The 288,358-nt window shown below is 40.8% G+C and overlaps 1 protein-coding gene across 1 annotated transcript; it reads left to right on the top strand.

Moving 5' to 3' along the window:
* Positions 1-110,293: 110,293 nt before the first annotated feature.
* Positions 110,294-269,797, top strand: SHB (SH2 domain containing adaptor protein B). The gene is made up of 6 exons (XM_063294816.1): positions 110,294-111,455; positions 175,120-175,237; positions 216,385-216,600; positions 231,326-231,500; positions 234,533-234,652; positions 268,550-269,797. The coding sequence occupies exons 1-6, from the start codon at positions 110,763-110,765 to the stop codon at positions 268,731-268,733; spliced, it is 1,506 nt and encodes a 501-aa protein (XP_063150886.1). The 5' UTR covers positions 110,294-110,762; the 3' UTR covers positions 268,734-269,797.
* The last annotated feature ends 18,561 nt before the right edge of the window (positions 269,798-288,358 follow it).

The following is a 288,358-nucleotide window of genomic DNA, read 5'->3' as shown; positions in this document are numbered from 1 at the left end:
ACTCAGTGCACAGCCTTGCCCTTTCTAAACTCTGGCTTTGGGCCATTCCATAAGGGTTATCTTCATTGCAACATCATCATCATCTCCTTATGACACCACTGTTGTTCAGCCTGTTCTCGCTAGGGGCTTCTTACTGCTGCTGAATCCTAGCATAATTATAAATAAAGGTTCTACCAATGCCGAGAACATCCCAATGGTCGAAACCTGCAGTGCAACAAATAAACAAAACCAGTAGCTGCAGAAGCAAAGAAGAGCAAAGTGGACAAACATGCTAACAAGGAAACATTGCCACCCAGCCCCAGCCAAGTGACCTTGTGCTTCAACTCATCTTTGTTTATTGAAGGCAGTTGCTGGTTCAATGCAAATCAAATGCAACTTTTCCAGGAGCTCATGAAAACTTTTCTGCATAGGCCAGTGACTCTTTGTCTCTAGGAATCCTTTAAATAGCAGGGACTGGCACTGGCTGAGAGCAGTTTTCAGCAGGGAATGAATGGTATATTGACCTCCCTGATTCAAAGGTGACCAAGGCTCATGTCTTTTCTTTGGTAAACAAGGACTCCTTCTAACCTTTACATAATGCAATCTATCACTCAGTATTTAATTGAATGTCTGGGGCACTTTAAGATGAAGGCTTGTATCAAATTGGGCAAAGGGAAGCCATCCAGTTGATACCATTATTGGGAGCAATTTGAGATAAAGGAGCAGTGGGAAAGAGTGTGTAATTCATTGAAAGGTACCCAGTAATTCACTTAAATCTCAACACTTCTGATAAAAGCTAATTTATGAAGAGGAAAACAGCTATCTGCTAGCGCAGCCTGGTATGAGTTCTCATCAGTAATATAATCTGACCTTGACAGACAGCTAAGGCTGGATTTGAATAGCAATTGTTGTCCTTCACAGCAGTCAGTCTGATCAGAGAGCAGCTAATCTTTTAGGACAGTTGCAGCACAGTGCCAACATGCTCCCACTGCAGCCCACTAAGGCCAGTGGCTCTTTCAGTTTGTACAGGATCACAGGCCCCCAAACCTGGCCAGTTCCCTGAAGGAACATAAAAACAGTTGCAGTTACAGTTGCTAAATAAATGTGCAGAATGGCAACTGGGAAATAGATCTGTCTTGGTCCAACTTCCAACAGAATCAGAAGAAGGGCAAAATATGCTCAGAAGTCCAATTATTGCCATAATGATGAATAATGAGAGAGAGAAGAAAGCACAAGGAAAGGATGCATGAGCTACTAGTTGAACATGCCCAGGTCAGTTTCTAGACTAGAACTATGGGAGCAAGATTTGGTTGGTTCATGTCAGGTAGACATTTTTCATAATATCTGAAGGGGTTGCTCAAAAGCACACCCACCAGAAACAAAAACAGAACAGTTTTGGCCCCAGGCTAGTACACTTACTAAATTCTATTGGTGGGCAGTCAGGAGACTGATCTCATCCAATGTCGACTGCTTGCCATGCTAGAGACTGTCAAATACTGACCACCAGTGTGTGCCAGTTGCACCTCTTTTGAAAACTCCACCATAACTGAATAGATACATCTTTTTCGAATCAGCAAATGTAAACCAGTAGGATTCAGATAGTGCTGGGTGGTGCTAGGTAGGGCATGTCAGTTGTCAGATGCTCTCAAAGACTGAGTGCTATGGTAGTATCTTTATTTTTATTTTATTTATTTATCAAATTTGTCACCGCACATCTCCTCCGAATGGAGGGACTCTGGGCAGTTTACAATATAAAACAATAAATATATAATCAAATGTCAATATAAAAGACATTGTAAAACAATTTCACAGAGCTACCAAATATAATAAAATCCAGATGGCTGTGGTCTCATTCAGTCATTGCATAGGAGGGGCACTTCAAGGCACTAGCCAGCCCCAAGTATGACTATTCTCCTCCCTGCCCCAATTTGTGGGTCAGGTATTAATTATAAAAGAATGGTGTGTTCATCCAGACTGAAGGAGGCCAGTAGAAGAGGCCATCCCACTAGCTGTCTTGCTCCTCTCCATTTCTATGTCCCGTCCTTGCTCACCCTTCTCCCTCCTCGCCTTGGCAAAATTTTAGTTCTGGTTCAGGGATTCCATCACACAGAGCTTATTTGTTACAGAAGCTGCCGTCTGTGACCACACAGTTATCATCCATGTGTGGGGGAGCTTGGCTTGAAGGATAATCACTAGGTAGGCAAGGGGTTACTATACTCTGGGCTGCTTGCTCTCTCCCTCTCTTGCAGTTCAGGCCAGGTAGATGAGAAAAGCCTGGCATGAATGAGGGTCACTTTTTTTTCTGTCCTTAATCAAAGAGCTGGAAGATCTTGCACAAAGAAGGAGTGAAGCCTCTGGGCAATTTGAACAGATAAATGAGCAACTAACAACAAGCTGAAGCCATTTAATTAGATCTGCAGCCCACTCTGAGGCAAAGAATTAAACCTGGATGAGTTCTTCTCCAACTAACTGACTTTCAAAAGCCCTCAGCTTCTCAGCATGTTAAGTATGCTGAAAAAAATCACTCAAATGATTTCATCTGCACACATTCTTCTTCTGAAAAGGCTACTGGGGAGGAAAATGCCTCAGATGTTAACAAGGCCAGAGCAGAGGCTCACCGATAAAGGATGGAATTCCAGTTTCTTTGCAGGTAAATTGCTTTCCTTTCATTCTTGAACATGGGTCAGAAGGTATGGGAGACACTCATAATCCAGACCAGCATAACAATTAGCTGGAGTAATTGTCATATTCCTATTCTTCAGTGTTGTAATGGCCACATCTGATGCCAACTCCTCAAAGGAGAAAGGTGGGTGAGATGACCCCACCAAATCCTCTAACATAGGAATTGCTGGTCCAGAATCAGTCCACACTAGCTCTGCCCTCTGGTCAGGACACAGAGTTGGATTCATCAGTGCCTCCACCATGTCTACAGGAATGGCAACAACAGCTTCAATCAGAAGGCAAAGAGATGCCAAAATGTTTGCTTGCCAGGGGATGCATCTTGGGGCAGGGGGAGAGGAACCACCCAATACACCTGGATGGCCTTGTGGCCAGATCAGGCGTGATGAAGAACAGCAGGTTGGAATAGCTAAAGCATTGATTTTGCCACTCCCAATTTCTAATCCTGACCCAGATGAGGGCCAATGTTCAGGCAGCAAGACCACAGTGAAGCCAATATCCATTCCCATCAGGAATCCCAGATCCTGCAGGTTTCAAAGAAGACCACTCTGCAGATGACTCAAGGAAGAGGACTTGATGTCTGACTTTGCTGCTGCAGTCAGGATTTCAGAATTTTTGATGGATAAGAATGTAAGCTCTACCTGACTCTCATGTAGTCCCAGAAAGATGACAGAGGTCACACCTTGGCTTATTGCAATCCTGGATGCATTGCTCCAAGCTATGTCTCAGGAATGGAGCAAATAATTTGAATGGAATGGAAGGTCCTCCATTTCAAAACTACTGAAGTCAAATGTCCTCTCATGAGGCCTAAGGAAGTTGCAGACAGACAACCTGGTTCAGGCAGTTTCCTGTGTTCCAGCTTGATGAGAAAAAAAATGTGTATAAGGAGCAGATCAAAGACACTTATTTTAATTTGAGGCAGCAAACAAAACAAGTTTTGAATTTAATTGCCTGACAAGCTAAAGCTGAAGCTCTGGGAAGCAGTAAAGTGTACAGTTGCCTTTAAGGAGATGGCACTGCTTTACAACTAGACCGTATGCCTGTTTTCTTCACCTCTGCTCCAACTGTGTACTTGTAAATCACCAGCTAATATCAAGTATCACCCAAGACTCCAGTCATCTCTCCTGACAGTCAACTTGACTTTTAAAACATGCCCTGGGAACTTTTACTCCTTGGGGAATGCAAACAACATAATCATAAAACCAAAGAGCTGAAGAGCCGAAAGTGTGCTTTTAAGGACTTTCAGAATCTGCTGCGTGGTAGATCTGGCCATGATTCTGGATGCTAAGAGATATATCCACCACAGCAAGTGGCCTTAATAGGCAGATAATATCAAGACCCAGCTCTGCAGCAGCCAATAGTGTTGAAGAAGATGCATGGCAGCTTTCCTCTCTGATCACCCATCATGTCATTCTGCACATCGCTTATACTGTTGTGCAAAGAATGAACTGCACACGCCAGCAGTTCCGGGATATGGGTCTCACCTTTTGACTTTTGCCTGGAAACATTTTCTTTTACACTCCTTGAATCTCATTATGTAAGTCAGCCTTCTCTTCTCCACAACTGGGCATCAGGGAAGGTGGTTTTTCTTATAACCAGTTTCAAAAATTAAAATTTCAGTCTTGGTTCTCTGGAACCTAGGGTAAAGGGTGGGAGTATGAAAAATGGCAATAATTGTCTGCATTGCAGTTGGAAGACACCCTAACTGTAGTAGATTAGCTGCTGTCCTGAAGCCATTTCCAAGTAAGGGAGTGAGTGGTGAGGAAACGCTAGCACTGACAGATTAACAAGAAAACATGTTGAGGAACAGAGCTGAGAGTTATCTTTCAGTGCATATTGGTGAGAAGGCAATAAAATAAGTTTGGTGATTTCAAACAAGAATAAGTCGATAAGCACGGCTATATGGCAGCAGCTGGCTGACTTTGTCTGGGCTCAGAAGCTGAGCTGGATCAGACCTGGTTAGTACAAGGATTGGAGAGTTCCTGGGAATTTGAGGGCTGAGGCAAGACTGGGAAGTTAAAAAAAAAATCCATAAGACAAATGGAAACCACTTCTGGATTGCTGCCAAGAAAACTGCATGTATTTTTTCATGAAATTCCCAGGTGCTGAAGGCGATTTGAAAATCCAGTGTGGGTACAATGAAGTCCCACTGACTGCAATAGACCAAGGCATCTCTGCTGGTGTTGAATGAATTTGGATTGGATAAAAAAAGTGTGTGATAATACTCTGAGGTGGTTCAGTCATATACAGTAGACAGAACGGATGAGGATCAAATCTCAAAACAAACATATGTAGGAAGAATAAATGGGTCAAGAGGAAGGGGAAGACTGAAAAAAACATGGTTGGATGGACTTGGTGAGATTCTCAGGAAGAGAAGAATAAGAAGTTTAAAGAACAAGCAGTATAAAAAGTGGGTGGATGTGGTGGAACCAAGGATGGTTTTCAAGGCTAGAAAGATATGGGGAGGTAAGGGGAATGCTAGTGATATAAAATAGATTTAGCCATGTTTCATTTTCTTCTTTTTTTATTATTTGATGCCTTTAATTTATTGGCATACTATTACTTGTTCTTTTTTTTGTAATCCTCATCATATTGCTTACCCTGAAAGGGAATACAGAGATGGGTAACTATGTATGTATATATATGTATGGACTCGTCCCTGGGGGAGCTGGGGGTGTTGACGACCGACAGGAAGCTCTGGCGTGGGCTGGTCCATGAAGTCACGAAGAGTCGGAAGTGACTGAACGAATAAACAACAACAACATATATATGTATATGTATACTTTATGTACAGTATATGTATATGCATGATTGATTTTAACTGTTTGAATCAGATATTGTTTATCATCATCATCATCTGCCTGGAGTAAGACCTGCCTGGAATTAGATCATCATCTGGGAGAAAGATGGGATATCACTTGAAGAGACAAACCAAATATGTATAAAGGGCTTTTAGGATCAGATTTTTTAAAAACTGTAACCCAGAATCCAGGGTTCCAATCCACCTGCACCCTGGAAGGCAGCATTGTTCTCTCCACCACCACCACCACCACCACCACCACCACCACCCCGCATCCTTTTCCCCACTCCTCCCACTTGTCCATTGTAAATTCACACACACAGAGACACACACACTTGGAGAGCCAGCATGACAGTGCCTGTCACACTTAAAAGGAAATTCTGCTGATGCAGCAAGTTCCAACAAAACCTCTCTTCCCTTCTTTCATCAAAATAGTTAAACACTTTCAAATCTCACCAAGTTCCTTAGGTTTTAATTTGTTTATTTTCTTTTACACTTGAAGCCTCTGATACATAAGGGGTTTCTTTCTACACTACCATATCCTTTAACCCTGCCAAAAGCAGGCAGGATATTTAGTCAATTTGCTTTACTTTCCATCAGTGATATTTGTTGTTGGATTATTCAGGTGATGTTCATCCATTATGTAAAGTATCACTGAGTATGCATCATCCTGTCCTTCCCATTCCAACTGTTTTCCATTGACTGAATAACATGGTAAGTGCTACAAAAAGCCCATCCCTTGATCCAGGAGAAGGATGGTACTAAATGGAGAGACTGGATGTATCATCATATCCCATAGGAATGGCAGTAGTGGGAAACAGAGTATTTCATTACTTATTGATGTGCTGTGACAATTGATAGCTAGTGAGGTGTATACAGATTTTAAGGCTCTTTACGACTTTTTTACACTAATAAGTTGCTTCAAATAAGTTGCTGATCAGCCAAGATTTTATTCATCTGGCTAGTCAAACCAGTTATCCAAATATGGGAAAGGTTTTCTACTCCTAATATGCCAGGCTTTGTTTTGGTCCCACACCAAATTCTGCCCCATATCTCTGCTCAGGTCCCCTGTGTTTTTGAAAGCAAAGCTGGCAATTCATATGAGCAAATCTAAGCTTCATTCCTTCATAAACATTTTCTCTACTGTGTAAAATTGAAGAAGGAAGTCAGGCAGAAGTCATTAATCCTCCATTTTGTTCAATTTGCCTTCCTTAGTGGTGTGAAAGTGCTACCTTGGAAGAATATTGAGAGGTGTTTATTCTACCAAACTCAATATTTATTTATTTATTTGGTAAATTTATATATTCACCCATCTCACATGTGACTCTGAGCAGCATACAAAGTTACACAAATACAAAGTATACACAAATATGTGGACACACTAGGCAGGCAACTGCCACATCAAAGTGTACTTCTTTGAATTGGGTTTAGATTCAATACTCAATCAACTCCTGTCAGGATGGTCCTCCAACCAGCTACCTCTCTAAAATAATAATTATGGGCATCTGCAGGAGAGCAACAAATGATGAAGTGTGCATCACCATGTCACAACACAAACTCCTGTCCTTTTGTATTTGTGTTGCAATATCACATGCAAATACATAACGGCCAGAGCTTATATTATGACATTGCAACACACATCTCATCATTCAAATAAAATCTTGACTTGCTACAGATGCCCTGGGTAATTATCCGTGCAGTGGCAAAGGCAATAAAGCTATTTTATTACAATACTGGACTTTATCATCATCATCATCATCATGACTGGAACACTCAACTTCCCGTTAAATCCAACTCATAAGCTTTTACTTAGAATTCTCTTTAATGGTGCATAGCATTCAGTACAAAGGAAAAAGTTGTGAATGGAAAATCCCACATTTTTCCCCATTAAACATCTTCAGTGAATTCAAATTCTCCCCCACTCCCCTTCTCAGGTATGCACCCCTCCCTCTCGTGCCAGTTAGTGTAGAGATCTGCAGATGTCTCTAACAGCTCCTCTCAGATGACCTTGGCACTGTGAGATAGTCCAAACAATATGATTTCACACTCCAACTTCCCCTTCCTGTGCCTTTGACTTGCAAGAAAGATACATGTGTTAACTGGAACATGCATGTGAATCCAATAGAATGTTCTGTGAACGTCTGATTTGGGAGTATGACAATCATCATCATCATCATCATCAAAAATGCAATCTCTTTGCAAATGCAGAGTGACAGGCAGGTTAAAATTCCTTCAAGATTTATCTACAGCCCTCTGATCTTTGCAGTAGCAATTGGATTTTCCTGCATCCTGTACCAGCAAAGTTGTTGCAGTGAGATTTGTTCTTTGAGTCTCTCTCTCTGGGATGTTGGGGTCTGGATGGGGAACAACAGGCATCAGCTGAACCCTGGTAAGATGGAGTGGCTGTGAGTTAACAGCTCCTCAGCTCCTAGGAATTTGCCATCTTTAGTTCTGGATGGGGTTGCACTGCTCCAGACAGACCCATGCGTAACTTGGGGGCCCTCTTAGACTCACGACTCCTTGGTTCCCTAGTTCTGCCAGGACTGGTTTTATTCCCTCATGGGTTGAATCAGATCCACCATGGCTTAGACTTCGTTCCATTTTATACTGATTGATTATTGGTAGTATTTATGATTTTATCGAATTTTAAATGGTTTTTATTGTGAATCACCCAGGGTCCCCCGTGTGGGGGAGATGGGTGGTGATAAAAATCTGATAAATAAATAAATAAATTATGGCCAATGACTCTCCTCTGTGTTCTTATTATTGATGTGCCTCAAAAAAACTGCTCATGTGCTATCTTTCTCTCAGACACTCTCTGGAGTTGCCACCCATCGTTCACACACATTTTTATAAAGCATGGTTTTCAAATCACTGCATTCCCAATTTCTTTATACAGCTTTTTCATGTTATTTCATCTCTGATAGGTGGAAGTGATTCAGTAGGATGCAACTAAAGCAGGAGCCTATCCATCAAGAAGGACTAAAATTAAGTAATCAAACACATTGCAAATACATACACATCTCTTCCTTTTTCTTTAAGAGAATTTATTTGGGCCAAAACAGTTTGGGAGACATTATGCAGGAGAGAGCAAGTAGCATCAAAAATATCTACAGATCTACAGGAATCTTCAGTCCTTTCTTCTGACATGAAAAACTGAAAGTTGGCCGAGTATGATAGAAGTTGTTATCCAACATTCTTTATTCTTTCTAGTATGTCTATTCTAATCTGCCTGGGATGGCCCATGCCATGGAACAAAATGTTAAGTGATTAAAGCTATCTGGAAAATTGTATTAAATGTAATATTTAAAAATATTAAAATATTTTTATCTCCTATTTTAGCTCAGAACATTCAGCTAGTAAACATATGCTTTTAAAATTAATTTGTTTGTTACATATTTATCTCTTCTTTCTTCAGGATTTCAAATAAGCACTTAAGCAGCACTCCCATCTCCATGTTTTCCTCTTTTTTAGGGAACCATGAAACTTTTATTTCTTAGGCTAATTTAAATAAATTTATTCTTTTGACCTGAGTCCTGGAGTTGCTTAAGTTTCTTTAGCATAGGCTAGCCAATGAACCTGGTTTTATCCATGTGACCGTGGTAGCCATTTCGTCAATGCTAAACTGGACAAATGCACAAACATAAGCTGTTGGTGATAATTTTAGCTTTCCTGTTTCTGAGCTTTAGAAAGAAGCCTTTAATTATTGAGTTCTTCTCTCAGCCCCCATTTTTAAATGAACAATAGCACTAACATGCTATGAAAAATGAAAAGAACAAAAAAAAAAGCAGGATGAAGACCCTGGTTATTACAGCATTTTCTCTGCACAGGAAAAGAAACTGACATTGGGAAATTAAGATATTCAAGGGACAATTGAAAGACTATTCATCACTATTCCCAGTAGTATGGTAGAGCTTTGGTTTTCATTCCACTTCCCTTGAAGCATTTTTAGGAAGCCAACCTGGGTCAAGTTAGTTACAGGGCTTGCAGATGAAGGACCAGAGATGGACAACAGTGTCTACATTATCATACTTTTGCTATGTAGTAAATACAGTGCCCTGGAACTTCCATTGGTTCCCAGAGAAAAGAAGAGAACTGGTGCAATACAGTGCCACCCCCTCCCAACCCCCAGAGCTGGTCCAGAAGGATACCTTGGTTGATAGTGCTGAAAGGTGCTGAGAGATCAAGGAAAGTGAGGATGGATGCCACACCCTCATCCCACTCCCACTAGAGATCATCTACAAGAGTGTTCAATGCCATTTCAGTCCCATGCCCAGGCCTGAAACCTGTCCTGCATATTTGGGTCCAACAATGGCTTCTTGGAGTTGGGGCATACCTCCTCCTCATCCAGGGACAGTGGGACCACTCCCTTTCTCTCAAGGCAGGACAGACCACTGCTGGAACTTAACATGCCACCTCCAGGGAAGCCTTAGCCAGCCAGGAGAGACATGGGTTAATATGTAAGTGGCTGAGCTAGTAGTCCCAAGAACACTGTCCACTTTATTGGGAGTAACAAAGCCACATTCTTCCCAAATAACCAAGCTAGACTGAGCTTCACTCATCTGCATGGGGCTTGCCTCAAGATCAGATCCTAACATGGAGTGAATCCAAGTTACTTTATCCAATAGATGGCGAGCACATTCCTCACAGTGGCCCTGCAAGCAAACCTCCAAATCAGTCCCCCTTGGGGTACCCAGGTTACATTTAACAGGGCCACCAGGTATCTACTCATGGATGCAATAAGGAGAGAGAAATACTGGTATTTTGCCACCCTTACCGCAACAAGGTAGGTCCCAATAGTGGTTCTAACTTGTGCTCAGTCATGTTTACTCCTCATTTTCCTCCAGCAGTGTTCTGGGTGTCTGTTCAACCATTTTATCTCCCTCAGCTCCTCTGTAAATCAGAGGTAGTTTGAAATCCATAGGAGAAGCAAGGCCACATGGGCACAATCAGGTCCAAAGCCTCTGCTGCCCTCTCATTCCAGGCAGCAACCAAGGCCATGTACCAGAACTTCAAGGACAACCCCAAGCTCCTTCTGGAAACCTACTGGACCCATCAGTCACCTGGACAAACAATTGAATAAGTCCAGCCTCCCTGCTGTAGGGGTGGGGTGTGTGAGGAGGACCAGAGAACTCCAGGGCCAACACACAGTGATCTGACCACGACAGAGGAGGGACAGCAATTGCCACTGCTCCAAGAGGAAGATTAGCATATGACCACTGTCATGTGTCAGGCTTTTGATAACTTGGGTTAGGCCCATGGTTGCCATGGTGGCCATGAACTCCTGAGCCACCTCTGATTCTGCCCCCAAGGAAGTCAGGTTGAAGTCCCCAAGGACCATGAGTCTGGGGAACTCCACCGCCAACCAGCAGGGAGGTTGCTATGCAGCAGCAGGACTGGTACAATTATTTATTCATTTATTCATTTATTTATTTATTAAATTTAGCCACCGCCCATCTCCCCCCAAAGGGGGGACTCTGGGTGGTTTACAACAAAGATAAAAACATTAAAATACTGTAATAAATATAAATACAAATATGACATAAACATAAATACAATATAAAATCCAGATGACAGTAGCAGTTGGAATATCATTCATGTGTATCTAAAGGGGCCATTTAAGGCGCTAACCATCTCCAGGTGTTATTACTTCCCTTCCCACCCCAAGCGAGGTGGCAGAACCAAGTCTTCAATTGTTTTCGGAAGGCCGCAAGAGATGGAATCTGTCTTATCTCTGGAGGAAGAGTGTTCCAGAGGGCGAATGCCATTGCAGAGAAGGCCCGCTTCCTGGACACTGCCAGATGGAATTCTCTTACATACGGGGTCCGTAACATGCCCTCTCTGCATCAGTAGCAACATTCCCAAAATCAGTAGCAACATCCCCAAATTTCCTTGACCTCTATGACAGAAGAAACAAAGGATATATATTTATTGGGCAACTTAGTAATTGCTTAGTTTATGCCTTAATTTCTGAACATGGATGTAAATGTGGAAGCCTTCACAATCTGATATGAATAGAAAATTCTTTTTCTGTTCAATCATGTCCTATTCTTGGAGACTGCCTGGACAAGTCCCTGCAGTTTTCAGAAGTGGTTTTTCAGAAGTGGTTTGTCCTTGCCTTCTTCCTAGGGCTGAGAGAAAGTATCTGGCCCAAGGTCACCCAGCTGGCTTGTGCCTAAGGGAGGCGTAGAACTCTCGGTCTCCCAGTTTCTAGCCTGATTCCTTAACCACTACATCAGATTGGCTCTCTGGAAAATTCATAAGCTGTCCTTAATTTATTGTTTTACATATAATTGAATTATCATGTTTATAATTCATCATAAATGGGGAAAGAACAGTCCATGGTTTGCAGAGAGCTAATTTCTCATGATACAAAGAAAGGGGTGATTTATCTTTCTTTTGCTCCAAGCCCAGATTGTCTGTGGAGTTTGTTAAATGAAGAAGTAACCCAGGTTTCTTGTCTAGTGAAATGTCAACTTTGCTGAAAGAATTAAAGGAACAGGGGAGAAAGGTGATAAAGCAATGGAGAACTTTAAGGGGGTTCAATTGCTAACAGAACAATAGTGGGTAGTTTGTAATCCATTTTGAGGAATGGATTTTCCTATCTTTAATAAACATTCTACCAAGGTTGATATAGCATTGCACCAGTTATAGATAATGTTTACTTCATTTTCCCTCAGAAGCACAACCACCTTGATCTTTGATAGATGAATTTTCAGCTTCGTACACCTTTTTGCATCAAACAATCTATCTAACATTGCCAATCAGTTGGGTTCTAAGCCAAAAAGATGTCATCAACTGCATACAAAAGTCCACGTGCATTTCCATCCCTGACTAACAGTAATCACAAGCATTTTAAACAATTATCCACAAATATATTAAACAACCAAGGGAGAACCCATCCTTATCCTACTCCCTCATCCTTGTCATCTCTTGTACCCTTCCACCCTCTTGAACACCTTCCCAGGCACACTTAACCTACTAATGAGATATTTATTTAACTTCAGTGGGAATAAAAGAACCAAAAGGTCAGGAGAAATGATGTCCTTCTGCTTATGGCTTCAGAGAGGAACTAAGGCAAACAGACAGAAAGGGAAAGAGGTGAAAGAGAAAGTGTTGAAGCTCTAGGTGAGGCTCAGTGGATGAATTTCTTGGCTGCATTGATTCCTTGGCTGTCTGAGAAACGGATATCTTTTAAAAATCAATTATGGTCTCACATTTTCTTAAAAGTAGAAGGGTTGCATCTGAGAACATCTGAACTGGCAAAACACCTGACTAAGTAATTATAAATGCCTTGCTTTTAGCCCATTGCTGTGAGGATCATGCAAAAGCTGGGTTGAACACCAGTCCTTGCCTTCAGTTTTAAAGTCCTCTTTATTTCCATAATGAAAAGGGAAAGTCTTTTTCATGTCCTTCTCACTGAGCAGGAAAAATTGTCAGCCTGATAATTATCTGTGTTCCAAATATTGCACCTCGATGCAGAGGAGATGGGAAGGGAAAAAATTCATTCTATTCATCAGAAAGAACAGCCATGCCTCTTAGCTAAATGCTCTCAGAAGCCACTCCTCCAAGGGCAAAGCTTTTAAGCAGCAAGGTATGTCCCTCTGCAAAGTCAAAGCAATAGGGGTAATTGCATTTTGTTGATGATGATACAAGATAGGGTGAGGTGAGGGCAATATGGGATCTAATGGGAGGGCAGAAATCAATATATCATCTCTCCATGATGCATACCCAAGAACATATGTGCTCCAAGAATTCTAGATACTGAACCAAGCCACACCATTTCCACTCACTTTTCAAGTCATTCCCAATGCAATGTAAAGCCAACTCAATTTTCCTTCCCTTTGCCCATACCAAACTTTATATGCGTAATATTTCTATGCATAGAGGTTTGGTGATGATGGAGTTTAGATTTTCTCACCTGAAGTGTCCAGTCTGCTCATATCTCAAGATTCATGCTACTCCCTTGTATTGCTGTGTTTGGGACAAGCCAAAATCCGCAAAGAAGAACAGGTTTTTTATAACAGATCAAGAGAGAAAAATGACTAGTCTCTGTGAAGAGGTTTAAAGCATTAAGGCCATGCTAGGTCCAACAGAACAAAAGGTTTAAGCAGAGCAGCAGAGACTCCAGGAGCAGCGCTCCAAACCATTCCCAGAAGGGGGTATGTACCAATGTCTCATAGCCCTGAAGGAGATGCTGTCTGCTCTCTGACATGTCTCCTGTCTGACTCAAAGCATCTCATACCTTCTCAGAAAATTCACAGGTGGTCCTCAGTTTTTCCTCATTTCATACTGAATTTGTGTTAGCCTTTGAACAAGAGGGAGAAAGGGGGTTGGGATAGAGAGAGAGTACATTCCCACAAAGGAACTTCATCAGATCCAATGTCTATGCTTTTTTAAATCTTATTTCAGATGAGCACCATGTTCACTTACTACAGTGAACCAATGATCAGTTCTCCAAAATTTTCAGTGTAGATCAGGGGTGGGGAATCGCGAGGGTATGGTTCAGTTGTCTGGGTATGGAAACAAAATGAGTGAGGCTATATCATGGGTTGGCCAAAGCAGACTTTTCTTTTGAGCAGAGGTTGGAGGAGTTGAGTTTTTTAGTCAGCTGCATTAACCCTGGTTTATGCCTTATATTCATGGGCTTCCCACCTCACAATGAGAGAAATGAGACCATAGATTTTTAACAACTTGCTTAGAGAGGTCTCCAGAGGCTACAGAAAGGCTCAGGGCCATATACAGCTTATTGCAGGTATAAACAAAGCCAACTTATCATGTATTACCAGTATATCAGATGTTGATTTGTTGTAATGATATAATTAGAGTGCACAGCAGGGATTATCGAAAGTTAGCAGAACGATCCTGTGGGGAGACAGAAATCAGTGATGCACAATTGCTACTTACTTTCCTGGGCAGAAAATGGGATAGAATTGTCTGCTCTCTCTGCCTTCCATGCTGTTGTTTGGGTTTCTGCTTCAGCTGAGAGAAATTTTGCTTCAGGGCTACTTCAGTTCTTTTCCTTGGTGGAGGTATGTCAGCAGTGCTGCGGATGTAAGGCTTTTCCCTATTTGCCTCTAAAACTTGCCCAGAATGCATCTTTCCCTTGTATCAATGGCAAAACATGATCTGCAGTGCATGGCAAGAGCTCTGCCCCAGCATAGCAGGCAGCCAAGGGCCTCTTTGAGGCAGAGTTGATACCATCAAGGCAGCCCTTCTCCAACATCCAAGGTCATTGGATGTCAACTGATGGGCTTATTGCAACTGAACTATGTTTAGCCTAAGTCAGGCAAAAGTATGTGATGCTATAGCCTCAGTTTTGTCCTGGAAGTTTTTAAAACCAATTATGTGAAGCTTCACTTGCAGTATGAAATAATGACTTTCGGTATGAATAATGAACCACAATGTCAAGATGATCGCTGGAAAAGCTTGACTTCAGCTTGCTTACAAATTTATTGTGGGCAGCAAGAAAGGCAGGATGACACCTTTGAGTCTTCCCCTTGGTTGGATAGTCTCATCCTAATGCAAAACAGCAAATTCAGATAATGGACTTTCTGATGGGGAAGAAATCAGAGGCATGTGACACTGGATAGCAGCCATAAACAAGCTTACTGCAAAGCAGCCTTTCAGCCTGGAAGGATCCATCTTCTTCAGAAACCTGTTAGCATTCCTAAGTCATTCTGGCCGGTACTGAGTGTTTCACAAAGGGAGAGGAAGAGTTTTCTCCTAAGGTATAACTGACTAGTTATGGACATCTATTAAATAAGCAAAGCTGATAGACATGCAAGGGAGGGCTTAAAGCACGTAAATCTTTTCTCTTCGAATTCACTTGAGGCAAATGCAGAGAGTTGAAAAGAAAGAAAGAAAAATGGTCATTTTACTTATGTCAAGTGTGATTTCTCCAAAGAACATTCTATCTATAAGCTTGTTTCCCAGTGGAAATTATTGTTCATTTCCTCATCCTCATGCTTGACTTACTGTATGTTCTTAATTACCACTAGGGAGTTAAGTTCATTATCTCTTCTTCTCTGTAGGCCTCTAATAAGAAGTACTTTGAGTAATCTAAGCATCTAAAAGTGAGCAGGCTTTCACATTATTATTACTATTATTACTATTATAATTATAATTATTATTATTATTATGCCATTATATAGTGATCAGTATTGACAAGGGAAGTAAAAAATTCTCTTCTACTTAGACTCTAGTAGTCTTCTTCAGCAGTCGTTGCAAACAACCATAGAATTGTATATAGAAACCAAAAGAAGTATGTTGGCCCATCAGAAAAATGCCAAAAGTATACAAGTAATCAGAAATTAGGACCATTTAGAATGGCACAAAATAGTGCATAAGTGTTTTCCAGAACATTTTGCTTAATGTTACATGAAGGACAGAGAGAGGTGAAGATGAAAAAGAGCAATCCCCAAAATTGGCTTTATTCTGTAGGGTCTGCATAAAGATTCAGTCTCAAGATCCAGAGTTTTCCAGGGTTTTCCACAACCAGTCCGTCCATCCGTCCATCCGTCCGTCCATCCGTCCATCCGTCCGTCCATCCATCCATATTTTTGCTGTTCCCTTCCTAAAACCAATGTTGAAAATGGCAATGTTTTTGCACTCCCACATCACTTAAATTGTTGTATTTCAGTGGTATCCATAGAGCGGCATGCTGGCTGGGGAACTCTGGGAGTTGAAGTCCACACATCTTAAAGTTGCTGAGGTTGCGAAACACTGCCATAGAGTATGGTTTAAAAAAACCCATTCAAGATGATGGTCATGACAGTACAATTAAAACTCCACTCATTTTTATGTGCATCACACATTAAAAAAACTGATGTAGCTTCAATTGCATTGTCACAGCCACCATCTTGACTCCTTTTTACCATACTCTGTGGGCATCTCTGATGTATTTTATCAGACTTACCAGGTTTCTCCCACTGGATCAGGGAGGGGAGATTTTGCTTGTGGCTTTTTAGCTTCTAATGGGGACCAAAAGAGAGAGCCAAAAAAACCTTATTTTTCATTTCTGTTCATTTGTCCCTTCCATATTTAATCATAAGGTCACCTATCCCCCATTTTTTCTATGAGGAAACACAGTAAAAAGAAAAGAGGGTTTAATGTAGGCTTTGTGTTGTATAATGAAAGCTCAATGCATGAAACTGAGAAATATATTTCAGGAAAGTATGAAAATGAGCTGATCTTGCTTTTGATACTTAGGGATCCCAACTGGACTCTTTGAGTTGAGCTGAAAATGTGGCAGTTGCAGATCCAGAAATCAGCAGAAAGCAGATCCAGAAATATGGGACATGGTCCATCCCCTCCTTTTGCATAATGCGCAGGCCCAATTTCCACAATACATTTAACTGGGTCAGTGGGAGGTTAGTGTGTTATGGGAATAGATGTATTGACGAACCAATAATTCCCAGGGGTTCAATATAAACAAAAACAGACACATTCCTAAGACAGGGTTAAATTAACTTCACCCAGGGTTAAATTAACTTAACACTTCACCAGTTTCAAGAGTGGGGAACACTAAACCATGTCAATAGACCTATTTTACACACCTAGGTCCTCCACTGAATGGAAAGAAAGGCTAAAGAAACATAATCTCGCCATTATAGACCAAGCATTACAGAACATTCCTCCCAAATACTGAGTAGCTGCCAAGTCACACCTACCACTATTTCTCTGGCCAATGAGAAAAGGGCCTGGAAGGTAAGGAAGCTTTGCCAACACTGGCCAGTGCAGAGGCTCACGGGATACCAGGCACTTATTGGAGAAAGTGAATGAGAACTCAGTATTCCCTAAATGCTGGTGGTTTTGACCCCACACAATTAGTATGATTGCGTGCAGTCAAACCACCAGATTTGACTGGGTTAGAAGCTGACTGGCTGAGTATATTGTGAGGACAGGGCCACAGAGTTACTTGCAGTGTATGATCCATACAATGGCAGGAATGAGGTTTCCTGGCTCATGTGTCAATTCTCAGCCAAAATAAATCTAGCTGTAATAATCTCATAATTTTCCATGGAATCAGCCCTGATCAGAGACATGATTAAACCAGGGATCCAACTAGTTTATCACCTTCTTACGCATGGCACCATGCTGATGTTTTCTGAGAAGCTCCAGGTCCCTTCCCTTAAACACCGCCATCTTGTGGGTCCTCAGAAGGATGCCTTTTCCTTTCCCCCCACCCCCCATGGAATGCCTCCCCCAACAGGCCCCCACCCTTTTAGCCTTCTGGAAATCCCCTAAGAGCTGGCTTTTCCCCAAAGCTTTGGGACAGGGTGAGGTCAGCGAGGAAGAGAATGTTGTGGGTTGCATCAGGGAAGTGTGGTTGTGGCACCAGGTTTTTCAGATTCTGTTTGTTTGCTTTGGTTTTATCGTTCTCTGTTTTTATTGTTTTATTTTGGGTTGTGAGCCAGAGTTTGGTTTTAAGATGGGTAGCTATACAAATGTTTTAAATGAACAAAAACAAATACACTCGTGGGCAGAACATGAGTACAATGGTTCACTCCTGAATCTGCTCTCCAAATTTTGATATTCAGAGTCATGCTGCCTCTGATCCTGGAGGGAAGTACATAGCCATCACCACAAACCTTATTTTCCCTGCATCTGTCTAGTCCTCACCTAAATCCATCCAGACAAATTGATTGCCGTCATCATGATTTCATAGTTTAACTATGAGCTGTACAAGTTGTACACCTTGCTTTGTCCTCCTGAATCTCCTACCCTTCAGCTACTTTGGCCATCTCTGGGTTCTGTAGAGTCTCCACTCGAGTCTCTTCCCTTATTCAGGCCATGGAATTAAGAATAAATAAAATATAGAATAATATAGAATAATATAAAATAATATAAAATATAAAATGAAATGAAATAATAACCAAAGGAGCCCTCATACCCAGTACAACACTGCACAGAACAACAGCATGGCAGTAAAGAGCTTACAGATAAATTTTCAGTCTTTACTAAAGTGTGACCGCCTGTTCCAAGCATCTAGAAAGGGCCTGCTAAAATTTCCTTCCTGTGAGGAGTACTGTATGTAGAGTGTGGTCTACATTGGTGTCCATGGGGTGTGGGTGTGTGTCAAAATTGGCAAGATTTATATGTTGATCCATGTACAAAATAGGTTGTGTTGCATCACAACACTCTTGTCCACTATGTTGCCAATCTGGCACACACACTCTCTGGACACCACTGGTGGACTAGATGGTAGGCCTTTTCTATGATAGCCCTCATGGTCTGGAACACAGTTCCCCTGGAAGTCCTTCTGGCTCTTTCTCCCTTCACATATCACAAGACTGTAAAAACTGTTATTACTCTACAATGTCTTTGGCCAAAATTGATTGTGGGTGCCCAAGATCATATTTTTACTCTTCTGATTACTGTTGTTTTTCATTTTATCCTTGCTTTGGTTCACCACCCAGAGTCTTAAGGCATAGATGGCCTACAAATGCTGTAAAATAAATAAATGCATGGTTTTTAGAATCGGCTAGGTGGTTTCTGTGCTCCTTGTGCTTCTTCATAACTCCAAATGTCCTTAGCAGGCATCAGATCAGCTGAAGAGAGATTTCAGTGGCCTGCACCGTATCTTCAGGATGAAAACTTTCAACCAGGTAATCAGAAGAAGTCTTCATATCTTCAGAGCTCCAGAGTCATCTGAAGTTATTGTTGACATCAGACATTAGCCAAGCAAATCCAGGTCACAAAACCTATTCACATTTCAGTTACAAAATCGGCAGATGGGAAAAGTGGTTTGGATTGCCTCCTCTCTTAATTCTGGAGAAGGCCCTCATTTGTTGAGTTGACAGTATAAATCCACAGGAAATGATGTTTTGGAATCACTGCAGCCTAGTATGCCCATCTTAATCATAAATTGGTTTATTTGCTATGTATAAATTCTGTTTGCTCAGAAGCTGTTTCTATTTCCATTTCTATTATATGCAGCGTTTTCTCTTTCTGAATGTCACACTGGTTCAACAGTCACCAGGAATATATTGATTAGTTCTTTGTATATATTAAGCTATAGTTTGGGGAAAGAGATTGGCTGACTTCTCTAATTTTTTTACTGTTTTATCCTTTGTCTGAGATATAACTAGGATTTTTAAAAACATTCATAGCTTTATAATAAGATAACTCTGTAAGAGGATAATAATGCAATGGGATTTTATACATATACCCAAAGAGATTGTGTATATGAGATATATACAGTGTTTTTAAAACTATAGCATACATATCAGGTACGAGTGACTGATTTTGCAGACTCAGAAGTACCCACTTCTCCCAAAAACATTTTCCTCTTTTCAAACTGGCGGTAGTCAGGTTAAGTGAGCTACGTATTAATAATACTAATAATTAATTATCATATACAGATAGACAGACAGGTAGTCTTGCTTACTGACTGCCTTGTTTAACGACCATTTGAAATTACAACAGTGTAAAAAAAACAGCTTTGCAACCAATCGTCACAGTTATAACTGTTGCAGCACCCCACAGTCTTGTGATTGCCATTTGGTCGCTTTGCAACAGGTGCGTTTACAACTGTTTCAGGGTCCCACAGTCACGTGATCACTATTCACAACCAGCTTCCAACAAGCAGAGTTAATGGAGAATGTGGAAGTAAAATAGGAAGTTGCGGTCACATGATGTCTTGCTTAACAACCATGGTGATTCATTTAACAACCGAATGGGAAGTGATGTTGTAAGCCCATCACAGTCACATGATTTTCTGCTTAGCGACTGCAGCAGTCACTAAGTAACAGAGTTGCAGTCCCAATTGTGGTCGCTAAATGAGGACTACCTGTAATCATAACTGAAAATTGGAGGAACAACATGGAGGATAAACAATCCCTAGTCATCCTTTAGGACTTAAACAGAGACTGGTTGGAATGATGTGATGGAGATTACACAGGAAGGGGGATTAATCAGGAAAACTCCCAAGTTTTCATCCACATGAAAAGTATCTCAGTTCGACAGCTTCTCAAGTATAATTATAATAATAATTGCTAAGAAAATCAACCACAATAGCATTGTTGATAATGTTAATTGCACACTTTAGCCTCCCCAAGCAATATTGTCTAATATTTTGGTTAGACTGTACACCCAAATCAAACCACCAAATTACAGAGTGAATCAAACTATGAACTGTTGTTATTTGACATAAAGGTTTGGCAAACAGCTATTATATTACATCTGAGAAAGAGAGTTGCCATGTGGGGCAGTGGCAGTAAGGATTTTTTGTAGCATTATTATTTGGTAGGGGGCCAGCACAAGGGCTAGTTTTCCCCACAACAATTCCATGAAGTAAGTTGGGCTGAGAGAGAACGATTGGCCAAAAGTCATCCAGTCAGCTTCGGTGGCTGAGCGTGGATTAGCACCTGGGTCTCCCCACTCTTAGTCCAATGACTTCACCATTACACCACCCTGGCTCTCTCCAATTTGCAGAGCTACCTTAATGCCCTGGGTTGCTGATGAAATGGGATCCATGGCACGGGTTGTAGCACTGAGTCTTGCCTCTAAAAACATGCTTGCTTTCCAGCAGCTGCCAGAATCAGGCCATTATAAAGAATGGGGAGCTTCTTGCAGTTTAACCCACCAGTTCCCTACCGTGAGCAATTTAATGGAGACCTTTGAGGTTGACACCCAGCAAAGGAGTCCTCCTTGTCCTGAAATCACGCCTCCTCGCATTAGTGGACTATCAAATATCTGTTCCGTCTCTGCATTCGGAGACAGCCGCTCCAGGGTTATGCAAATCCACAAAACAGATGGTTGCAGCTGAAGTGCTGCATGTAACAAAGCAAAAGATGAAGTGGAACATTTGAAAACTGGCCCTGTCAGGGGAATGCCTTTGAATTTCATGTTTTGAAATGTGATAGACAACAGTGTCTCATACATTCGACAAGTAAGATTAGGTATCTTGTTGGGTGATTACGGAAAGAGAAATGGGGCTGGGAAATTACTTTCCTATCAGAGATTATTGTTATTCACTGTAATGTCAAAATAGGCTTCTGCATCAGCAAACTGCTGATGGAAACGATAGGAAACAAACTCAAGATTTCACAAGTGAGGTTGTTGTAAGGGTGTTGGATACATAGAGAATTACATACCATAAATCTATATTGCAGAGTCAGTGCCTTTAGTGGTCATTCTATTTAATCTGAATGCCAGCACTCAATAATAACTGAAACCATAGAACTATCTCCCTCCTGTTCCTTCAGAGAGTTCTAACAAGGCTTCAGCTGTATCAATGAATTGGAGAGTTGTCCAGCAAGGAAAACACAGGTCTGATTCAGGGTGGGCTGGAGCAAGGGGTCAGATCAAAGCCCAAGGGACTTGCAAAGGAGATGATGTATCAGAAACAGCCAGAGATCATGACAGCACTTGGTTGTTGTTAGCCCTGTTGGCTCATTCATGGGATGAATATGGGAAACATGAAATATTAAATAAAAAGCAGACATCTCCCCCACTGGATTTTTTACATACTTCTAAAAACTCTGTGTGAACTAGAATACTGGGAGTCAACAATGGAAGACAACTTTACCATGGTAGTGTTTCAGCGAGAAGCACTATCTTCCATAGCAGGGAATTTTTATTATTATTATTATTATTATTATTATTATTATTATTATTATTATTATTGCCATTCAATCGTGTCTGTTCCTCGGCAACTGCCTGGACTAATCCCTGCAGTTTTCTTGGCAAGATTTCAGAAGTGGTTTGCCATTGCCTCCTTCCTAAGGCTGAGAGAGAGTGACTGGCCCAAAGTCACCCAGCTGGCTTTCATGCCTAAAGCAGGGCTAGAACTCACAGTCTCCTGGTTTCTAGCCTGTTGCCTTAACCACTAGACCAAACTGGCTCTCAGCAGGGAATAGAACAACTCAAATTCATAGCAAAATATAAAGGGGCACATTCAGGATTTTCTGCTAGTGTGATGTACAAGCCTAATGGTACACTTGGAAGGGAAAGACAACCTTGTTCAAGTGTGTCCAGCAAAGCATCACAACTAAAATTATGTTTAAATCAGACCCATGATCCATTTAATAAACATAAGAACAGTGTCATCTACCTTCCTCCTACAGATCTAAGTGATGTCACTGAGAATCAAGATAGTACTTATGTGTAATTTTTGTCCTTCAAGTACAGCTTCATATGTCTTCAGTTTCTGGTCTGTAACAGCAGCCTTACACATCCTACTGCCTTCCAGATGTATTAGCCATAATCCTATAGCCCGCATAATCAATGGAATGGAATGTTGCAAAATGAAATATATATCCAGCATACAAGTGCATACGCTCACACACCCATTTTATATATATTTATAGCTTAAGGTAGCTGATGTGAATTATTATCAAAATTTATCAATCTTTATAAATTCAGCCATGAAAGCAAAGAACTGTCCAAGTCCAGAGTTCTGAACCTCAGTATTCCTGGTCAACATCCAGGTCTCTATTATTTTGCCATTTTTCAACCATAGTAAATCCATTCTGTCAGGTTTGCAACTCACATTGGATGTATTCAGTTTACTGACTGCATATCAAAGGTACACGGGAGATTATATACTGAAAAAAGGGATCCAGATGTAAAGTACATTAATAATTTTGAGAGGGAAGTTCTTAATAGTCACAATTAGACTATGTGCAGCAGATAGTTCTAATTGGCCAGAGTTCCAGTTAGTGAAGCAGTTCCATAAATCAGACATCTCCAAACTGGTGCTCTTCATAGACACTGGAGCTACACTTCCCCAGACTGTGGCTGGAGATTCTGGCAGTCATGCTCCAACACATCTGGAAGATCAACAGGTTGGAGAGAGCTGCTTGGGCAGCAGCTAAAATTCCAGCATCACCTCAGGGCCAGATTGGGGAAAGTTGCTATAAACTAGAAAGCACTCAATTACGATGTTCCATTCCCAGCCCTAACTCCAATTTTCCATCTGAGATTTATCACTTTGTGACAATGGAACATTCTCATGACTCATTAGGCATTTTGGGGAGGAATTCTCTTCAGTTTTAGAGGTATTTGGGGGACTACCTCAGCAACCTTTTAAGCATGCTGGTATTTCCTTTCTTTGTTTTGCCCCCAATTTTGTCAGCACTTACCACCTGAATTCCCTGTTAGAGAAAATGATAAATCCTTAAATTAAATTTAGTACGTATTTGTTATTTAGTAATAAAGCAATTTCTACCCAAATTTGCTTCTTTGAAAAGTGCTTTTTTAAAAGAGTTTCAAAATATATAAACATGCCCATCTATAGGTATAATAGCCCTTAAGCTCTAAATGGCATCTATAAGCAAAGCCAGTAAGCATCTCTTGCAGCTCCACCTCCAATCGCATGTTTCAGGAGAAAAACAAATAGAAGACAATTAGCTGCCAACCTGACCTGCAGAATAAACTTTTTAAATAAATTTCCTAGCCCCATATATGGTAGCTGGTAATTGGATAGTGACTTTTCCTGCCTTGGACACTTAGATGCGTCTTCAACCATTTCAATGGCAGTTGGACACATTCTAACACATATAAAGTAGCATTAATTAAAGAAACAGACCAGATGTCAGAATCCTGAGACAGGACCATATGTAAGCACCAGATGTGATGCAGTGTTGACTGACTGTTGATCAACATGCCCCATGGGCTTGGTAGTGACATTAGCCCCAGGCACAGGCAAACATTCAAGTGCTCATTAGCTCTTTGGGGCCAATCTGATGCTGCTTCTCAATTCCTTCCAAGCTGTCTGTGTGAATGTAGGAGGAGTGAATTCCAACAGACCCAACAGGACAGGCAGCCTTTTTATATGTATACACATTTTGGATTAGACATGGTATCTACCCTGAATCTACCTTTTCTCAAGTTTTCCCCACAATAACCATATATAAGCAGTTTTCACAGTGAACAGAATGTTGGCCCTGGACAGTTTTCATTTTAAAGCCTTCACGTTCTGTGTAAGCAGTAAAAGGAGACAGGTTCTTGATGGAGCTGTTTAAAATCCAATGGATGTGACACAAGAGGGATAGAAAGTGCTCATGTGGAGGACACGTTTGATCACCTTACAAATAAACTGTGGAATGGCTGCTAATCAAAGTGATTTACTTCTAGAGGAGCCTAGCAGCTGCTATTCCCAGCCAGGTCAATGAAAAAAGCAAGCTCTCCATAGCTCTCTTTCAGACCTTCACTAGATTGATGCCTATGGACCAAGTAAATGTGGTTTCTTTGCCCACAGAAGAATGGTTGAGTGAGCCATGGCAACATCAACTCCTTCTACATAGGCTGATGGGAATGGACCTTTCTCCAGCAACTACTGGGCATTCATTTTCTCCAGATAAAGTTCCCTATGTGGTCTTCCTACTTTCCAACTTAAAATTATGTGCATCAGACCCAGAACCCTGGTTATTGTTGTTGTTGTTATCATTACAACAATCCTGAGTATTCAAACAAGTTCTTTTAGGGCTTAGTAATCATCAGAGTCACCCTGCAGAATTCTCCAGCATTTTTCCTGATTTTTGAGGTCACTTAATTGATTTCACTTGTCATTATGACTTTCTTATACCACTTCTGTTTGCGTCTTCAGCTCATCTCACATTCTATTTACACTTCTGTGGTATTGCAAATGTTTTCATTTTCTTGTTCCCTCGTAACCATCTGCTCATCTTATTTTCCATGCCTCTTATCTCTCTCCTCCTCTCCTATCACTCTCTTTCTCTTATGGGTCTGATCCTGCATACACTGCCCCCATAAGGGTCTTCTACAACACAATCTGATCTTGCATACGTTGACAGACACCCTGTCCCTAGCTTGAAAATTGCCCTGCTGACAATACCTGTTGTTTTTAATGTGTTGTAATTAATGGTTTTAAAAATGGTGGTCAGAATGCATATATATTCCTATCACTCTCCTTCTCTTATGGGTCTGATCCTGTACACATTGTCCCCATAAGGGTCTTTACGTTTCAAATGCCTAGAGCATAAAAATCATTTCAGTTATAGAACAAATTCATCCATATTTAATCTCTGTATATAGCCAGCTTTGCAAGTCAGAGCAAAACATTGATTACTTTTCTATCACATACAGAATCAAGGTGAAGCAAAATAAAAATTATTCCCATTAGCTTCTTAACTCAGAATAATTATGTTTCAAAATGAAGATTCAGTCTGGAAAGAAGGTGAGGCTGCGCTGTGCTCCACTAATGTGGAGAATAAATAAATTCAAAATAGTTTCCCTGGACAGAATCTGCACTAGACTCCCTTTAATAGATTTCAAATTGCCATGGAGGCAGTATTTCTTAAAAATACATTTGCTGCTCAGTAACTGCTTTGAATAAGTATAGCACACTAGACACTATTTCAGATGTGGGCATGAGTGACATACCAACATATAGCAGTGTCGGTATGACAGTCTGAGAATTAAGAAGTCCCAGAAAGACCACATGAGATTCCACCCTTTATTACTTCAGCCTGGGCTCCAATTGCTAACATTTGTTCAGTGTTTAAAAAAAAGCTTAAGCATCAGAAAACATGTAGATCCACACTGGAACTGTTTAAGTAGTAAAATTAATTATTTAATGGTTCACAAATGTTTACAAATCAACCTGCAGTTGTCTTCATTGCTGGTGGCCTCAAAAGTTGTGGAGTTTGCTGAGGTCACCTTGAGCCAACCTTCCAGCTTTCCATCAACAGGAAAGCATGGAAAATAGTATTCCCACCCACTGAACTGCTGTAGGTTCAGATGAAACAAAAATCTCCTCTCCCTGGCTCTACTCCCAAAAGGGAAATAAGATTAATTGATCCCACTGCCCCTCCAGTATCCTTGTTAGTATGACTGGGAGCTATGTGAGGGGTGGTGGTTCATAAAAATAAAGTAAGATCCAAGCAACCTGGTCACCATCTCTACATTGCATATAAAACAACTCAAGATGTGATGATACCATACTGACAATTTTGCAACCTTAACCCTAACTCAGATCTCTATCCTAGTTTTTCTAACTAAAACTGCTTGCTGCTATGTGGCTAAACAATGCAGACAGACTCCAGGAAGCCCCTTTTAAAACACTGCCAAAATTAAACCAGATGGCTTTGACTATCCAGAGATCCCTTGTACGGTAATTCTTCCTGTGAGCACAGTAGCCCAGCCAAAGAGGATAGGGATGGAATTGACTAGAGTTCTCTGTTTTCTATAGCAAGGGATCAGCCTGTGTATAATGTATCAGGTTGCTGGGGGATTTGAGAGGCAAGCATTTCTACCAGTGACTGAACATACTGCCAGCAAGCTCCAGCATTGCAAAAGAAAAGACCAGCTTTGTACCAGTTTCAGATAAACCGAGAAGGAGAAGGAGGAGGAGAAGGAGAAGGAGAAGGAGAAGGAGGAGCTGCCAACACAGGTCACAGAATGAGCAACGTCATCTAATCAGATGGGTCCAGAGCCAGCTTGAACTGGCACAAACTGGAGATACCCTCAGATTCCCACTTCTTCTCCAGCTCCAGTCTTAAGCAAACAAGTCTCCTTTTCCCCATCAACACAGGTAGACTTTGAAATGGGTAAGTCATAGAACTGTAAGATTGAAACATACTGTATTTGGTACACCATCACCCATAATAAATATCATTAAACACACACACAGACACACAAAATACTGAGGGGAATGAATGGGTTGGAACATGTCTTATTAGTGAGTCAGAAATCAAATGATGGAATAAAACACTCCTGTAGGTTTTCCCCCGATCTTAACTGACGGTGACTTTTGCATATTTGGCCATCACTGCAAAATGCTTTCCTGCAGATAAGGAGGGGAAATGACTAAGAAATACTACTGCAATTTGAGATTGCAGCTGAAATTAAATTTCACCCAACTGTATACCTGAAAAATTCAGAAAGCAAAGTTGGCATTTTGAATTTCAAATATAACTGATGTAGATGTCTATTTAGATATTCACATTTGTTGAATAAAGCCTGGAACTGCAAGATAACACTACGACAAGGAATCTAGGAAAAAAGTGAGGCATCAGTTCCAAAGCAATTCTCTAATCCCTTGTGCCATACTGCTTCTCACCCACTAGTATTTGGAGCTTAAAATATAGATAACCACCCAGTGGCATGTACACACGCACACACACACACACACAGAGGGGGGGGGGAAGCAGAAACGAAGAAGATTTAGGAAAACGATTTACTGTGTTGAGACAGTAAATGTTTCAATGTTTCACAGATGAAAACATATACATAATGAGATAATTCTTCCATGGGCTTTTTCACTTCAGTTTAGAAAATATAGGCAACCAGGGAGAGTTTACAGGAATGGAAAATGCACCAGCACTCCCCACCACTCTTAATAAGAAAATAATTTCAAAAACACCACCCAGAGAAATTTGGCAGAAATTCTCAAGCATCCTGAGAGTAAGGTAGAAAAACAGACACCTCTTTTTCAGGGCAAGAAAACTTTTTGAGAAATTGCAAGACAGGTTTCAGGTCGATATAAATGCCACAACCAGGATTCCTAGTGTTAACCTCATATAGTCTACAATAGCCTTATGGATGTTTAGGTAGAATGTGTGCAGTGCAAACCTGTGCTTCTTTACTTACAAGTAATCTTTATTATGTTAAATGCAAAATGTTTTCAGATAAAAATGGATAGAATAGTTTTCTCAGCATAGACCTGACTGTACATAATATGGCACAACTGTTATTAAACTGCACTCAGCAACATCTATTAATGGGATAAGGCATAATATTAACTGGATAGGGCATAAGGTAGAAGCTATGGAGAGGAAAGGGAAGAAGAGACCAGTGTGTTGATACATCTTGTCCTTCACCCAGCAGGTCTTCCATTTTTTAAAATTGTAATTTAAATTTAAATTAAATTAAATTAAATTTCCAGAATTCTTTCATACTTTCATACTTGGGCTAGCATACCAGAGTTGCAAAAACCAAGATGCCCACTAGATGACAGCAAAGAGAGATAGAAAAATCCAAACCTTTCCTGCCATCTTGTGGTTGTCTAAGGACTTGCAGCCAAAATGTCGTAGCCCTAACAAATATACAAGGACACATCTTTAAACGCATGTTTTTCAGAATCTCCCCAGCACGGGGGGGCGGTGGGGGATGGAGGATTTAATCAAGGACAGTTACTTGAAAATAGAGCATACCGAATGAAAATGTCATTATGTCATTATTCAAAGATTCTGAACTGTGATTATTTTCAATTAGTTAGGTCATACAAATCATGATGTTCTGGAGAACTCCATGACTTTTCTGACATTCCTCAGGATGAGAACATTAACAGTACAATTCCCTCAGGTATTTACGTGATCATTTTTCTCTCGTGAGGCACATCTGCATGGGGAACACTAGATCTGGTCTAAGTTGTGTTTTCTGTCTATACAAGGTGACCTGAAAATCAAATAGATTTAGTCTCCAGAGGCTGGAGTTCCAAGACAAAGCTGTACACATCCTCCAAGTCTGCCCCAGAATTCTTGGCCAGATGCAGCTAGGCAGGGGTGTTGTCAACAAACAAGTCAATGTCAAAAGAATCCCTAAAGACAGAGAGTTTGAAAATGACTTGATAATAAAACCAATTGCCAAAAGCCCTACAGCATTTCGAGGAGAGGGATACTTCAAGTCAGAAAGACATCCATATATTTAGCAGCCTGAAAGCAAACATGCCAAGAACAAACAACTTTTGTATTCTGCAGTCCTCAAGGTTCCTGGCCCAGTTTCCCCACTGTTTGCCAAAAGCTCTTTTGTGTACTTTCATTGAACAGTTCAGGCACATGCCTCCATCGGGAAAGAGCTGTTGTGTTTTTGTTTGACTGCCAATTATTCATTACAGTCTAAAGAGTGGTTGGTTAACCAAAGCAGCTGCACAACTTGCAGGACTGTCGAAGAAGCATGGCGTTGGCTCACATCTGCTACCATCAGGCTGTCTTTATGTCAAGCCAAAATCTGCTTTAAATAAATACTGTATAGCTGGGCTTTATGAAGCTCAGCATCTGGCCAAGCTGCCCCACTTTGAATGGCTCTTTGCCAGTCATACTTCAGACACCGTAATAAAAAACTCAGAGCCTCAGAGTTTAAACAAGCAGACACTTCAAGCGCACTTAGAACATTAACAGTCAGATCATAAGACCAGTCAAATAATCTCCTGGCTTTTCCAATTTGGCTGCTTTTGACAGCATGAAAAGTTTTTTTTTTACATTAAAAAAATTGAAACTTTTTTTTTAAAGAAAGGCAAGAAGAAAGAGAATTGAGATGTAATTTCTACTGTGGAGCTCCCTGCTTTGCTTAGAAAGACTAGAAGGGATACAGAACTTATCTGAGCTGCTGATTCATACGCAGATCCACTAATTTGACTCCCTTGGTTGTCTCAAGCAATTTAAAAGGCCAAGAAGGAACATGGCAAGAGTTCACCTACCCTTCAAATATTGACATCCATGGAAATGATGACATTGCTAACAAGTGCAGTTAAGATTGAGGAGTCTATGGCTCTTTAGGTGTTGTTGTACTCTGATTCCTATAAATCCCCATCGTTGCTGGCTGATGCCCATAACAAGTAAAAATTTAATTATACTGTAAGTCCCAATCAAATATCCAATGGTCAAGAACTATGGAAGATGTGGCCCAGAAGTTTCTTTCATGGTGATTTGGACCACAGCATAAGCAAAATGCAAGTTCCTGTGTTAGGAATAGAGGAAGCAAGAACGAGGCAAGACAAGGGATTATTCATTCACTTGCTCATTCATTCTGTTTTTAGGCTGTGGGGTAACTGGAGTTGTCTGGACAATAATATACACACTGAAAATGTAAAGCAAAAAATTACATAAAACAGCATATTATAATACCAAAATAAACCTATCAGCATAAAAAGTGGAGTAAATCTAAGAACAATACAAAGCTGTGCAAAGCTCAAAAGTCACTGAACAGTTCTTGAAATGCTTGGGAATTTAGAGGAAGGTCCTAGATGATACAGGGGTCAGCAATGCTCCTGCAGGAAACCTTGTCCTAAATTATTGGAGTTTTCAAATTTAAAACCCATATATCATACATGAATTTGCCTAAGCAATGGAAGCATAATTAGTGGAGATGGCAAATGACCAGCAAATTAAGATTTTATTGCCAACCCCCATTCTGGACTAGCTGAAACTGGTGAAGAATTTTCCAAGGCAGCAAGCCAATAAGTAGCACATTGCAATAAAAAGAAGTTATGATTGTCTGTTAATTAATTGTCAAAAAGTGACCTCTTACTCTGAAAGAGTGAGAATTAGGATACCAGCTGAACTGATAACAGGCCTTTCAAATCACTGGAGCTGCCAGATCTGGCATATAACATTTTGAAAGACCACTCGATGGAAGCAGAGACACAGAAAGCTTTAACACTTTGCTGCTTTCTAGTGGTCAGATCTTATAGTCCTACAAATCTCCAAGATAGATCTAAGAGCAACTCTAAACTAGAAATCTGATAGTTACCAAAAGAGAATAAACGATTTTTTATAGAACAGATGAACCATCCACAATCAGTATTCCCATTTGGTCTGGACTTAGCCTATAGGACCAAGGAATGGGTAACTGTACAAAAATGCAATATAGTGGTTACATATTCTCTTTCTGAAAATCGAATGAATATTCATTTGTTATAGCACAGTCATGGGACACTGTCATCCACACATTGCCCTCCTGTGCTTTCCCAGTGATACTTCCATCAATAGGTGGAAGACTTACAGTACTTAGATCGTAGAATTTTTGACCATTTTGGAGTAGAGGGAAAGAATCAAAAATAACAGGAGAATCTCCCAAAATATGGACATGTTTTAACTCTTCTATCTTTCCAACAGGCATGGTTTTTAATCCCTGTGCAGTAGCATACAAAGAGGGTAATTTGTTTATTCAATTTATATCTTGCCTCACTTCCAGGAGGTCAGGGCACTTATATGAGAATCTCCCATAATCTTTTTTTCCCTTCAGCAACAACTCAGTGAAGTAGGTTGGGGCAACACAGAAAGATTGGACCAAAATCACCTAGTGAGATTTCCTGGCTGAAAATAGATTTGAACATGGCTTTCCTCAGGCTTAGTCCAAAGCCTTAACTACTACACATTAGCTTATGGCTTGTCACACACATCTTTACTATAATGATTCAGGTTTTTTAATGATTATAATGATCCAGATCCTGTGTTATTACCCTGCTCATTTTTAACTTTTAAATAAAAATAAAGCACTTTTTGAATCGATGACTCAATCTCACTTTCTTTCTTTCTTTCTTTCTTTCTTTCTTTCTTTCTTTCTTTCTTTCTTTCTTTCCCCCTTTCTTTTCTCTGTTTGTTTGTTTGTTTGTTTATAACATAATTTCAAAAGATATAATCTTGATAAATGGACAAAGAGAATTACTAAAGTTATACAATTAACGCTTGGAATAACATTAATAAAAGATTGACCAGACCAGACCATATACACCGAGTTATTTTTATAGTATGAACAACAGTATAAATCTTGGAGCTTAGTGCCAAACTCTCCACTGTATTATTTGTAAATACTAAAAATAAGGAAGAAAATCTCTCCCCCCACCCCTCTCTCCCTCCCCCCCCTCTCTATATATATTCATGAATGCATGCATACAGTAAACTATTTGTGAAAGGAATAATGTAAAATGTATAAGCATTGCAGCAAATAATGTAAATGTAAAAGCATTGCAGCACTAATTAAATAATTGATTTTTTGAACTCTGCTTTCTTTCCAGGCACTGCCATTTCAGGTAATGTTTTTCTACTTCTAATTCAATCCTGCTGATTTACAGCTTTGTTCCAAAACAAATGCTAAACATTTTTGACATTACATGAATAATAATCAAGCATTCTATCACAGACATAAATGATTTAGCACTAATTAAATAATCTATTTCTTATAAAGAGCTGGGAGGGAGATGTTTTAAAATGGCCACTTAAAGGTGAATTAGATTTTCTCTACCCACAGCAGCCAGACATATGAAACACAGTGAAAGGTAGATATAGAAATGCAGAATGTTCCTAACAGGGTAGAATGTCCATTGCAGCCTGGCATATAATCTACAGTGGAGAAACTGTTACTAAGTGCAACGAAGATCCAAACTTTTGAGGTCTTAGTTGCACTTGTCGATCCTGAGACTTGCTGGAAAATCAAATCTAGATAATTAACATCCCAATGTCTTTGTGATACAGAGGTACATGTTGCATTTTGTATATCGAAATATAATGCTGTGCTGTGGGTAGAGAAATTTTACTTTTGTTGAAGAATCCAACAATATAAATGGTGAAAACAATGGAATCAAAACACTGGGCCAAGAAGTCTGACAAACGTCCTATTGCTAAGTCCTGCTTTTCACCTCTCTTTATCCATACGGATTTGTTTCTTGATTGAGGGGGAAGATGGTTATCAGTTGTTGGCCTCAATTACACTTTTACAATAGAGTCGATCTGCCATTTGGATGGGGGTGGGAGGCTGGTTTCATTTGGTTGGTTTAATAATAATGTTCTATTTCTCATGTATATTTTGTCTTTATGTAACAGAGAGAGGGAGGGAGGGAAAGAAGAAAGGATTCTTGACTTCCTTGATATTTTACTTTCAGAGCAGAACTGGGAAATTGTACACAATCTTCTTTTGTCAACTGTCTTGTTACCAAATTACATTGGTGCTGATAATTCCTAATTTTTTAAAAAAGAAGTGACAAGCTTTGTTGTCCCTGGAGAATGGTACAAAGTGATTTGTTATCTAATAGCTCATGAATAAAAGTGAAATCTATTGTGTAGTAAAAGATTAACTAATAACTAGCTGGCTGGGAACACCACTATGTGAGAGATAAAGCAAATCTCCATCCCATGTATCAAGGTCAAATATAAAACAGCTGACACATTGTCCTAACCTGATTACACCATAATTATCTGAATTGTAACCTAAATGAAAATTAAGCCTAAACTGATACTGAACATGCAGCTTTCAGCAGCTGAAAAGCAGGGGAAGGAGTAGGGGTCACATTAAACTGGATTAGCAGTGGGACATAAAGTTCACAAAGTCACTATCTTTTTTATCAGCCTGATCTACAGGATCAGATTCTTGCAGCACACACACACACACACACACACACACACACAGAAGCCTGTTTTCTTATGCATGCTGTCTGGAATTAATGCATGTTTTGTTTTCAACAAAACTGAAATAGGGTCAGGTTTTGCATGCAATCACTATTCTGTATCCAATGAGGATGCTTCTTGCTTGCAGCAGTCATGATAATCCCAAATTGCTACACTGGCATATTGTCCTAGTGTGCCCATAACACTGGGGCAATGCCCTAAGCTGTGGTATTGAAGCAGAGTATAAACACACCTTAGATGGCAGCTCAAAACAATGAGGCCACAGATAATTATTCTGTTTTATCATGTGTGCTCATTGAAGGAAGGAGATAAACTCTCTCTAAAGAAATAAATCATCCAGTTTGTTTTCTTTATTAGGGAGGACAGTGCATATGTGAAAAAGAGAAAACAGTAGTGATGATGATGATGAATCACTGTTCTGACTTGCCTATGTTCCTATGAAAGCAAATCTTCACACTGCCCTAATGTTGGCTTCCTTCATTACCAAATGGTTCTGGAAAAGTTGACACACACACAACCATCACTGCAGAATTTTAACTCTGGATCCAGAAAATCAGATCTGAAGGATCACAGAAGAAGGCAAAGTCCAATTCAAAGGAAAAGTCTTTTATTATTATTTTAGTGTTGACACAAACATGTGTCTGTGTGTGTCTATGTGCGTGAGTGGGTATACATACATACATGTACACTACTTTCGTTGTTCTGGGCTAATTACTGTATGCTGTTCATTTGTTGACCACAGTGATAACTGCTATTCAAATGAAGCACCATAGCTCAAACGCCTCAGAACTGGTTTATACTTGTGAACAGCTGCAGGATTGAGAGACACCTTATGTTAGTGAAAGAACCATAAACATGCAACATTATTTTAAAAAATGCAGCATTTTTATCAAAGTCATCAAATGGGAGGCTACAACCTGGTCATTGTAGAGAAAGAAAATCAAAGTGGCTGTGAAGATGACATCTGCATCCTAGTTGACCTAGGTTGCAAGTTACTTGCTGAATTAAAGTGCTGCAAAATCTGCTAACTCATTACACACCAAGTCCTGTTAAAGAGACATATGCTATGCATGAATCATAGGGATCTGGCTGAGAGAATGGGGCTAGGGGGAGGAAATGTCTCTCAGATCTGGCCATTGGCTATTCTATGGTGAACAAGTTAGAACAGAAGGACGGGGAGGTAAAAAGGCTGTGGGCTGTAGGAATTCCATCTTGTTGACCAGCTGCTCCAACTGACAATCAGCCAATTTTGAGGGCAGGCTGCTGAATCTGGCTGGCTAGAACAGTATAACTTGATCCATCTCTTTCCCTGAGGTAGCCAGGGGGCCTTGGCCATGGTACAGAATTACCCTAGGCTTTTTGCCCTGGAGATCTCAGTGTTTACACTGAGGGTATCTAGTTAAGAATGGCTCAGGAATTCCTGTCCTCCACAATGACTGAGGAATTGTCTGAACTCGTATCTGGCTTCACTCATGAAGCAGGAATTAGCATGCTATTCAGGGGCAGCTGCTGATTGGGGGAGCTCTCTGTGAGTGTTGACCTGGATAGATCACCCCCTGGTCAGTTTTATTTTTATTTATTTATTAAACAAATTTATATGGCCGGCCAGCTCACACACGGTGACTCCCGGTGGCTTACAGAATTAAAAACCATAAAAACACAATACACACCCCACAGTGGCAGCAAACACATTCAAATCAACCACTTGATTGGCTCCGAAGCAACCTGGGGTCCCCAGGCTCACTGACAAAATCACATCTTTAGGGCCTTCCGGAAAAGGAGCAAGGAGAGGGCCAATCTTATTTCTGGGGGAATGATGTTCCAGAGGGAGAGAGCCACCATGGAGAAGGCCCTTTTCCTCAGCCCCACTAGACATACTTCCCTAACTGAAGGGACCCACAACATACCCTGCCTCTGGTGGGCCGGCTAGATGTGACTGGGGAAAGGCGGTCCTGCAAACAGCCTGGCCCCAAGACAGGAAGGGCTTTAAGGGTGATAACCACTTTTAGATGGCTGCCAGTACAAATTTGTGAAGGGACAATGGCTGGTTAAAATGCTCTGATCGAAACACCTGATGGATCCAAGTAGTTTCATGTATGTTCTTGAAAAGTTTCCCATTTTGTCTGTCAGTTATATTGTTGAAATCCAGGCTGATCTGTGAAATGATGGCAGTTGCCATAATCATTCCTAAGTGTCTTCCCCCCCATCCAGCAGAATCAAATCAGTCTCTTGATTTAATAGAGAGCAGGGAACACTGAGACAAACAGCACAATAGTTGGAGTGCAAGTGAAGAAGCTCTTGGGACAGATCAGAACAAGGATTCGGTGCCATTTTACAGTTTCCTCCACACAATGTTTGAGACTTAGGGTGTGGAGCTATGGTGTTCTATAACATTTCATTTTGTCCTCTGAGCTGATCAGCTTCACAAAACTTCAGGGGAAGTCATTTGGAGTTTTGGAATGAAGTGCCATCAGGATGCTGATGACCCCAGATCTACATCTCTTTCCCATTCAAGAGAGTAATAGATATGCTTGAACATTACCTAAGTTTGATAATGCCATAATCTTCCTGAGCCAGTCAGATTCGGCAAGAGTAATCATTGCCTTAGTTGCATCCCATCATTATTATTATGACTTTTTGCAGTGTTGCAGTTGGTGCAAAATACAATGCTTAGCTTGGTGCAAAGACAAAAGTAATATGAAACATGTGCTGAAAGACCTGTACCAGTTACCATTTGCTTAATGGGCACAATTTAAGGCTTGAGTATTAATCTTTAAATTCACAAATAGCTTACATCTAAAAAAATTTAGGGTTACTTCTTCTGTTATGAATCTGTTGGGTTGTTAAGATCTGGAAGAGAAGCCCTTTGGAAGACGCCTCATTGGTCAGAGACCTGCTAATCTGGCACCCAGAAGATCATTTTCTCCCAGCTAGAATGCACTGTCTTCAGATCTGCATCAGTCTCTCAGAATTTAGAGTATCTGTAAAAAAAACATCTCTTTCACTAGGCTTGATATTATTACCTAATGTTAATGTTTGTTTGTTTCAATTGATGTAGCCCATCTGCCCATCTCAACATCACGACTTTGGGCGGTGAACATAATCAACACAATAATAATCAACACAACAAAAATAAATAAATAAATAAATTTAAATAAATAAAAAACACAATAAAAATCAGCATAACATAATAGCAACTTAACAATAAATACATAATCCACAGCCAAGATGAAACCACAAACAATCATCAGTGTAACAATGTCATGGCCTCTCATAGACATTCTGATCCCCATGCCTGGTGACACAGCCCAGTTTTCAAGGTCATATGACAAGCCAAGAGGGTTGGGGTTAATCGGATCTTTTGGTGGGGGGAAATCTTCCAAAGAGCAGGTACCATAACAGAAAAGACTTCCTTTCTTGCTGGATCCTGCCAGGTGGCTCTCTTTAATAGGGAAATCCTGGCATGCCCCTCCTGCCAGGTTGACGGGACAAGTAGACACACTATACAATTACTATTAATGCTAATGTGGGCCTTTCTTTAAAAAAAAACTTATATTTTGGGGGTTCTCTTGATTTTATTAGCCACTTTGAGTACTTATTTGCACAAACAGACCCAAAAATACTTTTCTACACCATTCAATGGAATTTTTATTCCGGTGGTGACATGAATGCGTGAATAAGCTCACACAGATCAAATGCCACCAATGGGATTTACAGATCACCTGACACGTTACAATGCTTTACAGCAGACTAAGACCACAGATTCACCTGTGAATTGTCAGCAGTTATCAGAAATCAATTTAGTGAAGTCCACTTGGGATTGGGCCCAAGACCTATATGCAGATGTGGAAGAATGAACAGTAAGAAGGAAGGTAGGGAAAATATTCAAATCCTCACTGCTGGAAGAAGCTGTAGACAGTTTCCCCTTCTGTTCAGATTAAGGCTAGTTATCAGATGCTCTCCAATAATGTGATCTCATAGATTTCAATGGCTCAGGTATTCAATGTCCTGTCTCCTCCCTGGTTGTCTTGGATCTTTCAGTAAGTCTAAATATGCCTCTCCAAAATACTGGAGTAATAATTGTTTCATAGACCAGTAGGAGGAGCCATAAAGTAAGGCGTGTAACATATGTAAAGAACAATCTTTTTTAGAACAGCATCTCAAGGCAAATAACCATGCACAAAGTGGTAACTTACTATTGCTGTCATGTACCCAGTTGGACGCAGTTATTTGTTACATGCTGAGAAATGGTGAGGACTAGAATCACAACCTTTCTCTCTCCTTCTCTGGGTTGTTAATTAGATGCAGTAAAATTGTCCTCACAACTTGCCAGGACATTATGAGTAAGCAGTTAGGGGAACACAATGGAAAGTGGTAGCTTCAGCAATCACTGTCACTTCTAAGGGCCTTTCTCTTCTTGTATCTAACAAGTCAAAGAAGCCCTAGCAACAACTACTTTATGCTACCTATCAACATGGTTTCATCTCACCCTCACTTACATATGAGCTTAAAACCATCCAGCTATACTTGTGTTAAACTAGGGTTTACTCTGTGAAGCCAACAGCAATCCACAGCAGTTTCAATGTATGTAAAATCTGTTGCACTACACTGTCAGTGACCCAATGGGCTGGGTTGAGTCCAGGACCTACTGTGTCATGAGTACTGATGGTGAGCGGGAGGGGGCCCCTATCCAGGGGGGAAAACGCATGCATAGTATTGAGGAGTTAAGCAGCCATTCAAAGAGACACAGATCAGACCCTCCTTGACTTTTGGGGTTTATCTGTCTGGGTTTTTCCCACACTTCTTCAGTTTGTTAGGATTTTCTGTCTAATGTAGCAGTAATAAAACACTAGAGACCTATTCCTTGTCTCAGCATGGTTCCTGACTGTTAGGACATCAATCCTAACGAACTCCTACTCCCATTGAAAAAGGGAGGAACAAAAAAAGGAAGAGACATTTGGGAAAATGTCTTCGGAAAACCAGGAAATTCGGCAAGCCATCCAACAACTGGCAGCAGCATTGCAACAACATCAACAAGTAGATTTCCAGATCAACACATTACAAGCAGCCATGCTACTGCTGTTACAACAACCAGCTCCGATTAACCCACAACCAGTGCCAGCAGCAGCAGCTCCACCAGTAGTCTTGAGATCCCAGGGCAGTCTACCAGAGAAGTCTGGAGGAGAAGCAGGACAGTTGAGAACCTTTCTCACACAGTGCACAATGTTTTTCGACAGCAGACCGGCAGAGTTTCCCACAGACCGAACCAGAGTCACCTTCATTTTGAGTCTGCTAAAGGGCCCAGCAGTCAAATGGGCTATTCCCATGGTGGAGAACAATGACCCAATTCTCAATGACTACCAGAATTTTCTGGCAGGGTTCCGAGCATACTTTGACGACCCGATCGGAGAGGTCACTGCCAGCCGGGAAATTCGGAAGCTCAAGCAAGGCAACAAGAGAGTGGGAATCCACATTGCTGATTTCAAGCTGTTAGCAGGAGATCTGAACTGGAATGAGAGTGCCTTGAAAGACCAATTCAAACAGAGGCTGGATGAAGAAATTAAAAATGAATTAGTGCACCAGGGAACACCAGCTACCTTAGAAGGTTTATATCAACTGTCCATGGTCGTAGACACCAGGCTAGAAGAGCTCAGACAGATGCAGCCGGGGAAAGGCAGGGGCCTCAGAGCACTTCCAGGATTTCCAGCTCTCTCTGCAGCATCTCTTTACTCAGGACCAGAGGAGCTGATGCAGATCAGGGCGAGCAGGAGGCTTACTTCCAAGGCTGAGAGACAGAGAAGGAGAGAGAGAGCCCTCTGTTTCTACTGCAGAGTCCAGGGGCACATGGTGAGAGCTTGCCCAGTGAGAAGCCAAGCAAATTCCGTAAGAGCCCCAGGACAAGCAGCAGAACCAAGAGCCACCTCCACCTCGACTTCCAACCAGGGAAACTCCGTCGGTCTCCCTCCACAGAGCTCAGCAGGGAGACCATTAATCAATTAAGAAGGGCTCATTCCAAGGATTCCAGGCAATCCTTTTACTACTTACCAGTTATAATGCACGTAAACCCAGAGCACCAGGTCAAGCTAGAGGCCCTCGTGGATTCCGGACCTTCCACCAATTTTATTGATGTACAGACTGTACAAGACCTCAATGTCCCGACCATAGAATTGCCACGTCCCATAGAAGTGGAGACATTTGACGGCCAGCCCCTCAAGGCAGGGCTGATTAGAAGGTTCACAGAACCTTTGCAACTAACAACAGGAGACCACACTGAGTGGATCCAACTTTATGTTACTGCATCACTTAATGTGCCTATAGTCCTGGGCACACCTTGGCTGAAGATCCACAACCCATTGTTGAACTGGACTACGGGAGCAATCTCCTTCCCAGCTAAGGAATGCCAGCACCACAAGATTCAAGCCGCTCTTCTCTCTCCAGCAACCAACGCAGTCACAGAAGCAGGGGGGGGGGGTCCAGTTGCCAGCCAAGTATGCAGATTTTGCAGATGTTTTCAGCGAACAAGAGGCCACAGCACTACCCCCCATAGGGACTGTGATTGCACCATTGAGTTGATACCAGGAGCCAAGATTCCAGCAAGGAAACAATATCCCATGTCCCCCAAAGAACTAGACACCTTAAAAGATTACTTGGATTCTAATCTCCAAAAGGGTTTCATCTGACCATCTACTTCCCCAGCATCTGCTTCTACCTTCTTCGTACCAAAGAAGCCTGACCCGTTGGCTCCGGCAACCCAGGAGGCACCCATGAGAGTGGTGCATGATTTCAGCTCCCTCGATAAAGTCACAGTCAAGGAAAATTACCTACTCCCCTTAATATCTGATCTGCTGGATCGCTTACAGAAAGCATGCATTTTTACTAGGTTGGACCTCAGGAATGCGTACAATCTGATCCAGATGAAAGAGGGGCATGAATATCTGACTGCCTTCGACACCAGGTTTGGTAAATTTGAGTGCCTTGTTTTGCCCTTTGGCTTGACTAATTCAGGAGCCATATTTTCCCGATTTATGAATCAAATTTTCTCTGATTTAGTAGATAAGTATCTGGTCATTTATCTAGATGACATATTAATATTCTCTGAGGATGCTACAACTCATGTAACCCATGTATGTAATGTCTTACAAAGACTGAGAGAGAACAAGCTGTTCACCAAGCTAGAGAAGTGTGCCTTCAATTTAACTGAATTACATTTCCTGGGCTATAGAATATCAACAAAAGGCATATCCATGGATCCTTCTAACATCCAGGCAATTCTCTCTTGGCAACCCCCGCAAAATGTGAAAAATGTACAAAGATTTCTAGGATTCTCCAATTTCTACAGGAGATTCATAAATAAATTTAGTGACAGGGCTAAACCCCTCACACAGCTTTTGAAGAAAGGATCAAAATTCATTTGGGGGGAGAGAGAGCAAGCAGTCTTCCAAGAATTTAAGCAACTCTTTGCATCCCAGTCGCTTTTATAGCACCCTGATCCCACGAAGCAATTCATAATGCATTCAGATGCTTCAGATTTTGCTATCGCTGCTGTTTTATTGCAATATAATGACAAAGAAGGAAAGACACTGCTCCCTTGTGCATTTTTCTCCGGCACGCTCTCACCAGCAGAGAGAAACTATTATGTTTTTAACAAGGAGTTGCTGGCAATTAAAGCAGCATTCCAAGTGTGGAGGCACTGGCTAGAAGGTGCAGCCTTTCCTGTGAAAGTTTGCACCGATTACAAGAATTTACAGCTTCTACAAAACACCAGATCCCTCACCCCACGCCAAATCAGATGGAACCAGTTTTTCTCCCGTCTCAATTTTGTTATTTCTTATGTTCCCGGGGCGCAGAACCGTTTGGCAGATCACTTGTCTCGATCCATTCAGGCAATCCCCGCTACTCACCAGGAGGTTCAGGCTACTATATTACAACCTCACAACTTTGAGCAGTCTATGAGGGGGAACCAGACAGAGATTTTAGCAGCAGGCAGACAAGCAGAGGACCTATTTACAAGAGTCAGAGCTCAGCAGCAACAGGACCCGTATGCCAGGGCCAGGATGGATGACCTCCAGAGGGGCCCGCAAGACACTGCCTCCCCATTTAATGTGGAAGCAGGAATCCTCTGGCATAGTGGGCGATTATACATTCCCCCCTCATTGAGGGAAGAAGTACTGGACTCTAGGACAAGGGTGATGTCATGAGCACTGATGGTGAGCAGGAGGGGGCCCCTATCCAGGGGGGAAAATGCATGTGTAGTACTGAGGAATTAAGCAGCCATTCAAAGAGACACAGATCAGACCTGCCTTGACTTTTGGGATTTATCTGTCTGGGTTTTTCCCACACTTCTTCAGTTTGTTAGGATTTCCTGTCTAATGTAGCAGTAATAAAACACTAGAGACCTATTCCTTGTCTCAGCGTGGTGCCTGACTGTTAGGACCTACTGGCCACTTCAGGTTAGTGTGAGCATTGCCCTCACCTCCAGGTCCCAGGTGCCCTCTTCTACTGCCATCTTGGTGTTTTGTTTTGGCTGTTTGCTCCCCACCAAAAAACAAGTCAGAGAATCTGGACTCTTACTGTATTCAGTGGGATTATGGGGGTGCAAAGTTCTGATCAGCCTAAACCCATGTTCTCGTGAGAGCTGAATAAAGCAGGATCTAGGAAGCTTCCAAACTTGGGCAAATCAATTTTGGGGTCCTTCATGCCTTTGTGGGACTGTATGCCTGTTTGTGTAATTCAGCTCTCTTCATGGGGTGAATGAAAAGGCAAACAAGGGCCACTAGGGATGTCTGCCTAGAGGGAGTCAAAAAGTCAAGATGGTGGCCATGACCACATGACTGAAGCCCCACTCCTTTTTCACTGTCCTGAGGGCCAGTTTTGGTATGTATTTTCAGACTAGCAGTATGCACTTACTATATTGCGAGCTGTCCCATCTTTTCTTCATTGAGATTTGGAGTAATATGGTGTGTATTTGAAAATACAAGTGATTATCTGAGAAATTGATTCAAAGGCAGATTGACCAAATAAAATGTCTTAATTAATCAACAGGCCTAGTTCCAGTATGAAATACGTTTAAATATTTCTGCATATAACATCATTATTCTAAAATGCAAGGTAGCAAATAACATTGATACGTGATTTACAAGAATGTCCTCTCAGCATCAATACTGTTAGCCCTCAAGTAAGGCATTTAATTCTGAATGACATAGTCCCTGCATGGTTGACTTGCATTTAATTGAAAAACTTGAACCTTACAGTTGCAGGATGAATGATAGCTGTTTACGTATTTCCAGCAAAAGTACATTTTATTTCCTAGCTGTTCATTGGCAGTTTATTTTCACAGTAAAAATGTGCTGTTTGATTTTCCCATAACCTGTCTTGCTACACATGTGATAAACTTTGCTCTAATCCTCTTTCATATGAGAAAGAGATGTGGCAATAGAAAACTAAGACAGTCTGAGAATTAAAATTCAGCTGAGCGAGGGCCTCATAAACTGCTATGATTTGGTGGTACAGTGGAATAGCTACCTCACACCTCTGTGGGCAGACCTACATATTTCAGGAGTCATGGGGAAGCTGCCCCAAACAGCATGCCTATAAGGCTCCCCCCATTATATTAAATGTAGGCAAAATGGTGACATCACCTCAGGAATGCAGGAATATCGTTAGCTATGTATTTCCGATTCCCCATGTTGTATTTTCTCCACTTCCACTTCCCCATTTTGTATTTTGTGAAATGGGGATGAGAAAATCTGAATATGCATGCTAATATCAGTATAAACACAGTTTTTGTGGGAAAGGGGACAGAGCTATTTGAGGTGATATCTGGTTCTAGTCCCACCTTAGTCATGAAAGCCGGCTGAGTGACCTGGGGCCAGTCACTCTCTCAGCCCAACTCACCTCACAGGATTGCTGTTGTGGGGAAAATAGGAGGAGGAAGGAGTATTTGGTACGTTTGCTGCCTTGAGTTATTTATAAAAATAATAAAGGTGGGATAAAAATTAAATAAATAAATAAATAAATAAATTCACTCTGTACTAATTGCTTAGTGATGGTCCATCTTCCCTCCACATGTGGACAAGACTGTGAATCACAGGGAGAAATTATAAAGCCATTTCAGGACTTTTTCCATGCCAGGTTTTCCCTGCCATATGGGAGCTATATGAAAAGACCTTTAAAGATTAATGATGATTCTGAAATGCAAAAGACAAGGGAAGGGCATGACAGAATGGGCATGTAGGCACTTGCAGGTTTGTTAAAAAGCTGATCTACAGATGGTGTCTGTCAGGAGAACTCCAGGGAAGTCAACAGAGCTGAGCAGAGTTGCCCTAATTGGAAATGTGCTCCTTGGCTCTGCACAAGTGGAAGGCAAAAGAGGGCTTGTTCAGGGGGACAGCAAGATAAAGAGTTTCTGACCAAGGTTTCTGGCTTCTCTTGCTGGCTTCTGCCCTGTGTCCCATTCCATTCTTTATAATGAGGCACTCTCTTCAGTCACAAGCTTATTAACTCTCACTTCACTGGCTGGATTTGAGGTCTACAGATATTTCTCTGGTCCATTTACAAGACATAAATGCACAGGCTCCTAGCCTAGGATCAAGAGAGCATTTGACCCTCTTCATGGAACTCAGGGTGAAAAGATCAGGCAAGGTCACACATGGAGACCTAGATAGGCCCACAGGGAGCCATGTGAAAATAAAAATGATGCTTGAAGCTGGTGCTCTGTTTGCAACAAGCTATCTTGCCTTGGAACAGACAAGCAACCTCCCCACAACCTAAGTGAAAGTTAAATAAAATCAGATATAGAATGAAGCCTGGTGGGCATCAAGGAAGATGTAATCAGGCACACTGGTGTCCCTGAACACTATACTAGGGATCCAGGTTATATAAATGAATGAAAGAAAAAAAATGGCCTTCTCATAATAAGACTCCAAGGTATCAGAAGTCTCTGTTTCTATTGATGACTATCCCATGTGGCTGGCTACCAAGGCTCTAAGTGAGAGCATCTTCTGAGCAGTCACGGACTCCTATGTCCTGAAGTAAATCCATCTATCTAACCTCCATCCAAGGAATATGTTTTCCCTTTTAGAGCGGACTTCTGCTTGGGCAACAATCTGGTAGCCAAGTGTTCAGCTCTGTAGAAGACAACCCTCTCTGAAGATTGTCCTCTGCTTAAAATGCATCATCTGGAGTCTGGAGATTTGTTCAGTCCAAGTCCAATAGTTAAAGGATATTAAGATAGAACAGGAAGGGCCAGTTAGCTCTCCATCAATAGGCTAAGCAAGCATGTAAGTTACTTGATCATCATCCTTCCTACCAAACTGAGTGAACTGTTTTGCTATTAATACTAATTATTTCTCAATTTGCATCTAAACTTTTACATAAGCAAAAACAGAACCTGTTCTTGTCTTCTTCTCCTTCTTTGATGCATTTCTCCTATATAACTAAGTAGCTCTTCTAATTTATTGCTAGGAGTCTGCTTTATTCTGGGCAATTCTACACTGCAGCCTAAACTGTTTGTCTCCAATGCTACTCCTAGCGGTTTCTTAAGTCAACCTCAGAAATTCCAGTCTGGGTTTGCAGTGGGTTAGCAAAGGGGCTGGCTGGTTCTCAGTCTGGGCTGCAGCCATTGCAAGACCTGATTAGTCACTCCCCTGCTTCTTGCCCTTCCCATCCCATCCCTGCAAGGAATGCAGATCTCACTGGCTGGCTTCTCTATGAACTGGTCTACTAATGCCTGCCTTTCGCTTTTCGGAATTGTCCCTTCCTCCCTAGTTCCTGGGCCTTTTCCCAATGTTTGCACACCTGGATGCCTTCACTCCCCCAACCAGTCCCCACTTCCCTTGTTATCTCATTTGGCAATAACACAGACTCTTCCTTTTTTCTTTTTCTTTTTTTTCCCCTTTGGAGTACCAGTGTAGCTCCATGCTTCAATAATCAAAGCAATAGACAATAGACTGTTTGCTCTTCCCTGCCTTCCTCTTTAGGTCTGTGAAAACTTTGTGGCAAGAAAGAACTGATCGTTCAGTTTCACAGAAACAAAATAGCAATGCAACCTAAAGTTGTTTTTGAAAATTAAGGAAAGGGAAGGGAAGCTTTGCAGGACTGTGGGCAAAGGGAGTGGGAAAGCAGTGGAACAAGAATCCAAAAGGGTAGCTGTTGGGAGATGTAAGGGTTGAATGGACCATGAGCTTCTAGGGTTGAGGATAAATCATTGACTTAACAGGCCATTCTTGGATCAGTCACAAGATTACTAAACAAAAACAACAAAAGCAAAACAAAAAACATCAATTGATGACTAGCAGAGGACATAGAAGCCCAACAACCCCAGTCAAAATAGCTGGACAAGACAGTGACCATACACTGGAGGGAAGGGTTATGCCAGGCATTACTGCCAAGTGGAGTTGAGGCTACTACTAGAATGTACCAAAGTTCCGGAGACCATCCACTTTGATGGGCTTAAGACAGTTCAGATCAGAAAACAGTTTTCAACTGAAGCTGGAAAACACAGGCACGGAGCATGTTATCAATTGGCAGGGCCATTCCTGCACTCAGCAAGAAGTAAGAGATGATGAAACAAGCAGAACAGGCAGATCTACTTTCTGCTGATGCTTGGTTTGGCTTCTGATTCTTCACTGAAGCTCTCATTCAGTGACCGCTTATGGCTCAACTGCCATTCATTTTATGTATCAAGAATTGTGGACCTTTTAGATACTAGTGTTGAATAAAAGAATTGTTTTAATAGTGCTCCTGATTAGCAGCAATGGATTATTGATATATGTTTTTGCCAATGAGTCTTATATTGGCAAAAGAGCAAGGAAGAAAACTTTTGAGCAACACGGCTTGCTATTTATAATTTCTAGAACACCCCATCCCCTTTCCTCATGTTCTTGTCCTCCTTTGCAATGCTTATCACATTGGAGGACGTGTTGATCTTTCAATGTTGTTCTATTTGTTTTTCTTTTACAGATTAGTTTAGCAAAAGAAAAATGAAAAAATATATCATTTTAAGCTATCTATTTAGATGCAGGGGGGCAGGTATGAGGAGAGACAGGACAAACTGACAAAAAATAATAAACACTGGACCTTTTGAGCAAATTCCTCCAACACAGCCATTATAAACTTAAACCAGAGAACTGGGTCTTCTTCATAATTCTCAGCGCCTTGGTGGTAAATATTAATGGTGAAAGATAAAAGCAAATCTCTAAGTACCTAAGATGGAAATTTTAAAAGGCTGTGCATGAAAAATAGAAATAGTACAGCAAGCAATCTTCAAATAAAACATCACTCTTTCATTCTGTTGGCCTTAATGATGGATGGAATAATTGGATGAGGCAACCAGGAGGAGATCTGTCAAGTTACTTGTGGAAATTTTTACAGTGGGTTAGCTCCCTTAGTCACTTACACAGAGTTGCTCAATGAAAAACCATCAGTGGTCAAACTCAGTTTTGATGGACTTGTTAAACCAAGTAGCACCCTTCTTCCCAACTTCTGGCACCGAGCATTAATGCTTTGCTGAGTCCCTGACATGGTATTAAGGAGGCAGGAAAGAATGGCAGATATTTGCCCTTAAGCACAGATAGATAACAGAGCTAGCAAATGGAGCACATTAATAATTTCTACAGTACAGTTATGCAACTAGTGGGGGGAGGGAATACACCTGTCTGAATCTGGAAACACAGCACCTGGCGTTGCTGAGGTGGTAAGATGGACTGCACCATGCTTTTTCAGATTTTGGATAAAGTAGTCTCAGTTTTTAAAACATTTCTCTGCATAAAATTCAACTACCCATCAAGAAAAAAGAGCAGACCATAGAACGAGTGAAGGACAGAGCTGAAACATACAGTATTGCTTTAAGGAAAGTTTGCATGAGAGGTGCCATTAAAAATGATCTGCTCAAATTAGTGTAATTTCCTCCATGACCACAGACACAGAAGAACAGGACGTGACAACCATCTTGGCTTGTTTAGTGGTGATGGTTCATTTATTGCATTTACTTAATGTATGGATCCAGATAAAGAACTATGGTGCTGTTCTTTATGGTGTTTTAATCTTCGCCCTTGATGTTACTCAGCGAAGCTCTGGTCTATGGTATAAAGATTCCATGTGATTTAAAAACCAGGGGGGAATTTTGATGGCCTGGTGTATACTTCTGAAGCACAAGTATTTTTCCTCTGATCCCCATGATCCACGTTCCTACAGTTACCTTCTTAATATTTTAGCAAAACAACCTCAGCTCCTAGAAACACACGTGGCTCCTTAATTTCATTTCTTCACACACACCTCAAGCTTCCTCTGACCTTGGGCCCACATGGGCATGCATGCTAAAACTGAGATAGCTTAGGTAAAGGTAAAGGTTTCCCTTGACGTAAAGTCCAGTCGAGTCCGACTCTAGGGGGCGGTGCTCATCTCCGTTTCAAAGCCTTGGAGCCGGCGTTGTCCATAGGACACTTCCGGGTCATGTGGCCAGCATGACTCATGGAACGCCGTTACCTTCCCGCCGAAGCGGTACCAATTAATCTACTCACATTGGCATGTTTTCGAACTGCTTGGTGTGCAGAAGCTGGGATGAGCAACGGGAGCTCACCCCGCTGCGCGGTTTCGAACCGCCGACCTTCCGATCGACAGCTCAGCGGTTTAACCCGCAGCGCCACTGCATTATATTCTCAGTCTTTTAAAAAACATTATAAAGCTCATCATCCTGCACCTCTAACGATGGCATGAAGATGCTTCATGATGTCCTTAAGATGAAGACATGTCATGAAGACTTCCTCATGATGTCACTCCTTTCTCTTCCCCAGCCTCCTGCAAAGGCAGCCTAGAGTCATATTTAGTTGTTCCACTGTTGAAGTGATGTTTTCCCTGTTACCCCAATATATCTTGCCATATGAACAATCTACAACACTGCAGTGATGAGACCAGCAATGGCAGTCAGGGGCAAGGATTTGCCAGCTTCTATTGGCTATTTAAATCTGCTGGGGGCTTGCCCTTGCCCCCATTTGGTCTCTGGGCACCAAACCTTTATTGCTATTTTGTCTGGCCTACAAGAAAGATTGGACCTAGCTTCCACAGCCTTTTTTTTTAAATGGGTATCTCAACCTTCAGGAGAATTGGTACATTGCACTGAAGGTTAATATAAAATCCTGCTACCAGGTTTATACCACTACTAAATTGCCCTATTTTAAACATAGGTCTATCGATCTCCTGGTACCTTAAATTGAAATGAATTGCCAGTTTCCCAACAGGATTATATCAGCCATGGATTTTTACTTAACTGCATTGCTTTCAGTGTGTAGAATGATGCAACATTTGGTATAGTTTTACTTCAGTACCAAATTTAACAACTTAAAAGTTAAAGTTACATTTTACTGTTGGTCTATTGATCTCCTCACAGATATTTTAAACTCACAGGAATATCATGAAATTGATATTTTTGTGTAAAACTAAAACAAAAAAGGGAAAATAAAAGTGGCCCTAGGTAATAAGAAGTCCATGATTTGTAAAAGACCTGCTCATCTGCTTCATGGGGACTTCTGGAAATACCAGTCTCAAGGAGAGTGATCTCACAGATCAATAGCTCTATAAGAAGAGTAATAGTAATAATACTTATTTCTCCATGCTCAATCTAGTCATGGAGATAGAGATGGAGATGGAGATAGATTACAAAAAGGATATATATTCTGGGTGACTGACTGATGGTGCATAATATAAGAGGGACAGGATGAAGCTGGAAAGAATGTTCAGAGTCCCCCAATTCCACCATGCCACATATTATGGAGAACAACTGGTTGTTGTTTATCCTGCTGACTGGTGATGCTACATAGGAGAAGAAAGGAGACCAAGGGGTCCTTCAATTGATCACATTGCCAAAGTGCATAAGGTTCAGCTGTGGGGTCACCACAAGTTATGTCAACATACTTCTCTGCCAATTCAGGGGTGAGAGGAAAGAGTATTAATGCAGTCATGGAAGAATTCACAATCAGGAGAAGGCAGTCATGGCAAGCCACTTCTATACTGTTGCTGAGAAAACAGCATGCAGTCAAGGAGAGGAGGAAAGCACATCAATGTGTTTTACAGGTGAGCCCTTAAAATGAACTTTCAGTGAAGGAAGGAAGGAATTAAATAATTAATTTAAAAGATGTCCTTTTAACAACTCCTTAATCTATAGTCATTGATTGATTGATTATGTGTCATTAAGACAGTGTTGACTCCTAGCGACCACATAGATAGATTTTCCCTGTGACGATCTATCCCTAACCTGGTCTTCCAGGTCTCCCAAAGCTGCACCCAAAAAAGCCCTTCTTGTTTTCCTTCCCTCCTCTCCTAGGGATCCTGCTCCAGAACATCAGCAGTTGCTAAGAGAGTTGGGCAGGCAAGGAGGCTAACACCATTAGTCTGTGTGGCAGAGAAATGAGGGAGAAGTATATGGTGTGGTTGTACCTGACATCACGTGACACCACTGGAGCCCAGGTTCTTAGAGATCACTCAAGGCCACTTGGTGGCACTTGCATCTTGGTAAGGATTTTAATCTAAGCCTTCCTCATTTGCTCATATCACAGGTGTATCACACAGGTATACCCCACCCACAAGTAGGGAACCCAGATATAGCAGGTGAGATGCTGCCTGTCGAGAAGAGGGGATTATTAAACTCTCATTTCTTCTGGCCCACCTGAACCCAGGCCCATCAAAACCCCACCCCAATAAATAATGTGTTGAGGGGTTTGGTATGCAGAAATGGTAGACAGGCTCACAGTTCTTCCCAGCCTTCCTGCAGTGCCTAGGCCGCTAGGAACTTTGGGAGAAAAATGTGACATTTATAGGACAGAGGAATCAGTTGGAGGCAGTTTTTACAATGTATAATTCAAATATACAGTTCTCAGTCCTGGGCAAGCTCTGAAAAAACTGGTTCCGTGTCTTTTTCAGAGTGACTCACCGGAGGAAGATTACATAGAGATTGCTCTAATTTGCTAGCATCTGACACCATTACCCCTTCTCAGCTTGTTTGCAACTCAGTCTGAAAGATCTGCATTTTTAAGGTGAGGGATGAAGGCTGCAAACCTATGCTGCTTCCCTAAGAGTAAGCCTTTTTGAACATAATGGAGCTTAGCTCTGAATATACCAATGTAGATTTGTATTGTGAATAATTAAATGCATGCATCTAGTACCTTAAATAGAAGAGGAAGGAAAACAGAGGTCAAGAGCCTACTGGAAGCCCAGAGAAAGGGAGAGAGGGTGACCTATAAGATGAGTGTATCAAAGCAGGAAAAGAAAAGCATGTTGCAATGCTGGATTAAAGGCTTCTTCCAATTTTCTCACCAATGCTTTCTAAGGAATAATTACATGCGGCCCAAAATCCAGGAGTACCGTTGCCCTTTCCTGAAAGATACAATTGATTGAGTTTGGCATATGTGAATCCAGTCATTGTGGTCTACAGGCCATGGCTGATGGGTCACCATTACATGTGAACAGAGGCTGCTGGCTTGCTCAACAAGCCACAGCTTAAGCACAAAATATCCTATCTGTGTCCAACTCAAGCGATACCATAATGGATGATCTGTAGGACTTTTTCTTCTCTCCAAAGGGGGAGGTGGAAACCACTTCCTGTAAGCCCTGCTTTTGCTGCCAGTTAATTGTAAACATGCTTCAAATTCTCCACAAAACCTGGGAGGTTCTGGGATGCCACTCCCCATGCTGCGTAATACACCACAAAGTGATACTTATTAAAACTGGGGTGTATCCTCATTAAATTAGCTCCTGGCCCCATTAAAAAAATACATGCTACAGAAACTGACTTGAGAACAAGGAACTTTTTTTTTAGCTTCATTTATTGTTGTCAGAAACTTGAAGGCTTAATGCAAATGCTTTTCAAATTATACCTCCTGGCCCCCACAGTCATGTTTGGTCTTGGATGGCTGGAATGTGGCAATGTCACTGCCAGGGAACAGCAAAACAAGAACTTTGCCACTAAAATGCAAATGGACAGACAAGTCAAAGGAAGGTTGGGACCTACTTTGGGAAGGAGAGTGGATAAGGAAAGGGACAGAATGGAAGGAATCTTTTCAGCACTGGATTTTCATTTACACAATAATGCCAGGAATCACATTAAGAATAAAGTGACTCCTGGTATTATTTCAGGATTAGAATTCAGGATTGGAATCTGGATATTCTTTTTTCACTCTCTCCTTATTTCTGGAAATCCTGATTCAGCTGATACTCTGTTCAACCAGCTGCACTTTGCTGAATGCAGCCTGGCTTTACTTTAAACAATGCGCTGGGGCAGCAGGACTGGGTTCATGCATCATGCTACACCATGGTTGAATGATCTACATTTGTCTGGCTTCACATATCAAGCTAAGCCACTTGGCTTAGTGCGATGCGATACAATGGGCTGTATGAGTAGCCTTGAGGAACTGGAGGAACAGCCACAACCAAGACAACAGTCAGACAATAGAAATTTGAGTCTAGGGCGGAAATGTAACTTGAGAAAATATTTCAGGCTCGACCCTCCCTAGTTCTCTTATAGATGGGGGGAGTGGGGGGAGAGACACAATCAGAGCTGTAACATTCTGTTACTGTAACCTTATACTAAAAGTAGTGAGCATTCACATCTTTGGTTTCCTAGTCTGGTCTACTTCAAAGGGCTGGCAAGGGTGAGCCAGTTTTGGGTCTTCCATTCTGATCAAAACAAGCTCTGTAGCCTCTGGTCACCATGAGAGGCAGTATAAAATAACTGGAAAGCCACAGATTCTGTTCTTCTCCTTGCAACCACAACTAGCTTTCATGTAAGGAAAGGATAACCATTAAGGATTCCATCTTGGAGTTTTATGGGATCCATTCCTAAACGCTCTGAGATTTTTCTTGTTTTTATGTGTCTGCTCAGATTTTAACAATCCTGGAGATGCCACATTTGCCAGGGATTGTCTGTGAAGCCAACAAGGGAGGGCTGGCACTAACTCTGTTTTCAACCCCAGACAAAAAGTCTTTGTTCAGCCAAGATTTTAATAAACTGTAATTGCACTACTGTATCTTCTCTTGCTCTTGTTCTTCTGTTGCTCTAATTTTAAAATGCTGCAAATTGTAGGGTTTTATGGTTTTAATCCTCTTGAGTACCCCCATCTGGGAATTCATATCCTGATGAAGAGCTAGGAAAAAGCTGCTTAAGTGAATATACTTTACTTGCATTCTTCGTAAGAAGAGGACTAGCCTCCAATGGAGAAAAAAGCAATCCCAAAAGTCCAAGATCCAGGATGGCATTGCAGTCTGCTCTGAGAATAAGTCTTGCTCCTTGTAATTGTTGGGAGGAAAACAAAGAGCTAAGTGAAGCCCAACACCATCTTCATCACAGTTACTGTCGTTGTCATAATCATAAGCAGAAAAAGGCTATACTGGAAGGCTTTCCCCCCAATGCTTCTGGAGACAGCCCTTGACAAAGCATCCTTCTGTAGCACTCTGGACCACATCTTCATGAGGTGGGCTATCTTTGAGAAGCCAGAGCTGTATTTTAAAGACTATTTCTGCTGAAGGGCTTTCCAGCTCATGTTCCATTTAAAGAGAAAGGGAAGTCCCTCTCTCTCAGCCCTGGGAAGGAGGCCATGGCAAACCACTTCCAAGCCTTGCCAAGAAAACTGCAGGGACTTGTCCAGACAGGAGGCAAGACTGACTCAAAGGTGAGTATGTATGTATGTATGTATGTATGTATGAATGTGTATTGTGTGTGTGTGTGTGTGCATGAAATGTTCCGATGCTATTTAAATGCAAGTGATCATTTTTAAATATGTTTCATACAAACTTTTTAATGCATATTTTACTTACATCCTTTGCCTTCTTATTTGGTAATCCACTTCTTCTTTGTCTCATCAGGAATAAGTCATCCCCTAAAATAGTCTTTTAAAAAAATGTTGATATCAGCATTGCTATCTTCCACCAGCTAAGCACACCAGGTTGGGACTGGCATCAAGGTGTTTCTGGGAGGCAAGGGGAAGAGGAACTTCCTCAAGTCTATCATCAGTCTTTCTTGATTCAACTGCATTTGCCTTTGAAAGGAGATTTGACACCCTCTTCGAAGAGTTTGGTCCAAAGTCAAATAGATCCCAATCTCTTCTACAGGATGGAACATCGTTCGTTCCATCCCTATTTCTAAACAGTATCCCCAGTCTCTCTGTATTTCAATACATTTGACTAAGGAGAGAATATTGCTCAAAATGTAGACTTTTAATCATTCTATCTGCTTTATAGAATTGCCAGGAAATGATCTGCCAGGTGCTAAATTTAGTTAATGAGTTAATTAATCAAGTTATAGTTATATATCCTTTAGGTCTGAGACAATCTATACCCTGGCCTGTATTTCAGGGTCAGAAACAAAATTATTACAATATTTTTAAATATATTAAGGGGAGACCAAAATAAATACGTTTAAAAAATAAAGAAAAGGGCTAACCAAAGGTGGATGCTTTCAATCCAATGGCTTCCATTGAGAGATTTATGTTTGTGTTCAATAAACTTGAACACATACTTAATCATACAATGTAATCAATGGAACTTTTTTAAACTGTGCCAATTCCCTATAGATTTATAGCTCTTAAATATAAAAATTCTGAAATAGACGAACTTAACTTCTTAAAGCATTCTTAGCCCCACATAACGTCTGAATAAAAAATGAAGTAAAATATTGGGAAGAACTGTTTGCATCTGAAGTTCTTTGAGACTTTGGAAGTTGAGAAGCCAGTACAAAGATAACACTCAGCTATTTCTGTTGGGTTTTGCTATTGTATTTTATGATATATCATATCTCATATGGTATAATAATGCATATGGGAGGGGGATTAAATACACAAATTCCTATTCCAATAACCAAATACAATGTATTATTTTATATATTTATTTATTTTTATCAAATTTTGCTACAGCCCATCTCCTCCCAGAGGAGAGATTCTGGGCGGGTTGAAATAAAGGTAAAAGATTTAAAATACAATAAAACCAAAAATAATACATAAAATATAAATATAAATACAAGATATAAAATAAAATCCAGATGGCAATGAAAGTTCTAATTCAGTATTATGTTTTATCTCAGCCTTTCTCCCAAGAAATTTTGGTCAGCATAATAACACTTCCCCTGTCCACAAATTCCAATTCTATCTAGTCAAGTAGCTGGGCTAAGAGTAGCCAAAGGATATCTAGTGAGTTTCATGGCTAGTGGCACTTTGATCCTGAATTTCATTGACTCCTAGATTTCCCAAGCTGGTGCTATTACTTGGCTACATATCCCATCATTCCAAACTAACCTGGTTTAATTAATGAGCAATGATGGAAACAGTTGTGCAACATTTCCAATGGATGATTCCTTGATAAAATCTGTTTAAATCATTATGCTTCCTGGCATCAAATTAATGGAACCTCTATTTCAGCTAAATATTGACTCCTGCAGTCAAAAGGCCCACCAGTGATAATGAGCTGATGAGGGACTCTGCAGGTTGCCCTACAGTAAGTCTCCATCTTCAACTACCCTTATTGTCATAAGTAGTATTTCTCTGTGATGCCTAGATATTGCTTAGGGTTAAGAACAGGGCTAGCATCTCTTTGTATTGTTTGAATGGAAATTACTAGCCTATTCAGGCCTTATGGACGAACAGGGTTAAAGAACACATAAATCATGTGATGGAATGTGTCCCTGAGGAGGGGGGGGTGATGTGATGGAGATTGGAGCAGGGGAATAGATGTTAATAAGTTTTCTACTACAGATTAAGGTTACTATGGTAACTAATCATTTTGGCCAGGTGAAGAGGTTGAATTTAATTGTCCTCTTTTCGGATGTTAATTTTTGCACCTGGGGGGAAGAACTTGCCTGGACTTGTTTTAGTTTCAGTTTCCCTTCTGTGTAGGCTTGTAGAGAGTTAAGCAGCTCTCACTGAGAGCCTGTAAATATGTTTGCTTTCTGTAAATAAAATTATTTTTATAGAAATGCCTGGTGTGTGACTTTTCTGATCTCTCCTGGGCCAAAGGCTTTCCTAGCAAGCTGCCAACAGTAGAGAGCACATTCCAGGCTGATAAGTGTTCTCACAGTCTGCACTCCTTGGAGAGTGTGAAGGGGCCAAGGAAGAAAGTTAGACTAGCCCCACCCTAGATTTCCCAAGTGCCATGAGTGAGGATGGCAAGCAGGGGGCTCCCATCCAGGCTGTAAAGCGCATGCATAGTACTGAGGAATTAGGTGGCCATTCAAAGAGACACAGATCGGGCCCGCCTTAGTCTTTGGGGTTTATATGTCTGGGTTTTTCCCACGCTTCTTCAGTTTGTTAGGATTTTCTGTTATGTAGCAGTAATAAAACACTAGAGACCTATTCCTTGTCTCAGCGTGGTTCCTGGCTGTTAGGACACCAAGAGTATTTTTCCCTTTAGCTCAGTTAAGGAACCTTTAGTCTGGCAAGATTCTGTTTATGGTAGAAAACAATAAAGGAACTAGAGTTGTATCTGACTCAGCATGGTTTTCTTCACCGATTACACTGACAATCCACCTTTAATACCCTTGAAGATGCCCTTTACGTCCCTAGCCTTCAGATTTTGAAGGAAGACATCTCAAGGATATCCGGCTTGCCTTCTTGCAAGTGGATCCTACTTTATCTGAGCTCTTCACTATGCAAAAGATTCTACTTATGCTTTTCCAGTAGCCAACTAAGGCTACTGCTAATTTTTATCAATAGCAATGGCTTATAGAAGTTGTTTGGTGCCTTCTTCACACTATTGTTTAGGGTTGTCTTCTAACTATTTATCCCCTTTTTAAAAAAAATCGGTGCTTTCGATGCATTTTTTATTATTGGTCTTGGTAAAACAAACAAACTGTGCTTGCTGGGAAGAAGAGAGTTATATATTTGTAATTTATGCTAAATTTGGTTTCTTCATCCCTTCTAATAGTCTATATAAAGGGGTTTCCCCCCCTTCCTTATGAGGAAGTTTGCAATCTCCAGCTTGAAGTCTGAGATGGTACAATCCAGGAAAAGCCTCCAGTCTGCTGAAGACAAGCATGCCATCTGGGCTTATGGCTTAATCAGTATGTTTTATAAAGGGAATTATCTTTTCAAGGCAGATTATCCTGTAAATATTCATCTGTCAACATGGAAAATACTTTCTCAGCCACATTCTTCTTTGAAGAGGATGAGATGTAAAAATAACTTAAAACTGTATGCAAGTATTTTATTGATGAGCTCTGGGCTCCACATTGTTTCTTTTCTGGGAAAAATAAAGAGTTTAATTTGAAAATGGCTCATTCAGCACCTCGCCTTTCCACATGAGCAACTTCACACTTTATCTTGCCTTTGTGTATGAGCTTTTAGATTTCCAAGGGCTAAAGCAGAAGACAAGACACCAAGAAAATCAAATTGTTGCCTCCAAAAAAGGTGCATGTATAATAGATTGAAGTCTTTATTGAGAGCAAGTGCAACTATGTCTCACTTCAAACTTTCAAGTCTTCTCAGATAATTTATTGGGCCTCTTCTGTCTGCAGATGAGAAATATATTAATGCCCCCCAGAAACAATCTTTTCAAATAATCTCACAGAAAAGGAAAAGGAAGGGGCTGAATCTTTACCAGCTGCATAGGAAAGGACCACAGTGATCTGTATCCAGGTTAACAGACTTCACTCATTGTCCTTTTCCTCTCCAAAGACACCATTGGGCATAAGCCATAGGAGGCAGTGGGAAGCAGAGCGATCTTCCAGCCAAAGGTGCAAACGTGGTAGTGAAGTTAGATGAGTTTCCTGTTGATCCTTGACATCATAATCCAATGGCAGTGACATTGTACAGTATCTGCAGCTGACAAAACCCCTTTTCAGGGGAGGGAATGCTGTTTTAGAAATGGCAAGGTATATATCTCCAAGCCTTGTGCTTGCAGGGATGATCTGTGCTCCCACTGCAGGGGGTTCATGTCTCACTCTGACTCCCAGCTCCTGAAATCCGATCAAAGCAGCAGAATTAGATAAAGATACCCAAATGCAGAATTACTGATAGACCAGTATTTGGAGTTTGGAGAGCAATGGAGGTTGGCCACTATGCTAAACACAGAAACACAGAGGAATGCTAGCACATTTTTTTCTATTTCTGTTCTTCTGTTTTTTTTAGTATTTTATTGCCACCAATATTTACAATGAGCAAAGCAAAGAGTAACAGGTAAGATCCAGGTAGTATTAGTTTGCAACATAGGAAGATGTTGTATGCCAAATTAAATTATTCATCCATCTATTTGGTAAGATTTCCAGCAGTGGTTCCTCTATGCAGACAAATATCATTTCATCAAAAGTTCTTCAGGCCATCACAAAAGCTAAGGATCAGCAACGTGGCACCTAGAACCCAAAGAATTCTGTGGGATCGCTAGAGAGGGAAGACTTTATTGAGGAAACACCACTACCAGGAACATTGGGGAAAAGTGACAATACAATGCTGGAGTTCTTGATTTGAAGGGACACTAACCCTGACCATAATCAAATGCAGAACTTGAAATTAAAAAAAAACAACAGATGTCCATAAAATAAGATCAGTGATGAGCAGGATTCCATGGTGAGAGAAGTCAATGGGAAAAGAAGCTCAAGATCAGTTGGAATTCCTAAAGAAGGATGTATTAAAATCACAGTTGTGAACAATTCCAGTGAGGAAAAAAAATGGAGTGCAGCAGACACTAATGTGGTTACACAAAAAACTTAAGGAGGATCTGAAAAGCAGAAAAGACACTTAGAGGAAATCAAAAGAAGGCCAGGTCACAAAGGAAGTGTAGAGATCGGTAGTTCAGAATTGTAGAATTGATGCCAGGAAAATGAAAACTCTGAATGAGCTGAAATTGCAGTAAGACATTTCCCACATTAAGTAATTTGGTGCTCCAATCCTTAGATTTCTGGTGCAAAAGCTGGAGGCTTTTCATATTTGAGATTTTTTTGGAGGTACATTCAGGCTTACATTCTGATGCTATCTTCAAGTCTAGGGCTTTATTCCTTTGGGCCTAACTGTCCACGACTTGTCTTCAACTGATGATATTGAGTGACACCTCTTTTTCAGCTTGGAAGGCTCCGCCATGCTCAAAAAAAGAAACTCCAAAGCAGCAAATGTTTCCTCTTGCATGCTAAAAGCAGCACGATTAACAAGTCTAATATCAGTCCTGAACACACCCACACAACTATCCATTGTTGAGTAAGAAAAGTGCCATGTTCTCACCAGCACTGAGCCTCAGCAGGAAGGGGAGGAATGGGAATATAACCCACGCAATCTCCTTTGAAGCAGTAACATCCTCTGCTGAAAGCGGTGAGACTAGTTATCATTTTCTGACCTCATAGCTGAACAAACCTCTTCCAGGGTGGTAGTCTTCTTCCCTAATACTATTAATCAGATCTGACAAGTTAATTTCCAGGCGATGACAGACTGCAACACAAGCTTAGCCTCCCTAGAAAATGGTCTGGATTCTCCTTCAGATATTAATTGAGACTCCCTTCTTTTAAATGAACACCGCTTTGATCCAAGTGGCTGATATTAACCCCCATCAATGCTTAGACCCAGCTGGGAAATATTTCAAGCAATGGGGCTTGCCAAGCATTCTGGGCTACAACAACAGGAGGGGAACTCACAACTGTGCACTCTCTTTCTCTCTCTCATTCTCTCATCTCTCTACCCTGCTAAAAATCAAGTAAGTGTAATCTTTCCTTCAACCAGCTAGAATTGTCCTGCAATTCTGTAAACCACTTGAACACGGAGCATTGCCTTTCGTAAAAACCCCAAACATCCAAGGCCCAGCTCTGCTGGATAAAAGTTACAGGGCCGAGCCAGGTGTTACATGCCAATGCATCTAATATCACTGCGCCGATGTCATTTCTGAAACCAGACAAACTGATTAAGGCAAGAGGAAGCACAGGAGCAGAGACCGTGTAAACATCATTGCTTCACCCCTTCTCTTTATCCTTTGTCCCACACTCCAGACTGACTGGCCTATGGGGTAAGACGGAAAGTAAGTTCAACCTTTAAAAAAAGATCATCTCCTATAGTGTTAGACACAATTCATGTCCATAAGAGATGGTTTTAAAATATCATTTTTAATCTGAATGCTCAAACTTTTCGTCAGCTTCCTTTGCCTTGATATCCTTTGGGTTTGTGAGATAATAATGTAATCCGCTTTGTGTAGGTGTCCAGTTATGCTGCTTTGGTTGCAGTCTTATCCTTCCTTACGGAGAGTAAGTCCTATTGAATTCAACAGCATTTACTTCCTAAGTACACATTTCCAGAGTTGCATAAGAAACAAGGAAACAGATATCTTCTTTTTCTTAGTCAGGGAACCCGAATCTTTGGCACACAGTAAAATAGAGGATGGATAGAAATACCAGGGAAATGACAAAACAGTAGTGGAAACATTATGATTTTATAAGGAGGAAATAAACATGATGTTTTTAAACAGAAACATTTTTTTTTGTTCTGCTTTAAATTTCTACTGATAATGAAAGTACTAATTTTTTTTTATCTGAGATCAGTAATGGAATGAAAAACCAGAAATGCGAGGGATGGAAGGGAGAAGGAAATCATCCTTAAGGAACATTTAATAACTTGCCATTTCTATCTATCCTGAATTGGTAAAACTGACTATACAAAACATATTTTTCCACAATGCCAAACAATTGCTATGCATTCATGATGCTTGGGTCCAAATTTTGTGACTTGCTGCTTATCATTATGTCAACTTATTACATCATGAGATTACCCAGTCTTCATTTATAATATGAAAATATCTGATTTGGTATCAGCAATTGTCATGGATTTTCTCCAAAGTACCATAGGTGACAAACATGAGAACTCTCCAGCAGTGTCCTGGGTGGATGGTCAAAATTGGCAAGATGGTGGACAGATCCTCACAATGGAAGCTCTGCCGCTTTGGTATACGTGTTGTCATTGCACACCTGTTCAAAAGGGACGGTGCCTGCATTGTGACACGCTGTCCACCATCTTGCCAGTTTTGACCTTCCCCCCCCACACACACCATGGGCACCACTGGAACTTTTTGTTCTCATTCCTCATAGAACCATAATCCAAAGATTCTCTGAGTTACAGAAATGATTTATACTCGTTTAAGTCCTTTCTACATGAACATGCCAAGCTTTACTAGTCCTTGCTATAACAGATTACAAAGTAAATCCTTTGGGAACATTTGGCCTGTGCCATTGTTACTGTTTCTCACCCTGTATCTTGATTGATCCAAACTAATCCATACTGGCTAATCCATGAAAATCCTTGACTCTCTCCTTGATTGCAAGAAGAAAATGTACATGTGCAGTTTGTAAAGAAAGAGCTTTGAAAAAGTTTTGAGGAGTGAGGGAGGAGGGTGTGTACAGTGCAGAAATCCCATAGAAAGATAATAAAAGTAAGCACTGTTTTCTGCCTCACTGACCAACAACACTTTGTAATCAGAGCAAAACTTGCTTATGGGGGAGAATCCGTTGCCTCTTCAAAACATGACCTTTGAAATGGGTGGAGGAAGAGTAAAATCATCTCACCTAGCATAATAAATTATCTTCTGGGCTGTTCACTTCCATCCGGTTCGCCCCACACAATCTTAGATCTTCAACAGGCCGAATACCTGCATAAGCCTACTATGATTCTCGTGTCTTTCCTGTTTCCAAACATAGTTTTTCACCTCCTGTCCTTTGAGATAATTAATTCCATCCCATGCGTCATATCTTTTTCATTGAGAGTTCTGCTAGCTTCCTGATTCCCTTTCAAAGCTCCTTTTACCTGCTAATGCGATTTCTCTATTTAACTATTTAAAGTTATTTTTCACTAGCTTCCATTTCCTGCATACAGATGCAATTCAACAAATTACTATAGCTGAAAAATTCCAGTTTCTTTTCCCTGGAAGTACTTGTACTCCTTGTCCACCTGGAAATCGAATGTCAAGATAATATTCTGATGTTTTAATTGTCAGGATCTAAGTTTGGCTTTTCAGCCAAAAGCCGTCTAAAACAAATATCTTAGGAAGCCCAAACAGTACTGTGATTAAGTACTAGATTTAGAAGTTCATAGTAAAATCCAGGTAACAAGTAGCAACAGAATCCCTAAAGCTAGGTTTTATGAAAAAGTGGAGGAAAAAGAGGAAATGGAATGTAACGTTTTTGGAGTTATATTAGGACCCTTCTTTCTCCTTTCGGCACAAATGTTATTTTTCCCCTCCCTGTTGGTCTCAGACTCTTTCTTTTGGATTAAAGCATGCTTTATTCTGCCTTTAGAGGCAAAGCCATTCTAAGGCAGTTTACAAGTTTAAAATGTTGGACAATAAAGCAAAAAACACAGAGAAACTAAAACAAAGGGGCATAAACGTTAAAATAACAGCAGTAGTAAAATCTTCAAACGCAGAATAAAATTGCTCATCCATTCATTTAAAAACAAATTAGTATCTAGATCTTTATGTCCCATTTTAAAACAGCCAGGGAGGGAACAATGCATACACCCCATGGAAAACATTCCACAGAACTAGGGCCATGACAGAAGAGGCCTATGGCTCTTACTGGCAGAGAAGTTCACATATGTACAACTGGTAGTGGAAGCTGGCTGCAAGCTGTTTACAACTGGAACACACACTCTGTTTCAGGCTTTCAAATTCTCATTTGGCTTTTGAGTGGCTTGCTGGAGGCCACACTCCAAAAAACTTAATTACATTACATTAATTCAATAGAGTTAATATGATCACTCCCTGTGTATTTAATAATTTCTCCCCTTCTATTCTTTTGAAAATTACTATTTGATGGGAACTTTCAGAGGGCCTTCAGAGACCATGGATTGTGCATCCCTGGACTAACAGTCTTAAACTGAAACTCTGGTGCATTCATTTAGGCTTATAAATTAAAAGCACACTGGCATGTGTGCAGTGCATACTGGATTAATAGACTGTGTTCACCTAGACTTGGAAACTAATGGGCAGCTGCTATGAATTCATAAGCCACCTCTGCAACATTGCTTTGGAGTCCCGCAAGGCCTCTCTCATCCATTTGCACAAGGGCTCTACAATGCCTGGTTGACATCAACAGAATCCCTTTTCCATCTCCAGGGTTATTCACACCTGGCCCATGCTTGGATAAGGTATCTTGTCAGAGAGACAAAATCCTCTTAAATCAGAAATAGGCAATTTCTGTCAGGCCAAGAGTCACACTTGGCATGCCAAGGGCTGCCTTCAAAAAAGAAATAGCATTAAGTGAAAAATGATTTAAGAAGAAAACAAAAATGCTCCTTACCTTCCCCCAGAAAGCAGTGGCACTTCTTTAAAAAAAAAAGGAGGGGGGGCTTAAAGCTGCACTTCATCAATTCTCAATGATGAGATGAGAAGGAAGTTCTTGGGGCCACATATATCTCATATCTCCATGACTACTGACCTCCCTTTTATAGGCTAAGGCTAGTTCACCACTCCTGACTTAAGGCACAGCTTAGTGCTGCACCACAGATGGGGTGACCATATCTGGGGGAAATTGCCACTTCTTCCTCCCATCCACCATGTTTCAACTTCATTTGTAAGGTCAACACACCCTCCTGAGATTAGATCATACATTGTTATCCCCTTTTCATGATTTGACATGACAATCATCACAACACCTCAAGGCCTGAGGGACATACAGCTAGTGATAAGAGTTACTAAGGTTGGTGATGGATTTAAAGTGGAGGTGATGCCTAGTTATTAAATCTCATCTTTCCACTCTTAATTTTGCCTCCTACTCCCATACTTCCATTGCTTCATTACAACCGCCTTCTTCCCAACTCAGTTTATTTCTTACATGCACTAATTGATTATGTGCCATCAAGTCACAGTCAACTCCTAGCAACCACATACATAGCTTTTCCCCATGATGATCTGTCCTTAACTGGGTCTTTTAGGTCTTACAATGGTACACTCATAGCTACTGTAACTGAGTCCATCCACCTTGCTGATGGTCATCCTCTTTGCCTTCTACCTTTCCTAGCATTAGAGCCTTCTCCAGAGAGGTAGGTCTTCACATCATGTCTCCAAAGCAGGATAATTTGAGCCTCATCATTTGTGCCTAAAGTGAGACCTCTGGGTTGATTTGTTTGATGATCCATTTGTTTATTTTCTTGACTGTTCATGGTATTCTCAGGAATCTTCTCCAACAGCATCAATACTTTTCCTATCCTGCTTCTTCAAAGTCCAGCTTGCACTTTCATAGCCCCAGCATCAACCAAATCAGCAATCTAATAAGGAGACAGCCGGTTCTTTGAGAACTGAGCCCATTCTCATAGGGTAGTTCCTTTACAGGGGAATAGCCTGTTTGCCATCTCAGCCAATAACCTCTAGAACCACATCAACTTCCCAGTGCTCAAGGCTGTACGTTTGCAAATTGGATCATGTGTATATCAGTGTAGAGACTTTGTTTTGGGTGTGAATGACAACTGAAGGCATTTAAGAGATATCCTAGCTTAAACTTTATTCCATGGTGCAGGAAAGAGACAGGCCATTTCCCCATCAGTGACTTAGCAGCATTACCCAACCAATGGTGAAATGGTATAAAGCCAGTCCTCATTACTGTTATTTTGGCAAACTGATGGTTGGATGACTCTAGCAAACACTGTAAGTCACTAGTGAGAATATGACCACAGAACAAAGCCCTTTCCCACATGCCTGACCAGCCACTTCTACAGGTATCAGTGTCCTCCAAAGAGCTTCTGTTGACATCTAAAATAGACCCAATATTACCTCTCATGGGTTTGTCTGGTCCACTGTGTCTGGTCATCTTGTTTGCAGCATCCTTTTCTACTTTAAAAAAACTTTAGGAATAGTGTAATCAGGTCCAAAGGTGGCAAAAGGATGTTCTTGCCATTACACTGTGCCAGATTGGGCCTTTAGGTTATCCCAGCACACAATTTGTGAGTTGCAGCCTTAGATTTTTCTTTGCGGGTGAATGACAATTGAAGGCATTTAATGATGTTGTTGTTTATTCGTTTAGTCGCTTCCGACTCTTCGTGACTTCATGGACCAGCCCACACCAGAGCTTCCTGTCGGTCGTCAACACCACCAGCTCCCCCAGGGACGAGTCTGTCACATCTAGAATATCATCCATCCACCTTGCGCTTGGTCGGCCCCTCTTCCTTTTGCCTTCCACTCTCCCTAGCATCAGCATCTTCTCCAGGGTGTCCTGTCTTCTCATTATGTGGCCAAAGTATTTCAGTTTTGCCTTTAATATCATTCCCTCAAGTGAGCAGTCTGGCTTTATTTCCTGGAGGATGGACTGGTTTGATCTTCTTGCAGTCCAAGGCACTCTCAGAATTTTCCTCCAACACCACAGTTCAAAACCATCTATCTTCCTTCTCTCAGCCTTCCTTATGGTCCAGCTCTCGCAGCCATATGTTACTATGGGGAACACCATTGCTTTAACTATGCGGACCTTTGTTGTCAGTGTGATGTCTCTGCTCTTAACTATTTTATCGAGATTGGTCATTGCTCTTCTCCCAAGGATTAAGCGTCTTCTGATTTCCTGACTGCAGTCAGCATCTGCAGTAATCTTTGCACCTAGAAATACAAAGTCTTTCACTGCTTCTACATTTTCTCCCTCTATTTGCCAGTTATCAATCAAGCAGGTTGCCATAATCTTGGTTTTTTTCAGGTTTAGCTGCAAGCCAGCTTTTGCACTTTCTTCTTTCACCTTCATCATAAGGCTCCTCAGTTCCTCTTCGCTTTCAGCCATCAAAGTGGTATCATCTGCATATCTGAGATTGTTAATGTTTCTTCCAGCACTTTTAACTCCAGCCTTGGATTCCTCAAGCCCAGCATGTCGCATGTTGTATTCTGCGTACAAGTTGAATAGGTAGGGTGAGAGTATACAGCCCTGCCGTACTCCTTTCCCAATCTTAAACCAGTCCGTTGTTCCATGGTCTGTTCTTACTGTTGCTACTTGGTCATTATAGAGATTCTTCAGGAGGCAAACAAGATGACTTGGTATCCCCATACCACTAAGAACTTGCCACAATTTGTTATGGTCCACACAGTCAAAGGCTTTAGAATAGTCAAGAAAACAGAAATAGATGTTTTTCTGAAACTCCCTGGCTTTTTCCATTATCCAGCGGATATTGGCAGTTTGGTCTCTAGTTCCTCTGCCTTTTCTAAACCCAGCTTGTACATCTGGCAGTTCTCGCTCCATGAATTGCTGAAGTCTACCTTGCAGGATCTTGAGCATTACCTTACTGGCATGTGAAATGAGTGCCACTGTTCGATAGTTTGAACATTCTTTAGTGTTTCCCTTTTTTGGTATGGGGATATAAGTTGATTTTTTCCAGTCTGATGGCCATTCTTGTGTTTTCCAAATTTGCTGGCATATAGCATGCATTACCTTGACAGCATCATTTCGCAAGATTTTGAACAGTTCAGCTGGGATGCTGTCGTCTCCTGCTGCCTTGTTATTAGCGATGCTTCTTAAGGCCCATTCAACCTCACTCTTCAGGATGTCTGGCTCTAGCTCACTGACAACACCGTCAAAGCTATCCCCGATATTGTTATCCTTCCTATACAGGTCTTCCGTATATTCTTGCCACCTTTTCTTGATCTCTTCTTCTTCTGTTAGGTCCTTGCCATCTTTGTTTTTGATCATACCCATTTTGGCCTGGAATTTACCTCCAATGTTTCTAATTGTCTGGAAGAGGTCTCTTGTCTTTCCTATTCTATTGTCTTCTTCCACTTCTGCGCATTGCTTGTTTAAAAATAATTCCTTATCTCTTCTGGCTAACCTCTGGAATTTTGCATTTAATTGGGCATATCTCCCCCTATCACTGTTGCCTTTTGCTTTCCTTCTTTCTTGGGCTACTTCTAGTGTCTCAGCAGACAGCCATTTTGCCTTCTTGGTTTTCTCTTTCTTTGGGATGTATTTTGTTGCTGCCTCCTGAACAATGTTGCAAACTTCTGTCCAGAGTTCTTCCGGGACCCTATCTACTAAGTCCAGTCCCTTAAATCGATTCTTCACCTCCACTGCATATTCCTTAGGAATATTAGTGAGCTCATATCTAGCTGATCTGTGGGTCTTCCCTAATCTCTTTAGTCTGATCCTAAATTGTGCGATAAGAAGTTCGTGATCTGAACTACAGTCAGCTCCAGGTCTTGTTTTTACCGACTGTATAGGTGTCTGCCACCTTTGGCTGCAAAGGATGTAGTCAATCTGATTTTGGTGTTGTCCATTTGGTGAGGTCCATGTATAAAGCCGTCTCTTAGGTTGCTGGAAGAGAGTGTTTGCAGAGTGAGTTGTCTTGGCAAAATTCTATCAGCCTATGTCCTGCTTCGTTTGTTCTCCCAGGCCATACTTACCTGTAATTCCAGGTGTCATTTGACTGCCCACCTTAGCATTCCAGTCTCCTGTGATGAAAATAACATCTCTTTTAGGCGTGTTGTCCAGTAGGTGCTGCAGATCCTCATAGAACTGCTCTACTTCAGCTTCTTCAGCATCTGTGGTTGGGGTGTATATTTGGATCACTGTGATGTTAGATGGCTTGCCCTGAATTTGAATTGAGATCATTCTATCATTTTTTGGATTGTATCCAAGCACTGCTTTAGCCACTTGACTATTAATTATGAAGGCTACTCCATTTCTTCTGTGGCCCTCTTGTCCACAGTAGTAGATCTGGTGGTCATTTGATGTGAAGTGGCCCATTCCAGTCCATTGCAGTTCACTGATGCCCAAAATGTCTATCTTTAATCTTGACATTTAACAATACCTTAGTTTAAATTCTACCTATATGCATTATGTGGTTGGGCAAAGTTCTGTTCTTTTTTTCCCCCCAATTTTGTTTTGAATTGCTGCCTGCAGTGTTTGATGCCAGACCCATGCCAGATTTTAGGAAAAGAGTTCTACTTTACCAAGAACTAAAGTAAAATGTTTTTTTATTATGTGTTGTGGGGTTTCTGCCTGTAAATATTCATAGAACATGAACCAGTTCTGGGGAATCTATGGCAAGTCTCTCTATCCTAGAACCATAAACCATCCATCATATGAACTATACATGCTACATGTAAAAATTATTCCAGGTTTATGATTATTTTTTTTCTGAGAAAAAAAAACAGAAGCTGAATCAGTGTGATAATGAATACAAACAGCAGAGAAATAAAACAATTCATTTCCATTAGTAACACTTGTCACTAAGAATGAAGTCTTTGCCGTGAGAATGATGATAAATTGCATTATTACTGTGGTTCTCACCACCAGAGTGCCATTTTCTCTTCACATCACATAGCTACAAAAATTATTTTTCCAATGTGTCATAGTTAATGCCATATCGCACCCCCCTGATTCAACTGTATTGCATCTAGAATGCAGGATTTCCCTAGGCAGGGCCATAATGGTTCATTTCTAAGGCTAGAGCACCAAGAAGGCAACTTAAAAATGGTTGTGGCATTGTAAGTCTTCATAGGGCTTGTTCACACCTCATAGTATGCCATGATTTCTTTAACTGAGCTTTAACTATGTTCTATTCAATAAACCACAGTTTGCTGGGATTCTACAGTTCAGCAAACCTTATTTTACTAAGCTGAGTAGTTGGGTTTACCCAACATGCCATCAAAACCAAACAACTACGTTATAGCTCAGAGAAACAGGTAATCAGTCAGCCATTTTGCATTTCACAGACAGATGACCGTGACTGTGGAAGAAAGCCCTAACTCAGCCCTGCAAGTCATTTCAGAGTGACTCTCACACCTATCGCAAGTTATTATTTCCTGGGTAACCTTGCACACTTCGCCAAAGAAGAAGGTTGAAGAGTTAATTATTCTATGCCTATGAAGTACATATGTAACTAATTAATGTGCATCAATGTGATCTATAAATTACTCTTATTTAAATAAAAATGTAGCCCATCTCCACATGATGAATATGACTAGGCCCAGATGATCTGGGGGCTTGCTACTATTTCTGATGCTGGTGGTGGACAACTTCACCCCTTTTTCTCTAGCGGCATATATGCACTTTTAAATTTGACTTTGGCCAGACAGATATTCAAGGAGAGGATATTTTCAAACAGAGACTGGCCTTTGTGAAGTAGGACAACTTTCACATTTCAGATGTTCATGGTCATCTATCTGTTGGTTGGCAGTTTACTCTAAATATAAAACAACCAAAACAAAAACCAAAAAAACTATCCCACCCCTAAATTGAAAGGGCAAGTACAGTTAGTTTAAAGAGGTAAGCTAGCCAATGGAATGAAATCCACTGTACCCTGAAATAAATTTCTCACAATTCCTTCTAAAAACCAGTTGTGTAGAAGGTTATACATCTGAATAACACCACCTTAGGCACAAAGCCAGCTGGGTGACCTAGGGCCAGTCCCTCTCTCTCAGCCCTAGGAAGGAGGCAATGGCAAAACACTTCCAAAAATGCTGCCAGGAAAATTGCAGAGACTAAGCAAGGCAGTAGTCAGGAGTCAAGACTGATTTGGAGGCACCAAAACAAAAAACAAAAACCCCACCCTTTAATAAATGTCAATACATAGTACTATTTTGATGCTCTTTCTGTGCCTCTGTCCAGGTTGTTTCTAAGGCTGATGGTATTAAGAATATATGATGAATGAAGTGGAAAGTGAACTATAGGATTCATTAAGAATATATAAGTATATAGGTTAAGTAATTTAGCCTGTTGCTCCTGGAAGAAAAGTTGGTTATCAATATAATCAATCTGAGCATACCTGGCAAGATTTTCTTAACACCAAAGTATAGTAGGCTTGTATTTTCCATATATTAAAATGCTAGGGACCAAGGAATGCTATTAACTGTCTCCTTCCCAGTTGAAAGAATTAATTCCCTAAGAGGAAATATATAACACAGAGAGTTCTGGAGATATAGAATTCCCTTCTATGGAATCTTCACAAGGTCTTCTAAACCAGAATTATCTGTGGACATAAAGTAGTTAGAGAAATTAGACTTCCCTACAGCATAGGAAGAATGAGTTAGGGAACCTTAATTGCTATGCAAATATGTATCCATGATGTTTCTCAGAACCCTTTTTCTTTAATCTACATCAGTGTTTCTCAACCTCAACAACTTGAAGACATGTGGACTTCCAGAATTCCCCAGCCCATGCATGTCTTCAAGTTGCTGAGGTTGAGAAACACTGATATAGATGATACTGAACTATTGGGTTGGCCAATTCTTTGGGAGAGAAACAACTGGAGCAGAACCATGAAAGCAGTGACATGAAAAGATGGAGGATAGTAAAAAACCAATGGAATACAATACCATGATATGTGGCGACAGCCACTAATCTGAATGGCTTCAGAACAGCATTGGTTAAATATATGGAAGACAAGCCTATCAAAGGCTATTAGTCTTGAAGACTCAGTGTTGCCTCTGGATTGCAGACAGCATGCTTCCAAATGCCAGTAACAGGGGAACTACAGTGGAAGAAGAGCATGTCTAAACTTGGAAGGTTGGTCTATTCCAAACCCTGCTGAAAGATAAAAGACCAACAAAATGGGAGACTGGAGGCCTTAAAGCTGCTTATTAATTGTTGCTATTTGAAAAGCAGACTGAGCAGTCAAACAGATCAGTTCAGTATATTTGAATAACAGGAATGTTTGTAAGCTTCAGTATTTCTAAATTATCTCATAGAAATGTGCAAGTTTATGGTCTTGTTTGTCTCTTTATAATAATAAAAAAATCCTCTTTTTAGCAAAGCTTAAGTGGCCACCTAACTTTCAGAAGCGAGGGAGCACTGACAGCTGCTGAAGTAGATTTCTGGTCTCTATGACAGCTTTTCTCAAGAGACAATCGTGGTGTCTCCGTGCAAAGGGGACTTCATCTTTCAAAATTCTTAGCAATAGTCAAGCTGGGTCAAGATTTCTTAGAGCTGAACTCCATGTGTCTAGAGATTGTCCAGGTTGGGAAAGGCTGGGATTCGGTGGATTTGATCTTGGATGCTCTGAAGAATGAACTGAAAAAAAGCAGTGGATGTTTAAGTAAGTCTGGATGGTAGTTATGAGGAATACTGCTCTAAAAGGAACACTAATTTCATATAACTGTGTGGTGTAGGCATGTCTCAACACTGTTAATAGATGTTGTCTGATATTTGTCACAGCATTCAGTGGGCACTTTTGAAAAGCAAGTTTGCAGCTTTTATATGTGGATTATGGTCTGGATGACAGCAAGTGGGGAGAGAGGAGTTTAATCATTTCTTATCCTCCTGGGATCCTGGTTAAAGCTGTATCTTTGAAACTGCCATTTGCATTTGGAAGAAATCCCTTATTGCTATTTTTATTTCAAATCAACCAGATTTCATGGATTTTTCATCCTGTTTTAGGAACCTGTGTTAGCTATTTCACAGACAACCAGAGTAGGTGTTGTGTTCGTCGTTGCAATGTTTAATGTACATCGTAACGTTTCGCATGCCATGGTGCTGACGCGCATTCCGGTTGGGAGGGAGCTGCTGGGAGACCTTGTACCAGGCTGTCTATCTGTTTTCATGGGGATGGAATGTGTTTGGGTTATCGTTTGTGTTCAAGGTCCTTTTTACCCGTTGATTAGCAGAACTCATTAGGAGCACCTGGGATGGGGAATTTGAAACGGTTGTACGAGGGGGAGGGCTTACATTCGCACCGAGGGTTTTTAGTTTGTATTTGGCGCGCTTTTGCTCATTCTCAGCTTTCTTTGTACTTGCATACTATTCTTAAATAAACCAGATTTTATTCAAGCTCTCGCTTGTGAGTCTGAGAATACTTTAAGGTAGGTGTCATGAGTAAGGATGGCGAGCAGGGGGCTCTCACCCAGACTGTCAAGCGCATGCGTAGCACTGAGGAACTGTTCAGCCATTCAAAGAGACACAGATCGGGACCGCCTTAACCTTTGGGGTTTATATGGCTGGGTTTTCCCACGCTTTCTCAGTTTGTTAGGATTCTTGTTAAGTACTACTAATAAATATTAGAGACCAAGTCCTCGCCTCAGTGTGTTTCCTGGTAATCAGGACAGTAGGCAACCATTACATAAAGCTGAGAATCTTTTGTGATACCTGTTAACTCCTTCCAAGTATAATTCTTGTGAGGAAAATAGTTAACAATGACAGAACTAAGACCAACGTCCGGAGTGCTGGAACCGCAAGCTGATCCAGCACTGAAGAGCCCCCTCCCCCCCGACATTTCGTTCTACCTGAGGGGCTCCAGCTCAAGCCCTGAGTTGGGGGGATCTAGCAATGCGGGATAACCTAAGGCAGAGATGGCTGGTGCTTCCTGGAAGTACCGGTTCCCACTGACCCCAGAGGGGGAAGCGGCCAAAGGTGCTACCGACATTGAAGAAGGCATATATCTCTATGCAGAGGTTGAGGATGCTGCAAAAGAACTGGCGGTAAATGCCAGCCACCTGCCCTGAATTGCGCCCTGGGGCAGGTGGAGGAGGATGGGCGCAAGGACGCTATGGTGAGTGCTGATTGCCCCACTCTATCAGTGAAAGTGAAGCTGGGCTCCTGCACTAGAACCACGGAAGTTTGGGCTCTGGTTGACTCTGGGTGTTCGAGATGCCTCATTCACCCCGATCTAGTGGCTGCACTAGACCTGCCTAGTTTCCCCCTCCAGCAGCCTTTGATCTTCACCCAGCTAGACGGGTCAACGGCGGGGGGGGGGGGGGGTCCAGCAACTCATTTCACTGGAAATGTAGCAATGCAAATGGGCAGCCACAAAGAGGCTTTAAAATTCATCATTGCGCCTGTTGGCGATCCTATGGTAATTCTAGGGATCCCCTGGTTAACTTGGTGAAGCCCATATATAAATTGGGAACACTGGACCCTTACATTTAGAGATGGGTTTTACCAAGCCCCTACAGTGGGGAGACCCTTAAATGGGGGGGGGGGGCAAGGGCTGCAATCGCAGTGCCGCGCCCCAGCTTGTCGCCGTTGGAAGGACTGCCGGACCGCTATCAAGACTTTGCGGACATTTTTGGGGAAATGGAGGCAGACCAGCTGCCACCCCATCGCAAAACTGACTGTGCAATTGAGTTGCTTCCCAATGCGCAACTGCCCAAACCAAAAATTTACCCAATGACTAAGAAAGAACTAGAGGCATTGCGCGAGTTCATTGACAAAAACCTGTCACGGGGGTTCACTGAAACTGCCAATTCCCCAGTTGGAGCTCCTGTGCTCTTCCAGGAAAAGAAAGATGGCACACTCAGACTTTGTACGGACTATCGGGTGTTAAATTCAGTCTCCCTATGTAACAAATATCCTTTGCCTCTAATGAAAGACATGTTAGCCCACCTATCAGAAGGGAAAATTTTCTCTAAGCTCGACCTCCACGAAGCCTACTTTCGCATACGCATATGAGCTGGAGACGAGTGGAAAACCGCTTTTAATTGCCCATTAGGCTCCTTCCAGTACAAAGTCCTCCCATTCAGCTTAGCCGGCATGCCTGGAGTGTTCATGCAATTGATTAATGAAGTGTTGCATGATCACTTATTTAAAGGGGTCTTGGTCTACTTGGATGATGCATTTATCTACTCTGAAAACGAAGAGGAGCATGAACACCTTCTTAAGCAGGTGTTGAAAAAACTTAGGGCAGCCAAGCTGTATGCCAAGCTGTCCAAATGTGAATTCCACAAAACCCAACTGGGATATTTGGGCTACTGGGTCTCTGACAAGGGAATCAAGATGGACCCTGAAAAGATTAGGGCCATCTTAAATTGGGAACGCCCTCGTACCCGACGGCAGCTGCAGTTTTCTGGGGTTCAGCAACTATTACTGCCAGTTCATCCAGGGGTTCGCTGAAATTGCCTTACCCCTCACCGACCTGCTTCGCACAAAAGGGTTGGGGGAAATGCACAAGGTAAAACACCCTGGGGCAGTGTTAAATTGGACACCAGAATGTCAGGCTGCATTCGAGAAACTAAAGACTTTCTTTACCGCAGAACCTATTTTGAGGCACCCTGATCCTGAACGCCCCTTCGTTGTACAAGTAGATGCCTCTGACTTTTCTATTGGGGCGATATTGTTGCAAAAAGATTCTGACAACATCCTGAAACCTGCGCTTATCTATCCAGGAAATTTTCTGAGACTGAGCGCCGGTGGCATGTTTGGGAAAAGGAGGCTTTTGCTGTTAAAGCTGCTTTAGAAACTTGGTGCCACCTCCTTGAGGGTGCTGCCTACCCATTCAAAGTTTGGACGGACCACAGGAATTTAGAGGCTCTCCGCACCCCCTGCCACCTTAGCCCAAAACAAATTCGCTGGGCTCAATTTTTCAGTCGGTTTAACTTCCAATTGAAGTTCATACCCGGCAAGAAAAACTTTCTCACGGACGCTTTGTCCCACTTGCCTCAGGACTTTGACCAAAGCCCTCAAGTGGTTGGTACTGTTCTCTCTTTACCACAATTGGGACTGGATGCTGTCACCCGAAGACAGGCCCACGCTCCGATGGCTCAGGGCCCCACCCCCTCACAGAACCGAGGAGCACCACTCCCTTGTCAGTTGCAAACCAACTTTCGCCAAGCGGTGAAATCTGACATTTGGTTGCTGGCTAATCGAGACAAAGTTTCCTTCAAGGATGATCTCGCATGGGTGGGCCACCGCCTTTATGGGCCTGAAACCTTGTGTGCTTCGGTGTTGCACCGCTCCCATGACGATAAATTGGCGGGCCATTTTGGTTTCGTCAAAACCCTGCATTTGGTCCGCTGCCAATTTTGGTGGCCCTTGCTGCGGTGGGATGTTAAAGACTATGTTGCTTCTTACCCTGTCTGTGCCATGTCAAAATGGAAAATGGGGAAACCACAAGGGCTTCTCCAGCCTGTTGCCAGCCCATCTCGTCCCTGGGCCAAGATCTCTATGGACTTTATCACTGACCTCCCACCCAGTCAAAAGAAAACTGTCATTTGGGTTGTAAAAGATTTCTTCTCCAAACAAGGCCATTTTATTCCATGCGCCTTCCTGCTGTCTGCTCAGCAGCTGGCTCGCCTCTTTCTGTTCCACATCTACCATCTCCATGGCTGCCCCTCCCATTTGGTGACCGACCGCGGCATACAATTCACCTCCCAGTTTTGGTGGTCCTTTTTGAAATTAATTGGCACCGAACAAGCGTTGTCAATGGCGTCGCATCCGGAGACGGACGGATCTACTGAGATTCTTAACTCAACCCTGGAGCAATTTCTTTGCTCCTACACCAACTACCATCAGGGCAATTGGGTCGACTTGCTGCTCTTTGCAGAAGTGGCGTACAACAACGCCGTTCACCAGAGTACCGGGCAAACCCCTTCCCGGGTTGTTTTCGGCCAGGATTTTGTTCCCATCCCTGAATTGCCCCAGCCCCTTCCGCCTCTTGCTCCGCTCACAATTGGGCTGCGCAGCTGACTGATTCCTGGCTGGTAATTCGGCAGGCTCTGAGCGATGCTCAAGCTACCTACAAACTCCACGCTGACAAACACCGTTCTCTGCAGCATACCTTCAAAATTGGGGATCAGGTTTATCTTTCCACTAAGTTCATAAAATCCCCTCAACCTTCAAAGAAGCTTGCCCCCAAATTCATCGGGCCATTCCCTATTGTTGCTCTTAACAATCCTGTTACTGCCAAGCTAGACTTGCCCCACAATTTGAAACACTTACACCCTGTTTTCCATTGCAGCTTACTCAAGCCAGTCCACCACTCCACCCACTGGCACCCCCAACCTCCTCCGCCTGCTCCTATCATGATCGATGGCCAACAACACTTTGAAATCAAGGAGGTCGTCGACTCCCGCAAGCTTCGCAACTCCCTGCAGTACCTAGTTCATTGGAAACACTTCCCCCACCCTGAGTGGGTGCCTGCTCACCACATCAATGCTCCTGATTTAATTCGCCGCTTTCACCTAGCTTACCCTTTGAAGCCTGCGGCTTGACTGTTCCTTTTTCTATTATATTTTACTGGGATTTTCTTCTGTATTTTGTGGGGGGGGCGGTATGTCATGTTCGTCATTGCAATGTTTAATGTACATCGTAACATTTCGCATGCCATGGTGCTGACGTGCGTTCTGGTTGGGAGGGAGCTGCTGGGAGACCTTGTAGCAGGCTGTCTATCTGTTTTCATGGGGATGGAATGTGTTTGGGTTATCGTTTGTGTTCAAGGTCCTTTTTACCCGTTGATTAGCAGAACTCGTTAGGAGCACCTGGGATGGGGAATTTGAAACGGTTGTACGAGGGGGAGGGCTTACATTCGCACCGAGGGTTTTTAGTTTGTATTTGGCGCGCTTTTGCTCATTCTCAGCTTTCTTTGTACTTGCATACTATTCTTAAATAAACCAGATTTTATTCAAGTTCTCACTTGTGAGTCTGAGAATACCTTAAGGTAGGCAACCATTACAGTAGGGCAGAGGAAAACCATTTCTCTCATAGGTGCTGATGGCTTGGGCATGCTGCTCTGAAGTCTCTAAGAAAAACAATGCATCCTACCACAGTGGGAAGATTGTGACCAAGTGATCCAAATGCCTTGAGTTCAGTCTGCTGGCCTGGTTCTAACTGAAGTAGGAAACTTCAGCCCTCCTCATTTCCCTATTTATGGCAGGAATTTTAAAGTGGACTTTATCTTTAAACTGGACTTACACTGGGCAGCCCTTCAAATTTACAGAACTACTTCCTGTAAAGTAAGACACAATGGCCTTCTACAGGCACAAGGACTAGTATGTGGAAGAAAATTGCAGTCATGCGACCTCCTAGATGTATACAGTATTTCAGGAGGAGCTGAGAACTTCTTCCACTTTAGGCCTATGGCTTCAATGTCCTCTTCTTTCTAAAATATACCCCACATCTTGGGAAGAATTAAGTGTAGTGGATTAAATGGAACTTGCAGGTATAATTTATTTAGTCGTTTGATCAAGTTCCTTGCACATGGCCATTAAAGGAAATGAAGTAACTCTGGAGTGGGAGTTTAAAAATCCTCGGAGGGATTAGAGGCGGGTTAAGAGATTGGAAGGAAAGGCTAGAAATAAATGGCTCAGGCTTCTCAGAAAGGAAGGAGACCCATAATGAGCAAAGCAGCTTGTGGGATCAAATTGAGGAATGCTGATACTCGGTAACAGTAATAACCTCTTAGACAGAATGAATAGTGAGCTGGCCAATTTTTGCTGATCATGTGAAATTATCTAGGTTACTTTAATAGGGAGAGATTTTGAGGAAATCTCAGAAGAGCCAGCAAAACTAGGCAACCCGGAAAAGAGAAAGGAAAGAAAGTTTTGGCAAAGGAAATCTATATCCTGGTTCTGAATCTCAGCAGGATTTATAGTTATTTTCCCCACCGGGCACAGGGGAGGAAAGAAGAGAGCTAGTCAATCGTCTGGGTAGAGCAGGGTTGAACCCAAACTATTCATTCTGGTTTACCATTGAAAATCTCTTTCCGTAGTTAGCTCTTGACCATTTAAAATGTTTCTCTGGACGTGTGTGGTGTCTTAAGTGTGGGGGTGCTTAATGGCATGTGGGAAAGACCTTGGAAGACTGGGTGGAGATGCTGCCAAGGGAATGGTCAGATAAGAGACAGCGTAGCCCACAGATGGATAGTGGGTGTGGCAAAATGCTCAGAAGGGACCCTCCCTAGTTTCTCGGGCTTTTAAAGAAGATGAGAGGAGAACTGTATGTTCAGACTTGCAAGATCCTGTCAATGTAGCCTTACAATAACACAGAATTAGCTCTTCTGGTTGTGTTTCCTGTCTGGTTTGCCCCATGAGGCCAACAGGGTGTGATTAGTAGGAGATGTAGTTCCTCAGTGCAAATCTATTCCAGTTTTTATGCTCTGCAGCTCAGGTATATCAGAATCCTAGTCTTCAAGCTACAGAGACCATGACAAGATAGAACAGTAATTGTTGTTAGGATTATTGGAGAAAATGAGATGTCAAAAAACTGGAGGCAAATCTCTTTGTCATGGCCAGAACTGTTTCAGCATGATGCTGGAAGGATAAATCAATACCAGGCTAAAAAAATGGATTATAAAATTTTCCATATAACTATACAGAGATTTACCAAGGATGGGTATGTGAGTATTAATAGCTGTAACAAAAAACAGAGAGAAGTGACTGGTTTTTAAAATAACCTTTCTGGTTCTGTACAATAACCAAGAGATATACTTGGCCTTTATCATTATTTGTATCTCTTATCACTTTTGTACACTGTATGCTTTGTAAACTACTAATACCATTTTTAAAAAGAAAGAAAGGAAGCACTTGATATTTCAACAGCTCTCTTGCTGTTCTCAACCAAGTTCTGGACATGAAACCCTTGTCAGGGAGAGCTGTTCTGTTCTGTTCTCCAATTTCTGGAGATAAAACACTTCACACAGGGCTTGAACTAATTCTTAACAGAACTCCAGGCAGAGCCCCCACAAATTAAGTGAGCAGGAGGAAGAGAATAAAAATGTGAGATATATTTACGTATGTATATGAATATGCGTGAACAAAGGAGAAGCAGCTGAGAGGGATATTTGTAAGGTTTCTGCTCAAGCAACTTCCTCCTGCCTTGAAATCTCCTCTATAAATCGCACTTTCCTCTTCGCCCATATTGGTCAGGAGTGGGCCCCAGCCCTTAGAAATCCAGTACAGAAGCTAAGCTCACTTCATTTACCAAAGAAATCTAATGCTCGGAAATAGCACTACTTATGTATATCATTGACAAGGTACCTATGTTAGTGTTTAGCAGAAATCCTTTTTTTTTTTTTTGTCAAACTGAGATGGGGCCAGGAGAGATGTTTGGCCTGGGACTCTGGCTGAAAAGGTACATTTTTTTTTTAAATTTTAAAATATAATTGTAAAACGTATTTTAAAATATAATTTTATAAGTATTAAAAACAAGTCTCAGGGCTTTTTTATATGTTGTGATTTTTAATTGTTATTATAGTTAGAAGCATCAAAAGCTGGACATGACCCAGCCATCTCTTAATCTTTGAAAAGACTTGTAGAGGACTCTGTTTTTCAATTCATGTACAACTATTGTTTTAAAAAATTTGCACACAGTCTTTGGTCTTCCCTGGCCTACTGTGTGCTGGGAGAGGCTGTGAAACTGTAGAAGGTATTCCATGCATACTACCTGGACTGTTCACCACAAGAGAAAGGAAGTATTTGCAGTATAATACAATATACAATTAACAGGTTTTATAAAAGTGGGCTATGCTGTAATTGGTGTGCCACCTCCTTAAGCAGTCACCACAAGCCAATTCATTGTAATCATGCATTTATATTCAGGGACATTTCCTTATCATACCTGGGACAGATAGCATCTTGGCATTATATGTGCTAATGTTGGAACAGATCGACCTTGCATTTGTGGTCGCTGTCACACTGTTCTTGCAGCAGAGACAATTTGTGGGAGGCAGACAGGTTGTTTTCCAATTTTATTTTTAGTAGACATGTCAGGACATACTGGGGAAATAGTCATATATCATTACATTCTTTATCATCAATGGAAAATGAGGCAATCACAGTTTCCTCCTACCCATTTCTTTCTGAGTCTTGTGGATCTGTTGCTCTCTGCCACTTTCAGCAAACAACAGGGAACCAGAGAAAGAGAAAGTAGATAAAGAGAGGTGAAAGATGAGAAACAGATTAAAAACTTTAAAGATGTGTGTACATTTAAAGGGTTATAATCTGGTACTCTAAAATTTAAAATAGGCTTTGTAGCGGTCTTGCTCAGCTCAGAGCTCTCCAGAGCTCTCCAGATGACTTCAGCTATAGTCATCTGCTATAGCATGACTTCAGCTATAGTATAGTTGCGCTGACTAAAGATTATGGGGATTGTAATCCACAGATCTGAAAGCTGCTGAGTTGGAGAAGGCTGTAGGGCAATATAGCATATGGCTGTGAGAGCTGGACCATAAGGAAGGCTGAGCGAAGGAAGATCGATGCTTTTGAACTGTGGTGTTGGAGGAAAATTCTGAGAGTGCCTTGGACTGCCAGAAGATCAAACCAGTCCATCCTCCAGGAAATAAAGCCAGACTGCTCACTTGAGGGAATGATATTAAAGGCAAAACTGAAATACTTTGGCCACATAATGAGAAGACAGGACACCCTGGAGAAGATGCTGATGCTAGGGAGAGTGGAGGGCAAAAGGAAGAGGGGCCAACCAAGCGCAAGGTGGATGGATGATATTCTAGAGGTGACAGACTCGTCCCTGGGGGAGCTGGTGGTGTTGACGACCGACAGGAAGCTCTGGTGTGGGCTGGTCCATGAAGTCACGAAGAGTCGGAAGCGACTAAACGAATAAACAACAACATAACATTATAACTCACAAAAACGTTTTACTTTCAATTTAAAATTCACATACTACAAACCAAGTAACTATTAAAAAGTCCATTACAAAGATACAAACTTATACAAACAAAGATAAGGTGCCTGCAAGTTGCAAGCTTCATGATTGCCCAGAACATTTATTCAAACAGTTTATAAATAGACCAGTCCATAGGGCTTAACTAATATGGAATGGTCAAATTAGAACTGGGGAGACTCGGGTTCAAAACTCCGTTCAGCCATAAAACTCAGTGGATCTTTGAGTCAGTTAATATCTCCCAAACCCACCTACATCCCAGCAAACTGTTCTGAGGAGAAAACCAGAAGGGAGAAGTACTGAACATGCCACCTTAAGCTCCTGGAGAAATAACACATAAAGATACCCTTAAATTGAGCTCAACCTCTGGTGGCTACATGAAGATCCTCATGCAGCTTTCTTGGTAGCAATATGGTTGGCTATTACTTTCTTCAAATATTTTTTTCTTTACTTCCCAGTCTAGCTTATAGCCCTGGGATTTCCCAACAGTTCCCATCCAAATGCTAACTAGATCCAACATTGCTTAGCTTTTGTGGAGTCTGTTAGGTCACACATTGGCTATAGATGCTAGGAAGAATAGGGGGTTATAAATGGAACCAATGAACCACAGGTAAAATGGATCAGTCTTTCTCCTCATAAACATTTGAAGACCTTTCCTAACTGTCAGCAGCTATGCTTAAATAAATTAGATTCTTTGAGGTCAAGAAGTGTAGCCTCCTTTGCATGGGGTTGGGCTGGCAAGCAGATCCTTGGGTACAGTTTTGTCAGCCCTTCAAGATAGACCAGACTGGGAAACCAGTGACATGTAGGTTAGTATAACTTTTATTGTAAGCTATGGTCATGGAATCTTGCAAGTCTGAATGTGCTTCCCTCTCCCTCCCTCTACCTTTGTGTGAACTAGGGAGGGGCTTGTCTGAGACATTTACTCACACTACTTTCTTGACCCAGGCTCAGGCCCCTCTTATCTAACTGTTACCTTGGTAGCGGCTCTTCCTCCTGTCTTCTGTCCTCTGCAAGATTGGTTGACCTGCTGCCATAATGACTGAAGTGATTTATGCATGTGAGCTCGAAGCCTGGTAAAAATCTCACTTTTGCTATGAAGTCATTAGGCGCTCTAACAGCAGCCATCCTTCTTCTAGCATCAGTTTCCCTGCCAGCAGCGTGGGACTAATGGCAGAAGCCAACTGTGTATTGGTCTTCTAAGATTAGTGGTATTATGTGATTAAATCTATGATTACTAATAAATAATGGATTTGATTCAGGGAGGGTCTTCTCTGCTACAGAAAGATTCTTCCCATTGGTGGCATTTTTGGAAAGTTCCATCAAGCCTTTGGGACAGATTTTCAGGAGATTCAGAGCAGAAAGAATTAAATAAAACTGACTCCTTTTTTTACTCCATTTCATTGGGCTGCGGCCCATAAGCCAAGCTTCACATGTGGGAACTGGATTTAAGCCAAATCTATACAAAAAATGATACTGGCTTCATTTATTCCCAATTCTTATTCCTGATTGTTTTCCACAAATCCAGGACAAAAGCATTTCTTCACATTGTGTATGAGAATCTCCAAAATACCAGCCTAATGGGGAAGGTAAGAAAGATTACAAAACTTCCCTGTCATTTAAACCCTGATCTTTCTGCATAACTACCACTGGCTTTTTGAAAACCCAAACAGCATGATATTTCAGAGATTAAGTCAAAATATTTTGATGTGCTGTCTCAGTGCGTGCAATTAGCCTTGCTATATTCTCTCTGCATTATTTCTTGAGTAAAGATAGCCCTGGCTCAGACTGATTAACACTGAGTATGGTCTGTGAACGTAGCTCCTTTTTCATCAGCTAGGTCAGTTATGCATTGGAAGTTGATGTCAACAAACCATGCCCAAACTGTTCCTCTGTCTTCTCCCACTTCTGATGCAAATAAACAATGAGGAATCCAAGGAATATTTAGTGATATACTTAACAAATTGGAATGTATCAACAGAAATTATAGTGAGTGTGCTCTTTCCTCTCTCTCTGTACGCCCAATATACAACATTGTTGTTGTGAGGAATGCTATGTACACTTTTCTATGTACATAAAAAGTCAGGGTATAGAGCTAACAAAGAAAAAGCACTAATGATGTTTAGACATAGAGGTTCCAAGGCTCAGGTCTACAGAAAAACTTGGGCTCTTCATTCAAAACCATGATGAGAAGCTGCAAGTGTGAGAACAAAATCTTCTGTACATGTTCAAACATCTTTTATTAGACCATATCCATAAAGGTAAAATGTTTGTATCTGAACTTTGGCAGGGTGGGAATTCCTAAAAAAAAAGAAAAAACCTAAAAGAGGAATTACAAACAATTCCAGTGAGGCGAAAAAAGCAGAATCTGCAATATGGTTACAAAAAGAGTAAAGATATGAAAACAAACAAACAAAAACACATATAGGAAATGAAAATAGAGAAAGGCCACCCAAAATGGAATAGATAGGCAACCCAGTCATTTGGCAAACAAAGAGAAGATCAACAAAAAGGACTTCTTCAGATATGTTAATAGAGAAGATCTATGCACCAGCTGCTCAGTGAAGTCTACAAGACGTTAATGGGCAACAAAGAAAAGTCAGAAATAGTCAACCCAATTTTGGCTGAAAAAGGATTCCCCCACCCCTCAGGGACACAAAGCGTCTTCTAGAGTCATCCAATCATCATTCTGCCAGGAAAAAAAAACACTAACAAAAACAAGCTCATACTACCTCAAGGACGGTTGCATGGTGCTGGAAGACACTGTAAATCATTAGATGGGATTCAATGTGAAGACAATTGGGGATCTATAAAGACAATTGTGAGTAGTCCAGTGAAGGGGCAGGATTGAAGCCTGAGATTAATAGAAGTGTGGTCAGGGAATATCTTGGGCTCAGTGAATTGTACCCCTCCCATTTGTTCATTCAAGAATATGGCCAGAAGGCTAGTGGAAATAAGTAAATCAAATGGGCAGGGAAGATCCTTAAAGCTGTGGTATGATTGCTGACTAGTTTGAAGTATACAGTAGTTCCCAAGAAGGAAAGCAACAAAACATTTTAAAACATAATAATTTGCTGCTTCATATGACAATCATTTATCCAGAACTGTAGACTTGATTATTAACAAGTTGTTGCTGTAGGAGTCATATAACAGGACAGAAAAAAAAAATGCTAATCCTAAATAGGATTGAGGGTACTTCTACTTCTGTCCATGCTCGACTTATATATTGGTAACTGTATAAATGCTGCCAAAACAATTTGTCATGGATCCTCAAAATACTTGGTTCACAAGAACAACAAAATAACTTCTACATCAGGAAAGATTTGTGATGGCAGAAAAACCAACAGAGCCTTTAGAGAAATCCTTGGATTAATGGGATTATGGTTTCATGTTGAAGAAATGTAAGAAAAGAACCCGCACAACAGGGAGAGTTACACAGCAAGAAGTCACCCTGGTGCATCTCAAACTGTAGATCATTTCACCAATGAGGAGTCTGTCGCATGGTTTATTAATTGGTGTTGATGGTTGGTTTTTTCCTGGCTGTTATTTTTGTTCTTTATAATTTTGTTATATTGTTTTTATTCTGTTTTTAGGCATTGTTAGCCACCCAGAGTCATGTCTTTGAGATGGGCAGCCATTTACAATCAATCAATCAATCAATCAATCAGTGAAGTTTGCATCTAGCTTCCCTTCTAGCAGGCATTTGCCATTTCATCATCAAATCTCTTCAAGCCTATGAATACCTTCCAGATATGTATAATTAAAAAGCAAACACAAACACCTATATCTGCAGCAGCTTTTATAGACCACTTGCTGGATCTCCACTAGCTTCTTGATCTGAACGATGCTGGCTCTTTGATTCAAAATGGGCATGTCTAAACAGAAACACTTGATTTCCAAGCCTCACCCAGGCAGGGAGGCTTGTACATTTATCCTCTGTGAAAGGTTGGTTAGTGCAAGCTGGCCCTTTTTGTCCACATTCAGGATGGCCATAAGCTCTGAAGAAATGGCCTACAGAACTCCCCCAGAATTTCAAACTGGTACTGTATGAAAGAAAACTATTCTCTGTCACACAGAACTGGATTATTTCTGTGCTTATTTGTCTAATTCTTTTTGCTGCATTACCCTCCCCTCTCTCTGCTTTCTCGTCCTCCATGGATCTGATGTCCCCCTTCCCCTGCTTTTCCTTTGATGCATGACATACAGGATCTAAGGTTTTCGTAACTTTGTCACCAATGCAATTTTCCCGGTGGGGACACAATGTGAACACCTGCGTCCACAAAGCATCATCACTGTATTATACCTTCAGGGTGTTCCTGGGATGTTACCTTCCTTGGAAAGGGAGCAGCAGCAACTTGATTTGCATCTCACATCAAAAAAGACGGTCCCTATTTTACACAATGATCATTTCCTTTGTGCAGTAAAGGTAGCAGTAAACCTTCTTATCCAGAGGATTGAGGCTATGCATCCAACATACTGTATATGCAACTACATAAATAAATACCCTGAGAAATTATACTTTTGCTCACTTGCTTTTTCTCTCCTGGATGCTTGTGTGGCCACTGCCACTCATTCTCAACATCTCTTCTTCAAATGCTGGGCCCACCAGAGCTGCTGCCCCCTGTCATGTTCACTGTTTCAATGTGCACTGTACATTGTAACGTTTCACATGCCATGGCGCTGACGCGTGTTTCTGTTGGGAGGGAGCTGCTGTGAAACCTTGTGCCAAGCTCTGCATCTATGTTCATTTCAATGGAATGTGTTTGGGTTATGTGCTCTGCTCAAGGACTTTTCCCGCAGACCATCAGAAGCCATTGGGAGCACCTGGGATTGTGAGCTTGGGAAGATTCTATGGGGGGAGGGATCTCATTTGTACCGAGGGTTTTTAGTTTGCATTTGGCGCGCTTTTTTCATTCTCAGCTTTCTTTGTGATCCTGCATACTATTCTTTAATAAATCAGATATCTTTGTGATCCTGCTCATGAGTCTGATGGTGTTCTAGAATAGGCAATCATTACATAAAGCTGAGAATCACCAAAGTTGTACCATTAGCTCCTACCAAGATTAGTTTCTTGTGAGAGAAAATAGTTAACAATGGCTGAGTCCAAGCTCATGACCAGGGGACTTGAGGAGCCGGCTAGCTTGATGCCCAAGTCGACGGTCAGGAGCGGAGAACTGAGTCTCCCCCCCGAACCTTCAGATTTGAGTTCCAGCCCTGAGGTGGAGGAATCTAACGATGGGGGAGAACCAGAGCAACCGGCACCCAGCGAATCGCCCGCAGAGTTGATCACCTGGGATGCAATGGGAGAATTGCATCGGTTCCCGCTGACCCCAGACGTAGAATTTACCACAGTGTCAATGGAGAGACAGCCTAACACATGAGGGAGGGAGGAATCTCAAACCTCTGAAAGGCTAAGAGTGGTGGAGGCCAAAATAGAATTGATGGAGTACATGTTAAGAAACCTGTCTCTATCATTGGGGGGGCAGGGGAGGCACGACGGAGGTTCCAGCTTCACGCAACTATCCCCCATCCTCCCACCCAGACTGCTGGCGGAGCGGGGCTGGAGACGGCTCCGGGATGAATCTCCACCCCGCAGAGCGACAACTACCACTCAAGCAGCCGCTGGTTCTGCTCCAACAGGAGTGGGGGTGAAAGACTTCTCTGTTAAGCTTGATGGGGATCCAACAAAGTTATTTTTCTTTTTAACTAATGCTAAAAGTTACATGAGGCAGTTTGGAGCATACTTCCCTTCTGAAGAGGCTAAGATAACTGCCATTGCCACCAAGTTGAAGGGTCGAGTGGCTGACTGGTATGTTCAATTAAGTGAGGCTGACTCCCCTGAACTTGAGTATTTCGAGGACTTTATGAGGGCGTTAAAGCTGCATTTTGAGGATCCTCTGGCCAGGGCAAGAGCTAAGAAGGCACTGAAGGATCTTACCCAGGGCCAGCTGTCTGTAGCTGATTATGCCCTGGAGTTTAAGGCTTTAGCGGGGAAAATCCCCGACTGGTCTGAGTCAACCTTAATAGAATGGTTTAAAGAGGGACTCAACCAGGACGTCCTACGACGGGCGTTGTGTAGAGACGACCCAGAGTCATTGTACAAATGGATCTGTCTGGCCAGCAAGGCTGAGCACGCCCAGCATACCTTCATGCAAACCAGATGACCTGAAAAACCACCAGCCACCATGAGGGGCCCCTGAAGTGCCGCAACTGCTGCCTGGCCAGGCTATAGAGCCTGGGAAGAGGAGAGAGATCGGCACTATGTGAGGGGTCAGTGTCTCCTGTGTGGAAAGGAAGGGCATTGAGCAGCGAATTGCCTAAAAGCCAAGGCTGGAGATCAAGCACACAAGCTGCCGGCCAAATCGCCGCCCCCCTCGTGGCAGATGACAGCAGCCAAGGGGGCAGCTGATGCTGAGGAAGTATTCTACTTCTCGGGAGAGGCTGAAGATGACTCTAAGGAGCCGGCGGGAAACGCCAGCCACCTGCCATGAAGAGCGCCTGCGAGCAGGTGGGAGAGGATGGGTGCAAGGATGCTATGGTGAGTGCTGACTGTCCCACTTTAGCAGTAAAAGTGAAATTGGGCTCCCGCACAAAGACTACAGAGGTCTGGGCTTTAGTTGACTCTGGGTGTTCCAGGTGTCTGATTCACCCTGATGTGGTTGCTGCTTTGGACCTGCCTAGCTTCCCCCTCCAGCAGCCTTTGATCTTCACACAGTTGGATGCTTCAATGGCAGGGGGGAGCCAGCAACCCATTTCACTGGAACTGTTGCAATGCAAATGGGCAGCCACCATGAGACTTTAAATTTGTAGTGGTATCTGTTGGCAACCCCTTGGTAATTCTGGGGATTCCCTGGTTGTCCTATCAAAGCCCACTTATAAATTGGGAACACAGAACTCTGACTTTTAAGGGTGGGTTTTACCAAGCCCCTACCACGGAGAGAGCTTCAAGTGTGGGGGTTGGAAGGGCTGCAATTGCCACACCGCGCCCTAGTTTGGCACATTTAGAAGGCTTGCCCGATCAATACCAAGACTTTGCAGATGGAAATGGAAGCAGATCAGCTACCCCCCCATCGGAAAACTGACTGTGCAAGAGAGTTGGTTCCCAACGCTCAATTGCCCAAGCCGAAAATTTATCCGATGACTCAGAAGGAACTTGAGGCATTATGGGACCTTATTGACAAAAATCTGTCAAGGGGGTTTATTGAACCTGCAAATTCCCCGGTTGGGGCCCCTGTGCTATTCCGGGAAAAGAAAGATGGCACGCTTCAACTCTGTATGGATTATTGGGGGTTAAATTCTGTCTCAATTTCCAACAAGTACCCTCTTCCGCTCATGAAGGACATGTTAGCTCACTTGTCTAAGGGTAAGATTTTCTCCAAGCTCAATCTTCGTAAAGCCTATTTTTGCATCCGCATATTAGCTGGAGATGAGTGGAAAACCACTTTTAATTGTCCACTGGGTTCATTTCAGTACAAAGTCCTCCCTTTTGGGTTGGCAGGGGCGCCCGGAGTCTTCATGCAATTGATTAATGAAGTATTACATGATCATTTGTTTAAAGGAGTCCTGGTTTATTTAGATGATGTTCTCATTTACACTGAAACCGAGGAGGAACACGAACACCTCCTCAAACAGGTGTTAAGCAAGCTTAGAGATGCCAAGCTTTATGCCAAGCTTTCCAAATGTGAGTTTCACAAGACCCAACTTGACTATCTAGGCTATAGGGTGTCTGACAAGGGCATTGAAATGGACCCTGCAAAAATTCAGGCGATTTTAAGTTGGGAACGTCCCCACACCCGGAGGCAATTGCAAAGTTTCCTCAGGTTCAGTAATTACTATCGCCAATTTATCCAGGGGTTCGCTGAGATTGCTTTGCCCCTCACTGATTTACTCCGTACCAAGGGCTTGGGGGAGACACGCAAAGTAAAAAACCCTGGGGTGGTGCTGAATTGGACACCTGAATGCCAGGCAGCATTTGAGAAGTTAAAAACCCTCTTTACTGCTGAGCCTATTCTACAGCACCCCGATCCTGAACGCCCTTGTGGTCCAAGTTGATGCTTCTGACTCCTCAGTTGGGGCTATATTGTTACAGAGAGATTCTGAAAATCACTTAAAACCCTGTACTTATTTGTCCAGAAAATTTTCTGAAACTGAATGCTGGTGGCATGTTTGGGAAAAGGAGGCTTTTGCTGTAAAAGCCGCTTTGGAAGCCTGGCATCACCTCCTTGAAGGCGTTAAATGCCCTTTCAAGGTTTGGACTGATCACAGGAATTTGGAAGCCCTCCGCACCCCCTGGCATCTCAGTCCTAAACAAATTCGCTGGGCTCAATTTTGCAGTCACTTTAACTTCCAGTTAAAATTTATTCCGGGAAAGAAAAACTTTCTGGCCGATGCTTTGTCACATTTACCTCAGGACCTTGACCGAGTAGCAGATGTGGTTGGGACTGTTCTCACTGAACCACAACTGGGGTTAGTTGCTGTCACCCGGAGCCAGACCCATGCGCAGGCATCCCCACCCCTAGCCCAGTCTGGGAAGTGGAAAGTGCAAGTTCCTTGTCAGTTACAGAAGGACTTTCTCCAGGCACTGAAATCTGACACTTGGTTGCTAGCTAACAGAGACAATGTTTCTTTTGAAAACGGTCTGGCGTGGGTGGAACACCGCCTTTATGTGCCTGAAACTTTAAGAGCTGATGTTTTGCAGCGTTCCCATGATGATAAACTTGCTGGACACTTTGGTTTTGTCAAAACCTTACATTTGGTTTGCCGTCAATTTTGGTGGCCAACCTTAAGGTGTGATGTAAAAGACTATGTTGCTTCCTGTCCTGTTTGTGCCATGTCAAAGCGAAAAGGAAGGAAACCATGGGGGATTCTACAGCCAGTGGCCAGCCCATCCCATCCCTGGGATGAGATTTCTATGGATTTTATTGTGGACCTACCTCCCAGTCAGAAGAAAACTGTCATTTGGGTTGTAAAAGATTTTTTCTCCAAACAAGCCCATTTCATTCCATGTGCGCCCATCCCGTCGGTCCCGCAATTGGCCCGCCTATTTCTCATCCACATCTACCGTCTCCATGGTAGCCCCTCCCATTTGGTCAGTGACCGCGGGACACAGTTTACTTCCCAGTTTTGGAAATCATTTTTAAAATTGATTGGCACCAAACAGGCGCTGTCCATGTCGTCCCATCCTGAGACTGATGGATCTACTGAGATTTTGAACTCCACCCTTGAACAATTCCTTAGAGCATACATTAACTACCATCAGGACAATTGGGTGGACTTGCTGCCTTTTGCTGAAGTGGCTTACAACAATGCTGTCCATCAAAGTACCGGGCAAACCCCTTTTCGTGTGGTTTCTGGTCACGACTTTGTTCCCATCCCTGAGCTGCCACAACCCCCTCCCCAATCCTGTTCTGCCTCTGACTGGGCTGTTAAGCTTGCTGATTCCTGGCCGGTGATTCAACAGGCTTTGGCTGATGCCCAGGCTGCTTACAAGTTTCAAGCCGATAAACGTCATTCTTTGCAACACGATTTCAAAATTGGGGATCAATTTGTACCAAATTCATCAAGTCCCCACAACCCTCTAAAAAACTTGCTCCCAAGTTCATTGGTCCTTTCCCTATTGTTGGTCTTATCAATCCAGTTACTGTTAAGTTGGACCTGCCTCACAATTTGAAATGCTTGCACCCTGTTTTCCATTGCAGCCTGCTCAAGCCTGTCCACCACTCTTCCTGCTGGCATCCCCAACCTACTCCTTCTCCGATCATGACTGACGGCCAACAGCACTTTGAAGTCAAGGAGGTCGTTGATTCTCGCAAGCTTCGAAGCACCCTCCAGTACCTGATCCGCTGGAAACACTTTCCTCATCCTGAATGGGTGCCTGCTCGCCACGTTAATGCTCCTGATTTAGTTAACCATTTCCAGTTGGCTTACCCTTTGAAGCCTGCCGCTTAGTGTTTTCTTTCTTTTGGGGGGGGCAGTATGTCATGTTCACTGTTTCAGTGTGCACTGTACATCGTAACATTTCACATGCCATGGTGCTGACGCGCGTTTCTGTTTGGGAGGGAGCTGCTGTGAAACCTTGTGCCAAGCTCTGTATCTATGTTCATTTCAATGGAATGTGTTTGGGTTATGTGCTCTGCTCAAGGACTTTTCCCGCGGACCATCAGAAGCCATTGGGAGCACCTGGGATTGTGAGCCTGGGAAGATTCTATGGGGGGAGGGATCTCATTTGTACCGAGGGTTTTTAGTTTGCATTTGGCACGCTTTTTTCATTCTCAGCTTTCTTTGTGATCCTGCATACTATTCTTTAATAAATCAGATATCTTTGTGACCCTGCTCATGAGTCTGATGGTGTTCTAGAATAGGCAATCATTACACCCCCCTAATCACGTCAACTTTCTCAGCCTCAAAGCCCAAGTTGTCCAGGACTATTTGAGGAAGAAGAAAGTAGGGTCATCAAGAAGAGCCACTGCAGAACGGCCACTGCCACGTATTGGAGGTTTTTCCATAATTTACAAATGCAGCTGGATGGGGATTAAAACCTTAGATTTAACACCCCAAATGTAGGATATGTCCAGGAAATACTGAACATGAGGTAGCCCAACATTGATGGAGCCAGTATGTTTATTAGGCCATCAGATATGCTTTAGAAAAGAGACACAACTTTCTGAATTTCCAAGAACTCTTTATCTGGTGAGGTGAGGTGAGGTGAGGAAAGAAGGGAGGGAGGGAGGGAAAATGGAGCTGTATTTACAGCCAGGTCTGCACCAGTTCCAGTTTTGCCACGGAGTAAAGGGAGAAGTTCCAAACATGAAAATTGAGTTTTACCAGATATACAGTATATTATGCTTTTCCAAATCTTGCTGGGAAGTCAAGCAAAAGAATCAACATGGGCAACAAAAATTTCAGAGAAATTGTCATGAGTCGGGTCTCATTGTGAAGCTCTTCTTCCAAAGATTTCCTAGTAAAAGATGCTTATGATAAGCTACCACCAGCCAGGTTGAACTTCCTGACAACCCTTAGTTTTTAGCTCTTCTGCCCAGAACTCTCCTGCCAGCCCAGCCCCAGGGAAAACACAAAAGAGAGTGATATCCTCCCATTGGGAGCAAGTGAAAGCCAGTCCCTGAGGAGATGGATCTTTGCTTTGCCCAAGTGAAATATACACCTCTGAGGGGATGGGTCTGGACATAAATTATCTGTTAGCAGAATCCACTTTCCTAATGACCTTTTGGATGACTGATAAAAGTGCTGACTACTTTAAAAACAGTTATGCCATTGTTTAAAAGAGTTATATTCAAGAAGCTGTTGGAGGAACATATTTACATAACATAAATAGAACATATTTACATTTTGGAAGGGGTAAGCAGCATTAGATAAAATGCAGCAAATTTACGGTCACAGGCTAATAAAATACAAGTACAAATTGTAAATACAAAAAAACCAAACCTGGAACAATTAATAATGAGAAAAGAGTATCAGCCAGCTTCTGCAAACCATAGCTATTGCTAGAAATGTGGCAACCTTTATAATGATTGTCCGAATGAGGTCTTAGAGAGGGAAGATTGTAATTTCTTGATCAAAGAGACAACTAAAATTTCTGACAATCGGGGTTATGAGTGCCAGACACCATGGGCATAATAACAATACATGGATGATTGACTCAACTTCTGTATCTCTACAAACACACATACAGTTATTGTATGGGACACTAGTACATTTGCCTGTAGTCTCCATAATAGTGCACCCATCCAGGAAAGGTAAAAAATATCCTATGCGGAACACATAAAATGTTACAGATATTTTATTTCTTTCATTTCTGTGAGCAAAAGCACACTCTTATATATATATCCATTTTCACTTCTTTTGACTAGCATGCTTTCCTCACAACAGACCGCATACCACCCATTATCTTTCTCCCAACATTTACATGACTAGAAATTTTTCCATTCAACTATTCCACTCCATCCTCCCTGTTGAAATCTAAGGTTGAAAAGAGACGGGATTAAAACAGACGGTCCTTAGAAGTGGTATGAGCTTGCTGACAGCATCTGTTCAGCCAGACCTACACTGGGATAGTTGTTACTGAATTACACAATGTGATTCTTCTATTCCAAATGCTGGCAGGAATTACTCTATAATTAAATACATCACTGACAAATTCAAGCTACACCTTTTAACTTTCAGTTGGTGCAATCACGGGGGGGGGGGGGGATAGCTTTGCAAATAGTTTTTAGAAGAATCAAATTGATCTATTTCTTCAGTCAGCATTGTAGCAAGTCTTCTGACAGACAACAAGCTTCAACCAATACCCTGCAGATGTGGAAACTGCAATTTCCAGAATTCCTAGCCAGCATGTATTTCAATAGCATTGCACATAGGGAAGTGCCAGTTTGGGGAAGGCTATGGAAATCATAGCAGTATTAAAATGTTTCAGGTAATAAGGTAGCCCTGCTCAAAAAAGTAACTTGTAATCTTAACCAGCAGTTTTCCTGCCGATATACCATCCAACTGAGTTGACCGCATGTGTAAGCAGTTATTTACAAAGGCAAGCTGAAAAAAAAAAATAACACTGAGATCAGCAATCTATGTTTCAGGAATTCAGTCTTTGCAACTTCTTATACAAACTGAGCTGATTCTTACCTCCTGGAGTAATAGTTACCCCCACAGTTCTCAGGTGTAATACAACTTACACAAAATATTTTTAAAGTAGGCCTTTTGAGGGGAAAAATATGCTTACAGAGCTTATTTTGTGATATACACACACACACACACACACACAATTACATACATACACATACATACACACACACACACACACACACTTGGAAATGTATATTCTGGAGATAGATAGGTAAAGAAAGACATGTTTAAATATGGAATTAAAAGTAAATTCTTTTATTTCAAAAATGGAAATGGGACCAAAAGCCAGGGACTGGAAATAAACCGATTTGGTTTTGATCCCTACAGGAGCTCCTGAATACAGTCGCTCTGTTAAAAGCTCCTGTAGTTTCTTCACAGCTACTGTATTGCAGACCCCAGCTCATGCATGCTATTTGATGCAGCAGCTATCTGGCATCTTCTTCCATGTATTGGCTGAACCATTGCAGCAACAGCACCAATTCTGTCCACCCAAACGTTGTGATTTTGAATGAATGGAGTCAGTTCACATATGTGGCTGCCAGTTACCTAGAATGTAGTAATCAACTAGAGAAGTGAAGCGATGTATAATGCTTGTGTTGCGAATCAACCAGACCTAAATGACAGAGCAGTATGAGAAGTCTTCCACCACAGCTGATTTCTGAAAATGCCTGCAATTCTCTAATAGCAGCCATAGCAGAAACATTAGTGTCTGAATGGGGAAAATGAGGGTGCCCATGTAACCAATTGTTGAATTAGCCTGACTTCTAGAACTCATAGGTGCCTCCAAGGCTATTGTAAGAAACTACATTCTTAAATTACTGTTGGTCTGAAGAACCAATGGACGACCTTTAATAGCTGAACTCATGCCATCTGCACAATAGGTGGCTTCACATCCTATGCTAAGCTACAGATTAAACCGTGGCCTGTAGAATAAACCACAATTAACTGGATCAAAGAATGGTTTACAAGCCCCAATGTTCTGAGTTCATGCAACACATTAAACCAAACCCAGACATTATGGCTTAGTGCATATTAATATATTGTAATCTATACTGGAATTCATGGGGTTTCAATTCACCCTTTGCACCATGGGAACATACAGTTTCTCTTAACCTGGTGTGTTGTTGTCAGTCCCAAGTTATTGCACTACAGGGATGTTAAAGTACATTCATTACTAGCCTAGTTGTAAAGAAGCCGATTCCACGTAAGCAAGTATAGTAGCCGCAGGATTCCATTATGCTGATTTACACTTGGCAGCCATTTTTATATCTGTCCAACTAGACATAAAAATGCACGTAAATGATGCTGAGAGGAGGAGCAACAACCAAGCAGAGGATAGTTAGAACAGCCAGAAGCAAACGGCAACTGCAAAATGCCCAGACTGCTTCGGGGGAAAGTTTGAATTGGATTTCTTGATGGGAAATAGGCCATTCAGACTTGCTTGTCGTTTGACAGGGATTTTAAAGGAGCATTTTAAGCCACAAAGAAGAGCAAATGGTAATGTCAGCTAAAGTGCAAGAACAGAATTGAAGGGAAATTGTTGTCAGAGTCACCTCCCTTTTTTGTTAGTAGCACCACTATGTTAGTTCTGAAAGAGCTCACCCCAGCAAGCCACAGCCATCTCAACTGGCAGAGGAAAAATGGGAGGAAGTTGGCTTTGGCAGGGATTAATAGTTAGCCCTCTGGATGCAATGGACAGGTGGTGCTCCTTAGAAGCAAAATGAAGTGCAGGGTGCAGGAATTGCCTAACAGAAAACAAAACATCCTTTCAGAACCCACTGAGGGAAGGTGTGGCTAGAGATAGTTTAGCCATGCAAAAGGAAGTTGAGAGCACAATACGTCCACTCATCTGCAATTACCTTTCCCAAAGTTTGAACTATGGCTCCCAGACATGGAGTAAGAAAGTCTCCCATTGCAATCTAACAGACAGCTTCTGAATACTGCACAGATCTAGCTTGCTGAACCTAATCGAGCCTACCAGTTTTCTGCAGTGGCTCACCAGGGTCCTAATAAACCACCTGCCTTTGCTAGACATTGGAATTACCAAAATGGAGGCAGGAGGAAGATTCACAATGAGCTGCTCGGTGATGAGCAGTGAGCTACAGTTGGCTTGATGGGTCACAAATTGAGTTGACTTGACTTATTGTTGTATGAGCTGAGTGGCCGTGGTTCCACGTTTGCCTCAGTGCAGAGCCTAGCAGGTTATCTTGAGCAAAGCACCATAGCCACCACCCTTATGTGCACTAAGGACAGACTGATGTCTCTACATGTCCCTCCTGGCAGATCTTCAGGGCCCATTCAGGCACAGTTCTCAACTCTGCTCTGGACAGCCTTTACAATATTTTATTTTGTTTTTCTGAAACTCCTAAGAAATATCCCATGAAAATCAATGTCACAGAATTGGCCATGAGAAAAAGAAACAGAGATGTGAAAAACAATGTGGGCAGCTGGGTCTGGGTACTACTAATATTTTAATTTTACTTTAATTTTTACTTTAATTTAAATTTTAAATTTTTAAACTTAAATTTATTTTAATTTTTCACAAGGCCTCTGCATGATGCTGCCCTGGGGGAAATCTAAATGGTGGTGATTCCTAGACTCAGTTCCTGAGTGTTCCTGAGAGCACAATGGCTGCTGCTTTCACCAGTCAGGAGGGAAGGACACCAGGAGAAGCTTCCAGGAGGCTGCCAAAGGCCCTTGCCTGAAGCCAATCCTAAATATGTTGTTGACCCATCCTGGCTATAAGAATATCTGAGATGGTTTCTGAAGTATCATCTGATGGCAAAATGAATGAATGAATGAATGGAAGGCCCTAAAGGATACATAATAACCCCCAAGTTTCTTTCATCTGAGAAAAAAACCCCCAGTCAACTCTGTCAGACCTTTAAAGTGCAAAAGAGATTAACTCTTGTTTCTTTGGGTGTGAACAAGGGAACCCTTAAGCAAGCTCTGACTTAATCCCATTGATTCCCACGGGAGTAAGTTTCTCTTAAATCTCTTCCATTGTTACCTGTGAGGTTGTCCTTTGTGATTTGGCAACATTTTTGTTGGTATTTGAGTAACAGCTATAAATGTTAGTGGAGCCAAGCTGTCATTGTTCTGCAGAGGCACAGAGCAAGCCATTTTTAAGGGTCCCTCTATTCTTAATTGAAATGCAGCTCAAGTTGAATGGAGATTATGAGTGGATACAAAAAGGAATTTTCTTCCCCTTGGTGCTAGAGCAATGGTTTTGATGTTCACACGTTTCACACTTCAGCAGATGTTTGGATTAAGTGTTATATTCCTGTTTAACACCCTAGCTGAGGGGAATGGTGGTGGGGTGATAGGTTCATTCTTTAGATGCCTTAGTTCTCACTTGGTTAACTTTTGAAAAAAAAAAAGACCCATTTGCAATAAATTTGAATTAGCACATTCAGGGTCAATACATTATTGTAAAAAATGTTCTCATAAACTAAAAAAAATACACGAGAGCACATTAACTTGCGTACCATCTGTTGTACTCATATTGTTTATGTAGATGTCTCAATGTGAAAGTGTGCATAAGTCACCCCCTTTCTTGGTTTTCTAGCTATCTCAGGCTTTTCTACATTTGTTAAATCACAACTCTACTAATTCCAAGATTACATGGACAAAGACTGGGAATTTGGGACTAACAAAACTGGATGACATAAGGTTGGCAAAGGCTGATATATTTGCTCATTTATAAGCAATGCAATCCTGTACTGAACAAGAAAGTTCCAAGACCAGTTTCTCAAATGTAGTGTTTCCTGATGTTGGGATGATGAAAGTTGTAGTTCAATTTACCTAGAGACCATCAGGATTGGGAGGCTGGTTTAAAAAGACTTAATGTGTACCTTATTATTTGATCTACAAGGCCACAAAGCTGTGAATGACGGGTTATTTAAAATGGTAAAAATTAATACTAATTTAAAACAGTAGACCAATGAAATGAGCAAAAGATAAATATAAGAGTATAGTTCCTGCCTGTAACAAGAAAAACTAGGAATGATGGCTCAGGCAGAAAAACAATATGTAGCATCCTCTATAGGCAGCTAATTCTGCAGCATCTTTTAGTCAAATGATTTAGTCCAGTGTTGCAGAGATGTAACAGATTTATGAAGCACCAGTGGGAGATGATTTGTATCCCCTGCACTAAATCATACAGAGACAGAGCAGGCTACCTCTTTGGGACATAGGACTTTGTCCTTTTTGATTATTTAACCCTCAATTTTTTTAAGCACCTTTAATCATCCTCTTATCACAGATTAATATGCCAAGGCACATTACAGTAATCAAATACAGAATCAGATTTATGACGAGAAATATTGGGCAGCATAGAATATTGCAGACTAGATGCCGTTTCTTCACACAGGGCTAAGGTTAAAACAACTAACAACTTCCAAATTATAATTAGCCTTTGAATAACACATTCTAGATTTCTTGAAAGGAGGGATTTGGGTAAATCATGGCAAGAACAAAATTAAAACATTGAACATAAGCATGTTGAAGATACTATCCAACAGGATGGACAGCCTTTTGGTGGCCCAGGGCTGAAATCAGCAGTTGTTGGGAAGCCAAATGCTGCAAAATGTATGATTTATATCCTTCTAGGGGGTACGACATCAGGGACGCGGTGGCGCTGCGGGTTAAACCGCTGAGCTGTCGATCGGAAGGTCGGCGGTTTGAAACCGGGTGAGCTCCCGTTGTTAATCCCAGCTCCTGCTCACCTAGCAGTTCGAAAACATGCAAATGTGAGTAGATTAATTGGTACCGCTTCGGCGGGAAGGTAACGGCATTCCGTGCAGTCATGCTGGCCACATGACCTGGAAGTGTCTATGACAATGCCGGCTCTAAGGCTTAGAAACGGAGATGAGCACCACCCCCTAGAGTCGGATTCGACTGGACTTTACGTCAAGGGAAACCTTTACCTTTACCTTTACCTTTACTAGGGGGTACGACTTGGTTGTAGGGCTGGTCTTTAGGTGGTATGCCTACTTTAGGCCTTATAATACGATTTATACACTGCCCTAAGTTGCTGGGAGTCAGTCAGCATATACATGTTTCCTGGGCCAGAACAGTGGGAAATGAGGTTTTAGCTTTGCAGTTATGGTCAGAGGGGCTCTGAGATCCACTAAATGGGGACTTTGCAGTTTCATGGCATCCTTGGGGCCCCAGTTGCAACCACCTATTGTACGATATTGGGTTTTCTGTCTTTTATACATTGAATCAAGATATTAACATTAAAAAAACACCTGGGTAAAACTACCACAAGATATTGTGATCAACTTAGTCATTAAAAACTGATATTGCTGTTTGTCCCATTTACATTTTTCAAGTCCTCTGAGTTTATTAGGCTGACCATATTTCCTTGAGACAAAAATGGGACATTGGGATGGCAAAACAGATGGAGTTAAACTTATGTAATATTCCGTATTCACGAAAAAGACGATTAAAAAAAGTTATCGACAGTAAGCTGGGAAGGTGCAGGAGTGGGAGGTGCAGTAATGGTTGGGTCCAGAGAGGCTGGTGCAGGGGTGGCGTTGGGCGGAGACGTTGCAGGAGGGCTGCGAGCTGGGACAGAGGAGAGGAACGAGGCTGCAGAGGCTGGAGAAGCGCAGGAGGACTGAGGGCAGCAGCAAGCTGGGATGGGAGGACAGGTCCCTGACAACCTGTTCCTCTCTGGTGTGCCATTTTATTTTCTTCCTGCTGTTTTGGCCTGAGAGCCAATTGGCTTCTTTTCTGCTGGGCGTGCTTTTCCGACCGTCTTCCACTGCACTGATTGGCGGCAGCGACTCTTCCTCTTGCTTACTGCCAATCAGCTGTTCCTGCGGTTCCGCTCTAGGTTTCCCACCGGATTGAATACTGCCAAGTCAGCCTCCTTTTCAATTTCAATTTCAATTTTTTCCCGCTTTTCCCAATAACGGCTCCAACGTTTTTAAAAAACGGGACAAAATTGACATTTATATTAAAATGACAGGACGGTCAGGAAATGTTAAAAAAAGGGGACTGTCCCGTTCAAAACGGTACATATGGTCAGCTTATTATACATAAATATATAAACATAAATATATTTATATTTATATTTATATATAGTGAGAGCCAATTTGGTGTAGTGGTGAAGGTGCTGGCCTAGAAACCAGGAGACTGAGTTCTGGGCCTTCCTTAGGCACGAAAGCCGGCTGGGTGACCTTGGGCCAGTCACTCTCTTTCAGCCCAACTCACCTCACAGGGTTGTTGTTGTGGGGAAAATAGGAGGAGGAAGGAGTATTAGGTATGTTCACCACCTTGAGTTATTTATAAAAAATAATAAAGGCGGGATATAAAATTAAATAAATAAATAAATAAATAAATAATTCTAGGAAGGTAGCTCATTATATGTTTTAATAACTGTAGCATAAAGGGAGCCAGTTTGGCCTAGTTGTTAAGGCACCAGGCTAGAAACCAGGAGGCCGTGAGTTCTAGTCCCACCTTAGGCATGAAAGCCGGCTGGGTGACTTTGGGCCAGTCACCCCCTCTAAACCCATCTCACCTCACAGTGTGGTTGTTGTGGGGAAAAGAGGAGGAGGAAGGAGTATTAGGTATGTTCACCACCTTGAGTTATAGAGGTCTTTACCAAGGTTGTTGTGGGGAAAATAGGAGGCAGGAGTATTAGGTGTGTTCGCCATTTGAGTTATATATATATATATAAAGGCAGGATAAAAATATCATCATCATCATTTGTACAAATTATAAAGGCACATTAATGCAATGCAAACTGGGGTTCCAAAAAGAACTAAGACTGTAATTCTCTACTGTAGACACATATCTGGAAGTAAGTTCACTTGAACAGCAAAGCTTATTTCTGTGTAGATACACACAGAAATGCATCATCATTTTGTTTTTCATGCAACTTACACTTTTGTACAGCTTTTGTTAGGTTGTGTCCTCTGTCAGCATGCAATAAAACACATTGAAAGTCAGCAAATTAGACAATTCCATCATTTAATTACTGGCAGAAAATAAGCATAACAAGTTGCAACCCCTTTTCAGAACTGTAGATAAATTAGAGTAATTTTAAATTGTTTTGTCTGGGGGAATTGATGCAGCAGGTCTTATGTTGACATTCATTCCCATGTAAATCTATGTAGCAATGAATGGCTTCATTTTATCTACAGTTCTGATTTGTGAAAGAGTATTGTTGTACTGCATTCAGAATTATGCATCTGAAGATGGGGAGACATTAGGAAAAACAATTTGGATTATGCTATGAGCTTTCTGTGGAATGTGTTAAGAAAATTTCCCTTGTCTACTAGAACAACAGACTGGAAAAAATGGAACTTCTACCAACTCAAATTACAATTGCGTTTCTAGATCCAATTCAAGATAATGGTTATTACCTTTAGGCAGTTTTCTACAATCTCCAGCTGGTGCCTTAACTGCTGTTCCCATAATCCCAGGCCAACTACCTGCATACTTTATAGCAAACACAGACATGAATAAATCAGGATCTGCTGATCAATTCCAGAATGGCCTGAAATGTGAGGATTTCTGATTTGCAGTTTAAAGCTCTCTTTAAAATCTATAGACTTTTTGCTCTGTAATAACTCACATCAATTCATCTTTGTCAATGCTGGGTGTCCCATTGTATAACTGAGTCTTAGGCAAGCATTGGCCATGCTGGCTGGGAATTCTGGGAGTTCATCTTATATACCTGGCTGGCACCATGTGGGGGAAGACTGGAATAGCTCAAGGGCTGCAATGAATAATTGTCTCCATTCCTGTGGTGCTGGTATCATCATCATCATCATCATCATGATGCATCTAACTCAACTCCTGCAATGACTTTCCAGGTTTTAGTACAATTTCTGCTAGTCTGAAATCTGTCCCTGCCTTTTTTTAACTTCACTTTCTCAGGAAAGATGATGGAATAGACAAAAGAGGATACTTCATTCTCTTTTGTCTATTCCATCATCTTTCATGAGAAAGTGAAGTTTTATTCCATATTCCATTTTTATCAGAACAAAGATTTGCTGAAATTTGGGCCTAGACCTTCTCTTTTCTTTCCCTGACCATCAAGGGAAATTCTACAAGTTGCCATTCCACTTGCAATCAGTAACAATTGAGTCTGTATTTCCAAAAACATCCCTAACTGTTCGTGTTGATGATATTACCATACTTGAATTTGAATTATGTGGACTAATGAAGTTTTATTATGCTGAACGGAGTGAACTTTATTTCTTTCCTTCCTGAGAAAAGCACCTCATAAACTAAAATTATAAAAAATAAAGGAATTTCTTTCTCTCCTTTTTAAAAAATGGCACACTGATTTCTTTATATCTATTCCAAAGCTAAGTAACTCCAGACACTGCAAAGGAGAGATTGCAGAACTGAATGTACCTTCAAATTCATCTAGTGGCCAGTATAAGCATGGCAGTGGTAAGAGAATGCTACTCAGGTACAAATGAGCAAGCAATCTTCCCTCCAAAGGCATCTGGAACAAGCCACAATGATATCATGTTCTAGACAGGAGATGAGATGGATGATGACCTGGTGCCTGGAGGTTTTCAAGGTCTGAATGACCTTGAAATGAAAAAAAATAAGCTTAGGCTGCACTGCAGCAAGACAAAGTGGCTATGGATTAGAAAACTGATTCTGGAAGCAGCCCATCATTAGGACTGAATGGGGTTGCAGTCCCCCAAACAGAGCTAGCATGCAATTTGGAGATTCTCCTGGACTCATGGTTCCTGCTTAAGAAGCAGGGGGAGACCTTGGCCAGAAGGACCTTTGCACAGTTATATCTTGTGCACTAGTTGTGGTCTTTTCTGGAACAGGAGGCTTTGACATATTTTTGTCACCTTGTGTCTGGAGTATTACAATTCTCTCTGTGTGGGGCTGCTCTTGGAGACCACTCAGAAGCTGAAGCTGGTTCTGCATATGTGGCCATCCAAGCAGCTACTTCATAAGAGCTGCACTGGCTGCCAGTTAACTTTTAGGTGCAGTTCAAAGTGCTGGTTATCACCTTCAGAGCCTTATATGGTTCAGAGCCTGGCCATCTCCAAAACTACCTTCTCCAGGCTGAAACTGCCCATTTAGTAAAATCCAGGAGAGAGAGCTTGCTAAGGGTCCCTCCATCAGTGAAATGTCATCTACAGAAACTCTGTTGTCCACCCTTCTCAATGGTAGTCCACAGCTTATGGAATAGCCAACCCGCATATATTTGAACTATCCCCTACTTAGTTTTCTTCTGATGAGCAATGAAAATATGATTTTTTGGGAGGGCATTTGTGGGCAAATGAACATTATTCTGTCCCAGGGTGATGTATCTAGTTGTGTTTCTCAGTGTTTAAAAGGTTTTGTTCTGTTTAATCCTATGTATGTTGGTTCTGTAACCTGCTTCAAACCTGGCAGAACTGAGTAGCATAGAAAATACAAGTTTATCCAAGGTGTGATTATTGCTAACTGAATACATAAATAATGATATCATTGCACAAACAACACAAATTATGTCATCTGTAATTACAAATTATGGAATTCATATGACTGGCAGAAAGATATGTGATGCCACTTGCCCCGTTGCCATCCATGCTTCCTTCTCTTTCTATTCTTAGCTGAACTTCCTGGGCCAACCAAACTACCCTTCAAGCAATGAGTTGGGTTTCTTTTTCCCCAGAGCCTAAATACAATCTTATAGGATTCCATCAGACCCCTATGATATCACAGGGACCATACAGGAATAAGGGAAGCTGCCTTACTTTCAGTCAATTAATTGGCTCACGTAGCTCAAAATTATTGGCAATGGCAATGACTCTCCAGATTTTTGGGCCAGAATTTTTTCAGCACCACCTTAGGGATTTCCAAGATCGGTCCTGGGACTTTTGGCATGCAAATCATGTGTTCTGTGGTCCTTCCAATAAATAGAGCTACATAGATATAGAAATCTTTTATTCTTTGTAACTATCTAGTGGCTGTCTGGACTTTTCCACCCTGTCTATTGTAGCCCGATAAATAAATGATTCCACATGTCATACTTTGTGACAATGGTTACAGTTAGGTCTTTCCACAAGCATCAGAGCTAGCAAGCCCTATCTTGGTTTGTTTACGGTCATGCAGAGTCTTCCATCTAGAACTAGAAAAAGCTGCAAAAAGTAGCAGCAAGCACACCAACAGAAGCTAATAGTTATATTGCGTGGTTAGGCTTGGGTAGATACATCATCCTGCATTTGGAACACTACTGTGTTGGAGGACAGGAAGCAGCAATGTTGATTTCTTCATATGGAAATAAAATCTGAGCTGGAAGAGCTGTACTGATTTTTACCATAAAGTGAATATTACGAGACAATGACTCAACTCGTAGCTCAAACCTGGAAATTAAGAATTTCACCAACAGACCTGAAAAAATACCCTTTAACTTCATGTTACATCTTTCATATATGTGAAAACCTATTCCTACATAAAGGCCATCAACATGTGTTATCATACAGGCCTACTTGCATTGTTCAGTCAAAACTTTAACAGGTATTTCCTTCATTATTGGCTAAAACATTGGTGCATTCTTAAGTAGTTATATTTCTTCATATCAGTCTAGGTTTATTCCTAAAAGACATACAGTGGACCCAATTAGGAGAGCATTAAATATATTACATTAAATATAACAAAACTCCACTAGCTTTGCTACCATTAGATAGTAAAAGAATTTGAAAGAGTGGAAAGTATATTTCTCAAAAAATGTGATTAGAAGTAAGTTTATTTCTATAATTAACCATTTATGCTCACTGGCAAAAGCAGTAGCTAGCATAAATGGATTGGATATGGAATCTATTTCAAATAAATAGGGGTTACCAAATAAGGATGCTCACTCTCAAATATTTTGTTCAATCTCATAATTGGAGTACAAGCAAATAATATTAGGAAAAATAACCATATTCAAGATCTTAGTATAAAAAAGAACATTGTTTAGTTAACTTGTTTGCACGTGATATGCTTATTTTTCTTAGGAATCCAGAGACATATTTTATGTTCAGCTGGAATTAAATACATTTCAAGCAGTGACAGGTTTAGAAGTTATGTTGAATAGCATTGATAAAGGATCACAGAAGCAACGTTAAAACATGTGGATTTTGATATCTAGGACTAATCTTTGCAAAGGATTAAAAACGGAATTATGTTCCTCTTCTGGGCAAAATTAAAGTGGAACATACTATAAGGCAAGGCAATATATTTCATTATCATTGCTTGGCAGAATAGCAGCAGTCAAAATGACTGTTCAACAAAAAATCCATTTTTATTTCAACCACTTCTTGTTCTGTTGCCTATTGTTGGTTTCATGTATGGCAAATTTATATTTAATTATGAAAAAAATTAGGATCAGACTAGGTCTACAACATAAATAAAAGCATGACAGCATACAAATTTTTAAACATTATTTTGTTATTTTTCAGTTAAGATCATTCATATCATTAGAAATTCAAGGAATAGTACCAGTTGAGTTAGCACTGGATTCTTCTCTGGTTGGGACAATATCATTCCTTCCTGAAAGTAAGAAATGAATGGCTACTATCTGAAATACATATTTAAAATGTTTGAAGTTTGGAAAAGGTAGAATAATTTTTGTGTCCTGACCCATCTCTTCTCACACTCCTTGGACATTCACAAGAATCAGAATCAATTTGTTCAATACATAAAGAAAGAAGTAGGACATTTTATAGAATTAGTTAACTGGCAATGGCAATTCTGTGACTTCTGAATATCCTTTCAAAATTGAATGGATGTAACTACCAACCAAATTTCAAATGTCAAGTTCAGACATTTCTGATAAAATATAAAGACTGTATCAGTCAAGATCAATACATGATACGCTATTAGGATACAGTATCCAGATATTTGTTTTAGTGGTAGGACAAAAATTTGTCTTGATAATTTTAATACAGGGAAATTGTTTCATGCATTGATGAATCTTATTAGAATTCGTTGTGGCGCAGAATTGGGCCTAAATCTATTTCAACAAGCCATGAATTGAATGTAAAAATAATTTACAGGTTGACAACACTACCCACTAAAGTTGCATAATATAAATTACAATTATTCTAGATTAAGTTGCTGAGGATGTAAACAAATTGATAATTGTAAACAAATTATGTTCTTTGGTAGCAATACCTAAGTAGTCACTGTCCTAGGTTGAAAGTTTTGGAAGACACTTGGTAAATCCAACAGAAGAGAATATCTGTAGCTCAGGGTTGAACTATGGAGTCTTTGGTGCTCTCTGAGCTTGGTTGTTTGCTTGCAGATGTTTCATTACCCAACAAGGTAACATCATCAGTGCGAGTGAGTGTGGGGTTTGCTCCCTGTTTATATACAGTAGCTTGCCCTGCCAATGTTGGTGGGGGTCTGGTTTTCTCCTGGGTAGTTCCTTGATTAGGGTATTGTTTTCTGCTTGTTTGCCTGGTGTTAATCCCTGAGTGTTGACTGTTGGAGAGGATGGGTCCTGGTCTTTTTGTTTCCTTCTTAGCTTTTTTATTGTGTCTTTTGAATGGTGTGTAAATATAGTTTATTTCTATATGCCTATTGATGGCTGAGTTGTCTGGATGCCAAGCTTCCAGGAGTTCCCTAGCATTTTCGGATTGGCTTGGCCTAGGATGCCCACAGTTCCCCAGTTGAAGCTGTGGCTGAGTCTGTCCATGTCTTGTGAGATTAAGGAGTTTTTATCATTTCTTCTGACTGCTGGTCAGTGTTCATGGATGTGCTGTGCTAGTCTTCTGCCTGTGTGTCCTACATAGTGGTTGTTGCAGTCCTTATACTGTATGATGTTGTAGATGACTCCTGTTTTTTTTTCTTCTTGGGCTACTGGGTCTTTTGGTTTACTTAAGATGCTTTGGAGGGCTTTAGTTGGTTTGTGTGCTATGGTTATGCTGTGTGGTTGTAAGAGTCTGTTAGTTGTTTCAGAGATGTTTTGGATGTGTGGTAGTGTAATCCTCTTCATAGCTTCTGTTGCTTGTGCTGTAGTGGGTTGAATGGTCAGGCACTTTTTGATAAAGTTGCGTGGGTATCCATTTTGCTGGAATACATTGTATAGGCAGACTGTTTCCTTTTCCTGATGTCCTGGGTTGCTGCAGTGCATAAGTGCTCGTCTGAATAATGTTCTTACATGGTTCCTCTTGTGGGAGGTTGGGTTGTTATATTTGTAATGGAGCACTTGGTTAGTGTGGATTGTTTTTTGATAGACTTGCATTTCTAATTTGCCATCATTTCCTCTGCTGATGAGGATATCCAGGAGGGTAGCGTATTGTTGTTCTTCTTCCCTTGTGAATTTTATTCCTTTGAAGATGTTGATAGTTTCATGTGTCTTCTCTAGTTGTTCCTTTTTTATTATGATGAAGGTGTCATCTACATATCAGATCCATACTTTTGGTTTTATGTGTGGGAGTGCTAGAGTAGTGAGGCAGAGGTTGATGAGGTCAATTATTCTGGGTATTTTGATCTTAGTGTATTTGGCTAAGTCGGAAATGTTGTGTAGTATTGCTGCCATGGATTCTTTTGCTAGTTCTGGATCTATGGACATGAAGAGTGCTGCGACATCAAATGAAACCATAATTTCATCTTCTTCTATTTTTACGTCTTTGATTTTCTGGAGCTATTGTAGCAGGGAGTTGATAGAATATTCACTCCCCTCTGTGAGATATCCAAGCTTTTTTGTAAGTTTTTTGGCCTGACATAACTTGTCGTCCAATTGTATCATTACCAGGGACCCCAACATACAACATAGCCAAAGAACTTACAAGGAATTATGGTTTCATTTGATATCACAGCACTCTTTACATCCATAGATCCAGAACCAAGCTCAGAGAGCCCCAAGGACTCCACTTGGAAAATCACCCAACAATCTTTTAAAATGAATCCTGAAGTAGGCTTATCGTCTATGCTTCCTAATGCAAACAAATCTATCCAGCATAAGAAATGAATTCATCTTTATAGTTAGCTGCTAGATTTGTTGTTGCCAATCACTGGAAAATTAAAGTATATTTTTGTTGGATTAAAAACGTGTGAAATTACATTGGCCAAAAAATTAAATGAACAACAAGGCACTTTGAAAAGGTTTACAGCAACAGACAAATTCAGTCAAACTTAGTGACAATGTATTAGATAAGTTAATAGCATTTTCTTTCTATACAAATACCATTTTGAACATAAGAAGGAGTATAGATAATTAAAATGTTTTATTTCTGCGTATTTATATATAAAAATATTTCTGTGTGTTTATATATGTCAATGTATGTATGTGTTTGAATGGTTTTTTTTTTATTCTGTATTGTTATTGATAGTTTTTATTCCAGTTCATGGGGAGGGGGGGGGTTGGCTTGCAAAATGGTAATTGCAACAACACTTTTCTAAACCAGAAGAGACTCTGTATTGAATCTTGGTGATCTGCTGGCAGCATAGCTCTATATCTAACCCTGTACTGCTGATACTGGTTTGCACCAGCTCTTCAGGCTGTCTTGCAGGACTCTCACATCTTTACCTGGAGATGCTGGGGATTGAATGTGACTTTTCTCTATTTATAGAATTAAAGGGGAAGAAAGGCTGGCAACATGGCAAGCCTCCATGTCACTATGGGTTAAATGATACTAAATGGTTCCTTCTACTGTCTGCAGAATTGCCCTATCTAGTAACATAGTGCCATGGCTGCAAAAAATGGCATGCTTTCCATATATAAATATTATCCTGTAATATCTAGAAATCTTATCTTGTGATGTAATTAGAGTATGTACTTCTCCTCATTTCTGCTCCATGTTGTTGGCTACCCTTGCTTGGGACAGCGAGGCTCAGTGACTGGGCTCACACATCATGCTAACTCAGTCTGTTAAATGCCAGATTACTGAGTAAGTCATAATGGCTGGGCTCTCATTATACCTTAAAGCAAAACCAAACACATCATAGTGTGGCTTAGCACTATGGGTGAATACAGCCACTCTGTGGCTTAGTTCTAGCCGTATACAAATGTCACTAACATAGTATCTAGGAACTGGGTTTGACCATAGACCGACATCATTTTCTTGACTCAATCCTTCCCCAAATTGGTGGTGGTGGTGGGGTTTAAATTTCATATTCTATCCCAGCAGTGTTAATTTATTTTATTATATTTATATTCCTCCGTAATTAGAACTCAATCCCAATGTTCAGTGGAAATAAGTCTTGATGCAGGCGGTCACCAAATATACAAATTAGCATGATCTGATCTTGACTGCCACAAATTCAGCATTCTTACTGCACAAATGCCTATTCTGCACGTAGGGAATTCATCTCTCTCTCCCAGGGTAAGTATCCAGTTTCATGAGCAACTAGTATCTTGGATATGTGGAGGTTATTTATGGAGTTGGCATACATAATTCAAATTCATGCTCCCTTTTTTACAAGGGCTCAAAAGTCTACTATTTTATATCACCCCAGTAAAACAGCCTGGCACCTTTCATTTTCCCAGAGCATCACCTATTCCCACATAAGTACACAAGTCTGGTTGCTCACCGTTTTGTCTCTGTGCTGCTTTCCCGTTGACTTTCAATCTGCATTCCTTTTGGCTTTTCATTTCTGTTTCATGAAATCTAATGGTGCCTTGGCAGACAATGAAAGGATATATTCTCAGTGGCATTAGATTTAGTCCATCAAAACTAGATTAATTTTCAGGCCTGAGAAATCCCAGGAATGATAAGAGGCACCGCCAATCCAAAGAACATGAGCTCTAGAAAGCAAACAGTATTATTGGATAAGCTACAGCATATTGCATTTGAGATAAATAGTTGAAAGAGTACATGTGAATCTCAATAACAGAGGAACAAGCATCTATTAGAAGCATCCAGATATGGAAATACACAACTGCTTGAAACCCTGTAAGTGTCACTTTAAGAACTGATTAACAGTGGCCACCAGATGCATTCCAGTTTTTCTGCTGAACATAAAAAGTCTCTGGTTAAGTACAGGGAGCTACAGACAGGATCACAGAGAAGTAGGCAGGTGTCGATTATGTGTTTACATATTTCCTCATTCCTTCCTGCTTTACAAATGCCAAACACCAGTGCATGAACAATAGGTAAATCTGCAGCAGGTTCTGTTGTTTGCTCGTTTCTCTGGTGCCATGCTAATTTTAAAAAGAAATCTGTGGAGCTAAATAGACAGAGCTCCACCTTCATAAAAAACAGCTCGCTTCATTCTGGAACATTTTGCCGGCTGTCAATTTTTGTCAGACTACAGTGTTATTATCTCATGCTGGTATAGGACACTTCTTTATGCCTTCCACTTATAGCTTGCCAGTGCATTAGGCAGTTAGGGGGATCTTTAGATTCCCTTTGTTATCACTCACTTTGATGATGGATTACTGTAGTGAAGAAGCTGTAGGGTACAGAGTTACCCACCGATGCTTATTGAGTGACTTTGGGCCAGTCCCCCTTTCTCAGTCCAACCTACCTCATAGGGTTGTTGTTGTGGGGAAAAATAGTGTGCTATGCATGCCTTGATCTACAGAATGAAACGTGCAATACAAAGCTAAGAACAACAAAAATGCTAAGCTATAAACCAAGCTATGGATAGGTTCAAATGTTGCATTAAGCCAAAACCAAATAAACAATTCAATGTGCGAACCCACTTAGCATGATACAAGTTCATGCTAACCTGATTTTTATGCACTTTATCTTTCCATGCAGGAGCTTCACAGTGCTGTGGCAGCTGTCCTTGACACCCTGGCATTTCAGGTTGTGCAATTGCTTCGGTGGTTGAGGCAGCCTTTGTCTGCACAGAAAATGGAGGTAAGACTTCATTGTGAAGACCACTTGTCATCACAGTCCTTTCTGTATTTCTATACTACCCTGCACCCCCATTTTACAGACTGGAGGTAGATCAATGCCTGGCCTAAAGCTCTTAACAGTAGCAGACCTTAAAGTGACATTTTGGCCATGTGAACTTCATGCCTTTGGTAGTGTCTTGTCTTTTTATATTGTCTTCCTTCCTCCTCTAACCTTTAATTAAGAGATTTGAAGATCCTGAAAATGTATTTTTGTACACCTGGCTTAATCAAGATATGGCTGATAGCGATTCAGTTCTGTGTATCCTTTTTCAGAGCAGGCTTTGTGCTCATCTTGCTGATTTCAAGGGGTGTGTGCCTGCATGTCTGCAAAGAACAGAAATCAGCCTGCAGCAGCTGCCCTCAGTGATGGAAAGGGAGAGGAATTAATGTGAAGGGACAGAGCAGCACCTGTTACTGTGGTCCTAAAACAGGAAAGATTGAATATGGGCAAAGTATTCCCAAACATGTTCAGCTCCGGAAAATGTTCAGTTCTGGACTGAAGACTGAAATTGTAGCCTAGACAGAGACCTCTGTTCGCTGGTGACCAAAAACCATACTGAGCAAACATTTTAGTGTGTCGTTGCGCTTGTGCATCCACCTTCCAGCAGGTTCAGCATCCCTTGGTTTAAAAAGCTGATCCTGTCACAGGTGCTTGCTTCTCCAACCGCAGGGCTGCCTTTCGCATCGGCACAGTGACAGCAGAAGCATAATCGCGCAAGGTGTAGCGAATCAACTTCGCAACCGCAGATTGACCCTCGGGCTGGGAGCATCTCTTCCACGACCCCTGGTAGGAGGCGATCGTCCCGAGGACCTCTCACAAGCGCAGCGGGGGAGTCCGGTCTTGCGCTCGCGTCCCCTTTCGGGGCTGGAAATCCCTCGCTTCCTATGGCAACGGAGCACATCGACTGCCAGGAGGAAAACGCACCCACCCTCCTCACCCTCACCGCCGAGAAGAGGGCGGGGGAATCTCGGTGCGCAGGCCCCGCCCCACCGGTGCGTGCCGAGCGCAGGCCCAGCTGCCTTCGGCAGGCGGGCAGGAGCTGAGACCAGTGCGAGAGGAGAGGACGCGCGAGGCGGCCGAGGCCGGGAGTCTCTTCTGGAGCAGGAAACGGCAGTCCGGGCAGGGCCGCGAAGGAAGGGCGCCGGGGAGGAGCCGAGGCGCGGGGGAGGAGCCGCTGCAGCCCCAGCCTGCGTGCGTCAGGTCTTGCGGGCAACTCGGCAAAGTTCAGGGAAGGCAGGAAAGCGGCTCCTTTGAGGCGAGAGAACAGGCGAGCCCGGCCCAGCCCGGAGCGAGGTGGGGGTCTTTCCCGGTCCTCGCCGGGGAGCGCGGGAAGGCATCTCCCAGGGAAAAGTTTGTGGCGTGGCCGGGAGCGGGCGGCTGAGCTGAAGAAGCGGGTCCCATGGAGGGGCGGGAGCTGCAGGAACAGCCGCCCGAGCCGGAGGGACGCCAAGGCGTGCAGCCCTGAGCGGTGGCTCACGGCTCCTCGGTCTCCATGGGCGCGGGTGGCGTGCTTTAGGAGGCAGGCGGGTGCCCGCCTCGGCGCCGTCATGGCCAAATGGCTGAACAAGTACTTTAGCCTGGGCAATAACAAGACCAAGAGCCCTCCGCAGCCGCCCCGACCGGACTATCGGGACAAGCGGAACGGGACAGCGGTAGCGGGCGGCGGAGGGCATCACAACCACCACCATCACCACCATCACCACCACCACACGTCGCCGTGCTTCCCGCGCCACGACACCAGCGACCTGCTTCGCGCCTACCGCGCGCAGAAGGAGCGCGACTTCGAGGACCCTTACAGCGGGCCTGGCTCGTCGCTGCGCAAACTGAGGGCGCTATGCCGCGCCGAGTATTGCGCGCCGGAGGAGCTGCTGGTCGAGTCGGCCGGTCCCAAGCCCTTTTCGTCCGCGTCCTGCTGCGGCGGCAGTGGAGTAGGCAGCGGCGGTAGCAGCGCCGCCGTCGCCTCCGCCCCCGCCCCCTCGGTGGCCTCCTCTTCGCCTCAGCTCTTCCGCAGTCACAGCGAGCGCCGAGCCGCCACCCCGCCCGACTCCGCGTCGGTCAAGTACATTTCCCCCAAGCACCGGCTAATCAAAATAGAAAGCAACGAAGGTTGTAAGGGCGGCAGCGGCGTTCCCATCACCTGGAGCCCGCCGGGAATTGGCGGAGCCGGGCAGAAGAAGCTCAACAAGTGTCTCGAACAAGTGGAGGGTGGCGGCGGCATCTCTGGCACCAAGAAGGAGAAAGTAAGTGACCCTCTGCCCACGCCTATATTTTTGCGGAGGATTGAAAATGAGGGGAGAGGCTTTTTGTCTGGTTCTCACGTGCACGGTGAATTGCTGATTTTGCTACCTCTGAGTAGCCATTCACAGAAGCATATGTAGGATTTCTTCCTAGCGCTGGGTTGCTGTGCAACTTTTGATTGATGTCTGGATGCATAAACTTTAATTATTTGAGGATGCTAGGAAACTTCATGATATTTTGCTTTCACTAGTGGCTGATTCACACTTGCCTGATCTTCACTTCCAGACTGTAAGATCTCTCTGCTGAAGGGCTTATAATGCAGCCCTTTATGACTAGTGTTTGGATGAGCAAACAGTTGTTTGGAAGCATTATTTTAAAGGTGGTATGAAAGTTCCTTCGGTGACATTAAATCTGTTCAGACGTATTTGATTGCCCTTTTTCCATCATTAAATTATTGATTTGTGTGAGAGCCAGTTTGGTCTAGCGGTTAAGGCACCAGGCTAGGAACCAGGAGACTGAGAGTCCTAGTCCCACCTTGGGCTCCAAGCCATCTGGGTGACCTTGGGCCAGTCCCTCTCTCTCAGCCCTAGGAAGCAGGCAATGGCAAACCACTTCTGAAAATCTTGCCAAGAAAACTGCAGGGACTTGTCCAGGTAGTTGCCAGGAGTCAACACTGTCTCAAAGGCACCAAAAAAAAAAAAAATGTGAATCATCCTGTGCATCTGACTTTCAGGTTTAACCCAAGCTACAGTATGCGTATTTGGCCTGGTAGGCAGTATGCTGGGAAAGAGTAGTGATAGGGTTCAGCAGGCTGGATGGAAAAGACAGATGGAGAATAGGCTGAGCGTAGAAGTGAGTGTGAACTGGTTAGGGCCAGCTATTCCAACACCGGTAGTTGCTTGAATCAACTGGGCCTCCTGCATGCAAAATGAGCCTATAGCAGTCCTTTCTTGGTGGAAGTATGGATTCCTGAAAAGTGTTTGTGTGTATGTATGTGTTTAGACTTTGCCCTTATTGCATTCAAGGAGTAGAGTGCATGATGCTATGTATGTGCTTATCCTGTGGTATTCACACTCCCATTGTTGCATAAGTTATGTCAAGAGACAGTGACTTTTCCAAGGGCAACCTGTGAGCTTCATGGCTGAATCAGGATGTGAACCTAAGCAAATCTGTGCTATGCTGGGCCTACTTCTGTCTAGAGATAAGTATGTGTGTGCATGTGTGTGTGTGAGAGAGAGAACTTTGTTAGCTTGGCTGTGTTGGACAGAGGTTTATGCTCTTACAGAGCCTGAATAAGTACCAATTTCTTAATGGAGACCCACTGGTAAAGCCAAATTTTGTGCCCCACATTTCCTCCTTTAGAATAGATTACACCGTTATCTGAACTAGTAATTGTGAAATGTCAATGTGGGTCTATTGAAAAAGTCCTCTTTCTGATGTAGATGCTGCCTTCATTTGTTCCTCACATAAGAAAATACTTTCAAATCTTTCTTTCTCTTTGCTGAGGAAACAGTTAACAACAGAGCTTCTGAGAGGCTTTCTTTTCTTCTGAGAGGCAGGTACTATAGGTGAATTCTTGAACCAAACTCCAAACATTTTAGACTTCATAACTCCTTCCCTTTTTTTTTTGACGGACACACTCTGTGTTGCTGGGTCTGTCTTTAGACATGCCAGTTACGATTGGTTAGACTTGGATTTGGAACTTCCTCTCTATTCTATGCTGGACTCTAATGTCCCTACCTGAAACATTAGAAGTGGGCACTGTTCAAATTTTTAGTCTTTTCTGGTATACAATAACAAATTGCTTGGTGACTCAGCTGCTTTATATCTGGCCAGCTGAGAGTCCACATGACTTGTTGCAATTGTGGCAAGAGTATGCAACAGATAGTGGTTGTATTTTCAGACCTCTAAAAGAGAAAAGATGCTTTAATCCCTCAGATAAAGCACTAGGGAAGCAGGGTTTCTTTATACTGCAATAACCTGAGTCATATGCAAAATAGTTCTAACTCCTTGAGTCAGTATAGATGCTTTTTAAGGAATAAAGATCCAAGCATTTTCAGAGTCAATCTGCTGTCACATGGTTTTTAATTTTTATATAAAGTGTTTGAGTCAGCAGTTTGTTAGAAAGGTAAAAAAAAACATGTTTTAATCCATTTGGGTTTTAACTCTAACTCTCACATGTAATTCATTATAATGTCAACAAACATTTTAAAATTAGCAATTTGTTCAGGTGGAATGTTCATGTGTTCCCATGTTTTTGACATTCTTCAGATCCAACATTTTTGAGAAATGCTTATGTTCCAACAGGGGGAGCTTCATGACCCTTCAGATTCTTTTGGAGGAGATCATCTTGTAGATAATTCTGAAGTTAAGGCAGATTTCATCGCTGCTTGACCAAGATCCAAAGAGCAGCTTTAAGCCAAGGCTTCTGCATATCCATTCTTTTACATTTATTTCTTCAAAAACAGACGTTCTGCCTTCAGGGAACACTTTCCACGGCCTAAATGGAGAGACACTGCTGCTGCATGTCTGCTGTGGGTTACTGGAGTGTTGCCCTGAGGATTTTGGAGATTTCTTTGACTTGTGCTCCATTCTTTGCAGCTGCTGGTCAACCTGTTGAGCAAGAGAAGACCTCTGTATTGGTCCTTCTTACAATTTTTCTTAAGGGGCACTCTAACAAGGGTAAATGTAATTTTATTTTTAATTTAATAATTTAATTTTAATTTAGTGATAATACAGAAAGTTAGAACAAAATTCCTTTTTAAATTATTTTTATTAAAAGTTTTTACATAGCTAAAAGACAAATACAGAAGTATATAAAGAAAAGAAAGAAAAAGAGAAAAAAAGAAAAATGGAAAAAATACATTTAAAGAGAGAAAAAAAGATAGTTAAAGAAGTGTCTTCACCCTTCTTTATAGCAATTACAAGCAAACTCATTATCCTTCCTCCTTCCTTAACATTATAATAATCCCTTCAGCCCTCCCCATTCAGTCTTTTCAATCATCAAATTCAGAAATCACCATTTCACTTTTTTCCATCTTCAGAAACTTAGAACAAAATTCCTAACCCAGAGAAGTGGTGAGCTCCCTTTTGCTGGATATATTCAAGTAGAAGCTAGACAGTCATCCATCAAAGAGATTTTAATTTGGATTCCTGCACAGAGAAGGCATTGGATTTAGTGACCTCAATGCCCCCTTCTAACTATGACTCTATCTGAAAGCCATAGCTATGTTACATGTTATGTCTGATGTTATGGTACAGCTAAAGTTTTTAAGGTATTTGGGTTTTTTTTTACTTGGTAGAGTTATCTTTAGCCTTTCTTCTAGAAGCTTAAGAACATAGTACTCCCTTCTCCAATTTTTTCCCCCAAAAGACCAATCCTGTAAGGTAACTTGGGCTGGAATACTGTAGAGAGAGAGAGAGAGAGTAATTCAAAGTCACCCAGTGAGCTTTCATGACTGACTAGTCCTGAACCTGTGTCTCCTAACAACACCTTAACCTCTACATCACACCAGCTGTCTTCACACTACAGTATCTTAGTGCAGGTTGCCCCTTGGCTTTGTTAATCCAACCTATCTAAATACAGAGTGCATGTGTGAAAATAGTCCTCCCCCCCTTTGATGTAGCTGAGTTAATGGGGCAAGAAAATCTGTTTGGATCTGGATGCATGGAATATTTTTGTTGTGGCCTTGTTTGCAATTATTTATACTTACCTAAATGAATGAAATCAGCAGATTGTATGAGCATCCAAAAGAAGAAGTAATTGAGTTGAATGAAATATTCCCAGAAGGTATTTAACTCTTCCCCCTGTTCCTGCATTGGTGTCCCTCAGTATGTGACCACTGGTTTCCAAAAATCCCTCCTCTGTAGCTGACCACTGCAAAGGATATTTTAGAATGGGTGAACAAGTTATCCTTTAACTTAGCATGTTTGTCTTTTTTGGACCTCTTACAACTAATTCCTGATACACTGCTATGGAATTCTGTATGGCACCACTTGAAAAAAACATGAGAGCTTATCATCAAATACTTGTCAAAAGCCCTATTCTTTTTTTTTTAAACATCTTGTCATGTAATCCCAGTGGGGGCTGTTGTCAAGGACTGGTACTAATCTGTGTAGGTCTCTGAGTCCTGGTCCTCATAAGCAACCAAGACAGTTCTCTGGGAAAGTACTGGTATTTCTTGATCCTACTTTTGATCCTACAGGTTCATAGGCACTCTGAAAGTATGTTATGCTAAGCATGTGTGAAGCTGTCTTACTTAGAATGAGATGATGGTCCAGGCCTAATCCTGGTTCTGACTTCTTTGGTTTCTAATAGGCAGTTGGAAGCAAAGGTAGCTGATATTTTCCATCACTTTGGTTTTTTAAAAAATATAGGAGTAAAGGACACTTAGGCTCCTAGTTTTTCAGAAAGATTCAGATAGATGTAAATATGTGGACTGTATACATAGTTCCTTAATAATATCCAAATAGGAGACAGAATAAAGTGCAGAGAAGCAGATGGTGATAAGTCTGGTAGGACTACATGGAACTAAGAGAAGGGGGAAAAATTCACAGAGGTAAAGCAGAGATCAAAGTTTAAAGGGCTATTAGCAGTTGTAACATATTTATGCTTCTGAGCTTTTCAGTCCAAAGGGGCAGTATCAGAGCAAGCTATTGCTAGAGGCATCAATAGGAAAATGTCTGCTTTGCTCAGAAGTATTATTCCATAATTACCAAATGTTGAAATCACCTCTAGATCTATGACTTTGGTATCCACCCTGTACCCTGTAGGGTTGGAGACCTTGCCTAAGCTGTGAGTTGGATGCCCTTTGGTATATTAAGAAAGAATTAGCTAGAGCGAGAAGCTGTTTCCCTAAATAGGAACTGTCAAACCTAAGACAACAGTTTTGAACCCTAGAAACACTAGCGCTCTGTAGGAGATCGTTGTGAGTTGTTCAATAAGATATTCTTTAAAAATCAAATGTTGGAGTACTTATTCCACCTCATTGTCTTCAGCATTGCTCTTTTTTATTTTCATGGAGATTTACACTGGCCTGTCTTGTATTCTCAGATATCCTGTAAATTCCACAGCAGATTACCTAACCATATGTATCAGGACTACAGTTTTCAGAAACACTTCACCCTGCATTTTTTATGTTTTAGACACTGGAAATGGTGATTGGATATGGGACTGTTGGCAGAAACTGTTCTTTTTAAGGTATACGTATATTGATATATATTTGAATGTATGTTTTTTCTTACATTCTCTGACCCGTAAACTGAAAATAGCTGTATATTTTTCAGTATCATCATGCCGTGCACCAGTTACCAGCTTAGTTCTGTACTCTGCCAAAGCTTCTGAATATTTTTCAAGGGTAGTCTCACATAGAACACATTGCAGTAGGTTAGTTGTGATGCAACCCAGGCTTGGACAACTGTTTCCAGATTACATAAGCTCAGTAATGCTGTACTGGGGTACCTAAACATGTGCCTCTTGATACCACTGGAAATTTAATGACAGAAGCATTTGCAGATTGCAAAATTATATTTTCTGCAGAGAGGGAGCAACTCTTACTAAAACAGGTTAATTTCACTCTGCAGATCTACTGACCAATGGCACAAGATTGAGATGGATGGGGGGACAGGTGGTGAGGTGGTGCTGCTATGTGGACATACTGTATGGATATATTTTCAGCTTGTTCACCTTTATCTAGTCTGTGCCTTGGTATTTGGTGACATACAGCAGTAGAGTTAAAAGATGACAGCATTATGATGTACTTTACTACGAAACACCATAAAACTCTTTCAGTGGCTTCACGTAAATAGAAAAAATGTAAGAGTCAGAAATAGAATTCATTTGGCCACTTCTGATCAACAGTAGTCCCCTGGCCCTTCTTCCAGACTCACTCAACAGGAAGAACTAGAACTCCAATGCCAAAATCATCAGGCAATCTCGGAGGTCCAGTATAATGGTTATAGGTATTAAAAGCTGCTGAGAAAGTTAGATTGGGCTCATCCAGGCATCCTTCACCTAAAGTCACATTGATCCCATCCTCTTGCTGAAATTCCAAACTGAAATAGGACCAGGTGATGAGTATCCTCCAAATGTGTCTTCAGAAGTCAGCAAACAACTGAACTAACACATTTAGCCCAAATCCTGAGTGACTCAGTAGTTAAAAGAAACACTTTAATTGGTAAAAAGCAGTGGGTAATAATAAATATATTACTGCCACTATTAGCATCACTGCTTGTCATTTATGAGCATATATTAAGTTTTCCGTACAACAACCCTGTACAGGAACATTGTTATTTCTTCTGTATTACAAACTGAAGGGTCAGACTGAGAGAAAGAAGCTTTTCTAAGACCTGGTCATGAGTTCACATTCATGTCTACACAGTATGCTCGTTTAGTATTGGATTATAATTCCATTGTTCCCACCCAGCATGGCCATACTGCAGTAGTCCGGTAGAGCCAGAGGGGATCCATTGGGCTAAGTCTGCACTGTACAACTAAAAAATGAGGAAAACTCTGGTATTGACTCATCGATCAGGCACCCATTAAAATGTGTTGGGCTACAATTTTCATCATCTCAAAGCAAAAAGTAAAGATCTGTGATAGTAAGGATTCTGAAAGAATGTAACAAAATGTGCTATCTTTTGCACTAGCCACCCTCCAAGCAAGTCTGTTGAGGATGGTGGGAGTAGTAGGTTGAGAAAAAAAACCATATCTTTCACAAACTTAGCAGCTTTGGGCATTGAAGGACAAAGTCTAATCTGTGTAATCTTCCCTAAAATGAATTGGAAGTAAACAAGAATATACTTTCATGCATATATCTTTTCTTTCCAATGGAACCTGAGTACAGAAGGAATGCCCATAGTAAATGGAGTAAACTCTGGCATGCAAGGTTGTATAACACTTAAATTGGAGGATGACACATTTCTCTGATAATTCTGAGTTGATTATTTCCTGTCCACATGCAATTTTACCGTGCTGCTATGAAAGAAAATTAAATAACTGATAAAGTATTTATTGCTTTTTAGTCACGCACCTTTGAATCATTTTGAATCACTGAATGGAAACAATTCTTTTTGAGGAAGTGAGTGATTACGCTGGAAAATTTCATTCATATTGCAGGTTTCTTTAAAAAAGTAGTTTGATAGTTTTTTGTTTGTATTTTAAAGTACAGCGCTTTGATTATGATGCAGAGCTGTGTCTACATTAATACAAATCATGAATAATGTCAATCTGGGTCATTTCAGGACGGGGACCATTGGCAGAGTTGCAGAGATGAATCTTCCTATCTTTTGAAATTGTCTTTCAATGTCTGAAATTTGTTTTGGAGTCAAGCTTGGGATTGCTACAGTATCACCACCAGTGATTAGCCCAGATACAGGAACTTGGGGCTGGTTCAAGCATATTGTGAACAAACATCATGAATATCATATGATTCGAATTCAGATGTGTTACACCTGAATGTGTAAACTAATTACTTTGAAAGCATTATTCTGAGATATTAACATGCAGGCTAGGGCAGGGGGGAGGCAGGGAGCTGGGAAGGCCTGCCCTTTTATTATTATTTTTTAAATAAGGCTGGCATCTGCAGATTGCATTAAAAGACAAGTTCAAAAAGTGCACCATCAAACTTTTAAATTAATGTAACCTGTTAACATGATGACAATCCACTTATATGCATACTGTATGTATGTAATTTCTAGAATATTTAACACTTAGGTTCTGTTAATAAAAAAATGTTACTGTTGATTTTTATGCTTGTTTAGCTGAAAATCCTTTTATAAGCAATTCTGGGTGGCCCTTGAGTGATGAAGAGCCATTTTAAATATAGCTGTTATTATTAATTCTAGCCTGTTAGTTAAAGTATGTTTTACTTTTTCTGTGGGAGTTGTCACTGTTAATATCCTTTGTCGATCCTCTTGATTTGGTTAGATAGTTTACTACTCATTGCTCAAAGTTTACTGGGGAAATACACAAAGTAAATTTCTTCCATTTGAATTAGGTGCTTTTAAGTTTGAATGGCACAAAGGCTAAAATAGTATTTTTTTTAAAAAAATACTGAAATTGTGATAGGTAAAAGCTTGTTTAATTATCACAATTGGAATATATATTAGCATTTGATTAAGTCAAATTTGGAGCATTTTAAAAACATAAATCTGAATTTGTTGCCGACGACTTGTATATGCAGCAAGAATTCTCTGAACTTTAAAGACACAGAACTAACAATGGAACTTTCCTTATTTTCCTGTTTAGAGAGATATTCCTCCAGACTTTTATAGGAGTTGACTTCCTGAGTGTTAGCATTCACAAAGGAGAACTATGTTCCTACAATTTTTTTCTGTTTCCTCCTCAGTTATGGCAAGGAGATCTCTGTAGATTTTCTGCAGCATAGAAGAAGTAGGGAAGTTCTGAGCTGTGACACCAATTTGCAGATTGTGATAAAATGTACTAGGAATGCTTGACAAAGGTCAAGTGCAAACTCAGTATTTCCTTAGTCACTATTAAGGTCAAGAGTACTTCTTAAGCGTTTGAACAAGATATATAATAGTTCACATAATATATTGTGGATAGAATATTACAGTGTTAATTTGTTACTAAACCTTAGGCACTATTCCAATAAATGGTAGGTCTGTGCAAGGCAGCTTGGCTTTGCCTTGATGAGTCTCAGTTTCACATTAAAGCCTGAGTTGGCAATTTTAAGAGTGTCCAGTAGAAGCTTCTTCTGGCTCTTGGATCTTCCAGGAGCGCTAGCCAGATTAAGTGTAGTGTAATAATATGGCCATTTCACTTTGCTCCTAGAAGCAATACTGCCATTTGCTTTGTGAGTAGTTCACAAAGTGGGTAGTCTTTGTGGAAGCAAAGCAACCTTTTCATATTTTATATGTACTGTATTATTTCTGTAATGCAAGCTTGGTTGTATTCTGTGCGTTCTGTAATGTACATTACATTACATTCTGTGATGTAAAAATCAGTTCTGTAATGTAAAAATCATTCATAAATTCCAAATAATTGCTATAATTTGAGTGTTGTCATCCCTTCAAGGAGTTATACACATTTTTTCTTTATCAATAATTCTGTTGGACAAATTTGTGTGAGAGTTAAAACTTGACCATATGGTTACTCCAAGCATCATACTGTAGATGCAAGGACTCAGCCCACCTCTCTTTCCAATTTTAAATCTATCACTCTATTCATTGCTCCATATTTCCTAAATATCCTTTGTATGATCAGATGAGTTTGTTTTCAGGAATATATCTGTATCCTATCAACTATGTTATTTTATTACATACTGATTTCTTCCCCTTTATTTGAAAGACAAACCTTTAAAATGCTGAGACAAATATAATATGATTCCTTTAGGGTTATGTCTAACATGATATAGCAATGAGAAAATTCATACTGATCCTTCACTGTCAGGCAAACAGTCTGTATAAGTTTGTGTGATGGCCTTGAATAACCTTTTCCTTTTTTAAACAGCTAAAGAATGCAAACTTGTTGGGTAATGAAGTGGTATTAGAATAACAGATATTAAATGAGTAAGTAGGTCAGCTCAGCTGAGTCATGCAAAAGAGACATTAGTTGGTCTTTTTGATAAAGATAGTAGAAATGCATCACACTAGGCCATGATATAGTTAATGTGATTGATTTAGTATGATATGAAAATCTAGCCGTTATGGCTTGTAAACCATGATTTCTTGCTTAGTTGTGAGTACGGATGGTGAGCAGGAGGAGGGCCCTATCCAGGGGGGAAAATGCATGCGTAGTTTAGAGACTTTGAGCTGTCATTCAGAGAAACCCAGAACAGACCCACCTTGAGTTTTGGGGTTTATCTGTCTGGGTTTTCCCACACTTCTTCAGTTTCGTAGGATTTTCTGTCTACAATAGCAGTTAAATAAAACACTAGAGACTTTCTCCTCCTCTCGGCATGGTTTTTGCTTAGCCAGGACAAGTTGTGAATAGCCATTGTTGCTTATTCCACAAACCATGGTTATAACAGAGCTTGGCTTAGCGTAACATGCAGACCCAGTTCTTCTATCTGATTCGGTGCTGCCTTACACTGACAAGTTATCTTAGAGAGCTTTAAAGCTCAGTTCCCATTGGGGAAATACTGTATTTACTTCCTGCAAAGACGAGCAATAGCAAGCTTCAGGGTTGTATGTGCATCCTCTCATCTATGTAAGGACAAGCAATTTAAAGCTTATAAACAGTGCAAACAAATTGGGATTTCAGCCTCATTTCCCCTTGTACCGCAACACTGAAGTTATTCTGAGGTGCAAATCAAAGTTATTAGAGCTTTCTTCCTTCATGTATATTATACATCCTAGTGGGCTGATTTCTGTTTCTTTTCCAACCATTTGCCATCCAAATGTCATATGTTAAATCTTCTGTCATCCCTGATGATGATCATGGTAACTGAAGCTGATGGGAGTTGTAGTTTGAAGATAATCAAATTGTGGAAGGCTACTCCACATATCAGTGTATGACTGGTTTTGTAGCATATACAGAAGTAAGAATCCATGTCTGGAGAGTTTAGAAGCAGAATAAAATGTATTCAATTTTAAAATATGTATATTGTAATTTGAGTTACTGTAGTTTTTCTCTTCTGTACCTTTAAACTCAAACATCTTGGTTTTTGAAAAAAAAAAACACTTATTAAAGGAAATTCCCTGCCTGCTTTCTGTGGTATTGCCTAAATGTGCCATGGGCTGGAGAAATGTTCTTTTACCTGCTAAATAATTCCACTAATATTGGAGTGCTTGGCAAATCCAAATGAAAAAGATGCTCATCAAATGACAGCTGTTGCTCAAGGCTCTCTACATTATACTATTATGACCCATTGACTGTAGAATCCGTCTACTCCTCTCCCTGCCTTTTAAGTTTGTGACGTGCATATTTTCATTGATCTGTTTAGTCCTAGACTCTATATTGTCAGCAACTGGCCTGATTTAATGCCCCATCCACCAGCCCCTTCTCAAGAAAAAATGGTAATTTGGAATGGATGTCAAGCTGTCCTTGAATTTATTTGCTTTCTCTGATGTTTGCAGTTGTGCAGTTGTTAGGGCTATCTATAATTTTTACGTGGATTTTTAAAAAAAATCTGTTCAATCGTGTCCAATTCTCAGAGACTGCCTGGACAAGTCCCTGCAGTTTCCTTGGCAAGTTTTTTTGGAAGTGGTTTGCCATTGCCTCCTTCCTAGGGCTGAGAGAGAAGGACTGGCCCAAGGTCACCGAGCTGGCTTTGGGCCTAAGTTGGGACTAGAACTCATGACCTCCTGGTTTCTAGCCCAGTGTCTTAACCACTATACCAAACTGGCTTATAAGTGGATAATATATACACATACCAGAATAAATCTGGTCTTTTGTCTTAAAGGCTGATATTGCAACTTCTAAAGAGACATAAGCACAGAACAATATTTAGGCTGAACCACACAGATTATGTTTCTCCTGTTATGACCAAATGTTGGTCTTTAGCTGTTGGGACTGGAAATTCTAAGAGATGCAGTTCCAGCATAGAAGGAGGAAGGTCTGGTTGGGGAAGGCCGGTCTTAGCTAGTCTTCCCCAGAAAGTGCTAGGCTTTTGACATTCAGTTGTGTTGAATCCACACAGAAAACCTTGTCTTTGTTGATGTGGATTTATTGCTTATTTTTCCAATATCTCAAAATAGCTTACAGATGTTCCCTGGCATTCTTTCATCCACACAGGAGCATATAGGGTCAAGAAATATAATTGCATCATGTGCCCGCAGGCCAAGATGTTGCAAGGTATTATGAAGTAATCACTTGCTATGTTCTCTCTTAACATGAATATGGAAGGTTGTGGCATGTAAGAGTTATTTATGAGTAAATAGGAGTGTGGCACTTTCCTTGCTAATACTAGCCTTGGTCAATTCTAGGCAGAAAAACAGGATATAAATTGAGGAAATCGTCATTGCTAACATGTGCTTTCTTCAGATGGGGAAAGGCCTGTCTAGTTGAAGGCCTTCAGGGAGATGCTTTCTAGAAGAATGTTGGCTAGCAAGAAGGGAATTGAGCACCCCTGTTCACTTATCCTCAATGTCCCATTGATGGTGAATAAATATATTCCACTCCTCTTTGGGCTTTTCAAATTTTTTCTTTTTGAAGTCTGTGTAATAAAACGAGTTAGCCTATTTTTAGGGCTGGTCACTCATTCTCTTCAAAACTTGTCTCTGGGATTTCTTATTAGTTCTGACACCTAATATTTATTAAAAATACTGTACGTTTTAAATTCTTTCCTAGAGGTTCCTTCCTAGAGGCTTCTAGTTTCAGTGACCCCATGCTCGTGGGATCACCTTGCTAGTAAAATCAAAAGTGTAAGGGTAAGACTAAGTTTAATTTTCAGTGGTGGTGAAGACAGGATGAGGTAGCCAGCCAACCAACCTAGGAGAAGAAACTTCATAATCACACATGGAAGAAGACAATGAACACTGGTAAACCAATTCTTTATTGTTGCCAAGAAAATTATGGCCCTGGCTGAAATGCTTAGACAAGTATAAATGCCAGATGCTGAGTCCCCCAGGTTGGAAGGCACTCCTTTAGTCACTGGGGAAGAACACTAAGCTTTCATGAGTAGATCTGAAGGTAATGAAGTGGCCAAATCAAAGCCATAAGGAATTATGGTAGTAATAAGTGGACTGGAATCAGTCACTTTAAATCAGAAGATTACACGATAATTCAGGGTGTAACTCCATACAAAGAAATGGAGTGGCAGTGATGTTCAAAAGGGACATCACAGTACCTTCTCACCTCTAACCCAATAAATGACATGTTCATATCTATTAAAATAAATAATGGGTATTGAGTGAATATCAGCACAGATGGAATAGCAGTGAACTATTTAAAGTCATTGAGGAAAAGACCATTAGTGCTAATAGCTCTGTGTTAACAAATATGGAACAATATTATATAGCCAAGAAATTGGAAAATTTGATCTACATATTCATACCAAAGAAAGGAGATGAAAGAGAACATGCAAATTACCAAGCTACAGCACTAATTCCTGACAGAAGCAAAGTTTTGTGTATGATCTTACAAAGAATAGAGCCATTCACAGAGAGAGAAATACCAAATGTATGCTGTATGCATATTTCATTAAAGGCAGAGGGACATGAAATCAGACAGCTAGTGTAAGATGGATAATGGAGGGAGCAAGAGAATATACAAAGGAAGTTTGTTTTGTTTTGTTTTACTACAGCAGGGCCTTTGATAGTGTAAAAATCATGCCAGAATGTGAAATACCTTAGGGCTAACCTGTGTGCCAGTATGCTTGATTATTGAGGATTCTTTTGGGGTACCTTTATAATGATCCGGAAACTATTGTAAGGATTGAAATTAGAAAAGAAGAGGGGTTCAGAACAGGGAAACGAATGGGGCACAAATATGTAACTATCCCCATATATTTTTAAGACATAGTGATTGTATTAGAAGAATAGCAAGATTGGAAGAGATAACAGCTGGGATCACAATAGAAGGCCAAAATGCTAATAATTTGAGACTGAGAGATGAAACCAAGAAGTTTGTATTACATAAAAGGCTGAGATATTCATGTTTGCCCTCTTCTGTGAAACTGACTTTGAGGTGCGCTGGTGGAAGACATTGCTTAGAAAAAGAAAGCATGCACGGGATTCCCTTGCATGTAAGGTTGACTCATTCCATAGTGATTGCCTTCCAAGGATTGAGTTTTGGCATATGAAATACAATTGCCTGGATTTTTCATGCAGTATACTCAAGAACTTGGGGACCCTTTGGACGAGGTGTTCTTTAAGCAGTTGTATTGGTCTGCTTGTAGAGTTTTCTATTTGGGGTTTTAAAGAAAGACTAGACAACCCATGACCCATTGGGTCATCGTTTCAAAGATATTTCCTTACCTAAACAGAGAAACAGAACAATCATGAGCAGGCAAAAAAACAGGAGGAGCAGGAGTGACTTCTGACTTTCTGCCGGCTTCCCCATTGACTTGTGGGAAGTTGACAAAGAGCATTCTTCTTTCCACATATAATATAGGCTGGCCCCATTTCCCCTCCCTTCATGACCCTCAGCAGAGCCCCTGTGAAGCCGCCGCCTCCTCCTCGGCTGACCCATGGAACTGCCTGCCACTTTTCTGGGGGGAGAGGGAACCAAGGGAACTGCAGACCACTAGGAAAACCACCCCCACTCCCTATTCCAGTGTGTCCCCAAGGGGCACCTCCCTCCAGGGAGGAAGAGGACTCACCCGTCAACCACCAGCACCCCCAACCAGCCCTACCTCACCAGCAGGCATCTGAGTCACCCCCTTATCCTTTCCTTGCTGCCCAGTGCCATTAAGAGATTTCAGATTTTAGCCTCGGTTCCAAAGCAACCAATCGCCACTTGCCTGTTGGGCCTTGCTGCTGGCCAATTGAGCACAGGAGTCAAAGGGAGGCAGGAAATACATCAGGGATACACCCAAGATGATCACCTGACCTTGGCTGACCATGGCAGCACAGAAACAGTTACAACTTCGCCAAATTTTAATCCCATGGGAGTCCTGAGTCCCAGGTATTGGACACGTTCTGTAAGTTAGCCCATTTGAGGTACCTTGGTTCAAAAATTGTTGTCCTATGATGTACCATTTCACCCAATTGAAGATTACAAACAGACACAAGAGTTTTAGTAGTATATATATGGGTAGGCTTCTATTAGCACACTTTTTGGCTGATAACATGCAAGGCCGGGGGAGGGGGCAGACTTATAACTGCCTACCACATCCTTTGCCAGGATGGAAGAAATAAGTTGCTTTCTCTTTGCTATGGCAGCTGTGGCTAAAACAAATGATGAATAGGTTGGTCTATATACAATATACAAGGCTTTATTCTAGGGTTGTTTTCTCCTCTTTATTTGCTGCTCCCCCTTTATTCTAAAAGCCAGGGGAAATATGGAAAGACATTTTAAAATGGATTATACTAAATTTGTTCTGCTTGTTTTAATACCACTGGTTTGTGTTTCTATTGTGATATTGTTGTGATATTATCACAATAGAAACTATTGTGATATTATTCATAGTTTTAATGTAGTACAGAGATGGACAACTATAACCATTGGTTACAATCAGCCTCTACACTTATTTGTAGTTCCAAAAACAACAGGGATGGTGATGGTGATGATGGTGATGTCAGCATATAAGCCACTTCCTATTGCCAAATCACCTCTAGGCAATGTACAATTTTAATAAATGACAAGAGTGCAACTTCAAAATTCAGAAGCAAAGTTGTTGATTTTTGGTGGTACAGTTTTGCTTGGTTTGACTTTTGGGGCTACTTTAAGGGTGGGAATGCAAGCAGCAGACCTCTGCAAGCCCAGACATCTTCTCAGCACCTAAAAATCTATCAGAGACAAAGGCTTAAATTATTCAGCTCCACCCTTTCTCTTGCTATAGTAACACTGGTGGAAGGCATCCTGCAGCAGGTTAGGAGGCAGCTCCTGACACAGAAAATGTTGCCTAGCCTTCATTTAGGTAAAGAGCAGATAAATATAATTTTAATATGAATGGGGACTTGGTTATCTTATAAAACTTAAAATGAGCCTTAATGAATCATACAATAATTGCTAGGAAAATTTAATGACCCAAATGTGGTGATTATGGTGACAAATCAAGAGCACATCCTACCTTATCCCAGCTCCAGCTCATTACCTAACAATAGAATCAGGTTAGGCTTGTCTCATAAATTTGGCTGTTGCAGATTGAGATAGTTCTCTCTGGAATTGAAATAACATGCTTGCCCTAAATTGTGGAAATGGAATTCCCCCCATCTGGGCGGTGGTAAAAATTTGATAAATAAAACAGATAAATAAATAAACAAATTCCAAAAAATTCGTATCAAATACAATTACTCTGGTTTCACTACCACAGGCAAACCTATTCGTTCAGCTTTCCGTAAGATGCTGAACAAATTCAGAAGTAATATTTGTTTGCAGTAGATGAGTACAGCAAATTAATACTTCTTTCCTTACAAGTGCTGGCAACATTAAACTTTTCATAGCTTGAGAGGAACATCAACTACTTGAGCTAGAGTTGGCAACAGACAAGCTATTAGAAATGTAGTGGCAAGGGTGATTGGTGCCCTTCCTTAAAGGCATGTTGCTTGGATAGAAAGGAGGAGGCTTGGCTCATTGTCACTGCCTGATTCCCAGACCTTGTTGCAGGATTTTGGTGTGTAGGATTGATACTCCAGAGAATATCTGACCAGAATCTTGGTGGGGGATAGAATGGAGCTTGACCTAGAGAACTTCTAGTTTGAGCTCTGTAGTCCTTGGCAGGGCTATCTGTGCTTATGTCATCTACCAGCTTTTCTCTTGGTTCCTTCAATTCCTTCTTAAACATTCCTGACCATTTTGTGTTTATGCAAATAGTATTGGGAAATACTATTTGAATTAGCCTTATCTTATCTCAGAGAGTGATAGGAAGCAACAGTGTAAATCACTAGGAATGAAGAGGCAGTGATGGCAGTACATTGTTTGCAAGGCTCAAGGTCTAAAATTCTTGTGTTGTTGATTTAACATTTGAGAAAACATTGAATTGTGGTTATTGAAACTTAACACATTTTTAATCACAGCGTGCTGCAATCTAAGAAATGATTTATTTTTTCCTCCCATAGGAAGCTATAAATAAGTCAAGTGATAAAACCCTAAGAGAGGGATCTGCTGATTCACCCTGCTTTTTCCACATATTTTATAATTTTGTACACCTTTGACTAGGTGTTGTAGCCATCTGATCTCAGAACAGTCTAAATAGAACTAAGCCTTCTTGGATGAGAGACTACCAGAAAATCTTGTGTGCTTGATTGGGAACTGGGAAGTCAAAAAACCATCCAGAAGAAGGTGGTGGAAAACTACACCATCGTGTTCAGGTAGTAATCAGGAGACAAACTCAGTTTGGGAGAGTATTTACCTTACTCAGTAATGGCAGCTGCTATCAGGATCTGACCTGGTTCATCTGACCTAGATGAGGCAAGGAGAAAAATTGCCAGGCTGTAGGCTACATTGTGAAATTGAAAACATTTTCCAGATAAAGACAATAACAATCCATATTGTTGCCAAAGAACTTACGTGATAGTGTTTGGAGCAAACTCAGGGACATCTTTAAAATAAGGAAAGTAGTTTAATCCCTTGATCGTTAGTTGATAAGGACCAATTCAGAACTGTATACTTATCCATTTGCAGCTGCACTACAGATTCATGTAAAGGATATTTTAATCTTACATACATTTTTCATTCCATGAGCTCCAGTGATTCAATTTTTGGCCTGCATCTTGAATGATTAGTGAACCATTCTACGTCTGTTGAAGCTTATAGAACAAGGAGGACATACGTTATATATCATGAAATTCTCTCTTCTTTATTTCAGCCATTTTCAGAAATGAATATAGAAGCCATAGTATTGCAATGGTGAACAAATGATTAAGGAGAGCAGATGAGTGGTATTTAATCATGGTTTGTTCTTGTAGTCTTTAGAACTCAAAATATATAGTACAGCAACCCATTGCTTGGTATGGTATCTGAACTGAGCCTCGTAACTATGCAATTGAGTTTGTTGAATATTTCTGGTAATTATAGTGTGAGATAGACAGACAGAAGCACTGGTATGATAATTGGACAGCTGTTGTTTTGCTAATGTGTTATATTTCCTTCATGGTGTTGCATTTTTATCTGTCAAATTGGATAAACAATCACTCATGTTTCTTCTGGGGAAGAAATGGCAAACTGAAGATGGCTGTGCTAAAAGCGGAGCTGATGACCAAGGCAGAATGAAGTAGATCCGACTTTTCAGAATTCCTCTCTGGACAAGGAGAGGACTTGAGATCACCCACAAGTGCTCCATACAGTTGCTCCTTGTGAGGAGACCACAAGACAGCAGTCTCCAGCAGGTTTAGAGCACTGGAAGATGAGGGAATAGCCATCTTTTTGCTCAAACTTTCAAAAGGACACTGGGTCCACATACTTCCTTTTCTAATCACTTTCTGAAATTGCTTGTTAACTGCTTTTCAGCTATTAGGAACCTTTGGATTGACAAGTTTTACAGCACAGGGTGAGTTTCCTTCAATTTATAGTGAAAGTTTTAAATACAAGTTTAAGGACTTAAAAAATTATTTTGGAATAAACAGCAAAAGGGTGATTAGAACTTTGATTTTGGAAAGTTACAAATGGACAGAATCCAGATGGATTTGAAATAAGATTTTGGAATTAATTATAAGAATCCTTCCTCTGGGAAAATACTGTTGTTTTAAATTCTTTTAAAAAAACATGACAGGATGAGTCATTGACAGTTGAACACAGAGAGAACCAGAAGGAACTAAAGATTACAATAAAAGGAGAAGAAAACTTAAATTTGACTTACTAATACAGAATGAAGCAAAATATTTTAACATTGGACATACTGAAGGATATTTTTGAACAATGGACCCAGAAGTTAATTTTAAGAGTGTCTGCCTCTGTAGATAGACTGTGTTTCAAAGATGTTATAGAAGAGGAACAACTTTTTTCTGACAAGATTGTGACTGATCTGAAAGTGAATTTAAAAATGACAGTCTACAAGAATGATATGGAAAAAATGCTAGAATGGACATACAAAAGAAACCAGCCGATGTCTTAATAATTCAAAGGAATATACAAATAACTAACCAAGAAAGTGACCTGGATAATTTTCCTATATTGGATGTACAAAAGAGGATTGTTAAACCTTTGAAGAATTTTGTGAGAAGGCACAAAGAAAAAATGAAAAGAAACAAGTTCTAGGACATTATTTGAAGGGACTAAAGATCAAGATTGTTAAAAGGAAGGAATATAAAGTTGGTTTATTTGATCAAGGTTAAAATAGATATGTTGTTATCTCTGGTAACCCTTAATGGACTTCTGCTGCTCAGGACTGAGGCTTTAAGGATTTGTTTATAAATAAGAGATGGGATATGGGAAGAATAGATCATTTGTTGTATTTTAAGAGAAGGTAATAAGCAAAAAATAAAAAGAGAAGGTGATAAGTTACTAAAATTGTTTATACTTGTCATGAAGGGGAAAGTCATTTATTTATATATATTTCTTTTTCTTTACTATATTCTTATTTTTTCTTTCTTTTCTATTTTTCTTTCTAATTTTTTTCATTTCTGCACTTTCTATTTTTTCTTTTTCTTTTTTGGTTGTATTAATTTTTATCTTTTTAATTGTAACTTTTAATAAAATTACTATTAAAAAACAATCTTGTCTGTGTTGGAGGGCACACCACCATATTTTCTTAAAGGCAGGTTTTTCATGCATATTTGCAGTATCTACAATTTCTGTACTGAAGTTGTCTTCAAATGTAAATTTCTAATAAATTTGTTTCACTTGCCATTTTTTTTCCTTTCCTCCATCTTATGGAGCCTGCTAAGAGATTTGTTTTTTAAATATATATATAAAATAATACCAATCATAGAGAATGAGTTTAACTTCTAGTAGAAGAAGTTAACAGCAGCATTCTTAAAAATAGATTTCCATATAGATTTCCACATGGCCACTGTTACCTCCAAATTAACACTGGGAAAGGTATTCTTTGGCAGAATACATTTGAAATGTGAGTTATAATCTTCTACATACATACCCATTATATTATTCCCTTTCAAGGTAAGCAGTGTTATGCCAAAGGAGTAAGAAATAATACATCATAGAAATTAAAGATATGAGAAAAGAAAAGGAAATATTGTTCAAATCTAGCTTTCTCACCAGATGAGCCCATTGATACTGACTTCTAGTGCTCGTGATCAGTCAAGACTTTCCGATAATACCTTGTACTAAGAGAAGGTATAGACTAAGTTACTAGGCCCAGTCATACCCATCCCATATGCAGGATCCCCTACCAAGGAAGGTACCAGTCAGTTTTTGCACTTTTTTGCCAATATGCCAGAAACACAACCAACACCCCATTCTATCCTGAGAATCCATACACTATTTCGTGCAAGCTTGGATCTCTTATCTAGAGATACGTTGCCCACAACTTAGCAGCTCAGAGCTGCATGCAGAACTGACACACACTCCATTTTCTTTTCTTCTTCTAAAAAAAAAAAAACTGCCAAAGAAAAGACCTGATTTCAAGTTAAGTTTCCAAATTCCAGAGGCAATTAAGTAAAGTATTACACTATCTGAGAACTTAAAAAAAATCTGGTCAAGCAATAAATATGTATTTTCTATTAATCTGCTTAGCAGGCCCATTTTGAGATTAAAGATTTTAAATACAACTTCTTATCTAAGTTGTAAAAATGCTAACAAGATCAGGTAAGTTAAGGCTGCAGTACACCACCAGTTGGAGATACTTAAATCCATTAAAATAATGGGCTTAAAGGCCACAAACTAATACAGAATTTGGTATAAATTGTGCTCAAAACCTTCCAGAAGTGAAAACTGGTAGACTTTGGGCACATAGTAATTCTTTAAATCCTCAGAAATTAAATGTATTTTTGGTAGGCAATATTTGTGCAGCAAATAAACTTAAGGTAGTTTTAAAATTACTTCTTATTAAAGAACACTCTATTCATCAGGATCTGTAATGTAAATACTTGTAATAAAAAAACGGAATGCAGTGGATTTTGGTATATACATTCCTCTCCCTTTAAATTTTCTCCTTCCTGCTTTCTAACAGTCCTCCAAACATGCAAGGAAAAATGTTCTGCTACTTGCTCAGTTTCTTAAGAACATCAAAAGCTATTACAAACTTTATATATCATCCAAGTTCATTCATGAGACCCTTGGGCTATAACAAGTTTATACATATAAGAAATAAATAAAATCCTTCCACTGCTGAATGTAGAAAGTTAAGTTTGTGTGATACAGAATGACATAGAAAGAGCTGCTGGAACAAAAGCTGAAGAAAATCTGTAATTTATTTGAAAATCAAAGGGGCGCCATCCTTTCGCTTTTGAAATGTCTGTGCTTGGAGCTGCGTGTACCAGAAATCTGTATTTCCTAGAGTTTGCTGTGGCTGGAAGCTAGGTTCCTGGGAAGTTCCCACCAGTACATGGTTTTATGTGGATATTTCTTGTGACACAGAATAAACAACCTTGCGTTTTGCCAAGACTTTGAGATCTGTGGATCAGAGGGCTAAAAATGCTGAAAGTGATAGGTGACAACTTTTTCCCTTTTAAATAATACCTTAATCACAGCAGCACAGCTCTGGTTAGAGAGTTTGTGAGCATTCCTTTCTAGATGTGTGTGCCCTCAGAGTCCTACATCTCCAAAACTAATTCTGCAGTTGGTGTAAGACCTGGAGCTGTGCTCCACTGCATTAGGAACAGCAGTGGGAATTAACATTAGCCTATTTTTCTTTGAAATATGGCTTAACTTTTTGGTGGGGATAAAGATCAAAAGCATCAAGGTTTGTTCACTCTGGGATTGCAGCCTTCCAAGAGGGCTGCTTCGTATGGCCTTTGTATTTGCCTTAATTACCCTGGGTTGGTTCCCTACAATAAATGTATAACATTAACAGGCCCAGGAGGCCATTTGGGATAATGGGAGCTATCCTCTTGCAGATGTAGATTGCAACAAATTTGGAAAGGTAGTTGCCTGTCTTCAGTAGATATATGTGCCAGCGTATTAGAGCTTTGTGGAAAACATCTCAGTGTGTTTAAGATGGGTCTCCACAGTTAAAGATAGGTCAGAAATTACTTGTGGCCTGCCAGATGCTCAACACTTTCATTTGCATCAGTTTTGCATTTTCAAGTCAGAAAGCAAAACAGAAATGAACCAGCAGCTACAAAGCAACACAAGGCTTTGTTTAACTACTGAGGCACATCTACCTTTTGCAATTAAAGAGTTTGCTATGGGAATTGTCGATAAAGTTGAAATGGTTCTTATTGCTGCTTCTATTATAGTGAGACCAGAGGTAGCCCACTAGTACAGCAAATGGCTATTGAACTCCTGCTTGAGCTCTGACTGTGGCCACAGGTCACCAGCCATGCTCAACATGGAAAAAGTGTGTCCTGAGTCAGCCCACAGATTCATGATGCCTCGTATACCACCTCCTACAGCAGATTTCTCTGGAAAGCTCACAAGAAGGGGAAGAAAGTGATTGACCCCCTCCTGTTGAACCAGGCACCTGGTAGACAAGACACAATGCCTTTGAATATGGAATCTGCATTTTAGCTAGCATGGCTTACAGCACTGATGGACTTGTTCTGTGATTTTATAGTACACTATAGCTTGTTCCATTAGTAATAATGCATTGGGCAGTAGTAATGCATTTAAAATTCTATAATTCTTATACAGTATGTTTCCTACTAGCATCCCCCTCTCTCTTTTTTTGTCTAAAGCAGTGTTTCTCAACCTTGACAACTTTAAGATGGATGGACTTAACTCCCAGAATTCTCCAGCCAACATGGCTGGCTGGTGAATTCTGGGAGTTGAAGTCCACACGTCTAAAAGTTGCCAAGGTTGAGAAGCACTGGTCTAAAGTAACACCCCTCAAACCTTTCCTCATTAGAAGAGAAGTGCCAAATCCCTGATCATTTTGGTTGTCCATTTCTGTGCTTTTTCCAGCCTGATTTAAGTTATATCAAATATAGCAGCACCATAGAGCTGTATAAAGTTGTTGCAATGGTTGCTGTTTTCTTTTTGGTTCCTATCTGTTTCAGACTTCTGAGTATCACGCTAACTCTCTTAAGCTCCGTGCTTTCCAGCCATCCAATCTCTGCTGCATAAACACAGGATGCAAATACTGTTGTATCTTTCCTGATGGGCCTACAAAAGCTACACATACAGTTAAGAGTTCTCTGTATTTTACAGTTTTCTTTGCACGGTTCAAAGCATCTTTGAATATAGACTGAATGAAAGCAGATGGCCAGTGAACGTTTCTGAGATTCATCTTTCTCCCCTTCCTCCATTTCCCTTTTAATGTATCTACTAAAGTAATGAGCTGGCTAGGAGTTACATTGAACTGACTGTCTGCAATTTGAGCCAAAAATCTCCCACATCAGATCTCTCAGAAATGCAGACTCTCCCTTTGCAGGGAGCTTAAAGCCTGAAACTCATCTAAGGGGATTTGCTGCACCTGGCAGCTCCCTATCTCTGGCCAGGGACGTGCAAAGCTTTAGCAGTCTCCTCAGAAGTTAACACCAACAAATCCAGCTGAGACTATTTCTCTGCCAAAACATTGTATGTCATCCACCGATGCGGCTGCCTCTGCTTTTGCTTCGGGAAGAAAGAAGGGGAGGAGGGGGGAGAGAGATCCTTTTTAAGTTCGTCTCAGCGTGTTAGCTGCCTCCTAAAATCTGCCTTGAAGTTTGAGAGGAGTTTGCAGAGGACAGTGAAACGAATGTTAGTTGGCTCACCTGTCGTCTTCAGAACCTGCTTAAGTTGCAAAGGTTGGTTTTTCCCTCTTGGACAAACCGCTTCAAAGATAAAAGGTTACTGTAGCGTTGCCACAACTTTTAAAAATAAAATCTCACTATTCGGTTATATACTAGAAAGGTTAGCAAACAGTGCTAGTCTTGCTGTACCAATTCATTATTGTCTACGCTAACTTGGTGATACTTTAGGTGGTAACTTTTGGACATATTTAATGCAAAACGTAAACAATTTCGTGTTGCTAACATGTCTTTTCTACCAATGTAAATTAAAGATACTTTTTTCATTGAGTCTCCATTTCCTAAGTAGAGGAACGAGGCCTATGTCAAGTGTTAGAAGAAACCTCTTAATACTAAGGTCTCTTTATTGATAGATATCATTTTCTCTGACATGGAAACAGGTCAAGACAAAAACAAAACAAAACACCAAGGTGGCTTTCGTTTAAAGTGACGTGATTGATAGAGAAAATTGTAAACCTAAAGAGATGACTTTTGCTTTGCTGCCATGTCACTTGTCAACTTATTATTTATTTGTTTTGTATCTTGGGGCTAGAGTAACATTTTATCCACATAACAATTGGTAAGGAAGGTTACCTTTAGAGATAAGACCCATCAAGGGCTTTTCAAGTGAATTTTGTGGAAAAGTAGAGTAAAAATGAATCTTCTATATTCAGATTTAACACTCTAGCTGCTACATAATATATGAATTATACATTTTCCGTCTTTATGCACAGAAGCACGGACCAAATGGAAATAAAATGAAGCAAATAGGGTAATAAGCTCATCTATAATGTGCACAAATTCTTTGTCTCCACAAAGGTAAAAACATCCCCCACATACTTATTCAGCTGGACTTTCCATTTAGGGACTGCTGTGCCAAAGCACCACTGATGTTATGTTAGTTACAAATCCATGGAGCGTAATTTTCTTGTTTGTATTATTGCCTTAATATGCACTGAGTGAATTTACAGATGCATACTAATTTTTGTGGCACAACTTGTCTCTGCTCTGGTGCATTTAAATACTTATTCTTCTGGATCCAGGTATAGCTAACAATATTTCTTTACAGGGTTTCCTTCCAGTTTTTGTGAAAGGGAAAGGATGAATATTACATGACGGAAGCAGTCATGTAAAGCAGTGAGGCCAAGTTGGAAGCCATTACGATCTTATTTATTTTGGATTAATCCGTTATTTAAATTGCATAATTTTCCATTAAAATATGACAAGTGGGTAGATAAACAGCTAACACATACATGGATTGATAGCTCACTGTTTGGGAATGAATAAGTGTATCTGAGCTTGGGGGTGGAGGAATTAGAAAGCAAAGTGTTCATTTGGTTTTCTGGAAGGTGTGGAGTTGACAGGGCAGTGACTCATCCCATGGCAAAGGAACGTGGTGTGACCTCTGCTTTTATCTCTGTTCTTTCTAAGTTCTTGAAGGGAATATCTGCAATTGGAATGCTCTTCCATCGTAAGCATCTCTTTTTCTGATTGTTGTGATTAAATTAGGTTCATTTTCATGTTTTCCTCTTTTTAGCTAACAAACCTATCAGGCAACAAGCAACGTTTTGCAAAAGTCTGTTAGGCTTCACATTATAATATTCAGTTGGGGCCTTACCTACAACAGAAATTCAAAACTTGATACTCCTGTTTGTCTAATAGGCATGTTAGTCCATATTCAAAGGCAGAGGTGGCCTGCACTCATAGAGGGAAGGAAAGGTATTTTCCATGCTGCCTTAACTCTCTCCTGGCTGATATACCTTCCAGAACAAAGGATGGGTAGAATGTTGGCTCATAGCGGATATTTACTGATACCAATCAGCATTTTTCTATCTGGTTTATTTGAGTAGCCCTTCTAGCTGTGGGATCAAAGGGGAGAAGGGGAAGCGTCCTTCTCCAGTCTTCATTCTGGCTGGGAATTTTCTAACCAGAATTGCCAGAAAACAGTGGACTATTTTGTATACAAGAGATTACATGGCACGGGGGAGTGTATCTGCCTAAAGTTGTTTTTCTGTAATTCTGAAAGTATCCAGTAAAAGTTAACATACTGGAATTAGAGTTATGGACTGTACAGCCTTAGATTCCAAGTGGTAGTATAGTCTTGGGCCTCCCTCCTTCTCAGTATAAAGTTTCTTTCATAGGTTAGCTTGATATTTATATTCCATTTTTCTGTTTCTAAAAAGCCTGAACAAATTGAACCTAGAGAAACATCAATCAGTAAAAACAAAGATGTTCAATAATAAAAGGGGAAAAACTAGCAGAGCAGATGAAAAAGTATCCGCATATTGTTCTCCCAACATGCTTGGGAGAACAATATGCAACATCTCCCCCCAAAGAGTCCCCCTCTTTGGGGGGAGATGGGCGGTAATAGAAATTTGAATAATAAATACTTGGAAAGAATTTTATCACCTCATGCTGCACAGTCTGTGTAGAACCATTTTACATTCATTTTTGCAATCCAGTTAGAAACTAAATATCTGAAACTTAAAATCTAGGACAAGTAAACTTTCGCCTCAACACAACATAATATACACAAGACTGCTAGTAAGATTTTCTTAACAAACTCAATGATCCTAAATAGCAAGGAATAATTTTTTTGTTTATCAGTATTGTTGTTGTTTATTCGTTTAGTTGCTTCCGACTCTTCGTGACTTCATGGACCAGCCCACGCCAGAGCTTCCTGTCAGTCAACACCCCCAGCTCCCCCAGGGATGAGTCCGTCACCTCTAGAATATCATCCATCCACCTTGCCCTTGGTCGGCCCCTCTTCCTTTTGCCTTCCACTCTCCCTAGCATCAGCATCTTTTCCAGGGTGTCCTGTCTTCTCATTATGTGGCCAAAATATTTCGGTTTTGCCTTTACTATCATTCCCTCAAGTGAGCAGTCTGGCTTTATTTCCTGGAGGATGGACTGGTTTGATCTTCTGGCAGTCCAAGGCACTCTCAGAATTTTCCTCCAACACCACAGTTCAAAACCATCGATCTTCCTTCTCTCAGCCTTCCTTATGGTCCAGCTCTCGCAGCCATATGTTACTACAGGGAACACCATTGCTTTAACTATGCGGACCTTTGTTGTCAGTGTGATGTCTCTGCTCTTAGCTATTTTATCGAGATTGGTCATTGCTCTTCTCCCAAGGATTAAGCGTCTTCTGATTTCCTGACTGCAGTCAGCATCTGCAGTAATCTTCGCACCTAGAAATACAAAGTCTTTCACTGCTTCTACATTTTCTCCTTCTATTTGCCAGTTATCAATCAAGCTGGTTGCCATAATCTTGGTTTTTTTGAGGTTTAGCTGCAAGCCAGCTTTTGCACTTTCTTCTTTCACTTTCATCATAAGGCTCCTCAGTTCCTCTTCGCTTTCAGCCAACAAAGTGGTATCATCTGCATATCTGAGATAGTTAATGTCCAGCAATTTTAACTCCAGCCTTGGATTCCTCAAGCCCAGCATGTCGCATGATGTGTTCTGCATACAAGTTGAATAGGTAGGGTGAGAGTATACAGCCCTGCCGTACTCCTTTCCCAATCTTAAACCAGTCCGTTGTTCCGTGGTCTGTTCTTACTGTTGCTACTTGGTCGTTATACAGATTCTTCAGGAGGCATACAAGATGACTTGGTATCCCCATACCACTAAGAACTTGCCACAATTTGTTATGGTCCACATAGTCAAAGGCTTTAGAATAGTCAATAAAACAGAAATAGATGTTTTTCTGAAACGCCCTGGCTTTTTCCATTATCCAGCGGATATTGGCAATTTAGTCCCTAGTTCCTCTGCCTTTCGTAAACCCAGCTTGTACATCTGGCAATGCTCACTCCATGAATTGCTGAAGTCTACCTTGCAGGATCTTGAGCATTACCTTACTGGCATGTGAGATGAGTGCCACTGTTTGATAGTTTGAACATTCTTTAGTGTTTCCCTTTTTTGGTATGGGGATATAAGTTGATTTTTTCCAGTCTGATGGCCATTCTTGTGTTTTCCAAATTTGCTGGCATATAGCATGCATTACCTTGACAGCATCATCTTGCAAGATTTTGAACAGTTCAGCTGGGATGCCGTCGTCTCCTGCTGCCTTGTTATTAGCGATGCTTCTTAAGGCCCATTCAACCTCACTCTTCAGGATGTCTGACTCTAGCTCACTGACCACACCATCAAAGCTATCCCCGATATTGTTATCCTTCCTATACAGGTCTTCTGTATATTCTTGCCACCTTTTCTTGATCTCTTCTTCTTCTGTTAGGTCCTTGCCATCTTTGTTTTTGATCATACCCATTTTTGCCTGGAATTTACCTCTGATGTTTCTAATTTTCTGGAAGAGGTCTCTTGTCCTTCCTATTCTATTGTCTTCTTCTACTTCTGCGCATTGCTTGTTCGAAAATAATTCCTTATCTCTTCTGGCTAACCTCTGGAATTTTGCATTTAATTGGGCATATCTCCCCCTATCGCTGTGGCCTTTTGCTTTCCTTCTTTCTTGGGCTACTTCTAGTGTCTCAGCAGACAGCCATTTTGCCTTCTTGGTTTTCTCTTTCTTTGGGATGTATTTTGTTGCCGCCTCCTGCACAATGTTGCGAACTTCTGTCCAGAGTTCTTCCGGCACCCTATCTACTAAGTCCAGTCCCTTAAATCGATTCTTCACCTCCACTGCATATTCCTTAGGAATATTAGTGAGCTCATATCTAGCTGATCTGTGAGTCTTCCCTAATCTCTTTAGTCTGATCCTAAATTGTGCAAGAAGAAGTTCGTGATCTGAACTACAGTCAGCTCCAGGTCTTGTTTTTACCGACTGTATAGATGTCCGCCACCTTTGGCTGCAAAGGATGTAGTCAATCTGATTTCAGTATTGTCCATCTGGTGAAGTCCATGTATAAAGCCGTCTCTTAGGTTGTTGGAAGAGAGTGTTTGTTATGCAGAGTGAGTTGTCTTGGCAAAATTCTATCAGCCTATGTCCTGCTTCGTTTTGTTCTCCCAGGCCATGCTTACCTGTAATTCCAGGTGTCATTTGACTGCCCACCTTAGCATTCCAGTCTCCCGTGATGAAAATAACATCTCTTTTAGGCGTGTTGTCCAGTAGGTGCTGCAGATCCTCATAGAACTGCTCTACTTCAGCTTCTTCAGCATCTGTGGTTGGGGCGTATATTTGGATCACTGTGATGTTAGATGGCTTGCCCTGAATTCGAATTGAGATCATTCTATCATTTTTTGGATTGTATCCAAGCACTGCTTTAGCCACTTCACTATGAATTATGAAGGCTACTCCATTTCTTCTGTGGTCCTCTTGTCCACAGTAGTAGATCTGGTGGTCATTTGATGTGAAGTGGCCCATTCCAGTCCATTTCAGTTCACTGACGCCCAAAATGTCTATCTTTAATCTTGACATCTCACCAATAACCACATCCAATTTGCCCTGGCTCATAGATCTTACATTCCAGGCTCCAATGGTGTGTTGATCCTTAGAACATCGGATTCGCCGTTCACCACCAGCACCGTCAGCCGCTAGCCGTCCTTTCGGCTTTGAGCTAGCTGCGTCATCACGTCTGGGGCTAGTTGAACTCCTCCTCTGTTCCTCCCCAGTAGCATTTTGGCCATCGTCCGACCTGGGGGTCTCATCTTCCGATGGTATACTGACATATCTCTGGTTGTACTGATCCATTTAGTTTTCACGGCAAGAATACTGGGGTGGGTTGCCATTACCTTCCCCAGGGATTGCATTTAGTCTGACCTCTCTGTCATGACCTTCCCGTCTTGGGTGGCCCTTCACGGTTTAGCTCATGGCATCATTGAGGTGCTCAAGCTCCAGCACCACGGCAAGGTAACGATCCTTTGCTGAAGTTATCAGTATTGATAATTCATTAATCACTGAACTTGGATGAAGTCGGCTGTTAGGATGGCTGCTTACAACTTGCATCATATGAAACACTTGACTTTCATATATATAGTTCTTGCTAAGAATTGGAGGACAGAGAGGCCTCACTCTTGTCTTTGCAATTAAAAAGACTGGCTGCAGTATAAACAGAGATATTTTAGGCTTTGTGAAATATTTGTACTACAGTTGGATATTGTCAAGTGTGTGTCTTGAAAACCTATTCCAACTCAGTCACCATTCTTCTGCCTTTTCAACAGTAGATTTGCCCCCTGCTTCTTTTGGATCTAAAATGTGAATTGCATGTACCCCTATTCAGCAAATCTAGATTCACAAGGCCAAGTCTATAGATTTACTGGTGTAGTCTTCCACTTATCTCAACATGTTACTTTGGCTCTTTTGCAAATTGTTCTTTCTCATTTTGTCAGCTTATGTGAAGAGCCAGTACATCTCTCTGTTTAATGATTTTTAGGCAGCCTTTTATCATTGGTAATATTGAAGAATGGTGGCTGATTGACTTCTATAGTCAGTGTGTTCCAAGTGAGAAGGCAAGAGACTGCCCATCAGATCCAATTCGGGATTCCTTCCATTGATTTTTTAAAACTGATTTAGGAAACCCGTAACAAGTTTTTGATTTTTATTTTTAATATTGCTGCCATTACCAAGTAAACTCACCAGTGCATACTGGTGGAAGAAAGGCCCAAATGCCCTGTTCACAGGCATCATCCTCACATCTAACACACCAGAGCATCCCATGGTTACAGTTGTTTCCTTACATCCTGCCCAATTCAAGTTTGTTGTACTGCCCATCATTACTTTTCCTTCCTGTGTCATCCACACCTTGCAAACATCCATTCAAATGCATTTCTTCCTTGTTTTTACTGTCTGTTCAAATTAGTTGAGTTTTACCCCCCCCCTTCCTGTCTCCATCCCCACTAAATATCTTTTAATTCCCTTCACAGCCCATCATAAAATTGGAAGCTGTGAGCAAATCCTCAATAAAGCATGAAGGCTGCGATTTAAAGCCAAACACTTGCAAATGTAACAACTAGAATATAAGGTTGGTACTTTGGAAAATACCTGGGGAGTGTGACTGCACAAACAAGCTGCAGAAAGAGATTAGGTCTTTATGATTCCAAGGTTCACAGAAGCACAATTTTAAAAACCAAAGTGACCCACTGAAAAGGCAGTAGCATCAGCTGTGCAATCCATCTCTTTAATCACTAGCAGCCCACTTCTGGATTGTGAGACACAGACACAAACACGTGGAGACTAAGCTCCTCTATTTTAGGTCAGTGGTGTTTCCCTCAGTATACTTAGCCATCATGTTCCCAGTTATAGAAAAGAAGATAAGGCGTTTTTTTTTTCAGACATCCTTATGTATATTTATAGTAACTTTTGTTATAAATATTTTCTTTTCCTTTCTTTAATTTGTTTTAATTAATCTGCATTAGCTCACTCTAATATTCTCATTGTCACTAATTCAAATTGAAATCCATCTCTCATCCTCTAAAGCAGGGTGGGATGGAAAAGGATCCTCTGTAGGAGTTGACTTACCCCACCCCCAACTGTATAGAAGAGAAAGACAAAGTGGTGGAGGGGAGATGCAGAGCAAGTGGGCAGAGCAGCTAGTTCTAAGCCCTCAAGTTGGCTTCTTGAATGTTCCTGGGGTAGGGTGTTGCAATGGGCAAGAGGAAGGAAGGCAGTGAATGGCCAGTGAGCACATAAGGAAGTCTGTAGTTGCTGGTATGGTTTGTGCAATATTCAGATCAGAAATGGGCACAGGTGCTTTGGTTCCATTATGGGGAACCTGGCTGTGTCTGTTGTCTGTTCCTTATGGAGCCATGCTTTTCCTGTGTTCCACGAACCCATTTAGCATGAAGGCAGCTTTCAACTTCACCAGTAAGCAAGGAAAAGACAAGCTTTCCCCAAGCTAACATATTGAGTATTGCACCTTTTCCTAAAGTCAGCTGTTAAAAAAACTGACCAATGTTGAATGTATAAAAAGTATTATTATAGCATTTTAAAATTTTGTGGGCAATTGACTTCCTGCAATATTTTAAAAAAATTAAAACTGTATCATATTCTCTCGGTGCCTGGGGGCTGTAGGGGTCTGGATGGGGAACAACAGGCTTCGGCTGAACCCTGGTAAGACGGAGTGGCTGTGGGTTAAGGGTTCCTCCGTATCCGGGACTTTGTCATCTTTAGTTCTGGATGGGGTTGCACTGCCCCAGACAGACCCGGTGCGTAGCCTGGGGGTCCTTATGGACTCACGGCTCCTGCTGGAAGAGCAGGTGGCAGCCGTGGCCAGAAGGGCCTTTGCACAGCTTCGTGTTGTGCACCAGTTGCTCCCTTTCCTGGATTGGGAAGCCCTTCGGACGGTCACTCATGCCCTTGTTATCTCCCATATAGACTACTGCAATGCGCCCTACATGGGGCTACCCTTGAAGAGTATCCGGAAGCTTCAGCTGGTCCAGAATGTGGCTGCGCGGGCTATTTTTGGCACCCCTAGAAGGGCGCACATAACACCTTTGCTACGTGAGCTGCATTAGATACCAGTTTGCTTCCGGGTCCAATTCAAGGTGTTGGTTATCACCTTTAAAGCCCTACATGGCATGGGACCGGGTTACCTGAGGGACTGCCTCTTCCCCGTATCATCAGCCCGTCCCACCCGTTCATGCAAAGAGGGCATGCTGCAGACCCCGTCAATAAGAGAATTCCATCTGGTAGGGTCCAGGAGGCAGGCCTTCTCGGCAGTAGCGCCCGCCCTTTGGAACATCTTGCCCCTGGAGGTAAGATTAGCCCCATCGCTTTTAGCCTTCCGGAGGAAGTTGAAGACCTGGCTCTGCCACCAGGCTTGGGGCAGGGAGGAGAATCGACATACTTGGGGTTGGCTGGTGCCTTGAAGTGCCCCTCCTGCATGATGGTTGAAGAGATCATAGCCATCTGGATTTTATGAGCTGGGGTAGTTAAGAAATTGTTTTGGTTTTTAATGGGATTTTATTGGAATTTTATTGTCTTTTTATTTGAGTTTTTATTGTATATTTATTCTGTGCTGTAAACCGCCCAGAGTCCCTCCGGTCGGAGGAGATGGGCGGTGACAAATTTGATAAATAAAATAAAATAAAAATAAATAAAATATTCACTAGATGAATTAAAAGACTGCTTCAATTAAATCAGTATTTTTGTGATATAAATTCTCAGAAAAACAACTCCTTGCATTTCATTGGAATGAGGACAAGTAAGAAGCGCTATTGAAGTGCCTTAATGAAGTGCAACATGGACAAGATTCTATTTTGTTAGGTCAGCAAATAACCTCTCTTGATCCCAAAACTGAAAACAGAGGGAGGGGAGTAAATGGTGAGTAACTGGGAGATTTCCAGGTATTCACTAGGGAATTTTTTTCTCACCTGGTCTAAGACAGCCTTCCCCAACCTGGGCATCTTCCAGATAGCTAGACTTGAGCACTAGAATTCCTCAGTTACCATTACCTTTTGTAGAAAGTAAGGAAGATGACCTTGATGAGATATGAAGGAACCATTGCCTAGGTAAAAGGGCTGAAGCATTTTTATGTCCAGAACAAGATAAGATTTGGAAGCAGCTTAGGCTGAGGCCTCTCCCATTTACTGAACTATATGAAGGGGGAGGAGGTGCAGAACAATCAGATTCTTGCAAGGTTCTGTTATTGTTGCCACTCTCAATAAAATAATTTTAGCCTTCCTGTGGAGTTAATTCCCTGATCTGGTCTTCCTAGTGGAGCTGATACCTTTGCTGAAAAATCTGGGAATTGAACTCCATATATCTGAAGGGTGCTCTGGTTGAAGAAGGAACTGAATTGGAAAAATAGGACAAATTTGCAGTTTAACGGAAGGGGAAATGACTTCGTAACTTCAGCACTCATTAGACCAATATCAATTTTCAGTTCAGTTACATCTGCAAATAGCACAGCCAAGTGAGGAGATGAAAAAAGGTTAATGTTTTTAGACTGATGACTGATGTCACAAAGGCACTGCTTTTCATGGCTATCATGTCTACAGGAATTAGCTAAAATTGACAAGTATTCAGAATAAATTAAAAAAACAGGGTAGAAATCAGAGATAGGAATAGATGGGGCAACAGGCACAGAAGTCTTAAACACCATGAGGAAGAAAATGGGGAAGCGGGCAAGGGAAAGAAAAAGAGGTCAAAAGCAGCTCATCTTTATGGTTTGTCATACTTTTTTGACATTTCAGTAGCTAAGAATAATTACAAGGACATGGAATATTTCCATACATGTGAGAAAATGAAATTTTCTAATGTCATCGTCAGTAGCATATCAGGTGAGTAAAATAACAGAGTCATGCTTAAACTAATGAAGTTCATGCACTAAATAAACATTTACATTTCCTGTAATCCTTCACTATTTGCAATTTCAAAAGCTGACTGTACCATATACTATATGTTGTAGCCCCCCATTTGCCTGGAATAGACATAAGGCATTGGAGTTTTGGACATGTACTCTAAACTCCCATCTTGAGTGTCACTGAAGTCTATGGGTAAGCAACACAGGCTGCTGCTGCTGTTGTTTTTAAATGAATTGGTTTGTCATCTGCTTCCTGGAACATGACACTCATTCATTCAATATATGGGGAAATTCTTTATGTGGAAAGATTTTGTGGATCTCTTAACAGCGGTCAAAGAAGTACTATTAGCTTAATGAATAGTTGTGATTTGGGTTTGACCCAGTTTTCCAACAGAATAATGATCATCAAGCTGAACAGCGGTTTTCAATCTTTTGTACCATCAGAGTAGTCTTTCTGTACAGGCTTGTGTGCTGAAGATCATCAGCACATTGCAAAGGGTTCTGGGATATATTGTAAGCTGTACACTGAGTTTATGTGGGCTGTCAGCCAAACCAGTTGGGTCTTACTGTCATTCTGTGGGAATCAACAGACAGCTTTTCCCAGCCTGGGGAGATAGGAATTCTGGGAGTTGCAACCCCAGCATATTTGGAGAGCATCAGGTTGGAAAAGAATGCTGTACAAGAAGATTAGATTGATGCTTTGGGTAGTGCAGTTGCACTTTTCATTGGTGATCAGGATCTCCGTAAGTGGCTCTTTAGTGTGGACATTCTTCAGATTGGCCAAGAGTGTTTTGTTTTAAAACCTCTTTAATTCAGCTCCTGTGAATGTGTTTTGAACATTTATTATTATTAGCTGGCATGTGTAACATCACAGATTTATTTTAGAAATGTTCGTTAATGTCTGTTGCCAAAGCATCTGCAAGTTGTGGAGAAAAGTACAAAACAAAATGATCTTTTAGCTCATTTGAAGCCACCTTAGCCATCAGTTACATGGCATTATTAAAGATGTGTCAACACAGTTGCTCAAGTAGTGTTTTGGTTTGTTTTTGAATCTCCATACCAAGGAAACAGCGCCTGTTTGCTCAGGCTTTTTTTGGAATAACGTGAGCATGATGAGCCCTGAGCACCCTCCCACTGGTGCTATACAAAAAGATGATCCTTCCCTCCTCCACCCCCCACCCCCAAAGACTGAAGGAAGCCTAGAATTTATTTTGGATCCATGCTTGCCAGGAGTTTGGATTTGGCAGAAACTGGAAATTTTATCAGTTTGCTGGGCTCCCTGAGCCTCCAGCAAGGCCAGTGTCAAAGGCAGTGGGAAGTCTCCTCTATCCCCCTCTAAGTCAGCTTCAGAGGGGAGCAGGACTGTGTCTTTGTTTCAATGGGGATTATAGGAACTTCTGTTATATGCAAGGCAGTGTAGGTGTTAGTTTATTTCAGCGTTTCTCAACCTTGGCAACTTTAAGATGGGTGGACTTCAACTCCCAGAACTCCCCAGCCAGCCATGTTGCCTGGGGGGAATTCTGGGAGTTGAAGTCCACTCATCTTAAAGTTGCTAAGGTTGAGAAACACTGGTTTATTTAATAGTAATACATATTTTCAGTCCCATTTTTTTAATAATAAATTTTATTAAATTTCAAGAAAAGAATAAAAACTAAAAAGAACAAAAAACTACAAAGGAAAAATACTAAAAAAGTGCAGAAGCACAAGAAATTTCTTTTAAAAAAATTTACAGAAAGGTACGGCTTCCAACTTTTAACGGCAAGGATATACAAAATTTCTATAATCATTCGCTTACTCTATATTAAACCAAAACACTACATTATTTCTATGGGTCATTCCACTTTAACACATAATAAAAATCAATAAGTACAGTTACTCCTCCCCCTTATATTAAAATGAAGAAAAAAGAAAATTCATATAAACCTCTTGAACATCTTTTTCCCCTCCAAAAGATAAAACATATTTAATTATTCCCTTCCTACCACTATTCTATACATTTCTGTCTACTATAATAAAAATCAGATTAAAAAGCACATAAATTGTCTATGATATAATTATAATAATCTTAATATTCAAAACTGTGAATCCAAATCTTTAAAGGCAAATAGCATCAGTCAAATCCTTAAAGCAAACCAAATGAACATTCTTTAACCCTTATCCCACTTCAAAATAAACCAGAGTAGTTACATGTTCCCAAGATACGAACAGAGCTTTCTTCTTAAGAAAATCAAACAACCCAGCTGCCCCCCACCCGAAAAAAAAATCCAGGTTCTTTTCATGGCATTCCACCAGGAGATTGACCCTATTTATGGCTTGCAGACACTCCGTCCCCTAGATTTCTCCAACTCCATTATCCAGTCTTCACCCAGCATCTCGATAAAGATCCCAATCTTAGTCTTAAAAAAAACCTTTCTATCACTCTTAAATTCCTTAATTTCATCCTTCATATCCTCAACCTGATGGCACATTTTAGATCTCATATTTTCCACAATGTCCTGGATGTCTTGCATAAAAGTTTGATAGAAGTCGGAAGAAATCTGTTTAAGATCCTGGTGAAGGTCAGAAAGTACCTGATTGAATTCCTCCATGTCTCACGCAGTAGATTATGGCGTCCCCTAAGAGCTTAATCAGCAAAAGTCGAAGATATTCAAAAGTTGTTTAGTTAAAGTGAGAGTGAATAGCAGACTGTTCTTAAGGGAAAGTGAACAGAAAGCTGAAGGTTCAAATCAGCTGATTCAACATGTAGGAAAATACGAATATCTTCAAATTTAACACAAAAATAATAACAGGAAGACAATTGTTTACGCTCAATCTTTAGAATTTCCTTTGGAAGGAAAATGAAAATCCAAAACTTAAAAAAAATTTAGTCCCAAAAACCATGTTAAACACCAAGACGGCCAGCTTCTCCTCAGTGTAAAAAGCCCCTCTTGGGGTACATATACTTAAAAAAAATGCAAATTGGTGATTTAGAAATGGGGTGGCCAGTCTTAGTGTCCCTTTAAGGCTACAGTGGAGCTTGGAAAGTGATAAAATCCCCGCCTCTGGGCAGCTCTTACCCATTGACCGCGAAATGTTGTGATCTTCTGGTTGTAAACAGCCACCCTGAGGGCAAATGGGATGATTCCTAGTATTCTCCTTAATCTGGAGGATGTTTCGGGGCTTTGGGAAAGCCTTCTTGAGCCCGAAAAAAGCCACCGTGTTGTCCACTCTGCCTGCTGATCCAGTGGGCGCAGCCGTTCAGCTCGCCATTCCCAGTCCTTTCTTGAAGATGGTCTGAAGGTGACATGACAGTGCAAACTGAGACTGACTTCACATGATTTGAATGGGAATCAGACTGGAAATACTAGGTAATCCATTCTGAATTTTATAGAAAGTAAAAGATGGGTTATAAATGGATTGAATAAGGGGTGATTGACAAATAAACCAAGAAGAAATTCATGCTCCACTGCCCCCCTCCCCATTTGTCATTGTTGTTCATATGTTTACAGGGCTTTAAAGGTTCCTTATGAAAATACACAGTATGTGAAGCAGACTGAATACTTGGACTTGTGCTAAATTTAATATTCATCACTTAGCCTTCTCCAACCTAGTGCCCTCCAGGGTTGGCTAGGGAAGCTCTCTCCTGACCTTGCCTGCATTCAGATGGCTTGGGTCTAGTTAGGATTTAGATAGGAGGCCTCAAGGGAATACCTGGGTTGTAGGCTTGACTGGGAACATCGTAGAAGAGGCAAACCAGTTCTGTATTGCTGCCAAGACAATCATATGGGCGTATCCATGAAATCACCAGGAATTACATATGCATACACAAACCATCTGATCGTCGCTAAAAAGCCAAGAAAGGAGGAATTCACCAGGAATTGATCTTGGCTGGATTGAAGACGACCTTATTTTAATTCCAACATATCTGGAAGGCACCAGTTTGGAGAGCACTGCCTTGTTCTTTTACAGAGCACTTCCTTATTTGGAAACTTCTTTTTAATCCACTCTTGGTAGTTGTGGTTAGTGCTTACTTGGGTACAGCATAGCCAATTATTCCAATTACATGGAGGAACCACTTCATTGTAATTTTGGATTTCTGGCAAAAGATAAAGAATTCACGTCTACTGTAAAATGTTTGAGCTTGTCAGGCCCTTAGATGCTCTCATGCCGTCACAGAACTTGTTATTAGTCATCAGTAGGTATGATTCAGCATGTTCAGATGGTACATGAAGCCAATCCATGACGCTCAGGGTAGCATCCTTTGAAAACTGGCACAACTACCTTTCAGGCTTGAAAGAAGGTTCCTTCATATCAGCTGTACTTCTAAAGCTCTATGCCTTGCACAGCTTTGCATTTGTCAAAATATGGATTCATGTTAGGTAGAAAGTGTGGCAGATTTCTCTTCCACATACGTACATTCACACACTCACGAACAGGGAGTCCTTTTAATCAGTTGGAAAGCCAAGAGCCCAGGGTTATGGGACAAAAGCTCAAATAAGAAAGCTTATGATCATAAAACATGGAACTAATGCATTTGGTATGGCTACTGGTTTTGCTTTGTCCGTGCATGCGCACACATGTTTAATGCATAGTGAGCTGTGCAGTTTTTGTTTTTTTGTGTTGCAGTGGCCCAGCTTTATGTTGAGAACAAGCTGAAACTTAAGAAACCAATAATTATAATACTTCCCTCAAGCTTATACTTTTAATTTTTGTTGGCAGCACTGGTATGAAAGCCTAGTGGTCAAAGAGTGAGTCTTAGCCTAGAGACATTCCTGGTCTTGAAGTCCAGCAGCCTCTGTTTTCTACAATAAAAGCATCTATAAATGGCAGATAATGTATTGGCTAGGCTGAGTATACGTACATGGAATCTTCCTGTCCTCATTGTCAAGAGCAGTATCATCTCAAGATCAGCCTTCAGATTCCAGTAGGTAATCTCAGAGACCTCGTAGTCTACAAGCCAAAATACTCCTTTTACATACATAAATGCTAAACCAAACTACGGTTTGTTTGATTTTAACTTAGCATATTGTGTGAAACAGCTACTCTGGCTGATTCAACAAACAGTGGTAAAAACAACCATTGTTTAGTGATGTGTGAACGTAGATTAAACCATGGTTTGTTCAGCAAACCATAATTGCTGGATTTACCATTTGTCCCTGGCCATAAATCAAATTCAACTTCTGGCCATATTTTCTCTCATTATAATATATTGACTAAACTGGCTTTTATATAGCAGACTAAGCTATCAGTTGCAGCTATCAGTTGCAGATCACAGCCTAGATTTATACAACATACAGAGCAAAAATCAAATCACTGTGTAGCTTAGTATGTATGAACGCAGCCTGGGTAATTCTCACAAAACACAAAAATTAAATTTGTTGAAACTGCCCTTCACAACTCAGAGAGAAGAGTCAGGAAACCCAAATGTGCATGCAGCTCACTGGGATTGGGCACGTGAGCACCACACTGTGCAATCTATCACTACACAGGGGAGTTGTAAATCGGACCTAGGGATCAAGTGCAAATGCAATTCTTAGCCTCAACAGTTGAGAATTGTTTGCATTCTAAATTTATATTTTTCTTACCCAAAATGCTGAGACTTGAAATTTTTACTGGATCTCCAGTCATTGCTGGTGAGCTCTTTATTGAATCAAAACTTGATGAGGAAGTAATTGGTGGTTTAAGCGTTTTTCCCTTCTCTTCCTCCTCCTCCTCCTCCTCTTTCCTTTTAAAACACTAAAATCTGCAGTGGTTATGCCCTCAGGAATTATTCAGCATCAGCCAGAACAAATTAGGTTTGTTTGATACAGTCCTGAAAAAGATTTGAAAACCAGTGACTGCATACATATAGAGCGGATTTACATAGGAAAAATATCTAGCAGCATAAATACCATAGTTGGTATATTTCTGGCATAGACAGCCAGAAATGTGGATTATATGTGAAGCCCTCTGTGTAATGAGCTGGCCTAATCCACCTGCTATTCAGTAATTAATCATGATAAGATTATACCCAGACTAATCCCTAAGATTAGGAGAGCAACTGTGTTAGAACACAACATTAATCCAGTTGCTAGGTTTAGGAATGCCAAGGGCTTAGCTGAAAATGAAGGCAAACCCATGTGGTCAGATAGCTAACAGGGTCTCCACTGTGTTACAGACCATGAGTTTGTGTGTATCAAAATGGGTATAAATAAAATCTTATATTGGTCAGTGACAAATACGATAGGACAGGAGATAAGACCTAGATGCAGTATATGAAACATAGGAGAACAAAGTGAAATTGTACATTAGTAAAATCAGAAAATTAAGAGAATAGTTTCCTACATAGGGCAATGGCAGCTGAGAGAAACTAAAACTTCCTGGTGGTTTTAGAGCTCCGGTCTGACAAGAAGGAACAAATAAGATTGTCCTCAAAACAGAAGGGACTTTGGTTGACAGGTGAAAGTAGAAGGGTAGAGAGTAAGTAACTATAAGGGCATCGAAGGAGTACCCGGGCAAGGTGCCTTCAGAGCACGGGCCGAAGTTTGATCAGCAAAAAGAATATTATTATTGTATATCTTTTACATAGACACAAACCCATGTCCATATGCATTCACCTAATAGTATAATACTCAATAAGTAGAATTATAGTAGTTTACTCCTAAGTATTTTATTATTTAATATGGTCATTTTGTTTTAGCGCTTCGCTTCTACTTTTAATATCCTGCTACTCATACTTACTGTACTGTAGTAAATGTCATATGCAGTCCTGTTGACGTCTTAGAAAAGTTTCAGACTTTAAAGCATTCTGTTGATCTTTCTAGATAATGTCTATGCTTTCTTTCCTATGTCTTTTTTTATTCTTTTTATGATGTTGACTGTTTAATTACAGTTGCTGACCAGCAAATTAAAGATTATTCACATTAACAAGCCATGAATGTTAATAATACAGATTATTAACTTTAACAAGCCAGGAAGCTAGCACCTGTGGGATGGGAATCTTCTCAATAAGAGTCCCCCAAGTTGACCTGCAACTTGCGTTAGCAGTTTAGCAACTCTGCTAGGCTTAATGTTTAAACCAGCTGGCTGGGAGTGATGGGAGTTGTAGGTGAGCTATCTTGGAGAAAGCCGCTTTAAAGCAATAATTTATAAGCCAGGTGTATACCTGGCTTATGAACGTGTACTTGTAGTTCTGTTTTGGGTTATCAGTCCTGATAGAAATATTACTTAGAATATTTGAACTGTTTTTTAGTACAGTTGCCCTGAATTTGATTTACGCGAAGCATTTTGTTCAGCTTAGGGTCAGTAGTTACTACTTACTCCAAATCAATCCAGAGGACCACTGTTTTCTAGACTGTTTTAGACCCTGGCCAAAAAGCAAGCTTGAAAATTTTTGCCTTCGCTAGATACAACTTTTTGCTGCAATCGACAAAAGATCTTTTTATAGTACTACCTATAATGTTCATGAAGTCTGGATGGATGTGCTTTTTGTTCAAAAGTGGGAGGGATTGGTTTGTTAATCCTAGGCAACATATGTTGCCTAGGAGTTCAAGGGGATTCTTGGTACAGAATCCAGTTCTGTTTTGTCTCCTGAGGGGAAAAAAAGATGTTACTGTTTGCACCGAAGACACTAAAAAAGAAAGAAGTCAGCAGACGTTAGGCCCTTGCAGGTTGTTGCTAAGTGTCTTGTATTTGTGGCTATGGAAATGTGCAAGAAAGGTGACATATTTTGTAAAACAACCTGCAGGAAAACCCTTGCTGAAAGCTGTATTGTCAAAGTCATCTATATTTGATTTTATACTTGTAGACCAGTTAGATATCTTAAATATCCCAAAGCATTAGTATCTTGGAAAAATGCGGACAAAAACCCTTCAGATAAGAAATCGCTTAACAACCAGCCAAGGAAAGGGTAATAGAAATGTCTACTATATTGCTGCCTAGTATTCATGCCAGGTGAGTTTTACATGTAATTCTGTGCAAATGGGTATGTCATTCATTTTTTTTCCTTACCGAATCATCTAAACTTGGTACCTACCAGTTATGTCTGAACACAGTTCCCATCCCCCAGCCAACACCACCATGGGCAATCTTGCTGTGGGTGATGGGACTTGTGTCCAACAGAAGTTGAAGGATCCAGGTTGAGGAAGGCTGATAAAAAGCATAGGCTGGGTTCTACAGCTTGTGTCACCTTCCCTGTTTGTTCTCATGGAAATTTCAGTCCTCAGCTCACTTATAAACATGAAGCAGAGCTATCTACCTTTTGTTCTTTCATTGGACATGTGCTGTGATGAACATAGGTATTTATCCTTCGCCTGTTCACAAGCATTCTAACAAACTTGAAAATGCATATTGGTATTAAGACATGTGATGCCAGAGGCCTTTGCCAATATGCGCTCACAACATTTGACTTTTTCACAGTTCAATCTGAACCTCACCAAAATTTGCACTAATTTTTTTCTTCCTCCTCAGCCTCTATTTCAAGACAATAAAAGGGTGGGTGGGGGGGGGAATATTAACAGATAGGTTTCATCACATTTATAACTTCACATTTATCATATTAATCAGTTGCTGTTTTCCTAAGCCTACTGTACAATTTTTACAATAGTGTTATATAAATGGATATAAATAAACAAGCAGATTTAAGATACTTGTTGGCACATTCAAAAACAAGTTACCAAATGCTGAAAAATTTAACTGTGGCTGTGAAGAGTCTAAAGGAGGAAGAGACAAATGATAACTCTAACCAGAAAATTATCCAGTAATCATATGAGATATTCTTTTCAAAAATAACCTATCAGATAGGTATATTGTCCCTTTATTATCTAAATGATTTGAATTATCCCCAAGCAATTTGCTAGAGCTGAACATTGGTATGGTAGTGTTTCCTCTCAAATAAAATTCCATATCCACTGACAATCTTAATGTTCTTTTCTTTGCCAGATGAGAGTGCCATTTAGCTTATGGATAAACTGGATTAGGATCAGTTTCTCCATTAAATGTTCATGCTCTGGGCTAGTACACCAGACAATTGACTAGCATGGAAACAGACATTTAAATTGACATATTATGTTGGGATGTTTTATTGTGCTCATATGATGTCTGTTTCTGGGTATGAGTTCCTCCCTTGCTGTTGTTGATTTCTGCCATCTGCCTCCCTGTTCCCTAATTCATGCTAAATAATTGTTTTATTATCTTTACGAGCAAGGTCAGTCTACATGTTATCCTCTCAGTGAAGAAATATGTGTTACTGAAAATTCACTGTATTTTATTTATTTATTTAATTTTTATTCCCCCTTTATTATTTTTATAAATAACTCAAGGCGGCGAACATACCTAATACTCCTTCCTCCTCCTATTTTCCCCACAACAGCAACCCTGTGAGGTGAGTTGGGCTGAGAGAAAGTGACTGGCCCAAGGTCACCCAGCTGGCTTTCATGCCTAAGGCGGGACTAGAACTCTCCTACTACGCCTCATTGGCTGTTGGGCTGAGAGTGACTGGCCCAAGGTCACCCAGCTGGCTTTCGTGCCTAGAACTCTCAGACTCCTGGTTTCTAGCCCAGCACCTTAACCACTAGACCAAACTGGCTTTTGGTGTCCATGAAAAGCTATACTCTCCTTGCTCAGCAGTCAAGCAAACAGGAGTAACTTTGAAGCACATTCATAGTCTCCTCCTGTTATTTAGCTTCCTTAAAGTCGTTGCTCATCTACTACTACCACCACCACCACATTTCCTTCTTTGCTTTGAAAATATCTGTTCATCTCTGAGGATGGAAATGCAAACTTTACTCACCTGCTGCAGATAAAGTACTGCTACCAGACCTGGGCTGCAAAAATCAAGATGACCATTAGATATAGAAACCTCTTAACTCTTTACTGCCATCTAATGATTGTTTGGAGATTTGCAGCCCAGATGCAGTTGTGCTGCATTAGAGAATATGGAGAAGAAACAATTAGTAGTGGGAAAGTGAGCAATAGTGGGTAGCTGTGTACACTAACTCCTGGGCATGGGCCTTGTTCACTTCTTTGGAACCAATAGAAATAGATGGGGGGCTAAATTACATGTATTCCTAATTAAGAAGATAATGTGAATTCGCTCTATGCTGTGTAAACCAACAATCAGCTCCAATCAGAAGTAAAAATAAATAGCATTAAGCAAGTTATCCAATCATCATTTCATGTACATGAAAATATAATTTTATAGCCTGAAGATAAAATTATGAAGGGAAGTGCACCACTTTTCTGCAAAACTGGTTCTGCTGTTTCTATTGTGAAATTTCTTGAGCATTCAGTCAGAATTTGCCTTCATGTGACTTAAATCCATTATTTTGTGTCCTGCACTTTAGAACAAGATTCATCATTTCATGTACAGTATATGAAGAGTGCTATCACATCCCCCCTAAATCACCTTTTATCAGGGCTAAATATATTCAGCTCCTCCCATCTCTCTTCACTGGACCTGGTTCCTAGTCACTGGATCATCTTCATTGTGCTTCTCTGAACATGCTCTATTTCTCTGAATCCTTTTCAAAGTTTGGCACCCAGAACTGGACACAGCTCTCAAGGCAGAATGAATAGAATGATTACTTTTGCATAGTTTGGAAATTATACTCCTGTAGATGCAGCCTAAAATTGCATTTGTCTTCCTTGCAGCTTCAACACACTGCTAGCTGTTCAAATTTTAATCAACTACTATTCTAAGAGCGTTTTTCCCAAGTAGTATTATCCCTTATCTGTACATTTCATTTTTGTTACCAAGTAAAGTCTCTGTTGGAGGGACGCGGTGGCACTGTGGGTTAAACCGCTGAGCTGCCGATCGGAAGGTCGGCGGTTCGAAACCGCGCGGCGGGGTGAGCTCCCGTTGCTCGTCCCAGCTCCTGCTCACCTAGCAGTTCGAAAACATGCAAACGTGAGTAGATCAATAGGTACCGCTTCGGCGGGAAGGTAACGGCGTTCCAAGTCGTCATGCTGGCCACATGACCCGGAAGTGTCTATGACAACGCCGGCTCTAAGGCTTAGAAACGGAGATGAGCACCGCCCCCTAGAGTCGGACACGACTGGACTTTACGTCGAGGGAAACCTTTACCTTTACCTAAAGTCTCTGTTAAATTTCATACTGTTATTTTCAGCTCTGTTCTTCAACATGTTATTTCTCTCTTCTAGAAGTTCTAAACTTTGCAATACTGTGATAATTAATAAATAAGCTTATGTGACACCCCTCCTCCCCAGTAAAACAAATGAAATCATTGTGATAGGTTTGGAAAAGAAATAAATATGCCACATCACCTCAGGATGTCACATGTTTTCAGTATCATAGTTGCTTAATTTGGGATGAAAAGGCCCAGAGCAAATTTTGACAGTGGTCCCACGCTTCTTGTGGAAAGTATTACAATGCACAGGTTGAGAATACGCCTTTTCTAGAGTATTAACATGGACATAGAAATAGAAACTTTATTTCAAATACATTCTATAAAACAAGCAAAATTATCCCCTAGTATCAATAACTGTTAGCAACCGTTTGTGGGTGAAGCTTACATATAATGTAGCAGAATTTTGCTACTTTCAAAGAAATACATTTATCTTGGTTGTTTAACAGATAACGTAAGTAAAAATTATGAGAGGGTCCCGGGAATTTAAATAAAAAGGAGGTAATCAACTGATGGTGAATGACCATACAAAAGAACATGGGCCATGTTCTATGGCACCCGTGTCACAGGGGCAATATCGGGTTTCATATGGGATTTTCCTATATTTCCCTTCCAAAACAGCTGTAGGGAGGGCATTAAATAGGGCTAGAGATAGGGTTCTCTTAAATTTGGGAACTGTAACATAATATAAATATGAAGCTGGTTTGGAAACTAGGATTTGATTATTGACAAATATATTATGAGAAAAAGCAATTTCTGTTTGGCCTTTTATGTCTAAGATCCTTTGCCTTAGAATTGATCTAGCTTGGTCTGACTCTAAGGCTAAGATGACATCACTGGAGAAAACATAGAGGATCAGTCTCTTTTGAATAGCTATTTCCCAGGAAGATTTGGAATTATCTGCCAATATTAGATGGGAGAGTACTAACTACGCCACCCAATCATGTATCATCTGCACTCTGATCAGCATTACTTCTACTTCTTTATCAAAATTGTTAATGAAAATATTGAAAAATAGAGGCTCTAGGATTGATCCTTGTTGTAGCCCAGTTGATATCTCTCTCCAATTTAATAAGGAAGAACAGTGACATTCTCTGAATATGATTGTCAGGCCAGCTATGTATCCATTTAATTGTCATGCTATCCAGCTCACATTTAACTAGTTTGATAATCAGATCATAGGGTACATAGTCCATAGTCCACCAATTACTGATTTCAAGGTATATTATGTCTACTGAATTCCCACAATCTGTTAAGGATTTTTTCCAATCAAAAAATGAGATAAGGTTAGTCTGGCAAGATTTGTTCTTGACAAAGTCATGCCGATTTCTAGTAATTACTGCATAGTCTTCAATGCATTTATAAATCTCCTTATAGAAGATTTAGATAGAATATTCCTAAATATCAGTATCAGACTGATTGGTCTGTAGTTTATCAGATCATCCTTTCCCCTACTTGTTGAAGGGAGGGATAATATTTGTTGTCTTCTGGTATCTGTAATCCTAGTTTCTCAGGATTCCTCAAAGATAATATATAAGAGTTTGGCCAGGATTTCAGTTAGTTCCTCCAATACTTTAGGATGCAATTCATCTGGTCCTGGAGATTTAAAGTCATCCAAAGTAAATAGAAAACTATCAGTCTCAAGCAATCTTGCCTCTTCATTCTGCTCTTCATAATTTTCTACTGGAGCATGTACTTCTAACATCTTTAAGAGTTAGATGTTTCCTAACCAAAGTAGAACCAAAGTAGAAGTTTAGTAGCTCTGCTTTTTCTTTATTAGCTGTTAATATTTTGCTTTCTTCACTAAGCAACTGGTTTAACAAATCTTTCTTTTCCTTTTATTTTGAACTTATCAAAATAAGACCTTTTATTATTATTTTTTAGTGTCCTTCATGAACCTCAGCTCATTCTGGGGTTTGACTTTCCCAACACCAGTTCTGTGCTACCCGTCTATACTCTTTCTTTGTGATTACTAGGTTTGATCTATGACTCCTTGTAGACCAGCCTTTCTCAACTTTTGACCCTGGAGGAACCCTTGAAATATTTTTCAGGCCTTGGGAAAACCCCTGCACATTCTGGCTCAAATATAGGCCAGAAGTTACAAAACGATTATATTTGTTTCATGTTTAGGCCTGTATGTATGCATTAACAGTGTTCTTAAACTAAAAATAAAGAATGAACCATACCTCTTTAATGTGAAGTTGCCCAAATTTGAAATTATTTTTTTTAATGAATTATGATCTCCCAGGGAACCCCTAGTGACCTCTCGTGGAACCCTTGAAACCCTGGTCTATACATACCATGTCTTAGAAGTTGTAAAATCATATCCAAAACTATAGAAGCTGACCACCCTCAGCTTAATCTTCTGAAGCTGCTTTGAATGTGCCTGATCAGGCAATATGTATCAGTGGGTAGGATTTCAAACATTGGTTCCTGAAAAAACAAAGGAAAGAGTAGTTACTGAGCGTGAGAGACAGAAAGCAAATCAAATTGATGAAATCTCTGTGCAAAAGCAGGAGAGCTGATGGTCTTACAGAGGGGCTTGTTGAAACTCACGCTGTTAGACAAATTTGATGCAAGCAGAATCTCTCTCAGGAATTTTTTTGTTGCTGCTAAAAATCAAAGTTACCTGAGAAGGAGGCTCAGACCAGATTTGGGCTGGAGGGATGTGAAAGAGATTAATCTGCCATTTTCCTACTTCTCACCCAATCTAGAGTGGTGTTTGTTTTGTAGGTCACTGTATGTCTGGAAAAAGTCATAGAAGAGTTTACACTGGGCAGCTGGATGGTAGCTTCTTAACAAGGCCGCATTGTAAAACCAGGAATAGGCAATTCAAGAAACAAAAGACAGCTTTTATATAATACTTTGGAGGTGCTTGTGCAAATTTTGCAGGCATGTCCCTCTTTCCTTAACTCACCACACCAAGTTATTTTAAGGGGGAGGAGGGATAGCACTGCATATTGAGCTATGAGCTTTTTGGAAAAAGTAGGATGTATAAAAGTGCAAAAGGATGTACACTTGGCCTTACTGTTGTGTGAGAACTAAACTCTGAAAAATACATTTTGGTTTACAACTGGCTGTATTAATTTCTAATGTTAAAATGGAAAAGCTCGTTTAGGTTCAGTCTAAACCCCGAGAAATGTTTCTTGATGGTGCTTAAGAGTCTTTTTTGTGGAGTGTTCTCTACCTCCACTCCAGAGTGTCCACAGAGCTACTGCTCCCAGGGGCTAGAACTTTATGAAGGAAAAATCTATCAGTAGTTGCTTGACATGAATCTTAATGGAGATGTGTAACTTCCATTAGGTGTAATTGCCTCTGGTTTCTGAGGCAGTTAAACAGATTAGAAGTGGGTTTACACCTGAAATATAAATTTTCTTCGTGCTGAGTAGGCAAGGGCACAATGGAAAGACGATCCTTGCTCTATTGATCAGAATGCATGGTGGTCTTCGAGCCTCACTGTGACTCAGTGAAGTGCCCCCTTGCCAGGGCCAGGGCCAATAGAGGAACTGCAGAAAAGCAGTTTGAAATTCCCAACTTCTGGCATCTGCACTGAATTTGCTTTTTGAGGTCATGCCCAAGGAAGCCAACAAAGGCTGCCAGATCAGTAGAATCACACATTGTATATACCCCTGTTCTTTTCACTGCTGGGCTTTTTTTTGTAAGTGTGATGGGTTTTCTGTTTGAAAAATCTTGTAATGGGATGCAAACTGGTGAAAGTTCACAGTTCAGCATGGGAACTTGGTAGAATGGCAGTAGGTTTCTAGCTAAAACATTTCAGCAATTGTGTGTCTATAGTCCAACACTTTTTGCACATCATTATGCTTTTGCATTGATCTCAGTGGTGTCCGTGGGGGAACAAGGGGGCCAAAGTGATGAAAGCAGCATTGTGGCATTGCAATACAAGCCTTACCCTTTTTTTACATGCCCTGTGATATCACATGCACTCAAAAAGGCAGAGTTTGGGCCACAACATTACTTTTGTCCTTCTGATGAAAAGAGCAAAATTCTGTGGATGCTGTTGACTGGTTTTCTCTCCTTTGTCCTCTCCTATTGAAAATTCAGAAGTGTGGGGGTGGGGTGGGGAAAAACATTTAGAAATGTGTTGACATTTCCAATTTGATATTCCCCTTTGTTTATATGCTATTTCCATTAATGAGAACTTTTTAAACCAAAAATGATTTCGTATATTATAAATGTCAGAAGAGCTTTGCCAAAACAGACCAGAGTTTCATCTAGTCTGGCACCTTGTTTTTCAGAGTAAGAAACCAGGTGTAGAGTTGGAGGTAATAACCATGCCTTTTGCATAGGAAGCAAATTTCTTTTTATTGCTCTCCAGTATCCTGTCTCTGAAATCTGAAGGTAGCACCTTTATTTATTTATTTATTTAATTGATTGATTGATTGATTTCTATCCCGTCTTCGTTATTTTTATAAATAACTCAAGGTGGTGAACATGCCTAATACTCCATCCTCCTCCTATTTTCCCCACAACAGCAACCCTGTGAGGTGAGTTGGGCTGAGAGAGAGTGACTGGCCTGAGGTCACCCAGCCAGCTTTCATGCCTAAGGCGGGACTAGAACTCACAGACTCCTGGTTTCTAGCCTGGTGCCTCAACCACTAGACCAAATTGGCTCTCATTATGCTACGATTATTAAAACATATAATGAGCTACTTTTCTAGAATTGTTTGTTTGTTTGTTTTATTTTATATCCTGCCTTTATTATTTTTATAAATAAATCAAGGTGGCAAACATACCTAACATTCCTTCCTCTTCCTATTTTCCCCACAACAACCCTGTGAGGTGACTTGGGCTGAGAGAGAGTGACTGGCCCAAGGTCACCCAGCTGACTTTCATTCCTGAGGCGGGACTAGAACTCAGTCTCCTGGTTTCTAGCCCATAATTAATATATAATTAATGGCAATTAATAATTTTTATAATTATTAGTTATAACTATAATTAATAGCAATTGATAAGTTTTCCCTCCATGATTTTGATTAATTTTTTAAAGTCATCTAGGCTGGTACTCATCACCACATCTTGTATATGATTGTGTAGCAGTCCCCAGAATCTTAACAGAAGAGAGGGGACTAAAGATCTGGTTACATTTTCACTGAAAGTCCTCATTTGAAGAGCTAGGTAAGCTTAAGGTGAATTCCACATGGGCTTCCCTGGGAAAAGCATTTCATAATGCAGGTGCAATAAACAAAAAAAAATAAAGAAGTCCTGTTTGCCACATTCAGTTTACACATAAGGGAGAAGAAGGAACATGGACAATCCCTGGATTGACCTGAGGGCATGGAACGATGCATAGCAGGCCTTATGATTTGCAAGGGATTTTTCACTTAAGTTTTAAACCTAGGAACCATCATGTATAAATGAATCTAGACACAAATAGGTAATCAATGAAGATACATATTCTGTCTGGCCAACCCCAGGCAGCAGCCCAGCAGCAGCAACATTTTAGGGCAAATTAGTTTCTTCTCATTGAGTTTAGGAGCTGGGTCAGAGAACAGAGCATGGATTTCTCTGTTGGCACAGAAGCCAGGTTAATTTTTGTTAGAAATGAATACTGGTCAGCGTGGACCTTGTCTGGTTTCATGTCTGAAACGTGCCTTTAAAATCTTCCAACTGAAAATGCATTATTAAAACTCAGCCATGCAAACAAAGGGAAGCCCTCCCCAATCCCCCATGCTCCAGACTTAAACTTTAAAAGAAACAAAAAACTGTAGGCAAGTATGAAATAAACCATGTGTCAGCACAGGCCAGCTGCCTTATCTAAGCTACAAATTCTAAATTTTAATTTAAACGGAAATAGAATTGGGCCACTGGAGGATCCTTTGACAGCTCCTGATTTGTATATCTAATTTTAATAAGAATGGAGATATGTAGCTGCCTTAGAAAGAGAGCAGGTTTACCATGTTTATCCAGATACTGGATTATCTGATTTTTTTTTCTTTTTCTTTTACACTTACGCTTTTGCAAAAGTATAATCCCTTGATTAGTTCAATATATGGATTTTGGAATTTATGAAGGGTGTTTTAGAAGCATCCACACTCTTATCTAATTGTTACTCGGGTTAAAAACAGGCCATGGTAGTTAAAACATCAATCTTGGTTTACTGAATTTGCTTATTCATGAGTCCAGCTGCAGTGAACAACATGTCCTACAAATCTCAGAATCTCTGTGAGTTTTGTGCTTTGGTTTGGATTCACCAGTTTCTTGACAGCCTTTTATTTGGCTCAACTCAATAATGATCAAATATTCCATGGAGTTAAGAACACTCTCTTGTAAGCAGCAGCCTGACTTTTTCATTTGCTTGATAGTATTATCTGGTAGCAAAGGCAGGGTTTTGTTCCAGACCCCAGTGTTAGAAGCGGCTGGGGGTATATTTGTATATAAACCGTGTGTGTGTTCTCTGTCACTCACAAAGGTGCATACAGTTTTGGGACAACTACTTATTTTGTGTTATTATAATAACTAAAGGCGGGTATTTGTTAAACTCAGTGTGGAACTATTTTCACTTTTCTTACTCTCTGTCTCTCTCTCTTTCTCTCTGGGTTTCTGAAATAAAAACCAGGAAGAGTTATTTAGTTTCTCGAACCCCACATCACATTTTATCTAGCAGTAATGGATTTACTCTGTTGGCATTTGATATGGTCAACTGACTAATCAATAAATTTATATTACTATTACTCTGTTGGCAATTGAATTTCATTGTTTTACAATGACCTGACTAAGGCTCTGTTTGTGAAATTTAGCTGCTTGTGGTCAAACAGTGAAAAATGAACAATTCCCTCTGCAAGACTGAGATTGGGCAGATCGCGGCTGCCGCTTCAAAATCATATTTCGCAAAGTGTCAGTCCCCTGCCCCATCCAAAGGCGTTTTATTTTGCAGATGTTACCTAAAATTGAAAGGCAGACAAGGTTGAGGCATGTGCAGAAGAAATGCTGGATTGACGATAAAATCACTAATACGTGTCATTGTGTTGTTAATGTGGGGAGAAAAAGAGTAGCCAGGGCTTATTTCACAGGAATGGGTGGAGAGGAGAAATACAGCTCCAACAGGCATCTTCTTTTCTTCATCAGCGTTTTGAAATATGCTCTGACTCTAGTGGATGTCTACGCATGCCTTCTCTTGTAACCCAGTTGCAGTTCTTATCCTGGCCAGGAATTCTGGGCCTTTGTAATTCCAATACCTTTGGACGGCTCCAGATCGGGCAAAGCTGTGGCGTGATGCAGGGTCGAGAATGCGTTACAGAAGCCCTTAAACAAAACCAGCATTTAACATTAGCCTGTTTGACAGGTTTTTATATCTTTAATTTAGTCCTCCCCCCCCCCCCATTTTTGGCAAACGTGAAGGCTGAATGATCAAATTTAAAAAATCCATTACTCATCTTAGGCTTCCCACTCGCCCCATCTCATGTCATTTTAGTATCGTCTTTTTTAAAGAAAGGCAGCTATTACGGTGCTGCAGGGGGACCGGATAGCACCCAAGATACTTATCTATCAGCAGCCAATCAGGGAAGTAAATGGATGGTATTTTCAGCTGCAGGGCTTCTACAGATAAAACCTGCCCTTGTTACCGGGAGAAATTACTCTCGCTTGATGCACACTGTTGTCTTTGAGCTAAGCCCCCGGCCTTTGACACAGCTCTGACAGCACTGCTGATTACAGTTTGGACCCACATAGACAGAAGATACAGAGCAGACGGTCCTTCTTTGAGTGAACGGTTAAAGTGGCAATAATAAGCGAGTCATTACAAATGCTTGGGGGGGTGGGGGGGATGGAGGGAAAGAAAGAAAAAAGAGAAGGAAGGGGGCACTCCCCCCCATTTTGCGCTTGTCATCTTTAGCAATTTGCATTTAATGAACCCCTTGAATACAGCTTAAATTGCATGTCAAATGAGGGACAGAGTTGGCTTACACTTGAGTGGTCCAAAATAACAAAAAACAAAAAAACCCCACAACCCTGAAGATGAAACAATAATTACTCTGGAATTGTCATCCTGGAAGGGTAGGGAGGAGTTGGCGAGGGCTCTGAAGAACATTACGGTGTTAAGAGCTGCTTAATCACACAAAGGCCTTTTCGCTCAGCTGTACTCATGTCTTGTTTCCTGTTAATCTGCACTCTCCCTTCAGACATAACTCTTGGCCATGTTACTGAAAGAAAGAGATTTGCTTTCAGAGCTAGATTTCCTGAGTCAGTGTTTCCTAGAATTCTCTTTCTCAGGAGTCCTCTCCCATCTGTTAGGGAGACCTAATTTATCTTCTCCAACACCACTGTGCACTTTGGAGGATTCTGGGTAAGTTACAGGATAGTTCATGTGGAACATCAGCAGATCTGTTTGATACTGGACTTGCCTTGCTTCATGATGGGCATAAAGCAGACAGTTGCAGAGTTTCTTTACCATTACTGATCTTCAGAGGAACTTCTCTAGGCAGATGTCCAGCCTGTTAAATCTGATATGAAGTAATGGCTAGGGCCTGGGAAAGCCAGTTTGGTCTAGTGGTTAAGGCACCAGGTTAGAATCCAGGAGACTGTGAGTTCTAGTTCCACCTTAGGCATGCAAGCCAGCTGGGTGACTTTGGGCCAGTCACTCTCAGCGCAACTCACCCCACAGGGTTGTTGTTGAGGGGGAAATAGGAGGAAGAAGGAGTATTAGGTATGTTCCCCACCTTGAGTTATTTATAAAAATAATTATAAAGATGGGATTTTTTTTTTTTAAAGCCAGATGTAAAGTGGTAGCATAGGAAAGCGGAATCTGTTACATGCTGCATCCCATCAATTAAATATTGGAATGACCTAAATATAGAAATACAAATTTATATCTGAGATCAAGGTCTTTAACAGTAAAAAATGAAGAAGGAATGTCTTGTTGCTGTTATAAAATATTTTGGAGTTAGGAACCATTGCCAATCAATTGCAGATCATATGTCTCAATTGATTGCTCACCTACTGGTCTTTGCTGTAGAGCATTGTTAAAAATCACTATCCTAAATTAACTTGTGAACAAATGTATTGACAGTTCATAGAAATAATAGGTGTACCCAATGGACAATAGTATGACAAATGTCAGGGCTTAAATCTATTACTTAAATGAGATACTAAGCTTGATTTGAACTTTTAATTTACAGTTAAATGATATTTTAGAGGCCATCTAAGCAGAGTAAAGAAGCAATAATCATTAGATTCAGTAAGGTTTCTTTCTGAATATATGCTAAAATGGATATACATGTATTGGAAAAGTAAACAGATCCTATATAGTAATTAGTAAATTGCTTTAGACAAAATGCTCACACAAACACATAAAATATTTCAAACACTTCTAAACTAAGTGATTTATATAACATTAGATGGAATGTTTGGAAAATTCTGTAATGCATAAAGTACCTCTTGATGTTCTTATTAGGAAGCCAATTAAGTGTGGTCTGGATGGCATGAAAATTAAGTGGATACATAGCTGACTTGAAAATTGTGTTCAGAGGGCACTAAGTGTTTATTTAGCAAACTGAAGGGAGGTGTTGAGAGGGAAACCCCAAAAATCTGTCTTACACTCTTCAACATTTGTATTGATGAGTTAGATGAGGAGATACTGTAGATGGAATACAGTAATGTTTGTGAAAAAAGATCCTGGAATTGATAGCAAACTGAATATAAATAAGTAGTATTATATAGCTGCAAAAAAGGCAAATGCTATTTTAGATTGCATCAACAGAAGTACAATTTCTAAATCAAAGGAAATAATTATGTTCTACTTTATTCTTTGTTGGTCAAGTACTACATCCAATTCTGAGTTTTAAGTAAGATTCAGACAAATTGTTTCAGATTCAGAGTAGGGCAGTGATGATGGTTGGGGTCTTGAAAGTAAGTCCTAAGAAGAGGGATTAAAGGAACTGAGAATACTTATCTTTGAGAAGAGAACACCAAAGAGGGTTATAATAGCAATCTTCAAATATCTGAAGGGAAGTCACACAGAAGAAGATCAAGGTCTTTCTTTTTTTAACCCAGAGGGATAGATTATTTTAAGTTACAGAAAGGCTGATTCTAGTTGGTGGTTAGGAAGAAAAGTGTAACAGTAAGAGCAGTGGAATCAGTTACCAGGTTAGTGGTAGATTCTTTTTCATTTTATGTATTCAGGCAGAGCTGGACAATCATCTTTTGGAGATGCTTTAATTTGGATTCCTGAAGTGAGCATAGGGTTACCCGATGTCCGGCAAAAGAAGGGCACATCCTCCTTTTTGTCCTCATCTCCTCCGTCTGGCAGGCATAGCCTTAAAATCAAATATTGACCAGCTTTTTGAGCGTCTTGCTTTCTTGGGAGAGGGGGGACTGTTTCCCCAACAGTAGTCATTTGAACTTTCCTGTATTGTGTAACTTTGTAAATTGTCTGTTTTTTTCTTTCTCTCACCTTGGTCAGCCTCAACAGACTTGTTGTTGTTTATTCGTTCATTCGCTTCCGACTCTTCGTGACTTCATGGACCAGCCCACTCCAGAGCTTCCTGTTGGTTGTCAACACCCCCAGCTCCCCCAAGGAGGAGTCCGTCACCTCTAGAATATCATCTATCCATCTTGCCCTTGGTCAGCGCCTCTTCCTTTTGCCTTCCACTCTCCCTAGCATCATACTCTTCTCCAGGGAGTCCTGTCTTCTCATTATGTGGCCAAAGTATTTCAGTTTTGCCTTTACTATCATTCCCTCAAGTGAGCAGTCTGGCTTTATTTCCCGGAGTATGGACTGGTTTGATCTTCTTGCAGTCCAAGGCACTCTCAGAATTTTCCTCCAATACCACAGTTCAAAAGGATCTATCTTCCTTCTCTCAGCCTTCCTTATGGTCCAGCTCTCGCAGCCATATGTTACTACGGGGAACAACATTGCTTTAACTATGCGGACCTTTGTTGTAAGTGTGATGTCTCTGCTCTTAACTATTTTATCGAGATTTGTCATTGCTCTTCTACCAAGGATTAAGCGCCTTCTGATTTCCTGGCTGCAGTCAGCGTCTGCAGTAATCTTTCCACCTAGAAATACAAAGTCTTTCACCTTCACCTTCTTCTTTCACCTTCATCATAAGGCTCCTCAGTTCCTCTTCGCTTTCAGCCATCAAAGTGGTATCATCTGCATATCTGAGATTGTTAATGTTTCTTCCAGCGATTTTAACTCCAGCCTTGGATTCCTCAAGCCCAGCATGTCTCATGATGTGTTCTGCGTACAAGTTGAATAGGTAGGGTGAGAGTATACAGCCCTGCTGTACTCCTTTCCCAATCTTAAACCAGTCCATTGTTCCTTGGTCTGTTCTTACTGTTGCTACTTGGTCATTATACAGATTCCTCAGGAGGCAGACAAGATGACTTGGTATCCCCATACCGCTAAGAACTTGCCACAATTTGTTATGGTCCACACAGTCAAAGGCTTTAGAATAGTCGATAAAACAAAAATAGATGTTTTTCTGAAACTCCCTGGCTTTTTCCATTATCCAGCGGATATTGGCAATTTAGTCCCTAGTTCCTTTGCCTTTCGTAAACCCAGCTTGTACATCTGGCAATTCTCACTCCATGAATTGCTGAAGTCTACCTTGCAGGTTCTTGAGCATTACCTTACTGGCATGTGAAATGAGTGCCACTGTTCGATAGTTTGAACATTCTTTAGTGTTTCCCTTTTTTGGTATGGGGATATAAATTGATTTTTTCCAATCTGATGGCCATTCTTGTGTTTTCCAAATTTGCTGGCATATAGCATGCTTTACCTTGACAGCATCATCTCACAAGATTTTGAACAATTCAGCTGGGATACCGTCATCTCTTGCTGCCTTGTTATTAGCAATGCTTCTTAAGGCCCATTCAACCTCACTCTTCAGGATGTCTGGCTCTAGCTCACTGACCACACCGTCAACGCTATCCTTGATATTGTTATCCTTCCTATACAGGTCTTCTGTATATTCTTGCCACCTTTTCTTGATCTTTTCTTCTTCTGTTAGGCTCGACAGCTGGCCTAACAGTCAGAAATCACGCTGAGACGAGGAGTAGGTCTCTAGTGTTTATTACTGCTACATAAAACAGAATCCTAACAAACTGAAGAAGCGTGGGAAAAACCCAGACAGATAAACCCCAAAAGTTAAGGCAGGTCTGATTTGTGTCTCTTTGAATGGCTGCTTAATTCCTCAGTACTACGCATCCGTTTTCCCCCCTGGATAGAGGCCCCTTCCAGCTCGCCATCAGTACTCATGACATCACCCTCCCCTCCAGATTCACATTCCATTTCAGCCCCCTCCCTTCCAGAGGTTTGATAAGAGTCTATGTCTCCTTCTAAGCTCCCATGGGAACTGGGAAACGATGGAAAGTCTTCAAAGGAAAACTCCTCCAAGGATGAATCAGTGCTGCTCTCCAGGTCTGATAGCTCTTCTGGCCCAGGTGGCTGCTGCTGGAAAATAGCTAGATAATTAGAAGAGTCGTCCCCCCTACCCCCTGGGAAATGCCAGCCCGAGGTGGAGGGCTGCGGTTCCCCCCCCCCCCATGTTACTGGTGTCAAGGCTTCAGGCGGGGGTGGAAACTGCAAACTTACGAACTCCTCTGCTTGGGATTCCTCTGCTTGCTCAGCCAAGTGAGGAATTTCTGGTAGAGTGTGAGGCTTGGGTTTGTGAGGGAAAAGCTGATGGAATCGATGAACCAGCGTTGGCGCATGCACATCTCTGGCATTCTCCCATGTGCGCTCTTCCTCAGGGTACCCTTTCCAGTGTATGAAATATTGGATGCCCCTTCCCCTCCTCTTAGAGTCCAGAATTTCCTCGTCTTCGTATTCCTCCTCCCCCTCCACAATTACTGGAGGTGGGGGGGGCAGTTGCGATCGCAAGGTACTTGGGGGAGGGTCCTTGGCTAGCAAGCTCTGTGAAAGACTGGATGGATTTTCATGGATGCTGGCAGCTTTAAGCGATAAGCCACTGGATTTATCTGCTGTACCACAGTGAAAGGGCCCACAAATTTAGAGTCCAACTTCTTGGAGGGTCTGATAGAGGTCAAAAACTTGGTAGAGAGCCACACTTTGTCTCCTAGCACAATCACTGGCCCCTCTTGTCTGTGAGCATCTGCAGCTCTCTTGTTAGCACTCTTTGCCCTGTTCAGCTGCTCCTTTAACAACTCCTGTGCGGCTTGTTGCTCTTTAAGGAAATCAGCAGTGGCTGGACCAGCTCCCTGCTGGGAGGAGGTGGGCAACACCCGAGGGTTAACCCCGTAGAGTGCTTGGAAAGGAGACATCATGGTAGAGGATTGTACAGAATTATTATATGTAAATTCTGCCATGGGGAGTAGGGCTGGCCAATTGTCTTGCTGATAAGTGGTGTAACACCTGAGATACTGCTGTAACCATTGGTTAATTTTCTCAGCTTGCCTGTTACTAGCCGGATGATACGATGCTGATAGGTGGATCTGGACCCCTAATGTCTGGAAAAGGGCCCTCCAGAACCTGGAAGTGAACTGAGGGCCTCTGTCACTCACCAAGTGATTTACCATGCCTCTATACCTAAAAACATGGTCCATGAACAACTGCGCTGTGGCTTGCACAGATGGGAGGCCCTTGCAAGGAATAAAATGCGCCATTTTAGTGAAAAGGTCCACCACCACTAGTATGGAAGTCAGCCCCTGGACCAGGGGTAAATCAGTGATGAAATCCATGGAGATTGTATCCCAAGGCCTACTGGGGTGGGTAGGGGTTGCAAGAGTCCTGTGGGCTTCCCTGGGAGAGGCTTGGCTCATCTACAGGTATGACAAGAAGCCATGTAGCCCTTTATGTCTGCAGTCATTTTAGGCCACCAGTAGTCTCTCAGAGCTCTATGGAGTTTTGAAAACACCTCCGTGGCCTGCCGTTTGATGGTCATGGCAAAGTCTCAGTACTTCTTGCCTCAATGAGGGGGAAATGTATAATCGCCAGCTATGCCAGAGGATTCCTGCCTCCACATTGAATGGGGAGGCAGTGTCTTGCGGGTCCCTCTGGAGGTCATCCATCCTGGCCCTGGCATACGGGTCTTGTTTCTGCTGAGCTCTGACTCTTGTAAATAGGTCCTCTGCTTGTCTGCCTGCTGCTAAAATCTCTGTTTGGTTCCCCCTCATAGACTGATCAAAGTTGTGAGGTTGTAATATAGTAGTCTGTGCCTCCTGGTGAGTGGCAGGGGTTGCCTGAATGGATCAAGACAGGGCATCTGCCAAACAGTTTTGCGCCCCAGGAACATAAGAAATAACAAAATTGAAACGGGAGAAAAACTGGCTCCATCTGATTTGGCGTGGGGTGAGGGATCTGGTGTTTTGTAGAAGCTGTAAATTCTTGTGATCGGTGCAAACTTTCACAGGAAAGGCTGCACCTTCTAGCCAGTGCCTCCACTCTTGGAATGCTGCTTTAATTGCTAGCAACTCCTTGTTAAAAACATCATAGTTTCTCTCTGCTGGTGAGAGCATGCGTGAAAAAAAGGCACAAGGAAGTAATGTATTCTCAGTTTTGTTTGTATATTGCAATAACACCGCCCCAATGGCAAAATCTGAAGCATCTGAATGCATTATGAATTGCTTCGTGGGATCAGGGTGCTTTAACAGTGGCTGGGATGCAAAGAGTTGCTTAAATTCTTGGAAGTCTGTTTGCTCCCTCTCCCCCCAAATGAATTTTGATCCTTTCTTCAAAAGCTGTGTGAGGGGTCTAGCCCCATCACTAAAGTTTTTTATGAACCGCATGTAAAAATTGCAGAACCCTAGGAACCTTTGTACATTTTTCACATTTCGGGGGGGTTGCCAAGAGAGAATTGCCTGGACCTCAGAAGGATCCATGGATATGCCTTCTGTTGATACTTTATAGCCCAGGAAATGTAATTCAGTTAAATCGAAGGCACACTTCTCTAGCTTGGCGAACAGCTTGTTCTCTCTCAGTCTTTGTAAGACATTACGTACATGGGTTCCATGAGTTGTAGCATCCTCAGAGAAAATTAATATGTCATCTAGATAAATGACCAGATACTTATCTACTAAATCAGAGAAAATTTGATTCATAAATCGGGAAAATATGGCTCCTGCATTAGTCAAGCCAAAGGGCAAAACAAGGCACTCAAATTTACCAAACCTGATGTCGAAGGCAGTCAGATATTCATGCCCCTCTTTCATCCGGATCAGATTGTATGCATTCCTGAGGTCCAACCTAGTAAAAATGCGTGCTTTCTGTAAGTGATCCAGCAGATCAGATATTATCAGCAAGGGATAATTTTCTTTTTTTGTGAGTTTATTGAGGGAACTGAAATCATGCACCACTCTCGTGGGTGCCTCCTGGTTTGTCGGTGCCAACGGGTCAGGTTTCTTTGGTACGAAGAAGGTAGGAGCAGACGCTGGGGAAGTAGATGGTCGGATGAAACCCTTTTGAAGATTAGAATCCAAGTAATCCTTTAAGGTGGCTAGTTCTTTGGAGGACATGGGATATTGTTTCCTTGCTGGAATCTTGGCTCCTGGTATCAACTCAATGGTGCAATCACAGTCCCTATGGGGGGGTAGTGCTGTGGCCTCTTGTTCGCTGAAAACGTCTGTGAAATCTGCATACTTGGCTGGCAACTGGACCCCCCCTGCTTCCGTGACTGCGTTGGTTGCTGGATAGAGGAGAGCGGCTTGAATCTTGTGGTGCTGGCATTCCTTAGCTGGGAAGGAGATTGCTCCCGTAGTCCAGTTCAACAATGGGTTGTGGATCTTCAGCCAAGGTGTGCCCAGGACTATAGGCACATTAAGTGATGCAGTATCATAAAGTTGGATCCACTCAGTGTGGTCTCCCATTGTTAGTTGCACAGGTTCTGTGAACCTTCGGCCCTGCCTTGAGGGGCTGGCCGTCAAATGTCTCCACTTCTATGGGACGTGGCAATTCTATGATCGGGACGTTGAAGTCTTGTACGGTCTGTACATCAATAAAATTGGTTGAAGCTCCGGAATCCATGAGGGCCTCTAGCTTGACCTGGTGCTCTGGGTTTACGCGCATTATTACTGGTAAGTAGTAAAAGGATTGCCTGGAATGCTCGGAATGAGTCCTTCTTAATTGATTGATGGTCTCCCTGCTGAGCTCTGTGGAGGGAGACTGACGGAGTTTCCCTGGTTGGAAGTAGAGGCGGAGGTGGCTCTTGTTTCAGCTGCTTGCCCTGGGGCTCTTACGGAATTTGCTTGGCTTCTCGCTGGGCAAGCTCTCACCATGTGCCCCTGGACTCTGCAGTAGAAACAGAGGGCTCTCTCTCTCCTTCTCTGCCTCTCAGCCTCGGAAGTAAGCCGCCTGCTTGCCCCAGTCTGCATCGGCTCCTCTGGTCCTGAGTAAGGAAGTGCTGTGGAGAGAGCTGGAAATCCTGGAAGTGTCCTGAGGCCCCTGCCTCTCCCTGGCTGCATCTGTCTGAGCTCTTCTAGCCTGGCATCTATGACCACAGACAACTGATATAAAGCTTCTAGGGTAGCTGGTGTTCCCTGGCGCACTAATTCATTCTTAATTTCTTCATCCAGCCCCTGTTTGAATTGGTCTTTCAAGGCACTCTCATTCCAGTCCAGATCTCCTGCTAACAGCTTGAAATCAGCAATGTAGATTCCCACTCTCTTGTTGCCTTGCTTGAGCTTCCGAATTTCCCAGCTGGCAGTGACCTCTCCGATCGGGTCGTCAAAGTATGCTTGGAACCCTGCCAGAAAATTCTGGTAGTCGTTGAGAATTGGGTCGTCGTTCTCCACCATGGGAATAGCCCATTTGGCTGCTGGTCCCTTTAGCAGACTCAAAATGAAGGTGACTCTGGTTCTGTCTGTGGGAAACTCTGCCGGTCTGCTGTCGAAAAACATTGTGCACTGTGTGAGAAAGGTTCTCAACTGTCCTGCTTCTCCTCCAGACTTCTCTGGTAGACTGCCCTGGGATCTCAAGGCTACTGGCGGAGCTGCTGCTGCTGGCACTGGTTGTGGGTTAATCGGAGCTGGTTGTTGTAACTGCTGTAGCATGGCTGCTTGTAATGTGTTGATCTGGAGATCTACTTGTTGTTGATGTTGTTGCAATGCTGCTGCCAGTTGTTGGATGGCTTGCCGAATTTCCTGGTTTTCCGAAGACATTTTCCCAAATGTCTCTTCCTTTTTTTGTTCCTCCCTTTTTCAATGGGAGTAGGAGTTTGTTAGGATTGATGTCCTAACAGTCAGGAACCATGCTGAGACAAGGAATAGGTCTCTAGTGTTTTATTACTGCTACATTAGACCGAAAATCCTAACAAACTGAAGAAGCGTGGGAAAAACCCAGACAGATAAACCCCAAAAGTCAAGGAGGGTCTGATCTGTGTCTCTTTGAATGGCTGCTTAACTCCTCAATACTATGCATGCATTTTCCCCCCTGGATAGGGGCCCCCTCCTGCTCATCATCAGTAGTCACCCTCCCCTCCAGATTCACATTCCATTTCAGCCCCCTCCCTTCCAGAGGTTTGATAAGAGTCTATGTCTCCTTCTAAGCTCCCATGGGAACTGGGCAACGATGGAAAGTCTTCAAAGGAAAACTCCTCCAAACTTCTCTGGTAGACTGCCCTGGGATCTCAAGACTACTGGTGGAGCTGTTGCTGCTGCTGCTGCTGCTGCTGCCACCGGTTGTGGGTTAATCGGAGCTGGTTGTTGTAACTGCTATATCATGGCTGCTTGTAATGTGTTGATCTACAGATCTACTTGTTGTTGGTGTTGTTGCAATGCTGCTGCCAGTTGTTGGATGGCTTGGCGAATTTCCTGGTTTTCTGAAGACGTTTTCCAAATGTCTCTCCTTTATTTTTCTTTGTTCCTCCCTCTTTCAATGGGAGTAGGAGTTTGTTAGGATTGATGTTCTAACAGTCAGGAATCATGCTGAGACAAGGAGTAGGTCTCTAGTGTTTATTACTGCTACATTAGACAGAAAATCCTAACAAACTGAAGAAGTATGGGAAAAACCCAGACAGATAAACCCCAAAACTCAAGGCGGGTCTGATCTGTGTCTCTTTGAATGGCTGCTTAACTCCTCAGTAGTATGCATGCGTTTTCCCCCCTGGATGGAGGCCCCCTCCTGCTCGCCATCAGTACTCATGACAACAGCCTAGATTTACATGATTTATTTCCTGACTCAGCAATAAGCTTCAATCCAGCCCCTTCAAATCTATGATTACTGTAGCTGATTCTGTCCAAGGTATTATTATCATTATCAAATGCAACAGGAGGAATGTTACCTGTAAGAAGTTCCACATGTGTGTTCTTGAAAATAAATATTTGTTAGAAAAATAATGGGATTTAAAAACCAGTCTTTCTGATGCTGGAAACAGTAATTTCATATATAGGTAGACCTAAGTACCCTGTGTGTGTGTGTGTGTGTGTGTGTGTGTGTGTGTGTGTGCTGTAACGTTTGCCACAGATACTAAGAAAGTTTTTGCTGTAATTTTTGTCACAGATACTACTAATGAGCGTGTCCTCATTTCCAATTGTCTGTGTCCTCCTTTGCTGGTTCAGATATCTGGTAATCCTAAGTGAGCAGGACATTGAACTTGATGGCCTAAATGGTCTTTTCCAACTGAGTGTTATTATTTTAAAGACAATAAAAGTAAAGATGTGGAATGTCTTGATAATAACACTGATTTTATTTAACCATAGATACACATCCGTACAGCTAGTAAATTTCTTAAGGGGTGTTGTGTTTAGCCAAAAATGTACTAGAGCAAAATGTTTTATAGCTCTGTGGAAGTGTTCAAATATCAGTAGCCTAATGTCTATTGGCAACATAGTTTGAAGCTTAGAAGCATCACTGGTAAAGTCCTTTTTCTCAACTGATGAATCTACATAGATATTTAGAAAGAAATTGATCTCCTGTCTGCCACTGTTGTACATGCTAATGGAGGGACAGTAGGTCCACCTAAACCTTCTAGGAAGCTATTTAAGGGGAATGGACAGCTGCATCCTGGAAATGAACCTTGTGAGTTTGAACCTGTGTTGCTTTGAAGTGTTTTAAATAACCTGAAAGACTTGTTTAAAAATAGTACCCAAAGCTAAGAGTGGACCTCTTTCCTCTGTTTCAGGTTTTAATAGCAGATGACTACTCTGATCCATTTGACGCCAAGAATGAAGTCAACAAAACGGGCAAAGGAGAAAACACTGGCTATATGGAACCATATGAAGCTCAGAGGATCATGACAGGTAAGGATGTCACAAGGAGCATCTACAGTGCTGCAGAAGCCACATTTCTATCAGTCCTATTTCTCTACAACTTGCTTTTCAGTAGGGTTTACTTAAGAGCAGTCTTCAGGGTTGTCATACTTTCTGTGTGGAGGATTTATGTGGGTTAAGTTGTTCTCAAACATCAGTATGCTTGTTTCTGCTTTTCCTATTAATCTGGAGAGTTTCACTGTATGTTTCTAAGTAATTCTTCCATTTTCTTCCATTCACAAATCTTTATGTTGCGTTTACTGTACAGTGTATGTGCTGAATACATACAGTCTTAATGGCTTGCTGTTTTTAAGGTGCTGTAAATAAGTTCTTGTTTCACTATAGATAATGACACTTAATGACTTGAACTTCTGTTCTTCAGATGTTAATTATCAATCTGAATAAGAGATTCATAATAAATACAATGTAAGAAAAGCCATGAGAGTTCATTGCTAATCATGATGTACATTAACAACCATGTCAGACAAGACAATAGCTGTAAATGTGTTTCCATTTTATGAGGTTTAGGCAAGGTGGCTGTGCAGCTAATTTATGTACAGGGCTGTAGGGCTCTTTGGTATAGAGGCATAACCATTTCTAAAAATCCATGATAATTGATGAGCAATTGCACTTTCCACTAAAAGATTAGAAGTACACATATTCCCCAAAGGATAGGCATATATTCTGAGCTTATAATGTCATGCCCTTAAGCACTATTCCCCCAGCAACACCTCTTGCAGTGCCTGCCAGGCTATACCAGGGTTATTTTTTTGGATATGGCTTAGTTTTTTTTAGTTATATAAACAAAAGGAAAACAGGCCTGTTGCAAAGCATGACGCCTGCCTCCAGTATGGTTCTTTAATTCTGAAAATGCTCCTAGGTGCCATATAGAACCAGAGGCATTCTTACAACTGAAAATAATTGGGTGGTTGCACCCAGTGCTTCTGGAAAAGTATTCCCAATTTTCCAGAAGAAAGATAACAGTACATTCAGATGGTAGAAAACATCCAGGGGTTAGAGGGGGCACCTCATCCATTTTATGGGTGGCTCTACCTTCTATACCAGTCTTTTTGCAAGAGCCCCCATGGCATGTGCTGAACATTCCAAATATGCCCACTGTCACAAAAAGTTTGGGATCTCTGACTTACATAATGGAGAACATATAATGCTGCAGGGTTTACTGGCAACACAGCTGTTGATACCTTCTGCTTTAGAAGGTTTACCAAGTGGCACTTACAGTATAGACTTTCATATGGCACTTTTTCCCCCAAGTGGAATTCCTGTATTGTGTCTTCCCTGTCCAGCTGTATTGCTTAGTTCTCAGTGTGTAAACTGAGGACTTCTATTTCCTGATCCTCATGGCTGGAAGAAGAGGGCAGGGAGACACTAGCCTGTGGGCAAATGAAGTTAGACATTTGCCCAAAGGCTAGTGTCTAACTTCATAATAAGCACTAACAGACCTGAAGGAAGAAATGAAGATAACTTGCCGCATGGATGCAGTTTTGCCTGTGAGGATTGCAATGTGGAAATAAGCTGAAGACCTGAGGTGAATTGAAAGTTGAAGGTGAAAGTGAAAATGCAGGTCCGCTGCTCAGTATTTAAAAATAGCTGAGGTTATGTCAACAAGCAATGCCAACACAATGCAAATAGGCAGAAAAGGTGAAGTAGTAGCAGACTTGTCTTCCTAGGCTCAAAGATTCATAGGGATGTTAACTGTAGTTATGAAATAATAGAGACATCTGTTACTTCACAGAAGTAACATTTCTGTGATATAATTTGTCTATATGACAAATATAGACAAATTATTAAAGTTCAGAGACATTGTACTGACAACAAAGTGAATATTGTCAAAGTCCGGTTTTTCCCAATTGTAGCGCACGGCTGTGAAAGCTGGATCATTGGAAAGGCTAGATGAAGAAAAGCTGATGTCTTTAAATTGTAGTGCTGGAGAAAAAATTTTACAATACCTTGGGTGCAAGGAAAGCAAACAGTTCAATGCTAGACAAAGTAAAATCAGATTGCTTACTGGAAGCACTAATAATGAAGCTAAATCTTAGATATCTTGGGCACATATTACAAAAGTAAGAGATTGGAGAAGACCCTAAGTGCATACTGAATATATGGAAATGTGGTTAGTGAAGAACAAATGATTTCTTAGAAGTTTGTTGACTGACACATGGCAAAGAAATTTCATGTGGGTCCTTTTAAATGTATTTAAATTTCTAGAACAGCACAAAACCTACCCTGTTTGGAAAACTAAATAAGGATAAGCTGCCCTTCTAGAATGAGAGCCTTTGCTGTTGCTGCAAAAGGGTAAGCAGTTAGGAACATCTATTTCCAGGGATCCACAAAAATGTAAAAAAGAAAGAAAGAACCATTTTTATTAATTCAATATGTATTGCTAATTTTAAAAATTCAGTGTTTGAATGTTTTCAACATTGTGTTTTATGTTGCTGTTCAAACTGTCTTGAACAGGGAAATAGATATCTTGAACCTGGAATTTCTACTTCCTTGCACATGTTCTTTTTTCTTGTTAACTAAATGTGCAGTTTTAATAGCTATCATGATAGGGGAATTCCCAGATTTACAGGTATTGTTTTGATGTGTGAGGTTGTTCTTTCTAGTAGGTGCCCTTCCTTGATCTCGTGGGCTCTTGTAGCTGAACTTTGCTCTGCCCTGTCAATATACACTTAGTTTGCTTAAGATGTAGAAACTGGGAGACTTCCGTTGAGCACAACATTTTGAAATCAACATTGTTCAGGGCAAAATGATGAATTCTACACTGCAGGATCATCAGAGAGGGGTATTAAACAACCTAAACAAAATATTGGCTTGAAATTTAGAACTGTGCCATTTTATTAAAAGCCTATTAATTTCTTCAATTAATCTTTCATATTTCTACACTTTGGGGTTGGTCAAAGTGCCTGGAAGGATAGATGGAGAAGATACAATGGAGCACAAGCTGGTCCATGGTTATAGACAGAAGCTTCTTATCCTCTCTGAAAGATGAGGCCTTATGTAGACCTCTGTCTTGCCATCTTCTATAATCTTCTTGAAGGAGTATTTCCCTTTAAAGAGGAGCAAACTTCACTGGCCTGATTATTTTCTGTCAACCACTAAAAATGGCTCTTTTTAAAGCAAACATGAATTCATTCATTCGTGCACAGGAAGGGCAACACATCAAGATGCGGGTGAATCATGATGGATTGAACGCTTTAAAAAAAATAGAAAGTAGTAATACTCACCTCTACAGTCTATGATAGTAGTAAATAAAGCCAAAAGGCAGTTTCAGATACTGCATCATTGCACAGTCTCTTGGCTGATTTATATTCTTACCGGCCCCTTAATCTTGTGTGAATCATTCTTGCTCCATATTTGTTGAAGGACACCTAAAAATTCCTTAGGGTTACAACAGTGGAAAGGTGAGTTGGAGCACTTTGCTGGCTTAGACTGCTTCTCCTACCTGGCTGAGGTAAATCATTCCATACATAAAATACTAGTTTTCAAAACGTTTATTATCTCCTTAAGATCTTGGCATCTTTTCATCTTGCTGATTTTTGAGATTCCTCATAACAGCTTGGTGTAGCATTTTATGGTATAAGTGTAGCATCCCCATTGGCATTGCTATATATACCTGAGAGAGATTTGGGCTTAGTTTTGCATTTAGTAATGAATTATCCAAAGCTGATGGAAGCAGAGAGTTATTTTTATATGAAAAAAAGTCTTATTTCAGTGCAACAATTTTAGAGCTGTCCTTGAGACAAGTCTGTATATCACATATTCACTTTGCTGTATGTGTTAGTTGAAAGTCATACTATTAAATTGCATTTTCATACATTTCACTTTATAATAACTTATTGTGCTTGTCTCTTTTTTTAACGGCCTTATTTATTACATTTCTTAGAGGGAGAATGCATACATGGATTCTCCAAAAGAATTTTGAAGTTGGTGAAAATGTCTCTTGTATAGCCATCTCTTTTAGTGTGCTTTAGTTCCTGTGAAACCAAAATCAGGAGCCATAACTGGATTTTTTTGCAGTGTTGTTTATGTCCAAGACACTTTATCTGAAGTTGTAATGTTGGAAGGAACCTCCAGCAGGGGAGCACATCTTAGGGGAGGTGTGTGTGTGTGTGTATACATACACACATAAACATATATACTCCAGTTTAACTGCATGGGAGAAGGGAGGGGAATTTATCTCTCTATCCCCTTCCTTCACCCATACAGTTAAGCTAGAATAGTTTTCTGTGACTATAACAAACTAAAGTTTTTTGACTGCAGCAAAAGTGGTAACATTTAAATGCATACAATTTTGCAAGAGAATATTCTGAGTCACTCAAAGCAGAATTGTATAGGCAAAGCAAGAACAAAAGCAACGTAGAAAAGAAAAAACAATGGATGTTAATGTCTCTATCGATTTCTCTACAGCTAGACAGCCTGCTGTTTAATTATGTCACAGCAGCACTTAGGCAGTGGTCTTGTTAAGATTATTTAATAGCTTGAGCAGTGGGGCAGAACAATAAAACTGATTTTTCATTTGTCTTATTATTGGCCAGCTAATCTTTAGTTAAGATGACAAAAAATTCTCCTTGGGCTGTAGCCCTCTAAATGTGTTCAGCAATCCTATTCTTGCTAAATTTATGCTCTTTACTTTATTCCAGATTTGCTTTTAGTTTTTCCCCTGAGGGTGCAAAGTTTAATGGATGTAGCTCTTTGTAAAGTCTTCTAATGCATTTCTCAAGCCCTGCCAACAATGGGATATTAGCTTAGACTGTGTCATGGGATCTCTGTTCAGTCTTCAGGGAGACAGAACGTCCATGAAAAGGGGAGAATTACAGTCCTCTCACTAAAAGTCCAGATGTAAAATTACCACATCTATTATTAATGAAACACTTAAAATATGGTTGGGCTTGGGTAGCCATTACACAATACTGTGTATTGGTGCAGAGAATCTCTGAACAGAACATCTGGGGAACCTCTGTAGGGCCAAGCCTTTGAGTATCTCTTCTCCCTGAATGTTCCTCTCTTCAGAAGTACGAAGAATAGCACAAGAAATGTTTGTAAGCACCTCAGCGTGCTACACAAAGCAGCAGACAGATGGGCTTACTCACCTCTGTATCTGCTGGTTGAGAAATCTCCACCAGCTTCCAGGAAAGGGAGTCCTTTCCAGCTAGCAGATGTGCTGCAGTTCTTCATTTGTGTAAAACCTGCAGGTAAAAAGTTATTTTATTTCAGGAGACAGGCAAATCTGGATCCATTCTGGGTTAATTTTTGATCCCAGAGATTTTTAGAATTCACAGTGAGGCTCCTCTCATTTTGGAGCTGGGTATCATTCCTTTGCATGATCAAACACTTCTTGATCTGTTCTGATCTTTATGTATCTCATCATCTCCCCATCTACATGCTCCAAGATGAATTTCATGAGCTGGGTGAAGTTACTGCCTCATCCATATCTACGCTAATCTGTGTAATTATTTTCCAGTACAATTTGTTATATCTCTTCCTCCTTTCTGGTTTGTAACTACATTCTATGCCAGCACTGTTCTGTCCCTGAGAAGGCTGCTTTGTGGTTTTAATTGCCATTTTTCTTTTTAAAAGCTTCTAAATGTTTGGCCTAATGTTAAAATAAACTATCTCTGTAATTTGGGAGACCAGTACCCAAATTCATGCCAGTGTAGAAAAAAATGTGCTGATTTTTTATGGCTTTTACAAGGTTCAGACAGTTAAATCAGATTCAGTATTCTAAAATTTTGAAGTACAATAATATTTTGGAAAGGAGGGAACATTTGACAAAACTTACATATGATTCTGTTTCCTAGAGCAACAAAGCTATACATAATATGGTAAATTGGCAGTATGCTGTGATTATAGAAATATATGTGAGAGCTTTGGTAAGCCATTCTGACTGATATTTTTCGTAAGATGGAGTTTCTTATACATTTGGATAAACCCGTGTTTTTATTTCAGTGTATTTTGGATGTCAAGATATGAGAAAAGATGGTGTTTTAGTCACCATGCCCATTGCCAATAGTTAGCAGTCACACTGCACTTTAGAGAGCACAACATACATTACAAACATTTTTTCAGGAATCCTGTACCAACCTTATCATGGTGGCCAGTATTATTCCTAGAATAAGAAAGGAGGCAGGCAGAAGGAATCATAGCTCACCTCTGAATATCTAGTGAGCTTATGCTCAGGGAGAAATTTCAGTCAAGGATTTGTAGCTCACTCTTCTTTAACTATTGGACCGTACCATTTCTCAGCCCGGAGTGACGACAGCACCAGTCTATCTTCTGATGCTAGTAATAAGCCAGGGCTTTTCCCTTCAGTAAAGTAATTCAAACTGGAGTCACTTTTGAACCGGGATCTTTGTTTGCTTCCAGGTTATATCCTATATGCTTGCTATAGATCCTGTCCAGACAAAGCAAGCTTCTTGTTCTTCAGGTTTGTTTGGTGATGTAGCACACATCTAGGAAAATTGGGGAGTTGTCCATGAAAAGGAAGGTGTTTTACCCTGGTGTCTACACCAGGGATCGAATTTAGGAACCTTGTGGTTTAAGGCTGGGTGAGTTACCTGCCCAAGGCTTGGTACAGTCTTCAGGATTAGGGATGGATTTACTTCTTTATTTCATTGACTGACTGATTTTTATCCTGGCTTTCATTCAGGAGCTGAATGCCAGGATTTGTAGCGCTTCCTCCAATTTTTCCCCACAGCAATAGCAAACCGGTAAGGTTGGTTGGGCTGAGAGTGAGTGACTGGTGCAAAGTCACCCATTGAGCTCCCATGCCTGAGGGTGGATAGAATTAGGTCTCCTGCTGCTGATCCAACACCTTATCCACTGCAGCATACTAACTCCCCATTGAAATGTGCAGCATCAGTCCCCACAATTGGTAGATAGCCTCTGAATTGACTAGCTCTGTAGCTTCTTGGAAATGTATTTCAGCCCATGCCTGATCAACAGAGAACCTGCTAAAGCGAGGTTGCCACAACTGACTTTAGTGTGTCTGGACTGAAGAATGTAACACTTGACCAAGTCTGTGTGTGGGCAGAACCACCTTATGGCCTATCCTTTATAATGTTCATATATTAGAAAGCAACATTCTTTATAGAGAACTTATAGTGGTTAGATAAGTTAGATAAAGCAGTACTCTTGTCTCATAAGACAAGATTCTTTGTAAGTGACCAGCAGTCTCATAATAATCTGCACGATACCAGCAATGTGGTCAGCCCTGTTTACAGAAGCATGCATGTTATGCTTTGACCATTAATGATACAGCTGCCTTCTGACTGCAGTTTCATTTCAGGAACTATATTTGAAATAGCCTGGGAGTGCAGGAGAACTGGCCTTCCCAGGATCCTGCAAGTATTTGAGACACACTTTTAGGTGCCAGCTCTTTTTGTAACTAGTTTTTTGTCTGAACATGTAACTTCAAGCTTTATGGCAACCTCAGATGTTTTAAGTTCCTGTGACTCACTCCTTGCAAAACCCTTAATCTGCACAGGTGTCTCTTGGATTACTAGCTGTGGATTTTTGCATCATCTCTGCAAGGCAAGAAGAAAATTGATTAGGCATCAATATTTCATCTTTCCCAGGGCTCTTCTTCACTGAAATTCTTTTTTTCATGATAACAGAGAGCTGCAAAACGAAGGACTCAGACACAGACCCTTTTAATTTCCCAGGCAGTTGCATGATGGCAGCTGCATACACTAGAGCTACATAAGCTGCTGTCTTATTCCACAAAGCTATATTTTAATTATCAGAAAGTGACTGCCTGACCCCCAGTTGCCAACTTCCTGTGGACTAAATGGCTCATAATGGCCACCAATTTTCTTCTGTACAGAGATATTTTAAGACAGCCTTCCCTAGCTGGGGGATTACCAAATGTGTTGGATTAAAACTATAATCCCCAGCCAGTCATTGTATATTCTACGTGAAGGGGTTTTAGTTCAAAATATCTAGAGTTCATCAAGCTGAGGGTGTTCTGATGCTTCCTTTTGCCAGTTTAATTTGGTTGGTGTCAAACTAATTGCTCTTGATTCTTCCTCCCTCCCTCAAAATGAGAAGAAAATATTTGCCAAATTTTATGCTTTTGTTTTAATTCCAAGCTGGCCAAGGGCTGTTTGTGAGAGTTTTGTCTTTCATTGAATAGTCATCCATCCAGCAGCATCCAGTCTCCCTAGATTCCCATTTTCCCAATAAAGTGCCAAAAGTAGGGATCATGATGAAACTCCATCTGTGGGGCTGCTTTTGACCAGAAAACGGGGGCAGACATCACCAGCACCTTTGGCTATCATATACCAGAAAGTAAGCTTTAAAATACTACCCAAATAGGTTTCTTTTCCAGAAACAATAATAGGCAAAGTAGTTTCTTCACCATTGTACCTCCTGCTACCTTTCCCTTATAGGTTTCAAAATGCACAAATGGGCATTTTGCAAAATGCACAAATGGACTGGTGATAAGAAAGAACTACAGTGAAGATTTGGACAGGCAGAAAATGGGACAGGGTTAGAAATAATTGAAATGCTCCCTGTTTGATGTTTGCTTTCTTCTAGGTTTAGAAATAGTTGTTGTATTTTGTTTTATCTGCATGGCTGGATTCACAGAAGACTTTGGTCATTTTCACACCATCACTTCCCAATTCTCCAAAGAGTTTGTAAATGACCTGCCACTCTGTTCAGTTTGCCTGGAAAAGCTGAGATCACCATGAACCTGCTTCTTATAGCAGTCCCATAGGAGAACACAAAATGTGTTGTTCTGCTAATATCCTGCCCCAGGCTGCTATGGATCGCAAAGAAACAAAAAATGCTGCACCTCTTGGCTCAGTGTGAAAAAGGGAAATAAAATAAATTGCAAGCATCTTTTCTTACATACCCTTGCTGCTGTGAAGGGAAGCTGTGTGAATGATGGCCTGGGAAAAAATAATAAAAAAGAAAGCATCCAGGTGACCATGCCAACTTCACTATAACATCAGTAGTTTGTCAAACAGTATCTTTATTTCCCTGATATCTCTAACCATGATTGCATGCTAAAGGGGGGAAGAGAAGGAGATACGTTCTAAGCAGTACGCACAGGCTCCATGAATTCTACTTTAAAGTACAACCATACTTGATCAGGACTATTTTTACTGTCTATGTGTCCTTGCACTTCTTCCCACTCATAGATTGTGGCCTAGGAGAAGTAAGTAGGAGTGAAATTGGCCTTCTGCAAAGAGTCATCCTGCAAAGGGTGAGCTGATGCTTGGTATTAATATATTTTTATTTTTATTTATTTTTGAGTGATTGTGTTGAAACAGAATGGCTTACTTCAGTCCAAAAGGTGTGAGGCAAAGAAAGTTCCCACCAATGGAAGAGCATATTGCTAATAAACTTCAGTGTTGCGAAAGAAAACCCAAAGGGTTTTCTCTGTTTTCAAATAAAGTGACTCAAAACTAGAACTCAGATCTTTAAAATAAGTCAACATGATTTTCAACTAGCACCCATCCCCATATGAAGATGCTTTTAATGTATTTATTTGCACAAACAAGCTAAGATTCCCTAAATACAACCTTTGGTATTTTTTATGAGTTCGCATATTATGCAAACAAGCCCATTTCATTAGTTTATAATGTAATGTATTATATGAATGCGGAAAATGGATTAATTCAGAAACCAAGGAAGGAAGGAAAGAATCACAGCCACTGTGTGTAACATGTAGCTCTAGCCAAAGACTATATCAAGGCCAGCACTAAAAGACTACTATAATCTTTCAAGTTACAAAGACCAGAAGAGGATATGTTGCTTGTGGACCACATAAGAGAGGAGAGGCTATCATGGTACCTGCCCTCTGCATCCCCCTGGAGACCCACATGATCCCTGCCTTTGAAATAGCATTAATAACGCGACTTTCCCCCACCGTGCCTTAAATTAGGGTTACTGGGGGGTCCCTTTGTCTGTTTGTGGGTGAGGAGAGAGTTGCTGGTTATTCCCGCCAGATGACCCTGTGTTTGGGTGTGGGGTTTTCCCCTTTCTTTTTTATGTTAAGCCACTCAAGAGTCATTGGAGTTGGGTAGCCTAACCTAGAAATTTGAAAAATAAATAATATATCAGACATAAGCAGCTTTGTGAAATGCACAGCTTCTGATATTCAAAGATACACTTTCCTCTGTACGGAGGCTCCATTTACTGTCATAGCTGTGAGATGTTTGCTCTAAGGATTGGTTGGGTTCTAATCTTTTGATTTTTTTTACTTGAGATGTATAAAATAAAGGATGACATTATTCCGCCCAGTTGCTCTGGAGCAATTAAATATCAAATTGATGGGTGCTTAGTCAAACCATTCGGCATAATTTGTTCCCTCATATTAGGTTACAGAACTAAGCTGAATTGATGTGACAAGAAACAAAAGCTGGGCACAATTGGATGTCACAATCCTTACCCTTTCTAAGGTTTCCATTTTCATATATTAGAAATACAAATTCTTAAAAATAGAGACTGAGAGAGAGAAACGCGTCTCAACTTGGTCATCTCTGAGCTATTGTGAAGGCAAAAGACTATTAAGCAATATGATTCCTTTCTTCCTTCCTTTTTTTTTTTAATTACCTTCACCTTTTGTTGTGGTAATATTGTGGTAATAACTCAAAGGCTGTTTCCATACAAACAGACCTTGCTTCTTTTAATTAGACCTGCCCTGAATTACATGGTAGAGGAGGAGATAGTCGCAGGGTGTCCCATTTATATGGTCACCTAATGGAAATGCAGCTGTCCTTGTCAGCTCAAAAAGGTTAATGCCGTAAGAGTTAATGGATACTATAAGAAGCTGTAATTTTTCATTGTAGACAAGCTGAGAGAGTGAGAGACAGGAGGAGTGCCTTTCTCAAAATGTCTGTTTCAGCCAACAATGATGCATTGTGTAGGAATTTACACATACTATGAAAAGGGATAGAGCCATTAATTCCTTCAAAATCTACAAATAAGAACTTAGGAAATTAATATGTGCATCGCAGTGGTACCTGCTTGAGGAATTTTTAAGGATTTAGAACAACCTAAGGCAGTGTTTCTCAACCTTGGCAACTTGAAGATGCGTGGACTTCAACTCCCAGAATTCCCCAGCCAGCATGACCTAAGGCTACAGTTTGTATAGAGTCCCTGAAACCCTTGGAAGATGGTTTGAGGTAGGGGGACTCTTATACTTTTTATTTGGGACACAGAATATTGTGCCTTCCTGTAAGATGGGTCTCTTGACTTGAGAACTACAAATCCCAGAGACCCATAATTCATGTTGGCCTTTTTTGTGCAGTGAAGAATTCACTGAGGTGGCAGTTTGGCTGTAGGAGAAGAAAGAAGCTCAGGTAAGCAGATATATTGATCTAGAATGGGAGTCATTGAATCATTGCTGCTGCTATAATACAGCTCCAATAACTTATATAGGTAAATAACATAGCCTTATACATTTTAAATGCCTCAGATCCTGCTCTGCTGCCTCATCATGGCAGGGGGGCTCCTGGGAGGAAACAGCAAAGACTGCCAGGAGTGTACACCAAGAATGTATACTCCCAACAGGGTCACCCAAGGTGTGAAGGTCATTCCAGCTGCCCAGCTAAAGCAAGTAGGCACCTATATTGGGTAGCAGCAATATAGAAAGATGCTGAAGATATATGATCATTTTAGTGACAACATCAAAGGCATACTTTCATGCTATGTGGGAGAAGGCACTGGTAAACCACTCCTGCATTTTACCAAAAAAACCACAGAACTCAGGGTCTCTTGGAGTACTAATGATGTTTATGACGTGGCTAGATTAAAGCCTTTGGGACATTGAGTTGCCAATGTTCCCATGCAGGAAAAGAAAATCTGAAGCTGCAGAGACAGAATTACTATGGGAACATAGTATGTAATAAACATTATCATGGGAACACTCAACACAATGAAACATGAAATGAATCAACTACACATTGACATCTTCAGCTTCAGTGAATTGAAATAAACTGGAATTGGACACTTTCAGTCAGAAGACCATACTGTTTACTACTCAGGATATGAAAAACAAGGAACAGTGTTACTTTCATAGTCAGGAAGGGTATAGCAACAGTACTTGAGTACAATGCAGTTAGAACCTGAATAATATTAATTAGACTTCATGGACAATTCTTCAATGTGGCAGTTATTCAAGTTTATGCTCAAACCACTGATGCAGAAGAAAAGGAGGTTAATGAGTTTTATGCTTAAGTTCAATCTGAAATCAACAGAACCTGCAACCAAGATATGCTGCTTGTGGTTGGGGACTGGAATGCCGAAGTTATTAAGGAGGAAAATGTAGTTGGACTCTATGCCTAGGGAACAGAAATGAAGCAGGAGAATGACTTATCAGTTTCTGCCAATTTAATGATGTCTTCACTGCTAACACAGTCTTCAGACAACCCAAAAGATGCCTGTATATATATGGACATCACCTGATGAAGGACACAGAAATCAAATTGACTGCTTTATTGGTACAAGAAGATAGAAGAGCTCAGTTATAACAGCAAAGACATGGCCAGGGCCTAACTGTGGAATGGATAGATCATACACCGTTCAGATGCAAGTTCCAAGTCAACTAAAGCAGAACAAAAAGCAATAGTTTCCATAGTATGATCTTAAGCATATACCCACCATTTTCAAGGAGAATATCAGGAATTGCTTTGAAGTCTTGACCCTTACAGATAGAGAACCAGAGGAACTGTAGAATGAAAAGACATCAAAGATAGAAACAGACATGGAAAAACAAGGTAATGTTTAAGAACTCAGAAGGAGATTCTAACCTCAAATTGATACGTTAAAGGATGCCAATAGACAGATAGTAACTGATTCAAAAAGATCAAAACGGGAGGAGCATATTGAAATTCTGGATAATAGATGTGTCAGTATCCACAATACCATAGGAGATACTCCCTATTTACATCTAGTCCTAGAAGATGAAGTTAAATCAGCACTCTGCTCATTACCAAGTTGGAAGGCTATAGGAATTAATAGAATGTCTATAGAAATCTAGCAAGCAGCAGCAGAAGAATCAGTAAAAGTCCTATGCCAACCAATCTGGAGAACAACACAGTGGCCAATAGATTGGAAGAGGTCAGTCTGCATACCAATACCAAAGAAAGGGGATTTAACACAGTGTGCAAACTATTGTACAATATCCTTAACTTCACGTGCTAGCATATTAATGCTTGAGATCGTCCAGCACAGATTAGAGCACTGCATGGAACGGGAAATGCCAGATGTTCAAGGTGGTTTTAGAAAAAGCTAAGGAACAAGGGACATTATTGCACCATGAGACATTACTACCACCTTTGATTGTTGGCCATATCAAGCTGTGGAATGTCTTTAGAAAAATGGAAATCCCAGAATATTGTCTTCATGCAAAACCTATACGTAGAATAGGATGCCACAGTCTGGACAGAATATGGTAGAACAGACTGGCTCAAAGTCAGCAAATGAGTGAGACAAGGCTGTATATTCTTTGCTTGTTTATTCAAACTATGCAGTAATAGAGAGAGAGAGGGAGACTGGGTTGGAAGAAGATGAATATGGTTTTAAAATTGGAGGAAGAAACATCAATAACCTCCACTATGCTGATGATAGTACTTTGATAGCTGAAAATGCAAATCATCTGCAAGTTCTAGTAATGAAGGTCAAAAAGAATAGTGAAAAAGTGGGACTACAATTAAGTGAGAAAACCAGTGACAACAAGTACAGCGACCAGCCTTTAGAACTGGCAATGAAGATATTGAAATAGTAGATACCGTATTTACTTGCAGATAAGCCAACCCTCAAATTTTTAACCAAAATACCATGAAATTTTCATATACTTTAATTTTCACAATCGGCTTATCTATGAGTGGCACAATATAATGGGATATACGGGTACTTTAAAAAAGTATTACTGTATATTCACAGATAACCCAAACCCAATTTATGGGGTGTATTTTGGCACCTAAAATTCTCAGCTTATCCATGAGTATATACAGTAGTTTCCAACTTTTAGGATTGATTATCAACATGAAAGGAACCAACAGTCAAGAAATATGCCACAGACTAGCACTTGGCAGGGCAGCAGCAAAGGCCTTGGAAAAAACATTCAAATTCTATGACAAGTCCATACCTTCAAAGATCAGAATTGTGCAGGCAATGGTGTTCCCTGTGACAGTCTATAGAAGTGAAAGTTGGGCTTTGAAGAAGCAGGATAAAAAGAGTATTTACTCTTTTGAATGTTGGTGTTGTAGAATATTCCTGAGAATGTCATAGGTAGCCAGGAAAACAAACAAATGGATGAACAGAGAAATCAGTCCTTAGTTCTCACTTGAGACATAAATGACCAAGATCAGCTTATTGTACTTTGGACACATTATGTGAAGACCTAGCCCTCCAGAGAAGTCCATGATGTTCAGAAAGGTGTAAGGAAAGAAAAGACAAGGGCAACTAGCAGCAAGGTAGATGGACTCAATTACAGCAGTGATGGGCACACTGTTGGAAGACCTGAAGGGTCAGATTGGGAACAAATCATCCTGGAGAAAGTCTGGCTATGTGGTTGCTAAGAGTCGACACTGACTTGATGGTGTATACTCAATAAATTTTAAATTAAAACTTTCAAAGAGTTCTACTCCATGGGATTTTATGTTAAAAATTGTTAAAGAATCATTAACACTTTTCAATTATCACTCTGTCCTAAATGGACAGCGTTTTAGAGTTACGAAACAAAAAATTAATGAAGTGTATAAAAATAGTCACTGAGTTTCAATGAAGGTATAAACTATTAAATGTAAGACAAAAATATATAATACTGCCTGATAGTGAATTGCTTTAATGAATTAATACTACTAAAAATGCTATGTGAAATTTAAGAGACATCTTCATTTACTCATATAATTAACCAATATTTATCTGTGAATTGGATATCACATATTCACTATATGGCCTACCATGATTTCTTACTATATTTAGTATATTTATTTCATACTTCAAATATTTTAGTAATTATTTTCTAGTTAAGAGCATCACATGTAGAGATAACAGCATGTTTATTTTTGTTCATGATTCATAAGCATGTATTGACAGTGTAATATTACACTAATACACTATTTGCACTCGAGTTGCATTAAAAATTAACCACAGTAAATGTTACGAGGCATTTATGCACACTTTTGTTTCAGTTCCTTTTATAGAACTAAATTACTGTTTTAAAAATGCCTGATATTTCATGCTTTGGGGGTGGGGGACTTAATTACCCTCAAACCCCAGAACTACTCCTGGAGGAGGTCCCCAGAGCCTCTTCAGAAGTTGTCAATAAGTTGTAATGTTTTAATATGAAGAATTTAAGTGTTATTAAATACATAGGGAATAATCATGGTAACCATATTTAATTTGTTCACTTCTAATTTAAGTACATTTTTAAAAATTCACATTTGGCTTTGCCTTGACCCCACACATTTTCTCCTACTTTTTAGAATGTAGCCTCTGGCACTACCTAAAAGGTGGGATAGAAAAGGTTGTTGACATCTGATTTAGGAATATATGCAACCAGTGAAGGGGGGTACCTCTTAGGAGAATCCAGGCAATCTTCTTAGGCTCAAAATCCTTACTATGTTTTACTCATGAAGATAAAAACGCTAGCATTACTTGGCTGAGATGCCAAGACAAGATAATCTAATCTTCTACTGGAAGACAAGTGGGCTTCCTTGTGCAGTTGGTTGGCCACTGTGAGAACATACTGCTGGTTTAGCTGGCCCATGGGTCCAACCCAGCAAGGCACTGCTTATGTTCTTAATAAATACATCCTTGCGGCAGGGGGTGTTTCTGGCAGCCTTTCAGGAGGCGCTGGTGTGCCCCCTCCTCAAGAAACCATCACTGGACCCTACTGTACTGGATAATTTTCGTCCAGTCTCCCACCTCCCTTTTATGGGGAAGGTGGTTGAGAAGGTGGTGGCATTGCAACTGCAGAGGATCCTGGATGAAGCAGATTATCTGGACCCCTTTCAGTCAGGTTTCATGCCTGGATATGGAACAGAAACAGCATTGGTCGCACTTATGGATGATCTCTGGCGGGAGCAGGATGGAGGCAGTGCAACCATCCTGGCTCTCCTTGACCTCTCATTGGCTTTCGATACCATCAACCATGGTATTCTTTTGGGTCAGCTCAGGGAGTTGGAGGTGGGCAGTGTAGTTTTGCACTGGTTCACTTCCTTCATCCAGGGCCGATCCCAGTTGGTGTTAATAGGGGAGGAGAGATCGGCCCCACGGTCCCTCCTTTGTGGGGTGCCGCAGGGTTCAGTACTCTCTCCTCTCCTTTTTAATATCTACATGAAACCACTGGGTGAGATCATCCGTCTCCACGGGATGAGGTATCATCAATATGCTGATGATACTCAGCTATACATTTCCATCCCGGGGGAAGTAAGTGATGCTGTAGCTGCCCTTTCCAGGTGCCTGGGGGCTGTTGGGGTCTGGAGGGGAACAACAGGCTTCAGCTGAACCCTGGTAAGACAGAGTGGCTGTGGGTTAAGGGTTCCTCCGTATCCGGGACTTCGTCATCTTTAGTTCTGGATGGGGTTGCACTGCCCCAGACAGACCCGGTGTGTAACTTGGGGGTCCTCTTGGACTCACGACTCCTGCTGAAAGAGCAGGTGGCAGTTGTGGCCAGAAGGGCCTTTGCACAACTTCGTGTTGTGCGCCAGTTACGCTCCTTCCTGGAGCGAGAGGCCTTTCGAATGGTCACTCATGCCCTGGTCATCCCCCATATAGACTACTGTTATGCGCTCTACATGGGGCTACCCTTGAAGAGTATCTGGAAGCTACAGCTGGTCCAAAATGCGGCTGCACAGATTATTTTAGGTGCTTCAAGATCAGCACATATAACTCTGCTGCTCTGCGAGCTGCATTGGGTGCCAGTTTGCTTCCAGGTCCAATTCAAGGTGTTGGTTATCACCTTTAAAGCCCTACATGGCATGGGTTCAGGTTACCTGAGGGACTGTCTCACCCCCGTCACATCAACCCATCCCACCCGGTCATGCAGAGAGGGCATGCTACGGACCCCATGTGATGGTTGCCTTATTCCCAAAGAGACGCAGACTCACTTAGTCAGGGCTAAGGATTTCTGGTTTATTAGGAATAGAATGCATACACGGAAAAAGACAGGAATGAGCACATGGCGTGCGAGGTAGCCGGTAAATACCCGCGGTGCGGACCTGATCCTTCCCCACCCCCTATCGTCCCAGAGTCCTGATCCGGAGTCTCGATGGGCGATCAGGGGGATTAGCGCTGATTGCCTCTGTCCTCTTCCTGTGTCCGGAGCAGGTGTGTCCCCCGTGGTAATGTAGAGATGTCCAGGAGATAGGATGATGGCTTTTCAGGTCAGGGCAAAGATATGTCTCCTTTGTCCTTTATTTGCATTTGACCTTCAGTGCTTATAAGATTATCACTGATTCCTTCCTCCTTCCTCCCCTTCCCCGGGAAGGCATGTTCCCCGTTGTGATGTATGTATACATTGCAACGGGGGACATGACATACTGCCTCCCCAGAAAAAATGTCAAGCCGCCAGTTTGGAAGGATACGCTGCATGGAAGCGTTTGACAAGCCGTTGCACTGAGACATCCCGGGCATGCACCCACTCAGGGTGGGGGAAATGTCTCCATCGGACCAGGTACTGAAGGGTGCCCCGTAGCCTTCGGGAATCTAGAACCTCCTTTATTTCAAAGTGCTGTTGCCCATCGATCATGATGGGAGGAGGCGGGAGGGGTTCATTATGCCACTTTGAAGAGGTCACCTGTTTTAGTAAGGCACAATGGAACACCGGGTGTATGCGTTTCAAGTTGTGTGGCAAATCCAACTTAAAAGTTACCGGGTTGATTATTTCCACTATTGGAAAAGGGCCAATGAATTTGGGGACTAACTTCTTTGAGGGCTGCGGCGACTTAATGAACTTAGTGGAGAGGTAGACCTTATCTCCTACTTTGAAGTCTGGCTGCGCAGCCCTGTGGTTGTCTGCATAACGCTTGTAGGTTGCTTGGGCTTCGGAGAGAGCCAGCTGAATGATTGGCCAAACGTTGGCTAGCTGAGCCGCCCAGTCATCTGGGGAACAAGACGGGGCAGTTGGCTGTGGCAACTCCGGGATCGGAACGAAGTCTCGACCATAGACTACCCGGAAGGGGGTGTAGCCCGTGCTCTGGTGCACTGCATTGTTATATGCTACCTCAGCAAAGGGGAGTAAGTCTACCCAGTCATCTTGCTGGTAGCTTATGAAGGAGCGCAAAAATTGCTCCAGGGTGGAGTTAAGGATCTCCATAGAGCCGTCCGTGTGGGGGTGCCAAGCAGTGGACAATGCCTGCTTGGTGCCAATCAACTTCAAAAATGCTTTCCAGAATTGTGAGGTAAATTGTGTACCCCTATCTGTGACCAAGCGGGAGGGGGTACCGTGTAATTTGTAGATGTGATTTAAAAAGAGGTGTGCCAGCTGTTGCGCGGAGGGAATGGAGGCGCATGGAATAAAATGTGCCTGTTTCGAAAAATAGTCTTTAACCACCCAGATGACCGTTTTCCGCTGGCTGGGTGGCAAGTCTACTATGAAAACCATCAAGATTTCCTCCCAAGGGCGGGAGGGGCTTGCCACCTGCTGCAATAATCCCTGGGGCTTCCCCACTTTTCTCTTGGCCATAGCACATGTAGGGCAAGCAGCGACATAATCTTTCACATCCCTCCTAAGTGTAGGCCACCAGAATTGTCGCCTTACCAGATGTAACGTTTTCACAAAGCCAGAGTGCCCTGCCGCTTTGTCATCGTGAGAACGTCTCAGAACCTCTGCTCACAATTGCTCCGGCACATACAGGTTATTTTGTTTCCAGGCCAAATTGTTTTCAAAAGAAACATTGTTTTTATTGGTTTGTAACCATGTATCCGTTCTTAAGGCTTGTACGAACTGCTGTTGCAATTGCGATGAAATTGACCTGCATCTCCCTCCCCTTGTGAGCGGTTGTGCTGGAGCCTGCTGCGCTCCATTTTGGCTGTGTGTGACAGCTTGGCAACCTAGCTGTGTGTCAGTCCACACAGTCCCTATAATGTCAGATGCCTGACTGGCATCCTGGGGCCGCCTAGAGAGAGCATCAGCTAAGAAGTTCTTTCTTCCTGGTATGAACTTCAGCTTAAAGTTAAAGCGGCTGAAAAACTGAGCCCAGCGAACCTGCTTGGGGCTGAGGCGTTTCGGGGTACTGAGCGCTTCCAGGTTTTTGTGGTCCGTCCAGACCTCAAAGGGGCAAGTGGTCCTTTCCAGGAGGTGTCGCCATGCCTCTAAGGCGGCTTTGACGGCAAAAGCCTCTTTCTCCCATACATGCCATCTCCGTTCTGTTTCGGAGAACTTGCGGGAGAGGTACGCGCAAGGCTTCAGCTGATCGTTTAAATCCCTCTGAAGCAGGAGTGCCCCAATTGAGAAATCGGAGGCGTCCACTTGGACTACAAAGGGCTTGGTGGGGTCGGGGTGTTGTAGAACCAGTTCGGCCGTGAATAGGCTTTTGAGGTGATCAAAAGCCCTTTGGCATTCAGGTGTCCAGTTAAGTAGCGCTCCTGGGTTTCGTGCTTTGCGCGTGTCTCCTAAACCCTTGGTGCGGAGTAAATTAGTTAGGGGCAAAACGATTTCTGCTAGTCCCTTGATGAACCCCCTGTAAAAATTAATAAATCCCAGGAAACTTTGTAGTTGCCTTCTAGTGCGCTGGCGTTCCCATGCCAGGATGGCCTGGACCTTCCCAGGGTCCATTTCGATGCCCCTCTCGGAGATTCTATAGCCCAGATAATCTATCTGAGATTTATGAAACTCGCACTTAGAAAGCTTGGCAAATAGCTCGGCTTTGCGGAGTTTCCTGAGCACCCGCTTAACCAAGCGTTCGTGCTCCTCTTCAGTCTCAGAATATATCAATACATCGTCTAGATACACAAGGACCCCCTTGAACAAGTGCTTGTGCAAGACCTCGTTAATCAATTGCATAAATACCCCTGGTGCCCCTGCCAAACCAAACGGTAACACTTTATATTGGAATGATCCCAGTGGGCAATTGAAAGCCGTCTTCCACTCATCCCCCTCCCGTATGCGTATGCGAAAATAGGCTTCTCGCAAGTCCAGTTTAGAGAATATTTTCCCCTTTGCCAGATGTGCTAATATGTCTTTGATTGGGGCAAAGGATATTTGTTGGATATGGAAGCTGCATTCAGTCCATGGTAGTCCATACAGAGTCTTAATGTCCCATCCTTTTTTTCTCTGAACAGCACTGGGGCTCCAACTGGCAAGTTTGCGGGCTCGATGAAGCCTCGTGCTAAATTCTTGTCCACAAACTCCCGCAATGCTGCCAGTTCTCTCTGGGTCATCGCATAAATTTTGGGCTTTGGCAAGGGTGTGTTGGGGACCAGTTCTATCGCACAGTCCGTCTTTCTGTGGGGTGGGAGTTTGTCAGCTTCTTTCTCCCCGAACACATCTGCAAACTCCGCGTACCTGTCTGGCAAGCCCTCCAGGGCCGCTGCAGCCAGGTGTGTGGTTGTAGACGCCGCCCTCCCCACTGCAGCATGAGGAATTCGGTCCCCTGTAGGTGCTTGGTAGAAGCCATCTGCAAAAGTGATCATCCTGGTTTCCCAATTTATGTATGGGTTCCTTCGTACCAGCCACAGAATGCCTAAGATGATTAGAGGGTGGCCCACCGGTGCCACAACAAATTTCAGTCTCTCCCGGTGGCTGCCTAACTGCAGCGCCACTTCTCCGGTGAATTGGTTGACCGGGCCCCCTCCCGTTGCCAAGCTGTCCAATTGCGTAAAAACTATGTGGTGCTGAAGTGGAAAGCACAGGAGATTTAAATCGGCAACCACGTCTGGGTGCATTAGGCACCTAGAACAGCCCGAGTCTATTAGGGCCCAGACTTCGACCGACTTGTCGTTGGAACTTAATTTAACTTTTACATACAGGGTGGGACAGTTGGCACTCACCCAGATGTCGCTGCGCCCATTCTCCTCCTCCACCTGCCCTCTGGCGCTTCTTAGGGCAAGTGGCTGGCATTTCCCGCCAGTTCTATTTGGCCGTTCTCCTCGTCACTGGAGTAAGGTAGTTCTTTTGCTCCGATCTCTCCCCTGGCCGCTGGCATCTTTTTGGGTGCTGCGGGTGGTTTGCCCAGCGTTCTTCCTGGTCTGTCAGCTACCTTTGTTTTCAGGCACGCCACTGCTTTGTGGTCCTCTTTCCCACACCGAAGGCATTGACCTCTAGCGAAGCGTCTCTCCCTCTCCTCTCTCCAGGATTGGGATGTTGTCCTCACCGGTCCTGCAGCGGTTCAGGGTCCCTTTACCGTCGCCTCTTGTTGTGCTTGTAGGAAGGTTTCCTGGGCATTTTCTGCCTTACCGGCCAGCATTATCCACTCATGTAGAGTGTTTGGGTCATCTCTGGATAATGCCCATCTCAGAACGTTCCAGTTCAGGCCCTCTTTGAAACGTTCAATTAGGGTAGACTGCGACCAGTCCACCACCTTTCCGGCCAGTGCTTTAAAGTCAATGGCATAATCTGCAACGGATCGTTGCCCTTGGCTGATTCCCCTTAGGGATCTCTTTGCTCTCTCCTTTTCCAAGGGGTCTCTGAAGTGCAGATCTAGTGCCTAGAGGAACTCATCGAAGTTATCGAGCTCTGGGCCATCTGCCTGGCATAGCTGCGCATACCAGTCAGCTGCCCTTCTTTTAAGTTTGTTCGCAATGGCATTGATTTTGCCCTTTTCGGAGCGGAAATATGGCCCAAATTCTTCCATGTAGTTCCTTGCGTTTGTCAGGAAGAAGGATAATGTTGCTGGGTCCCTGTCGAACTTGACCCTGAAGTCTTTCACCCCCGCTCCCGGTGGGCTCCAAACCCCTTCTGGTCATCTGGGCGTACCTTGGGCTGCTGGGGTTCTCCGGTCTCGGTGTGGGGATTCCTCAAGCCGGACTCCGGGCAGCGTTGCCTCCGTTTCATGCCAACTCCAGCCTCTTCCCAGCGGTCACGTCCCCAGGGTGGGAGGGGGGGAAGATGACCTCCTGGCGGATTCCGCGAGGTGAATTCTGCCCGGCGCTGCTTCAGCCTCCTGCCATCTCCTTCCTCACCCCGGCTGTTGCGTCTCAGGGATGGGAGGGGGGGGTGATGACCTTCTGGTGCCTGGTTCCAGCTCACCCCTTCCTCAGGATTCCCACTCCACCGACCATCTCAGGAACAGCTGTTCAATCGACTCCAGCCTCGCCTCCATTATCCTCAGCCTCTCAGCTGTCTGGGGGCTTTCCTCGGATCGTCCAATCTGGCGCCTTGCCTCGGTTCCTGCGATCGACGACAACAGCAAGTCCCGTGGCTTCCTAGACGCCCCGAGCATCCCTGGCAGGGATCTTGGTGTTTCATCCAAGGTGACCCACTCACCCTGTGACTCTCTGGTGGCTTCAAGTGTCCTGCTTCTTCCGGCCTCCTCCTCCTCCTCCGAGCTTGATCCCGAACCCTCCTGGACTTCGTACCATCTGGGAATAGGGTTCTCACCGATCGCCCGTGCCGTGGAGTCGGGAGTCCCGTCACCGGTCCTCTGGTAGCCACCTCTTCGTGGGTTGAGTCTTTCCATCGCCAGCTTTGATCCCTCACAGATGAAATCTGGAATGGTGCTAGCGGAAAAAAAATTTTTGGATTCCCATCTTTATGTGATGGTCGCCTTATTCCCAAAGAGATGCAGACTCACTTAGTCAGGGCTAAGGATTTCTGGTTTATTAGGAATAGAATGCATACACGGAAAAAGACGGAAATGAGCACATGGCGTGCGAGGTAGCCGGTAAATACCCGCGGTGCGGACCTGATCCTTCCCCACCCCCTATCATCCCAGAGTCCTGATCCGGAGTCTTGATGGGCGATTCCGGAGTCTCGGGCGATCAGGGGGATTAGCGCTGATTGCCTCTGTCCTCTTCCTGTGTCCAGAGCAGGTGTGTCCCCCGTGGTAATGTAGAGATGTCCGGGAGATAGGATGATGGCTTTTCAGGTCAGGGCAAAGATATGTCTCCTTTGTCCTTTATTTGCATTTGACTTTCAGTGCTTATAAGATTATCACTGATTCCTTCCTCCTTCCTCTCCTTCCCCGGGAAGGCATGTTCCCCGTTGTGATGTATGTATACATTGCAACAGGGGACATGACACCCCATCAGTAAGAGAATTCTGTTTGGCGGGGTCCAGGAGGCGGGCCGTCTCTACAGCTCCCACCCTTTGGAACATCCTTCCCCTATAAATGCGGTTAGCCCCCTCTCTTCTGGACTTCAGAAAACAGCTGAAAATCTGGTTTTGTCACCATGCTTGGAGTGGGGAAAGGAAGAGCCATTCTTGGGGCTGGTTGGTTCCCTAGCCCTGCAGGGACCAGCCTTATCTCTTTATGGGCTGAATTTGATCTGCCCTTATTTGGATTTTATTGTATTTTATATTTATTGAATAGTGGTACTATTTATAATTTTATTGAATTTTAAATTGCTTTTACTATGAACCGCCCAGGGTCCCCCATGTGGGGGAGATGGGCAGTGATAAAAAATATGATAAATAAATAAATAAATTTTTTATTAAAATGTCTTGCCTTTTTTTCTGTGGAATTAAATGTGGTATTCATTTAGGTACCTTCAGGAAAGTTGATGCTTATATATATTTTGGATCCATGTGAATTTAATGGCTTAACCTAACCTGCTGGTCTTTTGGCTACAACCTTCTAGGAGCTCTATTCGCTGTAAATTTATTGTGAGTTTTTTATCTCAGTTTAGCTGGAAGATTTCCTGGGTGAGCCACGGTTTAAGGAGACTTGCACAGGAAGTCTTCCAGCTGAATTGAGATAGAGAATACGAGAGAGAGGGGGAGAGAGAGAGATAAAATCATAAATGATTTTTAAGAAATAGTCTTATAAATCATAAGGGAATACATAGGGAATGCAGTGATTAGGGTATCTTTGGCCTCCCCAGCACACAAGGTAAATTTGGGGGCTATAGCCAATAGGTGGCCTCATACTCAGTGTAGCTATGAGGGCTAAATTGGGATTTGCACCATATGGCATAACACCAGTTAAAATAATGAAGAAAATAAGTATATTGTGATGGATTAAGTCTTTCTGTTCCTGTGTACTTAAATCCCATTGAGTTTACTGAGATTTCTATCTGAGTAAATATGCTGTGTTCATACTGTAAACTACCAATCTAGAGAAGAATAGGATCTTTTTTAGCTACAGTATTTCTTATCTTTAATTACACTGTTCTTATGGCAGATGCATTAAATTTTCTTGTGGTCTTGTGATGCCCAGATACCAAAGCATTCGTGCAAAGAATGGGACGTGAATGGAATTTCAAGTGAACAAGCTACTATTGTGTGTGTGTGTGTAGTGGGGAGAGGAGGGGGGGAGGGTTGAAAACTGATTAGCCTTGATTTGATGGTTTCAGTTGGTTGGTTTTTAAAAAAAGTACACTCTCCTAGAGATATTGGCTTGAGATATCTGCTAGCATAAACTCATTTAACTTCTGAGTTCTTGAGGAAATCTAAAGATAGTTTTAGGTTATGCTGTCAAAGATGCAATATATCCACATTAGTGTTGTATAGATAAGGCTTACCAGACACCATATGTCTGTTTCCTGTGCTATGATAACAGAAAAGGAGGTGTTACTTTATCTTCCTTTTAACTCTAGTCTTTTGATCTTTGTGTAATTTTGATTGATTATTTTACCTTACTTCAGGGTGGCATTGTGAAGCAGCTACTATTTTAAGACTGTAGATGCAGTAGATATTATAGCTTCTACATGACGGGTTTGGTTGAAACCCCATTGGAAAAACTGTAATCAATGAATTATATGATTTATTAGTCAAGTTACATTTATTTGCATATGCATTGAACTACTCTGAATAAAAATATTTCATAATTTTTAAATGATACAAGTTTATTTCATAGCATGATTTAAAATGTTACTTTTTGTTTCAGAAATGAAGAAGTCTTTTTTCCTACCACATTACATATATTCATCATTAGCCTGGGAAGGATTTTTGCCAAGCTCAGCTTTTGAGTCCCATAACATCTAAATTAGCTCTAGCATGCTTGTTCATATTTCATGGCTGCCACTAACTTGCCAAAAATGAGCTCATGACAAGAGATGAGCATTAGAGCATGTTCCTGTAATGGTTGCCTATTCTAAAACACTATCAGACTCATGAGCAGGAATTCAAAGATATCTGATTTATTAAAGAATAGTATGCAGGATCACAGAGAAAGCTGAGAATGATGAAAGCGCGCCAAATGCAAACTAAAAACCCTCGGTGTAAATGAAATCCCTCCCCCCACCGTAGAATCTTCCCAAGCTCACAATCCCAGGTGCTCCTAACGGTTTCTGATGGTCTGCGGGAAAAGTCCTTGAACAGAGAACATAACCCAAACACATTCCATTGTAATGAACACAGATACAGAGCTTGGTACAAGGTTTCACAGCAGCTCCCTCCCAAACAGAAACGTGCGTCAGCGCCATGGCATGTGAAACGTTACGATGTATACTGTACATTGAAACAGTGAACATGACAGTTCCTAGTATAAGAATAAGGAATTAGTACCAACCTGTGAGATTCAAGAAGATCACAACTTGAATATACATAATATTAATAGCTTAGATATTTGTTTTATAATAGCTGTGGTAGATAACTTGTTACGGTTACAAATAGATTAATCATTAAAAACAATTGATGTTTGGAGCCAAGATACCAAGATCATTATAACTAGTGGAATTGGGATATCCTGTTTATTCTGAGGCTTATTTGGTTTAGCTCATTGTATTATAATAAAAGAAGGAAGAGGTTATAAGGGCTAAAAATGTTGAAGATAATCTTTGTTATTAATCAGGAGAATGATGGTTAAGAACGATTACATTAGAAACTAAGTTTAGGTTATGCTTCTGTCTCTATTCCCCGTATTTTGGTTGGGAAAATCCTATGCCTGTAAAGTTCTAGTATATGTTCTGGAACATGTAGACAGTCTTCATGCTAAGAGTATGCACATTAGCTTTTCCCTGCTTAATATAAAGATATTAGAATGGGGCCAATTATTTTGACTGACGTGTATGTGATTCATATGTAAAGTAACTATCGAAGCCTAGGCACATACAATTGATTTGCTGATTTCATTCCATATTGACTAGAAAACCTCTGTTTTGTTTCTCTGCTGCTATACTTTTAGATTTAATTTTGGGGGGCACATGTTCCTTTTCTTTTACTAATATTCTAAATACGTTACATTTCGATGAAAACAGTTGTGTCATCCTTAATAAGCCAGGTATGACTGTAGTTACAAACAAGCAAGTATGGATAATAGACATTGCGGTAGCTAGAGAAAGAAGGGACAGTGCAAAAGAACTAGAAAAAAATAGGGAAATATAAAGGCCTTCAAAGAAAGATTCAGCAAATGTGGGAAAAGAAACTTGTACTGGTGCCAATAGTGGTTGGTGCTCTTGGTGCCATATCAAAAGAACTTGATTACACAAGTTCTGTAAAAGAACTTGGACATAATAGGAATTGATAGAATCTCAGCTCATCATTTACAAAAAGTTGCATTGCTTGGAACAGTGCATATGTTATGACAATATCTTCAGCTATCCTAAATCTTTGGGAAGGACCCAATAGTCAAAAGTACCAAATCCAGTCAGATCTGGTATACTTTGTGTCCTCCTCCTCCTCCTCCTCCTCCTCCTCCTCCACCATCATCATCATCATCATCATCATCATCATCAAATGCATGGGTTAACCTTTAATGTGTTACATTAGGCACCACTTCTCAAGCATGTATCACCACCTGTCATGTTTTGATGGTTCCCAGCATGGGGTGAGACGCGTTGGCTGAATGAGAATGGACTTATTTTGGTATTCTCACCAAGTGGCAGCCTGAGTGATGTGGCTAAACCTGTCTGGTAGTTTTACAGCTGAGTCAGAAAGCAGCAGGTTAGAGGCACCTCTCGCTTTGTGATGATTTTTGCAATACATGATGAGGCTTCGCTTTCAAAAGTGAGTGCTGGATACTCAAACTAGTAATTATGGAATTGAGGCCAAGATTACAGGAAAAGACTTCTCCACAAAGAATATTTCTAAGAGAAGGATATTATTTTCATATTCAGAGGACAGCCATGTGTCTAAAGCAATATGCATAAAGATAACATATATTTTCTTAATTGAGGTACCTTTTAAAGCACACTTCCTCTCCCACATGAGAAACAAAATGTTCTGTTCGTTTACTTACAATGAATGTTCTCAGAAGCATCAAAAAACTGTAGAATGTAACACTGAACATAACATTCTTCCTCCTGAAAATGCCCAGCTTTCTTTTTTCTTTTTCTGCTCTTCATTTTCATTGAAAAGAACAAGTTTTTACTTGACTACTGACTCAGAACTGAGACTCTTGCCTAAACAAGATTTCCAGTGGTCAAAGCTAAGGTTTTGTAGATTCCTCTAGCTCCTTGCTCCATATTATAGTTAACAAGAGCCAAATGAAATTATGCACTTTGGACAGCTGAATTCAACTTCTCTTTATATAATTCAGTTGTGTTTAAAAAAAAAAAAGCTTGGAATACAAATGTGTATAAAAGCAAGAGTTTTTGTCTGATGAATTTGCAAGCAGTGAGATGTTTGACTTGAATTTCCCTGATTGTATGGAGACTAGTGAGCATGAGATAAGTTGTATGTGTGAAAGGGTTCTGCGAATCCCTTAACTCAAATGCATTGCATGCACATTCAGACCGAGACTGCTAGGAGTAGGTTTTGAAGCAGCTGTGTGAGTCTGGAAAAAGATGTACAGTCCTGATCATACTACTATCCTTGAAGCGTGAATTGCCTTCTATTGCCTCTTTATAGAAACTTTCTTTATACCTATGGAAATTTTGTAATAAACAGACTTGCCTCATTGTGATTCTGCCTGAAAAATGGATGTGTCCAAAAATACTTCCCTTGACTGCTATATTCTGGATTACCTGGATAGAGAGGTAATACATTAGATTAGTATTGTTTTGAAGAAAACAGCTTAATGCATCCTTTCCCAGACTGGTGCCACCCTGATATGGGTTGGACTATTTCAAGGGCCTTAGTTTGGGGAAGGCTGCTTGCCTGCAGAAAGCACAAAGGAAAGTTCTCTGGGCCTCCTCTGTTCACTTTCTGTGCTGATAGATAAAAATGCTGCAAACTTCATACAGATTTTTTTATAAATATACAGAGAGAGATTTCTTCTGTCATAGCTATTTTATTGTGCCATTGCTGGCTTATTCTCTGAATTGACTCAGAGCCCAATATTTAGGATGCAATCAGACTGTCTTCAGATGTTAGTGAAGAAAAAGTAGTGCTCCAGGGCAGGACCACTGGTATTCTCTCTCGTTTCCTGCTGGTACCTGGCTAGATCTGAGATGATCAACTAGGAAACCTCAAATTGGTCATTGGCATGCACCTAAGAAGTGTCCCTTCTGCTCTTGCCTGTCTTCTTTCCACTGTATGTATGTGTCCACTGAGTAACAAAAATGCTGCATGTGCCTGTTACTGTCTCCACATATCATCTCTCCTCTAGAGTGCAGATCTCTCTTCTGTTCCATCCATCTGCAGCACTTCTTTCATGACCTCTGTAGTTGCTTCTGTAAAGTCCATCTTGGAAAAGGTGCAGGAAGGAATGTGTTCATTGCTGCCAGGTTCAACATTTAACAGATTTAATGCTTTGTTTTATTATACAGAGCACTGCCTTGTGCAATTGAGAGAAAGTGAGGTATATGTTTTAAACCTATTTCCATTATCAGGCCTCAACCCCATCACCTTTTTTCTCTCCATTCTCCCCCATTCTGTTAATTGTACTCGCCAACTCTGGTTTTGAAATAAAATGTCACTTTCTGACCTGAATTTAAAAGAGAAAATCATATCACAAGCTGTATCTTAAGATCAAAATGCTGTCTCTTAAAAAGTTTGGCCAGTCCAAATGCTGTCTCTTAGTTCCTTTAGAGCTAAGTTATATTGTTGATTGTGGGTTCTTTTTGTTTTGTTCAGCTCAAATGCGGTTGCTGACTGAAGGACAGAAAAATCCCGGGCAATGTGGTTGATGCTATCACGTCTCTGTATAAAAAAATAAAACCAAATAATTACTTTTCCTAAGAATGATGGGATAAAACAAAAATAGTTGTGTCTTTGCATAAAATCTTGCTTTTGCATAAATAATTACATGTGTTTTTAATTTGCCACTACATTGTTGCAGAATTCTCTTGTTGCTGCTGCCTTTGAATACTATCAGGAGTATCAGAACCTAAGGCTGAAGAACAGGCAGAGATTAGTATGGAACCCATTGGGTCACTCATTCACAGTTCATTTTCCTACAATGGAGATAGGACATCCAGAAGAGAGTCATCTCCACCTGTCTCACTGTGAAGGCAAGGGGTAGAGATCTTCTGGGTCCACCTCTTATAGGGGGGGAATAACCCATTCCTCAGCTAATTAGCTATACTTGTTTCCCATTTTCTGAGGGTTCTCAAATGGGGATCTCCTGGGGCAGTGAGGAGAGGCTCCTTCTTCACCACCAGGGACTTCCCACATCCTGTAAAACTTCTCAAGTCCCTCTAGAGGACATCCTGTGGCAGCAGTAGTCTCAGGGGGCATAGTGATTACAGACTGAGAAAATAATCCCAGGCACCTACAGTGTTAACAACAGGGCTCTCATTGCTTTACCCTATTCCCCAAATCATACACCATGGTGAAACACCAAATAGTTCTGAAGGCCATAAATCAGAGTATTCAGGTGATCAAACAGGTCACATGATAATATATATTTTCCAGTTCATACTCTGTATTTTTATTGTTTTCAAGAAGAACAAAGAACAATGCATTATCCTACACCTGAAACGGATGAACTACCATATCAGGAAAGAAAATCCTGAGCTCCATCATCAGATTTATATCCCACAACAATTAGTGGGGAGATGCGGTCCTGCAGGTATCCTGCAACTTGTTATATCTTATTGAGGGTCTCACCTGAGATTCAGTTTCTGTACCCCCTTCTTGTTCAGGTTGAGTTGCTGGTTTAAAGTTTTAGTATTAGTGGCAGGATATCTAAGGTAGGGTAAGCAGAAGACACAGCTGGAAAGGTGAGAGCAATGAGGTAAGAGAAACTGGGACTGGGAAAGGAAAAAGCTAGGGATGACAGAAAGAAAATGACCAGAGAGAGAATTTTGTGTCTGAAAACACTGCAACTGTAATTTCATCTCTTCACATACACCCACATCCATATAAGCCTTCAGTAATTTGCTTTGTGGTTCATTTGCCAAACACAGCTCTTGCATGATGTGAAATATACCACACTTTGATTTCTGCTACAATGTTTATTCATGCCACACTCGGCCCTGTACCAAATGATTACACACTTTTTAAATCCCTAGATAGCTTCCTCCTTAAAGATTGTAGGAAATGCTGTCACAGAATTTCTATCACATGCCAGCTTTTCTTGTGTTCTGTCTAGGAAGGTGAGCCAAGTCCTCACACTAAGAAAATGAACAAAGTATCCTAGCCTTTGGTACAGGAAAGTGACTCTTATCTAAGTAATTACCAGAAATATTCCCTGCGTTCTCAAAAAAACCCACTGAGAATACATATACAAGAACTTTGTTACTGATTAGGTTGTGCTAAATAGTCCAAGTCTACCATATCCAGACCCTTTGGACCATTGATTGGCAGCAAGGAGATACAGAAAATTATCACCATCCATTTTTTTTAGCAGACAGGCCCTAGTAGCCACACTTACGGTTGCAGTTACTGACAATAAACGAATTTGTGTGAATTAGACTCCTGAAAAGCAACCACAAGTTACTCAGAATTGGTAGAGAGAAAGCAGTACTCTCCCCTTTAACCAAGACTTGAAGATCTATGCTTTCATAGGTTCTCTTCTCTATGAATCCTATGTTGCTGTTTGTTTGTTTTAAGGCATTATTATTTGGGTGTTCAAGTTCGTTTTTGACTCCTGGCAACTGCCTGGACTAGTCCCTGCGGTTTTCTTGGCAAAGTTTTTTGGAAGTGGTTTGTTATTACTTCTTTCCTAGGGCTGAGAGAAAGTGACTGGCCCAAAGTCACGCCCTTCATGCCCAAGGCGGGACTAGAACTCACAGTCTCCCAGTTTCTAGCCTGATGCCTTAACCATTACACCAAACTGGCTCTCATTTTAAGGCATTAGATGTTTACATTTCAGTGTTAATGCTAAGGTTAAAGCTAGCCAGACTGCTTCTTCAACCAAAACTTAGTGCACAACTGCAAATTAAATCTTAGTTAGTCTTTAACACTGGCTAATATTTGTGAGCTTTGAATTGTGAAGGAGAAATTTGGTATTGAGATAAAAAAATCATAATTCCAAGACTGGCTCTGGATCTCACTCCTAAATGTGAGAGCCAACATTACTTCTATACCTGTCTTGTGGAATTCACTGGTTTGAAGGAATTCATTATAAAATTGTGTGAGGGAATAATGTGTGCAGTAGATCTCATACTGGACTGAACTTGTCTCTTACTCCAAATTGATTCCTTCAGTTTATTTTTCGGTGTCTAATTTCCAAAAATGGGGAGTTTTGGGGGCTCAAGCCTACCCTGGAGGTCACGTTACTGAACATGGCTATAGAATAGTGAGGGAAATCTTTTCTTCCCATGATTAAAGGTTCTTTCAGATAAGAAAAGCTCAGATATTGCTGGCATACACAGTGATAGGTTTCAAGAAGTACCTGGTGCTTAAAATGAATTGCAGGATTGCTCCTTCTCTCTCACTCTCTTCTTCTTCCCCTCATTATTTGTGTGGTGTGTCTACAGCAAGCTGCTTTTCCATGACAGAACACAATTCTTTTGGGCCAAAAATCACAATCTGGGTTGATGTTGCTCTTTTGATAAAATGCATAGTTCCATCCTGGCATGTCTCTGAGTGATAACATTCGAAACAGCTATCTGCTGAACAGGGTTTTCAGGGAAAAGGGGAAAAGTGTGTCTGGAGTATCCAGAAAAGACAATGCGTTGTAGCCAGGCTGCAATAGTCTTGGCCTGGTAGCAGATGTTCCTGGCTTCTGTAATTCTATGACTAATTCTTCAGTAGTGTCATGCTCCCCTATCAGATGTTCCCAGAACATCTTATCGTACTCGCATCCATCTTGCTGCAACACGTGTCAACCTGAGAGTCAACCAGCAGGGAAGGGGAGCATAGTTGGAGTGTGAATCATCTTGTTTGGGTTAGCTCCTCGCACCAAGGTCATCTATGAAGAGCTGTTACAACCATCTGCTGGCACGGGGAGGAGGGGTACATGACTAAGGGGGCAGTGGGGGGAAATTTGCAGTTACTGAGCTTTTAATTGTAGAAATGCACAGGAAATTTCATTCTCAATTTTTCCTTCCATACTGAAATGCTTTGCGCCATTAAAATAGATTTCCAAGCAGAAGCTTACGAGTCATAATTAATGAGTGCTTGAGTGTTGCAGTCATCACATAAAGTTGCGAATCCTTAAACCTGTGAGTCTACCTGGTGACTTTTTACCCAGTTGAGAGTTGAGGAAATTTCCAAAGATGCCGAGACCGAGATCGAGAGAATCCTTACCCTCAGGAGAAACCGACAAAACCATCCACTACACCAAAGGAGTGGAAGTGATGGAGGAACTGAAAAGGGACTTCGAGGGTGAGGTGACAGAAGAAAGCTCTGAGACCCCAAAAGACTACCTTACTGAGTTAAAGACTGAACTCATCACCTTGGATGTAACCCAAGAGTCCTGAACTGCAGCGCCTTGGTACCCAACAAAGAGCCAGCCAGACCTTTGGGAGTCGGAGTGGTCACCATGCAGAGACCAACAGCAAGCAGACCAAGACTGGGCTGCGGAAGCCAACAGAAGGCTTGGACTGGGGTCACACCAACCGATTGATGTTCGAATGAGGATCCAAAGAATGAGCTCCCAGGAGACTGAGAGAGAAAAGGGAGCTACACCCTCGACTTCAAGGCTTGGAAGCCAGAGTGTTGGCCATGGAAACCATGCTGCAGGATATCTCCCAGACCCTTGAATACCTAGTGGACTTGCAGGAAGAAGGGTCAGTGGCCTATTCCCAAAGATCCTCCCATGATCAAAGCCTGGGATCCCAACCTGTACGCTCACCGAGACTGCCATCCCCGTGTTCAACTGCCCATTAGGATCCTATCAATATAAGGTCCTCCCATTCGGGTTGGCTGGGGCTCCAGGATTGTTTATGCAATACATCAATGAAGTTTTAAATGAGAATTTATATAAAGGACTGCTGGTTTATCTCGATATCCTAATCTATATATCAACAGAGAAGGAACATGCCAGATTGGTCAAAAAAGTTTTGCAGAAGCTGTGGGATGCCCAGCTTTATGTCAAACTGTCTAAGTGTGAATTTCACAAAACACAATTGGACTACCTAGGCTACAGGATTTCCACTAAAGGAATTGAAATGTATCCTGCAAAGATTCAAGACATTATTGCGTGGGAACCACCACGAACCAGGTGCCAACTCCAACGTTTCCTGGGATTCGCAAATTTTTATTGCCAATTCATCCCCCAGTTTGCCCAAATTGCGTTGCCATTGACTGATCTGTTGAAAACTAGAGGCAGTGGGGAAACGCACAAGGTCTCCACACCGGGAGTACCCTTGAATTGGAATCCTGACTGCCAAACTGCTTTCGATAACTTGAAAGCTCTTTTCAGGGCAGCCCATTCTTAAACATCCCAATCCAGAACATCCATTTATCATTTAAGCTGACGCTTCTGATTAAACAGTTGGAGCTGTGTTACTTCAAAAAGACTCTAATCAGGTCCCATGTCCTTGCACTTATTTGCCCCCTAAGTTCACTGATGCTGAAAGGCTTTGGCATGTATGGGAAAAGGAAGCTTTTGCTGTAAAAACTGCTCTGTTAGCTTGGTGTCACCTTTTAGAAGGAGCCAAGCATCCATTTGAAGTGTGGACTGATCATAAGAATTTCTAAGCATTGTACATGCCCCGAAAGCTTAATTGGAAGCAACTGCGCTGGGCTCAATTTTTTAGTCACTTTAATTTCACTTTGAACTCTTTCCCAGGGAAAAAGAATTTTTTGGCGGATGCTCTTTCCTCCTTACCCCAGCACAATGGTCAAGAAGCTGAAGTAGTAGATACCGTTTTCTCTGAAAAACAATTGGGAATGGCATTTGTAACGTGCAAACAAGCAGCAGCTCCAAAAGTGAAGGTACAAGCAGATTTGAAACAGGAACTGCTCCAGGTGCTCACTAATGATCCCTGGCTACAAAGTAACAAAACAATTTGACTGAACACCGTGGGTTTTGATACTGTAATGATAAGATTTATGTACCTGAAAAGTTACGCTTAAAAATACTACAAAGATCTCATGATGACAAATCAGCTGGGCATTTTGCCTTTACAAAAACTTTACACTTAATTAGGCACCAATTTTGGTGGCCAGCTCTAAGAGCTGATGTAAAAATTATGTTATTACTTGTCACGCTTGTGTACAAGCAAAAAGGAAAGGAGGAAAATCTGAGGGGCTGCTTCAGTCGGTAGCTGATCCTTCCAGACCATGGAAGGACATTGCCATGGACTTCATTGTAGATTTACCTGACACTAAAAATAAGACTGTTATTTGGACTGTCATTGACTGATTTTCAAAGCAAGCACATTTCATTCCTTGTGCAAAGATACCAACTGCTCTGCAGCTAGCCAAGCTGTTTCTGCAACACGTGTACCGCTTACATGGGTGTCCTGAACGTGTAATTTCAGACGGGGCATACAATTTACTTCTAAATTCTGGAAGTACTTTTTAAATTTAATTGGGGTTCACCAATCCTTAAGCTCATTGCATCACCCCCAGATGCACAGAGTGACTGAACAGGTCCAGTCTACTCTAGAGCAATTCCTACGCTGTTACATTAATGTTCAACAAGATGATTGGGTGGATTTACTTCCTTTCGCAGAAGTGGCTTACAATAATTCGGTTCATCAAAGCATGGGGTTGATGAACCCCTTTCCAGATTGCTTCGGGTCAGGACTTCATTCCCATTCCTGAACTTCTCCTTAAACTGCCAGCCACTTGCTCAGCAGCAGAAGGGTGCACTAGGGTGGCTGCTGCCTGGCCCATAATTAAGCAAGCTTTAACTGATGACCAACAGACTTATACAAAAATTGCTGATCATAAAAGACAACCTGAATGGGATATGAAAGTGGGCAACAAAGTCTGCCTTTCAACCAAGTTCCTTAAATCACAGCAACCATCCAAAAAGCTGGGACCCAAATTTATTGGTCGGTTTCCAGTCGTCAAAATCATTAACCCAGTAACTTTTCAACTTGACCTTCCACATAACTTAAAGAGAATTCACCCTGTTTTTCATTGCAGTTTGCTGAAACCTCAGGAATCTTCTGAGTGACATACTGCCTCTCCTCCACCAACTCCCATCATGATTGATGGCGAACAACATTTTGAAGTGAAAGAGATCCTGGACTCTCAAATACATCGCAGTTCCTTGCAGTATTTGATTAAATGGAAACATTTTCCTGATCATGAGTGGGTTTCAAGCCATCATGTAAATGCTTCTGCTTTAACTCATAAAGTTCACAACAAATATCCTGACAAACCTGCACCTTAATATCCTGACAAACCTGCACCCTATCCATTTGCTTTAGCTGTTTTTATAATCTTTTGTATTAATCAATTGCTAGTCTGTCATTTTGCCAGGTGAGCGGTACATCTTATTGTGCTCGCATCCATCTTGCTGCAACATGTGTCAGCCTGCAAGTCGACCAGCAGGGAGGGGGAGCATGGTTGGAGTGTGAATCATCTTGTTTGGGCTAGCTCCTTGTGCCAAGGTCATCTACAACCATCTGCTGGCACGGGGAGGAGGGGCACCTACCTAAGGGGGCAGTGGGGGGTGGAATTTGCAGTTACTGAGCTTTTAATTGTAGAAATGCGTGGGAAATTTCATTCGCAACTTCTATACTGAAATGCTTTGCACCATTAAAATAGATTTCTAAGCAGAAGTTTATGAGTTGTAATTAATGAGGTCCTTATTTAGCAATCTTTGCAGTGGATTCCCCTTTACTTCCTCCCATTTAGATGCATGGCCACTGTTCAGCCACATAGGGAAAAATGGTTTGTCCGGAAGGCAAATTAGCTGTGCTTTGGGACCACAGTGCAGGGTGGCTAAATTTTCCACAACCAATAATACTGATTGACCCAGCCTTTGTTATAAAAAGCCATAGATTGTAACCAAATTGCTACCTCTGATGACAGTGCTCACTCAGTTACTCATTTTGGTTCAAAGCTGTTGAGGGAACTGGACATAACAACCTTATACAATTAATGATAAGTAAAGTCACCTTTCCGCCAAACGCTGCATCCACATAGTTTTATTGCCAATAGTGTGGAAAGTTTTGCCATTGCCTTCTTCCAGGATATTTTCTTCAATTTCTCAGTCTAACTTACCATTCTGGGATTCCCTATTGCCCTCCCAACTGATCAAGGACGGCTAAGTAGTGCTGCTTGGCTGGTCAGTTAAGACCAGTGTAGTTTTAATGTCTCTTCTTCCCAGGACAAATAAAATGGTACAAGGTATCAGTTCGGTTTCAGTTATTCACTGCCACATTTACTATCACAAACACAGGGAAACAAAAGTACCTTGTTCTTTTGGTCAAAGGTATTTCAAGGTGTGGGGAATATTGCTTTAAAGTCTAAAGTCAGTTTAGATTTTATCCTCTCATACTCATACATACATGAGTGAGTTGTGGTGTGAGTTTGGGTTTTGTTGTTTGTTTTTTGGTAGTTTCTATTTGCTTAACGGATGTTTACGCTGTACATAAATATATGTTCATATAGTTGCTGTATTAAGCCATTGAAAGCTGTCAAATTGTTTTTAATAGTTAGCCATTCAGAGTCATGTATATGATATGGGCAGCCATATAAATGTATTAAATAAATAAGCATAAATTGCAACATAAATTGCAAGCAGTGGTGCTCTAGCTAAAAACATAATACATGGTCTGCCTATTCAGCCACTCAATATTGCTAATAATAATAATAATAATAATAATAATAATTGTTTATTAAACTTGTAGGCCGCCCAACTCTCAAGGACTCTGGGCCGCTTGCATCAAAGAATTTACAATAAAATCAACAAAAAATAAAAAATAAAAGATGAAGATAAAAGATGGCAAGTGCAGTGAAACAAGGGATCGTAGTCTCAATCTCAGTCGTAATAGGGGTAAAGGTACCAGTGTTACTGCTAATCTGAATCTGTGGGGAAAATATATAGATGCATTTCTTAACAATGATCCATTGAGGTCAGTGCATTTTGGAGTTTTGCTCAGGAGTGAATGGGGCTTGTTTTAATTGCCACCCCGGAAGATGCAGTTCTTTAATACTCAGTTCTTCAAGAGGAGATGGGAAATGGTTATTAATTACTAGTAAAATAGCAGTCATTGTCCATGAGCAGGATTTACATAGTAAGAACATATAATTATCATATTACTTAGTATTAGTATTATATTTTTATCTCACCTTTCTTTATAAATAACTCAAGGCGGTGAACATACCTAATACTCCTTCTTCCTCTTTTCCCCACAATAGCAACCCTGTGAGGTGAGTTGGGCTGGGAGAGAATGACTGGCCCAAGGTCACCCAGCCGGCTTTCATGCCTAAGGTGGGACTAGAACTCTCCTACTATGCCTGATTGGCTCTTGGGCTGAGAGAATGACTGGCCCAAGGTCACCCAGCCAGCTTTCATGCCTAAGGTGGGACTAGAACTCTCCTACTATGCCTGATTGGCTCTTGGGCTGAGAGAATGACTGGCCCAAGGTCACCCAGCCGGCTTTCATGCCTAAGGCGGGACTAGAACTCACAGTCTCCTGGTTTCTAGGCCAGCACCTTAACCACCACACCAAACTGAAGAGATGCTACAATATGCTTCTGCAGTGTGTTGTACAGCCTAGAATCATTCTCTGACAATAAGGGTTTGCCATATTTTTCCCAGTGGCAGTCATTTGCCACCACTGGAGAAACAGTCCACTAGATACACAATTGGAGCAGTGTTAAGCCAATCCCATTACTCCCACAACCCTTCCTTCTATCTGCAGTGCTCTCATTCTAGTTGGGGAAGGATGCAGGAAGTAGTTGCAATATATATTCAGAAATACAATATGATGACAGAAACAGAAGCAAAACACACATATACACTTATTGTCCTACTGTTCTAGGAATCCTCTCTCTCTGTTACGAACATGAGAAGAGCACAGAAGTCTCCCACTGTGTAAACAACAGATGATCGGATTCTACACATTGTTCCCATAGTGGCCAGTCAGATGCCTTTGGGAAGCCTATAAGCCAGACAGAGGTATATTAGGTCTCAGATTTCAAGCAGATGTTGCTGAGAGGCAATCTGCCTCTGATACTGAAAGCATTTTAACTGTTTCTAGTTTTATTTCCTATCACCATGATTTTTTTTCCATTGAAAACAGTCTAAACTGGTAATTGTCACATCATCTTACAGAATTCTGAAGTTTTACTAGATGCTTTTGAAGATCTTCTTCTTTCAGTCCTGAATCTGCCACTCTTTAAATCCTTTGCCTGACCTAAGTCAGAGTATCTCTGTGTCCATTTTTTCCATACCATGCATAATTTCAGAATGCGTTTACAGTATTGGGATTCCTTTTCCTTTCTAAGCTAAAAAAAATGACTGCAAATATATGTATGGGGGGAGGGGAAATGTTCATACTTGGAATACCACAATTGAGAGTAACCTTCCCTCAAGGGTGGCTATCCACCTTGCCTCAAGGAGCACGGGCACCCACCAAACACCTTGATCTTTAATTCAGGGGTAGGCACGCAGAGACCTCTCCACCAAGTTTGATATCTGACACCACAGTCTGTGCCAGGGGAAGTTTCTTGCCGTTCTTCTTCAGCAGCCCCCACATGGTGCATTTTAGTATTCCAGTATGAAATTTCCTGGAATTTGAATAGCATGACTCAGATGTCTCTGGAATGGGGAATAGAGGATGCTGTTAGTTATTAGCATCAGTGACTCAATTCAGTGGAAGAGCTGGATGAGGACACATCTGTAAACAGCACCTCTTCAAGAATTTGCAAGACCTATTTCCAGTTTATTTAACCTTCACCACTGAAATTCTTCAGATGTCCTTGGACAAGTTACATATTGCTGATGTAACTTACTTACTTACTTACTTATTTCATTTCATTTCATTTCTATAGCTGCCCATCTCAACAAGTGACTCTGGGCGGCTTAACAATGTTAAGATAAAATAATATATGCCTAAGAATGATGCTGTCATCTCAGGGGAAAAAGCAAAATGGAAATGTATAATATCAGTCATATCATATCCAGGCAAGGGTTCAAATAAAATTAGTAGACAAGTAAATATAGGATGGTAATCATCATGCAAGAAAGTGCTGGTCTGGTCATCCCAGTTTAATGACCTTCACCAGGAAGTTACATTTTATTTAACGTTTGAAAGCAGAATTCATTGTATTGTTGCCAAAGTCAGATTGCTTTAATATGCATGATTTTACAGACTTTTGCTTTTCATTAGAATTAGGAGATTAAACGATAATAATCACAAATCCTAGGCCATGTGATGTAATCTTCAAAGAGAATTTGAAGTAGCTTCTGCAAAGCCTTTTTGTTCACAATACTCATTTGATTTGCTCTGGCCACTCCATTCCCATCTCCCATAGGAATATTTCCCATGGCTTTATAATCCCCAAAGCCAGAGCCCCTAGTAGGCTGAGTTACCACACCTTGTAATTCCTTGATCATAAGCTTAGAGCAATAGTAGCAGTTGCATCATAACTTTCCTGATAAAAAGTACCCCAGTTCTACCTCTTATGCAGAATTGATACTTAGATATTCTATACTGGGCAAAGCTGTCAAAATCCATCACATCCAACATAGTGCTTGGAGCACAGCTTATAAAGGGGAAAGTATCTTTTGATACCACTTTCAGGGAAACCCTTTACACCTATTGAATACAACTGAAATTCAAAACAAAGATGTTTTGATGTCTGTGTGCCTAGACTGGCTCTATGCAGATACAGCACCTTGCCATTGTTCTTCTGTTTTTCTTGAACCTTGGCATTATAAGAACTTTTTTTGTTAGTCCATTCAATTATGTCTGATTCTTGGAGACTGTCTGGACAAGTCCCTGCAGTTTTCTTGGCCAAGTTTTTCAGAAGTGGTTTGCCATTGCCTGCTTCCCAGGGCTAAGAGAGAGGGACTGGCCCAAGGTCACACAGCTGGCTTTGTGCCTAAGGTGGGACTAGAACTCACCGTCTCCCTGTTTCTAGCCTGGTATCTTAACCCTACACCAAACTGGCTCTCATTATAACACCAGCAGGCTGTAATACAAGCTTCATGACCTGTATTAAATTTGTTGGGTTGCAAATTATGTGGGCTTTTTCTAGAGCAGCCTTCCCCCAGAGACTGCCTCCAGATGTGTTAGTGGGAACTTTTATCGTTGTTGATCATCACATCTAGATGCCACCACATTGGAGGAGCATGCTTTAATCTAGGAAGGTACAACTTCATCAGCTCAGAGGTTGCTTCAGACTGTCTGTGCATAAGAAGCCAGGATTCTTTTTGGCCGTTTCAGGAGCTTTAAGGGATGAAATGTGTACCTTAAACCTCTGAAAGACTTAAGGAATGTATAGCCCCCCACCCCTGCAAAAGAAGGGGGGATGAAAATGCTGGCCCAGCCATTCTAGTGGGTTCAAGGAGCTGCACAAAGAATTCTGGTGGGTCACATATAAGCCCTTGGCTTGTACTTTCTGCCCCCCTGCTCTCAATTGTTGCTGAAATTATAGGAACCTATTTCCTGTAGAGTCTTAACTTTCCTGGCATTTTAGTTGATTTATATTGCCATCTGGTAAACTGTTATTGGAGACTTTGTTCTGTTTCTTCTTTTTTCAGTTTGAGAGAAGCTAAGTTTGGAAACCTTTAGCAGCTTACAGATCCAGACTGTTCTTGTTGCTGTTACTTTAATGTTTATATTCATCTCCCTCTTAGTACACACAGACTTTTTTTTCCCTGCCTGCTGATGGTAGCAGAAAAATTAACCCAATTATTTTCCCATTTTGACAGAGTTACAGAGGCAAGACAATGTGAAGCCCCAGCAAAAAGACATCCAGCTCTATGACACACCTTATGAACCTGAAGGCAACAGTGTGGAATCAGATTCGGAAAGTGCTGTGAGTCAGCGCTTGAGGGAGAGCAAGCTGCCACAAGATGATGACAGGCCTGCAGATGAGTATGACCAGCCGTGGGAATGGAATAAGGTCACCATTCCTGCCTTGGCAGGTGAGACCCTCTGGAGGAAATCATTGCAGTTCTGTTTTGTGTCTTGCAAGAGACATTAAAGAGTGGAGCGTTGGTGTGGTTTTAGAGTATAATGGAAGGATTTTGTGGTGTCTAGTGTATACTGTTGTGATCTAAGAAAATCAAACAGAAATCCTTGCTGTTCAGAGGCAGCATGCTTCTGAACAATAGACAAGGGAAATTGTCAAGACTGGGTCATAGCTACAGGGCGCTGTGCACAGATTCAGACAATGGAATGTGCATTATCCTGCAGAGAACCACTAAAAGCCTTTTCTAGAAGCAGGCATAAATCCAGATCTGAATCCTTATCTCAGCTTTGGCTTTATCTGGTAACATGGCTAGGTGTCAGAAGATATTGGGGAATTGTGGTCTATTCAATTTCATAGGCAGTTTTTCAGACTCAATCATGGTAGTTAGGTCTCCTGTTGTGGCATCTGCACTTATTATAGTTATCTCTTCAACCAGATCTGTCAAACCTCCAGAAGCTGAAAACTGGGGGAAAGAAATCACAGATAGGAATCTGTCTGTGCTATCATGGATGGATTTGTGGTTGTGGGACTGACAGAAAAATCCAGTAATATTTGCTTACTATATATTTTTCTGGAGCCAAAATAATGATGATTTTCAAAGTCTTAGGCCTGTTCCATGTTCAACTTCACAATTACTAGCTTAAATTTTCATAAAATATTGGATGAAGGAGTGAGAGAGTTCTTAATTTTCTCTTACCTGATGATACATTGCTTTTTGAAAGTGAATTAATCTGACAACGCAAAAGGTAGAGATGATAGTTTAGTATCAGTCACATATAGGCTCAGATTAGCAGATGACCTTGCTACACAATCATTTAGGAGATTATTCAACGCACATTGTGAAGGCCTGATAGATCCGAAGCCCATTATCCAATATGTCTTGAAGCGCATGTAAGATAGGAAATGGAGACCCATTATATCAGCTGAAAGAAATGAGCACATTAGATGAAATTTCAGGAGTGGTTTTTAGGATTGCTTTTATCACGTTGCAAAAGTTACTTTGACTTTCAGTACTTTGGCTCTGATGATACTCCATCTGGTGAGGAAATTTCTCTCTCCCTCTCTCCTTTTGCCATTTTCTGTGTACATATTTGTATCCAAAACACCTGATAGATGAATAGATTATAGCAGGTAGGTTTGTGCCTTAGATGTGCCCATGCATCTGCTACTAGCGACCCTCCATACCTCCCAGAGGTTTATCACAGAGCACACTTGACCTTCCTCACTACAGTATGTCCTTCTGAATTGAATTTGGATCATTTTAAAACCCTCATCGCTTTTTAATTTCACATACTTTTATTCTCCTACAAAAGCTTAACCAAGCTGACTGGCAGGAGGAATGAACTACCTTCCTAAATCATTGAGATGCAGACTAGAGCTGTAGATGCTTCTGCTGTCTAAGGGATTGCCTTTCTGTATATAATCATCATTGAGGAGATGCTACCTCATTTCCTTTCGCTTGAAATGAATGCTACAGTAACTCATAACTATATAACCAGATTCTGGAATGATTCCTTATTGTTAATTGAATTCCTGGTACAAGTGTGTGGAGGCCGTTGCTGTTACAGAAAAGATTCCCTAACCAGCTTCCTGGGCAGAGATTGTATTTTGATGTCATGCTTAATTTGGTTGCAATTAATTAGACAACATCTGTTGTTTAGAAATTGTTGTTCTGTAGAACAGAGTGGAACTTCTAAGCTGTGTAAAACTGCATTGGTAGAAGATAAAGAACAATATATATCAATGGTGACTTTTTCTGTGTATGTACACTGATGCTTTCTACTGATTTTCTGCTCAACTGAAGATTCTAATTAGCCGTTTTACTCATCCAGTATATACTAAGAGTAAACAGTATTTAGCGCTCAGGACTGTAGCCACAAGGGAGAAGCCAAGTGCCCTCTGGAATATTGTACCTTTCTCCTCTAATTTTTTAAAGATGTCATAGTGTTTTCAGAATGCTCTCATTTTGGGGAGGAGGACATATAGAGAGAGGTGCTTAAACATTTGTGAACCCTTTTGAATTTTTAATATTTCTGCATAAATTTGCCCTAAAAAGTGATCTGTTCTCCACACAAGTCCTAAAACTAGATGAAGAGAACCCAGTTAAACAAATGAGTTTATGCTTGTTCATGTATTTATTGAGGAAAATGATCCAAAGCTACATATTTGTGTATGACAAAACTATGTGAATTTTTGCTTTCAGTAACTGGTGTGCCCCTCTTGGGCAGCAGTAATTGCAACTAAACATTTCCAATAACTTGATCAGTTCTGCACATCAACTTGGAGGAATTTTAGCCCGTTCTTCCTTACAGAACAGCTTCAACTCAGGGATGTTGATGAGATTCCTCACATGAACTGCCCACTTTAGGTCCTTCCACAATAGGATTAAGGTCAGGACTTTGACTTGGCCATTCCAAAACATTAACTTTCTTTTGCTTTAACCATTCTCTGGTATACGACTTGTGTGTTTTACCCTGACATTTTCCTGTAGAATTTGCTGGTACAATTCAGAATTCATAGTTCCATCAGTGATGGCAAGCTGTCCTGGTCCAGAGGCAGCAAAGTGGGCCCAACCATGATACTATCACCACCAGGTTTCACAGATGGGATAAGGTTCTTATGCTGGAATGCCTTTTGCCAAACATAATGCTTTTCACTGAAGCCACAAAGTTCTATTTTGGGTCTCATCCATCCACAGAACATTCTTCCAATAGCCTTCTGACTTATCCACGTGTTTTTTTTTTTGGCAAACTGTAGATGGGCAGCAATGTTCTTTTTGGAGAACAGTAGCTTTCTCCTTGCATCCCTGCCATGCACACCATTATCATTCAGTGTTCTCCTGATGGTGGTGTCATGAACACTGACATTTGCCAATGCAAGAGTGGCCTTTAGTTCCTTAGACGTTACCCTGGGGTTCTTTGAGACCTCATATTACGTGCCTTGCTCTAGGTGTGATCTTGGTTGGTTGACCACTCCTTGGGAGAGTAACTTTGGTATTGAATTGACTCCATTTGTACACAACTGCCTGACAGTGGACTGGTGGAATCCAAACTCTTTGGAAATAGTTTTTTTTAATCTTTTCTAACCTGGTGAGCATCAAATGTTTTTCAGAGGTACTCAGAAATCTCCTTTCCTTGAGCCATGACACACTTCCACATACCTATGTTGTGAAGATCAGTCTTTGATAGTGAATACCCAGAATTCTATTCTTTAAATAAGGCAGGACCTCCCACACTCACATCTGATTATCATCCCATTGACTGAAACACCTGACTCTAACTTCCCCTTCAAACAAACTGATAATCCTAGAGGTTCACATATTTTTTGCCACACACAAATATGTAGCTTTGGATCATTTTCCTAAATAAATCAGTGAACTAGTATAATGTTTTTGACTCATTTGTTTAATCGGGTTCTCTTTATCTAGATGTAGTACTTGTGTGGAGAACAGATCACATTTTAGGTCATATTGATGCAGAATTATTGAAAATTCAAAAGGGTTCACAAACTTTTAAGCACCACTGTACTCAATTGCTTAGAATTAAGCTTCCTCCAACCAGTGTTTCAGCAAGGTTATTTGGAAGACTGACAAGTATTTGACATTTTTATTATCAATGGAGGGCCAAAACATTTTACTACTTGAAATGACATCCTAACTGTCATCATTAAGGTCAAAGTGTTAAACAGTCTGGTTCATTTAGATTCCTTCCTTCATTCTTTCTTTCCTTCCTCCTTTCCTTCTTTGGGCAGTCTGAAACAGGTTGCTCCATTCTGCTGCATGACTTGGCCTGTTCTGTTTATTGTTTAAAAATGAAAAGCACTGACATTATTTTACTAATTAAATTATTTCTAGTCAAGCCTATTCTTTTATATATTTCATGTCTTTCTCAGTGTTAAATTATACCAAGCTACCACAACCTCACTTCTCAGGACATTAATGTAAAAAACCAAATATGTCTCTACATTCAGAACAACCTGCTGTCAGGGCAAGGTTAAAAACATCAAATTACAAAGCAATGGCAACAGTGCTTAAGCACCTGGAACAAAATAGCCACCTGTTACTTTCCAGCTTGGCTTTCATAGAGGAGAAAAAAATGATTTTGCTCAAATAATCCTGGTTTTACTCCAGCAAAATTTGTCTTTTAAAAATAAAAAGATAAAAACCATCACAACTGTAAAGTTCAGACACCTCTGGAGAACCAGTAGTGTGGTGTTATGCATTATAAAATACTATTCTGACAGGAAGATTGACTGCACTGTAGTATACAAAGATTAGGGAAACAAAAGCATGCCACTTTAAGCAGAAAAGTGGGAGTTCTAATCAGTCGTGCAAGTATCATAAATTATCATAAAATAATGTTAATATCCTGTTCTAAGACACAAAAACAACATAGAAATGCTTATGAAACTGAAAAGTTTTCATTTATTAAAGACAATAGTGGATCTTAAGACATGAATTAAGCATGAATTGATTGATTGATTGATTGATTGATTGACTGATTGATTGATTATGTGCCATCAAGTCATTTTTGACTCCTAGCAACCACATATATAGATTTTCTCCATGACGATCTGTCCCTAACCAGCTCTTTCAGGTCTTGCACTCATCACCACTGTCCATCCACCTTTCTGCTGGTCATCCTCTTCTCTTTCCTTCCACCTTTCCCAGCATTACAGCCTTCTCCAGGTTGCTAGATCTTTGCATAATGTTCCCAAAGTAGGATATTTGAGCCTGATAATTGAGCAGGAATAGCCTGCCTCAAATGATCTTGGGTTATTGCAGCATGTAAGGAAACAGTGATGTATTTCTGTGGCATGAACTTGCCTCAATTTGGATATAGCTTTGTAGTTTCCTGCTGCTTAGAATTGTTCAAATCAGATGTCATGTGAAATTATGGCTTTAGCATCTAAACAGAAAAAGCACAGTCAAAATTGCTTTATTGCATAGCAGGAAGAACAAAATGCACCATGTGGTGCTCCTTTTTCCTGAATTAAGTAATACTTACTCTAATCCACATTTACGGAGCTAAAGCCAATGAGATGCCTTCATTGCTCTGCAGTCTCCAGTTGTGATTGGATGTATTACTTGAGATTTTTATTTTCCTTAAAGCCAGTTTCATATTAAGTACCTTAAATGTCTTTGCACCCAGCTGCTTCAGTTGGTAGTATGAACCTGGATAGATCTGTATTTGAATTCAGTGTATCTGGTTTGAACATAGAGGCTTCTTTACCTAAATATGGTATGGGAAACCCATGGTGGCTGGGAAGTCTGAGAGTTGCAACACTAACAGTTTTGGAGGGTGCCAATTAGAGAAAGACTAGACAAGAGGTTGGGATCTTGAATCCAAGGTCAGGCATATGTAAATTCATTTTTTTTAAAACCTTGATAGCTTTAGTATAAAAGTAAAAATCATTAAAAAATACAGTACATTGTCTTCATTCTTTATTAATCACTGACCACAGTTCTGCAAGTTAACAAAACAATTAAATAGTTTCTATTTCAGGTACAATTATAAGTAGATTGTCATGGCAATCAAGGCATGTCAAGTTTTAAAAACTGTAAAAAATTTTGCCACATTCAAGGAATCATACAGGTCTGACAGTGTAACTGTACATAAATAAATCAGAATTGTCTGGGTACCTCACCAAATAACAAGTTATGATATGGGCCCTGGATTCGTTATAGAAGATGCAGCATAACAGATCACAGGCTGTGGATTGGATGGGTCCTTCCCAAGGGCACAGCCTTAGCTCATAAAGAACTTCTATAATTTGCCCTCAAGAACAGCTGTTGGGAAGGCATTTAAATGTGCTAATGTTCATGCTCTTTGGAGGTTTGGCTATGATTATTTGATTTAAATATCTTGGCAGACTGAAAAAAGGGGCTTGACTGCTCAGAAACAAATTCCTGGGTAGTGCAGAAGGTCCAACTAACCTTTCCTGTCTCTAGTGTATTGCTTGAGTGCAAGAAGCACTCAGTTATAGTCCACTATCAAAATAACGTATTTTGAGAACCCATGGCGTTCCAGTTTTTGCCAGGATGACCTTTGCCATGTTGATTCGTAATTATTCACCATAATCAAAGAACCTAGATCTCCTGAAAATAAATAATAACTTTAACCAGTGGACAGTAATAGATCCATGCACCTGATAATGCAGGAGAAGAACAACTATCTCACTATTTACAAAGATTCATGGTCAGGAACCCGGTTATGGATTTCATGCTGCTCCCCAAATTGATCACCCCAATACTCAATCTACTGTTACACCCTTCTAAACTGGCTATAATGATAACAAAAAGCATCCCTTCATGCTAATGGCAGGCAGAGAGTACTGTTCCCCCCAATGCTTCTTGTTGGAAATTGTGATTGACTTCTGAATACTCTTAGAAGGCTGGATGTATTCTCATGGAACATCGCAGAATGGAATGCCAGGTCTAAAGACTCCATCTTCACAGATTATGTTACCAAGTTTGATGTCCCATCTCTTTGGAACCAATCCCAAATTAACTTGTGAGCCAAAGTAGAAGCCTACCTAAGCAACTTTATACTTACCTCCAGTATCTTCTAAGATGCCACTCAAGCACTTAAGCTGTGGAAATTGCTCTTTTTCTCTTTCCACACCTACTGACATTAAATGTGAGTGTTAAGTCATTTTTTTCTCCATGTTCCGCTCACTATATACAGACGTGAATGCTATATATATTTATATGTATGTAGGCAACCATGTTACTTTGATACATAGAAACCAGAGGCTTTCACTTTGGAGAACCATAGACAAAGTATATAAGCCTACAGCCACTTTGGTATTCTGCCCACATAGGACGAGTGAAGTGGTTACATTCCAAATATGTGTTGAGTAGATAACCGTGTTTTCCTCCTCTTGTTTAAAGCAGAAGCCAAATACTGACATTTCCCCACAAATCTTATAGAAATAACAAGTGAATCTTTGGAAATGGTAGTGCAGTGATATGCACAGTTGCCTGGAAGTCTGAACCTTGCCAAACTCCTTGGGACTTGTGAAAGGTCCCCTGTGCAAGCACCGAGTCATGTCTGACCCTTTGGGGGGATGCCGCTTTCACAACGTTTTCTTGGCAGACTATAGTGGGGTGGTTTGCCATTGCTTTCCCCAGTCGTCGCTCAGGGTAAATTAATTAATACACAAGGAGACTGTTAGTCATTGTGAGCTCTTTCTTTTCCATTTAAGTAGCAGCCATTCTTTCTACTTGTTTAAAGCAAGTGTTCAGTTATTACAGTTTTTCTGCATTCTCCTCAACATACTGAATTAATCTGAGGGCAAACATTATTTCTAAAATGCATTGTTTCCATAGGAAAAACCAAAATTAGCAGGAGTCTCACTCTAAAAGAAGCATCTCCATACCCTTAGAAACCTTCTGTAGATAGATAAGATTGGAGATGTTCATTTAACTTCACCTACTCATCCATCCTAGTTTAGCAGCATTGCAAAATGCATGTTAGAAATTTCATCATAAGAGGTCTTTAAAAAAAATCCTGAAAGTTGTTTTCTTTATCGCAGTTGACAGCTTTGTGTTTTTTAAACTGCTACTCTTTAGATTGATTGCAGTTCTTATTCTAAAGCATTGCTATATTGCAAACTACATAGTAAACATAAAAATTCTTTGAAGTTATTTTTGATTGTTTTCCAGAGTTTGTGAGTGCTTGAACAGGGTGTGATGATGATTATATGTGATTTAGACAGTTTTTTTTAAAATTCTCATTTGAAGACAATATATGACAAGATAGTTGGTCTGACACTGAAACAGCAATCTTGATATTTAATAGCAAAATACCTACAGCAAGAGGACAAATTCATATGCTGAAAAACATTTTTGAATTGTAAATAACAAAAATCCCTTAGCCTTGGAGCTGTCTTTGTGTTTACGAGGGGGAGGAGAAAGTCAGAAAACATATTTTTATAAATCATTGTCAGGCATGTTGATCAGAACAAGTACAGTTTGGGTTAGAACATAAGCCTGCATTTTTGCCTACCTATCTAACACCATATCTCTGCCTATTTCTCAGCACAATAGAGATCTCTTAAGTTGAACACTGTTTTTGGTGACCACATGGACATTTTTCTTGGCAGTATTGCTGAACTGGTTTGTCACTGCCTTCTTGGGGGATTTTTTTTTGTTTTGTTTCCCAAACTAGCCTACAGCTTTGGGGTTTTGTTGTGGTCTCCTATCCAAGCAGTAACCAGATATGATCCAGCTTAGCTTTTCCTGAAATCAGCCAAAGTTCCAAGTTCAATCTTTTGCAGTCCTAAGCAAAAAGCCAGGGTAGGAAATTTTGAATAGATACTTTAATTTCACGTAAGACAGGTCCATATGGTATTCTGAAGAAATATAAATGTATGTATTATTAAACTTTCAAATATCAGCAGAGATTCTAGCACAGACTTTTTATAATTGGGAGAGAAAAAAAGCCAATGCAATTTTTGCCAAGAACATCAATATGTGCATTTCTTACAGTGATCATTTACATGGCTAAGTAAGAAAGTGCATATTTGTGAATTGTCATAAAAGCTATCCCTTCTTCATTAATTTTTTGCTAAGAAAAAGAGCAGAAGGTATACAGTAGTGGCTCCTTGCTCCTTCTATTTCCATGTCACTTTTCTGCAGCTGATAGATTAGGTTTGCTTTCCTGTTTCTCGAAAGCCTTGAGATGTATTCATTGGGGTGTTCATTCATTCATTCATTCATTCATTCATTCATTCATTTGATTTCTATAGCTGCCCTTCTCAGCAAGTGACTCAGAGCTGCTTACAACAATAAAAACTATAAAACAATTAAAACAATTTCAATTAAAACAATTAAATTACAGAATAAATATACATGGCCACCAAGTAAGCAGTGCATAGATGTTAATATAACCAAGAAACGGGACCATTCACAAGTTTGGGACCCCAGGCCCGGGCACATAACCAGGTCTTCACGGCCTTATGAAAGGCCAGCAGGGTTGGGGACATTGGAAATGATGGGACTTGCAGAACTCCCATCCCTTCAGGAGATTCAATCCAATACTGCCTCCAGAGGGGAAAAGGCTGGAATAGAACAGTAATGAGGAAAAATATATATACACATACAGACTTGGTTTTGTCTAAATGAAGCAGTGTTCTCGTAAAGGGGGGAGGGAGGGAGGGAGAGACAGAACTATACTATTTCTTGCACTTCTGTCATATTCTTCTTTCAATACGTCTTGCAGTTGCTTATGTATATGTCGATCTTTTGGTGGTGGTGGTTTTACACCATTTAAAGATCATGAAATGCATTTTGACTTCTGTTGCTGGATAAAGCTTTCATTTCGGAATGACGCAATTCTGTCTGTAGAAATCCCATATTGATCTTGGCAAGCTGGGTCATTTCATGAGGCTTTTTCTGTTCAGAACTGCTAATTCCCAGTTGGGTCAGCTGGAGTATATTAGGAGTAGGTCGTAAGAGAACTGCTAGTGGGTAACAGTATATATTCTAGTTAAGAAACCTGTGAGCTCAGTACACCCAAAAGATGCCAGATGTATCCATATAATTCACTCATTTTTCCTCTGTGTGATCAGGCTCCCCTAAAGAGAAATAATTTTGCCCCAGCCATGCATTACATATGATAATCAGTGGTGTCCTCAGCAGTGACAACAAAACAATAATACATGCACTCATCATTGCATAGATGGCCACAGCTATGTACTTTCTTCCTAATGTCTGACACAATAAGAAAGTTGTAACATTTGCACAGTGATGTCACCCATGTTTAATCATTTGCTGTCCCTTGTCCCTCACTGCAGATGGCCATGGATAGGAATATTCAGACTCTTCTGATGCAAACACATTAAAGTCAGCTACGCAAAGAATGCTTCCCGGGGCATCTTTGCACGAGTTGGTGCTTTAAGCTTGCTCTCTTCCAGACAAGAGAATTACGGTGAACAGTAACAGGTAGAAACAGCAGGTGGCATTTATGTGCACTCTAAAAACATTTATAATTTAAGAGTAGAACATGCCTCCAGTTTTAATTCAGGAAATTGTTCCTTAATAATCAAAAAATCTGGAAGTGCTCTGGAATCATGCCACATTTAATGGACAGAGTACCATAGTAAAATTACAACCATAGTAACCTTGGGAAATTTTAAATGTAATTATTTTTTTTAATCCATGACTTCCTTACCATCTTCACACAGAGTTGACAGAGTTTCTTGTCTGACTTCTCCAATTAAATGATTGCTTGCAGCCCTTAATTACATACAAATTATTGTAAATGGATTACTGTCTGCTAGCAGTGTTAGGTACTTTATTTATTATAGCAATATTTTTAAGGAATTATGCATATGCCTCTCAATAGCATTACAGAATATTGCTATTTTGCAGAATAAATACATACAATTTAATTCAATTTTGTGAACCATTTGAGCACATCTGCTTTTTGATGATTATTCTGTGACTTTTAGAATAGTTTAATTTGTATGAAGTATTTTTATAATTTCATAAATGTCATTCAGGGCCAACTCACCTCAGATAGGACTTCCTGTGTGAGTATTGCATCCACGTTAATGACCAGCACACACTTGTCTATTTTTTTGTATAGTCACAGGGCAAAGTAGACTTGAACATGTAAAGATTTAGGCACCCCTGGTCAAATTGTATGTTTAAGTGAATCCCTGAGTAAACAGAAACTGACAGTTTCTACATGGTACAATGTTAAATACATTTTTCTTCAAATCTAAATGTATAGCTACTATCTACGTGCAGTAGTTTACAGATTTAAAAATGCTAAATATGGCACCCAAACTCTTTCACTCAGTCAAATCAAATCTTTTTTATGGTCATAGACCAGCGTAAGGAGGTTAGGGTACAGTCAATTAAAAAGCATAATATTTCGTTCAATATTTTGTAGTAGCTCCTTAGGCAGAAATAACAGCTTCCAAAGGCTTCAAGTAGCCAACTAAGGGTCTTTCTATTCTTCCCTTTTTTAAATCTTTTCTCACTCTTCCTTGCAGAACTCTTATGAATCAGAAATATTCTTAGAACTCCTTGCATGCACTGCATGCTTGAGATCTCCCCACAGATTCTAAATAATATTCAAGTCTGAGGACTATTACCATACCTTTATATTTCTTTCCTGAAAGTACTTCATGGTTTATTTGGAGATGTATTTCAGATTGTTGTGTTGCTGAACTATCAAACCTCTTTTCAGCTTCAATTTGTTTCCTTACCGTGAGACATTGGATGCAAGAATATGCTGGTATTTAGCTGAATCCATTCTTCTATGCATACAATATTTCCTATGCTCCTGGCTGCCAAAGGATAATAGAGCAATCCCTATACTTAATGGTTGGTAAGGTGTTCTTTTGTTCAGCTGTTTTGTCCTTTTTGCTCCAAATGTTTCTTGTGTGGTTATAGCTGAATAGTTCAATTTTTGTTTCATCATTCCAAAGCACATTGTTCCAAAAAACTGCAGGCTTAACAGGGTTTTCTTTTACATACTTTAGACAATGTCTTTTGTGATGAAGAAAAGGTTTCCTTCTGACTACTGTCCCATGCAGTTCATTCTTGTGTAAGCAACACTGCACTGTGGGCATTAATTTAATTGTCAGCTAAACTTTTCAGCAGATTATTTGCAGTGATCTCTGGATTCTGTTTTTAGATATGACTATTCTGGCAGAGATTTTTTTTTTATCTTTGAGATCTTCATTTGACTTCAACAGTTCTTTGTAACTTCCATTTCTTAACAGTATTTCTCACAGTTGGAATTGCCAGCTGGACACATTTAGGGATTCTTATAGCCTTCTACTGCTTTGTAAGAGTGAATTACCTTTATTTTCAAATGCTCAGACAGCTCTTTAGGGGAGCCCACAGTAGTTAAAGGTAGACAGAATAACAGCTCTAACCTGAGTTAAAGGGTCAGAATACTTGATTACCTATAGGATTGTCTTCATCTGGCTAATTGTAGGCTTAAGAAGACTATCACTCTTGGGTCACACTGAATCAACCTGAAGGCTGTCCAAACTTCTTCACATGACATATTCACTTTTCTTATTTTGAATCTGTAAACAATTACACATAAATTTTAAATACGCATCCACATTTGCATAAAGATGTTATGTTCAACTTTGTGCTATGTAGAAATAGTGTTCACTTAGGGATCCATAGAAACATACAATTTTGGTAGACTTTTGCATGCAACTGTATTTTGTTCCACCTTTTGAAAGTACACAATTTTCTTATGTCAGTCTAATTTTTACATAAAGTATCTTCTAAATTGTACCCCTTATTTTCCCTCCTATATGTTGGATTGGTGGTCTAGTTAGCATAGCCCAAAACGGTCTATAAATTATTTAGAACTGGAAAACACCTTTACCCCCATTCTACATGGCAGACACAGTATTTATATATTGTGTATGGTTGGGTTTTTTTGACTTAGTGAAGACTTCAGTTACCTGTAACAACAAATTGGGATGTAAAACTATTTTCAAGTGAGATTGCAAAGCATTATTTTATTAAATCTGGTTTAAAGTGTAAAACAACCTAGCAAATAGTTATTTAATGCTGTATGCCTTACTTCCTTCAATCTGCCTGTATTCAGATTGGCCACAATTATATTAAACATCTATTTTGTATATAGAAGCGCTAGGGTATTTTTGAGAAACTATTCATTTAAGCCAAGGCCACCCCTTGCTAAGTACAGTCATCATAACTAGATTAGATTGCATTTTTTCTCATTCATGCATAGAATTCAGGCTTGTTATCTCTCATCTAGGGAGACAAGATGCTATATAGATAAGGCATTTAAATAAAGCTTACGTTACTCTCATTTAAACCTTTAAGTAACTATATTTTATTAACCAGCATTATTTTTGTTGTGGTTTTATTTATAACTTAACATTCTGACTTACCCTCTATGGTGGAGCATATCTTGGCAAATAATTTCATTGTACATTTAAGGTCTGAACCAGGCTAAAACAATAGTCCTGGTTAAATACACTGTTATTCTGATTTTTGCCTCCTCTTTCCTATTAATTTTAGATATCTTGTTAATAAATCAACCAACAGCTCTGACTAGAAAAATACTGGTGCTGCTGTTCTCTTTTCATTTTCTTCGTATTGTTTTGCTTGACTAAAGAAAAGAATCTAACCAAATGAGATTTTTAAAAGAGCTGGAGTCTGAAGCCTTGCTGTGGCTGAGCTTGTGCATTACACTAAATCATGATCTGATTTATTTGGCTTTGGCTTAATATATTATGTGAAACCAGCTAGTGTAGCTTATTCAAGATACCATGTTTAAAATTAATCATAACCTTTCCCCCATCCTGCAACCAATCTATGAACATCTGGGAATGATAGGAATAGAAAATCCCAATATTTGGCTGGTTTGGTAGCTATGTCACAGACTACCTCTGGGACAGCTCCCTTCTTTAGAAATATTAGAGGGAGGAAGAGTTTGTGCAAATAATGGGACTTGGTGAGGGTCTTGTGTGTTTGTTTGTACTGCTACTCTTGTTGCACTGAGGGATGTGATAATAATGTTCATAGAGATAGATACGTAGGCCTAATCAAAGCAAGGTATGACAGTAGCGATTTAAATGTGCACATGCATGCACAAACACATATACACACACTTAAGCTTTAAGTATCTAGATGTGAATCATTGCCCAGTAATTTTTTTTCCTTCTGAACTTGCAAAAAGGCGGAATCTAGATTCAGTTATGCACAGGTGTAAGCATTTATTGCCATTTTGGGTCAGCTTGTTTGCACTTGTTCTAAACAAACACTGACATTTCTTACTTGCTTCAGCTGGAATTCAATCTGCTGAAGCTGAAAGTTCTCTTATATGAAATTAATTGTAGATTGATGCTAGATTTAATTTATTACTGTTAATTGAGAACTCTTTTTGTGTCTTCTTTCAAAATTAATCTTTGGAGTTCTATCCATCTCTTTCTGAGAGAAAAGGTGGTAATCGCTGTTAGATTCAACTGATAACCTCCAGATGAGTTGGACTACAGGGATCAGAATTCCCAACCAGCATGATTAAAGTAATTCTAGAAACTGTAATTCTTTCACATGTAAAAGATAGGTAGTTGGAAAAGGCTGCATTAAGCTGAGTCCTATTGTTGTCCTGGTTTTGTGTGTTTTGAGTCAAATCAAGACCCTATGCTGATCCATCTTATGAGGGTGGCCAGATAGAAGACCAGCATATCAGTCATAAGCAGAATAATGCATGGACACCTACAGTATCTTACTGGAATGGACTGATTGCCCCTGTCCCTGATTATTTATCTGAGCCTTTTCTGCCAGCATTGTCTGTGATATAACAGAATAAGGCTACTAGATGAGACAGCAGAAAGCAACAACAAGCAAGAAGTTTTATGAGTGGCTTTGGGGAATAAGTACAGCTAGGAAATGGAGACTCAGAAAGAGCCATTTGAGAGCTGGTTTTCTGCCAGCTAAATCAGTCTTCTGCAACCTGACATGGCCTTGATGTCTTGGGAATATATCTCCCAAAATTCCAAGCCAGCCTGTCCTTATATTGAAATGAATAAATAAAACCATACTTATTAAATGTTGCTTTGTTTCACTGACCTTTGTCAATATTAGTCATTTCTGTTCATTATTTAAAATTCTCTTGGGTGTTTGCTAATTTGGAGGTAATAGTTTTCTTGAATATGTCTTGCAGCCCAGTTCAATGGGGGAGAAATAAGGCAATCTTCACCTTCTCCATCTTCAAGTGATCGGCGCCGACAGCTTCGGGCACCAGGGGGAGGCTTCAAACCCATCAAACATGGTAGCCCAGAATTCTGTGGAATCTTGGGGGAGAGAGTGGATCCAACTATTCCGCTGGAAAAACAGATGTAAGTTGCTGACACTTTGTATAGGGAAATGTAGGACAGCAGAAACTGACATTAAAGTAATTCTTTTGCAGATGTTGGGAGTTTGCAGGGCTATATTCCAATACATTTTCCTCAGAATCACTTTGCTTCGTCTTGCATACCCTAAGTCTATAACTGGATATATTTTTCTTTTTCTGCTTCCATGCAAGGGCCATCTCATTTACATAGCAGAAGCAAATTGATTTGTTAGAAAATGTAAACACAATAGCCAACCCCCTATAGCCAATCTCAGTTCATAGCAGTATGAAGTTTTCAAGCATGCATAGTCAAGTTTTACTTGCTTCCATGGTGGATGTGGCAGATGTACAGCTAGAAAATATACCTGTGAAGTGACTGTTGGAATATATCCTGCCTCTATAACATAAAAGGGCATTTTAGAGCATTTGGGCTGCTTTTCAGAACCATGGACATTATGTGCCTTTTTCCAAGAGGGTGTTTTTTTTTTTTTTTTGGTAACACCTTTTTAGATACAAGCAAATTAGTATCAGTGACCTTTTCTCATTTTTTTCACCAAGAGGAAATTTTTAAGTGGATATACTGTGTACAAAGCACAATCTACTTTAATAAAACCAGAAATCTTCATGCCTTCCATCTAATATAGTAGAGGGAAATTATGAGAACAGGAACAGTTTAGTCCAGTTCACCATACAAATACACAGTTTCATGTAGTTAAATACATAGATATCGATATAGATATAGATAATAACCAGTGTTCAGAACTCTATGAGGAAGTTTCACAAATATTTCTGGATGATTGAAATTTTTAAAAAAGGGGGTGGTATGTGCTAGAGGGGGCAGAATTTCCAAGCATAATCTCACACCCATTCTCCCTCAAGTGATGAAAGAGAATAGCTGAAAAGTGTTATTGTCATCCAGTGGATTAGCAGTATGTTAGGACTGATATAAGTGTTTATTTACAGAATATATAATTGACTGATTCCCTGCTCTAAGATGTCATGGTGGTATTTAACTCAGTTTTTTAAAATGAAATGCAGAAATTCATAGAATAGACCTATCAAGAGTGATTTGACCGAAAATAAAATATCATAAATTGAGTTGGTATAATTCCAAGTAACAGATACTGGGAAACAAACAACAAGGATGGCTGTCAGCTTTATGCTTGTTTGGAAATGCCTTCCCAAATCTAGTGTCCTCCTGATATAGAATATCTGGATGGATATTCTAAAAGTTCTAGCCCCAACACTGTTGAAAGACATCAGGTGAGGAACATTACCTACTGATAGCTGACTGGCTGCTGGACTAGATGAACTTGGATCTGCTGCAATAAGGGAGTTCTTTCATTTGTAATCTATATCAGACATCAGCTATATATGAAATGGAACTACCGTTTGAGAGGAATTTATTTGTGGCCTTTGCTCTAATGGAGTTGATCAGCCTTCTACAACCTAAACCAGACGGGCTGCTCTACAGCTCCCCTAATTCCCAGCCATTATAGCCATAGTTAGAAATGGCTGAAATAGGTCTAAAGTTTTGGCAAACTTGGATTCCTGCAGAATATAGTTGTCTAGTGTTGGAGTAGTTACAACAGGAAGGAGAATCTTCACAACCAAATTAAAGGGATTTTGTCATTGTTCATAGTCACTCGTCATACCCAGGAATGCACAGACCACTGCCAAAGGATTCTGTGGGAATACTTTGTAGACATTATTTGACAATTCTGTCAAGTGTTCATGTTCAGCTTCTGTTACTAATTGGTACACTTACCTGCCTTGTTTGTTGGTTATAAACTATAGATGTGTTAACATCCATATCTGTTCCTCTTTCAGTTCAGTATGTTACAGACTGTCCCCTGCATTAAGCAGTCCTTTACAGTATTAAGCACAACCAAACCTCAAGTAATAACAAAACAAATAAATATTCATAACATTGTATACAACTGTTGCAGTAAATGGCTAAAATTCAGAAAAAATATTTTTGTTTTTATTTGCTTTTCTGTCTTTGCTTGCCTTTTTTTTCCTAATCACCAGAAGAAAATTGGACAGGTGAGTCCATGGAACAGAATAAAGGAGTAGAGTGGCCCACATGACTTGGCACTGTTTTTGAGGGCTATCATTTTTAATTCTCCTTTACTTAAAAAAAACAACATTGTGAACAGGATATTAATATTCCTGAAGCAAACGTTCTGTTCCGGCCCTTGGGGAGCTTGTTTTCTGTTTGCAGAAATAGAAAATAGAGGGAACACTCAAAATTATGATTTGCTGCCTCAAATCTCAAATGGTGTATTCTGTTCTGTCATTGATGCATGTGTAAAATTAGATAAGAGATTAATGGATAGTCAAACTACAGTCCTTTTTAGTTCAGTCTACCTCGTTACCTCAGATATGTTTAGATAATATATACTTCACTTACACATGAAGCAGTATTGGGTGGTAGATGTTCTCAGGTGGAATTCCAGAGTTGTCTTGTTCAAATCCCCAATGTAAGTGAATTATGTAATCACTCTAAGAAATCTTTGTCTGTCTGTCTCTCGTGGACACACCACAGACACATCCATACACATGCACACAATCTAAAAAATGGTACAATCCAGAATTATGTCACCTTATTCTGTATAATTTCTGAATGAATAACTAATAGAATAGAACAGAATACTTTATTGGCCAAGTATGATTAGACATACAAGGAATTTGACTTCAGTGGAAGAGCTCTCAACACATTTACATAACGTCAGAAATGCTTGTTGTCCTCACTGTGGTCTTCTGTGATCAAGACTAATGGTGATAATGAGGAATCTGATTGTCCTATTTGATGTATGAACTCTTCTGCCTCACATGATATGTTCAACCTATTGAAATTCATAGAACTAAAGTTGCCTACATTGTTCTGTGTATGTTATTAATATTTAACTCTTTTCCTCTGAAATTCCATTTAGATATACTAGAGTGTCCTTTAAAAAAAACTCTTAAAATTTTAAGTGAATTGATTCTAAGTGTTAACTGCTTGTATTTTTTGTTTGTTCGTTTGTTCTGTAGATGGTATCATGGAGCAATCAGTCGGACAGATGCAGAAAACCTCTTGCGCTTGTGTAAAGAATGTAGCTATCTAGTGAGGAATAGTCAAACAAGCAAACATGACTATTCGCTTTCATTAAAGTAAGTATGCTTTAAACAAATGATAGGCACAGTCTTAAGCAGATTTTTAGGGTGCAGTAGCAGCTACCACGCATTCCATCCTCTTGACAGTAAAAAGGCCTCCCCGTGCCCCATAGGAATTTTAGAATTCCAAATGTCAGACTGGATTGCTTTGAGTGACAGTTCTGAGATTTGGTTGTAATGCTCCCAGGACAAACAGGGGTTTTGTTTTGATTTGATTTGTTTTTAGTATTTATCTGGCCCTTTTATCTCTTCTTGCTGCTGATTAAAATGTTTCTGCTACTCTTTTTTTTCCCCCTCAACATTTAATAAACCAATTGTGTTGCTTGTTTTTCCTCCTCTTTCCCTGCTTCAACAACTATTTTATACCAACAAAGCACAAAATATTGTTTTGTACAGAATACAGTGAATGAAAATATTATTCTTATTGACTGGTAAACTACCATGTAAAATTTCCCCAAGTAAAACAAACAGTGACGATTGGGGTGGAATAGAAAGGATTTTACTCTTAGGGAGATACCAAAGATTACATTAAAAAGAATGAGGAAAAAATGTGAATAATCATTTAAAAAATCAATACTAAACGTTTTAGACTGCGTTTGTAAATATATTTACCTGAGATTAAATCCTATTAAATTGACTAACATTTGTTTCCAAATAAAGATGCAAAAGATCAGATTTTTAAATATCTATATTTGTTTCTGCAGTCAATAGTACCTATACGGATATGAATTGGAACAATTGTACTACTTAAACATTCATTTTGTAAGACACCCAGAGTCACTATGTGAGATGGGCAGCTATATAAATTGAAGAAGGAAATAAAGTAAAGTAATAAAATAAAATAAAATAAAATGAAGAATGCATTATATTTTTATTAATGAAAATGCAACATCCCATTCTACTTATATTTTACTGAATCAATCTGTTATAAATTCTAGGAAGTCTTGGTCTAGGCCAGTAACCAGTTTTATTCTTCCCATAGTCATAGAATTATTTCTTTCTAATTAACTTCAATCCAAAATTTGTTCAGGGGTGGTTTAGATAAGCAATAAAAGGTAATATAATGAGATCAGATTTGGACAGTTATTCAAATAAGAAAATTGTTTTAACCCAAGACACATCATAATTACATATGCTAATAATACCTGTAAACTACAAACATTTATTTGAGGAAAGGCAACAATTTCATCTCATTATCAACATTAGAGTCATTGGAAGGTTTTTTTAATCAACGCTAAGCAACATTACGTTATTATTGATATATTTGACTGACTTGCCACAACAGAACTCTCAAGGATCCTGGCTTAGCAGTGGACAAGAAGCTTGCAGGTGCTCCCACATCTCCCACCTGCAGTAATAGCTAACCAACCATGGACTGGCCCTTTGTGATCCATGACTTCTTTCCTGGCTCATTCCTCTGGAAGCAACCTGGAACTCCTGTTTAGTGAGGTGCTAAACAAACCATGGTGGAAAGGGATCTCATATACCAAGCTAAGAAAATCCTCTGCTCAAGACCCTAGACAGCCACAACCACTTAGCGTACATAACACAAGTTAAAGTAACTATTAGTGTAACTCTCATACTTTTGTGCAACATGAGCTCCACGTAGATGTAAATGAAATCAAAGCCTTTCAAATCAATGTCACAAAAACATACCATAAGGAAAGGGTTAATTGCTGGCTTGATCAGCCTCAGACAAGTTACCTTTAGTGGGATTTCTTTCTCTTTCTGAGAGAACCCATTTCCTCTTTGTTACTGTCATCATTACCTATTGTTTTCTCCCCCCCACACACACACTCACACCCCAGGCATAAATGAAGAGTAGAACATAAATGAGTCTTCTTTGTTTTTTTCTGCTTGAAAGTGGAGTGCAGGTGAATGGCCAGAGACATCAAGGGGCAGAAGAAACACAGCCAGGGGGCTTTGGAAGTCCCCATATTGGGATGTGGGCCTCAACCTCCAGATACCAGCCTTGGGTACTGTTCCGGAAGGCAGGCAGGCAGGCAGGCAGGCTGAAATATGAACCTTTGATCTGTCCTTCCTTTCTTCATTTCATCTAAGAGAATTTGGATGAGTGAAACCTAATACCTGGGGTATTTTGAGGGTGGAGTTTTTCCTAATTCAGAACCATGAAATATATTATGCTCCCAGCTGGACTAGGAAAGTTGAAAGGCAATATAGTAGTTTTATACTTCCGAATAATGTTTTAAAGGCTTTTTTCTGCCATCACATTAGTTTCATAAAACATCATCTGCCAGCATTGTGTACAATAATTTTTTCACAGGAGATTATATATATCCTGTACCATATACAGTGCAGAGTGAGTATATTTTAGGCATTCCTTTTCTCCAGATAAAAAGGAAATCAGGAAGAGAATTATTTTACCTCTAATGGCTGATCTCTTCTTCCAGGGGTTCCCCTAAAAAATAAATTATTTCAGTAGGTTGCTACCAGTCAGGTAGAATCTCCCAACATATTCTAGTCTATTGAGCAGGAAAATTTTCAGCTACCAAATATTTGTCCCTATAGCCCATCACTGGGAAAAACAGAAAAGAAGGTCCTGCCCAAAGCCCAGAAGTACAGAAGTTAATAAAACATGAACATTTTGAAAACACAAAGGGTGGCTGTGCAGTTTTGTACATTAGAAAGGTTTTAATAAGAAATCTGTTTTTCAAATTATCTGGCTGTTTCTCAATTTCAAAAAGAGTTTATCTCAGACAGGGGAATAGCAGGTAAAACAAAGGGAAAGGGTGCTCCCAGGAACAGAATTCTAAATAAAATAAATGTCAGACCAACCATGCTACTTATAGAAGTTGCTTGAGTTGGCATTCAAGAGTTCACTGCAGAACGAATACTTGGAGAGAGAGCTTCTGGGCCTCCTATTATTAGTTCCTGTTGGTTTCCCTCATTTTAAAACATTAGTCTCAGAAATTTATAGAGAAAGCCAGCCTCTTAGGGGACTTAAACAATATGCTCCATCCCTGATTGCCCAAATCAGATCAGAAGATTACCTGGTATCTGAGCCCATCTCCTAGTGAACCTATAGTTGAATGCCAAAGCAGCTGTTCTGTTCCAGCTGTTAAAAGAAGTGTTTGCTTATTTGCAATGCAGGTTTATACTTCACATACATTTAAGATTTCTTTTCATTAATTTTCTGAGATACACAAAGATAAAAAATTGCATATATACAAATTTTTTTTGTACAGAAGGAGGACCAAAGTATTTAAAACTAATGTTCTTAATTATATTCTTTACACTCAGGATGGATCTGTATTAACTGCGAATCAAATTATCTGATTATCAGATTATCTGGACCCATTCCAGTCGGGCTTCAGGCCAGGGTACAGTACAGAGATAGCATTTGGTTGCATTTGTTAGTGACCTGAGACAGAGCCTGGATGGGGCTAGTGCATCCATCCTGGTGCTCCTTGATCTCTCAGTGGCTTTCAGTACTGTTGCTAGTATCCTTTTGGACCAGCTTCAGGGGTTGGAAGTGGGAGGCACCATTCTGCAATGGTTCTCCTCCTTTTTGTGTGGTCAGTTTCAATCAGTATTGGTGGGGGGTGGAGAAGAGATAGCACCCATGACCCCTCACTTGTGGAGTGCTGCAAGGTTCAACACTTTCTCCCCTCTTGTTTAACATTTGCATGAAACTGCTGTGTGGAGTTGTCCATCAGTTTGGGATCACGTATCATCAATGTGCTGATGATATCAAATTGTACATCTTGACCCTGGACCAACCAAGTAATGCTGTTGAAGTCCTGATCCAATGTTTGGAGGCTGGGTGGGCCTGGATGGGGAGGAACAGACTCCGATCCAATCCTGGCAAGACCAAGTGGCTATGTTTGTTCTGGGGATATTCCGTCTTAAGGTTTGATGGGGTTGCACAATCTGGGGTCATCTTGGACTCACAGCTCCTGCTTGAAGAGCAGATAGCAGCTTTGGTTACAAGGGTCTTTGCACAGGATCACCTTGTATGCCAGTTGCACCCTTCAGACAGTCATTCACACCTTGGTCACCTGACAAATGGATTACTGTAATGTGCTGGGTGGTTTTCAAGGCTGCTCTTGAAAACCACTCAGAAGCTACAGCTAGTCCAGAATGTAGCAGCATAGGCAGCGATGAGTGGTTCACAGTATGCTCACATGTCCCCAGTGCTTAGCGAGCTGCACTGATTACCAGTAAGCTTCCAGGTACAGTTCAAGGTGCTGATTATTATCTATAAAGTCCTTCATGGCATAGGGCCTGACTATTTGAGGGTCCGCTGGTCTCCAAATGTTTCAGTCCATCCAGTGAGGTTAGGCAAAGTGGGCACACTTTGGGTCCTGTCAATTAAACAATATCATCTTGCAGGACCCAGGAAGCATGCCTTCTCTGTTGTGACATTGGCAGGATGGGTCACAGGTTGCATGAGCCTAGTTTAGCCTTTAGTAATGCATAGTTAAATGTGGCTGGTTTGTGATACTGGTGAATTATTCCTTTTTAAAAAAACGATGTCAGAAGAAAGCAAAACATGAAGTGATTTGCACTACAGTTGTCAGTTTAGAACAAGAGAATTCAGATTTTTCCACTGAATTTCAGAGATGCCCTCAAGTGTGACAAACTCTCCTCTGGTGGTCTGCTCAACCACCTGAAGAAATGTTGGGTCATAAACAAATCTATCATGTTCCCTGCTGTTGCACCACTAAGCCTAAACTAAGATTATTTTACTACGTGATTTTTGTAGTATTGCATTTTAGGTAGGAGCCTCTTGGGCTACTGGAATGTCAGCAGTAGTTGAAAGGGTAGAAGGAGGCTTTCAGACTAGTGGAATTGGGATGTGCAAAGTACGCTATCCTAGAAGGAAGATACACGTTTGGGAGGCAAATTGTGTTATCCCACTCTTAGCATTTAATGTACCAAAGCAAATCCTGTGGAGTGCAGAAAAAGGCATGAGAAGAAAACTCTATAAATGTGTCCATAAAGTTACCAAGCTCATTTTGAAGGAGATTTTACTTTTATCCTGTTATTGGTTGGAGAATGAGTCCTGTGGTATTGTAGTCTGCTTGAATCTGGGCAGGAAGGCCTCTTAGCTGACTGTGTTGTAGGAATGCGTATATCCTTCCAGTAGAAATAAAATTAAGCATTTGCATGAAAGCACTGCTCCATAACTTACCTACTATAAAGTAGTCTACACATCAGGTGTTTCTGTATCATTCTCCAATTTCTTTTTCTTTCAAGAGAAGATGTATGTGAAAAGTTGTTCCTAAGTCTAATTCTTGGGTAGTTTCACCAAATCCCTGCATGTACTGAACTCCTAAATTAAACTTCTCCAATGGACCCAGGTGTACTTAACTAACATTCCCAGAATTCCCAATCATTGTTATAACCACAACACATCTGGATGACTGACCTAAATCTTTATTCTGAAATGAAGTGAGGGGTTGAATTCTAGCTTTCCTGTCTCTTTGTTTCTCAAGATAGGAAGCTCTTGTGAAATGCTTAAAATGCCATATTTATTTATTTATTTTCTATCCCGCCTTTATTATTTTTATAAATAACTCAAGGCGGTGAACATGCCTAATACTCCATCCTCCTCCTATTTTCCCCACAACAGCAACCCTCTGAGGTGAGTTGGGCTGAGAGAGAGTGACTGGCCTGAGGTCACCCAGCCGGCTTTCATGCCTAAGGCGGGACTAGAACTCACAGACTCCTGGTTTCTAGCCCGTTGCCTTAACCACTAGACCAATTTTTTGATGTGCTTTATAAAGAATAAATAGCAGTGCTTCAGGTCTTTATTTCTTCTCTCCTGGATCATGTTTGTTTTTTGAATTGCAGACACATTTGGCATTGTTTTCTGAAGTAGAATGAAGCTTTGATGAGGACTGTACTGGAAGTACAATTGCAAAATCTTAGGGTGCTAAGAGACAGGACAGTTCAATAATCTGCACTAGGAGCTAAGGCTTAAAGCAGTTTTCCTGTGATAATTTTAAAACATTTTAGTACTTACTCCTTTTGTTTAAGAAAACCTACAGAAATATACCTGTAATACCTGCCTCCATCAAGAGTTCAGAGTTTTATGCTTGAAACCGACAGCCATGTCAGAACTTTTGATGTATCCACTCTCAAATGAATAGACATGGAATTAAATCTACTTCCCACTGTTAAAGAAGTGAATTTCACTAGTCCTCCAGTCTTCTAAGATGGGGACATAGATGCTGGTGATAACAGGAACCATACCAGAATGGGAGGGTGGGAGTGCATAGGGTTGGGACTGTAAGATATTTACTTCTCATGGAAGTGGAAATGTAGCCACTCAGAGTCACTTGCTGAGATGGGCAGCTATAGAAATCTAATAAATAAATAAATAAATAAAAGTTTTAAAGTCCAAGCACCAGCACTAACATTTGCAATCTTCTTTCTCTGGTCAATTTCTGACAGCAGATTCTGACAAATAGAGATTAGGCAAGTGTTTTGATTTAAATTGTTTTCAGAGGGGCTGGTAGGCAATTGTCTGTTTCCTCCCCTTTCTCCACACAGTATGGTTTGGTTCATTTGCCCCAGGACAGCTAAGCTAAAATGATAGCCTACAAACTTTTGCTTAGCTTGTACATCAAGCAAATGGATTTTGCATTCCCAGAACAGGAATGACAAGTTGATGTATTAATTTTTTAACAATGCTTAAAGTAAAGGCATATGCAGCTTCCTGCATATGATGAAACATGTCGCTGACAGTAGGCATCTCTCTTCTGTTGAATTGCATCATTTCATAATTCACCCTTTATGACTAAAGATGATTTTTTAAAATCTGCTGTTAAAGCAGTTTGTGTGGCAGTCCTCTATTCCTTCACAAGATATATTCTCTCTTGACCTCTCCTGATGACTTCATGAAAAGTCCCTGGAGTTTTCTTGGCAACAGTTTGGAAGTAGTTTGCCATGACCTTCCTTCAGTGTGTTCCTTCAACTTCCTGGTTCAGCCTATAGCGCTGGTTTTCCTTATGGTTCCCCATCTTAGTTACCAACAGGTCTGACCCTGCAAAGCTTTTCAAGATCAGCCAGCATTAGATAAATGCTGCCTATATGCACTTATGCAGTTGTAAGTCATGTTAAACCCAACAGGACTTAATCTGAGAAGATAGGAGCATGGTTGTCCTATAAGAACATTAAGTCTTGGTTTTACAAAAGCAACTTGCTTTGTAAGTGAGCAACATTCCCTGAACCCTTCCCTGCCCTTTCCTAGAGAACATTTCTAATGTTGCTGATTCGATTCCCCACAAGAAATTCTAAAAATGTGTAATTAATTTTGCCTGAATTTTTGAATAAACCAAAATAATTTGGAAAATACTATGCATGTATACATTGAAGTAGGGTTTGTAACATGAATGATTTTGAAACCACTGAATTGTTGTGGTAAGTAATTGCATCTTTCATAAGCACAAGACAGTTTCTAGGAAAGCAGAAGTAAGAAGTTACAGTTGATTAATGTAAGGGATAATATTGTCAACTTTAAGAAACTAACAGGAAATTATTGGAAACAAAACAGTTAATTTATCAGAGATATCATGGAATTATGAAAAATACATCCTGTTTTGAATTCTTCAAAAGCATGGTAAACTTTATTGAAAGTATCAGAATTTTGGAATGAGATTCCCCTTCTGTATTCTTTGTTGTTTCTATGCAAGGCAACTTTCCTTTGGAACATCCTTTTCTTTCTCCGTTGACAAGTTTGTTATTCGGCTATAGGCACAAAGAATCAGCTGTGGCAGTTTCAAGACATACAGTACAATCTATGCTTTCTCTGTTGATTTATGTTACACAAAGAGTTTTTTTTTCTTCCCAGTGGCAGCCACATTCTATTCTGTTCAAGAACATGTGACTATAAATCTTGATTTGCAGTGTTTGAGTTCTGAAGAACAACACAATTTTCTTCATTAAAACACTCTACCAGCTGACCAGAGCCTTTATAGTAGTAAATAAGCAAGGTAATGGAAAGGCACTGCCTGCTTCCAATTTGTTTGCAATGCATGAAGTAGATAATAGAACTACAGAACAAACTTACAAGGTCAGAGACTCATGCTGAGCTATCTGGCTTTGACCTCCATGTATAGCACAGGTCAATTGCATTTCCTTCAGTCATTTTTCTGTATCAAGCCAGCTAAGCTGAATTCTGCTAAAGTAATCCTCTAGAAAGGTTTCATTTTTGAAGAAAGGTTGTGATCTTGAGAAGAGCCATCCTTTTCCCCTGAATGGTTGTGTCAGTTTAATTCAGAATGTCCTTTTCATATATTTACATTTTATCAAAAGATCCAGGTACAACAGTTAGGTTATTTTGGCAGCAATTTCAGGGGGCAGGTAGGAATGACTTTTGCTGCCTACTAATACAACAACATTCTAGATGGTTTTAATTAGAAAGGATGATGAAGAAAAGATAACTTTAAGATCATTGATAGATTACCATGCTGTTAACGGTGGGGGATCTTGTGTGTTTCCTTTTCCTTGACCAGAGTGAGAGAGGTTATAAATAGTTTTTGTACAGAAGTCATCTTTCAAATGCCTTAGATAGAGGTTTAACAGAGCGAAATGCAAAAGCTTTTCCAAAAACACATTATTTCACATTATAGATTTTCTGTGTTGGTCATTCCATCATGAAAATAACGTTCTGTTTACTTAGAGACCTACTTGGTTGAAGAGAATAATTTAGAATCAGATGCGGTCACAGCAATTATCTAGCTAAACTCCCTGCTCAGTTCAGGATCCCCTAGCCTAGAGCATCTCTGGTAGATGGCTATCTAACCTCTAGCAAAAGAGAACTCATCATGTCATTTGGAAGCCTGTTCCACTGGCTGACAGCACATACAGTCAGCAAGTTCCTCTTGATGCCTGGCCTGAACCTCCTCCTTTGTAGTTTTCACCCACTGGTTCTGGTTCTGCTCTGTGGGGCAATAAAGAATAAGTCTACTCCTTCTTCTGTGTGACAACCCTTCAGAACAGTTAAAGACTGCTGAAGCATCTCCCCTTACTTGTCTTTTCTGCAGTCTAAACATGCCCAGATCATTTCATTGTTCCTCCAAGGGCATGGTTTCCAGACCCTTCACCATCTTGGTAACCCTGCTGTGAGCTTCTTCCATTTGGCACGGTCCTGGACAGAGTAGTCCAAAGGAGGTCTGACCAAGGCAGAGTGGAATGGAACAATTATTCTTCATGATGTGGACGTTGCGCTCCTGGTAATGCACTCCAAGATGGCATTTGCCTTTTTTAGCAGCTGCACCACACTGCTGGCTCATGTTTAATTTGGGGTTGGCAAGGACACTCACATGCCATTTGCACATACTATTGCCAAGCCAGGTGTAACGACCTGAATGCTCAAGCATTCACTGGAAGACAGTCCAGAGACTGTTCTCAGTTAACTGTTTAATGAAGCAAAGCGTCCGATACAAGGAAAAGTTGCAAAAGACAGTTCCCACGCGTTCTACAGTTTAAAATCACAAAAGCCTCCAATTACACCCCCCCTCCCCACATAGGCATGCACCCCCTCCCTGGTACCAGCAGATGGCCCAAACGGTTTCCGCCCGCTGACCTTGGGCAAGGGGCATCTAACCCAAACAATATAATTCACACTCCAATCTTGCTCCCCCTCCCTGCTGGCGACTCACAGTCTGCTGATATGGGTTTCTGGGTTTCTTCAAAATGGAAACGAGTTCAATCAGATGGTGTGTTGACATTTGGTCGAGGAGTCTGACACCAGGTCTCCCTCATCCTGTACTTATGCCTTAACATTTCCTACCCAGACACAAAACTTTCCATCCTATTCTTTCCAGCCCACTGCTTGAGCTTGTCTAGACCTTTTTGAATCTTCTCTGTTTCATGTAAAGTATGAGCTACACCTCCCAGTTCTGTATCATCTGCAAACTTTTAAGTGTTCCCTCAATTCCCTATCTAATCACTGATAAAAATATTGAACAACATGGGGCCTAGGATCCATTCAATACTTCCCTCCTAGCTAAAGTGGATTAATGTTCACTTTTTGGTGCAATGATTCAGCCAACTGTGAGTCCATCTAACAGTAGTATTATCTAGCCCATATTTTACCATTTTATTAAGGAGACTATAATTAGGTGCTCTGTCAAAAACTTTGCTGAGATCCTATACTATATCTTGTATCTACAGCATTACCTTGATAACCAAACTAGTAACTCTATCAAAGAAGGAGATGCAGTTAATCTGGCATGACTTTTTTGCAACAAACCCATGCTGATCTTCTCCCTGATGTCCAAGATTTTTATATTCAGGGAATAATCTCTACATTTCTGATTTCTAATTACATTCAGGCATGTAAGTCCTCACTTGGCTATTTGATCTTTTAATTTGATTTATCTCAGATAAGCATGAGTGTGCAAGTGATTCTAACTTCTAGACAGCTTTATTCACTCCACTTGTGTGAAGGGTATAGTGAACAGCTAAAAGATACCTAATGGATGAATTACTGGGATGTTATTTGAACTGTGTGTTTTTAGTTGATACTCTTGACCTTCTTATTCTACCAGTTCTCGTTTGTTAAGAATACAACCAGAAATGCATTGTTGGTTTTGAATGTGTATAATTCAGCTTTTCACCTAGAACACAAAATGAGCTGATGCACTTGCTTAGACTTGATTCCAGTTCCAGATGGAAGAAGGAAGATTAAGAAAGGGCTTTATAGAGGAGAATGGTAAAACAAAAAACAAAATCAATCCCAGTAATACGCTGCCAGGGTCAACATGCACAAAACCAATGAAACACACACACACACACTCCAACCTCTAATTTCTCCTTTCTCCAAAATTTTGCAATTTGGCCTGCAGTAACGATGCTCAGTTGTTTTCTTTTTCACAGCACAGAGACTAAACTGGTAGGATTTTGTGGCTCTGACTTAACACTGATTAGACCCCCATGATTCTTCCACAGCCAGGCTTGTTTAAGTCAACTGCCAGCAAAGCATCAGAATGACAATATCCAGTAGACCAATGATGCTTACTCACAGGCGGAGCCTATTAAGTAGGAATTTTTGAAGAACTATTCCAGCAACTTCTATTTAAAACCATACTCAGGAAATGACTGATCTAGTGCTACTATTCTGCCCAGCCTTCTGGAAATGCCCTTCCAGTCTGTTTTTGCAGTTGCCAGCACAGTTCTTGTAATCAGTAAATCGAGCCTGATGAATTAGGAGTGAATTTCCTGATCACATTCCACAGATGGAAGAGGATGTGTGAGTGAACATTTTCCAAAACGATAGCCAAGATAGAGCATATTAATTTTCCCGTCTTCTGCACTCAAATGGCTTTCTTGAAAAATGCACAGATTATAAACCTTCAGTGCAGCCATTTTTTGACAGGCAAGCATATCCTGCCATTTGCAGGAAGCTAAGTAATTAGTGTTACAAGTGGTACTACAGGGGATTATGTATAGATAGTCTGTCATTCATACCTGCTTATTGCAATATTTACAACACACTGGAAGGGCATAAACTGTCCTCCTTAATCAGACCAAATCTGTTACAGCAACCTGCCCTTCACAGTCACTATGCAGACAGATATTTAGAAATACACTGCCTCTGAGCATGAAGATTACATTTAATTGGCATCTGCAACATCCATGGGTCAAATTTATATCTGCAATATTTTTTTTCCCAAATAATTACCTGCAAATGGAGGTGGGTGTGGGGGTTGCTGTCTTATACTCATTGATACAAATAGAAGAAGCTGATGTAAAGTAAAGAGGAAGAGGTGCAGCTCCTTCAGGCATCATTGCTACAAAGCTCAAATGGCTTGGAAAATTAGCTCTTGCATGGGAGAGACTGCTTGCCTGATGAATTTAACCCTTCTGTATATCTATACTGGGCTTTTGTCTTCTTTCTTCCATATCCAGCTGTTTCTCCCCTTTGCCTCCCCTCTATGCACTTTTGTTCAAATCAAATTTTATTTTAATGGCCAAAAGGCCCGAAAATGCACTTTTTTTTTCTAGTTTATCTTTCCTTTCCCCTGCGTAGCTACCCATGCCTCATCACCATCATGGTTTTTATCCTTTTTTCTCTTTCTCTTGGGAAAAGGTAGAGGACCATGGATGTATATTTGTATATTTTTGTGTGAAAGAATATACATCTAGGGGTCAATCAATTTTTTGTTTTCATTTGTATTTCTTCTAATATATTAAGTTTGTGGTTGTTGTTCTGGCCCTGCCACCTTCTGGGAGGAGAGAGAGAGGCTTCTGGCAGGTATATATATATTGTGCACACATATATAGTGCACACATATATAGTACCTATATGGATACATACAAAGGTGTATCTGTAGTGAGTAAGGAAGATGATCTTGATGGAGATATGCAAGATCCATTGCCAGGAGAACAGGGGTGGGGCGAAACATATATTAAGTCCACAAACAGATCATATTTGGAAATGGCTCAGACAGACACCTCCCTAATTCACTGGGGAGTGGGAGAAGGTACAGCACAGTAAGACTTGCAAGATTCTGTTACTATAACCAGTGTCAATAAAAATACAGGTAGTCCTTGGTTAACTATGGTAATTGGGACTGGGAACTCCATCACTAAGCGACCCAGTTGTAAAGTGTGATATCATGTGACCCCACCAATTTACAATGGCAGTTCAGGTAGTTTCAGTTGCGGCTGTTAGGCGAGACGTCACATGATCACCATTTGTGGCCTCCCGCCGGCTTCCCCATTGACTTTGCTTGTCAGAAGCTGGCAGTGAAGGTCACAAATGGTGATCAGGTGACCACGGGACACTGCGACCATCGTAATTGTGAGCCAGTTGCCAAGCGCCCAAATCACGACCATGGGGATGCTGCAACAGCTGCAACTTCAAGGACTGGCTATAAGTCTCCTCATTCAGAGTTGATTTCATGGTCTGGTCTACCAAGTGGGGCTGACAGTATCACACACATGCTTTGGCTGGGGGAATGTGGTGAAACTCCAGAATTGATTTCAGCAACTGTAGTTCAGCGAGATAGGGAAGCACAGGATTTTATATATTTTTTTCTCTGTGTGCTTCTCTTCCTTTTGAGAGTAGGCATTCTCTTAAATTCACGGTCATCTTCCTTTCAGATAATTAGCCTACTTTAAAAACCATGTGATTGCACTGCTATTGACCCAGCATATGATATCAAGTTCCATGTTTACTTTAATACAGCCAAAGGCCAGCCAAGTAGCATGCGTAACAATACTAAGCAATAATATAAAAAAAGTAAATAACTTACTAAAGAATTTACCAGCGTAATCGAAGCTGTACACACACACACACACACACACACACACACACATTTCCAGTTTAAAAAAATACCGTAAGACAGAAAAGATAAAAATTACATTGTGAGCAGCTGTCAAATGGCCAATTCACAAAGGTGAACTAGATATTATCTTGTGCCTGACTCTGCATGCCATCACACAGAATTTTTCCACATTCTATTTAATGAAGTCATTTTTTTATCTGACAGCAGTAGGGGAACATAAAATTGCTCTAATCAACTTGGAAAATGCAAAAAGAAAGGTGTAAAATATTTAGTGCAGTAGAGGAAAACACAAGCAGCATTTTTATCATTCCAAATCCACATGAGGTAGTATGTTCCTTAGAGGGGATATTTCAAAATCTGCCCTGTAGGACTGCTGATGGAAGCACGTCAAATTTAATTTTTGCAAATGCTCTCCATTTGGGAAATAGAAGAAAGGAACAATAGCTGGCAGGCTCTCTTCAGAGGCATGTAAACCACTCTTTAGTTTCCTCCATTTGTGAGTTTAATTCTTTTGAAAAGCTGTAACCTCAATTTGCTACCTTAGTGCTACTAAGGCTTGCTCAAAATTCAGGGATAACCAGGGAGCAAAACTTTAAAGGCACACCCTGCTTCCATCTGGATTGAAAGTTATCAAGAAATACATATGAGATCAAACCCATGGGGAAGAAATTATTCTTCAAGTAGCAGTTGGCAGTTAGTAGCCTAGATCTTGTTTCTGCTCCCTTAAGTCTGACCTCCAGCATTTGGGATACATCTAGCTGGAAAACTGCTGTTAGTTTGCACCGATTTCAGTAGTCTATAATTAGGTAAGAGCCAAGTTGTGCATCATCAGACAGCTGTGGCAGGGATTTTTCCTGAAATATTTTGATGGCGGCAGGTACCAGCACCTCCTTTTGTGTGAAAGAATTTTAGAATAGCCGCTGAGCTGTCAGTGCTACATATTCCATTTGGGCTTTCATGTCCCCAGAAAAGTGGAACATTACTCCAAGATGCTTAAAACATTTTACCTGTTCTATCTTGCGTCCGCCAAAAGACCAATTATGCAACTTAGGCTTTTGGCAAAGACTATTATGTTTGTCTTTGGATAATTTAATTGCAGATACTCTTCTCTACATTGCTGCACAAAGAGTTCTCAAAGCCCTCCAAAGACCAAATGTGTTAATTATGGACCCAGAGGATGCAGGAAATTTTCCTTTTAGAAATTCTGTTATTCAGCCTTTCCTGCAACGCTCACTTCAGTTGAATAGCAGTTGCCTATTATTGGAATTTAATCAGAAGGTCCATGCATAATTTTTAAAATAGTTCTTGCTACAGCATTCACGCTGGACTAAGAGTAGCCGGGAGGCTGGGACATCACCATTTTCCAAACCGTGCTGTAGCCTTAAAGGGACACTAAGACCAGCCACCCCATTTCTAAATCACCCAATTTATATTTCTTTTAAGTACGAGTACCCTAAGAGAGGCTTTCTACAACAAGGAGAAGTGGGCTGTCTTAGTGCTTATTGTTATTTCTGGGATTGATTTTTTTAAAATTCTTTTTAAGTTTTGGACTTTCTTTTCCCTCCAAATATTAAGGAAGATCGAGAGTAAGCAGTTGGCTCCCTGTTGTTATTTTTGTACTAAATTTTGAAGATATTAGCATTTTCCTACACGTTGAATTGGCTGTTTTGAACTTTGCAGTTTTCTGCTTCTATTTTCCCTGGTGAACTGTCTGCATATCTCACTTTCACACATTCCAGGATTCTTTCGTATCTTTGACTTTTGCTGGTTAAGCTCCTAGGGGGCACCATAATCTACTGCATGAGACATGGAGGATTTTAAACAGATTTTCTCTGACTTCCACCAAGACTTTAAACAGATTTTTTGGATTGCTTTTAGGGTTTGGCTGATTTCATCTATCTTTAACAGTTTGGATTAAGATTATTATTTTTTAAAGCTTTATTAATTTTATTAATTTTCAAGATATAATTAAAACACAAAATACAGAATATAGGACAGATAGAATACAAGTCTAAAAAAGAAATAAGAAAAACTAAAACAGTGCAGGAATAGACAGAAAAACATATAAGACAGGTGGCTTCTGACCTTCTCCAACACAGATATAAAAGTTAATCACTTACTATTAATTAAACATTTAGTAACATTGTGTCTCTAAAATCAAACCATTTAATCATCAAAACCCAAAATCAAAACTTCATTTTTTTGCATTACAAGCAAATAGTCCAAAAGCGGCTTCCAAATAGAAACAAATCCAGTTACAGTATTTCCTCTTATCAATGCTGTCAGTTTAGCCATTTACACCAATTCCATTAACTTAATCATCCAGTCCTCCATTGAGGGAATTTGTGCATCCTTCCATCTTTGAGCGTATAAGAGTCTTGCTGCTGTTATCATATATAAGAACAGAGTTCCATGTTGCTTCTCAAGCTGTTGGTCCATCAAACCCAAGAAAAACAGCTCTGGTTTCAATTGTAAGTCCACTTTGAGAATCTTTTGAATAATAATACATATTTGATTCCAGAATGTCTTCATTTTTCCACAAGTCCACCATAAATGATAGGAAGTTCCTTTACCCTGTAAACATTTCCAACAAACATTTGATACCCCAGTATACATTTTAGACAGCTTGTCAGAAGTTAAATACCAACGGTATATCGTTTTATAAAAATTCTCTTTCAAATTATAATTCAGTGTAAATTTCATACCTTTGTTCCATATATTCTCCCATTGTTCAAACACTTTAGATTAAGATTATTAAGGTATAATAAAATAATAATAATAAATGCCTATTGGGATGGTTTGGGGTTTAATATGATTAAGATTATTAAAATTGTTGTATTATTAAGTACAATGGCAGACAATTTATATGTTTTTTAGTTTGATTTTTATTAAGGTAAACAGAAATGTATAGAATGGTAGTAGGAAGGAAATAAATGTTATTTGGGGGGGGAGTTGATTAGGAGGTTATATATTTTTTTTCTTTTAATATAAGGGGAGGGAGTAACTGTATTTAGTGATTTTTACAATGCGCCAGTGGAATGAATTATAGAAATAATGTGATTTTGGTTTAATATAGAGTAAGGAATTGATTATGGAAATTTTTGTATATCCATGCTGTTAACAGTCGGAAGTCACCTCTTTTTGTAACTTTGAAAAAATTTTGTCTTGTGTTTCCACACTTTTTTAGTTTTTTTCTTTTTTTCTTCATAGTTTTTTGTTTTTCTGTAGCTTTTACTACCTTTGCTTGACACTTAATAAAATTCTTATTAAAAAAAGAAAAACACTGTCATATACCATATGGATAGATAGATAAAATATGGATAGATTTTACAGTTTTAATTGCACCCTTAAATACCTCCTTGTGTAAAAGCAAGGTAGTGGTATTTGTTAAAAAAAAAAACCACATACATTGCTACATTGGCACAAGTCCATTTCAGGGAGGGCTGAAGTGCAAGATGGCTAGCAGGAATACCAACTTGTGACCCAGCAGCGTTCTGTGGTGGACCACAAGAGAACTAATCAACTTTGTGGCTGTGACCAGTTGGCTGAAAGTGCAAAATTAGGGGTGTTATCACACATTTACCAAGCTACTACCACATAACTGGTGGTTGCATTTGGTTAGATGAGATCAACAATAGTGCAGGCCTCCTCTACAGTCAGAAAACACAAATCTTCCTTTAGCTTCTGAGGATAACCCAGCACCACAGCTTGTTGTTATCTCTCCCCCCCCAATTGTATTAGTGCACTAGCCTGCCAGCTTTTGCAGTCCATTAGAACAAATTCCCAAAGCGGCAATTTATTGAATTTCTTCTCAGTGTTGTCTAGTCAAGTGTCACAGTTTGCAGTTATTCATTCCAGAGCTAATAGATTTCTTTTTCATCAAGATTACTTCACTTAGGAATAAGAGTAATAAATGCAGCACCATGGAAACAGCTTAATGAAAATGATGTTAAATGCCTGCAATTGCTCTTTGGGTGTTTTAATTAATATGCTGTGAAAATGGCAGGGTTATTTATGGGATGGGCATAAATAATCCAACCCGTAAATAAAGGAAACTGATGTTAGCTTGTTATATATCCATTTCAGTGTTATCCTCATAAAGGTAATTTGAATACTGGGGGACAATTAAGCTGCTCTATCATTCTACAATTCCCAAAGCAAGATTTTAAGGAGTAGAAAATGATGCCCTGAGCATCAAGATCCCTTTCACTCACTTATCAGTCTGAACAAACTATTTGTGTCTATTGTTTCTTAACTTCTAGTTTTAGCTATGTCCCAGTTGTGAGTTAGAATTGTGGGAACACTTCATCCAAGACAGATTTTCCTTTTCAAGCTCATGAAGAATTGCCCATTCTCAGAGAAAGATACTCCTTGTGTCTTTCCCAGAGTTACTGATCCTTTCTGATAGGAAGGAAGCTATCCCAAAACAGGGTTTCAAGTAGAGGAGCAACACAGATCCTCCTCTGTGGATGGATATTTTGGGCTTGCATTTAGGAAGTTTACTTTTTGGAGTGTATCTATCTGCACTTAATACATTTCTACTATAGTATTATAACAATTATAATATAAAATTTACTATCTGGTATGCAGCATGTAATATTTTAGATACAAACTTACAAGACCTGGTTGCAGATCTCAGTCATAAATTCTTCTGGACTTGGCAAGTTGTTAGAAATGGGTGGAATATGGATTGTTCATCTGTGTTCTCCTTACCTTTTGGTATTTTGATACATAGGCATTCAAAATTCTATAAGTAATATGGCAAATTGTCACATGGTAAAGTAGTCATCTGTATTCATGACTCATTTTTGCATTGTCAGCAAGAAATTCCTCTTAAAACCTTTTTTCGGCAAACCAAAATTTAAAATGTTAGCAGTTAATGGTGTGAATTTATCAACTGAAAGGGGAGAATGTGGTAGTCTGCGTGGAAACTACTGAAAAATCAGGTCCTCATTAAAATACATGCACCTATCAAGCTATTAAACACAGAATAGCTCCTGTTCATACATTGTTGTTGGCTTGTCTTTTACGGACTAATTAAAAGAAATGTTATTATGAAGACTGTAAAATTCAAGTGCTGATTGCCACCTTCCAAGCCTTGCATAGCATGGGACCAGGTTATTTGCAAGACCACCTCTGCCCATCCCACCAGGTTCGTTTTCTTAAATGTTGTCATCTGGTGGCACCTTGGTGGTATACCTTTTCCATAGCTGCCCCAGCCCTTTGGAACAGCCTTCTGGGAGGCAGTCAAGACCTGGATCTTCCCCCATCATTGGGCTAGGATGGAAGTGAGCCCAGCAAATGTGGAGTTAATGAGATGTTGTGGCACCCTGGGGGGAAGCATGATGTGTTTTTCATAAGGGTTTTGTGAGAATTGTTTATTTTCTGTTGTTGCCTGTTGTGAGCCACCTAGGATTATTGTATCTAAGATAGGTGGCCATATAAGTTTTATACAAAAAATAAATACAAATGTTAGACTTTTTCCAGCAGCCAGGCTATAGACATATAGTAATTAAATAGGCATATTATTGCAGTCTAAATGATAAAACATAAGGTGTTTTGTTGTCTATTGGTACATAAATCAATTGTATTTGGAAAGCACAAACATGTAAGTTTAATTTAGGAAGAGAAAGAAACCACTCTATGGAAATCAATTGTCAAGAAATTGATAGAATACCAGCCCTGAGAGATTTTGCTATCTGAAGCCCAAATTACAAAAAGATGAAAACCGACCTTTGCAAATTGCATTCTCCAAGCTGCCTAAAGTCAACCTGAAGTGTTTGCATACAAATTCCTGGAAATGTGATCGACCATTTTCTGATTTTAGTTGATTAAACTATGGAGAGATTTGTATTCTGAATGCAGCTGTCGGATCATTCTGGCCTCTGTCCCCAGCAAAGGAAAACAGAGAAGGGTATAAGAACTAACAAAATAAGCCTAAGTTTACAAAAGGAAAGGGCTTAACAAAACCCAAAGAGCAGAAGCAGGGCATTAAATCTGAAACACTGAGAGTCCTGTGACCGTAGTTCATAATCCAAGGTCTCAGGGCCATGTGTGACCCCCATAATCATGGGATGTGCACCAAGAGATCTCCAGAGTTGTTACCAAATTGTAACTGTGAATGCAATAGGGAGATGTATAAAATGTATGACTGGAGAACTGTTGTATTAACCATTTAATTTTAATTAAATATACATGATTTTTTTTTCCTGGCACCCCCAAAATGTATATATCCCCATCCTTGGAAGCTGAATGAGCTTTTGAAATATAATGGTAGATAGCAAGTCATTACTTTAACTTGTTTCAAACAGTCTTCAGAATAAGTCATATTCCTTTCAGAACTTAAGCATTTCCTGATGAGGATATTGCAATGCAGTGTTTCTCAACCGTGGCCATTTTAAGACATGTGGACTTCAACTCCCAGCATTCTGGCCAAGGTTGAGAAACATTGCTGTCATGTAAGATTTCAACCAATTAATTACTGTACTTCATAAAAATTCAAAATTAAGGATGTTGTCTTCCTTGCTGAAAAATGTCATTGCTCTAGAGCCTCATAGATCCAGGGTCCATGAGGGCCACTCTGCAAATCCATGTGCCTTCAGTTCACTGGTTAAAAGGCTTTCCAGAGCTTTGAGAAATCTCCATACAGTAGTCTCCACAAGAGACTTGTTCTGTTGGATGACCCCGGCCACATTTCAGCACTTTCTGAAACAGTAGCAGCTAGATCATTTTGGAGCAGCTGAAAATAAAGCTTACCCTCATCCCCAAACAGTAAAACCGAAACAGATTTCAGTCTATAAATCACTGTAGCCAATTAACTGTACAAACAGCATCTAGCTGAACAGAAAGAAATGTTCTGCCTGTTGATTTTAATGCTTGTCAGAGAAGCAAAGAACAATTTTGTGTCCAGTGCCGTCCCTTCCGTCAGTGTGCAGGACTATTTTTTAGCTAAAATTATGAGCCTTCTGGCACCAAAAAGAGAAATAGTGAACAATAAGATATAAGCCCAGATCCCACTGTGTCAGTGCAACTTGGTTGTGTGGGTAGAGAACTCTGTGCTGCATCATTACAAAGTATTGTCACGGGTGAAGGATAAAGTTGTTATTTACAAAGCAAAACAAGCTGTGTACGAAATGATTAGGTGTAGCCCGTTATTTCAGCAGATGAATAGTCTCACTAAATGGTTGTAATCCAGTCACAATTCACAATTAATTGGCAAAGTAAGGTGTACATAAACACCTAAAAAAGGACAATGACTTTTTCCAATAAGCTATCAATTCCAAACTTCTATAGACTCCATTAGACAGTGTCGCTTTTTATTTCAGCTATTAAGACAACTAGATTGTTTTCCGTTGTCCTCTGCCCATTTCCGAGACAGCCTCAGAGTCTGTCTTCCACCTTGCCTGAAAAAGAATCCCTTGGATTTCCTCCAAAATTACCTGAAATAGTCATTGTTGTGATTATTTTAACTGTGTTCAATTCGATCTTTAACTTTTGGGTAGATGTAAAGCAGCCTTTCCTAATCTGGGCTTCTCAAACTGTATTAAACTACAGCCCTTATAATTCTCAGCAAGTATTTGGATAGAATGTTTGGGAACTGAGATGGCTATAGTCCATCTGGAGGTAGGCAAGGTTGAGAAGTTAGATTAGGACTGGGAAGACCCAGATCCAACCATGGAATCTTACTTGGTGAGCTTGGCTAGTCATTCACTCTCAGCCCAGCCTGTCTCAAGGGGTTATTATTGCAGCAAAAAATTGAAGGAGAGAGCAGTATATGTGTAGCCTCAAGTTCTTGGAGGACAAGCAGGAAAGAGATGAACAAGATTATAGAGTACAGGTAGTCCTCAACGTACGACCACAATTGGGACCAGAATTTCCATCGTAAGTCATTGTGGTCATAAGTTGAGTCACCGCATGACCAGACCCAATTTTATGACCATTTTTACAGTGGTTGTTAAGCAAATCATGGTTCATTAAGCTAATCACTGTAGTCGTTAAGCAAATCCAGCTTCCCAAATGAGTGTTTTTTTGCCAGAAAATGGCAAAAAAGTCACAAAATGCAATCATGTGACCCTGGGATGCTGCAGCCAGTCGTAAATGTGAGCAGGTTGCCAAACACCTGAAATGTGGTCATGTGACCACGGAGGGGTGCAATGTTTTGCGATGCTGGGAAGTGCTTTACCGGCCATAATGCACCCATTCCGAGGTCATTGTAAGTTCGGACCATCGTTAAACGAACAATCGTAAGTCGAGGACTACCTGTAACTGGGGCAATGATGCTTTTTTTATTAGAAAAGCAAGAGTGAAAGTTCTGGCCAAATCTCTGGATAAATGTAAGGTATTCCAACAACTGAACTGGCAATAGTATACCAAATTGATTGGATGAGATTTCTCCCCACTGTGTCTAGAAAGTAGCCAGACAGCCATGTTTGAGCCTTGCCCCTCTCCACCCCCCATGTATTATAAAATCTGCATTATGCAGTTTATGTGTTTATGTGTGTGTAAATCATGTTTTATTAAAATTGTATCTGAAGTGTATCTTGTATTCACCATGTCTGGGGTATAAGAATCACTTAGAATCACCCTAATCCACATACCCTTGTGGAACAGGGGCAACTACTTCTCAAAACCAGTGGATGAGAGTTGGGATCAAACAAGTGTGCTTAGAATTTTTCTCAGGCTTTGCAGTGGCTTTGATTATGTTCAGTGAGTTTCTCTTTCTACTGAGGACAGCAAGATCTCCAGAACCTGGTTGAGATCCAGTAGTAGTATGGTAGAGTAAGGCTCCTTTTACCTCCTAATGGATTCCCAGTTTTGAGACATCTGAACTGAGTATGATGTTGACCTACTACTTTAATAAATTCTGGCCAGATTACTAAGAAGATAAGAATCTTCCTCTCATGGAGGCTTGGAAAGTGATGAAACCCAAAGAATGAGAGAATGAAGAAAAACTGAGAAATATTTCAGTTCTTTCTAAATAGGGAGCTGCTTAGTTCCTGATTAGACCCTGTCCATGTTGCTCAGGATCATCTGATCTGGCTGGAAACAACTACCCAGGTTCAAAATTTCTCACATCGTTGGCCAGTTATTTGATGAGGCCATTAAGCAAAAATGTTGATCTGATTTCTCAAAACAAATCCATGGATTGCTGTTTTGTAAAAAATCTACCAGTCAAGGATTAATGTTACAGCAGTCATTCTGTTGAGTTTTGTGTAACCATTTTTTCTCTCTTTTTCCCCCATAGAGAAACCTGTTTAAAAATTCTTCTGTCTTAACATGAAATTGATATGGATTTACAGTGAATATCTGTGGCATGAACTTAAACCCTTGCTGACTCTCATCTCCATTTATTTATTTTTTTGCAAAGACACATTGATTTTTCCCTTTCAACACAGTATTTTTCATGAACATTCCCATCAGAGGGATAAGAGAGGAACTTTATAGCTTAAATCCTAACTAAACATCTATGAATGAAAGAAGCCCTTTTGTTCATAGATTAGGTAGAGCATCCTGCTGTGAGGAGGATTTTTTTTTTTAGCCAGTTCTCTCTTTTCCTGCAATATCCCCACTCCCATTCCAGATGGTCTCCCTGTGTACTCAGGCAAATACTGGGGGGGCACAATAAATAGCTGGAAAGTGGGGGTAGGAGACAGCGTCAACCAGCAAAATGCTGATCAGGGCCACCCCCCTAGCAAACTAGAATCAGACCTACATTGGCTGCAGATCTTTAAGCCCCAATAAAGTTTTGGGATTTTCACAGCCAGTATAAGCTTGGATCCAGAGGCAGTCTCATTGTTTGAACTCCAAATGCTTGAAATGGGATCCAGGGGAGGCCATAAGCACTTCACACACCTCTCCAAGCATTTCAGCTGAAGGGCTGTTGTTTAAACCATACCCCAAGTCCACTTTGCATTTACAAGGAAGAGACAGAGGTTCCTGCTGTTAGCAAGTTGTGGTTGTTTTTTTAACCAAGTGCCCTGTTATTGGAGGGGATCCCTGGATTTCTCCCTGTTTTAAAAAAAGCAGCTGATTCTTTGTTTTTCTTTCCCTCTTTTTGGGGTGAACCTACAGAGAAGCATAGCTAGGAGGGAGGGTCTAGTGTTTGCTGTGTCAAGGGAATAGCTGTCCAAGACTTAATCAGATACTTCTCCATGTTTGTCTTGGTGGGTGTGGGGGGAGGAATTGTCCTCCCTAATTTGCTGGGCACTTCAGGTGGGTCGTTGTAATATTTTTATTCATTCATTCATTCATTCATTCATTCATTCATTCATTCATTCATTCATTCATTTTTGCCTTCAAGTCAATGGTGACTGCCTGGACTAGTCCCTGCAGTTTTCTTGGTAAGATTTCAGAATTGTTTTGCCATTGCATTTGCATTCTTCCTAGGGCTGAGAGAGAGTGGCTGGCCCAGGGTCACCCAGCTGGCTTCGAGCCTAAGGTGGGAGTAGAACTCCCAGTCTCCCAGGTTCTAGCCTGGTGCCTTAACGACTACACCAAACTGGCTCTCCATCATAAGTTACCAAGCTTTTAACTTTGGATTCTGTACACCTAGATCCCCCTGCCCAAATTTCATACCCTCTTTTAAAAAGACAGCTCTCCCAGTATAGGGCATTCACTGAGGGTTATTTCCGACCACATGTTATATTCTGAATATAAGACTATTTTCATAAGACACAAGTCTGAGATTGCCTCTGACAGAGTTCTTGGTTTGCTTGGTTTTTGCCATTGACATATTTAACACACCATTCATATAAGCCCCTTTCTGCCTACCCCCACGGGACTAGGATGGGTAACTATAGGCGTTCCTTGTTTGCTTCCCTACCCTACATGCTTTTCCAGAAAATGATGGATTGAATATATGAAATTCTTTTGTATTGCAACAGACCTTTTACTTTCTTACTGTTTCCTTTTATAGCTCAGGGTATTAGAGAGGAATTTAGTAATAGATCTAAAGTAATCAAGAATCAGGTGAAAGGGGAACATGTTGATTCAGTTTCCAATAAAATCTTGTTTGAAGTAAATAATAAGGATAATTACAGCAGTATAGCAGAAGGCATGGCATTCGGATGTGTCCACACCTATGCGGGTGAGTAATGGCTATTGCTGTTTGGATTTCCAACAGTTCCTACAAAATCTGGCAAAGGCATTGAAGTTCTGGCTTAGCTGTGTGTTCCGAGTTGCATTTCTGCATTCCTCTTGTCCTTCCGCCCTCTTTGGGGAGTGGAGGAACAAACTCACGTTTACATTTCCCCTTTTACTTCTTGTGAATGTAAAAAAAAAAAAGCTGTCAGTGCCATTTAGTTAATTGGAGGCTATTCTGTTGTGGAATTCAGCTGCATTCTCATGCTGAGCACAACATTTTACTGAATAGGATGAGAGCTGTAAATTCCAGGAAATAAATGAACGGATAGAAACGTCAATCAGTTTGCAAGATGAAGGGAGTATGAGAGGAGTCAGGAGAGCCTCCTGAGTTCCATCATTCTTTTCTCAGATTAGAAATCTATCATTTCACAATGTTCCAAATAACAAAGCAATAGATGCTGTGGGGGAATAACAGCACTGAGACCAAACAGGTCACCAAAGTCATTACTCATCATTATAGCAAAGAGGAGCTTTTTGGTCATGCATCTTAATGATGAGAGGGTTTCAAGATCATTGTCAGTAGGGATCCCTGTAGCAACCTAAATTTCAACTGATTATTGTCCTAAATAATGGACAATATGGTCCTCCCACAGCAGTCATATTAATACGTAGAGCACATTTCAGGGACGATCACGTACTATACAGTAATGTTGTCTCAGTATTAAAGTAGATTAATATCATTGTCCTTGTTACTGCAAGTGGGAAGATAAAGTTAAGGGACTGGTGGCCTGGATGAGGAGCCACTCATTAGGAGTTCATGGCAGAGATGAAATGTGTATTATGGACCCCACCCCACCCCCTTAGGATGGATTTCCTATGAGGCTGGTCCCAGAAACAGCCCACAGTTGAATTGTCTCCCACTCCCTCTAGCGTTTGGTCAGGTTTCTCCATACCGTATTGTTGTTTTATCTCACCGGCAGCATCCTGTGATTTGAAGCAGAAGCAGGGAAATAACATGTGTGGCTGACAATGAGGAAGGAGATCTCTTAGTAGGACTCAGTTGTCCCATTCTGTCCCTTTGCTAACCCTCCTACACAGCATTAGGCTCTGAAGCACAACTTCTAGTGACTCTTTTGTCTTTAACTTCACAAAAGCAACATAAATGAAATCTAGGGAATTACCTAGTCACTCTTGTGCTTTTTAAATAAACACAAGCATGCAGGGTTTTCACTCTCACTTTTCACTTTCACTTTTGCTTTTTCTTCTACATTAAACTAGTAGAGTTGGCTGTGGTTGTGAACTGTGCCTAGACATGTGCCTTCCTTCAGATTATATCATAGGTTTTCTCATTTTTTGTAGCTTCTGAAGTTGCAGTGCAGCACCCACACAGATACTTCAGTTAAGCGTCTTATTGCAAAACATCTGCCATATCCTATATGGATTCCAGCTGACAAATTATGATAGGACATACTTAGATGTCTTCATTTTTTTACGTGCCTCCTCAGCCTCTTTTTCCACCCTCTTCTTTTCCATGTTCATGCATAACAAATATAGCAGAAGTTGTGAGGGGTGCACAAGTGTGCCTCCATCTGCACACCCTTTTCCTCTACACAAAAATTCCAGAATTCCAGAAATACAAAATGCTCAAATACAAAATACGTGTACCTTTTGCTGAGCGTTCCTTATGTATCAGTAATGCTGTGTTTTCTAACCAGGGAAAATCCCTTTGATCATACTGGCATCCCTGTGTTTTCTAATAAAGAAGCAATCATTTGCAATGACATTTTTTAAAATGTACAGCCACAGGATTAATGGTAAGGTCTTTCTAGAGATCAGTTTTTGGAATATTACCTGCTAGAAAGTTAGCAACTGCTTTGCCTGCTTTTTTCACCTCTTCAGAAACAGTGTTATTTTGACTTTTTTTAAAAAAGAACCTTCACTTGCACATAACCCATTCCTGTTAATCTGCAGGAAAATGATACTTCTGCTTTGAAAGCTATTTTTGCCACTGCATTGTAAAAGCTTTTTTTTTTTTTTTTAAGTTTGCATTCAGTTGTGTGAAACACCTGTGCACATGCCCAAACCAACTTGAGAATTCAGGGAAAGAAAGGGACCAGAAGCGATTAATGTCTCTGTTGAAACTGAAGCTGCCACCCACCATAATCAACACTGAAGGGAAGCAGAGTACTCTACAACAGGGGTCCCCAATCCCCAGGCCACGGACCGGTACCGGTCCGTGGCCTATTAGGAAGTGGGCCGCCCAGCAGGAGGTGAGTGGTGGGCGAGCGAGCGAATTTACAGCCTGAGTTTTTATAGCCACTCCCCATCACTTGCATTACCGCCTGAGCTCCGCCTCCTGTCAGAGAAAGCAAGCCCATTGGCTGCTATCTCCAAACGGAGCGAAGAAAAAAGAATAAAAGGTCAGGAAAAAGAAGAAGCTCTTGAATCATCCCGAGACCATTCCCCACCCCACCCCCGGTCCATGGAAAAATTGTCATCCACAAAACCGGTCCCTGGTGCCAAAAAGTTTGGGAACCGCTGCTCTACAACATTCCACATTTTGAGAAATACACTCAACATCTTCCTGTTTTTCTCCCGAAATGGGTTTGTTCCATTGAGGGAGAAAGAAATACTGTAGCTAAAATAATCTAAAGCATGGGCTGATGACCAAAGATTGATGACATCATTTGGATTCTCCATGAATTCACTGCAAGTAGCCTTGATTGACAGTCCTAAGGACCCTGCTGCCTTGCTACAGAGACTCACTAAGCTGAAAATCTGTGATTTCAGAAGTGTGCAGATGTGTATGTGATACATCTGAGCAGTGGCCACTTTGTAATTATGGCTTATTATACAACCAGTGTGATCGTGATTGAGAGTGAAAATTCTCTTTTCCCTTTTGAGATGAAGGGAGCCTCACAATGCATGGCATTCCAAATAATAGAGTCATAATCATTGAGCCCATGCTCTGCCTCCATTGCATAAATGTTACGTGTGAGTATTTTAAAGTCATTTTATCATGAAAAAGAAGGCAATTTAACATAACTATTACCCTGTGCTCTTCATGAAAAATGCATTAAGCAATTATAACTGAAAGTAAGAGGTCTTCGGAAGCAACCTACTGCTGTGGGCGATGTGTCCCAGCAGCTGCAAAAAAGTGTGAAGCCTTATTAAATGCCACAATTGTTAGGAAGATGATGGCTCATGTAATGGTGGGGTGGGGGCAAAGAAAGTGTGTCTGCCATGTGGAGTGTTTCATAATCCTTTTGATGAAAAATGTTCAATTTGTTTTGTTGAGAAAGAACTATTTTTTCATAGGCAGGAACAGCATTATTAGTAGTGTGGCTGAATTGTATTAAGTAGACTCCTTGAATTATGGCTATGAATGACACACACTGTCCTCATGAACAATGGCCAAGCTTTGATCCAGTTAACTGTAGCCTATAATGCTTTGATAAAGTGCTAGGTTGTTGTTGTTGTCCAGATGCCCATGTCTGGAAATTTTAAATGGGAAAACTAAGAGTCCCTTTGCTGACAGCACATTATGCAGTTCTCAACTAATTTTTCCAGTGCTTTGACCGGTTGCTAAAAGTCTGATTGTACTGTATGAAATGCCTTTTACAAATCAGCAGCCATGGACAAAGCTAACTCATCACAATGAAAGCTGATTTTCACCACAAAGCGATGTTTCTGAGTAGAATTGCTTATTTGATAGCTCATGCTGCTGCCAGTTGAGATAATTGACTCCCAGATGTGGATCATTTTTGGACATTTTCACTCCCTTTGGTGTTGGCCTCTACGTGGTCTCTTGACATGGAACTCTGCCCAGCCACAGCTCCCTGTTGAGCAGGGCTGCAAACGCATTTTAATTCATTCATGCATTGCTTTTTAAGAAGTACATTTTAACAATCCAACAATCACAAAAAGAATGTAGAATCCTGGATTGTAGGACAACAGACGTAGGAGTATAGTTTCACTGTGTTCCACTTTTAAAGGCTCTCTTTAAATTAATTTGATAATTTGTAGATTATCAAATCAGAGGTACTATATAGAATCCTTCTGTCTAATGACCATAATATGTAGCTTGTAATGCTACAATTAAGGGATTTTAGAGTGTGTTGAACAGCTCTTAAAGCCATGTCTTTCTTGCACGGCTTTTCCTTACTTGTACTATGTGAGCTCTTGTGAGAAATAACCAAAGATAAGTAATGGTCTGAAGGTGGCGGGCCTAGAGGCAAGTGCAACATACAAATATTACAGAGAAAGGCTCAGGACTTTTTCATTAGGTACATAGGATTCCCATCCAATTGCACCAATCTCTTGGCCATGTTGTTAGAAAAAACATAAGCTTTCCTGTTATTGAATAGTTCTGGGTAGATGGGACACTCCTAGATCTGGAGCCAGTGGATCACAACAAATAATTGCTATTATTATTGCAATTGATTGACTGTTGACAGGGTTACATGGACTGAAAAATTACCATTTTATTTAGCCAGGTTTCAGCAGATACTGTTGTGCTGAATTGCTACAGCTAACAACTCCAACTGGCTCCTGTCGGTAACCTGCCTCTAAGCCTTTCAGTGCCGGCCAATGGCTTCCTTGTCCTTCCCAAATGTCCTTCCCAAATGCAGCTGTCAATGTCACTTTTGTGGTTCCTTTATTTATAGAGAGAAAGCTTTAAGCCTAGCTTTCGTGGCCATGGTCAGCACAACATCACTTGGTTGTTCAATTACTTGGAAATTATTTATCAAGACTCCTTACTACAGGAGTGCAACATTTGTCAGTGCTAGAAAATTGAACTTGATCATTTGAAAAGCCTAACATTTGAAGTGGTTTTGTGAATCTACCCAGCAGTTTGTAATATAATTGTACTATAAATGTAAATGAATGAATGCATTCTGAAATTTCACACAAGAACACAAATCCTACACAATGGCTCTGCTCACGCAACATGCTAAGCCATGCTTTGCTTAACTTTGATATACTGAATAAACCACAATTGGCTGGTTTTACACACCGAGCAATCAACCATGACCTACACATTGCAATGGCTAGGTTCACGCAGAATGTTAAACTGGAACCAAAGAAATGCCATAATGGCTCTCCAAGGTGTGTGAATGAGGCATGTCAAAGAGAATTATGTGTGTATGTGGGTAACTTTATATAGAGTATATGTAATTTCCCTGTTTATAGGGTAAAATATCCCAAAAAATTCTGTTACGTCAGTCTTTGGAATCACTTCACAAATTCACTGGTTTCCTATCATATTATAGCTTTGGAAGGGATCTTCTGAGTTACACAATATGCAATGTTGTCTTGACTTTATTGTAGCTATAGTCCAGGGGTTCCAGAAGGCCTTCAACTGGGGAAGAGGAAGCCTGGCATAGTGTATGATGGTGGAATTTATGAGGGTTGATTAATCCTTACCAGTTATTAGCCAGCCTGTTCTTAAGCTACCAAAACAAGAGGAGATTTCATAAGATTATTTAGTCATTCTCTTTCTGCCTCCAAGACCTTTTGTAACACTGCCCTTATCTAATCACATAGGCTGTTTCCTTTCTAGCAAAGATGCCAGCTTTGGTTTTCCTTTTGCCAACATGCTCCCACAGACATCTCTGTGTGACTTATTGCAACCAATAAGTTCCCTCCCCTAGTTACTCATTAAACTGCTTTTTCTGGTTAGCCTTTCCTGGTTTTATTTGCTAACATTTCTCCAGGCCTGCTTTTGATGGAGATTCAATTTGGCAAGAAAGTCCACAAATGTTACTGAAAAAGGGGAACCAATAATCTTCCAGGTTCCCAAAGATTTCCTTCCTGTTAACTTGGAAATGATTTAATCATCAAAGTAGCTATTTTTCATGCAGACATGTTTTAAGTAGGAATCTCCTGGGAAGCCTTCTTGAAGAATTTATCCAGCTGTTCTTTTTACCTTGTAGCATATCTCCTGTAGCATGTGTAGATCTAGATGCAGTAAAGTTCAAGTGATTGAGAAGAATGTGGCTGAGAAATTAGCTTACCTGCCTTTTAACAGTGCAATATATTGTGGGCATTAAAATTAATGAGTGTGTTTTAACCATGTCACTTTGTAAGTTTGGCATGGCTGATTGCAGAGAAAGGAATGTTTGAACCTTGGGAGTCTACAGGCAAGGAAGCTGGGCAAAGTTATACAGGATGGAAGATGGTCATCTCTGGAAATGAAAGATTAAGACTGAGAGCTATCTCTCCTCAGTAGGCTTCCCAGTTCATAGGCACGCACTGTGTCTGCAGTTAGAAAGGCAGACCTGCTGTCTGAGATCACTGATAAAAATCCATAACAATCTTGCAAGGACACATATTGGAGCGGAATATGGGTCATGAACAGCAAACATTGCAAAGGAGGGCAAAAAAGCAAGTTTTAACTGTTAATGCAGAGGGCTATATCAAGGTTTTTGCAATTCATGCAGTCAGCTGGTTGCTTGTGGAAAGCATTCCATTCAAGTTCCCTATTTGCTTTCATGTCATATTAAATCCTGTTATTAACCAAGTCAAGGGGTACTGCAAATAGGGGAAAAACTGTTTTTGTTTCTTACAAGTGTAAAAATGCAAATGAAATTATTGTTGCTTGCAAATGTTGAGGCATCTTTAGCCAAAATGTATGTTTCAGTGACTCCCAAAGTGAGTAGAAGCTAACACAGCCTCTACATTGTTCAAAGGTAAACAATAATTTGATTGTATACTTACTATTTACATGCAGTTATTTACAGATTCAAAATAAGAAAACTGAATACAGCAGGTGAGGAAACGTGGACACCCTTTCAATCAGTACTTTATAGCACTTTCTTTGGCAGAAGGAACAGCTTTTAAATATTTACTATAGGCAGCTAAGTAGCTTTTTATTCTTGCTTTGGTATGTTTTCCTACTCTTCCTTGCAGAACTCTTCTAGTTCAAGTCTGGGAACCATGAAAGCCATTTCAAAACCTTTCTCTTTCTTTCTTGCAAATGCTTCATCATTGATTTGGGAGGCTGTTTTGGATCGTTGTCTTGCTAAAATTTCCAAACTCTTTTTAGTTTGAATTTCTTCCTGACTGTGGGACATTAGCTTCTTGGATACTTAGTAGAACCCATCCTTCCTTCCACCTGCACAATATTTCCTGTGCTGCTGGATGCCATATAACCCCTTGCTTAATGGCTGGCAAGGTGTCCTTTTCTTCAAATTCCTCAGACATTTTTCTTCAAATGTTTCTCATGTGGTGGCTGAAGAGATCAATCTTGGTTTCATCAAGATACTGTGTTTAACTTTACACCATGTAGAGTTGTGTCAGCTTCTGTTCACTTCAGGAGTCATTGAATCACGATTTGGCCAGGGGTGCCTAAACTTTTGTATACAACTGTAGAAGGTCAAAGCTTTGTGCATTTAGCAGTATTCCTAAACATGATTATGCTGCAAGATAATAGGACAGCCACTGAAAACCCATATCCATATCATATTCCTATCTCTAACAAGTAAAAATTGTCCTGAGATGAGACATCACGGGATGCATTTTCATAATCTTGCACAGTTACAAATACGAGGAAATAAAATTTGGTAATGTAATACGTTTCAAGGAGGTAGGCTTGGAAAACTGGACCCAGGAATGTGATTTTCTTGTTTTCTAAGTGTCTTCTACTACTTCGTTCTGCCACTAGAAATCCTGTATAAAATTGGTACTGAAGTAGCCAATCCTTCAGTGGCTCCTTCAGGCCTTTCAGTATATAAACCATAATGGCTAGTCATAAAAAAGCTAGGTCAAAAACAAGCCATCATGGCCTACTATGTAAACTAAATCCCAAGCCAATTTTGCATATGATCCAGAGAAGAGTAAATAGTTATTCTAACTGCAAACAAACAAATTCAACTAGTGTTTTCTGTTCTTGTGTTAAATCTAAAAAGACCTCTCATCAGACTGGCCTCTGTTCCAGTCTTGAATTAATTTGCACCTGTTTTTACAATCCCATTAATTTGGTGTCAGGATCTTAGAGCATTTACTAGAGGAGGGTAAAAACCGTAATAAACTGAAGGGATACAACAATGTATCTGCTCATAATAAGTATTTAGAGATGTCACCCTTAGCTTAAAGGAAATCGTTTAGAGAGCAATTATGTTTCAAAAGAGAATCATTCTTGTAAAGAATTTAAATTTAAATCAAGGTTTTTTAAGCTTGCCGGTGCTATAATTACAATGCCTGCAGTGATTTCTGCTCTATAGAGAAGGGTCATTTCATCACAAAATTGCCTTGGAAAATCTGAATAACGTGAGCCTGAAATTTGCTTCAGCTTTTTCGTAGGATGGAGATATCCCCATGTCCTATGAAGAAGCTGAATTTTCTTAGGCAATTTAAGGGGGGATAAAGGCACTATTCTCAACTTAAAATTTTCTTTCGTTGTGCCCTTGAGTTGCAAACTGAAACACCTTCCCTGCAGTCTCTCAGCCCCCTTTCATTGTCTGCACAGCCAGTGTTCTCACTAGGTTTTTGTTGTTGGTTTTTTTACATTTTGGCTCATTATATCTTAAGTGGTAGGCTTTATATATTTCTCTGGAGACAACATCCAACCAGGGTTGGTGTCCCTTCAAATTTAGCTAAGCATTTGTTGTCTGAGATATTTGTTTAGACTTTGCAAAAGGGATTGACAGCTGAATGCAGAAGCAGTTGCATATTTGTCATAAAATCCAAAGCCAGCCATAGACTGATTTATATTTTTATCATGTTAACCTAACTTGGGTATATTCATAGGTTCATTCTAATTGGGGATAGAAAATATTTATTTATAGCATCATTCTCAATAATGTAGCACACAAGCATGCCTTTTAATGATTGACCAGTATCAGCACCTCATTCTTTCTTTTGTCCTTGGACTATGTCCTACTCCATATAGGGGTATGCAGTGTTTCAGAATTCAGAAGCAGAAAAGGGGAAATATAGTGTCTGTCTGCAAAATCTTAAACCAAATGCATCTTTTTCTGGGGCTCCTTGGCAGCTCCAAAGTCCTAGGAAAAGGCACAGTTGCTTTTCAGGAATTGCAGACAGTTTCTGCATTTCATCATAAAATTACCTTGGAAAATTTGAATAGTAAATAATAGTAAATAAATAAGTATTAAAAGCACTTTTAAATCCAAAGCCTTGAATATTCCATAATCCCTTATGCAGCTGCAGACAGGTTACACTCATTTCAATTACTAACCACCTTGGAGTTTTAAAGCTATCTATTTAACTAAATGTTGTGTTTTGTTTTGTTTTTCTTTTGTTATATATGGTGTAAAAGGCAGATGGGAAAACCCATTATTTTTTTAAATAAACTCTGCATGTTCTGCATTCATATTTTATAATATATTCATCATCAGGCTCCCTAAAAGATTTTCATCAAAACTGAGTCAGACTTTGCAAATAGATGGTAGCTTGTGGAGATTTCTCTGTTTACCATGTCTCCCTCTCCCTCCCTCCCTCCCTCCCTCCCTCCCTCTTTCTTTCTTTCTTTCTTTCTTTCTTTCTTTCTTTCTTTCTTTCTTTCTTTCTTTTCTTTCTCCAACAGGAGCAACCAAGGGTTTATGCACATGAAGTTGGCAAAAACCAAAGATAAGTATATTCTGGGTCAGAACAGTCCTCCCTTTGACAGTGTGCCAGAGGTTATTCACTACTACACTGCAAAAAAACTTCCTATCAAAGGAGCTGAACATTTGTCACTCCTGTACCCTGTTGCTGTCCGGACCTTATAATTGTTCTGCCCACGCTCCTTCCTGTGGATTGGAGATGAAGGATGCAGCAGCGGAAGGATTCCTGCATCGGCCTCTGCAGCAGTTCTTGGAAACAGATAAGCCCTTTGGCCTTTCCAGAAACAGACTGTTGTACAGTAGTTGGATGAGTGGAATTGTTGCACTACTTTGCATGTCCTGTGTGGAAACGTTGGCTTCTATTTATATGAGAGAAAATGGATTCAGACATAAAAGAAATGCATCCTTTTCCAGGAATCCCACCCTACACTCCCAGGAATGGAAATCTTGCCAAACCCAAAGAAAGCCCTTCAAAACTTTCTGCCTGTGACCAACAACTTGCTCCCCTCCTAGCTATGTTTGGTGGGGGACAATACATTCAGACCAAATCTGCAAATGGACACACACTCTTCTGGGAGTGGAGCGGGGGCGAAGAGAAAACTGGCTTTGCTACACACTTCAGACTTGGGAACTATGTATTACACACTCAACCCCAAATTTGTATTGTTGTTTTCATGCACAAATCAGCCCAACATGAAGACCCTTCCCCCCCTCTCTTTTTTTTGTCATAATGAGGATGTCATTTTAAAGATCTCAATGATTAATTTTGCAATGGCAGAAAGTGTTTGGTTATTTATGAATAGGGTATGTACTTAAATAGTGGTTTAATATATATACATATATATATATATTTTTATTCCCCTCTCCTTTGTGGGGGGGGGGGTACAACAATAAAGCTCTAAGGGTTTTTTGTGCCGATTCCTAAATTAAAGGCAGTGACTCAGTTCTGTTTTTTGTTGTGTACGTACGATGTAAGTGGTGATGGTTCAGTGATTTCCCATGGAAGGCCAGGATGGTGAGGGTTGATGTTTACATGACCATATTTCAGACCTAATGACCCTTCCACAGGACAGGCTTCCTCAAGTTGATAAAAGCATCTGTGTGAAGAGTGGCCCCACCTCAGGGATATGGGGAAAACCCATGAGTAACTTTTTTGTTGTTGTTTCTCTAGATTCATAATGAGTCAAGTAGCAAAATGTAAATCAGGCCCACTTCCTCCCTCCCTCCCCCCCTCCCTCCCTCCCCCCAAAAATATTTTGTCATGCACAGAAATAAGGATAGTTACTTGCACTCCACACATCCCGTCACTTTCTTCCTAACTATTGGAATAATTGCATCAAAAGCTCTCTTACCCTTCACACTGTCACTACACTTGGCTTCTACCTCATTTATAAAGTATAGGCCCATCTCTCATCTTCTGCCAGGTCTGGCATGTATTCATTTTGCCTCATAAAACCAATTTAATTGGCAGCCTCTTAAAGTGTTTCTCCTCCTTCCATTCTAAAGGCAGATACAACCCACAGAACCAGGGCATGAGTTTTTCTCTTTGCAGCATCCAATGAACTGGATTTAAGGTAGGGAGAAGCACATCACACTGGTGTCAGGTCTGTCTCAGCCAGCCCCAATCTACAAAATTAGTTAAAATACGGAGCCTTGTCTTCCGCATCACTCTTGTTTATAGCACTACACATTGGTGATCTGAGTCAAGATTCAAACTTGGAGTTTTCACTGTCTCTTTGTTGCAATAAGACCGTAAAATTAACGTTTTAACTAGACTGCCTTTGAAAAATACCACACCCTTTCATTCATATGCTGGTTTAGAAGTATAATGGAATAATTGTTACTTCAGTGGCTGTGTAAAATACTGCTTTGTTGTACTATACAATGTGAAAAAAGTCCTCAGATGATCTGGTTTATAAATAGTATCTTTGTTGCCTGATTCATTTTAGTCCCATATAAGACCATTTTTCAGTATGGTATTAATGACAGGATTCTGATTTACCTGTTTGAGGACAATGAAATAAATCTCTGTAAAATGTGTGTTGAATTGGCTGCCATTAATGTAACAGAACGTTCAGAATAATTTTGCATGTCGTGTCCCTGTTGCTGTTTGTTTTTTAACAGATACTGTGGGATTTTCACCCTAAATGAAGTAAAAAAAAATTTTTTTTAAATGAAACAGAACAAAACCAAAAAGTTGAGTTCCTTCTTTATATTCTTCACAGCTTTCCCCCCATCGAATGCATCCTTGCTCCAGATAACTTCCAGAATCCCCAAGGTTATTTAAATAATGGGCTACAATTTAATATCTCTGTTAGTCATATATGAAAACATGTAAACCGTTACAGCACAAGTGGTTCACTTAAGGTGCATTCAGTCACTGTTGGAAGTATTTTTACATCTATGTTGTCAATCTCTTGTAGAGCACAGGCTAAATTTGCAAAGCCTCTGGATTCTTTGAAGCATTTGGTGTCCATATACCACTGTCTGCCAGAGTACTTTTATTGTTTTGAGGGCAGATTGTTCCTGGGCCTCTAAAATATCAGCAGGAATAAGACAAGTTTTTACCCAGCCAGTAAGGTGAGAACACTGTGATGTCCCTTTTCCGGCCACAACAAAATAAATCAGTTTATTGAAGGCATTTGTGTGCCACAAGATGTAATACCAGTCTCCAACATGACTTCAGATAAACATTCTTCCTACTGGAAGGACTCAGAAAGCTTCAACTACTATTCAGGAATGCCATTAGTTCTTGAGAGAGATGTGGGATCCAGTGTACACTAACTAAGGACTTCATACCAGAAGTAAAAGAACTTCTGATTTTCAGACATTGAGTTACAGGGAATTTACTTCAGCTTTCTCATCACTGTGTCTCATTTAAGTCTTTTCTTTGTGTAAAATTCATTTGCCACATCTGAACTTACCACCTGAGGGAAACTATTTTAGCCTAGTCACTTACTGCAGAAGACAAAATTTCCAGTTCTTCATGACTGTGAACTGTAATAATACAGTTGTGTGAGTATACTGTGCCACCTGAATCGCAAAAAAATTGAATTGGCCCAAAGGAAAGAGGAATCCATGGGCAATAACTTTCTCCATAACTACTACTTCCACCATATGCAGATTATCTCATCCTTAAATCTTTTCTTTCCATTTTTGTGGTACACTATCATCTTTGACTGTCATTATTTTTTTCTTCTGAGAAAATTTGGATGCCTGCAACTGCTAGAAAAAGCAGGTTCATCACATGTTTCTTAGAAGTCAATACCAGCCACTTGCAGGAGGTCATCCAAACCAAGTTGCCTTCTCCCTCTCAAGAGAAATTCCCCCTTTCTGAATGTGGAACCTTTGTCTTGACTTGTCTCATCCCTCTTTTGAATCATTTCCCAGTACTCTAGGCTCTAGATGTATACGTGTATATTCTGCACCAAAACTGTTAAATTCTGCACCAAATCAAGTTGACTAAAGCAAGAGTTCACGGAGCATATAAATTAGGCATGCAGGTTTGGGTCCTCTTCCTCATTTTGAAGAAAAGTCTGGCTTTACTAGCTGTGGAAGAGCCAAGGGCACAGGAGACCCACCCATAAACACTGAATTACATCTCTAGCTTCAGACATTGTATAGGGTCGTTATCACTATTCCTCTAAGTGTATATTTGCAGCATATAAAGGTGGGGAAATAAATAAATAAAAAGCAGGTAGATGTACCCACTAGTATGTTTGTCTTTCATCAGGTGGGGCCACAAACACACAATCCTCACTTCTTTTTCCCTCCTGCAGAGTAATCCCTCCTGTCCTCACTATCACATGTAACTGCATAGAGAGGCAGCACCTACAGTAGCTGCCCTTGGCATATCTCAAAAAAAGCTAAGCAAGGCTGGTCAATGCTTGGCTGGAAAGTCACCAGGAAACCCCAGGGCTTACGTTCAGAGGTGACAATGTCTCTTCTCCTTTTGTGCCAGAGAGGCGATCTTCTTTTCTTTCCCTAGCCCTGACTGCTACTTGGCAGGCTTCCTTCAACATTCTTACCTCTTGGTTGACCTGCTGGTCAAAGACGACACACTGTCACCGCATTTCCTAGGTTCTCGATGCCAGCAGGATCTTGCACCCAGTCTGATCTGGTTTCCAATGGCCAAGGCATGAACACAGTGCATGAACCGTTCTACCAGGGAGATCTCAGATTATTAGTGATCACCTCATATGGTCATTTTTCAGCAAGTCTTCATCAATAACAAATTCCTTTGGCCTTCCCTGATCTGTCCAATCTGTATGGGCAACAGATTGCATTCATCCCTACATCAGCCTTTGCTAATTTTGACCTGCAAATGTGTGGGGCTTCACATTTGAACTGAGAAGACTGGGCATGTTTTAAAATGATCTTCCCATGGCTAGCAGTTATGAAGGGTCATTTTCTTTGGACTTCACCCATAGAGTCTGTTCTGTCCCATTTGCACATTAATTTGCATAGCAGCTAGTCACACCATTGGTGTTTAAATTATGTCTGTTTATTTAAATTACTTTTACATGCATTTTCATTCAAAATGTGCATTTTGCATTCTATTTTTATGCTTTTTTTAAAAAAAGCCAAGAACTACTGCCAGAGGATTTGCAAAATGAGAAAGTGGCAAACAATTCTGATCTGAGGTGAGCTTGTATCAGAATTTGCAAAACCCTGTTCCTTAAGCATCCTTAGGTGCAGCAACATGGCCAGACAACCGTTGCTGTAATTTGCTGCTTCAGCCTCTGCCATCATTCTACTGTGCATTTTTCTTCCAATATTAATTATGAATGTTGATCTGTTATTACCATGGATCGAATTGCAGTTTTATAATTGTAATGTGATTAAACGTCAATGGATGTTACTAAGAAGACCTTCTCAGCATTGTGTGGTGTGTATTTTCTACATCCTATCCCTTAAGATAGCCTTCCCCAGCTTGGTGTCTTCAAGCTATGTTGGACTTTGATTCCATCATCTTCAATCAATATAGTCAACATTCCTGTCAGCTCAGAAACATGGAAGCTGTAGTCCTAAGTATCTGGGATGGTCAGTTAGTATTGGCTGCATTAATCTGGGCAGCAGAGAACAAGGTGTGAACTTTAAATACTGTAACAGCTTTAACAGGAAGGGCCATATGTGGGTCTTTCATTGACCTTAACATGACCTTAGCATTTATTTATTTTTAACAAGATTAATTTGTCAGAGGTATGACATGACTGTGACACAGTAAACTGAACCTGTCTTTTTATCCCACCTAGTTGTCTCTGCTTTATTTCACTGACTCTACAAAGAGTTTTCCTCTGCCCCCAGGTTCCTCTCAAGAACCGCCATAACAATCCCTGTGTTGCAGTGATTTGTGCTATTGCTTATGGCTGAGAGAAAGCACAGGGCCTGGGCCTGTGTGTAGTCCCTTAAAAGTTTACTTTAAATAAAGTAATAAACCTCTCCCTTTTCTTCCTCTCATTGTGGCCATTTCCTCCCTGTCAGGGTGTATTCAGCTTTTCTGGCACACGGAACAATTGAAACTATTATTCCACCCCAGAAGCATCCATGTCTGGGTGCCTTGATTTTCAGGACACTGGATCAGCAGTGGGAATGGGAATGAAGCTGAGCAAGATCTCAGCCAGGAAAACCTGACCTTTCTTTCCAAAGCCTCATTCCTCTCAGTAATTCATCCTGCAACAAAAGCTTTGACAAACAACATGCATTGACACATTACAGCCCAAGGCAAGTCACTTAGCACCTTTGGGAAGAGTCGGCAACAATAGACTCACACCCCCTCTGCCCCCACCTTGAGGTGGTTCTTGAAACTGTAGTGCTGTTGGGGCTCAAAAGGGCTTAGAAAGGTTGAGGTTGAAATTCCAGAATGCGCAGGTCATTCTCCCTACTTTCCTTGGAAGAAAGTAGGCCCTTATGTATAATTGAATTTTTTAATTTTTTTTTTATTTCCGAATGCCTTTGAGTCAGTGTTGACTCCTGGTGACTGCCTGGACTAGTCCCTGCAATTTCCTTGGAAATATTTTTGGAAGTGGTTTTTCATTGCCTCCTTCCCAGGGCTGAGAGGGACTAGCCCAAGGTCACCCAGCTGGCCTCATGCCTAAGGCAGGACCAGAACTCACACTATTAACTTCTCAATCTTTCTCCCTCTCTCTCTCAGTGAGAGAGAGAACACTCCCTGAGGACCTTAATTGCTTAATCATTTAATTTGCCCTCATTTACCTTTCCTCCCTGAAACTCCTCAGGAACACCACACCACACCCTAATTTGACAGGATCATGTGATGATCATCCTGTTCTTTGTGTGTTCCCTGATTGGTAAGAACATCCATATGATTGATCCTAGCCAAAGAAAGGAAGAGAAAGTAACTCACAAATGGATGAGATGTCTGCCAGGGAAAGAATGGTGCAATAAAAAACAAGAGTGAAAAAAAGTTAGACTATTCAGAGGAAGTGTCCACCTCAGTAAAACAGTTAAATCTAGAAAATACTGAGTCCCTTCCTGATTTTAAAGCAGATCAAGAAGCGTATAGAAAAACGTGTTCTGTGCTTGACCAATGAATTATTTTCAGAATCTTACATGTTTTGGGACTAGCAGCTTATTCATTATCCATTTTCAATCAGAAGTGCTAATTGGGTTCCCCCCCCCCAGCAATAAAGAGCTGCAGATTTCATTTCAAGTATGATCGAATAGCTCTATTTTCAGAGACAGAGATAATCAGGTAAGCAATCAATATTTTGGCTTTCAATTCCCATCAGCCCCAACCAGCATGGCCATTGGCAAAAGATTGTAGGCCCTGTCATTCCAAAACATTTTGCAGGTTCCAATTGCCTACCCTTGGATTAAGGGAACCATATTTCTATGTAAGAATGCTGAGGTTCTATAAAAGACTAATAATAATACTAATGGAGGTCCTGCAGATGGCGTGAATAGAGATAAGTGCTGCTTAACATCCAAAAGTAGTGTGATTTTAGGCTTTGTTTCTCTACTGGTGGTTTGACTGGTTGCTTGCTGAGATACTGTTTATTTTAATTTAGTTTTTTTATTATTATTATTTTGAGTGCCTTTGAGTCAGTGTAGACTCCTGGCGACTGCCTGGACAAGTCCCTGCAGTTTTCTTGGCAAGGTTTTTCAGAAGTGGTTTGCCATTGCCTCCTTCCCAGGGCTGAGAGGGAGGGACGGGCCCAAGGTCACCCAGATGGCTTGGAGCCCAAGGTGGGACTAGGACTCTCAGTCTCCTGAATTCTATCTGGGTGCCTTAACTACCACACCAGACTGGCTCTCTTGTCCATTTAATTTTAATGTTATATTTTATTTATGTACATACACAGTCAAGACAGCTGCCCTTCCATTCAGAATACTGTTGAAGGTACTTGGTTTTCCCCAAACAAAGCTGCTGATTTTCAGTTAGTAATTTTAGTCTCAGGATGTAATGGCTGTTATGGATGCCCTGCTCCTTAGGTTATAATGTATATTAGGAATCTGGCAAACTAGCTGTCCTAACTACCAAGAAACACACTGAGACAATGACTTGGTCTCTAATATTTATTACTAGTACTTAACAAGAATCCTAACAAACTGAGGAAGCGTGGGAAAAACCCAGCCATATAAACCCCAAAGGTTAAGGCGGTCCCGATCTGTGTCTCTTTGGCTGAACAGTTCCTCAGTGCTACGCATGCGCTTGACAGTCTGGGTGGGAGCCCCCTGCTCGCCATCCTTACTCATGACAGTAGCCCTGCCCAGAGTATTCTGCTGAGTGGTTTCCTGGGCCTTCTCCCTGAAGTCTTATCCTGATGCTCAGTCTGACTTAGACCCATGAGTTCAGGAGGATCTAAATTCCATTGCTCAAAGGGTGACACCAGGCTTTGTGGGCATGTTAAGGTCACACTACAAAAGTGGGCAGGACTGCATCTGCCATTACAGTACCCAACCCCATCGTTTGCAAAGAGTCTTCCGAAGATCTTCACTTCACCTTTGTGTGTTAATCACATTAAATGATTTGATGTTATCCTCAAAATTCATCACTTCTCTATACATTCTCCCTAAACCTAGGCCCCTTAACCTTTAAAACCACTGATTCTAGAACAAATTCTTAAATGGTGCCATTGCCTACATCCCTCCATCCCAGAATTAATTAATTGATTAATTAATTTTTACTCCTGGCAACTTGCCTGGATTAGTCCCTGCAATTTTCTTGGCAAGGTTTTTTGGAATTGGTTTGCCCTTGCCTCCTTCCTAGGGCTGAGTAAGAGGGACTGGCCCAAGGTCACCCAGCTGGCCTTGTGCCTAAGGCAGAACTAGAACTCATAGTCCCCCAGTTTCTACCTGGTGCCTTAACCACTATCCCAAACTGGCTTTCTCTTCCATCCCAGGAGTGGACCACTTATTCCTGCATTAACCATGAACTTCAAGTAATCCATTATAGATACTCCCCTCTTAAGCTGTATTTGTTTGGAAGCCTTTCAAAAATCTTGAATGGCCAGGTTAACTATGCCAATTGGACTGCCCTATCCATATGCCTGTTGACACTCTCAAAATATTCTGAAAGAATATGGAAGAGGACTAAAATTTACACAAACCAAACATTCCACATATGGATTTGGCAATGTGTGCAATTGATCATTATGTCTGCTAATATAAGCACTGTCTCCATCTCTTTGGTGTGAATCACTTCTTATCTTCTCAGATATTCTCTGTTCAGCTCAAAGGAATCTCAGTACTGATACCTCCCAATTAAGAAAGCACAAAACATATCTGTCCATTAATGACTGGCACACAGTATCAGGCAGCTGTACAACCTCTAAGAAAGGGGCTGTGAACGTTCTCTCTAGAATGGGAAATGAAATTTCTGCTTGGAGAAGCTTTTGCTATTGAAAGCTGTCACCAAGTTCCCCCTTTCTTGACTAGGAAAGTAGCTCAAGCGCATCATCCTGGGTTGACTTCTTTGCTGATGAACAACCTAAAGGGCTGCACCCTTAATTTTTGGAGAGATCCAGTAAGGCAAAGGAGTTTATGAAAAGTTGTCTTTTTATGAACACTCATGTCTGGGATGGAAGAAAAAATTCTATGGGGATGTATTATTATTGAAACTTATCTAATACATACCTCCTCCTGGATCAATTTGCAATTTGGAATTCACTCGCATACTACAGACTGCATACCAACACGTGTGTGTGTGTGTGTGTGTGTGTGTGTGTGTGCTCCAAATATATTGTATTTTGCATGTATCACCTGTGAAAATACCAGGAAAAATGGGTACAGAAATGAACATATTCAAAGCAGTTCACACAAAAACGCACATAGTTGTTTGTTCTGCTAGGTTGCTTTCCACACAATTAGCTAGTTATCATTTTTTCACATGCATATTGGTCATTTGTTTGCTTCAATATCAAGTGATAACAAATACCAATGTGCCATGATGACGTAGGGTAGAATTTCCATATGAAATTGCTGGTCGTCAAATATAGAGAACTTAAGATGGCAATTTTAAGTACCACTATCAGCCTCTCCTCCCCCCCAAAATCTAAGAATTATATTCTCCCTGTCTACAGTCAGACTAGTCCATGGCCAGTCAATTCACTTTGCTTGCAATGCCTCCTTCCACAGAAATCCTGTTTATCATTTGTGGCATTTGCATGAAGCTGTTTTATATGCATGGAGTGCTTTCCCAAATTAACAGCTGGGAGCCCCAATCTTGGAATACTACAGATAGTACCTTCAGCTATTTATTAATATTCATAGTGGGAGATTGTATTTTTCATATTTAATTGCCACTTGTTTCTCTGCAATTGAAGGGGAAGGGGTTGGTAAATTAGTCCTATTCCAATTACAATTTCGTGTTCTTATGTGAACAAGGAAAGGAAGCACAGATGAACATCATCTCTCTTTAGAGAAAAGCTTTAGGTGACAACAGGAATTAGGAATTAAGCTATCAAATATGGTTATTTCACACTCACCTATTTTGTAGTTGCGAGCATGCATCCTGATATAGGCAAACCTGTCCTAGGGGCGTCACTTTATAATTCCCATGCCACTAGCCAGCATGACCACTGCCCATTAGTGGAGGCGATGGGAGCTATCATCCAACACATCTTGACACTGTCATAACGCTTATGGCATTTGGGAAGGACAGAATCTCTCATGCATGTCATGGTGTGTTAATTGCCCTCTCTGAACGTTTCCTACTATATCTGATGATTCAGAAAGCAACAACACGAAAATAACACAGGGAGCATCCATGACAATCTTAGTTGGGATTTTGGATTTTTTCTCACTGACCATAGAATTAACAGCAGTTCAAGAGAGAGATACACCAAGTCAAGGCTGAGAAGGGCCAACATCTAGCCTACTTTAAAAGCCATTTCTCCCACCTTACACATGCAGTAGCTCCACATCAAACATAAATAACAGGGCTAGATATAGAGAGATACCAACATGGCCGGGGAGTGATTAAGGGGCAAAATGAATTTTGCTAATGTCTATCCATGTTTGACCAAGCACACAAAAATGCACAAGAAAACAAGCCGAGAAAGAAATTGACACACAACTTGCAAGAAACCTATCTTTATTTCATTATTCAGTGAAATAGACTACCTTTAAATATGTATGCCTGGTTCAAGCTAAGGAGATCTGCAGGCCTAGACAGGCTTACAGGCATGAGTAACATACTAAGAAGTGGATTGAATTAGATATGCATCCAACTGCACATTCCTTCTCCCACCCCCATTGCTTTAAATGGGATGCAAGTTCCAATGTGCACACAAAATTCTTGCATGACTGATTGCACGCTAATATCTTGTTTATGTGCAAATAAACCTGGATCATGGCCATGCAGGAAATGAACCAATAAAGCAGCATGATATTGTCATAAAAAGGAAGATGAAGAAATGCAGAGAAGCTTTGCAATACTCCTTGGCGTTTGCTGGCTATGTTAGCTGGCTCTGCAGCTGATTCTGTCAATTACGGAAAATCAGGTAAGAAGTTTTGGAGTTATTAAATATCAGTTCCCAAGATGAGATGACTTTCACCAAGAAACCTGCTGCCTTACAATGTGATGCAATTCCTCCGTCTGTGGCTTCAAATGCTTTCAAGATTTCCAATCTCTGCCACAAGCAGAGTCAGTCTTGCCTAGAATCCCACCCTGCTCTATGTCCACCAATGGCTACTTCTGGCCAATGGGCTTTTCAAGCAGCCTGATCTCCCACTGGTAAATGCAGCTCCAAATGAGCCAATAGACAGATGAGTCCAATGAGCTTAACCTCCAAAGCAGGATTTTAGAGTATGTTGAGTTCCCAGATCACCTTGTCAGTGCAAATGCCTATTTCCTCTAAGCACATTCCCCTCCTCCTCCTCCTCCATCACATTTTGTAGGAATCTATCCCCCAGGGGTGGGGGGGGGGGTGTTGCAAACTTAGTGTTTTACTGATTCTCCACATTCCTTCAACCAACTCTGTGGTGGGAGAGGCAGAGAGGGCAGCAAGCAGAGGAGAGCAAGAAGGGGAGAGAGACCAGAAAACGGGTTCAGTGGGGAACTAAAAAGAAGAAAGGGGTTAGTAGGGAGGGGGGAGAGACAGCAGACACAGAGACGAGAGGGAGAAAGGGTTGCTGTGGCGGGGGGGGGGGGCAGGAGAAGAGAAAAAGAGAAATGGGCCAGGAAGGAGGAGTTTTAGAGAAATAGAGAAAGAACGGGTTGAAAGCAGGAAAGGGAGAACAGGAGGAAGAGAGAAAGATGAGAACAGAGGTGGTAAGAAAAGGCCGTGGGAGACTCTGGACCCACTCACCACTGCCATGACGCTCCCGCTAGATTGTCCCCGTGGAAAAGAGTACCCCCAGGAACAGATTTCCCACCTTGCTTTTCTAACCATCCAGTTCCATTTCTAGCACACCCTTCTTTGGATCTGATGACTGCTTGCAGTTTTCATTGTGCTCTTTTATTCAGTGTTGTGTTTTCAAGCTTTATTTTTATCTATAAATTGCCCCATGACTGATTATGACAAGCGGTATATTTTAACAAATGAGAACAACCCAGCCAAGGCTTTTGCGATGCCTCCAGCAGGCCAGGCGATGTTCTAAATGTCTCAGGTAGAGCTTTAACTAAGGGTTCAGCCGGTGCAAGAATATCCTCAAGAGAACAGCTGGCGTTGTTTCCAAATGAAAAAGTTGTGCATAATGTGCAAACAGCATCACCGGTACGGAATGGCTCCAGTGCGCTTTAATGCGCAGGTCTTCCCACAAGAAATGGTGAATTAGATACTGTGGAATGAAATGAGGTGGCCCCTCGGTTCAGTACAAAGAATTTCAGCTGTAAGACCCCCATGCAATGCACTAGGAACTAAGCATATATGCAGCCATTAAAGTCAAGCATGCTGTGTAAACTCCGTTTCAGAGTCTTGCATACAGCTGAGCCTTTATTACAATCAGCATTTATTAAAAGTAAAAATCCCTTCAAATCCAGGGCAATTCCTGTCCACGTTGCTTCCTTGTCAACAGTACAGAAGCACCTTGCAATTGCCCTCTTCCTGTTTCTAGAACAAAAGCATACCTCCTCCCATTCACCTGCAGAGGTGGAGAAGGAATTTCAGTCTCAATTTGTCGCAATCCCTTTTTTGTATCTCTGCTACACTGCTCTACAGTTGGGTTCATTTCTCATACCCGAAGTGCAGTTGCCACACAATTGTAGCTGAGAAATTAATATTTCATGCCAGCCAACTCCGTTTGACCCCAGCAACCTTTTTCCATTACTTCAACACCTTCCATCCATACAGTTTCTTAACTACTCTCGAAGAGAACACATGTGCAGAGCCACACAGACTTCTTATGCTATTCTGCCCTCTTGTGGCCATGTATAATAAGTGCAATCTGAACTTCAGAATATAGAACAGCTCTGAGGTTCTGGTCTAGGCTCATCTTGGTCCAGAGCTTAGTTTCTCACAACAACCAGCAACTTACCACTGTGGTACCTGCAGGCAGAAAGTGGAGGCTCAGCCCTCTCTTGTTCTGCAACTACTTTTGGGAGGCCTGTTGCCCCTCACCTTGATAGATGTGTCCTCCATGAATGTATCCAATACCATGTTAAAGTCATCCAAGTTAGCGGCCCTTTCCACATCATGTGGTCATGAATTTCACTGTTAATTATACCCAAGTTAATTATGAAGAAGTAACTTCCTTTTGTCTGTTCTAATTCTCCTTCCTATCAACCTCACTGGATGACCACTTCGAGTATTTTGTTGTCACTGTTAGTGGAAGATTGGGAAAATAATCCTTTGAGAAGCCACTAGAATAGAGTTTACTAAGTATTTACATGCATTAATTTCACATTTTTAGGGAAACACACTTGGAAAGTTGATTTAGCTTGTGAACATTTGTATGTCTGAAGGGACATGTGATGATCCAACGGAGTATATAGATCTTAGCTGTCGAGTTAGTTATATGGAGTTGCCAACAGTTAATCAAACCTGATAACAGAATTTAAAGCACCTGAATTTCAGTGTCAAGTCAAAGGATTTACCAGCTGAACTTGAAAGTACAGAAGAAAAAAAAAAGGAAAAAGAAAGGCGATACTAATTCTATAGATCATCTAATGCTATCCAGATGTTTTGAACCTCAGCTCTCATCATTGGCCACCCAGACTGGGGTGATGGAAGTTCTAACACATTTGAAGCGCACTGGGTTCTCTATTCCTAGTTGTAAAGATTCAGACAGTGGGTAAATTAAGACATGTTTCTATTTTGTAGTAGTGTAGGCTATTGTTCTGGCTGAATTGTTGTTGTTTATTCATTTAGTCGCTTCCGACTCTTCGTGACTTCATGGACCAGCCCACGCCAGAGCTTCCTGTCGGTCGTCAACACCCCCAGCTCCCCCAGGGACAAGTCTGTCACCTCTAGAATATCATCATCCGCCCACCTTGCCCTTGGTCGGCCCCTCTTCCTTTTGCCTTCCACTCTCCCCAGCATCAGCATCTTCTCCAGGGTGTCCTGTCTTCTCATTATGTGGCCAAAGTATTTCAGTTTTGCCTTTAATATCATTCCCTCAAGTGAGCAGTCTGGCTTTATTTCCTGGAGGATGGACTGGTTTGATCTTCTTGCAGTCCAAGGCACTCTCAGAATTTTCCTCCAACACCACAGTTCAAAAGCATCGATCTTCCTTCGCTCAGCCTTCCTTATGGTCCAGCTCTCGCAGCCATATGTTACTACAGGGAACACCATTGCTTTAACTATGCGGGCCTTTGTTGTCAGTGTGATGTCTCTGCTCTTAACTATTTTATCGAGATTTGTCATTGCTCTTCTCCCAAGGATTAAGCGTCTTCTGATTTCCTGACTGCAGTCAGCACCTGCAGTAATCTTTGCACCTAGGAATACAAAGTCTTTCACTGCTTCTACATTTTCTCCCTCTATTTGCCAGTTATCAATCAAGCTGGTTGCCATAATCTTGGTTTTTTTGAGGTTTAGCTGCAAGCCAGCTTTTGCACTTTCTTCTTTCACCTTCATCATACGGCTCCTCAGTTCCTCTTCACTTTCAGCCATCAAAGTGGTATCATCTGCATATCTGAGATTGTTAATGTTTCTTCCAGAGATTTTAACTCCAGCCTTGGATTCCTCAAGGCCAGCTTGTCGCATGATGTGTTCTGCATACAAGTTGAATAGGTAGGGTGAGAGGATACAGCCCTGCCGTACTCCTTTCCCAATCTTAAACCAGTCCGTTGTTCCGTGGTCTGTTCTTACTGTTGCTACTTGGTCGTTATACAGATTCTTCAGGAGGCATACAAGATGACTTGGTATCCCCATACCGCTAAGAACTTGCCACAATTTGTTATGGTCCACACAGTCAAAGGCTTTAGAATAGTCAATAAAACAGAAATAGATGTTTTTCTGAAACTCCCTGGCTTTTTCCATTATCCAGCGGATATTGGCAATTTGGTCTCTAGTTCCTCTGCCTTTTCTAAACCCAGCTTGTACATCTGGCAATTCTCGCTCCATGAATTGCTGAAGTCTACCTTGCAGGATCTTGAGCATTACCTTACTGGCATGTGAAATGAGTGCCACTGTTCGATAGTTTGAACATTCTTTAGTGTTTCCCTTTTTTGGTATGGGGATATAAATTGATTTTTTCCAATCTGATGGCCATTCTTGTGTTTTCCAAATTTGCTGGCATATAGCATGCATTACCTTGACAGCATCATCTTGCAAGATTTTGAACAGTTCAGCTGGGATGCCGTCGTCTCCTGCTGCCTTGTTATTAGCAATGCTTCTTAAGGCCCACTCAACCTCACTCTTCAGGATGTCTGGCTCTAGCTCACTGACTACACCGTCAAAGCTATCCCCGATATTGTTATCCTTCCTATACAGGTCTTCTGTATATTCTTGCCACCTTTTCTTGATCTCTTCTTCTTCTGTTAGGTCCTTGCCATCTTTGTTTTTGATCATACCCATTTTGGCCTGGAATTTACCTCCAATGTTTCTAATTTTCTGGAAGAGGTCTCTTGTCCTTCCTATTCTATTGTCTTCTTCCACTTCCGCGCATTGCTTGTTTAAAAATAATTCCTTATCTCTTCTGGCTAACCTCTGGAATTTTGCATTTAATTGGGCATATCTCCCCCTATCACTGTTGCCTTTTGCTTTCCTTCTTTCTTGGGCTACTTCTAGTGTCTCAGCAGACAGCCATTTTGCCTTCTTGGTTTTCTCTTTCTTTGGGATGTATTTTGTTGCCGCCTCCTGAACAATGCTGCCAACTTCTGTCCAGAGTTCTTCTGGGACCCTATCTACTAAGTCCAGTCCCTTAAATCGATTCCTCACCTCCACTGCATATTCGTTAGGAATATTAGTGAGCTCATATCTAGCTGATCTGTGGGTCTTCCGTAATCTCTTTAGTCTGATCCTAAATTGTGCAAGAAGAAGTTCGTGATCTGAACTACAGTCAGCTCCAGGCCTTGTTTTTACCGACTGTACAGATGTCCGCCACCTTTGGCTGCAAAGGATGTAATCAATCTGATTTCGGTGTTGTCCATCTGGTGAAGTCCATGTATAAAGCCGTCTCTTAGGTTGTTGGAAGAGAGTGTTTGTTATGCAGAGTGAGTTGTCTTGGCAAAATTCTATCAGCCTATGTCCTGCTTCATTTTGTTCTCCCAGGCCATACTTACCTGTAATTCGAGGTGTCATTTGACTGCCCACCTTAGCATTCCAGTCTCCTGTGATGAAAATAACATCTCTTTTAGGCGTGTTGTCCAGTAGGTGCTGCAGATCCTCATAGAACTGCTCTACTTCAGCTTCTTCAGCATTTGTGGTTGGGGCGTATATTTGGATCACTGTGATGTTGGATGGCTTGCCCTGAATTCGAATTGAGATCATTCTGTCGTTTTTTGGGTTGTATCCAAGCACTGCTTTAGCCACTTTACTATTAATTATGAAGGCTACTCCATTTCTTCTGTGGTCCTCTTGTCCACAGTAGTAGATCTGGTGGTCATTTGATGTGAAGTGGCCCATACCAGTCCATTTCAGTTCACTGACACCCAGGATGTCTATCTTTAATCTTGACATCTCACCAATAACCACATCCAATTTGCCCTGGCTCATAGATCTTACATTCCAGGTTCCAATGGTGTGTTGATCCTTAGAAGATCGGATTCGCCGTTCACCACCAGCACCGTCGGCCGCTAGCCGTCCTTTCGGCTTTGAGCTAGCTGCGTCATCACGTCTGGTGCTAGTTGAATTCATCCTCTGTTCCTCCCCAGTAGCATTTTGACCATCTTCCGACCTGGGGGTCTCATCTTCTGATGGTATACCGACATATCTCTGGTTGTACTGATCCATTTAGTTTTCACGGCAAGAATACTGGGGTGGATTGCCATTACCTTCCCCAGGGATCGCATTTGGTCTGACCTCTCTGTCATGACCTTCCCGTCTTGGGTGGCCCTTCACGGTTTAGCTCATGGCATCATTGAGGTGCTCAAGCTCCAGCACCACGACAAGGTAACGATCCTTTGCTGAAGTCTGGCTGAATTAATCCACAATAAAAGGGCAAGTAGTGCTCAAAGCTGTTAGCACACAATATTAAGATTACCATATTTACTTTCCAGCTGTAAATAATATAGTGACAATCAGAGCCATTGTTTAGAATACAGTTGCTTACTTCTGTGAACCTGTATTTTGAGGAAAATATCTTTCTTTTGAGATTCTTAAAAGGTAACATTTCAGAGAAAGCTGATTGATTGATCAATCAATTGACAGATACTGTTAACTATCTAAGACATAACTGGTCCATCACTGCCCCCAAGTGGTTTGATGGCTTTTTCAAAATACACTGCTTCATACTCTGTTACAGGGTTTCTCAACCAGGGTTCTGTGGAAGCCTAGGGTTCCGCCAGAGGTCACTAGGGGTTCCCTGGGAGATCATGATTTATTAAAGAAATATTTCACATTCAGGCAACTTCACATTAAAGAGGTAAGTTTCATTCTATTTTTAGCCTAAGAACCTTGTTCATGCATATATTCAGGCCTACACATGAAACGAATATAATCATTTTGTAACTTGTGGCCTATATTTGAGCCTGAATGTGCAGGGGTTCCCCGAGGCCTGAAAAATATTTCAAGGGTTCCTCCACAGTCAAGAGGTTGAGAAAGGCTGCTCTATCACATAACTCTCTTTCTCCAAGTAAGTAATTCTGGAGCTGTTTTCAATGTGAGCAAGATTGACTGAGATGCTTTGTCCTTTCCCAGAGAACAGTAATTTCAATTGTGAACATTACTTAGAATTCTTGTCAGACAGACGTGGGTAAATCAGTGCTCCAGGAACTTTGCCATCAACGCAGTTGGTCTAACTGTATAATTGCCTCTAACCAGCAATTGCCAGATTAACAATGGACTTTCCTAACATTTTGAAGTAGGAAATACAAAGTGATGGTTAAGCCTAGATATGCTTAGCAGTTAAGAAAACGAAGACAAACTCTACCCCTTGAAAAAAAAATTCAGGAAAAAAGGAAAATCCTAAACATCCCTCCTTTGCATGTTTCTAAAAAAAAATCTACTCTTTCTTGTGTGCATGAAGCAACATGACCTATACTGGTGCAGGCTTTCAGTAGCCCTCACCAACCTGCACCAATTGGAAACCAGCTCAGCTAAAGGCCAATCAGAAGTCAGGAGCTCAGTCAATCCCTGCTCAGTTGCCTGTTATCTGTGTAGAAGACCACCTTGCATCTGAAGATGTCAGCCACAGTTGCCAGCAAAACGTCAGGAAGTCTGTTCTCTAGACCATGGTCACTAAACCCTGAAACCAAACACTGCCCAACAGGACCCACTTTGCATCATTGCCCCATTCACTCGATCTACCCTGGCCCCAATGCTTTTCCTCTCAGCTAGCGAAAGCTTTTCCTCTCAGCTACCGAAAGGTTGCCTAGCCCTGCTGTTGGGGAAGCACTGTCAGAGTGAGTTTCATGGAATGTCTTTTTTTCTATCTATGGCATACATAGCCTGATCCTGTAATCCTTAACAAGTCTACGCAGATCTCAGTCCCAAGTACAGGGGGCTTCCTCACAGTGACATGAGTACAGAATGGTACTGTGTTTTATACCATCTCAAGCAGAAGTGTCCACTGGGGGTGGGTATCCAAAAAGTCAAGATGTTGGCCATTCAAGAACAATTGAATTGCCACCTTTTTTTATATACTGCATATAAAAATTCCCTTCTCACCCCCTATGGGTGGTATGTGTCTTCCTCAACCTCGGGTCCTCTGCCAGAGGCCTGGGAGTTTGAGGGTTCTGAGCAGGATCTTAACTGTTCCTAGCACTGCACTCTTCTGGACAGAGAGCTCTGATGTTGCTCCTGGGGTCTGTTGGAGCCCCTCTCCCAGCTTGGGAGTCACAGCCTCAAGTGCCCCTACCACCACTGGGACCACTTTGGCTTTCACTTTCCACATCCTCTCCAATTCCTCCTTCAGGCACTGGTACTTCTCCAGTTTCTCATACTCCTTCCTGGTGTTGCTGTCACTTGGCACTGCTACATCTATCACCACCGCTGTCTTCTGGTCCTTGTCTACTACCACGATGTCTGGTTGATTGGCCAGTACCTGCCTGTCCATCTGTATAAATTTCTATTCTCTCTTCTCTCTCTCTCTTGTGGAAAATAGATGGACAGATGATTAGATAGATAGATGATAGATATAGAGATAGATGATAGAGATACACATCAGATAGCACTACACACACACACACACACACATATACATACACACATACATACATACATACATACATACATACATACATACGTTATGTATGTGGGTTTCCTCTGGAATACCCGCTCTGAGTATCAAGCAACATACGTTATATCTGACTTAAAGCAAGCTTCTCCCCCAGTTTCCAAGGATAAACAGAAGAAATTATTTTTTTCCAATCTTACTGATCACCCTGTGATAACAAATCTGTGGTTTCCTACTTTTAATGTATTAGCCCCTTTGGATCTTGACATTAAAAGGGCAGCAAATAGGAAGGCTCTAGACCCTGTAAGTTGCCTGTTACTAATACTGATTATAAAAAGGATAATTAATAGAAATCCTCCATCAGATCAGGAGCGGTTTCTGGATTAGTGACACAGGCAGCTGTTGCCCCCTCTGGCATTTTGTATCTATTTTGATTCAAGCATAAAATATTTTTATGAGTCCGCTGATCTTAATTTGGACAAAATCTTAACTTATTCAGGGTCGGATTGAGTATTATAGGTATAGCTATAGATATATTCTTGTAATAATCCATGGCTGACTGGGAAGGCAATCAGGCCAGAAAAGGTTTGCCTAATAAAATCCATTTG

The sequence above is a fragment of the Candoia aspera genome, chromosome 2 (genome assembly GCF_035149785.1).
Source record: "Candoia aspera isolate rCanAsp1 chromosome 2, rCanAsp1.hap2, whole genome shotgun sequence".
Lineage (NCBI taxonomy): Eukaryota > Metazoa > Chordata > Lepidosauria > Squamata > Boidae > Candoia > Candoia aspera.
This window is presented reverse-complemented; position numbering and strand designations above follow the sequence as displayed.

Bases quoted from the DNA above. Each gene is read 5' to 3' on its own strand.
- SHB (XM_063294816.1), top strand. From the start codon at position 110,763: ATGGCCAAATGGCTGAACAAGTACTTTAGCCTGGGCAATAACAAGACC. The intron at 216,601-231,325 runs GTGAGACCCTCT...TATGTCTTGCAG, and splicing joins CACCATTCCTGCCTTGGCAG to CCCAGTTCAATGGGGGAGAA. The intron at 234,653-268,549 runs GTAAGTATGCTT...TTTCTCCAACAG, and splicing joins GACTATTCGCTTTCATTAAA to GAGCAACCAAGGGTTTATGC.